The 288,358-nt window shown below is 39.0% G+C and overlaps 3 protein-coding genes across 3 annotated transcripts; 1 reads left to right on the top strand and 2 right to left on the bottom strand.

Moving 5' to 3' along the window:
• Nucleotides 1-55,310: 55,310 nt before the first annotated feature.
• Nucleotides 55,311-81,261, top strand: LOC134311980 (B-cell receptor CD22-like). The gene is made up of 10 exons (XM_062993629.1): nt 55,311-55,425; nt 61,912-62,178; nt 69,379-69,669; nt 72,672-72,947; nt 77,205-77,489; nt 78,010-78,285; nt 80,030-80,317; nt 80,568-80,816; nt 81,013-81,117; nt 81,206-81,261. Exons 1-10 carry the CDS (start codon nt 55,311-55,313, stop codon nt 81,259-81,261), a joined length of 2,208 nt encoding a protein of 735 aa, XP_062849699.1.
• A 14,786-nt stretch (nt 81,262-96,047) lies between these two features.
• On the bottom strand, nt 96,048-203,466 carry LOC134311979 (leukocyte immunoglobulin-like receptor subfamily B member 3-like). Its single transcript, XM_062993628.1, has 21 exons — nt 203,385-203,466; nt 199,255-199,530; nt 196,999-197,274; nt 194,155-194,433; nt 193,498-193,722; nt 192,792-193,064; nt 192,203-192,346; nt 191,233-191,508; nt 189,960-190,244; nt 189,207-189,482; nt 187,841-187,933; nt 187,072-187,344; nt 110,492-110,761; nt 107,549-107,809; nt 107,368-107,457; nt 99,169-99,246; nt 98,518-98,589; nt 98,365-98,439; nt 97,727-97,786; nt 96,853-96,921; nt 96,048-96,103 (listed from the first exon to the last, which is right to left on the bottom strand). Exons 1-21 carry the CDS (start codon nt 203,464-203,466, stop codon nt 96,048-96,050), a joined length of 3,789 nt encoding a protein of 1,262 aa, XP_062849698.1.
• Nucleotides 203,467-215,786: 12,320 nt separating this feature from the next.
• Nucleotides 215,787-283,393, bottom strand: LOC134311978 (basement membrane-specific heparan sulfate proteoglycan core protein-like). Its single transcript, XM_062993627.1, has 24 exons — nt 283,202-283,393; nt 279,922-279,953; nt 277,835-278,055; nt 276,919-277,218; nt 274,591-274,875; nt 273,519-273,794; nt 269,993-270,268; nt 268,528-268,824; nt 266,944-267,219; nt 264,431-264,523; nt 263,845-264,117; nt 259,511-259,789; nt 257,897-258,142; nt 241,453-241,476; nt 234,994-235,005; nt 222,305-222,580; nt 221,456-221,734; nt 219,925-220,194; nt 219,753-219,860; nt 217,284-217,340; nt 217,106-217,174; nt 216,682-216,744; nt 216,529-216,606; nt 215,787-215,833 (listed from the first exon to the last, which is right to left on the bottom strand). The coding sequence occupies exons 1-24, from the start codon at nt 283,391-283,393 to the stop codon at nt 215,787-215,789; spliced, it is 4,329 nt and encodes a 1,442-aa protein (XP_062849697.1).
• Between the last annotated feature and the right edge of the window lie 4,965 nt (nt 283,394-288,358).

Raw genomic sequence — 288,358 nt, 5'->3', positions numbered from 1 at the left:
TATGTTAACCATGTCTAGAAGAGGCATTAACTTCTCTGGGCTCAGAGGCATCTAGGAAGGACCGTCACACAGTGGAAACGTGTATTGTGGTCAGATGAATCAGCATTCCAGATCTTTTTTGGAACCAAAGACGAAAAGGACCTTCCAGACTGTTATCAGCAACAAGTCCAAAAGCCAGGGCCTGTCATGGTATGGGGGTGTGTCAGTACCAGGGTCTGTCATGGTATGAGGTGTGTCAGTACCAGAGTCTGTCATGGTATGGGGGTGTGTCAGTAACCAGGTCTGTCATGGTATGGGGGTGTGTCAGTACCAGGGTCTGTCATGGTATGGGGTGTGTCAGTACCAGGGTCTGTCATGGTATTGGGGTGTGTCAGTACCCGGGTCTGTCATGGTATGGGGGTGTGTCAGTACCCGGGTCTGTCATGGTATGAGGTGTGTCAGTACCAGGGTCTGTCATGGTATGGGGGTGTGTCAGTACCAGGGTCTTTCATGGTATGGGGGTGTGTCAGTACCCGGGTCTGTCATGGTATGAGGTGTGTCAGTACTAGGGTCTGTCATGGTATGGGGGTGTGTCAGTACCAGGGTCTGTCATGGTATGGGGTGTGTCAGTACCCGGGTCTGTCATGGTATGGGGGTGTGTCAGTACCAGGGTCTGTCATGGTATGAGGGTGTGTCAGTACCCGGGTCTGTCATGGTATGGGGGTGTGTCAGTACCAGGGTCTGTCATGGTATGGGGGTGTGTCAGTACCCGGGTCTGTCATGGTATGGGGGTGTGTCAGTAACCGGGTCTGTCATGGTATGGGGGTGTGTCAGTACCCGGGTCTGTCATGGTATGGGGGTGTGTCAGTACCAGGGTCTGTCATGGTATTGGGGTGTGTCAGTACCCAGGTCTGTCATGGTATGGGGGTGTGTCAGTACCCGGGTCTGTCATGGTATGGGGTGTGTCAGTACCAGGGTCTGTCATGGTATGGGGTGTGTCAGAACCCGGGTCTGTCATGGTATGGGGGTGTGTCAGTAACCGGGTCTGTCATGGTATGGGGGTGTGTCAGTACCAGGGTCTGTCATGGTATGGGGGTGTGTCAGTACCCGGGTCTGTCATGGTATGAGGTGTGTCAGTACTAGGGTCTGTCATGGTATGGGGGTGTGTCAGTACCCGGGTCTGTCATGGTATGGGGTGTGTCAGTACCCGGGTCTGTCATGGTATGGGGGTGTGTCAGTACCCGGGTCTGTCATGGTATGGGGGTGTGTCAGTACCAGGGTCTGTCATGGTATGAGGGTGTGTCAGTACCCGGGTCTGTCATGGTATGGGGGTGTGTCAGTACCAGGGTCTGTCATGGTATGGGGGTGTGTCAGTACCCAGGTCTGTCATGGTATGGGGGTGTGTCAGTACCCGGGTCTGTCATGGTATGGGGTGTGTCAGTACCAGGGTCTGTCATGGTATGAGGTGTGTCAGTACCCGGGTCTGTCATGGTATGGGGGGGTGTCAGTAACCGGGTCTGTCATGGTATGGGGGTGTGTCAGTACCCGGGTCTGTCATGGTATGGGGGTGTGTCAGTACCCGGGTCTGTCATGGTATGGGGGTGTGTCAGTAACCGGGTCTGTCATGGTATGGGGGTGTGTCAGTACCCGGGTCTGTCATGGTATGGGGGTGTGTCAGTACCCGGGTCTGTCATGGTATGGGGGTGTGTCAGTACCCGGGTCTGTCATGATATGGGGGTGTGTCAATACCAGGGTCTGTCATGGTATGGGGGTGTGTCAGTACCCGGGTCTGTCATGGTATGGGGTGTGTCAGTACCCGGGTCTGTCATGGTATGGGGTGTGTCAGTACCAGGGTCTGTCATGGTATGGGGGGGTGTCAGTACCCGGGTCTGTCATGGTATGGGGGTGTGTCAGTACCCTTAGTAAAGGTCATTTATACTCTGTGATGCAGCATTAATGTAGAAAAGTACATTGAGATCTTAGAGTAACATCTGCTGCCTTCAAGACGTCGTCTTTTCCAGGGACGTCCAGCATTTTTCTACAAGACGATGAGAAACCACCTGCTGCACTCATTACAAAGGCGTGGCTGCAGAAGAAGAGCGTACGGGTACTGGACTGGCCTGCCTGCAGTCCTGACCTGTTCCCCATAGAGAATGTTTGGAGACTTTTAAAATAAAAAATGCGATACTAACGACCACGTACTGTTACACATCTTAAGACGTGTTTGCAGAAAGAATGAGACAAAATAAAAGCTGAAACACTAAATCACTTGGTCTCCTCTCGGTGCCAAAACGTCTTTTAAGTGGTGAAAAGGAACGGCAACATTACAAAGTGGTAAATGCTTTACTGTCCCAACTTTTCTGGAATGTGTTGCAGGCCTGAAATGCAAGAATGGATGTTTATTACTAAATTAATTATAAGCTGACTTGCCAAACATTAAATATTTTGGGTTCATACAGCCTGAGAACAAATACAAGTCAAAGTAACTGTAATAAACTGTGTTTTTTATTATTTGCTTTTTCTATGCTGTTCCGTTTTTGTCTGAATTTGGGTTGTACAAAAAGACAGTGAAACTGGTGAGTAAAAACACTGGTTTGAATCTTTTGTTTTTACTTTTGCCCCAACCTTTTCTGATTTGTGGTTGTACAACTTTCCTAAAGGAACCACATGACCAAAAGTTTGTAAATACATGCTGATGTGATACAGATGTTATTAAATACAGAAGAGATGATCAGACTCACCTGATACAGTCAGTAGAACAGCATCACTGGGGTGTGAGGAACGTGAGCCTCCTGTCTCTGTGACTGTACAGGTGTATTTACCTGTATAGTTGTGTTTAACATACCAGATACTGTAATAATGATCATTACTGACAGATCCATCAGAACCTTCTTTATTCCAGCTGTACCTCCAGTTCTGGACACCTCCTCCATTCTCTATGTTACATGTGAGAGTAACAATCTCGTCTATAAACACGTGATTATCAGGATTTATGGTCACAGCAGCTTTTGGTCTCTCTGTAGAAAAATCATTAATAAAAACACTTTGTGGTTGTGAGTGTTTAATGTTTGAAGAATTAAAGCACAGTTTCTCAGGTCGCTACACCTCAGACATTTACACATCTACACATGAACAGATATTTTTGGGAGGTTGATTTTATTCTCAACACATGCACGATGACATGATACAAACACAGTTTTTATAAATGATCCACCTGCAACTTGAGCACCTAGTTTTTCATCACCCTGGAACTCTTATAATCTCATTATTAATTATAATCTAATCTAACTCATCTATATAATTTATGTTATAAATGCCAAATAAAACTCTGGAAAGGGTTATTAATTCATGTCTGAAGCTACAGTGAACCACAGTTAGAGCCACTGTCTTTATTTTCTCAAACCAAACCAAACCATTTTTTTTTTCAAAACTGATCAGCCCACTAAAATTTCTTTAAGAGCACATCACCAACTCATCCAGGTAAATAAAGGAAAATACAGAAGAACATCTAAGGTACTGCAAACCTCTCTCACCTCAGATAAAATCAGTGTTCATGATTCCACCATCAGAAAGAAACCAGGTTAAAATATCCAAGAGAGAATTTGTTCTATTTTTGCATATTTGTCAGACTTATATGTTTTAACATCAAACTACTTTTATTATTAGACAAAGACCCAAAGGAAACACAAAATGTTTTTTTAATCACACCCACACATGATAACATGATTAGCCACACCCAGACATGATCACTGCCAGACCTTTTGGACATAAACATCACTTTAATAGAAACTCAGTGGCAATGTGAAGCATTATAAACTCTTATAGATTTATTTTTTATTTTTACTTCAACAGAATCTGAGATAATCAGAGACAAAATTTGAGTTTTAAAAACACTGATTTTATTTTAGTTGATTCTGTTTTTAGTATTTTTCATCACCTGAGTTTATCATGAGGAAGATGAGTTCTGGAGGAACTGAGGGAATCAACACAGATTCATTTAAGCCTGAGTCCAATCATAGAAATGTTAGGAATGTTAGGAAATATGACCTGTGCAACTAAATTGTTTATGTAAACGATGGATCCATACATGTGCACCTTTGTTTACCAGAATTAACAATCATGTCACCATCAGAACCTAAAGAGCAAGAACAAGCAATTTAATATTTAATCTAAATTGATTAGGGAGGAAAAGCTTGCTCCATGGTACAATGACCACACAACAGGGTGCCCATATTTTTGTGGCTTGAGATCTACTATTTTCAGTTGACAGGTCATCGTGATCTACTTTTTAAGGTCGGCCTCATCATTTTTCAAAAATGCTCTTAAGCTTTTATAAATGCACTTCAGTTCCTGTATTGATATTCAGCATTACAGGGCAGGCATGGGTCCAGTGGGTCCAGTGTCACTAACACTGGGCGTGAGACAAAAACACCCTGGACAGGGCGCGTCAAACCATCACAAAGCATCACACACTTATTTATCTACTCACTCACACATACAGGTGCAATTTAGAGCAGCAACTTCACCTACTGGCACCCAAAACCCGGAGAAAAGCCACGCAGACATGGGGAGTACATGTAGTACATGCAGTACATACAGCAGTTGGTTCTAACCCAGGGGTCTCAAACTCGCGGCACGCGATATTTTGTGGCCCCCGACGTAACGTCAAAGTTCATTGTTAGTGCGGCCCGCGCGGTTTTCTCACATGCACTTATTTTGCCGAGTCGTTGCGCAACTCTTTACCCTTCGCATTTTATTATTTTTTTCACGTAGCAACGTATTAGCAACGTCACTTGGCTGAAACGTGATTCAGAGCGACACCAAGTGGAAGGAAAATATATCCTGTCAGCCAGTGCAAGGTACAGAGGACAGAAAGGTGCGATCGCAATAGAAAATGAATTTACCAAGAACAATTTAATCAAAAAAAGCAAGAATTTAAAATATATAAAACAGACAATGCACTTGATATTAAGAATTAAGAGAGGTGAAGTAACATGGACACCAGAGTTAGCTCAGTGGCAGAGAGATTTGGTAGAGCAGAAGGATGTGTAGGATGTAAACAAAAAGAATAAAATCTAGATCACTTTATTTATGAATGTGAAATGTATAAACACCTGAGAGATAAATTTAATAATGATAAGAAAAACGAAGTGCTCAAAAAAGCTATGAACAATGATAACATTTTCAAATTCCTCTCAGAATATATAGAAAGGGCTTTCTGAATAATATCCCAAACACTCAGGTTTTGGGCAGAGTTGGAAAGAGTACTAAAATATTGTACTCAAGTAAAAGTACTACTACTTTAAATAATTTTTACTGAAATACGAGTAAAATTACTAGTCTAAAAACCTACTCAAGTAAAAAAAGTAACTCATTTAAAACGTACTCAGAGTAAACGTTACTTCGTTACTTGTGTTAGTAAAAAAATGTCTTAACAGCAGGGGGGGTCTCTCCTGTGTAATGCAAACAGGACAAGTGGATATATCTCACAATAGTTGTTTTTAATTAAAATATAATAGAAATAAAACATGTTGATAGAACATTTAAAACATTTAGGAATGTGTAATGTGTCATTTTAGTACAGAACATCCCATAAAACTTTTTCAAACTGTGTAACCACTGAAGTTGGCATTAATTGTGGATTCTATAGAGCAGCCTTCTTTTCATCACCAACAAATACCAAACAACAGTCATACTGCAAATCCATAACTCATAACTAGTCAAGGTTACAGGTGTTGTGACTTTCACTAAATGACCCAAAGAAAACCTTCTAAATGTAAGACAATTCTGGGAATAATGGATCTTTGAAGGGAGCTGGATCTTTAAAGGTTTCTGGCAGCAAAGAGTAGGTAAAAGAAGCCTATGTTCTGAATCCACAAAGTTGAATCAGTTCATCTGAACACAAGTTTGTTGTAGAGATACGTTTCGTCACTCAATCCGAATGACTTCTTCAGGACTGAAGAAGTCATTCGGATTGAGTGACGAAACGTATCTCTACAACAAACTTGTGTCCAGATGAACTGTTTCAACTTTGTGGATTTGTGTACCTGGATTATTGAGCATGCATCAACAGACCTATGTTCTGAAGAATTGTTCATAATCTGAACTGTTATTAATAAAGATTGAGAAGTTTGGATCAGTTGTACTTTTGTTTGGAATACCTGAAACCCTTTTTTTGACTCTACCTCCAGCGGCCCCCAGATAAATTGAGTTTGAGACCCCTGTTCTAACCTGTAATAAATTGCATTTCTCAAAATGTCCACTAGGTGGAGGCACCACTACGGTAACAAACCACAAAGTAAAGAAACAGTGGCCACATTTCATGTGAAATCACGTTGAGCTGTTAGAATGATCGATGTATTGGGCAGCAGCTCAATAATTAGTGCACAGACGGCGGTGCACTACACTGAAGTGTAAAAGATAGCATGAAAAGATGCCCTGAGTACAAAACATGCACTTATAAAAGCTAAAGCTTTATATTATTCTTCCTTAGTACTGAATCTAATAAACCACCCAATGTAACAGCGATGATTTTTATATAATAATAAGACAGAAAAAATACAACTTTAAATTCGGAGTGTGTCACCTGTCAGTATAAATAATCAATTCACTTCGAGCAGTGTGGGTAATAATAGTGATTTATCCAACAATGATATCAGACTAAATTCCTTTAATTTAATCTCCCAAAATGAACTAACTGCGTTGATTAAATAATTAAAGTCATCATCGTGTATACTTGATCTTGTTCCAACCCGTTTACTTAAAGATTTACTCCCAGCTATTGTAGAGCCCCTGCTTACATTAATCAATGCATCCCTTAGCCTTGGGTGTGTACCTAAATCAGTGTTTCCCAACCACTGTGCCTATGTGCCATGATAAATCATCAGGTGTGCCGTGGAAGATTATCCAATTTCACCTGATTGATTACTGCAGTGTGTAGAGACAGGCAGAACAATTCCACTAGAGGGCAATACAACTTCTTGGTGGTGTGCCTTGTGATTTTTCTAATGTGAAATATGTTGGGAAAAAAAGTTGGGAAACACTGACCTAAATTGTTTAAATGTAATGTTATTAAACCTTTTTTAAATCCTACCTGACCTGACCGCTCTCAGTTTGTCTATGTAAATAATAAATGCTCAAAAACTACAAAAGTAAAGTATGGTGTTCCACAGGGGTCAGTATTGTGACCTCTATTATGTACACTATGGGTGTGTTCGAAAACCTAGTGAGCTGCCTTGCTGTCTTACTGTTTACATAGGCAGCTGCCTCAGTAGAGAGGATTCTAATAAGTCAGTGACTTATAAGGCAGGTTATTCGAACGCACTACTTAGACAGCGATTCCATCGGGTTTAGCATTTCGCGTTTAGCATTTAGCATCTTGCCATTAAAACCAATAAACTGAGGTAGCACAGCACGCTAACGTCAATATAACATCTCCCTCCATGTACCGGTAACGGTTAAATTTCCTGACAAGCCCAAACTTGCAAATAAAAACACTCTGTACAAGTTTATACAAGTTAAAAATCAGTAATATCTTATTTACGTTTAAAAATAACTCCATTCGTTTCTCCGCCCCGTCAGCCATGTTTATTTTTCTGTGTGAGAAGAGCACCCGACCCGCAATGAATTCTGGGATTTCCTTGATCACTAAGACAGGGTCAGATGCTCACTCGTTCTTGAGCCAAAATAACATTGAAATATTAAGATGCCTCAGAAGTGAGGATTTTAAGGCATCTACGATTTCGAACAGCCTCCTTCTCGGGAGCGCGCACAGGATGACGTAAAATGCGTCTATGTAGAGAGAGAGCTAGCTTTCCGAACACACCCTATATATGCTACCATTAGGAAAAATTATTCATAAACATGTCATCAATTTTTACTGCTACGCAGATGACACACAGCTGTATATATGAGCCAAACCCAACATTACATGACCGGAACTGCCCATCCTGATTATAGACAAAGGTGCAGAGCTTGGGGTTCTAGGTCATAGAAATTTGCAGTGATCGGGGACGTTGGGTTCTGCCTGTCATTCTGCCTCTCTTATGTGATTACTCAGGTTTGATGACGGTGGGGGAGGTGGACGCTGACTTCCTGTGAAAGCCTTCATGACTTTGTTACCTCTTAGTTCTCCCTTTTAGTTATGCTGTAATAATTAGTGGTGCCGGAGTGTCATACTTCTCTCTGAAACTACATATTCTGTTTTTACGACCTCATGTTGCCTAGCAACACTGTTAACGAACTACGTGGGGTCGCGGAAGAATGCTTTTCGTAAGTGTTTTTGTAAATAAAAACATTTATGAATTAAACATTGTTGTATTTAATTATATTTTATGTTGACCGCCGTTTTATAAAAGCAATAAGCCACTCGAGACCGTGCGTTACTGCTATGATTTTATCACGGGAAAAGAAGTTTTAGGCACTCCGCTTCGCGCCGTGCAAAAACAACTTTCCCCGTGATAAAATCGCAGTAACGCACGGTCTTGAGTGACTTATTGCTTTAGTATATGTTTGGTTTGTGTAAATCCTTTTCATTCAAATTATTCTCCAGGACGGGGGACGGGGGTCCCTGCTGAGTCTGGTTCCACTCAAGGTTTCTTCTTGTAATTTTAAGGGAGTTTTTCCTGCCACTGTCGCCCTCTGCTTGCTCAACAGGAGTTTTTTTTGTCTGTCGATCCTGGATTCTGTAAAGTTTCTATGAGAGTATGTCTATTGTAAAAAGTGCTATATAAATAAATTTGACTTACATTTGATCAGCTCCTCTTACCATATAGAAGCACTTTGTAGTTCTACAATTACTGACTATAGTCCACCTGTTTCTCTGCCTGCTTTATAAGCCCCCTTTCATGCTGTTCTTCAATAGTCAGGACCCCCACAGAGCAGGTATTATGTAGGTGGTGGATGATTCTCAGCACTGCAGTGACACTGACATGGTGGTGGTGTGTTAGTGTGTGTTGTGCTGGTATGAGTGGATCAGACACAGCAGCACTGATGGAGTTTTTAAACACCTCACTGGGAATAGTCCACCAACCAAAAAATATCCAGCCAACAGCGCCCCATTGGCAGCGTCCTGTGACCACTGATGAAGGTCTAGAAGATGAGCGACTCAAACAGCAGCAATAGATGAGCGATCGTCTCTGACTTTACATCTACAAGGTAGACCAACTAGGTAGGAGTGTCTAATAAAGTGGACAGTGAGTGGACACGGTGTTTAAAAACTCCAGCAGCGCTGCTGAGTCTGATCCAGTCATACCAGCACAACACACACTAACACACCACCACCATGTCAGTGTTACTGCAGTGCTGAGAATGATCCACCACCTAAATAATACCTGCTCTGTGGGGGTCCTGACCATTAAAGAACAGGGTGAAAGCAGGTTAAAAAAGTATGCAGGGAAAAAGATGGACTACAGTCAATAATTGTAGAACTACAAAGTGCTTCTATATGGTAAGTGGAGCCGATAAAATGGACAGTGAATGTAGAAACACAAGGTACATACAGTACATTATAATGTAAATATGTATAATTATCTAATAAAATAAAATACACATAAATTACCTTTAGTTTGTGCACAGTGCAAGAGTCCAGTCAGCACTAAATGTGGGGAGAGAAACAGAGGAAAAATAATTAGAAAATATGATCACAGACAAACTGTATCAATCTTTTCTTGTATATAATGATACTTAATCAGAATAGAACAATAATTTATAGCCAAAAATCCACATACAAAATAGAATAACAGAATGGAAACAAAGTAACAAATGAAAGGCACAAAAACACGTGTTCATTTTTATTACAGAAGCATTTAGGTTTTTAATGCAGTGCCATTGGCATGGACTTAACTAATGACAAACAGTATTATTTATCAATCTGGCTCCAACTGTCTCTTTTTGCTGTTGCCAGATCAGCTTTGCAGGTTGGAGCCTCGTCATTGACCATTTTCTTCAATTTCCACCAGAGATTTTCAACTGAATTGAGATCCGGACTATTTGCAGGCCATGCCATTGACATTATATGTCTTTCTTAAAGGAAAGTTTTCATGTTCTTTGCCTTATGGCAAGATGCATTATCATCTTGAAAAATGAAGTCATCATCACCAAACATCCTTTCAACTGATGGAATAAGAAAAGTGTCTAAAATTTCAATTTAGACTTTGGCATTCATAGAAGATGTAATGACTGCCATCTCCCCCGTGCCTTTACCTGACATGCAGGCCCATATCATCAACGACTGTGAAAATGTTTTCTTCAGGCAGTTATCTTCATAAATTTCACTGGACCGACACCAAACAAAAGTTCCAGCATCATCACCTCGCCCAATGCAGATTCGTGATTCATCACTGAAGATCACTTTCATCCAGTCACCCAGATTTAACTGACTCTGAGAAGTCAAAAATTCTAAAAACTTTTTCAGAGGGATGCAGCACTCTCGAAATTGCTAAGATATTGGGGCGTGAACACAGAACCATCAAGCGTTTTGTTGCAAATAGTCAACAGGGTCACAAGATTTTGAGAAGAAACAAACGTGAAGCTACCAGGAACCCATTATCCTCCAGTGCTGTCATATTTCAGAACTGCAACCTTCTTGGAGTGCTTTTCGTGTTGAAAATGGACTCAAAACCAATCCCAAACCTACTGCCAGTTTTTAGAAGACAATTTCTTTAGTCTTTTCTTTGGTACAGGAAAAAGTCTGCATCTTTCAAGAAGACCATGATTTTCATGCAGGACAAGGCTCCATCGCAGGCATCGTAGTACTCCACTGCGTGGCTAGCCAGTAAAGGTCTAAAAGATGAAAGAATAATGACATGGCCCCCTTCTTCACCTGACCTAAACCCTATTGAGAGCTTGTGGGCCCTTCTTAAACGAGAGATTTACGGTGGAGGAAAACAATACACCTCTCTGAACAGTGTCTGGGAGTTTGTGGTTGCTGCTGCACAAAAAGTTGATCATCAACAGATCAAGAAACTGATAGACAGACTCCTGAATGGAAGGCTTATGACACTTATTGAAAAGAAGGGTGGCTATATTGGTCACACAGTTTTGTTTTTTTTTGTCAAAAATGTTTCTTTGTAAATTTTGAGTTGTTTATTATTCTCACTTTAACAGATGAAAATAAACAAGTGAGACTGGAAAAATTTCATTTAGTTGCATAATAATTCTGCACACTAATAGTTGCCCAATAATTCTGCACACATAGATATGGCTTGACCGAGAGCACTGTAGTTGTTCAATAATAAAATGAATCCTCAAAAATACAACTTGCCTATTAATTGTGCACACAGTGTAGTACCCCGCGTTCTTTTGCCGCAGACACGTAAAAGTGACAACAATTCTTAGCTAAAACAAAGTTAGTTGCCAGTCACCAGCAGGGGGCCTGGGCAGCGCAGTAAGAGAGCACAGTGTTGCCAACTCCTCAGTAAGGAAAGTAGCTATTGGCTGTCCTAAAAGTCGCTAGAAGTCACTAAATGACGTCATCGCCTAATTTGCATAGGGGATAGCACATGTCGATAGGTCTGTATCTTATTTTAAATAGTGGTAGCACATCTCGATAGGTCTATATATTATAAACTATAGGTAGCACATCTCAATAGATCCATTGATCTGTATCTCAGACATATATCTCAAATTTATTTATTAGGATTTTAATTAAATTAAATAAAATTTTATATTAGCCAGTATACAAAACATTTAGTAGTAAATAATATGCTAACCCTCTATGAGGAATATCTTTTAAGGTTTTGCCCCCTTGAGTTATCAAACCCTGTTAGATAAGATCCCAGTGAGAAATCTATAGATCACACAGATCTTATCTATAGCTACAAAAAACATGGAATAAAGAACAAATAATTGACAAGGGAAAAGCAACAAAAATTGTTTTACGTATACAAACAGCTAAGTACAAGATAACGTAATAAATGCTCAACTTTATGAGACACAACCTTTACTGTAAAGGATGAACTGCTAAGAAAAAAATTTGTGTTGTTGTAATGTTAAGGTTGCAGATGGTTATTTAAAAATGATTGGCTTTTCTAGATGTATAAAACACGCTTTAAAATCACTGAACACGTATAAACTTGGTTAAATAAAATGTTAACACATAGCATTAGATAAACAACTGTTATTCAACTGTATGCAATCAAGTATAGCTAATTTGAGCACCTTGTATAGTTCTGAAATAGAATACATAAGTCACATAATAACGGCATTACATACACTTCAACTTTACACTTGTAAAGGAATTAAAACTAAAAACACACATTGCTAACCGCTAGCAGAAATAAATGAAGCAAAGGTAGCACAGAAAGAATAATAGGCATTCTTCAGTGACACCAAAGTCGCTAGATTTGTCGCTAGTTGCTTTTTTGAAATAAAGTCGCTAGAGGGGTCTGAAAACTCACTAAATATAGTGACAAAGTTGCTAAGGCTGGGAGCCGCTCTCAGAACCCCATTTCCCAGAAGCCCCAGCACTGATTACTGTTGATCACGGCTGATCAGACCTGCTGGGCTTTGCATAAAAAAGCTCACCTAAACCATGGCTCACTGCTGCACCTTTGTAGAGGGGCAGACAGTATGGTAACTAGCAAAGGTGAAACGACAGAAAACTAAAACAAACAAGGAAAAGAAAAGAGAGAAAAGAGCAGAAAGCTGAAACAAAATAATAATATTAAAGGTTACAAACCTCAGCAGACAGATTAACTGAGGTCTAAACTCAGAAAGAAAATCTGGGTGAAAAGTGTGAGCTAAACTTAAAGGGTTCAGCTCACTGTCATTAAGATTATTAACTTCTGAGAACACAAACATTTTGGTTTTATTCATGACAGGAACGGTAGTTACTCCCCAGCTAGCCTTGTAATTGTGGCCCACTTCTGGCGCAGCTCCTGCCAGCCGAGCCTGCCGCATCTGGTTCAGTGCCGGCAGCCCGTGTCGGCTCTGACTCTTTTTAAATGACTGCCCAGAATCGGGCCAAATACACTGGCCCAAATCCAGATACCAGATCTCCACCGACTCTCTCATAACTGGGCCGGAATTGCCCCCAAAACACTGCGATACCATTTATTTCCCGTTTTCTTCTCCTTTCACATCCGCATAGATAAAATAGTAGATTTATACTACAGATTAACTACAGATTGTGCAGCAGAAAGTATTTTATTAAGATAATTGCAACAAGCAGTATAATAATAATAATCAGAGTATTAAAAAATAATAATCAGAATATTATAAAAGTGAACCAAAATGACAACTATATTAATATTATATAAAGAAAATAACATATACACTGCCTGGCCAAAAAAAAGGTCACACACTCTAATATTTGGTTTTAGCTTTGATTACAGCACGCATTCGCTGTGGCATCATTCGTGTAGATGTCTCTCAGTTAATATCAAGCAATTCTGATGAGTCATTTTTAAATAAAGGCTTTTATAGATTTTATAGGTTTTTTAGATAGTGTACTATCATATGGAAGTGGAAATATTGTGTGAAAACTAGATCATTCCTTTTAATAACAGTCTAGATTTGAAATAATTGAAATGTGAAAAAATAAAAGTCTTAATTAAAAAATGACACATCAGAATTTCTTGAAATTAACTGAGTGACATCTACAGATGGTGTACTATCATTATGAAGTGGAATTATTGTGTGGAAACTAGATAATTATTTTTAATAAAAGTCTAGATATGAAATAATTGAAATGTGACAAAATAAAAGCCTTAATTTAAAAATTACACATCAGAATTGCCTGATATTAACTGAGTGACATCTACAGATGGTGTACTATCATTATGAAGTGGAATTATTGTGTGGAAACTAGATTATTCTTTTTAATAACAGTCTAGAGTTAAAATAATAGAAATGTGGCAATATAAAGGCCTTAATTTAGAAATGACACATCAGAATTGCTTGATATTAACTGAGTGACATCTACAGATGGTGTACTATCATTATGAAGTGGAATTATTGTGTGGAAACTAGAGAATTCTTTTTAATAACAGTCTAGAGTTAAAATAATAGAAATGTGGCAATATAAAGGCCTTAATTTAGAAATGACACATCAGAATTGCTTGAAATTAACTGAGTGACATCTACAGATGGTGTACTATCATTATGAAGTGGAATTATTGTGTGGAAACTAGAGAATTCTTTTTAATAACAGTCTAGAGTTAAAATAATAGAAATGTGGCAATATAAAGGCCTTAATTTAAAAATGACACATCAGAATTGCTTGATATTAACTGAGTGACATCTACAGATGGTGTACTATCATTATGAAGTGGAATTGTTGTGTGGAAACCAGATTATTCTTTTTAATAACAGTCTAGAGTTAAAATAATAGAAATGTGGCAATATAAAGGCCTTAATTTAGAAATGACACATCAGAATTGCTTGATATTAACTGAGTGACATCTACAGATGGTGTACTATCATTATGAAGTGGAATTATTGTGTGGAAACTAGAGAATTCCTTTTAATAACAGTCTATACTTAAAATAATAGAAATGTGACAAAATAAAAGCCTTAATTTAAAAATGACACATCAGAATTGCTTGAAATTAACTGAGTGAAATCTACAGATGGTGTACTATCATTATGAAGTGGAATTATTGTGTGGAAACTGAATAAATCTTTTTAATAACAGTCTAGAGTTAAAATAATAGAAATGTGAATAAATAAAAGCCCTAATTTAAAAATTACACATCAGAATTGCTTGAACTTAACTGAGTGACATCTACAAATGGTGTACTATCATTATGAAGTGGAATTATTGGGTGGAAACTACAAAATTCCTTTTAATAACAGTCTAGATTTGAATTAATAGAAATTTGACAAAATAAAAGCCTTAATTTAAAAATGACATATCAGAATTGCTTGAAATTAACTGAGTGACATCTACAGATGGTGTACTACCATTATGAAGTGGAATTATTCTGTGGAAACTAGAAAATTCTTTTTAATAACAGTCTAGATTTAAAATAATAGAAAAGTGAAAAAATAAAGGCCTTAATTTAAAAATGACAAATCAGAATTGCTTGATATTAGCTAAGTGAAATCTACAGATGGTGTACTATCATTATGAAGTTTAATTATTGTGTGGAAACTAGAGAATTCTTTTTAATAACAGTCTAGATTTGAATTAATAGAAATGTGACAAAATAAAAGTCTTAATTTAAAAATGACACATCAGAATTGCTTGAAATTAACTGAGTGACATCTACAGATGGTGTACTATCATTATGAACTGGAATTATTGTGTGGAAACTAGATAATTTCTTTTAATAACAACAAAAGTTAAAGAGCTAAGATTAAATTTTCGTTGACTTTAAATTTAAAGTAAAATCATAATGTCAGGTTATTAGCAACTTTTTTTTTTTCAAAGCTTGAAGCTGTATCCCAAATACAGTTTGCAGGAAGAAATTGGTTTATTTAATTATTCAATTTTTAACTGATATATTTATATATTTTTTAAATTATATGTTTACATATTTTTTAACTGATACATTTATATATTTTTAACTGATATATTTGTACATTTTTAACTAATATATACATAATTTTAACTGATACATTTATATATTTTTAACTGATATATTTATATATTTTTAACTGTTATATTTATATATATTTTAACTAATATATTCATATTTTTAAGTGACATTTTTATTTATATTTTAACTGCTATATTCATATTTTTAAGTGATATATTTATATATATTTTTAAGTGATATATTTATATATATTTGTAACTGATATATTTATATATTTTTAACTGATATATTTATATATTTTTAACTGATATATTTTTAACTGATGAAGTCACGTTCAGGTCGTCAGTGACTTTTTTTTATCAGTGTTACCAGACGCTGGGCCACAGCGTCGGCGCGCACGCTTTTCTACGAGCACCAGCCAAACCCAGCTGTGGTAACAACTGGGCCGGATCTGGCTACATTGATTCTGGCCGATTCTGACACTCGGCCGACTGTGCCGATAGAAAAGTGGGAACTGGGCCAGATGATTGTGCTAGCTGGGTCATTACACACGATTCATTAGTTCACAAGGTTATATCGAACACAGTCATGGACAATTTAGTGTCTCCAATCTACCTCACTTGCACGTCTTTGGACTGTGGGAGGAAACCGGAGCACCCGGAGGAAACCCACACAGACATGGGGAGAACATGCAAACTCCACACAGAAAGGACCCGGACTGCCCCACCTGGGGATCGAACCCAGGACCTTCTTGTTGTGAGGCGACAATACTACCCACTTAATTGGTATCTATGGGAGATTGCCAAGAAACTTAAAAGTGCTCACATTTTCCACAAAATCCCTCATTACCTTAGTGACCCACAAGTCTTTAGGTGTAATGTTGGAGTGAAAGTAGATGGGCCCTTGAGCAAGGCCAGTGACCCTTCTGGCTCTGCACAATGGCTGATGCTGCACTCTGATCCCAAATAAACAAAGCTGGGATAAGCAGAAAAAGATCCTCACTGTACTGTACACGTGTAAACATACATGTGACAAATAAAGGCTTTCCTTCTGATCAATAGATTACAAGAGTAAGTTCACCTCTAACTGGTCAAAATAGGCAAAATGATACATTTAGAGTGGGTGTAGTAAAGCTCCTGATTTGAACCCATGAAAACTCCAGCAGCGCTGCTGTGTCTGATCCACTCATACCAGCACAACACACACTAACACACCACCATCATGTCAGTGTCACTGCAGTGCTGAGAATCATCCACCACCTAAATAATACCTGCTCTGTGGTGGTCCTGTGGGGGTCCTGACCATTGAAGAACAGGGTGAACGGGGGCTAACAGAGCATGCAGAGAAACAGATGGACTAAAGTCAGTAATTGTAGAACTACAAAGTGCTTCTATATGGTAAGTGGAGCTGATAAAATGGACAGTGAGTGTAGAAACAAGGAGGTGGTTTTAATGTTATGGCTGATCAGTGTATATTACCATCTTAAACCATGTACCGTGTTCATGTACCACGTTATTATAAAACCACAGAAACAAGCATAATTATAGAAATACAAAAAATATTTGTACATTGTAATGTGACGGGTCAGGTTTTCGACATGAGGAAACAACTTCATTTAACACCTTGCAGTGTTTAACACCAATGCTGTTTGTAAGTCAGACCTTCTCTCCCAGCAGTAGACCCTGACCTCAAAAATGCTGTATGAACTAAAGCACAGATTCCTTTATACACACTAGTTTTTTCACTAGTTATTCACACGATTTTCACCATGAATTCGGTTAACTCGAATGAATGTTTTCACACGAAGTTAGAAATGTGACAATCGAGATTAAAATACCAACAAAAGCTGTTCTCACAGGCCACCTCTCACAGGTCTGTGTGCTAAACTTAGACATGCGTGGAAGAAGAAAAAACACTTTGGTGTCTGTTGGAAGTAGCTCTCTACATAGACTCTCTACATCTCTACATACATTTTACATCATCCTGTGTGCGCTCCCGACAAGTAGGGTGTTCAAAATCCTAGATCCCTTAAAATGCTCCCTAGTTAGATATCTTAAATGTAAACTGTACTTTCAGTGAATAATGAGGAAGCATCCCAGACTTTTCTCACAATAAAATAACAAATACGCCGAGTGATGCAGGGCAAATAACTGAGTTATTTACAACTGTAAATAAATTATTACTGAATTACAATTTGTATAAACTTGTACAAGTGTTTTTTTACAAGTTGGGGCTTGTCAGGGACAGTTTAACCGTTTTCGGTACACGGAGGGAGATGTTAATAATTATAGGTGGTGCTGTTACTATTTTTGTACTTCTGCTTCTACCGTCTTTTAAATTAAAATGTCTTTTTTCAACGACATTATACAAGAACAAACAAAAAAAACGCAATGGGCATCAAGAATCTTTAATAAATTTAAAAATAATTAAGATTTAATCTTTTTGCAATATCGCTCAACTCTAATACACACTCCAAAATCTTGTGGAAAGCCTTTTCAAAAGAGTGAAATCTGTTAAAGCTGTTGAGGGGTGGAGTGGAATAAGAGGAAACCAAAGTATCTGATGGAAAAAAAAACAGACAGTGACAAAGACAAAGACTGAACTCGAGGTACCAAAGTCCATGTTGCTATAGGGCACCAACTCTAGGGGTTGGTTTCCCAGACAGGGATTAAGGCTAGTCCAGGACTACATTTTGCTTTAAATGGAAAATTTTCATTTAAAATGCTGTGTAGTCTAGGACTAGGCTTAATCCCTGTCTGGGAAACCAACTCTAGTAGTTTGTCACTGGGCTGCTCTAAACTGGGTGTAATTAGGATGATGTAGGTCTGACTGAAGTTACTCCTTAACACTGGGTGATTCACACTGCAAGGAGGCATTTTTGGCAGGTCATGACCTGATCATTTCTGTGACAATACAGGCAGGAGTCATAAACATCAACCATAAACTAAACAAACTCATCATAAAGTGCAAGAGAGCAACATCCAATCTCTACACTTTACATTCAGTATCAGAGGAAAGTCTGAAAGCTGAACTCTGCACACACAATCTCATAAATTCTCATTCTGTACTCAGACTGTTAATTAACATTATTAACCCTCATTTCTTAATTATCATTTATCATCCCTCACGTTAATGAAGATACAAGAACAATTTATTACTCACAGAGCATCACAGGAAGTGTCCTGAACTCCATCCTGTCCAACTAACTGATCGACTGAGTGAGAATTAAAGTGTAAATACTTCCTGTAGGTCTGTTCTCAGAAAGAGAGAGAGCGAGAGAGAGAGAGAGAGAGAGAGAGAGAGAGAGAGAGAGAATAATGATTGGACAGTTGGGGTAAAAAAAATAGATTAAAATCGAGTAAAAATCAATTCCATCAATTCTACATCAGATTTGAGTTTTTAACATAAACCCTATAAATCTAGTATATAATAAAATGAGCAGTTATTTAGGAACATGAGGCCAGGGTGTCCAAACATGGTGAGATACTTATAAGTGTGAAAACAGAGAAGTGCAGCCGGAACAGGTTTTATTTGTGTATGTGATACTAATGCTTGTGGTGTGGCTGAATGTAACAGTTTTAGTTAAAACTGTCATGTAACAGCCAGTAAGTAGAATCTCCAGTGTTGTTTTTATCAGCCTGAACTGTAAACACAACACATCACACATCGCCCTGAAACCAGTTACACCTATTTTACTCCCTCTGTCTGTGCTGTGGTACTTCATCATTAGATGATGGATAAGGTCATGAGAAATAATTACTGTATGGTGTGACAGTCGGTGCTGTTGTCTGTGTGGTAAACGTCTGTTGTACAGTTTCCTGATGCTGCTGAGGGTTAGCCGTTACTTTCTCTGGTCAGAGTCCCTGCACATACTTACTAATGTACAGAAATATATCAAATACCTTTTATAGATACACTATATTGCTAAAAGTATTCACTCGTCTGCCTTCACACGCATATGAACTTGAGTGACTCCCATTCTTAATCCATAGGATTTAATATAATGTGGGCCCACCATTTACAGCTATAACAGCTTCAACTCTTCTGGGAAGGCTTTCCACAGGGTTTAGGAGTGTGTTTATAGGAACTTTTAACCATTCTTCCAAAGCTCATTTGTGAGTGTCTTTATGGACCTTGCTTTATTCACTGGTGCACAGTCATGTTAGAACAGAAAGGGGCCATCCCCAAACTGTTCCCACAAAGTAGGAAGCATGAAAATGTCCAAAATCTCTTGGTATGCTGAAGCATTAAGAGTTCCTTTTACTGGAACTAAGGGGCCGAGCCCATTTCCTGAAAAACACCCCCACACCATGATCCCCCCTCCACCACACTTTACACTCGGCACAATGCAGTCAGACAAGTACCGTTCTCCTGGCAACCGCCAAACCCAGACTCGTCTATCAGATCGCCAGAAGAAGAAGTGTGATTCGTCACTTCAGAGAACACGTCTCCACTGCTTTATAGTCCAGTGGCAGCGTGCTTTACACCACTGCATCCGAAGCTTTGCATTGCTCTTGGTGGTGTAAGGCTCGGATGCAGCTGCTCGACCATGGAAACCCATTTCATGAAGCTCTCTACACACTGTTCTTCAGCTAATCTGAAGGCTATATGAAGTTTGGAGGTCTGTAGCAATCGACTCTGCAGAAAGTTGGTGACCTCTGCACACTAGGTGCCTTAGCATCCGCTGACCCCACTCTGTCATTTTACGTGGTACCACTTAGTGGCTGAGTTGCTGTTGTTCCCAATCGCTTCCACTTTGTTATAATACCAATGACAGCTGACTGTGGAATATTTAGTGGCGAGAAAATGTCACAACTGGACTTGTTGTACAGGTGGCATCCTATCACTGTACCACGCTGGAATTCACTGAGCTCCTGAGAGTGACCCATTCTTTCACTAATGTGTGTAGAAGCAGTCTGCATGCCGAGGTGCTTGGTTTTATACACCTGTGGCCATGGAAGTGATTGGAACACCTGAACTCAATGATTTGGATGGGTGAGTGAATACTTTTGACAATATAGTGTATATCAGACCCATTATGCAGCTAAAGAGTGGCTGGGCCTTTTGTTATTGTGGCCCTAAAATGCTACAGTTTCCTTCCTGATATTTTAAGAGCTCCTGATGATCTGAGAACTCCTGATGATCTGGCAGCTTAAAAGCAAAAACAAAACAAAAGCTAAATTATCTGGTCAAATTAAGAAAACACATTTATAAGAATTAATTTCAGTTCCACTGCATTTTATTGTTGTAATAAGATCTTGCAGTGGGTAGCACTGTTGCCTCACAGCAAGAAGGTTCTGGGTTCAATCCCTAGGTGGGGCGGTCTGGGTCCTCTCTGTGCGGAGTTTGCATGTTCTCCCCGTGTCTACATACACACACCCACACACCCTTTCACCTATAGGGCAATTCAGTGTCTCCAGTTAACCTGGCTACATGTTTTTGGACTGTGGGAGAAAACCCACGCAGACATGGGGAGAACATGCAAACTCATGGCCCACCTGAGGATCAAACCCAGGACCTTCCTGCTGTGAAGCGACAGTGCTACCCACTTAGCCACCGTGCCGCCCGGGGGTGCATCAGTACCTATAAAATATAGAGACATATAAGGCCATCAAGGCAACATCATTTCCAGAGAAGTCCATGGTTATTTCAGCAAGACAATGCCAGGCCTCTTTTTGCACACACTACAACAGCATGACTTCGTAAACACAGAGTACCTGTGCTTGACTGGCTGCCTGCATTTCAGATCTGTGTCCTATTGAACCATGAACTGTTAAATCATTTAAAAGTGGAATTAATAAGAAACGTGATGTAACACAGTGGTAAACATGCCATGTCGCTTTGGATAAAAGCGTCTGCTAAATGCTGAAAATGTAAATGTAATCATGTTGGGGCAGCCAACATGATTACATTTACATTTTCAGCATTTAGCAGACGCTTTTATCCAAAGCGACTTACACAATGAGCAATTGAGGGTTAAGGGCCTTGCTCAGGGACCCAACAGTGGCAACTTTGTGGTGGCGGGGCTTGAACCGGCAACCTTCTGTTTACTAGTCCAGTACCTTAACCACTGAGCTATCACTGGCCCCTAGTGATTAGGGAAAATCAAACCCACCGCAACCCGGACCAGGAAAAAAACAGTTTTAAAAAAGAAAAGAACAAACAAAATGTTAGTCAGTGAAAACATGAAGTTTTTTCTTTGTAATTTTATCAGTTAAATAAAGGTTGAAGAAAATCAACAAATCACATGTGCTTCATTTTAATGCATTTCACAAAATGTCCCAGTTTCTCTGGAAACAGGATTTGTATTCATTCATTTCACCATTTCCTGTGTACAAAACCATAGACCAGCACTGAAACTAGTATTTTAATGTGTGGCTGTTTTAATTTTTGGCTTTAGAGTGAACAGGAAAAGGGGAGCAAATCATTTCCTCTTTATTAAACATCAGTTAGAGTGAAAAACAGAAACCGAACCACAACAACCACGTTTAACTTGTTAACTGCCACATATAACTGAGGCCAATATTATATATTATATAGTATATTATATAGTTTAATAATTACTGCAATTGTTCTTTTTATGTGGCTAAATGATTAAATCAGTTGTTTTGTCTGTAAAAATATACAAATAATTTTGGTTAATAATGTACATACAGCAACTGAAAGAAAGAAAATAATAGTAATTAATAATTTATCAACTGATTAATTTGCTGCTAAATGCTAAAAATGTAAATAAAAATGTAAATTTATTTATTTAAACAAATTAAGTACAAAAAAGATTTTTTTAAATCATATCATCTCTTCCATGGCTAAATGCACACTTGCCTCACTGTCTGCATGATTTTGAAGAAAACAGGATTTGTTGGATCAATCCTCTTGCTTTAATGTCTGATTCTGATGCCTGTGTGCCCATTGCGGGTGCTTTTAATGATGGACAAGAGTTAGCACAAACACTTAACTGTCTTGCGACTATGAAGTCCAAAACACAGTCGAGTTTGATGATCTGTGTGTGACACATTCACCTCATCACCTGAATTAAAATGATTTGCAGTTTGAGACACAGTAGAATAAGAAAAAAAGGGCGTTCCGAGATGGCGATTGGGAAGAGCTAAAGCGGGTACAGGGAGAACTCAGAGTCTGCCTGAAGGAGGCAAAAGAATCATACAGAAGGAAGATAGAACAGAAACTGCAGGAGAATAACATGAGGGAGGTCTGGAATGACATGAAAACCATCACTGGCTGCAAAAAGAAAGGAAGAAACTCAGCAGAGGGAGACGTGGTTAGAGCGATCCAGTTCATTCTTTTTTTTTAATAGGTTTGATAGCCCTGCTGCAGTTAACACCTCCAAACCCCCACCACCAGCCAGTAGTAGTAACAACTGCACAGTTACCACCTTGGATTCCCCATCATGTTCCACACCAGCTGCTGATTTGGCACACCCCCCAACCATAACTACAGGTCAAGTCAGAGGTCAACTGAGGGGGCTTCGTCCCAGCAGAGCAGCGGGCCCAGACAGGGTGTGTCCGAAAATGCTGAAAGCATGTGCTGTTGAACTGGGGGAGCCACTCCAATACATCTTTAACAAAAGCCTGAGACTGGGGAAAGTCCCCACACTGTGGAAAACATCATATGTCGTCCCAGTCCCCAAGAAAGCACACCCCAGCAAGCCAAACAACTTCAGACCAGTCGCCCTGATGTCGCACATCATGAAGACGTTTGAACGAATGCTACTCCACCACCTCAGACCGCAGGTCCATCACGCACTGGACCCACTGCAGTTCGCCTACCGAGAGAAGGTGGGGGTAGAGGATGCCATCCTCTATATGCTACATAGAGCCTACTCTCACCTCGACAAGGGAAGCGGAGCGGTGAGAATTATGTTCTTAGATTTTTCCAGTGCGTTCAACACAATCCAGCCACTCCTATTGGGAGACAAACTGGCGAAGATGGGGGTGGACTCATTCCTGGTGACCTGGATCATGGACTACCTCACAGAGAGACCACATTCTGTCAGGCTAAAGGACTGCTTTTCAGATATAGTAGTCAGTAGCACTGGGGCACCACAAGGGACTGTATTTTCCCCTGTCTTGTTTACTCTGTCATGCCACATGCAGAAGTTCTCAGACGACACTGCAATTGTGGGGTGTATTGGGGCGGAGGGGCAGGAGGAGGAGTACAGGTACCTGGTGGATAACTTTGTGTCTTGGTGCACGTCAAACCATCTACAGCTGAACACCTCCAAAACTAAAGAGATGGTGGTGGACTTCCGGAGGCACAAGCCGCATCTTCGACCTATCACAATTGAGGGGGCTGACGCTGAGGTGGTCAGGAGGACCTACAAACCTACCTGGGACTACAACTCAACGATAAACTGGACTGGACAGATAACACAGACACTATTTACAAGAAAGGACAGAGCCGTCTCTACTTTTTGAGAAGGCTTGGGTCCTTCAAAATCTGTAAAAAACTTCTGCTGATGTTCTATCAGTCTGTTGTCTCCAGTGTTCTCTTCTATGCTGTGGTGTGTTGGGGAGGCAGCATGAACAAGAGCGATGCCACTCGACTAGACAGGCTGGTAAGGAAAGGTGGCTCTGTGATTGGCACAGAGCTTGACACTATCATGCAGTTGGCTGAGGAGAGAACTCTAAAAAAAACTCTTATAAATCATGGATAATACACAGCACCCTCTGAACAGCACCATCACCAGACAGAGGAGTGTATTCAGTGACAGACTGCTGTCTCTGTCCTGCTCTACAGACAGGCTGAGAAAGTCTTTTGTACCCCAAGCAGTCAGACTGTTTAACACCACACAACGACGGGGTCGTTAAACCTAATCAACAACTCAAACATAAATTTGTATTGCCACTTTACATATTCTGTACTTACATTCTTGTTTTCATACCTGTATGTATATATCGGTTATAATTTTATAATTTTATCTACATACATTGCTATTATTATTATCTGTATGTTACCACCACTATTCTCATCCATACCTATGTCCGACATTTTATATCTGATACACAATCTCATTATATATATACCCATAAATTATACATTGTAGATATTTATAACTATAACAACATCCTTATCTCTATATTCATTCTTATATATCTGTATATATTGTTTATAAGAATAGATACACTGCTGCTTTTATCACATGTACCAGATGCACAATTTGCACATGCTGTTATTCTGTTGCATACCATATGCTGTATTAATGCACCTTATTTACTTACTTACCTTATTTTGTATTTGTATTTTACCTTATTTTGTATTTGTATTAAGATTTCTCTTCTTTGTTACACTACTGGAGACCAATAATTTCCTTCGGGATCAATAAAGTATCCATCCATCCATCCATCCATCTAATCTATCTATGGTTTGTACCAGACACCAGAGTCTACATGTTCTCTGGCATCAGTGAGTCTTGGCTGGCCAACAACCAGTGATGGCATAGTTACCTTGAACAAGTAATCTGATTTCTGATACTGATTACTCCTTTTAAAAGTAACTTAGTTACTTTATTGATTACTTGATTTTAAAAATAACTAAGTTAGATTACAAGTTACTTTATTAGTTACATTCAGCAGCTGCCGTAATGCAACTGGAGCTGCGTAGGCGATTGAAGCGGAATAAGAAACAAAAAAGACGCGGAAAACGAAGTCCTCTGTTCACAAGTGTAAGTATGATAAATAAAATACAAATTTTTAAAGACAAATAAATAACAAAAAGACGATAAATATCCAAAATTTTGGCGAGTGGGGTTTGTAATAAGTCTGCTACTATGGTGATATTACGTCATCACGTCCCCACGTCATCACTTGACGTTGGTAAGATGGCGGACGTACAACCCCTGGCAAAAAATATGGAATCACCACTCTTGGAAGATGTTCTGTCAATTGTTTAATTTTGTAGAAAAAAAATAAATCACATACATGCCACAAAACTATCATTTTTCAAAATGTCAACCTTCTGGCATTAAGAAACAATAAAAAAAAAGAAACAAATATAATAGTTGTGGTCAGTCACAATTGCTTTTTTTAGATCAAGTAGAGGAAAAAAATATGGAATCACTCAAATCTGAGGAAAAAATTATGGAATCACTCTGTAATTTGCAGTTTAAAAACAAAACGTCTGCAGCAGATTAGATTTGCTAATTATTCTTCAGTTTAAAAAGAGTGCTTACACCTCGGAGAGCTGTTGCACAAAGCAGATTGTCATGAATCATGGTTCCAACACAAGATATGTCAGTTGAAACAAATGAGAGGATTATAAAACTCCTTCAAGAAGATAAATCATTGTGGAATGTCGCAAAAGATGTTGGTTGTTCCCAGTAAGCTGTGTTTAAAATCTGGACCAAGTACAAACAAAATGGGAAGGTTGTAAAAGGGAAGCATACTGGTAGACCAAGTAAGACATCAAAGCATCAAGATAGAAAACTTAAAGCAATATGTCTTGAAAACAGAAAATGCACAACAAAACAAATGAGAAACAAGTGGCCGGAAAGTGGAGTCAATGTCTGTGACTGAACTGTAAGAAATCACCTAAAAGAAATGGGATTTACATACAGAAAAGCCAAACAAAAGCCATCATTAACACCTAAAAAGAAAAGAACAAGGTTAAAGTAGGCTAAAGAAAAGCAATCGTGGACTGTGGGTGACTGGATAAAAGTGATCTTCAGTGATGAATCGCGAATCTGCATTGGGCAAGGTGATGATGCTGGAACTTTTGTTTGGTGTCTGTCCAATGAAATTTATGAAGATAACTGCCTAAAGAAAACATGTTAATTTCCACAGTTGTTGATGATATGGGCCTGCATGTCGGGTAAAGGCACAGGGGAGATGGTCTTCAATAAATGCCAAAGTCCACATTGAAATTTTGGACGCTTTTCTTATTCCATCAGTTGAAAGGATGTTTGGTGATGATGACTTCATTTTTCAAGATGATAATGCATCTTGCCATAGGGCAAAGGACGTGAAAACTTTCCTTCAAGAAAACATATAATGTCAATGGCATGGCCTGCAAATAGTCCGGATCTCAATCCATTTGAAAATCTCTGGTGGAAATTGAAGAAAATGGTCAATGACAAGGTTCCAACCTGCAAAGCTGATCTGGCAACAGCAATTAGAGACAGTTGAAGGCAGATTGATGAAGAATACTGTTTGTCATTAGTTAACTCCATGCCTCAGAGAGTTTAAACCATTATAAAAGCCAGAGGTGGTGCAACAAAGTAATAATGGTGCAGTGTTTTCTAATGATTCCATAATTTTTTCCTCAGATTTGAGTGATTCCATATTTTTTTCCTCTACTTGATCTAAAAAAAAGCAATTGTGACTGACCACAACTATTATATTTGTTTCTTTTTTTATTGTTTCTTAATGCCAGAGGGTTGACAGTTTGAGAAATGATAGTTTTGTGGCATGTCTGTGATTTATTTTTTTTCTACAAAATTAAACAATTGACAGAACATCTTCCAAGAGTGGTGATTCCATAATTTTTGCCAGGGGTTGTAGTACGTAGCAGTGTTGTGTGCATACTGCATACTTCTGTACTGAAAGTATGTACTTTTTTACCGGCCGAGTAGTGCATACTTCCTCCAATCTAGTACGTACTCTGTAAGTATGCGATTTCGGACAAAGCTCGTGACTTAATTGTCGCATAGGCCAGACGTCACTCCCCGAGACGCAAGAAGAAAGCAAAAATATCTCTTTTTACTAAGGAAAATGACAAAAATAGTAACGCACAGTAACTTGGATAAGTAACTTTAATCTGATTACTGGATTGGAAATAGTAACGCGTTAGATTACTTGTTACTGAAAAAATGTGGTCAGATTAGAGTAACGCGTTACTGACATCAGTGCCAACAACCTGTTGGCTATTTGTGGTTTGTCCCTGCTTTGAACACTGATTGTGTATACTCACCAGAGCTGCAACCCTGAGCACCTACTAAACCACAAATAACATAAACACTGTAATTATATTTGGCTTTATGTCATGTGTTCCGTTTTAAAGTATAAATACCATTATCTTCTGAAGGGGTAAATATTAGAAGTAAAAACAACTATCATGGTACAATAATAAACAACTCATTTACACTGCACACTTTCATTAAAATATAAAACACATCTCAGAGTTTCATATCAACAAGGATTTGTTCTTTATTTAATAGTAAACAGCCACATTTAGTGAACAAGAGAGTGATGTAGAACATTAAGATAAACATAAACACCACTTTTCATAAAGAAGTCCCACACAATAGATGCCTTTAAGTCAAATTTAAAGACTCTTTGTTTTCTTTGGCATTGGAGTCCTCTTAATAAATGAGTTTTTAATATTTGTTGGGTTGTCATAGCCATCTTTGTTTTAGTGGTTTTATTTGATTTATATGTTGGTGCGTATGTATATTATTTTGTATGTATGTTAATGATCTGTTAAATGTTGCATAGTTGAGTGGTATTTATACTTGATTTTAATGTACAGCACTTTGGTTGACAAACGTTGTCTTTAAATGTGCTATAGAAATAAAGATGACGACTTATAAACTGAGGTAAAATCAATTAAAATATATTGTATTTATAATATGTTGTTATTATTATTATTAATATCAAGCAATTAATTTAAATAAATCAATGGAAAATGGGAAAAAAAATTTATTTGTAATGTAAATAAATAAATGGAAAATGGGGGAAAAAAACAAATAAAGTCAGGTAGTAATTCAGGGCATCTCTGCATTCTCCACCTGCAAAGTAAACAAAGAGGTTTTTTAAGTATTTCTGCACATTTATCAGTACATGTAAAACATTTTTACATGTAACCAAGCCATTCTGGGCAGCTAAGGAGTGGCTTCCATCTGAGCGGTCAGGGAAGACGGGCCTTGGCCAGGGAGGTGAGCAGGAACCCCAGGGTCACTCTGACAGAGCTCCAGAAGATGAACCATCCAGGCAGCACTCCACAAATCATGTCTTTATGGTAGAGTGGCCAAACAGAAGCCACTCCTTAGTAAAAGGTCCATGACAGCCCACTTGGAGTTTGCCAAAAGGCACCTAGAGGCTCTCAAACCATGAGCAACAAGATTCTCTTGTCTGATGAACCCAAAACTAAACTTTTTGAACTGGAGGAAACGAGACACGGCTCATCACCTGGCTAATGCCATCCCATAGGGCAGTGATAGCTCAGTGGTTAAGGTACTGGACTAGTAAACAGAGGGTTGCCGGTTCAAGCCCCGCCACCACCAAGTTGCCACTGTTGGGTCCCTGAGCAAGGCCCTTAACCCTCAATTGCTCATCGTGTTCAGCTCATTGTGTAAGTCGCTTTGGATAAAAGCGTCTGCTAAATGCTGAAAATGTAAATGTAAATACCTACAGTGAAGCATGGTGGTGGCAGCATCATGATGTGGAGATCATTTTCAGCAGGGACCGAAGCGACTAGTCCTGATAGAAGTAAAGATAAATGCAGCTAAGTACACCGAGATCCTTGAAGAAAACCCCAGGACATGAACTCAACCACTCACCTCACTGCCCCCCATTGGCTGAGCTTGCCAGGTCGTTATTATTATATTACAATATTTTTGTTAAGTAGAATTAAAATAACTAAAACTGTGCATTAAAAATACCAGATCCAGGAATTTGGACTTGAAGTCTATCGTAGATGATTTTGCTTAGCACAAGGCAGCCGCATGAACCTCTGAGTGAGTACCTTTAATTCATTCTGATCAGCTATCAGCATACAGTATATATATATATATGAAATTAGTTGAGAATTTGTTGAGGGCTCATGAGCTCCTAGTTACGCCACTGGGTGTGCAGACTTTCCGGCTTGACTGTACTTAAAAATACTTGGGTAGAAAAATGAGACTTTTAAAAGTTTTAGGGTTACAGCTGTAGGGCCCTTCACATTTTTACTGCTTGAGATTATACGCATGCTCGGTAAGGGTCAGTCTTAATTCGGTCAGCGTTCTCTTTTTTGCTCCCAATTAAAATTATATGTCAACTGTTGGAAATAAATGTAAGTAACATTTGAACCGACAGCATCAATTAAACAATTAATTCTTCCTCAATTTCTGTTTAATCGATTTCTCATGCACACCCCTGATCCCAAATAGATTAAAATTGTGACAGAACCCGCAAATAAAGACACATTTTAATTATTCTGTCTGTACTAACATGTTAAACCTGTAGTAATCCTAGCAGTAATTAAAAGTGCTCGAGGGCCCAACAGTCCCTGATGACATTATTTTAAACAATAAAATATAAATATAATACGCTGTTATTTAATCATTGTATTTTCACACAGAGAACAACAACCACATGTAAACATTCAGATGAACAAATCAGAACACAGAACAGAAGAAGCCATTTCAATTTCTAACTGAACTTTAAAATCTCTGTCAAATAAACTCGGGGCGCATTCACAAAAATAAAGCTTAACGTGGCTTTATTGTACTAAAAGAACGATGCAGGAACTCAGAGTTTCTCTAAATTATTACTGAGCAGAAGTTTCTCCACCACTCAAATTCTTAGCTCGTTGTTTTAGTACAACACGTCACGTTAAAGTTTGTCCACGTTAATCGTTGTTCGTACAGCCTGTGTCCCTTTTATGACGTCATACACGAGTACGTCTCATTCACGGGTTTGCCGCTGTGCATGTGAATGACTGACACAGTGTTGCTGCCACCATCTGGTAAAAGGGGAATTACATCTTGAATTAATATACTTGATCTGTTTTCTGTTTGACTGCTGGCGGGCCACAAGTAATGCAGTTAAATTTTTCATGTATTTGACCCATTGTAATATGCAGGCATTGATCACATTCAGTCAGATGATTCAATCCACAGATTCAGCAGCAATCAACACCGAATCATCTGACTGAATGTGATCATTAGGCTTGTTCAACTTAACCCGGCACTGTGCAGACTGATCGCCGCCTGGCTCGGTACGGTGCATGCCGTTTAGTTTTTTTTTTTGTCCGACTTGTGTCTGCGCCACGGTGACAGACTGGTTATAATCTCGTGAGAGCGGGGCGGCTTCAGGCGGCGGAACCGGTCTGAACCAGTTTGAACCGGTCTGAACCAGTATTAACCGGTCTGAACCGGTCTCTGCAGCTGCTCTCCACGGGCTGTGCTGCCTGAGAGACGCTTGATGATGACAGAGCTTAATCCTCATTGGCTATAGGCTCCGCTGAATGCTCTGGCGGTTGTTTCGTTTCATTCTAAAATGTAAATCCTAAAGACCCGATATGTGCTAAATACTATCATGCTTTCTAGTAGCATGACAGTTTATTTTCGTACAAATTTCAACATATTTCATAATTATCATTCCATATCATGAAAAGACTCAAGTAGGTACCTGATATTTCTTTAATGTAACATATCTTTTTATCTTGATGTTTTTCTAGAACTTCTGATGGTTCTTGTCTTCTAATTTTATTAATATAAAGCAGTCTGAATTGCTTTAATATTTTATATCTTAACTGTTTTTAATACCACTATCACTAATACACTTTGATTTATTTTTCATTCTTCTCTGTAAACTTTGTAAACATTTTAAAATATGCTACATAAATAAAAATGTGTGGATGTGCATGGTGTCATGTTTCTTTACAAGAACCAAGGCCAGAAGGTAAGCTGTTCTGGAAGAACAAAACAATGTGTTGTTCAGAAGATGATTGTGTAAAGAGATTCATCTTCAATAAACCACAGCCACTATTCATCACCAATGCCTAAATAACTAATTTGTTGGGCACCCCGGTCACAATTACTGTTACTGTGAACAGTTAAGCAAGTTGAAGATAAAATGATCTCCAAAACGCTTAAACTTAAAGATGACACAAAAACTTTTTATTTTTTATTTTCATCTTTTACATTTTCAAAATAGCAAAAATATGAAAAGGGCCCAAAGCAAAAGTTTGGGTATCCTGCATGGTTAGTACCTAGTAGCACCCCCTTTGGCAAGTATCACAGCTTGTAAACGCTTTTTGTACCCAACCAAGAGTCTTTCAATTCTTGTTTGAGGGATTTTCATCCATTCTTCCTTGCAAAAGTCTTCCAGTTCTGTGATATTCCTGGGCCGTCTTGCATGCACTGCTCTTTTGAGATCCATCTACAGATTTTTAATGATGTTCAGATCAGGGGACTGTGAGGGCCATGGTAAAACTGGGTTATTAAGAAACTGCCGTTTCTTAATTACATTTCAAACTGCTTTTTTCAGTTGTGAACAAGCCATAACCCTAACAGGCTAATTAAGGTCTGAGACCTTGATTAAAGTTACCTGAGTGCTCAAACTTGCTAGGGTTCCCATACTTTTGCAACATACTCCTTTACTCTAAAATTGTAAAATAAATAAATAAATAAATAAATAACACACTGATATTGCTTAAAATGTTGAAAAGTGTGTTTCATCTTTAACTTTATGCCTTTTGGAGATCATTTCATCTTCAACTTGCTTAACTGTTTACAGTAACAGTAATTTCGACCAGGGGTGCCCAAACTTTCGCATGCCATGGTAACATCCAATATTTCCCCGTTGCATGTTGTGTTTATTCATAAAAGGTTAGTTTTTTCTCCCAACAATTACCACACTAATTTCATCACTAATGCGGATAATTTATAAATATATTCACTTTTTTTAAACTGCAGTCTATACACACCACGGCTGCACAATGGCATTCACTGCTAATTGAAATGTGTTCATTTTGTGTAGGCTAAAGACCACTCACTAAATCTAAAAAGCAATTAATACTTAATGGAAAGATGTGTTTTGAGAGGAGATTTGGCATATTGGCACCAATACAAATTCATTGGAATAACAATCTACACCTTTGGAACAGGTGTGCACTATTTATCCATTATTCCTTTTGGTATATAAGGCCACTGTTTCATGTTACATGTGCTATAATGTCACAACATGGACAACGTCCTCATCAATTTAAATGACAGCCAAGGGGATATCACCCTATGTGTACCAAAAACTGTTGCAGAAAGGCTGAAGCGTGGTGAGTAAACAAAAAATTGCATGATACAGCTGTAATGGTTTTAGGAATACTTTATTTACTTTGATATACTTTTGCAGATAAAGAGTATTTAGCTAACACAATGACTCAAATAAAAACTGCAGGGAATACAAAAAGCTATGGACCAGGTACTCTCTTTATTTATACTAAACAATCACATCACAGTTTTGAATGCTTTTTCTTTGTAGTATTTTTATAAAGTTGTCTTGTTGACTGTCTCTGCAGCCTCTACTGTTGATTCACCCTTCACCCAGAGCTCCACTCCTGCAACCAGGCCCCCACCACCCCTTACACCCACAATTGTGGTCAAATCCCCAGCAACCTTCACCCAGTCCTCCACTCCTGCAACCAGGCCCCCTCACTCCCTTACACCTATAGTTGTGGTCAAATCCCCAGCTACCTTCACCCAGTCGTCCACTCCAATGGGAGACACCTACCAGCCATCACCTCCAGCCAGACTAGGGTCAGAGCAGCTGTTATCCCCATCCAACCTGTTGGCAAGCCAAGAGTCACAACAGGGTACAGTATTTGATTAAAATAATTATATATTTTTTTTAAAAGGAGTTTTCATGACAATACGTGACAATTATGTTTCATAGAACTGACACACAGGACCACACTTCTACTGCTGAACCTTACAAGAACTTATCAACAGCTGTATTTCCACAATAAAACGGCCTTTTACAAAAAACTACACCAAGAATTTCAACAAAAAGGTTACAATTTGTCAGCTAAAAAAATACGAAAAAAGCTGGGAAACATGCTTACCACATACAAGAGGGCCAAAGACCGACATCGGGCAACTGGTGAGGCAAAAGTCACCTGGGAATATTACACAGTAAGTATATGATGAATTTTACAAAAAGTCTCAGACACCTATTTTACTACCAACATTTCACTTATGAGCATTCCTTGAGTTGTGTCCAAACCTTATGTCCTGATGTATATTATATAGTATATTTAAATATAATATAAGTAATAATAAGTATAAAATAATAATATAAGTATAATATTAGTGGATAAAAATGAATCAAAGCAAGTCACAGCAAAACCTTAAAACATTTACCAACTAATAAACTCTTTTACCTTAACAGCAAATGGAAGAGCTGTTTGGGACATCAGGGGTAGGAAGTGCACCACCAGGCACTCTCTACTCAACAAGTTTATTCCCAGACAAGACCTCGTCCAACCTGCCCTTATCCACTGAAAGGGAGCAACCTTGCCCCTCTCATGCACAACCTAACAGTCCTGTCAGTGAGAAGCAGCCTGGTCCTTCTGCTAGCACAGAGAACCAGGCAACAAGCAGGAGAAGGTCAACCAGTCAACCTTCTTTTTATGAGACCTATGAGGCCCATGCAGAAAGAAGGACTGTTGCACTGGAGTCTCTGGTGCGGCCAGACCTGGAAAGGTGGAGGAGGCTGAAAGAGAGGAGGAGAAGAGGCTTTAAAAAAAAAATGTTGACGTGCCTTGGACAAATTGTTGAACAATTAAAAGATATTTCAAGACAACAATAAACTATTGTCAAGCTACTGGAAAGCAATGCTCCAACACAATAAATTATTTTGCAGACTAACTGTGCATTTTTCTCGCAGCCTCATAACACTCTTAAATAATGCATTGCATTTAAAGATTCACCACAAATCTTTGTCCCCACAACAGGGCAGTGGTTGGCTGGTCACAATCCAAATTAATGTGACTGCACCTCTGGGGACCACTGGTACTCCGAGATCCCCTGCTGAATTAGCCTGGGTGCTAGTCACCCAGTTTCCATGAGCTGCCACGTGGAGGCACAGCAGGAGTCTTGATGATGGAGAGGCACTTAAAAATTGAATGACCTAAATGTCTATTAGTCTAGCCATAATATAAGTGTGTAACATCTATGTTACATTTTATGTTGGATAGAAAGTGCTTCACATCACCCTGTGGTATAATTCCCACCAGCTCACAAAAATAAAAAGAAAAGTGGGGTAAATGAAAAAGAAAAATATGGTGATGGATATTTAGATACAGTGTATCACAAAAGTGAGTACACCCCTCACATTTCTGCAGATATTTAAGTATATCTTTTCATGGGACAACACTGACAAAATGACACTTTGACACAATGAAAAGTAGTCTCTGTGCAGCTTATATAACAGTGTAAATTTATTCTTCCCTCAAAATAACTCAATATACAGCCATTAATGTCTAAACCACCGGCAACAAAAGTGAGTACACCCCTTAGTGAAAGTTCCTGAAGTGTCAATATTTTGTGTGGCCACCATTACTTCCCAGAACTGCCTTAACTCTCCTGGGCATGGAGTTTACCAGAGCTTCACAGGTTGCCACTAAAATGCTTTTCCACTCCTCCATGTCAACATCACTGAGCTGGCCAACTGCTCGAGACTTTGCGCTCCTCCACCTTACACTTGAGGATGCCCCAAAGATGTTCTATTGGGTTTAGGTCTGGAGACATGCTTGGCCAGTCCATCACCTTTACCCTCAGCCTCTTCAATAAAGCAGTGGTCGTCTTAGAGGTGTGTTTGGGGTCATTATCATGCTGGAACACTGCCCTGCGACCCAGTTTCCGGAGGGAGGGGATCATGCTCTGCTTCAGTATTTCACAGTACATATTGGAGTTCATGTGTCCCTCAATGAAATGTAACTCCCCAACACCTGTTGCACTCATGCAGCCCCAGACCATGGCATTCCCACCACCATGCTTGACTGTAGGCATGACACACTTAGCTTTGTACTCCTCACCTGATTGCCGCCACACATGCTTGAGACCATCTGAACCAAACAAATTATGTAGATATGCTTTCTTGTGTAGAGACTTCAGAAGAGGCTTCCTTCTGGGGTGACAGCCATGCAGACCAATTTGATGTAGTGTGTGGCGTATGGTCTGAGCACTGACAGGCTGACCCCCCACCTTTACAATCTCTGCAGCAATGCTGACAGCACTCCTGCGCCTATCTTTCAAAGACAGCAGTTGGATGTGACGCTGAGCACGTGCACTCAGCTTCTTTGGACGACCAACGCGAGGTCTAGTCTGAGTGGACCCTGCTCTTTTAAAACGCTGGATGATCTTGGCCACTGTGCTGCAGCTCAGTTTTAGGGTGTTGGCAATCTTCTTGTAGCCTTGGCCATCTTCATGTAGCGCAACAATTCGTCTTTTAAGATCTTCAGAGAGTTCTTTGCCATGAGGTGCCATGTTGGAACTTTCAGTGACCAGTATGAGAGAGTGTGAGAGCTGTACTACTAAATTGAACACACCTGCTCCCTATGCACACCTGAGACCTAGTAACACTAACGAGTCACATTACATTTTGGAGGGAAAATGACAAGCAGTGCTCAATTTGGACATTTAGGGGTGTAGTCTCTTAGGGGTGTACTCAGTTTTGTTGCCGGTGGATTAGACATTAATGGCTGTATATTGAGTTATTTTGAGGGAAGAATAAATTTACACTGTTATATAAGCTGCACACAGACTACTTTTCATTGTGTCAAAGTGTCATTTTGTCAGTGTTGTCCCATGAAAAGATATACTTAAATATCTGCAGAAATGTGAGGGGTGTACTCACTTTTGTGATACACTGTATGTGAACAAATCATGTCTCTATAATGAACTGCATCTTGGTTGTGAGGTTGTAGTGAATGCTGTTCATCATCCTCTTCATCCTGCACATCATCACCATGGTCTCCTGGCTTCAAGCAAACACTGTGTAGAATGCAACAGACACTGCTGAGCTGATGCATTGGACATTCCTCATGTGCAGGCATTGGAGTCTCCTAAACTTTGCCTTTAGAATGCCAAAGGCATGCTCAATGACCACACGGGCAGTGTTTAGTTTTCTATTAAAGCGCTTCTGCCTAGCTGTCCAGTACCCATTGTCTCTGTAAGGCCTCATCAGTTGGGGCAATAGAGGGTAGGCTGAATCCCCAATTATATACATCCCTTGTGGGACCAGGGACAGGAGATCTTCTTCTAAAAGACGAGAAACCTCTGTGAGGCGAAAGGCTCTGGCATCATGCCAGCTACCAGGATGACCCACGCTGATGTGGGTGAACCGCCGGCGACTGTCACAAAATCCAGTGAAAATGATAGAATAGAACTGTTTCCTGTTAAAATATGCCAGGGGGTTGTCACAGTGTGGCTTCTGAATATGAATGTGGCATCCATCTACTGCACAGATAGTGTTTGGAAATTCAGCTGCTCGAAAGCCTGACAAAGAATTGTGCAGGGTTTGTCCTAAAGGCCAGGAAATGTGGTGTGCCATGTGTGTATTTACCAGAGTACAAAACTCATGGAGATGTTTGGCAAGAGTGGATTTTGTGATACTGAATCGGTCTGAAATACCCCTGTATGACTCCTGGTTCGACAGTGTCCATAGACAGGCTAGGACACTCTTTGTCAGTGGCAATTTTGTCTGCTGTGGATTCATATAGACGGGGCCAAGGGTGTTTATAAGATCCTACATAGTAAGTGAGAGAAAAGAAGGTTATCATATCGTACCTCCACTTGTCCTTTGGAGAGTCTGAAATGACCTCTAAATTCTGGACTTTAAGCCACTTTGACACAATATAATTGCAGTCTATTTACCTTATACACAACCATAATGATTAAGGTCTGATTGAATTCACTTTATAATTTTCTTCTAATTATTTATAAAATACTTTTACATACATTGTTTATCATATTCACTGATTCTACCTTGAACAAACCGTATATTTGGAATTATATATTCACACGTTTTCATGTGAAATGTTTCAATAGACAGTCTTGAAAAATAGGCTACTTAGTTTAGGTCTATTCATTTAAATTGTTGTAGACAAATATTTAAATCTATTCAATAACATAAATATGTTTGATAACATGTTTGTTAGAACTTTTCTTTTTCACCAATCTACAAGATAAATGAATGAAGCACTCCAGCGGATGAAGTCCGGCAAGGCAGCAGGACCTGATGACATCGTGGCAGAGCTCTGGAAATCCAGGAGTTGGAACCCCGCCCCTTGGCTTGCCAAGTTGTTCAACCGCATCGTCGAGGAGCGGAAAATACCTGCCGACTGGCAGCAAAGCATGACGGTGCCCATCTGGAAGCGAAAAGGCTGCCCCGCTGATTGCGCCAACTACAGGCCGATTCGCCTCCTCTCACACACAATGAAGGTGTTTGAGCGCATCCTTGACAAGCGGATCCGTGATCTCATCCAGCTGACAGTTAACCAGGCTGGCTTTGTGAAAGGCTGTGGAACGACCGACGTGATCCATGCTGCCCGACTGCTCATTGAGAAGCATCGCGAGAAGCAGAGGCCGCTTCACGTCGCATTCCTTGACCTTGAGAAAGCTTTCGACCGGGTCCCACACAAACTGATCTGGCATGCGCTGCGCCAGCACCAAGTGCCTGAGGAACTCATCACCTGGGTCCAGCTCTTCTACCGCGACCCAAAGACTCGAGTTCGAAGCGCTGCCGGAACGTCAAAGCCATTGCACATCTCTGTTGGCGTGCACCAAGGCTCTGCCCTCTCACCCTTGCTGTTCAAACTCGTCATGGACACCATCACTCGTGACCTCCAACGAACGCCGCCCTATACTTTGCTCTATGCAGATGATGTGCTCCTCGCCACCCACGACAAGACCGACCTGCAGCTGCTCGTCCAGACCTGGCACGATCGCCTCGCACAAAACGGGCTCCGACTGAACCTCAAAAAGACCGAGTACCTGACAACAGATGTGAACGTATACGGCACAATCAAGGTCAGCGGTGTTGATCTGACCCGCACAGAGCACTTTAAATATCTTGGCTCGTCGATCTCGGCTGATGGTAGCCTGAAGCATGAAGCCAACGCGCGGGTCAATGCTGCTTGGCTGAAGTGGCGCTCCACTACCGGGGTGCTCTGTGACCACCGCATGAAGGATCGCCTAAAGTCGAAGCTCTACCGCGCAGTCATCCGCCCAGTCGCTCTCTACGGCTCAGAGTGCTGGCCCACCACTAAGGAGATCGAGCGCCGCCTCGCTGTCATGGAGACAAAGATGCTGCGCTGGATTAGCGGCAACACACACTTCGACCACGTCCGAAACGACGACATTCGCCGGCGCTACGGCGTCGTTCACATCACAGAGAAGATGCGTGAAGCACGCCTCCGATGGTACGGCCACGTACTTCGTTCAGATGCCGTTTCACTTGCACACATCAGCTTCAGCCTTGAAGTGCCCGGAAAGCGCCCGAAAGGCCGCCCGAAGCAGCACTGGACAGACACACTACACATTGACCTCGCCGCTGCACGACTCCACCCAGACCAAGCTCATGACCGAGAAAAATGGCGACTGCAATCCAGACGAGCCGACCCCGCAACCGAACGGGATAAAGGCTGAGGAAGAAGAAGAAGAAGAAGACGTGTATGAGTGTATCAGGTGCAGCAGTGTTGGTGGGGTATTTAACACCTGCATCAATACTGAGAATAGTGCTCCAACCAACAATATAAAAAAGCCAACAGCATCATGTGATCAAAAAGTGTCTATTGAAAAAAGACATAAGACTGACACACATTATGCAATGGTTCTATAATTAAACCACACAAACACTGACGTGTTTATGGAAATACTAAAAATATCTGTACATTGTAATGTGCTTAGTGCTTTACCCACGCAGAACAACACTGTGACTAAAAACAAAAAGGGTAACAGGAAAATAAGAGAGGTGACAATAAAATAACATAATATAGCGAATAGCACAAAAATCTTATGTACCTTCTGTGCTCCTAAAATGCTAAAAATGCCCCATAAGCATGTTACTGAAATAAATACGTTTGTAAATGGCATAAAAAACTCACAAAAACACATAAAAAAATATTAACCAAATCACTGATACAGCTGAAAATAATAAAAAACAGTTTTCCTGTTCTGAACAAGTACAAGAGAGCTGCATCATCTACACTTTAAATTCGGCATCAAGGAAAAGTTTAAAAACAAGCTGAACTGCACACAGAATTTCATAAATTAAGATTCTCAGACTGTTTAACTTTATTAACCCTCATTTCTTAATTATCATTCAACAACCCTCAAGTTAATGAAGATACAAGAACAATTTATTACTCACAGAGCATCACAGGAAGTGTCCTGAACTCCATCCTGTCCAACTAACTGATCGACTGAGTGAGAATTAAACTGCTAAATACTTCCTGTAGGTCTGTTCTCAAAGAGAGAGAGAGAGAGAGAGCGAGAGAGAGAGAGAGAGAGAGAGAGAGATAATGGTTGGTGGGGTGTGAAAATAAAATTAGATCAATTCTAAAGCGGATTTGATTATTTAAAACACCACATCACTTTTTATAACGTAAACTTTATGAAGCTAATCTGTGGTCACATTCCTGTCCGACAGAATCCAACTTTCATTCGCGTCCAATGGCCAAACAGACTTTCACTGCTTTTATAGCTAAGAGAAATCTAGAAATGAGGGTCATGGGGGGAGTATGATTTCAAGTCTGACTACATTTACATTTTCTGCATTTAGCAGACGCTCTTATCCAGAGCGACTTACAGAAGAGCTTCCATAGTAAACATTTCATTTCTCAAGTTTAAGTAAACAACAGTCCAAGAACACAAATCTGCTGCAACCTGTTAGAAACAAAATGGTGTTTTTTTTTTTTTTGGTTTTTTTTTTATGAAAAAGAAATGAATAAGAGCGTTAGGAAGTAAGTACAAGTCAGCTTAAGTGCTTAGTAAAAAGGTGAGTTTTTAATTGTTTTTTAAAGACAGCAAGAGATTCAGATGTTCGTACAGACAGAGAAAGTTCAAGTTCAAGAGGAAGTTCAAGTTACAAGTGATTGCACAATAATCTGACTGGCTTCCATGGACAGAAATGTCCGGATCTTCCTAATGTTGTACAGGAGGAACCGGCACGATCTTGTCATGTTGGTACACATTGAGAGAGAAGGTCAGGTTATCCAGGACAACACCAAGGCTTCTTACATTATTAGATGTTCTGATCTGGGAGTCATCAAGAGAGATGATTAGGTTCTCGGTTGGAGACTGATCTCCAGGAATGAGCAACACCTCTGTCTTGCTGGGATTAAGTTTTAGATGATGAGCTCACATCCATTGTGAGATATCTCGCAGCCATGCTGAGATGCGAGCTGAGACTTGCGTGTCTGAAGGAGGAAATGACAGAACGAGCTGAGTATCATCTGCATAGGAGTGATAGGAGAAGCCATGGGAGGCTATAACCTCACCCAGAGAGCGGGTATAGATAGAGAAAAGAAATGGGCCAAGTACAGAGCCCTAAGGAACACCGGTTGATAGAGTGCATGGTGGGGATATGGATCCCCTCCACGACACCTGGTAGGAGCGCCCTTCCAAATAGGAGGCCATCCATTGCCATGCTGAAGGCTGCAAAGAATCTGTTCAAGAATTTTGGATAGAAAAGAGAGGAGTGAGACAGGTCTGTAGTTGTTGATGTCTGTAGTGTCTAGTGTAGGTTTCTTAAGAAGGGGAATGACCTGAGCCTTTTTAAAAGCAGTAGGGACAACACCTGATGTCAGGGAGTTGTTGATGATGGGTGTGATGAAGGGGATTTGGTCCTGTGAGATGTCTTTGAGGATGGTGGATGGTATAGGGTCGAATGTGCATGTAGTGGGATTGCTGGATGAGAGGAGCTGTGTAACCTCATCCATGGTGAGTGGGGTGAAGCTGGTGAGTGTGTTGGTGGGTTGAGGGTCAGTTGAAGGTGGGTCAGTCGGAGAGAAGGATTGATAGATTTTGACAATCTTTTCCTGAAAAAAAAAGCAAAGTCAGTAGCAGTAATAGAGGAAAAGATAGCATGAAGTTTACGTGGATCAGTAGCAAACTGTTCGAGCTTAGCTTTGTAAAAGATGTTTTTGCAGCAGCCACATGAGATGAGAACCTGGAGTCGTGGTAGGAGTGGAGATCAGCACTGAGCTTAGATTTCCTCCACTTTCTCTCAGCTGCCCTCAATTCTCTTCTGTTGCTGCGCAATGCATCTGAAAGCCAAGGAGCAGGGTGAGAAGGTTTTCCTCGTTTGAGGGAGGGAGGACAGAGCTGATCAAGAGAAGTTGAGAGAGAAGAGAGTAGAGTATTAGCAGAGTCGAGTGGAAGGGTAGCAAGCATGTCAGGGTTAGGTAGTGAAGTTAGGATGTTGGAGATCAGTGAGGAGGAAGATAGAGAGTGAAGATTAGGGCGTGTTTTAAGAGTGGTGGTTGGAAGTAGGAGGAGTTGGGAGATAGAGAGAGATGGACACAAAATTATGGTCAGAGAGGTGAAGTGGGGTGACTGTGAGGTCAAGAGCAGAAGATGGATGGCTAAAGACCAGGTCCAGAAGATTGCCTCCTTTGTGTATCTTATCATGGCACTTTTCTATAAATCTTTATGTTATTATAGCATGAAATAATAAGTGTTTTACTTAAAAAGTTGAAACAGATGTGCACATGCTCGGTAGGACATCTCGATGGGTAGGATAAATCGACAGAACACCCCCTGGGCTATCGTAATAGACAATTGCACCACCAACAGCGATACACTCGCTACTGCTAGCCTACTCTGATATCTACATAAATATCATTTTTTTCACTTATGCATACCCAACTGTATCCAATTACCCAATTGTTTTTCACTTTTAGTGCTACAGATCTCCACTCCTGCCAGAGGAGGAGGGCCGTAACTAACATTCCCCCACTGACGTGTTGCTATCGCACTGAAATAGCATGTGTGACTTTTGTCGCTTTACTGAGAACGTTGGGGGGGGGGGCATTAGATCATTTCCTTCTTGTTTCATATCAGCAAAACAGACCACAACAACTATATTTAACTTCTGACCTGTCAGGAAAAAAGCAGTTTATTTCTTATTTTTAATAAAGATCTTATTCACCTTGTTTCAGTGCTCTATGGTGTAGTTCTAATGTTTACATGGGCAATGTAGGACCGTTTGCCCATGAGCAGGGGTCAGCATAGATTCTCTGACCAGTCTGCAGCTCTGTGTTTACAATTTTCCTCATGTTAGTTAATGACTGAGGGAAACAGGCCTGGCTGTTATCTTATATTTATACTCAATTTATTTATATTTATGTATTTGCCAAAATGTACAATAAAAACAATAAAAACCTATACATTTTTACTCTTCCAATCATTATTATCTCTCTCTCTCTCTCTCTCTCTCTCTCTCTCTCTCTGTGCTCTCTGTGCTTTCTGAGCTCGAGAATACAGGATGTCTTTAACACTAATGCTCGCTCAGTCAGTTAGTTGGACAGGATGGAGTTCAGGACACTTCCTGTGATGCTGTGTGAGTCATAAATAGTTCTTGTATCTTCATTAAATTGAGAGTTGGTAAATGTTGATGCTAATTTATGGTCTAAGAATCTTAGTTCAGAGGTTATGTGTGATTAATGAACGTGTGTGGAGTTCAGCTTGGTTTCAGACTTTTCTCTGATGCTGAATTTAAAATGTAAAATGCACAGCATGCTAGCAGGTCAACTAACATCTCCCTCTGTGTACCGAAAACAGTTAAATTGTCACTGACAAGTTTGAATTTGCAAATAAACGACACTTGTACACGATTAAGCAAATTAAAAATCAATTATAATTTATTTACATTTGAAAATTACTCCATCATATTTGTTATTTTTCTGTGAGAAAAGTGAATGCTGGGATTGCCTTCACCGCTAAGGCAGCATTGAATGCTCCCCCATTATTTAAGATATCTTACTAGGCAGCATTTAAGGCATCTAGGATTTTGAACAACCTCCTTCTTAGGAGCGCACACAGGATGACGAAAAATGCATCTGTGTTGAGCAGACCTGGGCATTGTACGGCCCGCGGGCCACATCCATCCCGAACCGGCCCGCATGAGATCAGTGGCAATTAAAAATAAGACGTAAATAAATGTACATCACACATGCTATATAACAGGATTGTTTTATTCAGACTGGAGCGCTATTTCTTTACATTTCCGCAATGGATTTACATGTGTGCGAGGCGAGTGTATCCAGCTTCACCGTAATGTGTCGGCGATCAGAACTGAGCGTGACTGACGGAGACGATAGAGTTTTTAACAAGACATGAACTTCAAAAGTCAGGAGTAAAGCTGTTTAATTTAAATCTAGGGTTTATATCGCCGTTACGGTACTAAACACAGAAATACAAGAACATGAACGATGCAGAGCGTCACATCTGAAGCTTCACTAACTAAACTGCAAACCAACACAGACTTTAAGTTCACACATCCAGGACTAGAGCAGTTAAGATCAGCTTTGTGAAATCCAAATTGCACTTTGTGTAAAGTTACTGCACATTTTGTTCACATTAGTTTTCAAGGAAGTTGATTAAATAGTGAAATAATGTTGATGTTTTTACTCTGCCTGCTTTTCATTTTCTGATTGTAACATCCACTCTTAACAGTAACAGCTTATCAGAACTGTAACATTTAGGCAATAAAAAGAAATCTTATTAATACTGAGCAGAAGAAAGTTCACCCTATTGGTCCTGCATCCACAACAGTAACAGTTTCTTATGTGGCCCTGTGGAAAATGTAATTGCCCACCCCTGATGTAGAGAGTGCGGTAGGTTTTAAAACACACCACATGTGCTTTGTTTAGTCTTCATGCCTATTTTCTGTATTTTTTTAAATAAACATGCCAGTGTTTCTCAGGACTATACATACATTGTGGAGTCATGCTTTCATGCTCTAGGCTGGTGGGGCAGCAGTGGGACAACATATAGTAATTGTAGTTTAAGCATCAGAAAGTTCAGTCCCTGGGTTCTACAACTGCTTCAGTCACACTGGTTGCATTTACACTTATTTGATCTGAGAAAAAAAAATCTTAATAAACTTGATTGATAAAATAACTCATGATAAAATTCTAGTCTGAAGCTGCTATTCGATATTTGTGATACACAGACTACATCAATGCTGATGCCAGACAAAGCCATCAAGAATGTTGAGTTGTTAAGGACCTTAAATATTATTGGTAATTTGTTAGTACATAATTGGCACAAGGCAGGTTCCCCAAAAACATCTGTGTGCCAATAGCACCTTCTGAGATTCAAACCTGGATCTCAGCAGTGACCCATGCAACATTTCAGCACTCTAGTAAATAACATGAACACACAACACAACAGACCTTAGGCAGAATGCCACACAATATGTGTAAACTCTAGGAACAAGTTCACCATGAAAAAGCTGATGTAAACAAATGTCAGACTGAAAAGGATTATAGTAACGAATTGGGTTATACTTTACTACTGTAGTGAAAACAGCTGCTATATTAATCAGCCCCTAATATTCTTGATTTTCTTCACATTCTCAAGCCTGACCGAACTCAAACACCCACATAATAAACATTTACAACCACCACACTAGAAACACTATAGGGTGTTTACAAAGACATTAACATAGGTCTAATCCGATTAATTATTTAACATATTGCTTCGCTTATGACTGCTAGGTACATCAGTACAGAAAACAAAAACAAAGAGCAATTCACACTAAGATTAATTACTTTGGAAAGCCACAAAGTCAGAACATAAATATAACCCCAAATCAGAATAATTTGGGACAGTATGGTTTGGTACAAAAGCAGCATCCAGGAAAGACTGAGAGTCTCTGATGAGTAAAGATGATCAGAGGATCCAATTTGTCCACAAATGTGTGAGAAAATGATTAAAATGTTAAAAACCATGAACCTCAAAGAAAGTTTGGAAGGGATTTGCATATTTATTCCTCTACAGGAATCAGGAGGAAACAGATGGACTACAGTCAGTAATTGTAGTACTATGTGTTTCTACTATGTGTGTAATACAAAGTGCTTCTATATGGTAAGTGGAGCTGATAAAATGGACAGTGAGTGTAGAAACAAGGAGGTGGTTTTAATGTTATGGCTGATCAGTGTACATTTAAATATTTTTCACTAAACAGGTTTATTATTTGAGCAGCAATAACTGAACTTTCTCTTTCACATCTCACATCTCTTACTCTTGTAATCTATCCATCGGATGGAAAGTCTTTATTTGTCACATGTATGTTTACACGTGTACAGTACAGTGAGGATCTTTTTCTGCTTATCCCAGCTTTGTTTATTTGGGGTCAGAGTGCAGCGTCAGCCATTGTACAGAGCCAAAAGGGTCAATGGCCTTGCTCAAGGGCCCATCTACATTCACTCCAACATTACACCTAAAGACTTGTGGGTCACTAAAGGGAAATGAGGGATTTTGTGGCAAATGTGAGCACCTTTAAGTTTCTTGGCAATCTCTCATAGATACCAATTAAACCCAGTTAGTTTATGCTGGGAAAATTATAAACTATCTCATCTGAGTCCAGCGAGGTTCCTCAGATTGTCACGTTTTACACTTTGGTTACATTCATGACAGGAACGATAGTTACTCATTACACATTCATCAGTTCACAAGGTTAAATCAAACACAGTCATGGACAATTTAGTGTCTCCAATTCACCTCACTAGCATGTCTTTGAACTAGTACAGAAATAATTGATGTAATAAAATACAGCAATATTGTTTTTGAACATGTACAGTGGTGCTTGAAAGTTTATGAACCCTTTAGAATTTTCTATATTTCTACATAAATATGACCTAAAACATCATCAGATTTTCACAAAAGACCTAAAAGTAGATAAAGAGTCAGAGTCAGAGAGGTTTTATTGTCATTTCAGCTACATACAAGTACATATTGAAACGAAACAGCGTTCCTCTAGGATCACGGTGTAACACGGTACAAAAAGTGCAAGACAATACAAAACAGTGTAAATACAACAATAAATACAAAAAATCCTATAATAAATAACTACAAAAGATATTCCTAATTATCCCTAATCTAAACAAGTAATTAGAAGACGGGACTAAAGACAAGTGTTAGTACATGGTGGTGAATAGATGGTACAATGGTCCATGAGGTAGTGACATGTTGTACATGCAGCGTAAAATTGGCAATGCCGATAAGGTGCCTAAAAAGTAAATAAGGTGCAAAAATACAAGTAAGGTGCATAAATTACTTGTTCAGTTTCAGGAGGTGTGCAAAAAATGCAAGTAACATAGTCAATACAGTTTAGTGTGTGGCAGCAGAAAATTTCCGGAGGAAATTGTTACAGTACTGAATTGAGGAGTCTGATTGCCTGAGGGATAAAACTGTTACACAGTCTGGTTGTGTTAGTCTGGATGCTGTGTTATCGTCTCCCAGATGGGAGCAGAGTAAAAAGTCCATGTGATGGATGGGTTGGGTCGTCCACAATGCTGACAGCTTTGCGGATGCAGCGGGTGTTAAAAATGTCTGTGAGAGATGGAAGAGCGACCCCGATGATCTTTTCAGCTGTCCTCACTACTCGCTGGAGAGTCCTGCGGTCCGACGCAGTACAATTTCCGAACCAGACAGTGATGCAGCCGCTCAGGATGCTCTCGATTGTTCCTCTGTAGAACGTGGTGAGAATGGGGGGTGGCAGATGAGCTTTCCTCAGTCTTCTCAAAAAGTAGAGACGCTGCTGGGCTTTCTTGGTGATGGAACTGGTGTTGAGGGTCCAGGTGAGATTCTCCTCCAGATGAACACCGAGAAATTTGGTGCTCTTGACGATCTCAACAGATGAGCCGTCGATGTGCAGTGGGGAGTGGTCCCTTAGTGTCTTTCTAAAGTCAATGACCATCTCTTTGGTTTTATCCACGTTCAGAGACAGGTTGTTGACTTGGCACCAGTCCGTTAGATGTTGTACCTCCTCTCTGTACGCTGACTCATCGTTGTTGCTGATGAGGCCCACCACAGTTGTGTCGTCTGCAAACTTAACGATGGAATTCGAGCTGTGCATTGCTGTACAGTCGTGCGTAAGCAGAGTAAACAGTAGTGGACTGAGCACACAGCCTTGGGGAGCGCCGGTGCTCAGTGTGGTGGTGCTGGAGGTGTTCTTACCGATCCGGACGGACTGAGGTCTCTCAGTCAAGAAATCCAGGATCCAGTTGCAGAGAGAGGTGTTCAGGCCCAGCGTGCTCAGCTTTCCAATTAGATGCTGAGGAATGATGGTGTTGAATGCTGAGCTAAAGTCTATGAACAGCATCCTGACGTAAGTGTTCTTTCTGTCCAGGTGTGTAGAAGCCAGGTGAAGTGTAGTGGATATGGCGTCGTCCGTTGAGCGGTTAGGACGGTACGCAAACTGCAGTGGGTCCATGGTGGGAGGCAGTAGGGTCTTAATATGCCTCATGACTAGTTTCTCGAAGCACTTCATGATGATAGGCGTGAGTGCTACGGGACGATAGTCATTGAAGCATGACACAGATGACTTCTTTGGCACGGGTACGATGGTGGTCGTCTTGAGGCACGTTGGAACGATGGCGCTGCTCAGGGAGATGTTGAAGATGTCAGTGAATACATCTGCCAGCTGGTCTGCACATCCTTTGAGCACTCGGCCAGGAATGTTGTCTGGTCCAGAAGCTTTCCGTGGGTTGACTCTGTGCAGAGTTCTTCTCACGTCCGCTGTGGTGAGACGAAGCACCTGGTCGTCACAAGGTGTGATCATCTTTCTCGCCAACATGTTGTTCTGCGCCTCGAACCGAGCGTAGAAGTCATTTAGCCATCACTGTCACAGACGGGTGGAGTCGTCCTGTAGTTGGTGATGGCCTGGATGCCCTGCCACAAGCGCCGTGTGTCACCGCTGTTCTGGAAGTGGCTGTGGATGTTCTGGCCGTGTGCGCGCTTTGCTTCTTGGATCGCCCGGGACAGTCTGGCTCTCGCTGTTCTCAGAGCCGGCTGGTCACCTGCTTTAAAAGCAGAGTCTCGGGCCCTCAGCAGTGCACGCACCTCTGGAGTCATCCACGGCTTCTGGTTGGGTCTGGAAGTGATTGTTCTACTGGTAGTGACGTCCTCAATGGATTTGCTGATGTAGCAGGTCACTGAAGTCGTGTACTCCTCTAGATCAGTGTAATCGCCGTATGTTGCAGCCTCCCTAAACATGTCCCAGTCAGTGCACTCAAAGCAGTCCTGAAGAGCAGAGATGGATCCTTCTGGCCAGGTTTTCACCTGTTTCTGTACAGGTCTGCAGCGCCTGACGAGTGCTCTGTATGCTGGAATTAGCATTACAGAGATGTGGTCTGAGTATCCGAGGTGGGGGCGGGGCTCCGCCCGGTACGCACCGGCAATGTTCGTGTAAACATAATCCAGCGTGTTCGCTCCTCTCGTAGCAAAGTCCACATGCTGATGGAATTTAGGGAGAACAGACTTGAGATTTGCATGATTAAAATCCCCAGCGATAATAAACAGTCCGTCTGGATGAATGTTCTGCAGTTCGCTGATGGCTCTGTAAAGTTCGCTCAATGCTTCCTTCGCGTTCGCGCTGGGTGGAAGATACACCGCGACAATAAGCACGCTGGTGAATTCCTGTGGTAAATAAAAAGGTCTGCATCTAACAATAGCAAATTCCACCATCGGAGAACAGTACGCCACAACAAGCACAGAGTCCTTGCACCATTCGGTGTTAATGTAAACACAAACGCCTCCTCCTCGTGTTTTACCGGACTGAGCTGCATTTCTATCGGCGCGATACGATGCTAGCCCGTCTAGCTGAATGACACTCTCTGGAATGTTGTCGCTAAGCCATGTTTCAGTGAAAATTAAAACACAACAGTCCCTGTACTCACATTGGGTAGTTCGCTGAAGTCTGATACAGTCCAGTTTATTCTCCAGAGAGCATGCATTTGCGAGGAATAACGATGGTAGAGCCGGCCGGCTTGGGTTAGCTTTTAGCCTAGCACGGACCCTGGCTCGCTTTCCACGCTTCTGCTTCCTCGAGCACCGCTTGCGGCGCCCCCTCCCCCGGTCACCTGCTTCAGGTAACACCGAGGACTGCAGGCCTGGTTCGCGAAGTAGGCAGAGTTCATGCAGAGTTCGCTGCAGATCATCTTGCAAGTTGGTTTCTGACTGTTTTCTCAATTGTATCAGTGTCTGGCGGTTGTAAACTAAGTAAAAAGTGGTGTCCATACGTTTATAAACAAAACTGTCCTAAACAAACTTACAAACTTTTCCTGAAAACAACAAAAAAACACAGTTTTTCGACCCCAGAGCGGCCGCTGCGTGTTAACACGCCGCCATCTTGGATCAAGTTATTGGATCATCTTGGGTCATCTTGGATCAAAGAGAACCCAGTTAAACAAATGAGACAAAAATATTGTACTTGGTCATTTATTTATTGAGGAAAATGATCCAATATTACATATTTGTGAGTGGCAAAAGTATGTGAACCTCTAGGATTAGCAGTTAATTTAAAGGTGAAATTAGAGTCAGGTGTTTTCAATCAATGGGATGACAATCAGGTGTGAGTGGGCACCCTGTTTTATTTAAAGAACAGGGATCTATCAAAGTCTGCTCTTCACAACACACGTTTGTGGAAGTGTATCATGGCACTAACAAAGAAGATTTCGGAGGACCTCAGAAAAAGAGTTGTTGATGCTCTTCAGGCTGGAAAAGGTTACAAAACCATCTCTAAAGAGTTTGGACTCCACCAATCCGCAGTCAGACAGATTGTGTACAAATGGAGGAAATTCAAGACCATTGTTACCCTGTCCAGGAGTGGTCAACCAACAAAGATCACTCCAAGAGCAAGGCGTGTAATAGTCGGCGAGGTCACAAAGGACCCCAGGGTAACTTCTAAGCAACTGAAGGCCTCTCTCACATTGGCTAATGTTAATGTTCATGAGTCCACCATCAGGAGAACACTGAACAACAATGGCGTGCATGGCAGGGTTGCAAGGAGAAAGCCACTGCTCTCCAAAAAGAACATTGCTGCTCGTCTGCAGTTTGCTACAGATCACGTGGACAAGCCAGAAGGCTATTGGAAGAATGTTTTGTGGACGGATGAGACCAAAATAGAACTTTTTGGTTTAAATGAAAAGCGTTATGTTTGGAGAAAGGAAAACACTGCATTCCAGCATAAGAACCTTATCCCATCTGTGAAACATGGTGGTGGTAGTATCATGGTTTGGGCCTGTTTTGCTGCATCTGGGCCAGGACGGCTTGCCATCATTGATGGAACAATGAATTCTGAATTATATCAGAGAATTCTTAAGGAAAATGTCAGGACATCTGTCCATGAACTGAATCTCAAGAGAAGGTGGGTCATGCAGCAAGACAACGACCCTAAGCACACAAGTCGTTCTACAAAGAATGGTTAAAGAAGAATAAAGTTCATGTTTTGGAATGGCCAAGTCGAAGTCCTGACCTTAATCCAATCGAAATGTTGTGAAAGGACCTGAAGCGAGCAGTTAATGTGAGGAAATCCACCAACATCCCAGAGTTGAAGCTGTTCTGTACGGAGGAATGGGCTAAAATTCCTCCAAGTGTGCAGGACTGATCAACAGTTACCGGAAACGTTTAGTTGCAGTTATTGCTGCAAAGGGGGGTCACACCAGCTACTGAAAGCAAAGGTTCACATACTTTTGCCACTCACAAATATGTAATATTGGATCATTTTCCTCAATAAATAAATGACCAAGTGCAATATGTTTGTCTCATTTGTTTAACTGGGTTCTCTTTATCTACTTTTAGGACTTGTGTGAAAATCTGATGATGTTTTAGGTCATATTTATGCAGAAATATAGAAAATTCTAAAGGGTTCACAAACTTTCAAACACTACTGTAGCTAGGGTATTTATAATCTGTTAGTAAATAACTATTGAACTTTTTGTCTAAGCTTTATTAATATTAATAATGTTTCATGTATAATCTGGATTCACAGGTAGTATTACAAACATAAGAATCAGTAATAAACTAAACTATTACATAAATTTAATTCTATTAATGACTGGAAACTTACTCTAAGAAAAAAGGGGAGCCAACTTTAACAGCTGTTTAACAGTTTAGTTTTTTTTTTTTGCAGTGTGTTGAGTCCTTGCAGCAGCTTTTTTCCACTGTGTCAGAATCACGTCATGCAGTATAACATGTTAAAGAATTTAAATGATAACACATCAGTCAGTCAACTAACTATCAAAAATGTTCCCTGACAGGATGATGATGTAGCGAAACTGAAACTCCGTGAATCAGTCTGATTCTGATACCAGTATACGCTCTCTGAGAACACAGTTAGCTACACCTCTCTGGTACATTCATTTACTGATTATTTTATAAACTACACCTACCATATAGATGATCTGTGTGGGTACACAATTACTGACTGTAGCTTATATTTTTTTCTGTACACTTTGTGACCTCAATAATATTTATCAATCAAAAGGGATCCACGAACCATTTTTAGCACTGAAATGACACTACTTGTAACACTTGAAGCCTCTGTGTGCTCTGGAGCTTGTCTGCCACGCCCCCCCTCTCTGTGAGCATGTCATGTCACACTCTGTCTCCTGCCATGCCTGCTCATGATTGGTTCATGTGGCCTAATTATCTCCAGCTGCTCCTTATTTAAGGAGGCAGCTTTTGTGTAGACTTTGGAACCTATTTTGAACTGCTCTGGTGTGGACTTTTGGACAAGACTCGGGTAAGCTCTGTAAGCTCTGTAAGCTCTGTAAGCTCTGTAAGCTCTGTAAGCTCTGTAAGCTCTGTAAGCTCTGTAAGCTCTGTAAGCTCTGTAAGCTCTGTAACTAGCTCTTGTGTTTAGCTCGCGTTACTAGTAGTGATGGGCTGATGAAGCCTCGTGAAGCCTTGACGCTTTCCATCAAATTGGTTTGAGAAAAGATTCATTTCTCGAGGCTTCATTTGCACACAAACCCCCCTGCTGGTCAAAACTATTATTGTCATTTCAACTGATGTGATGACCCCTGCCTCCCATGCAAGTGTTAACATGGGAATAATCACTGCCAAGAATAGAAATAAAAACATCTTAATATGATTTTGTGTGGTTAATTCATCCATCCATCCATCCATTCATTCATGATTTCATATATGATTTTTGTTAAGTGAGAAAAAGTAATATAGGTCTATTCATGTTTAAATTTTAGTGGTGTTTTTATAGGATTGTGTTTGTGAATACTGGTGAGATGGACTTTATTCATTTTTATTTAGGAACAGTATTTTTTCCACTGTGCTTGGACTCAGGCGGTTTCTCTTTTTTGATAGGACCTCTCCAGCTTTTGAAAAAACCCTTTCACATGGTACTGAGGATGCAGGGGTGCACAAATATCCCACAGCAAGCCTATAAAGGTGTGGATATATGCCCCTCTGCCTCTCCCAGTACTCGAGAGGATTCTCTGCTCTGCTGATGTTCGGTTCTGCCAGGTACCTCTGCACTTCAACTGTGGCATCAGCAGTGACATTATGAGTTGTTCTGGACTCCATCAACAATGCATCAAAATGACACCAGTTTGTTACCTGAGAAGCAAAAATGAAATATATCAATGTCATAACTGCAAAATTTGTTTTTAAACCAAAATACATACTTACCAGGTCTTTCAGATACAGTATCATGTGAAGTTGAAGCTGCAGCTGGAGATGAGTGGTTGTGTAGACCCTATTATATTTGCACATTCAGAAGTAAGTCGTTTAACTGCTTCATCTGCCTTTGTTGGGCTAAAGAAGCCAAATGTCTTATACCTAGGGTCTAACAGTGTTGCCAGTGAAAAAATGCTCATGCTTTGACATTTGTAGAGCTTTTCCCTAAGTAGCCTGATGAGGTGCTCGCCCAGTTCCTTAGCTACTGGGCCTGTTGTCTTTGCTGCCTCTTTCTGGAGCATGTTCTCAATCATTTTTAACAAAGGCACCACTTTGGAGCCAGATACCTGTTTTTCTTCTGACAACTCCAAAGTGGCCTCATGAAAAGGAGACAGTATGGACAGGCACTCAGAGACATGACTGTACTCCTCAGAGGTCAGTGCAGTATTATCAGTTTGTAAGCCTGCCAAAGCTGCCCCCACAGGCTCCCTGAGTTCTTCTAATTGCTCCAACATTTGAAAAGTGCTGTTCCACCTTGTTTCTACTTCTTGAATAAGTTTCTTTTTTTGTTTTCCCATGTGCTCTTGAACAAGGTCCAGCTTCTCCTTTAAAGATAAAAAACAACATTACATATGTAGCAATTCAAATCAATGTGTAACAAATTAAAACAAAAATTATGTTACTAACTTTAGCAGTTGTGCTGCTTCTAAAATAGCCCACCAGCTTCCTTGCTTTTGAACGGATGGTGGCCAGCACTGGGGTTTGTTCAAGAGCCTTTTTAACAATCAGATTTAGGGTGTGAGCAATGCACACAGCATGACGCAGCTTCAGCGCTTTGCCACAGGCAATCATATTAGATGCACCATCAGTAACTAGACATGTGATTTTAGATTATATTCCCCACTGTTCAATAAGGGACGATTTTACACATGCCACATTTTCAGCTGTGTGCCTGTGGGAATTTTGCTACACTAAGTAGTGTAGACTTCAGACATGTGTTATCATCTATAAAATGGCATGTTACAGCTAAGTAGGCATCCATATTAAGTGATGTCTGCTGTCAAACTGACTGCAGGAACTTTCTGGACTTCAGCGTTGGCCTTCTCTTTCTCTTGCTTGTATCTGGCCTCAACCAAAGCCTTTACAGTCTAAATGAAGAAAGTAAGAAAAAAAATGTTATTTAAAGGTTAATTTAATTGCTACACCCATACTGTATCTATGTGCTCACATGTACCTTTCTACTAGGAAGGACATAAGTTGAATCCAATTTTGCAACAAAGTCCCTGAAACCTTTATCCTCGACTATGCTGAATGGCTGTGTGTCTCTAACAATCATGGAGACCAAAGCCTCATCCAGCACCTCCTTTCTGTTCACTGCATGGTAGATTAGATTAGAATTATCTCATTGTCTTAGAAAAAAGTAATCACCAATAAAATAGCTGTATACCTGTATATATGTAATTTCACAAATTTATAAAGTTATTTATAAAAACGTAATTACATAATCATGTGTCTAATAAATATTGTATCAGCAATGTCATTGTATTTATTATCATGGTTGTCTAGAATAAATAGGAAATGGAAAGGCATACCCACCTTGGCTGGGTCCAACTGTATTTCCCTCATTATTTTCATGACAAGCACGAAAATGTCGCAGCATAGATGATGTGTTGTTGTTGTACCCCAGTTCCTTGGCACACAGCAAACACTTCACCTTGGAATAGAAAAAAATAATACTTGTGAATATTACAGTAGTAACACATTTCTATATTAACATGCATTTTTAAATACCTTGTTTGGAGAAATCTGGTCAAAGTGTTGCCATACAGGGGAAATCCTTCTCCTCTTAGCAGGCTCCATGCAAAAAAAATTCTGTCACAGATAAATTTGCAAAACTCCAGAACTAACACCCACATTTTCCTGGGACTCATGGCGCTTTAAATATGCTCATAAATCGTGCCAGTACTCTAACCACTTCCTGAACCGGCGAGGCTTCACACGTCATCCGTGACGTCACTTGTTCTTAAAGAAGCAAGCCTCGATACGCGCTTCACGAAAGACTTCCTAGATTTCTCGACACACGCTCCGAAGCCTCGGCACAGTACGACCCATCACTAGTTACTAGCTATGTTACTAGCTCTTGTGTTTAGCTCGCGTTACTAGCTATGTTCCTAGCCCTTGTGATTAGCTTTTGTTACTAATAAATTCTTAGTGTGTTTGCATCTCTGCTTGTGTGTCCGTGCCTTTGTCTTGCTTAGAGCCCCTATTCGTGACATAATAGGTCCCCTATTAACAGGACACAGCAAGATGTTTTTTGTTCATGTTTTCCCGGAGTTTAACTCCATGAGGTTTCCTCAGACCCTACTAGGCCAGCTCCATATGATGGAAGCGACTCATTTGTCGACGGCTTCCTTCTGCAGAGCCAGCTCTACCTGCAGCACCTTCTGGACCCCCAGCCAGCTGAAATCGACAAGGTACGATTCATGATGTCTAGACTGAGGGGTGCCGCTCGTGAGTGGGCCAGGCAGCTGTGGTCTGACAAGGGAACTGTGCTGAACTCGGTTAAGGTGTTCGAGGACCTCATGAGAGCAAAATTTTCACGTAGCAAAGTGCCCACTGCAGCTTATACCCAGCATCCAGTGCCCACTGGGGATGTTAAATTTCCCCCAGTGCCCACTGCTGATGTGGTCCGGGTGCCAGTGCCCACTATCAATGCTCGTGACCTCCCCATGCTTATTAGAGAAGCTACACGCAGCAAAGCACTCACTGCAGCTTATACCCAGCATCCAGTGCCCACTGGGGATTTTAAATTTCCCCCAGTGCCCACTGCTGATTTGGTCCGGGTGCCAGTGCCTGCTATCAATGCTCGTGACCGTTCCATGCCCATTGGAGACGCTACACGCAGCAAAGCGCCCACTGCAGCTTATACCTGGCATCCAGTGCCCACTGGGGATGTTAAATTTCCCCCAGTGCCCAGTCTGAATCTTTGTCTAAGAAAGTCTATGGCTGTTGTCTCAGTCCATGTCGTGTTCGCCAGTTCGCCAGATCTGTCCTGGGTCTAAGTCAGGTTCAGTAAGTCCTAGTTTGTCTAGTCATGTTCCTTGTAAAGATCCCAATGGCTCCAGGGGTCCTTCTGTTTGTTTGCCAGTTCCAGGTATTCAGGTTCAGGTCAGTCAGCCTGCCATGTCTTGTCCGTCTATTCAAGTTAGTCATGTCTCTAAGTCAGGTTCCATGAGTTCTAGTTTGTCTAGTCCTGTTCCGTGTTCGTCCGTCTCGCTCGGTCTTAGGAGTAAGTCTACGAGTCAGGGTTTCCAAAACGGTCTGTTTGTACGTTCGGGCCCTCCTGCCACCCAGACAGAGTCGAACAGTTCCAAGTCCTCTCCAGTTTTGTTTCCTGTCAAAGTTCCAAGCTTTATGTTCCAGCCTGCAGAGTTCAAGCCACAGGCTACTACAGACAATTCTCCTTCAGCTCTGCTGCTTGAATTCAGCTCGATTCAAGACGTCTCTCCAGGGTTCAAGCAGCTGATTCACGATGTCCCTTCAGGGTTCAAGCAGCTGATTCACGATGTCCCTTCAGGGTTCAAGCAGCTGATTCATGACGTCCCTCCAGGGTTCAAGCAGCTGATTCACGACGTCCCTCCAGGGTTTAAGCAGCTGATTCACGACGTCCCTCCAGGGTTCAAGCAGCTGATTCACGACGTCCCTCCAGGGTTCAAGCAGCTGATTCACGACGTCCCTCCAGGGTTCAAGCAGCTGATTCACGACGTCCCTCCAGGGTTTAAGCAGCTGATTCACGACGTCCCTCCAGGGTTTAAGCAGCTGATTCAAGACGTCCCTCCAGGGTTCAAGCAACTGATTCAAGACAAATCTTCAAGTTCCAAGCAACTGATTCCGGACGCCTCACCAGGGTCCTCGCAGCTGGTTAATGTTTCTTCAGTGTTTTCGCAGCTGACTTCGGACGCCTCTCCAGGGCCCTCGCAGCTGGTTAATGATGTTTCCCCAGTGTTTTCGCAGCTGACTTCGGATGCCTCTCCAGGGTCCTTACAGCTGATTCAAGGAGTTTTTCAAGGGTCCTCGCAGCTGACTCTGGATGCCTCTCCAGGGTCCTCGCAGCTGGTTAATGATGTTTCTTCAGTGTTTTCGCCGCTGACTTCGGACGCCTCTCCAGGGTCCTCGCAGCTGGTTAATGATGTTTCCCCAGTGTTTTCGCAGCTGACTTCGGACGCCTCTCCAGGGTCCTCGCAGCTGACTCCGGACGCCTCTTCTCAAGGGTCCTCGCAGCTGACTCCAGACGCCTCTTAAGGCTCCACGCAGCTGACTCCCGAAGCCTCTTCGCCAGGCTCCACGCAGCTGACTTGGCGCTTCCTGATGGCGCTCCTGTTTCCGAGTTGGCGCCCCCGATGGCACTCCTGTTCTGAGTTGGCGCCCCCCGATGGCGCTCCTGTTAAGTAAGCACTGCCAGAGCGTGCTTCTGAACTCTCGTTGGCTGGTTTTCCGTTAGCAGCCTGTGTTCTGACGCTTTTGTCATGCCTGCCTCAAGATATACTTCAAATTTGCCCCGCAGGAACCAGGACCTCCTTGTGTTTTTTTTGTTTTGTTTTCTAGGCACTCCAGGGGGGGGGGGGGGGGGTTATGTAACACTTGAAGCCTCTGTGTGCTCTGGAGCTTGTCTGCCACGCCCCCCTTCTCCGTGAGCACACTGTCTCCTGCCATGCCTGCTCATGATTGGTTCATGTGGCCTAATTATCTCCAGCTGCTCCTTATTTAAGGAGGCAGCTTTTGTGTAGACTTTGGAACCTATTTTGAACTGCTCTGGTGTGGACTTTTGGACAGGACTCGGTTAAGCTCTGTAACTAGCTCTTGTGTTTAGCTCTCGTTACTAGCTATGTTACTAGCTCTTGTGTTTAGCTATGTTACTAGCTCTTGTGTTTAGCTCTCATTACTAGCTCTTGTGTTTAGCTCTCGTTACTAGTTATGTTACTAGCTCTTGTGTTTAGTTCTCGTTACTAGCTATGTTATTAGCTCTTGTGTTTAGCTCTCATTACTAGCTATGTTCCTAGCCCTTGTGATTAGCTTTTGTTACTAATAAATTCTTAGTGTGTTTGCATCTCTGCGTGTGTGTCTGCCCCATTGTCTTGCCTTAGCCCCCGTTCGTGACACTACTGCAGTAATGAATGTTGCACTGGTATTGCATCAGGTTCAGCAATGTTGTTGGGATTTTGAATATTGTTTAATCTTACTGACCTTTTTATTAGGAACACACTAGTTGTAGGTGTACAGTTAGAAACTAGTATTTTTTTTTTATAATGCACAATGTTTGTCAATCTTACTACAGTCATTTATTAGTGGAAACTTTCTGATCACATGATGCTATTGGCTTTATATTTTTGGTTGGAGCACTATTCTCAGTATTGGCACAGGTATTTAAATATCCCAACAACACTGCTGCACCTGATACACTCATACAAGTACACCACACACAAACATTCTGAAAATAGTCCACCAGTAGTTTCTGGTGAGTGGGGGTCTAATGGGGGGGGGGGGGGGGGGGGTCTTTGATAAATGGGGTGAATTTACAGTTCATTCCTCAATTACTGGCACCCTGGTAAAAGAAATTAATTTTTGGGGCTTGTGTGCATGTATGTTTGTGTGTGTGTGTTAAAATATGTTGAGGTGTCATTGTTACCATGTGATTTCATGTAACCATATTTTTAAATTTAAATTAGGCAGCATAATGGCTCAATGGGTAGCACTGTCACCTCACAGCAAGAAGGTCCTGGGTTCGATCCCCAGGTGGGATGGTTTCCTCCCACAGTCCAAAAACATGCAGCCAGATAAATTGGAGATACTAAATGAGATACTGTGTTTGATATAACCTTGTGAGCTGATGAATCTTGTGTAATGAGTAACTACCGTTCATATCATGAATGTAACCAAAGTGTAAAACATGATGTTTAGATACTAATAAATAAATAAATTTTTTTTAATGAATTGTTATGGTATTGGGAAGGGGGAGTTGGTGCGCCCAAGAGCGTAGAGGTGTGGAGATGAACAGACAACGTTTGCGTCTTTTCACAGTTGCAATTGCTTGAGGCCGGATTCGAACCGGCAACCCACTGAACCAAGAAGCAGCGCTTTACCACTGAAAATAGGTGAAAAAAGCACTCCAAAAGGTGGTATTAAAAAATGCAGGAATGGCAAACAAAGGAGACGCTGAAAATGGCGATTTACTTGTTTGTTATAGTTTTATGTTTCACATTTTGCTAGTTACCGTCTGCCCCTCTACAAAGGTGCAGCAGTGAGCCATGGTTTGGGTGAGCTTTTTATGCAGAGCCCAGCAGGTGTGTCTCACCCGTACCCACGGTTTAGTAATCCATACGCACGGATTTGTAAACTGTACCCTCAGATTTAAAATCTGACTGTGGTCACGCTATCTGCACTAAAAGTTTTACTGTGCGTCTAAACCCGGTTTTATGGTAATACAGTTGCTAGGTGTTGAAGAGGGTAAAGCATATACAGCTTAATATACAAAACCTACCGAGTTCTGATGCACAACAATTTACCAGAAAGAAAAGTTACAACCTATATGTACAGTAGATCTAAAAAGTTGGAAATTCAGATCTTCTCTGTTATTTTCCTTCCTACTCGTTATACATCCTTCTGTTTATATTTTGACAACATAAAAACATAACATGATAAAATTATGCAAATGGATCAAAAAAAGTTGAATTGTAATTGACCAGTTGTAGAGGTTATTATTGGATTATTTTATTTGACTTCAAAATGTGGTCTTAAAACAACCAACTATACACTTTACTTAGGTTTGCAATCATATTATTCTAAATGCCTAAAGTAAAATTGTCTCAAAATCACAAGATGTGTACTAGTGTTCTTTATGATTGTGGGTGTGGCATTTGATAACAATTTGATTTGACTTTTTTATAAGTTTGCCATCCCATCAACCCAGATTACTACAGTAAACATGTCTGAAATTTAGTTCATTAATAAAAGAGTTAATGCTCTTAAATTATATAGTGGAGTGATTTGATAATTTGATTTGGTTTTTTTTTATTAGAGCTCTAAAATTGGTAAATTAACACAAAATTAAAAGTAACACTTTTCTTTCTGGTGAATTTTTGTGCATCAGAACTCGGTAGGTTTTGTAAAAAAAGCTATAAAGCCAATCGGATCAGTAATCAGTGCTGGGGCTTCTGGGAAACGGGGTTCTGGGAGCTGCTCCCATTTGCTCTCTTACTGCTCTGTCCAGTCCCCCTGCTGGTGACCGGTGGTGTGGACCGACCTTTTACATAAATTAATTACTGTATTTACGTTACGGCTGCCCCTATTGTATGCTACTTTATAATAATATCCTAGACTAATTCCATAAAAGTTGGGACAGGTGAAGTTAGACTGAGTAGTTTGTAGAATAATTAAAAAACACCAAAGTTTGGAACAAAATGAACAGATGCCTCAGTCATCGCCAAGCAAGGATGGTTCAAGCTTTCTTATTTTGTAAAACTAGATGAACTAGATGAACATGAGCTCAGAAATCCTTTAGAAAATGCTTGCAGATAAACACTTTGTCCCTGTGTCTACAAATGCAAGACTAAACTACTGTACATACAGTGATCGTCATGATCAGTACAATCTAGAAGCACTGCTGACTCCAGGTGGAAGAGTTTCTATTTATTAAGCTTTTTTTCATTGAACTTGCCAGCTCTTCTGTTAGCAACCTGCTTTATCTTAGAACCACGATGCTGGGCAATCTAGTCCAGTTTTCTGTCAACACAGACTCGGCCGGTGTTGCTGCACTTTTCAGCCATCATGGCACAACCACCTTTTACAGAGCGGCCCTGTGTTTGGATGTTTTGTGTTTTTGTATTTGTCATTTTGTTTGTGTTATTCTGGCTGCTTATTTTTTATTGCTCTATTTGTGGCTTTTTAACTATACATTTTTGTTCTACTTTGATTAAGCACCCTGCAAATTATAAGAAAAGATTCATACATTTTGTCTGTGATTACATCTTAAAATAATGATTTTTCCTCTGTTTCTCTCCTCACATTTAGTGCTGACTGGACTCTTCCACTGTGAAGTAACTGAAGGTAATTTATTTGTATTTTATTTTATTGTATAATTATATTTACATCATAATGTACTGTATGTACCTTATTGTTTTGCAATGATATACACTGATCAGCCATAACATTAAAACCACCTCCTTGTTTTTACACTCACTGTCCATTTTATCAGCTCCACTTACCATATAGAAGCACTTTGTAGTTCTACAATTACTGACTGTAGTCCATCTGTTTCTCTGCATGCTTTGTCAGCCCCATTTTACTCTGTTCTTCAATGGTCAGGACCCCCACAGGACCACCACAGAGCAGGTATTATTTAGGTGGTGGATCATTCTCAGCACTGCAGTGACACTGACATGGTGGTGGTGTGTTAGTGTGTGTTGTGCTGGTATGAGTGGATCAGACACAGCAGTGCTGCTGGAGTTTTTAAATACCGTGTCCACTCACTGTCTACTCTATTAGACACTCCTACCTAGTTGGTCCATCGTGTAGATGTAAAGTCAGAGACGATCGCTCATCTATTGCTGCTGTTTGAGTTGGTCATCGTCTAGACCTTCATCAGTGGTCACAGGACGCTGCCCATGGGGCGCTGTTGGCTGGATATTTTTGGTTAGTGGACGATTCTCAGTCCAGCAGTGACAGTGAGGTGTTTAAAAACTCCAGCAGCGCTGCTGTGTCTGATCCACTCATACCAGCACAACACACACTAACACACCACCACCATGTCAGTGTCACTGCAGTGCTGAGAATGATCCACCACCTAAATAATACCTGCTCTGGTCCTGTGAAAGGGGCATGAAAGGGGGCTAACAAAGCATGTAGAGAAACAGATGGACTACAGTCAGTAATTGTAGAACTACAAAGTGCTTCTATATGGTAAATGGAGATGATAAAATGGACAGTGAGTGTAGAAACAAGGAGGTGGTTTTAATGTTATGGCTGATCAGTATACACTTACAAACATTATACACAAATCACTTATTAATGTAAATAATTTTCTTTCTACAGAGAGACCAAAACCCACTGTGATCATAAATCCTGATAATCACGTGTTTAGAGGAGAGACTGTTACTCTCACATGTAATATAGAGAATAGAGGAGGTGTCCAGAACTGGAGGTACAGCTGGAATAAAGATGGTTATGTCAAAAGTGAAAATTATTACATTATCAATAATGTTCACCAGAAGCATGCAGGTAATTACACCTGTACAGGAACAGAGACAGGAGGATCACGTTCCTCACACCCCAGTGATGCTGTTCTACTGACTGTATCAGGTGAGTCTGATCATCTGTATTGATTAACATCTGTATCACAACAGCATGCATTGACAAACTTTTGGTTGTACGACCCAAATCAGAAAAAGTTGGGGCATTTTGAAAAATGCAATAAAAGAAGAATATGAGATTTGATAATTCTCTTAAACTATTATTTGATAAATGTGCAAAGCAAACATTTTCAAACCAGTGTTTTATTTACTCACCAGCTTCATTGTTTTTTTTTTTTTGTGCAACCCAAAATCTGACAGAAATGGAACAGAATGGAAATAATAAAGATGGAAGTGTTTCTTATATTTACTTTGACCTTTTTTTCAGGCAGTAGGAACCTGAGATATTTCATGTTTTGCCTGGTCAACTTTATTCATGTGTTATTTTACATCCATTCCTGAGTTTGTGCCTGCAGCACATTCCAAAAGTACTGGGAAAATGTTTAAATTTATTGTAGGAAATGCTGCCTGCTCAGGGCCAAAGACAAAAATTACCACTCATCAGCAACAAGTCCCAAAGCCAGAGTCTGTCATGGTATGGGGGTGTGTCAGTACCAGGGTCTGTCATGGTATGGGGGTGTGTCAGTACCAGGGTCTGTCATGGTATGGGGGCGTGTCAGTACCAGGGTCTGTCATGGTATGAGGTGTGTCAGTACCAGGGTCTGTCATGGTATGTGGTGTGTTAAGTCAACTTTATTTATATAGCGCTTTTTACAATAGACATTGTCTCAAAACAACTTTACAAAATCCAGGACCAACAGATATAAAAACCCCTGTTGAGCAAGCCGAGGGCGACTGTGGCAAGGAAAAACTCCCTGAAAATTACAGGAAGAAACCTTGAGAGGAACCAGACTCAGCAGGGCCCATCCTTCTTGGGTGGTCTGGAGGAAACTTTAAATAAATAGGATTTACACAAATCATACAAACACAGAATTAAATGAACTAAAAGTTATAACTGGCAATAAATAAATACATAAATAATATTAGAGTTAATATTCGGTCTAGTCTTTAATAAAGTCTGTAGTGAGTTCTTGTCATTCTTGGTGCAATTACTCCAGACCCGTCACATCCGGCAGGAGCAGCATTGTTGGCACGGCAGTCTCGACTTTAATCCTTAACCTCGGCGGGTAAACAGGTTTCCATCAGAATGCCCTTGGGGTAAAACAATAGAGAATGTAGTTAACAATGAACAATGCTAGTTGAGTAAAACAGTTTTACAGAGAGTTTTTGACTCCGGCAGCCCTAATTATTACAGCATAACTAAAAGGGAGAGCGAGAAGTTAACAAGGTCATGAAGGCTTTCACAGGACATCAGCGCCCATCTCCCCACCGTCATCAAACCTGAGTGATCGTACAGGAGAGGCAGAACGACAGCAACCCAACATCCCTGATCACCACAAGTTTCTATGACCAGGAACCGATGTAGCGGAGGGGGATTATACCCTCCAAAGGAAAACTGGTTGTGGCGGCAATCAATGGAATGTTTTGTTCCGATAAGAAAACAAAGGCAGAGGGAGGTTCCTTTAAATTGCTCCTTTATTTGATGTTCAAGTATTTTGTACAAGGTGTTGTAAATATGCTGGGTTACATGAGTTACAGATGCTGTAGTTGCTAGGCTGAGGTTTACAAGCTGTGTTCTAAAGCCGTGTTGTAAAGCTGTGTGGTAAAGCTGTGTTCTAAAGCCGTGTTGTAAAGCCGTGTTGTAAAGCTGTGTGGTAAAGCTGTGTTCTAAAGCTGTGTGGTAAAGCTGTGGTCTAAAAGGAAACAACAATATATAAAACATATTAATATAAAAGTATTTCTAGCTAATACACCACATATCAACTATTATTAACAAACTAATTTGTGTAACGTTTTACCCTGCATAAACTAAATGCATACTAAACAGCGCATTAACTCAAATATTGATTAATCCAACATAACTGATAAAAGTTACAAATAGGCTATCTAATAAATAATAATAACGCCAAAATATACCAAAGCACAAACAATACACGCTGGTCACATAAACAGGCACACACTAATGTCCGCTATATAGGCGATATTCACTCGTATTATGGCCTATAGACATTAAGAGTTGCACAGCAGTTTTACTCACTTTTTGTCAAGTACACACAGCAAATATTAGGGTTGACAGCAAACCGCAAAAGCAAAGCCAAGTGACGTCACGATTCAGGTGATGTGGGTTCAGGTAAAAAGAAACAATGACTTTCGTACAACCCCCAAACTCTGCGCCTCTGTCTATACTAATCAAAAGCCTGAGAAAATAAATATGTTTTCAGTTTAGATTTAAACATTGAGACTGTGTCCGAATCCTGAACAGAGGCAGGAAGATTAGTCCAAAGTTGTGGAGCTTTGTACGAAAATGCTCTTCCACCAGCTGTGGTCTTTTTAATTTTAGGAACTATAAGTAACCCTGCATCTTGTGAGTGAAGTGGATGCGCTGGGCTGTAGTGATCAATAAGCTCACTAAGATACTGTGGAGCCAGACCATGTAGCACTTTATAGGTTAGTAAAAGTATTTTGTAATCAATGCGGAATTTAACTGGCAGCCAGTGTAGAGATGATAGAACAGGACTAATATGATCAAACTTTTTAGTTCTAGTTAGCACTCGAGCTGCTACATTTTGAACTAACTGGAGATTGTGTATGGATCTATTAGAGCATCCAGTTAGAAGAGCATTACAATAATCTAACCCAGAAGTTATAAACGAAGCGATCAGTTTTTCAGCATCATTAACAGATAGTATATTTCTTATTTTAGAAATATTACGCAAATGATAGAAAGCAACTTTAGTAATATTATTAATGTGTGTATCAAAGGAAAGATCTGAATCTATTGTGACACCCAAGTTTTTTACATCTGGGCTGGGAGTAACAGAGAACATGTTTAGGTTTAGCACCAGGTTAGACAACTTGTCTCTTGCAGCTTTAGAGCCAACAAGTAAAACCTCAGTCTTATCTGAATTAAGTAAAAGAAAATTACACGACATCCAGTTTTTTATGTCGTTTACACAATCTTCTATCTTACTGATTGTGTCGGTATCATTTGGTTTGGCTGATATACAGTGTATCACAAAAGTGAGTACACCCCTCACATTTCTGCAAATATTTTATTATATCTTTTCATGGGACAACACTATAGAAATAAAACTTGGATATAACTTAGAGTAGTCAGTGTACAACTTATATAGCAGTGTAGATTTACTGTCTTCTGAAAATAACTCAACACACAGCCATTAATGTCTAAATGGCTGGCAACATAAGTGAGTACACCCCACAGTGAACATGTCCAAATTGTGCCCAAAGTGTCAATATTTTGTGTGACCACCATTATTATCCAGCACTGCCTTAACCCTCCTGGGCATGGAGTTCACCAGAGCTGCACAGGTTGCTACTGGAATCCTCTTCCACTCCTCCATGATGACATCACGGAGCTGGTGGATGTTAGACACCTTGAACTCCTCCACCTTCCACTTGAGGATGCGCCACAGGTGCTCAATTGGGTTTAGTCCATTACCTTTACCTTCAGCTTCCTCAGCAAGGCAGTTGTCATCTTGGAGGTTGTGTTTGGGGTCGTTATCCTGTTGGAAAACTGCCATGAGGCCCAGTTTTCGAAGGGAGGGGATCATGCTCTGTTTCAGAATGTCACAGTACATGTTGGAATTCATGTTTCCCTCAATGAACTGCAGCTCCCCAGTGCCAGCAACACTCATGCAGCCCAAGACCATGATGCTACCACCACCATGCTTGACTGTAGGCAAGATACAGTTGTCTTGGTACTTCTCACCAGGGCGCCGCCACACATGCTGGACACCATCTGAGCCAAACGAGTTTATCTTGGTCTCGTCAGACTACAGGGCATTCCAGTAATCCATGTTCTTGGACTGCTTGTCTTCAGCAAACTGTTTGCGGGCTTTCTTGTGCGTCAGCTTCCTTCTGGGATGACGACCATGCAGACCGAGTTGATGCAGTGTGCGGCGTATGGTCTGAGCACTGACAGGCTGACCTCCCACGTCTTCAACCTCTGCAGCAATGCTGGCAGCACTCATGTGTCTATTTTTTAAAGCCAACCTCTGGATATGACGCCGAACACGTGGACTCAACTTCTTTGGTCGACCCTGGCGAAGCCTGTTCCGAGTGGAACCTGTCCTGGAAAACCGCTGTATGACCTTGGCCACCATGCTGTAGCTCAGTTTCAGGGTGTTAGCAATCTTCTTATAGCCCAGGCCATCTTTGTGGAGAGCAACAATTCTATTTCTCACATCCTCAGAGAGTTCTTTGCCATGAGGTGCCATGTTGAATATCCAGTGGCCAGTATGAGAGAATTGTACCCAAAACACCAAATTTAACAGCCCTGCTCCCCATTTACACCTGGGACCTTGACACATGACACCAGGGAGGGACAACGACACATTTGGGCACAATTTGGACATGTTCACTGTGGGGTGTACTCACTTATGTTGCCAGCTATTTAGACATTAATGGCTGTGTGTTGAGTTATTTTCAGAAGACAGTAAATCTACACTGCTATACAAGCTGTACACTGACTACTCTAAGTTATATCCAAGTTTCATGTCTATAGTGTTGTCCCATGAAAAGATATAATGAAATATTTGCAGAAATGTGAGGGGTGTACTCACTTTTGTGATACACTGTATACAGCTGTGTGTCATCTGCATAGCAGTGAAAATTTATACCATGTTTATGGATAATTTCTCCTAGTGGAAGCATATAGAGTGTAAAAACAACCCAAGTTGGGACATTGTGTAAAACAAATAAAAACAGAATATGATGATTTGCAAATCCTTTTCAACCCATATTCAATTGAATACACTACAAAGACAAGATATTTAATGTTCAAACGGATAAACGTTATTGTTTTTTTGCAAATATTCACTCATTTTGAATTTGATGCCTGCAACACGTTCCAAAGAAGTTGGGACAGGGGCAACAAAAGACTGGGAAAGTTGAGGAATGCTCAACAAACACCTGTTTGGAACATTCCACAGGTGAACAGGTTAATTGGAAACAGGTAAATGTCATGATTGGGTATAAAGGGAGCGTCCCCGATAGGCTCAGTCGTTCACAAGCAAGGTTCACCACTTTGTGAACAACTGCATGAGCAAATAGTCCAACAGTTTAAGAACAATGTTTCTCAAGGTGCCATTGCAAGGAATTTAGGGATTTCATCATCTACAGTCCATAATATCATCAAAAGATTCAGAGAATCTGGAGAAATCTGTGCAAGTAAGCGGCAAGGCCGAAAACCAACATTGAATGCCCGTGACCTTCGATCCCTCAGGCGGCACTGCATTAAAAACCGACATCATTCTGTAACAGATATCACCACATGGGCTCAGGAACACTTCAGGAAACCATTGTCAGTGAACACAGTTTGTCGCTCCATGTACAAGTGCAAGTTAAAACTCTACCGCACGTGTTACAACAGCGTGGCTTCGTAGTAAAAAAGTGCGGGTACTACATTGGCCTGCCTGCAGTCCAGACCTGTCGCCCATTGAAAATGTGTGGCGCATTATGAAGCGCAAAATACAACAACGGAGACCCCGGACTGTTGAGCAACTGAAGTTGTACATCAAGCAAGAATGGGAAAGAATTCCACCTACAAAGCTTCAACAATTAGTGTCCTCAGTTCCCAAACGCTTATTGAGTGTTGTTAAAAGGAAAGGTGATGTAACACAGTGGTAAACATGCCCCTGTCCCAACTTCTTTGGAACGTGTTGCAGGCATCAAATTCAAAATGAGTGAATATTTGCAAAACACAATAAAGTTTATCAGTTTGAACATTAAATATCTTGTCTTTGTAGTGTATTCAATTGAATATGGGTTGAAAAGGATTTGCAAATCATCGTATTCTGTTTTTATTCATGTTTTACACAACGTCCAAACTTCATTGAAATTGGGGTTGTAATAGCGCTCCCAGTACTGACCCCTGTGGAACACCACACTTTACTTTTGTAGTTTTCGAGCATTTATTATTTACATAAACAAATTGCGAGCGGTCAGTCAGATATGATTGAAACCAAGAGAGCGCGAGTCCTTTAACACCTACTGTATCTTCTAGCCTATCCAGTAAATTGTTCTTATCGACCGTATCAGACGCTGCACTAAGATCTAATAGAACAAGAAAAGAGACACATCCATTATCAGAAGACATTAACAACTTGTTAACTACTCTAATTAATGCGGTTTCGGTACTATGGTTGGGTCTAAATCCAGATTGAAATTTTTCATGAATACAATTTTAATTCAAATAAGAACATAAGTGCCAGATGTGTCAGTACCAGGGTCTGTCATGGTATGGGGTGTGTCAGTACCAGGGTCTGTCATGGTATGGGGGTGTGTCAGTACCAGGGTCTGTCATGGTATGGGGGTGTGTCAGTACTAGGGTCTGTCATGGTATGGGGGTGTATCAGTACCAGGGTCTGTCATGGTTTATGGTGTGTCAGTGCCAGGGTCTGTCATGGTATGAGGGTGTGTCAGTGCCAGGGTCTGTCATGGTTTATGGTGTGTCAGTGCCAGGGTCTGTCATGGTATGAGGGTGTGTCAGTACCAGGGTCTGTCATGGTATATGGGTGTGTCAGTGCCAGGGTCTGTCATGGTTTATGGTGTGTCAGTGCCAGGGTCTGTCATGGTTTATGGTGTGTCAGTGCCAGGGTCTGTCATGGTTTATGGTGTGTCAGTGCCAGGGTCTGTCATGGTATGGGGGTGGGTCAGTGCCCTTGGTAAGGGTCATTAACACTTCTGTGATGCAGCATTAATGCAGAAAAGTACATTGAGATCTTAGAGCAACATCTGCTGCCTTCAAGACGTCGTCTTTTCCAGGGACGTCCAGCATTTTTAACAAGACGATGCAAAACCACCTGCTCCACACATTACAAAGTGGTAAATGCTTTAGTGTCCCAACTTTTTAAAAATCTGTTGCAGGCCTGGAATGCAGGAATGGATGTAAATTAACAAATAAAATAAAATTGACCAGAAAAAAAACATAAAATATTGAGTTAATTCTGTCTGCAATGAAATAAAAGTCAAAGAAAATTCAAAACATGCTGTGGTTTTTATTTGCATTTTCTCATCCCAACATTGTAGCAGTGAAGCTTTTTATCAGCAGATTCTGGATTAAATTTTGGGGAAATGAGAGAATGAACAAGATTCAACTGATTTAATCTTCATCATTTTCTATTAATAGCAAAACCCAAACCAACTGTGAGATCAGAACCTGAGAACTTCATCTACACTGGAGACACCGTTACTCTGACCTGTGATCTGAATCAGTCTACAGGATGGACTTTCATCTGGTACAGAAGTGATCAGGAAGTAAATCCTCAGATCTCTGCAGATAAAATCACCACCAACAAACTCAGTGAGAAACTTTATTATACAGGAACAACAAAGTACAAATGTAGAGCACGAAGAGAAAACAACAACCACAAATACTACGACTCAGAGTTCAGTGATCCAGTTACTGTTACAGTTGAAGGTTTGTCATGTCTTATACTTTTTTTTTTTTTACAAATTTGATGTAATCAATACCTTAAGGTAATAATTTCACCAAATAATTTGCAGAACGATCTCTTAGCTGAGAAGAAGGCTTTAATTAATGCAATTTTTTTTTTACATTAAATAAATAAAGACTAATGTTGAATAATTCAAATTAACATTATAATAATAAAAAGCTGGATGTTGTGAGACGAGCAATGATATACATTTGATATACAGTGATCAAAAAATCATGATTGGGTTAAGTGTTGAGTGGTTATGGAAGATGTTGTTTATGAGCAAGAATAAACTGAGGTTTAGGGGTGAGTGATCTAGAAAAATATCATCATTTCTTAAGGTTGCATTTTACAATATTATTCTGATTATTCTTCATGTTTTTTTAACAATTTATTCAGTAACTGAAGAGAAAAACAAACTCATTTATTTGTTGATGAGACTCCACAGTGACTACAAGAAATTATGATCAAAAACTAACACAGAGCACAGAGTCCAAAATACCATTAACACTAATTTAAAATAAAAGAAACCTACTTTCAGTAAAAAGACACTTACATCACATATACTGACTTGAGGAGGTTCAGTGTTGAACAATGTTAAAAAATGTTTAAAGCTTTTTAAAATCTATATTAGATACATTTAAAATGCTATAAATATAAACACAATGAAAAATAAGTAATTTGTTTAAAGATTGTAATTGAAAATGTAAAATAAATGCACTAATAATTTTAGTATTTAAACATGCAATAAAAACTAGAACAAAGAAATGATGTATTTTTACATTTATTACATTTAACAGACACTTTTATCCAAAACAACTTACAGTTGTGGCCAAGTAACTGAGAGTTAAGGTCTTTTCTCAGGGGCCCAATGGTGTCAAATTGGTGGTTGTGGGGCCTGTACCAGCAACCTTCTGATCACTAGTTCAGTAGTTTAAACACTGTGCTACCACTGACCCGAAAATTCTTCTTTCCAATGCAGTAAAACTGTTTTTACTGTAAATAAAGATAAATGTTGAATGATTCTATAATAATTTAATAACTATCACATAACAAGAAATAAGATCCATTTGTTTAAATAACAGGCTGAGTTTCTCATATTAAACGTATATAAATATAAATACATGTTTGAATCCATCGTTTACAAAATGCTCCATAAACAATACAGTAACACAGGTCATGTTTCAATCCACTTCTAATCCTAACAATCCTAACATTTCTAAGATTGGACTCTGTAATGAAACACTCATCAGGTTTGAAGGAATCTGTGTTGTTCCTCCAGAACTCATCTTCTACATGTTGTACTCACATGATGAAAAATACCAAAAACAGAATCAATTAAAATGCAATCAGTGTTTAAAACTACAAATTTGTGGGTCAAAAGTTACATTAAATACACTGCTGTAAAAACTTATTTTCCTTTTGCCATTTTACCTATATATGCTAATTTGTTACAGTTTTTTTTATATTTTCTTTATGCATTTTCTCCCCTTTTTCTTTTAGCATTTTTAGCGCATCTACTCGCCCAATTGCATCATGCTTCCTCTCCACCAATGTTGATCCCCGATCTTATTAAGCAGAACGAAGCTAACCCACGCCCCCTCCGACACGTGGGCAGCAGCCATATGCATTATTTCATTTGCACTAGGCGAGTGCTAATGCAGATCAGCACTGTGTACAGAGATACACACCCTGATCAACGCACTCCTTCCCTGGCCCTGTGCAGGCACCATCCATCAGCAGCAAAGGTCGTAGTTGAATTAGTTACGAAGAGACCCTATCCGGCTTACTACCACCCCACCCCTATATGAACAACAGGCCAATCGTTCAAGTGGCCGCTCAGCCCAGCCGGATGGTAGAGCTGAGATTCGAAACGATGTATTTGAGATCTCAGCTCCAGGGTGCTAGCATGTGTTTTACCACTGCGCCAGCTGAGCGTCCTCTAATTTGTAACATTTAAATGTTTCTTCCAACTAATTTTGATAAAAAATAAAGGTGACACACAAACACAAAATGCAGCTTTTAAATAATCATTCAGTTTATTAATTATTAAACCTGTATCACCAATGTAAAAAAGTAAATGCAATCAACTGCAAACGTTTGTGATGCTTGTAAAGAGTCGCTCTTTTAATGTCGCTCTGTAGTAATGTAGAGCACAAAGAGTTAATAACTACTACTACTACTACTACTACTCACTGTACTGTACAGTGATCCAGTTACTGTACATTTACAGTTACTGTTACAGTGGAAGGTTTTTCATGTTTTATAATTTTTATTACAGATTTAATTTAGTCAAGAAATTAATGTAATAATTTCACCAAATAATTTGCAGAATGATCTCTTAGCTTGTTAAAAATAGCCCAATTATTTAAAATTCATCTTTCTAATGCAGTTAAACTGTTTTTACTTCAAATAAATAAAGATTAACAATATATAATAATACAATAAAAAAGTTAATTAAAAAACTCTTATCCAAAACAACTTATCATTGTGGCCAAATACAATTCAAGCAACTGAGGGTTAAGGGTCTTTCTCAGGGGCCCAACAGTGGCAACTTGGTGGTAGTGGGGCTTGTACCAGCAACCTTCTGATCACTAGTTTAATACCTTAACCACTGAGCTACCACTGACCCACTTTAAATAACTGTAAAAAAAATGTTTCAGATCAACTTATTTTAATGGAAGAAACAAATCAATTAAACACAAGATTCTGCTTTTATATCATCATTTCATTTATTATGTATAAAGAGTTATTTAAAACTTATATCACTCATGAGCAAAATTAATTGCCCCTGACCCTAAACCTAAAAACTGGTTGTGCCACCCTTGGCAGTATCGACTTCAATCAAACATCTGTGATACTTGTGAAGAGTTTTTATGTCACTGTGGAGATATTTAGTTTTGTTCTTCTTTACAGAATTGTTTTAATTGAGTGACACTGAAGGATTTTCAGATAATGAAAATAATATTTTATTTTATTTCTACAGAGAGACCAAAACCCACTGTGGCCATCTATCTTGATAATCACGTGTTTATAGGAGAGACTGTTACTCTCACATGTAACATAGTGAATGGAGGAGGTGTCCAGAACTGGAGGTACAGCTGGAATAAAGAAGGTTCAGACCAAACTGTCAGTAATGATCAGCAGTACAGAATCAGTTATGTTACAGTAGCTGATGCAGGTAAATACACCTGTACAGGAACAGAGACAGGAGGCTCACGTTCCTCACACCCCAGTGATGCTGTTCTACTGACTGTATCAGGTGAGTCTGATCATCTTATTTGTATTGATTAACATCTGTATCACATCAGCATGTATTCAGTACTGGTGTAGAGGTGAGAGGATTGTTTAGATGTTACAGTAACTCAGTCACAGTGTAAGATCTGATTAGAGCTACATGAGTATTAACATCTGAAAATATTTACACTGCTGGTACTCGTCATATTACATAAAATTTTCTCTTCCAGTCAGGATTTAGTATAAATGTAACCGAAGGTAAAATGCTTGAGCAGTTAGTGGTTGTTTTGTTATTAAAGAATAATCTGTAATATAATATCTGCCTTTTCTTGTGCAGCACTGATATTCCACCTGAAGAACGCTCGTTAGTGACCTGATTTGTTGTCATTTAATCAGAGCTGAAATAGAACAGTTTTTAGCACGTGCTTCTATTGTTAAGAGACAAGAACCACAGATATACATTTAGAAACATTTACAGAATAAAACCTCAAATTCATAGAAATTAAAATTTGTATCTTAAAAATATAATTAAACTGAGAAACAATTACACTTTTATTCAAGGGATGAATGTAAGAGCTCAGTGAGCTGTATTATAAAGAATATACAGTATAGCTAAAACTCTGTGTGTGTATAATTGTGAAATTTTCTGTGAACAAGTAATAAAAAGGTTTTAAAATACAGTGTCTGGTGAAACAGCTTCATCTCACAATAAAAAAAAATGAGAAAAATCATTTCATTAAAAAAAAAATTCTGACAACCACAGTTATTGGCACCCATGTATCTCTCCAGATCGTCCAGGGTTTCAGGTCCTCTTTGGTGCTTTCTTCTCTTTATATTACCACACAGCTCTTCTATGGGCTTTAGATCAGGTGACTGATGGCAGAAGCTTTATTTTTGTGGATGTAAATGATCAATAAATCATTGGTTTATTTTGGACATATGTTTTGAATTCTGATAGAAGACCAGTGACAACCAATTCTTAGTCTCTTCACTGATAAAGTGTGATTTAAAATGTCCTGGTACTTTATGGAGTCCATGATGCAATGCTCCTGGGGCCTTCGGAGAAAAAAAAGCCCCACAAGATGACAGACCCTCCACCATACTTAACAGTGGGCATCAGGTTATTTTCAGTATAGTTCTCCTTCTTTTTATTCCAAAACCCACCTTGAGTGTTTGTTGCCCAAAAAGCACAATTTTTATTTGATCTGACCCTAGAACAAGGTTCCAGTCAAAGTCCTTTAACTAACTCCTGGTACGTTGTGGTTAGACAACATGAAAGGCATTTTCCTTGTAGGCCTTTCAAATAATCTATAATCTGTTGGCATGGTTTGTCATCTGATGGAAACTTCAGTTAAATGTTGGATTTTTCTCTTTTTTTAGTGTGAGATGAAGCTGATACTCATCTGGGGTGCGTTTCCCGATAACAATTGATCTTAGCAATTTACGAACAACTTTAAGAATGACGTAACTTTAAGAACACCAATCTTGCGAGTGTTTCCCAAAAGCCCTCGCAAGTCTCCGAAACTAAGAACGAGGTGTAAGAAGTTCTTTGTTTGCTCCGCCTCTGAAAAGGCACCACCAGTCGAAAACTGACTCACCGATTATCATATAATTTCTCATTATTACATCACAAAAAGCAAATAATTCTTCAAGAAAACCTTTTTTATAAACTACTTACCAATATATCTTAAAATTACTGGTATAAAAACATTACATTTGCAAGCGCTATCTGTTGCATATTAAGGCTATAAATAGGTGCACAATTAACCTTTCATGCATCAATCCAGAAAAGCATGGCAAGTCTACAGCGCAAACGGGGGCATAATTTAAGTAAGAGAGGGCCAAAACAGGTGTAGGTCAGTTATCTGCAACAGGCCTTACTGAAGAGGAAGCATTACTGACAATACTAGGTCCAGCAGCCACTGAAGGGATAGCTGGGGGAGTAAATGTATGTTTAAAGTTCCCATCTACCCATCTACCCCATCTCCTGTGCAGCCTTCACTTTGCAGCAGTCCTGGGTCATCTCCTGGGCCGTCCTCTGCACAGTCCAGTCAAATAGTTTTACCTGATCAACAGGACTTCATGGCCAAGCAGTTTTCAATGGCAGAATTATAGCTAACTAGTGCCATCTATTGATTCAGTTATAAAAAATAATCAAATGATTTAAACATTGAAATACAACAGTGCTTATTTTATAGTCAAAATTGAATGAATGACCTGCACCTACAGAGGTTGGACAAAATAACTGAAACACCTGGTTTTAGACCACAATAATTTATTAGTATGGTGTAGGGCCTCCTTTTGCGGCCAATACAGCGTCAATTCGTCTTGGAAATGACATATACAAGTCCTGCACAGTGGTCAGAGGGATTTTAAGCCATTCTTCTTGCAGGATAGTGGCCAGGTCACTACGTGATGCTGGTGGAGGAAAACGTTTCCTGACTCGCTTCTCCAAAACACCCCAAAGTGGCTCAATAATATTTAGATCTGGTGACTGTGCAGGCCATGGGAGATGTTCAACTTCACTTTCATGTTCATCAAACCAATCTTTCACCAGTCTTGCTGTGTGTATTGGTGCATTGTCATCCTGATACACGGCACCGCCATTGGATGCACATGGTCCTCCAGAATGGTTCGGTAGTCCTTGGCAGTGACGCGCCCATCTAGCACAAGTATTGGGCCAAGGGAATGCCATGATATGGCAGCCCAAATCATCACTGATCCACCCCCATGCTTCACTCTGGGCATGCAACAGTCTGGGTGGTACGCTTCTTTGGGGCTTCTCCACACCGTAACTCTCCCGGATGTGGGGAAAACAGTAAAGGTGGACTCATCAGAGAACAATACATGTTTCACATTGTCCACAGCCCAAGATTTGCGCTCCTTGCACCATTGAAACCGACGTTTGGCATCGGCACGAGTGACCAAAGGTTTGGCTATAGCAGCCTGGCCGTGTATATTGACCCTGTGGAGCTCCCGACGGACAGTTCTGGTGGAAACAGGAGAGTTGAGGTGCACATTTAATTCTGCCGTGATTTGGGCAGCCGTGGTTTTATGTTTTTTGGATACAATCCGGGTTAGCACCCGAACATCCCTTTCAGACAGCTTCCTCTTGCGTCCACAGTTCATTCTGTTGGATGTGGTTTGTCCTTCTTGGTGGTATGCTGACATTACCCTGGATACCGTGGCTCTTGATACATCACAAAGACTTGCTGTCTTGGTCACAGATGCGCCAGCAAGACGTGCACCAACAATTTGTCCTCTTTTGAACTCTGGTATGTCACCCATAATGTTGTGTGCATTGCAATATTTTGAGCAAAACTGTGCTCTTACCCTGCTAATTGAACCTTCACACTCTGCTCTTACTGGTGCAATGTGCAATTAATGAAGATTGGCCACCAGACTGTTCCAATTTAGCCATGAAACCTCCCACACTAAAATGACAGGTGTTTCAGTTTCATTGTCCAACCCCTGTACATATATAATACCTGCTCTGTGGTGGTCCTGTGGGAGTCCTGACCATTGAAGAACAGCATGAAAGGGGGCTAACAAAGCATGCAAAGAAACAGATGGACTACAGTCAGTAATTGTAGAACTACAAAGTGCTTCTATATATGGTAAGTGGAGGTGATGAAATGGACAGTAAGTGTAGAAACCAGAAGGTGGTTTTAATGTTATGGCTGAACAGTGTGTGTGTGTGTGTGTGTGTGTGTGTGTGTGTGTGTAAAGTATAAAGTATAATTTAATATATATATTTCATGATAGTTAATATTTTTATAAAGGTGATGTTGCGGTATACAGAACCAGTGCGTCTGTGAGCTTTTTTAAAGGCAAATTGGCTTAATTTATCGTTTTTGTGCACGCAAAGTTTAAGTTAAGAGGTACTTAGTGAGTTACGAATGGGTCAGACTACTCTTAATTTACGAACGATTTTAAGTACTACGTTAGTTGCGAAGGGTTTCGGGAAACACTCGTAAATTTAAGAATGTTCGTAAGTACGAGGTTACGAAGTACTTAGCGTTACGAACGTTTTGGGAAACGCACCCCTGTACTGTACCAGTTTATGTGTAGTATATATATGTAGTTTTGATGTGATTTTTGCACATCAGCTGTCTACAAACTTTTGGTCATATGGTATAATTAGAGATGTTGTAGCAGTGTAGCTTTTTCAGCAGATTCTGGATTAAATGTGGAGAAAATAAGAGAATAAAAGTGATTAAGCTGCTGATTTAGCTGTAAAAGAACAAACAGCTTTAAAATCTTCATTATTTTCTATTAACAGCAAAACCCAAACCAACTGTGAGATTAGAACCTCAGAACTTCATCCACACTGGAGACACCGTTACTCTGACCTGTGATCTGAATCAGTCTACAGGATGGACTTTCATCTGGTACAGAAATGATCAGCGTGTAAATCTTCAGATCTCTGCAGATAAAATCACCACCAACAAACTCAGTGAGAAACTTTCTAATACAGGAACAACAGAGTACAAATGTGTAGCTCGAAGAGGAAAATACTACAACTACGACTCAGAGCTCAGTAATACAGTTACTGTTACAGTTTTAGGTTTGTTGTGTTTTATACTTTTTATTACAGATTTAATGTAGTCAAGAAATTAAAGTAATAATTTAATTAGGTCCATGTTATTCCATAAAACTTTGAGCACTGCATTCATAAAAAATGAATGCTAAAATTAATCTTTCCAATGTGGTAAAACTATTTTTACTTTATTAAATAAAGATTGTTAAATAATTCAATAATAATTTAATAACAATCACATCATGAGAAATTAGAATCATTTGTTTAAATCGCAGAGGTTTTATTTGCTAAGCTGATGAGTTTTACACTGAATTATTTTCTACATGATGCAGTTAGTTGAGTTTGTATTTAGGAGAGAATTTGAGGACGTTTGAATTCCAAATATTTAAAACTAATACAGAGATTATTAGTTAATATTTGTTGTATTTGGTTGTTAATATTTGTTAGCACTCCAGTGTTTCACTATTTTAATGTTATGTGCACTTACTGGGAAAAATTAATTACAATTATTTATTTATTCATTTAAAACTTTATTTTCTTTCTACAGTGAGACCAAAACCAGTTGTGATTATAGAGCCTGGTGATCATGTGTTCAGTGGAGACTCTGTTACTCTCACATGTAACATAGAGAATGGAGGAGGTGTCCAGAACTGGAGGTACAGCTGGAATAAAGAAGGTTCAGACCAAACTGTCAGTAATGATCAGCAGTACAGAATCAGTGATGTTACAGAGAATCATGCAGGTAAATACACCTGTACAGGAACAGAGACAGGAGGCTCACGTTCCTCACACCCCAGTGATGATGTTCTACTGACTGTATCAGGTGAGTCTGATCATCTCTTCTGTATTTAATAACATCTGTACAGTGCTGTGAAAAAGTATTTGCCCCTTTCCAATTTATTTTCTTTCTGCATATTTGTTACACATTTATGTTTTAAATCATCAATTCAATAATAAACAAAGACCCAAATAAACACAAAGTGATTTTTTTTTTAAATGATGATTTTATTTGTTGATGGAATATTGCTGTTAAGCCCTACCTGTCCTGTGTACAGTTATACTATTTCAGTTTACAATTGCTTTTAATCTTACTAGCCACACCCAGGCATGATCACTGCCAGACCTGCTGAATCTAAACATCACTTAAACAGAACCTGTCTGGTAATGTGAAACAGGCTAGAAAGTCTCAAAAAGAAGCACATGATGCCACATTTTAAAGAGATTCAATAAACAGATGCGAAAGTGACAGTGATTGTCATCAGCTGTCCCCGCCCACCACCTCAGTTTTAGCTAACTAGGCTAATATGAATAATAATACTATTTTCTGTCCTCAATTTTAGAAATTTTCTGTGACAAAAATTGTGCCGCACTGAATGCTGGGATTGCCTTTGTGGCTGAAGAATCACATGGAGCTTAGTCGGAATATCGGTCAGAATAAGGCGTCTCAGTAGGCAGCATTCTGAGGCATGTAAAAATTGAGACATTTTCTGGAGAAAATTATGTAAAATGCTGCCTATGTAGTGATCTTTTTTGTACTAGGTTTTGATACAGACCCAAAGTCATTGGTAAACCTTTGGGACTCTAACAAACCATATTGAGAGCTAATGGAGAAAACCTGAAATAGTTGTGAACCTTCCCAGGAGTGGACGGCCTACCAAAATTTCATTCAGAATGCATCAACGACTCACTCAGGAAGTCCCAAAAGAACCCAGACAAACATTTAAAGAACTGCAGTTACGGTCAATATACACAATTTCACAATAAGAAAGACGCTGGGGGAAAATAGCTTCCATGGTTGTGTTGCAAGGTGCACACCACGGCTGACCAAAAAGAACACAAAGGTGTGTCTCACATTTTCCAAAAAAAAACATCTAGATGACCCTCAAGACTTTTTTGGATGATAGTCTGTGAGTCGATGTTGGAACATTTTGGAGGACACGGGTCCTGTTACATCTGCATTCCACCATAAAAACATCATACCAACAGTGAAACATGGTGGTGGTAGTATGATGTTCTGGGCTGCTTTGTTCCTGCAGGACCTAGACAACTTGTCAGTACTGATGGAACAATAAAATCTGCTTTCTATCAGAAAATCCTGATGTGAATGTCCACCCCACAGCTGGGTTATGAACAGGACACAAATTCATCACAGTTAGTGTAGGAGCCATTAATAGAACTATTACTCATATATATTATTATGTTATAAAAATAACAGTATTAAATAAAAATAAATCATATTATTAGTCTACACTTCTGCTTCATGTGTTCTGGACCTGTATGTGGGTAGATGAAGCAACCACATTTTTGATAAGATGCAGCAAATGTACCTATTACATGTAATCTGCTTTATCAGATCATCAGTGTGAGTCCCAGGTTTAAAAAATAAATGAATATTTACCTCTAAAGCACATCTCATAAAATATGCACACGGGTTAGTTACAAAATCTAAATGGTCTGAATTCTCACTTATAAGCTGTTTACAAGACATAAAACTCTAACTGAAATAAAATCATCATTTAAAACTATAAAATCACATAAATGGTTGTGTGTGTGTGTGTGTGTTGAAGGTGAATCTTCTTCAGTTTCTCTGATCATCAGTCCCAGCAAAACTCAACACTTTACTGATGAATCTCTCTCACTGAGCTGTGTGGATCAGAGTAAATCTACTGAATGGAGAGTAAAAAGTTCCATTCAGAAAAATGATGGACGAGGAGTGTTAGACTGTTCATCAGTATCAGAATCAGCTGGAGAATCTACATGCAACATCAGCTCCCTCAGCACATCCCACACTGGAGTGTACTGGTGTGAATCTGAATCTGGAGGCAGCAGTAATCCTGTCAACATCACAGTACATGGTGAGTCTACAGGGCTCTTATTATTAATCTTCATCTACGAGATCTGACATTTTGTAAAGCTGATAAATGATCAGTATGAAATTCAGTCATTTAGAATAACTAGAATGATGGAAACAACATTGCAGTGAAAGCTGTATTGACGTCTGATTATTTAATGATCTCAGAAACATCTGTATCCATCAATAGATATTTATCACTGATAGACGTATCTGTAATAGATTCCTCTTATTTATCTGTTTCTTTTCTGAAGATGGTGACGTAATTCTGGAGATTCCTGTCCATCCTGTGACTGAAGGAGAATCTCTGACTCTACACTGTTTATATCGCAAAACTAAACCCTCAAACCTCCGAGCTGATTTCTATAAAGATGGATCAGTGGTGCAGAACCAGACCTCAGGAGAGATGATGATCCATCAAGTCTCAAAGTCAGATGAAGGTTTCTACCACTGTAAATACCCAGAGGGAGGAGAATCACCAAAGAGCTGGGTGTCAATCAGAGGTGAGAAATAATAATAATAATAATAATAATAATATAATAATAATAATAATAATAATAATAATAATAAAGACAATAAAGACTGGACTGAGTTGAAGCTGTGGTGCTTGGTGAAGAAAAACTTCTGGACTTTATGTTTGTATTGAAGTAGGATTTGAAATCTGAATGTATAAACATTGATGTATTTTATTTTATTTAGTGTCAGAAGCTTCGTTATCAGTGCTGAAGATGATCAGTAGTGCTGTGGCAGCTTTTCCGTATCTGCTGTCCACCATCATCCTGGTGAAATGTTACAGAGCTCGAGGTAAAAAGTCGCTGTTTCATTCACATTTATTCATGTATTTATCAGCCATGAAACACATAACAAATGTTTATTAATGTGTATTTTACAGCTGTAACTGGTGAGATTAAACTGGACGCAGTGGTTGAGGCTGAAACTTCCATCTGAGTGTTAAATGTTCTGTTTTTACATTAGAATTATAATCCAGCTTTTAAATAACAACCGCTCATTAATAAAATTCACTTAGTAAATCTAATAACATCTCACATCTGCAGTATTAAACTCAGACTTTCAATTCTATTATTTTTAAAATTGTAATCTATTCCTGATACATTTATTTTACTAACTGTATTTATTTCTTGCTCACTTCTTTCACTCTTCTTTTTTATTATTGTTTCTTTCTGCTTTTAGAAAGATTCAGTTTTTTACCTTCGCCGTATTTTTATAATGTAAAAAAACCTACAATACTCTGTACTGTTTGCTGTAATATTTAGAATTATTAATAGTGTATGAATTGCTTTCCTTGGTGGTGTAGAAGTGATTGTTGTTTTTGTTTGAACTATTTTTTAATCAAACTAAATTAATTTAACAAAAATATCCTTCATGGCGCACAGGTGGCGCAGCAGGATATTCAGGTTAGAAACTCATCTAACTCATCTAGTGGCATAATTGGCAGTGCCTGCAGCAGACACTGATAGCAGACACTGTTTCTGCTAGGGAGGGATGACCGGACTATGTGGGTGGGGTCTTCAGACGCTGTGTAAGGACCCTGATTAGCAGATCGAGAGGCGCCTGTGCAGAATCCATGGGTTACGCTAAGGGCTGTGCACGGTTTGGAGGAGGCTCCTTATATACAGTAATATACCTCGACTGTAATCAGGGATCCACCAGCAGCGGGAAACAAACTGACGAACATAAACCTGGATTTCCTCAGTTTTAATATTTCAGTTTTAGTGTCTTTTTTTACTAGAATTTTAAGTTTTTATACAGTAACCAGAATTTTACATACTTGAAAGTGTTTGATGCAGTAAATATTAATAATAAACTGATGTAATGAACTGGTGTTACCTGGGTTTTCTAATGCTTCAGTTTTATTGTCTAATTATTAGTAATATCACTGTTTCTTTTTTATTGACTTTTGATTTGTGTTTTGTTTTGGTTTTATTTTTATACAGTAACCAGTAATGCAATTTAATATTTCTATCAAACTGCTTTCAGCTTCAATTTTTACTTTTTTTTATTTATGTTTCTACATTTTATTTATTATTAAGAAAATATGCAATACTGTTTGCTTTTGTGGGCGGCACAGTGGCTTGGTGGGTAGCACCGTCACCTCACAGCACGAAGGTCCTGGGTTCGATTCCCAGGTCCATTCTGTGTGGAGTTTGCATGTTCTCTTCGTATCTGTGTGGGTTTTCTCCGGGAGCTCCGGTTTCTCCCACAGTCCAAAAACTTGCAGTCAGGTTAATTGGAGACACTGGCGCCCTGTCCAGGGTGTTACTGTGTGCTTTGTGCCCACTGAAAAGCTAGGATATGCTCCAGCACCCAGCGGTTACTAAAGTGAGTGAGTGTTTGCTGTTGTGTAATATTTGTGATAAACTAAAGTTAGGGTGGGTTAGGGTTAATCCTGGGGTGGCCGGGCTGGTAAAGTGGGCATGGCATGACAAGCTGGAGACCTGGGTTCTAATCCTCTCTTCATGGTAGTTCTTTTGTGATGAGTTGGGCATGCTCTTTCTCTGTCTGTAGGTTTTTTTTTCTATGGGTATTTCAAATTTATCCCACAAAACACATGCAGAAGGTGGGTTTGCTGCTCTATATCACTCCTGGTTGTTAGTGAGAGTGTAATGCACTGCCTTGCATGCAGTATTTTCAGGTATGCTCCCATCAGGACCATGACCACAATTCAGCAGTTCTTGTAAATGAAAATAAATGTTTTAATGCTTAATGTGTAATATTTTGAAAGGTGCAGAGCTGGACATCAGCATCATTGTTCTTTTAAAACCTGTTTTAATCAGACTTAATAAAATATATAAAACACACAACTACAGTGTATTTCTTATGAATGTGTTTTGGTATTTTTATATTTATTTATTCACAATTGAGTTACAATTTACAATTTATATCTCCCGTTAGATGTTTTTTTTTTTATAGATTTAACATTTAGATGTTAAAACCACACCCACATTTTTAATGTCATCCTGTCCACTGTGTCTATGATTTTACACACACAGTAATTTGTCTTCAGTACTGTGTTCTAAAGTCTGTTATATGTTTATAAATCACTGTACTCTACTGTGACTCTATTAGACTCCATTATAACGCATCACTGTTCTAATAATACTATTTCATATAATGACGTCACAGTGCTGCACACATTAGTGTTACGTCATAATCTGCTGAGTCTAGTAGCAGCAATCAAGTGGTCAGATTTGGGTCAGAACTTTCTGACACTGCCAGAACATTTTCTGTCGGCTGTTTATGGTCTCAGCAGCACTGAATCAACCGTCGGTTTTATCTGCAAAAGTAACATTCAAGTAGTTTATTGCACCAGTTTTACACAGTGTGATTTCAGTGGTAACAGTGTTCACTTCTCTCACTGTATGAGATCATTAAAACATAGATACTGTTTTTCTTGTCCAGTTTTATGACACACTGTCTGATGTAATGTGAATTATTGTAAGATTATACACTGATCAGCCATGACATTAAAACCACCTCCTTGTTTCTACACTCACTGTCCATTTTATCAGCTCCACTTACCATATAGAAGCATTTTGTAGTTCTACAATTACTGACTGTAGTCCATCTGTTTCTCTACATACTTTGTTAGCCCCCTGTCATGCTGTTCAGAACCGGGGCTGCATGTCAGTGTGAAGATGGATTATGTAACAGCCTAAAGAAAACATTTTGATAATGTTCCTATGGCAGTGTGAGTTATATTTTTTTATAGGTGCAACCCTTACCACCTACCCCCCGCTCCAGCTCAGGTAAACACCCGCCATACCACCCCCCACCCTATGCCTTCCGCCAACCCGCCAGCCCAGGGTGTTCCTTATTTCCAGTTCTGAAAGTTGGCAAAGTTATAATCATATTTATTATTATTTTAATATTTTAACATTAAATTTATATGAAATAATAATAATGTACATTTCATTTTTCTTTTGTATGTGGAGGGGTATAAATATACATGTTCAGGTAAATGTCACCTTTGTATTATAAATCACTGTACTCTACTGTGACTCTATTAGTGGTGGTATCAGCGGTGGTACACACGCTGAGACTGTAGCCTAGTTGTTTGTTTGTAGCCATTAGCTAAATAACTTTTTATATACGTATGTTTTAAACGTTAATCTTTTGCGCGTAGTTGATATAGAGTGTTATTTTGTGTATCGTAAAAAAGCGCTTGTCTTTACGCTTGTTTACTAACGTAAATCTGTGCTTGTGAAAACTTCTGCTACCGGCATCCGAACGAAGCCGGTTTTAGTTTGTTTGTAATTCAGCGCATAAACATTTTATTCATCCAGAGTTAAAACCGCTTTCTGTCCGCACGAAGCGCGTTTGTGTTTGTTTGTTTGTTTTTGTACTTCAGCGCTTAAACATATTTGCTTTGTGGAGAGTTAAAACCGTTTTCTGTCTGTAGGAACCGCGTTCTGTTTATTTGTTTTGTACACGAGCACATAAACACCGTTTTCCTTTAGAATTACAGCCGGTTTGTCCGAACGAAGCGCGTTTGTGTTGTTTGGTTGTTTGTTTTTATATTACAGCTCATCATCGCCTGTTTCGTCCGGAATTAAAGCCGTTTTTCTGTGACTACCAGCAGAAGCGCCGGTGAAATCAACATAAACATCAACTCATCCTCTAAAGCTAAGTACATTTCTTTGTAAAAATGGCCCCAGCAGGAGCTTTATTTCCCTGTATCGAGTGTAATATGTTCAGTTATTGCTTCTCCGTCGTTAGTGATAACTTTACATGTGATAAGTGCAGATTAGTTGTTAGTCTGACGGAGAAGATCTCAGTGTTAGAAGGGCGCATTCGGGCGTTAGAACAGACTACTACTAGTGAGGGCTTAGATACAGCTGTAGCAGTCCCGAATGCCAGCAGTTCAGGTGTAGAACCCCAGACTCCGGCATTAGAGCCCTCACAGCGGGGCGACTGGGTGACGTCTCGGCGACATAGTCGTAGGGCAAAGCACCGACCGTCTCAGTTGCACGTGTCCAACAGGTTTTCCCCACTCAGTGACCCACCCGCTGAGAAGCCTGTTAATGTAAGTGCTCTGGTTATAGGAGATTCTCAGCTCCGACACGTGCGTATTGCAACCCCCATAGAGACACCAGCAACCATAGTCACTTGTATTCCGGGGGCCAGGGCGCCTGACATCAGAGCAAATCTAAAAGTGCTGGCTAATGCTAATCGTAGATTTTCGAAGATTGTTATCCACGTCGGCACTAATGATGTTCGCTTACGGCAGTCTGAGGTTACTAAGTGTAATGTTAAAGAGGTGTGTGAGTTAGCTAGGTCGATGTCTGAGGCAGTAGTGTGCTCTGGCCCCTTACCGATTCGACCCAGTGGCGAAACCTACAGCAGGTTGTTGTCGCTGAACCGCTGGATGTCTAAATGGTGCTCAGAAAACTGCATTGATTTTGTAGATAACTGGTCCACCTTTGAGTGTCCACCCCACGTGGGAGGGTGCTGCTCGCATTTCTTGCAGCATAGGTGACAGGCTTTACCACCGCGTTAGTGTTGCGGCAGATAGTGGTAAGTGACTATCCAGAGCCAAGACCAGGCAGCAGACAAACAGGCCTAACCAACTGTCTGCGAGTCGCCATCGGACGTCACCTGGAATCCTTAGGTCACAAACCATTGAGACTGTGTCTGTTTACCGTGGCAGGTGTAAGCCAAAACAAAATCAAAAAGTATGTCATAATAATTTAATTACAATTAATCTAAATGAACATGAAAACAATAGTAGAGCTAAACTAAAGTTAGGACTTCTAAACATCAGGTCACTTGCATGTAAAACAGTAATTGTAAATGAAATAATTACAGATAATTGTCTTAGTGCACTTTGTTTAACCGAGACCTGGGCTAGACCTGATGAGTATCTAGGTTTAAATGAAGCATCTCCCCCGGGTTACAGTTATGAACATAAGCCACGTCTTAGTGGTCGTGGTGGAGGAATAGCTACAATTTATGATAAAGACATAGGTCTTACTGTAAAATCATCTCCCATAACAAACTCGTTTGAGGTTCTTATCTCTGACATAACCAATAAATGTTCATCTGATAAAACTAGTATGTTTAAACTGGTTACTGTTTATCAACCCCCTGGTCCTTACTCAGAATTTCTTAACGAATTTGCAGATTTTCTTTCTAAATTAGTCTTATCAACTAAGAAAGCTTTAATTAATGGTGACTTTAATATTCATTATGAGGATAAGTGTAATCCACTCAAAATTGCGTTTGATTCTATTTTAGAATCCTTAGGCATCACCCAAAATGTAACAGGACCCACTCACCGCTGTAAACATACCTTAGATTTAATACTTACTTATGGTATAAACATAGACAACCTGGAAACTGTACCACAGAATGACTTAATTTCTGATCACTCCCTACTAATTTATGAAGTGTCCCTGTCCAATAACATACAGCAACCACATCGTTTTAAATGTAAGCGCACTATTACATCTGCAACTGCAGCAGCGTTCATAAACTGCCTACCAGAAATACCAAATATATCAGCATCAGAACCTAAAGAACTAGACCAGGCAACTCAAAACCTAGAGACCGTATTGCGCACAACCTTAGATAACGTAGCCCCACTCAAAACTAAATTGATTAGGGAGAAAAAACTTGCTCCTTGGTACAATGACCACACATGCGCACTTAAACAAGCAGCACGGAAATTAGAACGCAAGTGGCGTCACACTACACTGGAGGTGTATAAGATAGCTTGGAAAGATGCTCTAACTGAGTATAAACATGCACTTATAAAAGCTAAATCTTTATATTATTCGTCCCTAATAGAGAAAAATAAAAACAATCCCAGATTCCTTTTTGAGACAGTGTCCAAATTAACTAAAAACGTCAATGAAACTGAATCTAATATACCGCCTGACTGTACAAGCGATGATTTTTTAAAATTCTTTAATGACAAGATAGAACAAATACGACTTCAGAGTCAGAATGTGTCACTTGCCAATGTAAAGTATGGACTCACTCCGAGCAGCATTGGTGATAATAGTAACGAGTTCATCCAACTAAATTCCTTTAATCCAATCTCCCAAAATGAACTAACTGTGCTGATTAAATCATCTAAGTCATCATCATGTATACTCGATCCTGTTCCAACTCGTTTACTTAAAGATTTACTCCCAGCTATTGTAGAGCCCCTGCTTACATTAATCAATGCATCCCTTAGCCTTGGGTACGTACCTAAACTGTTTAAAAGTGCCGTTATTAAACCCCTGATTAAAAAACCTAATCTTGATCCACATGTACTAGCTAATTATAGGCCAATTTCAAATCTTCCTTTTGTCTCTAAAATATTAGAAAAAGTAGTTTCCAAACAATTATGTTCTTATTTGAATGAAAATTGTATTCATGAAAAATTTCAATCAGGATTTAGACCCAATCATAGTACCGAAACCGCATTAATTAGAGTAGTTAACGAGTTGTTAATGTCTTCTGATAATGGATGTGTCTCTTTTCTTGTTCTATTAGATCTTAGTACAGCGTTTGATACGGTCGATCATAACATTTTACTGGAGAGGCTAGAAAATACAGTAGGTGTTAAAGGACTCGCACTCTCTTGGTTTCAATCATATCTGACTGACCGCTCACAATTTGTTTATGTAAATAATAAATGCTCGGAAACTACAAAAGTAAAGTGTGGTGTTCCACAGGGGTCGGTACTTGGACCTCTATTATTTACACTCTATATGCTTCCACTAGGTAAAAACTGCACCTTTAGTCAAAGTCTGTGATGGGATTGGCATTCTGGAGGTTTGGATCTTTACCATATCCATGGGGGCTTCCAGGCTTTTCAGTTTCCTCCATCCTTTTTAAAATCTGCATAATAATTATGTGCTGATGTACTTTATGTACTTATAGATAGACAGAGATAAATATAACTTTATTAATCCTGAGGAAAATTGTTCAGCAGCAAAACACATAACTCTACACATATTGAACAACCATACAATATAAAAAAAAACAGTAAGGGAGGGATATACAGGGGCATCACTATATACAAATATGGAGCATAACGTGAAGTATCAATATACACATTTATTATTACCATTATAATTACCAATACCATTATCACCACTATTATCAATAATATTACCATTACTATCACCAGATTAATAATAACAATAATAATAACAATAATAATTAAAAAAAGCATTATTCGGGTGTCATTTGGAGCATTCAAGTAACATCACTTGTTAATAGCATATTTCTTAATGGCATTAAATATGTCCGTTTTAACTATCAACTGCATGTCACATCTGGAGTCTAGACTTTGGTTACTGTGAAGCTGTTTTGCTGCATTGTTAAAAGTGCTACACTAATAAATCTGAATTAAATTAACAACTGTAAGCCTGTCTTTGAATGAGCCAGCCGTCATCTTTCACAATATTAAAAATGTTTAAAGTCTTAAGAGAAATGATCTATGAACAGTGGTTACAGTCCACAGACTTCCTAAAATCCACAGAAAAATAAAGGTTTCAGATGAGGTTTACCATTTAATTTAGTTCTGTGGTTTTAATTCACTAGTGTACTTTTAAAGTCTTAAAAGTTTATTCATGAGAACATCATCATACGTGTTATATAATATGTAACTATACTGTTAGTACTGCACTAATCAGAGATAGTATTAAGTATGCTAGGGATGCAGTTCAGAACTTTCTCTAAACATTTACCATTACTGATAAAGTCTAGTCTTGTGAGATTTAAAAATAAGAAGAACCACCACACATCTTTTATTAATGGCAAGTTTAATCATCACACAAAACTGAAAAAAGCAAAAGCATTTTAAAGAATCATAAGAGTTATAATATTTTGTTGACATTGTTCAACAGTTGATACAAATGTAGAATTAATTAAAAATCAATTTTGTATTAAAATGAAATTATTTTATAAAACTCTAAATCATATATGATGTAAAAAATGAAAAAAAAAATACAAAAGTCTTAACTTATAAAAAATGTAACTGGAATTGCATTCATAAAAAACTTAAAAAAGAAGAAAATATCAAAGTAAATAACAAAATAATAAAAAATCTCATATAATTAATTATAGCTGCCACACAACATGCATACATACAACCATCAACTGTTTTGTAACTGTAGAACTTAATAGTAAAACTATTTAAGGTCTGCTTACAGTGTGCTTTACACCACTCTTCTACAAGAGAAATATAACCTTTAATTAGAGTAAATTTATTTGATGTCCATGGAATCAAGCTTTACTCATAGCCACCCCAGTCCCCTGAGCTCAACCCTTAAGAAAAGCTATAGGGTGAGCTGAAGAAGTGAGTCCATAAAAGAGGACTTTAGAGCCTGTAGAATCTGGAGAGGTTCTGGATTAAGAAGTGCTCTCAGTTCTTGTTCTACATTACTCTTCTTCTTCTTCTTCTTCTTCTTCTTCTTCTTTCGGCTTTTCCCTTTTTTCAGGGGTCGCCACAGCGAGTCATCCTCATGATCGCTCATTGATTTGGCACAGTTTTTACGCCGGATGCCCTTCCTGACACAACCCTCCCTAATTTATCCGGGCTTGGGACCGGCACTACAATGCACTAGTGCATCTAGCGGCTAGGTATCTATAGGACAATTCAGTGTTTCCAATTAACCTGGTGGCATGTTTTTGGACTGTGGGAGGAAACCGGAGTACCCGGGGGAAACCCACGCGGACACGGGGAGAACATGCAAACTCCTCACAGAAAGGACCCGGACCGCCCCACCTGGGGATCGAACCCAGGACCTTCTTGTTGTGAGGCGACAGTGCTACCCACTAAGCCACTGTGCCGCCCTTGTTCTACATTACTATTAAGCATTATAAAAGAAGACTCAGTGCTGTTGTGTTGCACACAGTACCCAATGCAGCCAACAATTGTTACACATGGTTTGTTTTTCCTTCATTCATTTGGTTTCAATAATTGCCTTATACTGAGGGTTCTGATGAGTCCAACTCAGGGCAGAACATCACACGCCCACTCATCTACTCACTGTCACATTTATGAGCATTTAAGAGTCAATCCACCTTCTGCGTAGTTCTTCAGGTTCTCAGGAACCATGTTGCTGTAAGAAATCCACTCTCCCAGCTGTGTTCCTGTTCATAATCATTTTTTATTAAATTTGTTTTATTAAAGGTTAAATTTCTCTTATATATTCAGTGTGAGATTTGAAATTCATTTATTACAATTCCTGATTGTAGGTTATAGAATTAAATACTGATAGATAAAATACAATACTTACACAACATGCTAACGTAAACCTGCAAGTAAAAGGTTTAGCTAATTCAGCTACACATGTACCTGTGGACAGACTGATGTCATAAACATAAAGAAATAGATCCAGACTGACACAAACACCACCATGTACCATCTAACACATCATAACATCAGTTGTTAAATATTTTATGCTCAATATTAAATTTCATAAGAACATGTCTTCAGGCTTTTTGTCACAGATAGCTGTTCATCATTTTTAGATGTTTTTTTAACATTACAACCAAATCTTTCTGGTCTGCTGGTCTTTCAAAGAGGGGAAGCTCATTGTCGGCTTACATCAAAAAAATTTGTCAATTTATTTATATATAAATTTTGCCCTCCGTTCCTTTTCAAGAAAATGGCCTGAAATGGGTTGCAGCAGTTTGTCTTTCGACTTCACTCGCAAAATCCGCGATGGGACTGAAGCTCCCAGTGATAGCTGTCAATCAAAACGCGATTCAGCCTTTCGACTGATCCTCCAATCATCTTGCAGAAGCTCAGCGTCCAAACCCGCCCACAGCTACATTCACCCCCAGAGATGCTCAGCGTCCGGGGGCGGGACAAAATCGCGGCATTTATCCAATGACCGGCGAGTTTCGAAGCAATGAAAAAAAACCTGTCCATGCAGTCTCATTGAAGTGAATAGACGCTCAGCTTCTGCGGGCAAATGCATCGACGCTCCGGGAATGTATGAGAAGTTCAGTCAGTCAATTTGTGATACTGAACGAACTCATCTTTGAGATGAACGTGTTCTAACGCATTTGTAGTCAATGAAATGGATGCATTTTTGGATCAACCTACTTGTGTAAATCAGCCTTTTCCCACATGAAAATAATTAAGTCTAAATAAAGGTCCACACTTACTGATGAACACTTGGAAGAAAGCTTGAGATTACATAAACCTGACTGACACTATTCAGTAGAAATCATCAGAATAAGGTCAGTGTGATTTTTCAGTCTCTTGTCCTGTAAATCTGAACATCAATACAGGAACTGAAGCGCATTTAAGAAAGCTTCAAAGCTTTTGTAAAAAATGATGAGGCTAACCCTAAAAAGTACAGTAGATCGCGAAAATAGTAGATCTCAGGCCTTGAAAGTGTGCGCACCCCTGGTTTAGGAGTTTCATTTATATATTAATTTCCACTAATTGCTTCATCCTTACCCCGCAATAGGAGTTTCCACATGCCACATAGGCCATTTGGTTTACTAATTAATGATAATAAAATACTTTAATATTCGTATTTTTGTTTTAATTATTTTGTTATAATTATTTTGTTTCTGCTTAAAAACGCACTTATTTCTATATCTATAAGTACAAGGTTAAAAGACGTCATGTGTGAAAATGTAAAGTGTATATATAATCAATTAGTACATTAATTAAGAAAAAAATGAAGTTTTGCCCAGCAAACAATAAGCAAATTAAATTAAGCAAAAACTGGATTTGGGCGACGACTTAAATGTAGGAACCTAAAATTTAAGTAAGAACAGTCCGAGTTTCAGGTTTACTGGATAAACAAACCTTAAAAAATTTGACATCTTGGACTAAACTGGTTAGAAACAATTTTCTCCACATTAAATGAACTGTTATCTGTTCAACTCTGTTCAGATGCTGCTGATTTTTAGAAGTTGTTGTAAATGTTTATATTTAAGTACTGAAACTCAGGCTTTCCAAGACTTCACCCACCAGATCCACATGTAACCTGATCTCTGTTAGGACCCTCAGTGATCATTCTCAGGAAGTCATGTTTTCTTCATAGACCTATAAAAGAACCTTCATACAGTTAGCAAATATTTAGTCCTTTCTTTAGCAACTTTCACATATTGACACAGATGTAACTTATCAGGTGTTTTTTTGCATATTTTAGCGGTCAAGACTTGTCTGGGCAGGCCGCCATTTAAACTTTCTTTTGCGTATTTTGGTTAACTGAGTATTTTGGGAAAACAATCTTATAATTGTCTTATAAATGTTCCTATAACCATTTCCAGAATAACAGTCTACGAATAGAGCCACATTTCCTATGCTGATAAAAAAACACTTAACAAAGAAGTGTGACGGAGGGAGGTTTTAGCACCTGACCAACACACACACACACACACACACACACACACACACACACACATAACCTTTGTTATAAAGTGAAGAGTCGCCCCTCGGCCTGGCAAAAGCTAATCTGTCAACTTATAGTGCAAAGTGTCCAGTGTTTTCCCAAACAGTGAAGCTCTTGTCAGGATCATATGGACTTCTCCGATCCAGACATGGCGAGATTAAGTGAATCCATAGCTGTTTGGTGAGGTTGTGCCTATTTTTCTTTTCTGTTGCCACACGCTACATAGGTTAGTACACGCTACATAGGTTAATAATGTAACATTCATTTATGTGCTTTATGTATCATTCATAGTACTTTGCTTGTTATTGCTTGTTTGTGAATAAATATATACATTATTAGTTCCTGAAAGCTTCGGTCCAGTTTTGATATTGTTTTCAGTTAAGTTTAAATTTTACTTGATACTAGTTTTGGTCAAAATCCTACCTGTTTTATTTTGTTTGCAAAGCCCTTTACCTCCTCTGCATGATTACTGTAGCTACAACATCTATTAGCTACTGTTATCAATAAACATTAATTTAGCTATTTAGAGAGGCACGGCTTACAATGAAAGAGTCACCGCCTGTGTTTGTCTGTTCTACACTAATAACTACTGTAAAACACAAAAAGTTACAAAGCAAAAATATAAACATCATAAAACGCACATGAATAAAAATGTATGGAATATGAGGAGTTTACTTGTGGTTCTGGTTATTTCAGAGGTAAGAATCAGGTAAGGAGAGGTAAGGATCCTAACCAAGATGGCGCCTACCAGTGCAGCCTGTTGCTACATTATTTTTCAAATTTGCACAAATCGATAAAGTGCCGTATTAGAATGATATTAAAGGAATCTGAGCGCGAGGAGTGTTGGAGACCAAAACCATCTGCAATCGTCTATTCCCGACAGGAGTTACTGGACATAGCATCGGTTTCCAAAACAGCTGGAATTAGACACAATATTGCTGTGGAGTTATTGCGTCGGAGATGATGAGGAACGAGTGCTGGAATAAAAAGGAAGCAGCGAGAGAACCCAAAAAAGAGAGTTTTTAAACCGGCTGTTCCTTCGGTTATTATGGCTAATGTTCGCTCCTTAACCAACAAAATGGAAGAACTTGAGACCCTCATCAGGAGCCAGAAGGTGTATCGGGAGTGCAGCCTGATGTGTTTTACAGAAACGTGGCTGAAGGACTGTATTCCGGACAATAATATCAGCGCTAGCGGCTTTCTGACGATACGGGTGGACAGGGACACCAAAGCGTGCGGCAAGTAGAAAGATGGGGGACTTGCTGTGCTTATTAACAACAGATGGTGTAAACCTGAGCATGCTACTGTTAAGGAGAGAATCTGTAATAAGGATGTTGAACTCTTAGCAGTTAGTCTGAGACCATATTATCTACCGAGGGAATTCACTGTTGTGGTCGCCATTGTTGTTTACATTCCACCGTCTGCACATGCATAAACAGCGTGTGATGTAATCAACATGGTTATCGCGAGACTACAAGAGAAATACCCGGACTCATACCTTAATTCCATTTTAATCATGAAATTCTTACATTTTAATCATGTTACTGTCTCCAAAATACTGCCCACACTCAAACAATTTGTTGACTGTACTACAAGGGGAAACACAACTCTTGATCTTCTGTATGCTAACATTCAAGATGCATATGAAGCCACTGCACTACCCCCTCTTGGAGGATCGGATCATAACCTGGTTTACCTGTCTCCCACCTACACCCCAGTTATTAAAAGACTGCCTATCACTACCAAAACCATAAAATGTTTGTCCAATGAAGCAAAAGAATCTCTGCAGGACTGTTTGGAACTCACTGACAGATGTTTTCTGTGAGTCATATGGGGAGGATATTGAGGGACTCGCAGATTGCTTGACGAATTACATCAAGTTCTGTGTTGACAGCAACATACCCAGCAAAGAAATTTGATGCTTCCCAAACAACAAACCATGGATTTCTAGCAACATGAAATCCCTGATAAATCAAAAGAAAAAGGCTTTCAAGAAGGGCGACCATGAAAAGGCAAAAATACTTCAAAAACAACTGAAGTTGGAGATTACGGAGGGGAACCAAGCCTACAAACAGAGAGTAGAACAACAGTTACTACAGGAAGGAGTGTGTCAGGTCGGGAATGGCATGAGAAAGATCACTGGTTTGGAACAGAAGGGAGGAGGGCTGCTTGATGGTGACCAGGACACAGCTGAGGACCTGAATTTGTTCTTTAACAGATTTGAACAATCTACCTCACAATGCCTTCTACCAGTTGCACATAATGCCACCTTGTCATCAGTAACCACACCCTTAACACTTAAATCAAATTAAGTAAAAAGGGAACTGGATAGACTTAAGCAGGGAAAAGCAGCTGGACCTGACGGAATCTTCCCCAGGCTGTTGAGGATTTGTTCCAGTCAGCTTTGTGGCATTTTCACACACCTTTTCAACCTGAGCTTGTGTCTACAGAGGATCCACACTCTGTGGAAAACTTCCTGCTTGGTTCCCGTTCCCAAAAAGAGTCACCCAACAAACCACAACGACTATAGGCCTGTCGCCCTTACTTCACATGTTATGAAGTCGCTAGAGAGACTAGTCCTTGCTCACATCAGACCCAGAGTGAAGGAACACATGGATCCTCTACAGTTCGCCTACCAACAAAACATCGGCGTGGATGATGCTCTCATCTACATGTTACAGAGAGCTCATGATCATCTGGACAGTGTGGACGCTACTGTGAGGATTATGTTTTTTGATTTTTCATGCGCCTCCAATACTATCCAACCTGCACTGCTAGGTGAAAAGATGTTGAAGATGAATGTGGAACCAGCTCTAGTCTCCTGGGTTTTGGACTATCTATCTTCTAGACCACAGTTTGTGCGACTTAAAAACTGTGTCTCTGTAAAAACCTTGAGCAATATGGGGGCCCCACAAGGAACAGTCCTGTCCCCTTTCCTGTTTACGCTGTATACATCAGACTTTCAATATAACTCCGACAACTGTTTTCTTCAGAAGTTTTCAGATGATTCAGCAGTCATGGGTTGTATTAGGGCAGGATGTGAGCAGGAATACAGGGGCACGGTCAAGGACATTGTGGACTGGTGTATCAACAACCACCTACAACTTAACATCATAAAAACCAAAGAGATGGTGGTGGACTTTAGAAGGAGGAGGAGGGATCCTGAGCTGTTACTATCCTAGGAACTGAGGTGGAACTTGTACCCAGCTACAGGTACCTTGGAGTTCAGCTGGACAACAAGCTAGTCTGGTCTACACACATGGAGACGGTGTACAAAAAGGGGCAGAGCAGACTGTACTTCTTAAGAAGGCTGACATCTTTTAACATCAGCAGGCCCCTTTTGTGCACCTTTTATCAGTCTGTGGTGGCCAGTGCTCTTTTCTTTGGAGTGGTTTGCTGGGGTGAGAGTGCTAGAACAATAGACACAAACCGAATAAACAAACAGATAGATCAAAAAGGCCATCTCCATAGTGGGGTCTGAACAGGACTCAGTTCAGCAGGTAGCAGAGTTAAGAATGCTCACAAAGCTAACTCAGTTATCAAAAACAATTCACACCCACTTCATACCCTGGAGGTGTTTCGACAGAGCACCTTCAGTCACAGACTGATTCCTCCTAAATGCAGGACTGAGCGCTACAGAAAATCCTTTCTTATAACTGCTATCAGACTGTTTAACAATTCATAACAATCCAAACAAATCATTTATAAGAAATACCTACTTCTGTATGCTATGCATGCACCATTAAACCAATGGTTACATACCTCAATAAATACTAATTTTGTATGCTATTCATACACCATAAAAAGTTTACATGTATATAGTACCATACTGTACATTTTTATTCTTATTGCTAAGTTGTTGTCTGTTGTCTGAGCTGCTATAACAAAGAAATTTCATGCAAAGGATCAATAAAGAATATATCATCACTGACTCACTTAGGAAACTTGTTTTTCACATATTGACACATATGTTACTTATCAGACGTTCTCCTCTACCTCCTCTGCATGATTACTGTGGCTAACAACATCTATTAGCTACTGCTTTTTAATAAACATTTATTCATACAAAGGCACGACTCAAAATGAAAAGGTCAGAGCTTGTGTTTGTCTGTTCCACACCAATAACTGTTAAATCATAAAAAAAACATATAAATCCTACCTGTTTTACCTCGCTTGCTCTTTTTATTAACCTGTGCATATGTCGAATCATTGGCTTCGAAGGAATCACCTGCAGAAATGCAACACAAAAATCACAAAAACAGTTTCAGAATGTGAGGATGGTACTTCTGTATCTGAACTCAGAAAAAATAAAGAAGTGGAAGGAATGCAAATCGGATTGGTGAACTTAACATCCAGCACTGTATTTAGTATAAAAGCTTGTACTGCAAAATCTGCATACTTTAAACTAATAAAATATACAATTATTTATTTTTTGTTTCCTGATATATCAGCCAATAAACAAATTCTTCCACTGGTGATATGACAATTCTGCTTTAGATCAGACACACTGCTGGTTTTCATTTACAGTGTAACTGGGTTCTTTACTGGGTTCAAGTAAGGATTTTGACTAGGCAAGTTTGGAATAAAATAAAAACAAATTAGCAGTGGGTACATGGGTGGCACAGCACTCTATTAAACTAGCCCACCACTACTGAGATCCAGGTTTTAATCCCAGCAGTGCTATTTCCTGGCTGGGCTTCCACATAGACAGGACTTACTAAGTCTGGACTGGGTTTGGTGTCTGAAGCCCTGCGATGGATTGGCTCCCTGTCCAGGGTACTATTGCTTTGTGCCCACCACAACCCTGATTAGAATTAAGTGGTTCATTAAAATGAAAAAAGTGCATTCATATGTGTTTTAAGTGGCATTGTGGTCTCTGTGCTCTGTGTTAGTTCTTGAGATCATGATTTATTGTATCAGTGTAGATTTTCATGTAGATTGCCTTATTTAAACTTTCAAACTCTTGCTGTTTAGAATTAAACTGACGACATAAAAATATTTTATAAATAAGATTCTAAAAAACAATTTTTTACCTTTGTCTGTGTTTTGCTTCAGTTCTGAGTACACAGTGTCAGCACCCACACTTGTCTTTCCTGGTGGATACAAAAAGATCCAGATTTTACTAGGGCTGCACAATAATGGATAAAATTGATGATATGTATTTTTTCAAGTATTGTTATCATGACTTTAAACTTATTTGGGAACTAAGTGGATCATTTGTACTACTATACAGTGTTTTACATTGTGGCTCAGCAGTTAAAATACTAGACTATTAGGGTACAATTAGCCTCAGAGCAGGTGCATCTGCCGGCAAGCGAAAATCAGGGCAAATCAGGACATGATCTTTGGGGACAGAAGCATCTTCCAAATGCCATAAATGTAAATGTGTCTCGTAGACTTGTTAATCTTTAAAAAACAAATTCCAGAGTCACATTAACACATCACATTTCGCACTTGTGTTGTGTGATGCACCCAGGTCCTGAAGGAGCGTTGTTTCATTAATATGTACTTGCTTAATTAGATCTCTGCTGTGTGGATTTAAAAATGATCATTGTGATTTATTTTTTAAAACACAAACACACAGCTGTGAACGAATAAAAAAGCTAGCACCGTGGCCATGTTTAATGTTAATTAGGTGTTTAGCTTTTATTTTAAATGGAAAAAGTTTTGCCTTTGCTTCGTTTTGGCTTCTTAAGTTTCAGGTCAATATCAGCATAAGTCATATCACTGGGTTCAGCAGCAGCACCTAAAATGAGAACAGAAACAGTTTTTATCTCCTTCAGTAATTGTATAACAACAAATAATGTGCATTATGTGGTGTTACCTTTAATGGGAGTTTTCAGGTCTTTCAGATTAATGTCAGAGTATATGACATCCTTTGCTCCTCTCACAGCAACTTGGACAGGTAAGAAATAACAGAGAGGTGATTATTGCAAAAATACAATGCAGTAAAAATGAGTATTATTATTTGTTGGGTTTGAACTGCAGACTGTGTTGTAGCATTAGAAGAAACTTCTATACAGGAGGTAAATACAACAAGGTGGGTTGCATATTGCTATTAGGGCACTAGATGAAGCCCTGCACCTGCAAGGTTTGAAGATGGACCCAACTGCAGGATGCTTATCCAATGACAAAATAGAAAATGAACAGTGTCAATAGAAATCCCAATAAAAAAAATCTGCAGACCCAAGGAAAGACAGATAATAGAAAAGGAATATGGAAAATGTGAGAACTGGTCACAAATGTGCCAAATGCTCAATTCACCAGTATGTGACAACACAGTTCGTAAAAACTATGTCAAGCTGTACGGTAAGTGAGTCTGTTACAGTTTAAGTCAATAATGGTGCACTGGATCTAAACACCTCCAACGGAACTTGTTTTGTTTTAACCATTGTGTGCATTGTTGATTAAACTCTTAATTTTTTTAACTCATAATGTAGGTAAAAATCATTTTATTTTATTAGAACATTTTTACCTTTGCTTTTCTTTTGTTTCTTCTTGGGTTTCAGGTCAATTTCAGCATAAGTAACATCACTGGGTTCAGTGGCAGTATCTAGAAAATAAAAACAACAAATGCCTTTTCCATCATTTTATCTTAAAGGCTAGTCATATCCAATTACCCAGATGTTACTCCTCACCACTGCAAACCCCTACTTTGATCAAGAAGTGCCATGCCTAACATAACCCTCAACATTTGTGCAATAGCCACCGGCACAGGAAACTGTATCACGTTCGGGAAGTAACATACTGCTCTTCATTATTCCTTATGTGCAGGTACCTTCAACCAGCCAGCAGTACAACAATTTCAGCAGTAATGAAGTATCACTTTGGCCCTCCCACCATCAGACATAGCCAGTCATGTCCATGTAGGCTAGCACATTAGATCACGCTACATAGCCCCTGCTAAATAATTCCTAAACAAACTTCTAAAGATCTACTGCTCAATCACACAGCATAATCATTAACTACTAATGCCAACACAAAGCTAGAGAAGGACTTTTGGCCACCAAAAGTTCTTTAAAATAAAATGCAGTATAAAACAGTATCAGTGAGTCTGGTCAGTAAAAGAACCCAAAGTTCTGTGAGCAAATCATAACAGTAAGGTGCTGGAATGATCACTGTTTATTTATTATGTTTACAATTACACCATTAAACAATAGTATTTACTCCCATAGAAGCCATCCAGTCAGATTTCAACTGTGATTAAAAATGACAATAAAGTGGTGGTAAACCAGGTACTACACTTCTGTGTCCTTACCGGCTTGTGCCTTAGCTTAAATTGTTGTGCTTAATACACAAAAGGTCTTATAAGCATCTGCTATATACAGATCTCTCATGTTATGTTTGGTGCTGTACTGCACATGCCAGCAGATGACACCTCCACACCTTATTAACACAAACTTGTTAAGTTAGAATAAGTGTGAAAGTTTGAGTTTTCTGGTGCTCATCCCAATCTGTCCTCTAAAAATATCAGTGCATTTTTGGCTCAAGGTTTTATTAAATGCCCAAAAAGGAGTGGGCTTGAGTAATGGTCTTTAAGTCCTAAAAACTTTTTTAAATCAGCTGTCCCCAACCTTTTTTGCACCACGGACCGGTTTCATATAAGATATAATTTCACGGACCGACAGGATTAAACAATACTAGTCACAAATGATTGAAAATTAGCCTTTTTGCTTCAATGAGATGCTGCTTCCACCTTTGAAAATGGAAGCAGTTAAAACTGCTTTTTTTGCTATCTCTAATTATTTATTTTTTCTATGCAGCCCAGTAATAAATGACCCACAGACCAGTACCGGTCTGCGACCTGGTGATTGGGGACCACTGCTTTAAATGAAACATGAAACATACAACCCCAATTCCAATGAAGTTGGGACGTTGTGTAAAACATAAATAAAAACAGAATACGATGATTTACAAATCCTTTTCAACCCATATTTAATTGAATACACTACAAAGACAAGTTTTTAATGTTCAAACAAATAAACTTTATTGTGTTTTGCAAATATTTGCTCATTTTGAATTTGATGCCTGCAACACGATCCAAAGATGTTGGGACAGGGGCATGTTTACCACTGTGTTACATGTGTTACATGTGTTACCACCTTTCCTTTTAACAACACTCAATAAGCGTTTGGGAACTGAGGACACTAATTGTTGAAGCTTTGTAGGTGGAATTCTTTCCCATTCTTGCTTGATGTACAACTTCATTTGCTCAACAGTCCGGGGTCTCCGTTGTCGTATTTTGCGCTTCAATGGGAGACAGGTCTGGACTGCAGGCAGGCCAGTCTAGTACCCGCACTCTTTTACTACGAAGCCACGCTGTTGTAACACGTGCAGAAGGTGGCTTGGCATTGTCTTGCTGAAATAAGCAGGGACATCCCTGAAAAAGACGTTGCTTGGATGGCAGCATATGTTGCTCCAAAACCTGTATGTAGCTTTCAGCATTAATGGTGCCTTCACAGATGTGCAAGTTACCCATGCCATGAGCACTAACACACCCCCATACCATCAGAGATGCTGGCTTTTGAACTTTGCGCTGATAACAATCCGGACAGTCCTTTTCCTCTTTGGCCCGGAGGACACGACGTCCATGATTTCCAAAAACAATTTGAAATGTGGACTCGTCAGACCACAGGACACTTTTCTACTTTGCGTCAGTCCATCTCAGATGAGCTCGGGCCCAGAGAAGCCGGCGGTGTTTCTGGGTGTTGATGATATATGGCTTTCGCTTTGCATGGTAGAGTTTTAACTTGCACTTGTAGATGGAGCGACAAACTGTGTTCACTGACGATGGTTTTCTGAAGTGTTCCTGAGCCCATGTGGTGATATCTGTTACAGAATGATGTCGGTTTTTAATGCAGTGCCGTCTGAGGGATCGAAGGTCACGGGCATTCAATGTTGGTTTTCGGCCTTGCCGCTTACTTGCACAGATTTCTCCAGATTCTCTGAATCTTTTGATGATATTATGGACTGTAGATGATGAAATCCCTAAATTCCTTGCAATGGCACCTTGAGAAACGTTGTTCTTAAACTGTTGGACTATTTGCTCACGCAATTGTTCACAAAGTGGTGAACCTTGCTTGTGAACGACTGAGCCTTTCGGGGATGCTCCCTTTATACCCAATCATGACATTTACCTGTTTCCAATTAACCTGTTCACCTGTGGAATGTTCCAAACAGGTGTTTTTTGAGCATTCCTCAACTTTCCCAGTCTTTTGTTGCCCCTGTCCCAACTTCTTTGGAACGTGTTGCAGGCATCAAATTCAAAATGAGTGAATATTTATATACAGTGTATCACAAAAGTGAGTACACCCCTCACATTTCTGCAGATATTTAAGTATATCTTTTCATGCGACAACACTGACAAAATGACACTTTGACACAATGAAAAGTAGTCTGTGTGCAGCTTATATAACAGTGTAAATTTATTGTTCCCTCAAAATAACTCAATATACAGCCATTAATGTCTAAACCACCGGCAACAAAAGTGAGTACACCCCTAAGAGACTACACCCCTAAATGTCCAAATTGAGCACTGCTTGTCATTTTCCCTCCAAAATGTCATGTGATTTGTTAGTGTTACTAGGTCTCAGGTGTGCATAGGGAGCAGGTGTGTTCAATTTAGTAGTACAGCTCTCACACTCTCTCATACTGGTCACTGAAAGTTCCAACATGGCACCTCATGGCAAAGAACTCTCTGAGGATCTTAAAAGACGAATTGTTGCGCTACATGAAGATGGCCAAGGCTACAAGAAGATTGCCAACACCCTGAAACTGAGCTGCAGCACAGTGGCCAAGATCATCCAGCGTTTTAAAAGAGCAGGGTCCACTCAGAACAGACCTCGCGTTGGTCGTCCAAAGAAGCTGAGTGCACGTGCTCAGCGTCACATCCAACTGCTGTCTTTGAAAGATAGGCGCAGGAGTGCTGTCAGCATTGCTGCAGAGATTGAAAAGGTGGGGGGTCAGCCTGTCAGTGCTCAGACCATACGCTGCACACTACATCAAATTGGTCTGCATGGCTGTCACCCCAGAAGGAAGCCTCTTCTGAATTATCTACACAAGAAAGCCCGCAAACAGTTTGCTGAAGACATGTCAACAAAGGACATGGATTACTGGAACCATGTCCTATGGTCTGATGAGACCAAGATTAATTTGTTTGGTTCAGATGGTCTCAAGCATGTGTGGCGGCAATCAGGTGAGGAGTACAAAGATAAGTGTGTCATGCCTACAGTCAAGCATGGTGGTGGGAATGCCATGGTCTGGGGCTGCATGAGTGCAGCAGGTGTTGGGGAGTTACATTTCATTGAGGGACACATGAACTCCAATATGTACTGTGAAATACTGAAGCAGAGCATGATCCCCTCCCTCCGGAAACTGGGTCGCAGGGCAGTGTTCCAGCATGATAATGACCCCAAACACACCTCTAAGACGACCACTGCTTTATTGAAGAGGCTGAGGGTAAAGGTGATGGACTGGCCAAGCATGTCTCCAGACCTAAACCCTATAGAACATCTTTGGGGCATCCTCAAGCGGAAGGTGGAGGAGCGCAAAGTCTCGAATATCCGCCAGCTCCGTGATGTCGTCATGGAGGAGTGGAAAAGCATTCCAGTGGCAACCTGTGAAGCTCTGGTAAACTCCATGCCCAGGAGAGTTAAGGCAGTTCTGGGAAATAATGGTGGCCACACAAAATATTGACACTTCAGGAACTTTCACTAAGGGGTGTACTCACTTTTGTTGCCGGTGGTTTAGACATTAATGGCTGTATATTCAGTTATTTTGAGGGAAGAATAAATTTACACTGTTATATAAGCTGCACACAGACTACTTTTCATTGTGTCAAAGTGTCATTTTGTCAGTGTTGTCGCATGAAAAGATATACTTAAATATCTGCAGAAATGTGAGGGGTGTACTCACTTTTGTGATACACTGTATATGAGTGAAAACTAAAAAGTTTATCCGTTTGAACATTAAATATCTTGTCTTTGTAGTGTATTAAATGGAATATGAGTTGAAAAATTTTTGCAAATCATCGTATTCTGTTTTTATTTGTGTTTTACACAACGTCCCAACTTCATTGGAATTGGGGTTGTACAATAACGTTAGCATTAAAAGGACAAAATGGATTCACACTCAAAAAAATCCTTACAAGTGAAACTATTTTATTACATGTTACATTTTTCAGATAAGTGTAGCGCAATCTGTCATAGGGTAGCACACGGTTATCTTGGATAGATAGTTGCAACCTGGCAGAGGTGAGGCTTGAACCGGCAACCTTCTGATTACTAGTCCACTACCTTAACCACTAGGCTACAACTGCCTCCAGTTCCTTAGCCACTAGGCTACAACTGCCTTTCATTAGCTTTCATTCACTAACTCAGTGGAAAATAAGAAATTCCCAATTTTCAGCAAAGTAAATATTTTTCTGAAAAAAAAAGGTACCAGGGGGTCCTGAGTGTTAGTTAAACTACAAGTACAAACTACTGTAAATCTGTACTGTAATGTACAGGCAAGCAGTAGCCTAGTGGTTAAAATACTGGACTAGTAACCAGAAGGTCTTTGGATAAAAGTGTCTGCTAAATGTAAATCTTTTAAATCTTTAAAATCCAGAACTGACAGTTTATAAAAAACGGCAATGTTTTTAATTGTTTGTATAATCACACTCCTGAACTTCTTTCAATAGTTAATACATTAAAGCAAATTTGATTTTCATTAATTCCTAGTATAATCTTGCAGTGTCTATGCTTAGAATCTACACGTATAATCAAACCATCATACACAGAATGACGTGCAGTATTTTGTGTTCTGATGTTTATTTCTTACTATTCTGATCATGTGCTGCACTGCTGGAGTCGACAGCAGCAGAATCATCTAGAACAGAAGATTATGTCATTAGAGAAGATGTCTCACATTAATCATCATTAAACTTCTTTCAAGAATAAATGTACCTCTGCTCTGGTTAGTCAGCACATGGACATTTGCATAAATATCACCAGCACCTTAAAATAAACCAGGAGGTTTAGTAAAAATCAGCAGTGAGTGTAAACACAGTAAATTTACTGGTACTGCAGACTGACCTGCATCCTGATCAGTGTTGTGATTTACAGTAGATGACGACCTGGACTCTGCACCTTCTCATCAAAATCAAACAACAGTTCAAGTTAAAAACATTTTTTTATACTTTAATATTTAACTGCAAAAAAAGCACTTCATGGCCAAAAGTACACTACATGAAAAATATTGGGACACTGGACTATGAGCTTGTTGGACATCACATTCCAAAACCACAGGCATTTATATTGAATTGCTCCCTCTTCTCTTTGTGGCTTTAATACTGTCCACTCTTCAGGGGCCTTTCTAAGACTGTGACTTTCTAAGACATTTTTGAGTGTATCTGTGGAAGTTTGTGGACATGGAGAGAAAGGCCTCGCCTGCAAAAAGTTTAACTAATCCCAAACATTTTCACTTGGGTTGAGACCAGGCCACTGTGTAGGTAACTGGACCTCCTAATCAAACCATTTCTTTATAGACCTTGCTTTGTGCTCTGGAGCATAACCATGCTGAAAGAGAAAAGTGGCACATTGTTTACCTTCTATAATTTTTTAAAAATGAAATATTATATGAGTGGAATGGGCTCTACCAGACCTGTCTTACTAAACTCGATCAACTAAAATGCTATCATATAATTGTAAAGTGGAAATATCTAGAAGAAATAACTTGTTTATGAACTTCATCAGCAGCTTTCCATTAACAATAATCAGAAGGACCTAACAATGCTTAACATCAGCTGGAGTGATGTAAAGCACACAAACACTGAACTGAGGAGAAGTGCAAAGGTTTTTGGAACAATTTATTTTAGATGCTTTACACCATGCCTACACAGTGGTAATTGTCACAGCAGGATAGGTAGGTAATTCTCATACTTCAGTTTTTATTCTTGGTCAAGTGTTATTCTCATATTTCTTCCAAAAACTTGAGGACTATTTTCATTTTGGCTTGATTAAAGATTTTTCTCACAGTCTTAGGAATTGCTAAACATTGTTGTGGTATTTCAGACATTCAGTCAGTTTTTGGAGTAATTTTTTGAGCTTTATGATTTAATGATAGACAAATCAGACTTTGTTCGGGTGCAGAGTGCCAACGGTACATTTTGGTGAAGTTAAATTATGATTTGTTGCCTTTTTTTTGTTGGGTTGTGTCACTTAGTTCCAATTATTAAATACTATATCTGCTGTGAAATGACTTTCACCCAGCCTGCCTACATATCATGATACAGCCAGGAGCAAGACTAGACCCTAAAGTGCAGGCTGGGTGTGGGATAAAATATAGTGTATAACCGTGGATATGAGTGCGTAGTGTAGGGTGTGGCTGGCGATGAACTTAAACGTCAATTACATATGTTAATTTACTTTTAACTTTGTGTCGACATTTGGAGAATTCCCCTTGCTATCTCGAAATGGGACAATGCTCAAAGTGTGGTCCATAAACAAATGTTCTTTAATGGTCTGCAGAAAGCAATACCCTCAGATGTATCCTTTGGAATCACTTGAAACACCACTTGAAAGGAGGACTGTTTGTCTAACAACAGTGCTTGATTTTACTAAAGCTCTGGTACCTAAATAAAATCAAATCCTCACAATCATGCTGTGAAAGTTTGTAGGATTGTTGTAGTCTTTTTATTCAACAAGGCAAAAATAGTTTGCCAGTCCACTGCAGGACCTCACACACTCATCCATGTATTCATGTACTTATTCACTTTCTTACACCTAGGTCACTGTGCTAGCAACTTTTTAGCAATGCCAATGGTTTTGGAATGTGATGTTCAACATGTATGGTTGTATCATTTGGGTTTTAGATACTTTTGGTCGTGTACCTCGATTTAACAGACCTCCATTTATCAGATTTCGGATTTAATGGACAAGATCTGGAAAACAAAATGTCCAGTCCGATTGTTTAAAATTCCTGCGAGAATCGTACCAAGGCCAGTAATTTAGTACTGGTCCACTAGCCGATGTATGTCTCTCTCTTTGTAATTTGTCATATTTGCAAGTTCTAGTGTAGTGTTTGGCGTGCTCCATCTGATGAAATCAATTAAAACGCAGGGTACTGCAGGAAAAAGGGGAAATTAATGCGGTTTTAGGACAATTTTGTAAATACTTAGTGGGCCGGATTAAACAGCCTAACCGTATGTTGCCCGCGAGCCGTAGTTTGCCCACCACTGCTCTATATTCGGTAAAGTCCCCACTATACAATCACAGCAAAAAAAAAAAAAAAAAACATCTCCACCACAAGGTAAATTAAATTTCTCCCCAGTATTACAGTACACTAATTTTAATATTTACAGATCTATTTACGTCGTTCATTTAACTGTTTATCATATGTGCATGTTTAGCACTTTTGTGGACTGTGCTTTCATTAATTTTCGCAACCCAAGAAAAAAAAACCTTGCTTTTTAAGACAGTCGCATTTTACGAACCAGTGCTCCCCCTTTTAGTCTGTTAAATCTAGGTTCCAATATGTGTGTATATATATATATATATATATATATATATATATATATATATATATATATATATATATATATATATATATATATATATATATTTAAGGTTAAATGGCTAAAAATGACAAATTCATAGAAAATACATTAATCAATCATAGATCATTAGGATCAAACCTTTGTTCCTCTTGCAGCAGCAAAGTAAGATCATCAGTACGAGCAGCAACAAAGCTGAACCTAATCCTCCAGCAACTACTATAATAGTGGCTACAAATTTTGAAACTGGAGAACAAAAAGAATCTGATTTATTATTTAATCACTCCACTGTTTATGAATTAAATGGAATTAAATAACAAACTGTCTGTATCACCTACGACTAAGACCAAACTCTTTGGTGATTCTCCTCCCTCTGGGTATTTACAGTGGTAGAAACCTTCATCTGACTTTGAGACTTGATGGATCATCATCTCTCCTGAGGTCTGGTTCTGCACAACTGATCCATCTTTATAGAAATCAGCTCGGAGGTTTGAGGGTTTAGTTTTGCGATATAAACAGTGTAGAGTCAGAGATTCTCCTTCAGTAACAGGATGAACAGGACTCTCCAGAATCACATCACCACCTTCAGAAGAGAAAGATGAAAAGGAATCCCTTAATTCTAACACAGATAAACTTTCACTTTCCGTGTTCACACTGGCAGCATCATGACAAAGCTGCTGAAAGTCATGATTTATCAGTGTGAGCTATGGCAACGAAGAGGACAAATGAGGACTGAGTTGTGTGTAGAAACCCAATCAGAGTTGAGCATTATGGTACTTTGTTTCTCCCATTACAATCCCATTATACATTTCTTTCTATAAAAGATAAATTATTTACTACTAAATTCATTAGAATATAATATAATGCATTAAATAGTGTTTGATACTAAATTTATTTAGTTAGTTAAAAAGTCAGTTACAGACTGTAATTGAAAAAAAAACATGCTTTGTCTCAAATCATACACCACTTTAATAAATGGTGTATAAAATCACACCACCATCAATAGTACCTTCATTATACAACCCTAAATCAGAAATTGGTGGGACAGAATGGAAAATGTGAATAAAAAACAGTGTTCATTAAATGTAAATGGTTGTAACGATTTGACCTGTTTAATGTTAATTCGCGATATTAAGTGTTAATTTTAACAACCAGATAAGTTTCTTTTGCAAGCCCTTAGAATGTCAAAACTAAGCTTTTTTGTCATGGGATCTTAAGGAAAGATCATCTCCTATTGGCTAGATCTACTGTAAGTAAATTTAAAAAAAGGCCGCACGAGTTTAGTTTTTAAGTTCAAAGAGTTTTTCAAGTTGTAGAAGTTTTGGAAGTTTTTCCAGTTCACATCACCCGCAGTTCAGAAGAGTTTAAAAAGTTCGTGCAGCTGATGCCAAACCACGAATCGTCTCAGATGTTCGGTTCACCGTTCATGTTTCTGTTAGTTTGAATTTGACTTGAATCCTCCACTTCTGAACTTTACCACAGATGAAGGTAAAGTTCCTATTGGGCTGTGTGTGAAGAATCCAAGCACTTTACCTGATTGCATAGTGTGTTATGACCTTATGACCTGAAGGAAGGAGAGTGCTTCAGTCCAATTCAAACACCTTAAAATCAGCCATAGTTGGGTCGAGGCCCCCAAACGGAGTGTTGCAGGCACAGAAGGCCCACTTATCCACTGAACAGGACCAGAGCAAAGAACCAACAGAAGTGAGGTGATTCGACTACAGGCCTCTCCCTGCAAAGCCTTCCTTCATCAGCCGACAGGTACACACACCTCATGTGCTCACGGGTCAAGTGCTTGGTTTTGATACTTTCTTTATTTGTTCCACTATTAATCAATAACATACACTTAAATCAGACTACCATTCGATCCACTATAGATAATTATTATTATTTCCCAGTTATGGTTTTTACACAGATTTATAGTTATATTAATAATTATAGTTATGCAATTTATGTATTAACTGTCATTATATGTGTTATGTTTTAGAGCTCAATAAACATTATAATGATTCAGTTTACCTGGTAATTTTCCCTTAAAAATACCAGTGGTGCCCCATAATTGATTATTAGCTATTAATTATATAACTAATTAATTGATTGCTACCATCTACCCAAGAGTGTATATGTAGAGATAAAGTATTTCAGGTGTTATTTTGTCTCATTCTTTCTGCAAACACATCTGATGTGCAACAGTACAGGATTGTTGTTGTTACATTTTACATTTCAAAATTCTCCACACATTCTCTATTGTGGACAGGTCAGGACTGCAGGCAGACCAGTCCAGTATCCGTACCCTCTTCTTCTGCAGTCATGACTTTGTAATGTGTGCAGCAGGTGGCTTTGCATCGTCTTGCTGAAAAATACATGAACGTCCCTGGAAAAGATTCGTCTTAAAAACAGCAGATGTTGCTCTAAGACCTGAATGTACTTTTCTGCATTAATGCTGCATCACAGAAGTGTTATTGACCTTTACCAAGGGCAGTGACACACCCCCATACCATGACAGACCCTGGCTTTGGGACTTGGTGGTGTGCTCTGGGTGGTGTTTTTTGTCTTGGTCTGGCATCCCTTTTTTCAAAAAAGAAAAATTTAGAATCCTTATTCATCTGACCACAATACACGTTTCCCATGTATGATGGTCAAGCCTAGATGCCTCCAAGCCCAGAGAAATTGAAATCACTTCTGCACATGGCTTTTTTGCACAGTAAAGTTTTAAGTAACATGTATATGTATATTGTGTATGTAGCTTTATTGTATTGTTTGACAAAGTTTTGCGAAACTAATCCCTTGCCGATGTGGTATCAGCTATTGTTGAGTGGTGGTTCTTGATGCAGTGCTGCCTGAGGGATCAGAGATCACAGGTGTTTAGCTAAGGCTTGTGCCTTTGCCCTTTACGCACTGAAATTTTTCCAGATTTATTGAATCCTTATTTATTTGACTGGAGATCCACTGTCTGTCTTTGCTTGTAATACTCAGCCTTTTGCTACTTTCTTAACCAAATCTTGATTATTAAGTCTGGCAAAAGCAAATATAGCATTTTACAGTGAGATCATTATACCAGGTGATTTGCTTCATCAAGCTAAAATGTCTTGCAGTGATGTGACTAATATCAAATTACAAAAAGTGTTGGTTGCACATATATTATACATGTATCTTACTAAATTAACACTCCATCTATAAGCCTTACCAATAATTTCTTAGATTTGAAAATGGACTCTTTAGTTTTGTAAGATGAAGCTTAATAATAAGAGCTCTGTAGACTCACCATGTACTGTGATGTTGACAGGATTACTGCTGCCTCCAGATTCAGATTCACACCAGTACACTCCAGTGTGGGATGTGTTGAGGGAGCTGATGTTGCATGTAGCTGATCCTGATACTGATGAACAGTCTAACACTCCCTGATGGTCAGTGTATCTTCTCACTCTCCATTCAGTAGATTTACTCTGATCCACACAGCTCAGTGAGAGAGATTCATCAGTAAAGTGTTGAGTTCTGCTGGGATTGATGATCAGAGAAACTGAAGAAGATTCACCTTAAACACAAACACACACACACACACACACACATACATACACACACATACATACACAACCATTTACATGATTTTAACATCCATCTGGTAGAACTGTTACATTTCTACATTGTACACACTGTAGTCAACGTCTGCAAGTAGTTTTTTATGTTCATGTTGGTTTTCTCCAAATACTTAATTTTTCTTCCAAACCCCAAAACAGACAGAAGTAAATTGGTTGTGCTATATAGTCCCTAAGTGTGAATGAGGGAATAGGTGAGTGTATGGTGTACTGCAATTGATTAGTGACCTGTCCTGGGTGTGTTTTTACCCTGCACTAGTGTTTCCACTGGTGCCATATCCTGATGGTTTACATAATGGTTAATAATGAGTTTATCTTTGTAATTTAGGAATAATATTTGTTCATTTTAATAAGTAACAATGTTTTATAAAGCACCAGGAAGTTCACTAACTATGAGGTTCACAAGCGGTACAAATGTGAAGCATACACTATTTTAAAGATCACTACACAGCAAATTTCTGGAGTTGAGAAACCTGGAGTTAGGCAAAAAACTGTTACAGAGTTAGATTTTTGGAGTTTATTCTCCAAATTTGACTACGTCTTGTGTTAATGAATAGTTCTGGGCGGAGTGATATTTTAGTGTTAATTTACTGAGTGCTGAGGAGAGGGATGCAACACCACACCTGGTGTTGGATTAAGTTTTACAGCATTTTCGCGCTAAGAGTCTTTGCTTGGGCTTCGTCAGGAGGTAGGTAAAAGTACATTTTTACTTTTCAAAATATATGTTAGGTCGTTATGGACTTACTGTCTGTGTAATACATTTGTATATTTTGTTATTACGAACTTGCTGGGTCACTGTTTGCTGAAGTTAATGTTTGTTCCCTCGTCTTAATCGTGCGCAATCTACATGCCATTGAAATTGTATTCGTTATTACTAATATCTCGGTGTGTATTTAAAGTCAGTTAACCGTTTGTCTAGTTCTGTCAGCTTATTTACTGAACTTGGGTTGTTTCCTTCACATAAAATGGGACACGGTTAACACATGGATGCGACACGGGCCTCGTGAATAAATGTCGACAAGGTAACAGCTCGTACATTTTTCTGCTGTTGTTGTAGTTAAGATAACAGGTTAGCCAGTTACAGACTATTTTTCAAGTAAATTACTGCGGCACTTTTAGTTTAGAAGTTAATGTTATGCTAAACATGCTGTACAGTCTTACCACAAAGGTTATTTTGTTACAATGGCCGCCCATGTGGTTTGATTTTAAATTGTTTTTTTTCTTTTTTTTGTCAAGATGTTGATAAAGGTTAAACACAGAGGGACAAATAAATATATAAAATCAGCTTCTCAGACTTTATTAGTGCTGGTAAGTGGTTTTGTTATTAAGTCATTAAAGTAGTAGTGTAACAGTAAGTTTGTTAATAAAGTGTTACTTGTGTTTCAGTGCAGCAAAAGTTTATTATACCAGAAAACACCACACTAAAAGTCACTGATGAGCAGGGCATAGAGGTGGATGAGGACGTATTTTCAGAACTTGCAAAAGTCCAAGAAGCTTGTTTTGTCATCTACACTGATGATGGTAAACTGACTGTGAATTTCAGTTCAAAATCAACAATCATAAAGTTAGTCATTTAACTCTTCTGTATTTAAACACCTCACCAGCAGAATTACTCAAGAACATAACTGACTGCTCTGAGCTGACTGAATATGTGACACTCACACCTTGTGGTAGGCATAATGAAATACAAAATGGCCGCCTGGTCAAAAAATATTTTGTCATGAACCACTGATTGTGTAAAATATATTTAATGTTTTACTAGAGAAGTTTTCTAAAATACAAGCAGCATTTAAATGTTTAAATATGTTTGTTATTTCTGATTTTCAGAGTTTACTTTTCTGCACCAAGGCAGTGAAGGACCCTCCTCCCCAAGTCTCACAGATACATTGTCTATCTCAACCTCAAGCAGTCAAAGCGACACAAGTGATGCTGGCTGCCAAATAATTCAACCGGTATTGGACAGCACTAGCGCAAGAAATGTAATTTTATTATTTACATATTTTTACACTTTGTTGTTAAAAACACATGAATCGGGGTTAAGAAATTGAATAAAATGGTTAATTTTTTTGTTGTATTTTTAATAATTGTGTTTAGACAGTAGAGCAAATTCTCACTTCCAAGCCAGCAGGAATGACTGTGATCAAGGAGTATGAAGAGACTGGGAGTTTGAAAGATTCCACCAGGCGATTAATGGTGAACATCATTGTAGCCCACATGCATGAAAAGGAAGGGTAAGAGGCTTGATGTTCATGACATGAGTCTCTCATTTGTAAACAAGGCAAAAATGTTATCAGAAAACATTTCTTTTTCTTCTTTACAGGAGAGCTGTAAGTAAAGCAACAAAAGAGTTTCATGCCCTTGGGATTGTGTCACTTTTCCCATCCTTGAAGGATCCATATTCGAAAAAGGGATATGTGAGTTTACATTATAGTCATAGTGTGAATTAAAGATTTTCAGCTACATTTTGGCTTGTTGATTATTTATGTATAAGCAGCATACATTCATTAGGTCAATTAAAAAACTTGATGTCTTTATTCCAAACAAGTACACTCTTATTTTTAGGAACATTTCTATGACATTCAGAGCAACAAAGGCTTTCTTGAGTGGCGTGTGAAGACTGTGCAACGTCAATCCAAAGCTGTATCTACATCCCATAACAGAGTGGAGCTAAAGGGAGGCCCCACATCACCAAGAACATTTGGTTCCATAGATGACCAGCAAACAGGAGATGCATGTATGGAGGCCACACACACCACACTACAGACCCCTGACCTAGTTTTCCAAAAGATGAAACATTCCATTATCGTCAAAAGATGCTCCATGACCCACAGCAATCATCAGACTTAATTCAAATGTTTCCACATGTGTTCCAATGTTTTTGGACATTAAGGGGCTGGTCAGTTATAAATATGAACTTGGTAAACATTTATAAAAATAATTAATTAATTCACTTTGTGATTGTAATGGTATTCCTTTTTTTTTTTTTTTTTTTTTTTTTTTTTTAGATTTTACAAGACTTCTTGTTGATGTTTGGAGCAGAGACTGGGATTGGGATTTACATTGATTAGCCATAACATTAAAACCACTTCCTTGTTTCTACACTTACTGTTCATTTTATCAGCTACACTTACCATATAGAGGCACTTTGTAGTTCTACAATTACTGCCTGTAGTCCATATGTTTCTCTGCATGCTTTGTTAGCCCACTTTCATGCTGTTGTTTAAATGTTAGCCTCCTTTCATGCTGTTGTTTAATGTTAGCTGTTCTTCAATGATCAGGACCACCACAGAGCAGGTATTATTTAGGTCAGCGGTTCCCAAACTGGGGGGCGCGCCCCCTTTGGGGGCGCAGAAGCATAGCACGGGGGGCGCGTCTGACTGAAATTAAGCGCGGAACCAATGTTCTAACGTCGGATTTCTTTTTACGGTGGACGATAAACAAACCGTGTTTTCAGGTGTGTCAGGATTCATTCTGACACAGAGTCTAGATCGGGGAGTCCAATACTTCTATCACTCAGAAGTACTACTATTTAGTAATATTCGTGGCGCGCTACGAGTAAAAGCGCCTGCTGGCTCTGCGCATTCCAGTGTTGCCAGATTGAGCGATTATCCGCCAAATTGGGCAAATTTTGTTGGAAAACAATTTATTAGCAGGTAACCCACAATCTGACATTCATATGAAGTCGAGGGCCTCTGCTGGACAATTTGGAACTTCCACATGATTGACAGCTGTTTCGGCTCAACCTACATGTGTGAATCAGCCTTTTCCCTAAATATGGGTCCATCCTTACTGATAAACACCTGAAAAACTGCCTGAGCATCAGCAGCTCCTGTCCAGATAACTGATACCATTTAGAGCAAATCATCAGAATAATGTCAGTGTGATTTATCAGTCACTTGCTCTGTAAATCTGAATATCGATACAGGAACTGAAGTGAATTTAAAAAAGCTTCAAAGCTTTTTTGAAAAATGATGAGGGGACTGTAAAAAGTAGATCATGATGACCTGTAGACTGAAACAGTAGATCTCAAGCCATGAAAGTGTGGGCACTCCTGGTCTAGATGTACAGAATGGAGAGGTATTTGACAGGGATAAAGAGAAAAACAGCCACTAATACACTGATAAGTCTTGAACTCTCACTAATTGGCACAGATTGAACTTTATCTTTTTTTGCAAAGTGTTTTTAATTTTTGAAATAACAGACTAATTGAAGGAGCAGTTCAGTGATGTCAAAAAGTAGTTTTATAAAGTCAAGTACAACAAAAATGACTGATATAAAGGTTTGTATATCAACAAAGTTAAAATTGGCCTATTTTTGTCAGCATTTTATGGGGGGGGGGGGTTGTGGGTTTGTGGGGGTCTGTGGTTTGTGGTTGTGAGTGTTTAATGTTTGGAGAATTAAAACAGTTTCAGTCACAGTCTGCTAGTCAGTTCATGACCTAAAGCTCAGGTGCAGTAGGCTTTTGCAGCAGGTAAATTAAACACATACGCATAAGTTGTTACATGCCTGAAAGACACGTGTTTTTTTCCCATGTTTTCTTGTATTTGTGTTTGGTAGTTCTTCTAGCTGCGTCCGAAATCGCATACTTACAGAGAACGTACTAGATTTGAGGAAGTACGCACCGCTTGGCCGGCAAAGAAGTACGTGCTTTCAGTACAGAAGTGTGCAGTATGCACACAACATCCCTACGTACTACATCCGCCATCTTAACAACGTCAAGTGATGACGTGAGGATGTGGTGACGTTTGCCGTTTTAACATAAAATGGCTTTCGTCTGATTATCTGTAATTAAATTCTGGATATCTAAATATGAGTTTTGACTAGTAACAATTACATTTTGACGATCCGGAATGGCAATTCAAGACATCTGCATTCACAATCTGACTAGTAAGAAGAACAAGTCAAGATATCTTCAATTACATTCTGACGGGTCAGAATGGCTTTCAAGATATCTCAAATGACGTCATTGGACTCGCAATTTGAATGGTCACACATCCGTAATTACAATTCAAGATATCTCTAACGTAATTATAACTAGTCAAAATGACATTTTCAGATATTTGAATTATAGAAATTACGTGCATTAGGCCCCTTTGTGATGCCACTGAGCCGTCTGTTGTCTGCGGAATTTTGGGATTGGGACTGCGGTAGTTTAAGGCTACATACTACAAAAACTATTTTATAATAATTTTAATATAACATGTATTTATTTAAGGAAAGATTCAACTGAAACCGCTGATCAAGCTCCCATTTCAGCTAACGCGTTATGGACCATCATAAAACTAACAGAGAAACGTAGAAAACATTTAGTCTGCACTTATTACAGACAAATACATCAATTAAAGTCTTGTAATGTATTGATGAATTAATGTCAAACTATTTTTAAAGTTAATATTTATTTTATATTAATTTTAAATGAAGATCTACGGAGCCCCTAAGGTGACATCCCCTGAAAAAAAAATAACGCGTGGCCACGACTTAGTAACGCGTTCCCACGCCTTATTAACGCGTGGCCACGACTTACTTAACGCGTTCCCACGCCTTAATAACGCGTGGCCACGACTTACTTAACGCGTTCCCACGCCTTAATAACGCGTGGCCACGACTTACTTAACGTGTTCCCACGCCTTAATAACGCGTGGCCACGACTTACTTAACGCGTTCCCACGCCTTAATAACGCGTGGCCACGACTTACTTAACGCGTTCCCACGCCTTAATAACGCGTGGCCACGACTTAGTAAGGAGTGGGAATGAGATCGTGGCCACGACAGGTTGAAACAGTTGAATATTGTTTACTCTGTTCACTTTCTTGACTATCGTGTCAATAAACAGAATGGACGATTAAAGCATTGTACTTGCTTACTTTATATTTATTACATCTACAACAGTAGCGAACATTAACGTGTGTGTATAAAAGTTACTATGACAACCCGCATACATCTGTGTGTGCGTAACAGTCCCGTACTGAAACATAAAACCATCACACGTTCCATACATTAACACATGTTGTTAGGGGAAACAGTTGAATATGGTGAGATCATCTGTTACACCCAGGAGGGAGACTGCATATTACATCAAGGCTCCAAAACAATCAATCTATGGCTAACAACATGTGTTAATGTATGGAACGTGTGATGGTTTTATGTTTCAGTACGGAACTGTTACGCACACAAAGATGTATGCGGGTTGTCATAGTAATGTTTATACACACGTTAATGTTCGCTACTGTTGTAGATGTAATAAATATAAAGTAAGCAAGTACAATGCTTTAATCGTCCATTCTGTTTATTGACACGATAGTCAAGAAAGTGAACAGAGTAAACAATATTCAACTGTTTCAACCTTTTTAAGTCGTTGATGTCATTCCCACTCCTTACTAAGTCGTGGCCACGCGTTATTAAGGCGTGGGAACGCGTTAAGTAAGTTGTGGCCACGCGTTACTAAGGCGTGGGAACGCGTTACTAAGTCGTGGCCACGCGTTATTAAGGCGTGGGAACGCGTTAAGTAAGTCGTGGCCACGCGTTACTAAGGTGTGGGAACGCGTTACTAAGTCGTGGCCACGCGTTATTAAGGCGTGGGAACGCGTTAAGTAAGTCGTGGCCACGCGTTATTAAGGCGTGGGAACGCGTTAAGTAAGTCGTGGCCACGCGTTAATAAGGCGTGGGAACGCGTTACTAAGTCGTGGCCACGCGTTATTAAGGCGTGGGAACGCGTTAAGTAAGTCGTGGCCACGCGTTATTAAGGCGTGGGAACGCGTTAAGTAAGTCGTGGCCACGCGTTAATAAGGCGTGGGAACGCGTTACTAAGTCGTGGCCACGCGTTATTTTTTTTTTAGGGGATGTCACCTTAGGGGCTCCGTAAAGATCAGTAAATCTGTGATAATTTTATATTGGAGATGAATAAATCTATAAATGTCTCAAGAAATTTTTAGCATTCTTATATGCAAACAATCAATGTTCCTCACCTACTACAAACCTTGTTATGTATTCTTATGTAAATGTATATTAAAGATAAATAAATCTATTAAACTCTGATATGGTTTAAATTAATACAGTCAAATTATTTTTTTTATAAACACATATTAATGTCCCTCACATCCTACAAAACCTAATAATAGAAATAAATTTGGTTTTTTTTTTATATATGTAATGATTTTTAATATTATTGTGCAAATAAATAAATGTATTAAAGTTTTGTATAATTTGATAAATTAATGTTAAACAATTTTTATGCAATCATATTAATGTCCCTTACCTCCTACAAACCTTATATTTTTAAATAACTTGTTTTGTATTTATTTTATATTAATTTTAAATGAAGATTAATACATTTATCATCATTTAATAATGGAGATAAAAAAATCTATGAAAGTCTGATATGATGTATTCACTTCACCACACATTCATTTCTCTCACCTACTACAAACTTTATTTTTTTTACATGCATTATATATATTTATTTATAGTGAAGATTAATAAATATGTAATAATTGTACAGTGCTCATAAATAAATCTTTTAAAAACCTTGTGTGAATTCTTTTATTGATGTAAAACCATTTTTAATTCCTGTCGAGCACGAGCTGCAGCACAAAAAATCTAAAAATGTGAGTTCGACTGGACTGACCGCATGCAGACCACTGATTAACAAATGCAAACAATACTAAAATGCTTCATAAAGATGGCGCTAAAATGCTACGTAAATCTGGGACGTTTTGACTAGACAAAACTAAGTTAGGGATATCCAGAACTGTATTTTTGACTAGGCAAAAGTCCTTTTAAGATATCTCCAAATAAATTAAAGATATCTTTAACACTTTCTCATCTAGACGGCTTTTGTATATCGGATATCTTGAATGATCATTCTGAATCATTCAAGATATCTACAAACACGTTTCCGACTATTCAGAATGATCATTCAAGATATCCGATATACAAAAGCTGTCTAGATGATAAGATATCTTAAATAATGGGCCCATTTAAGATATATTTAATTGCAATTATGTCTAATCAGAACTAAAATCGAGATATCTGTATTTCACCTAGTCGGAATATAATTAGAGATATCTTAATTAAGTAATATGTCTAGTCAAAAACGAATTACAGATATATGTAATGTAAAGGTGGTGAATCCAATTTTATGTTAAAATGGCCTGCCATACTTCACCATGATGCGAACAGAACTGAGTGACTAACGGTGGAGTTTTTAACAAGACACAAACTTCTGAATTGTTTATTTACTGAAGTCAGATGTAACGCTGGTTAAGGATCAGAATTTAGGCTCTAAATCGCGGTACTAAACAGAAATACAAGAACATGAACGATGCTGAGCGTCACACCTGAAGCTTCACTAACTAAACTGCACAAGCAGCAAAGACTTTTTATAAAGTTTAACACATCCAGAACTGAAGCAGTCAGGACCAGCTCTGTGATTTTAAACAGAATATCCAACAATTACAAATGACTGAAAACAAATGAGGTAATTAGACTCCAAACAAAATAGTTTAAAGTTTAAAAACCTGCACATTTTGTTCACATTTGTTTTTGCATTTGTTTGTTTAAATAGTAAAACAATGTTGATGTTTTTACTCTGCCTACTTCTAATTTTCTAAATGTAACATCAAAACATTAACAGCTTATTAGAACTGCACAATTTACTGCTTTTCATAAAGAGTGGGCAGTCGTAGCCTAGCGGTTAAGGTACTGGACTAGTAATCAGAAGGTTGCTGGTTCAAGCCCCACCACTGCCAGGTTGCTGCTGTTGGGCTTTTGAGCAAGGCCCTTAACCCTCAATTGCTCAGACTGTATACCGTCACTTTAGTGTAAATCGCTATGGATAAAGGCTAAATGCTGAAAATGTAATGTAAATAAAAAGATCAAATGAATATTGAGCAGAATTAAGTTCACCTTATAGGTCCGGCCCTCCACAACAGTCCGAGTTTCTTATGTGGCCCCTTGGAAAATGTAATTGCCCACCCCTGCACTAACCAAAAGTTTGAATATTTATCGTCTTTTTGCGCTAATCATAACGTTATTTGGGGTTGTACGCAATAATAACATTTTTATTTTGTCTATCCTACTTACACTTGTAAACAGAAGACTCTCCGTCTTTCTTGTTTCTTCTTCCACTTCGAACGCCTACGCAGCTCCAGTTGAATTATGGGATACATTAGCGGACCGAAAGTGTGCATCGTTTGCATACTCAAACATGGCTGCCCAAGAAGTAGGTCATCCGGGTACTTCTCGTGTTCCTTTTTATGTATACAACCCCTGGCAAAAATTATGGAATCACCACTCTTGGAGGATGTTCTTTCAATTGTTTAATTTTGTAGAAAAAAAATAAATCACAGACATGCCACAAAACTATCATTTCTCAAAATGTCAACCTTTTGACATTTAAGAAACAATAAAAAAGAAACAAATATAATAGTTGTGGTCAGTCACAATTGCTTTTTTTTAGATCAAGTAGAGGAAAAAATTATGGAATCACTCAAATCTGAGGAAAAAATTATGGAATCATTAGAAAACACTGCACCATTATTACTTGTGTTGCACCACCTCTGGCTTTTATAATGGTTTAAACTCTCTGAGGCATGGAGTTAACTAACTTTTTTATTGTTTTTCCTAAGAACAATTCTGTTTGAAAAAAGAAACAAAGAAAGAACTAGAAAAGATGTCTAGTGAGGGGAGAATTTTTATTTTATTTTTGTATTGTGGTTTCTCCTTGCCTACCTCAAAAAAGATTTATTTTCCTAATGTTAAGGCAAACTTTGTTTTGTTACTGTTTCATTGTTTCTAAACAAAAATGTTGATTGTGATAATAAAGTATTTTGTTGTCACGTACAATGTTTGGCAAAATTCTATCCTAGGTCTTTTGGATCCTTTGGATCTATGAAGCTTAAATATTAAAAAGTATCGGTATCGATATCGGCGATACTGGCCCTGCATTTACTTGGTATCGGATCGATACCAAAATTCCCGGTATCGCCCACCTCTACTATTGAGTATGGAAGTCTGCGATTTCTGACGCAGCTTCTGTCTGTCTTTCTGGCTTGTGCAGTACAAGTAGCTGCTGATTGGTTGCAGCCTGTTCTTCGCTGCAACAAATAAGAGGCATGGTGGAGTGACTGGGGGCGGGGCTTCCAGTTTAAAAGCAGCAGTAGAAGGCCACAACGAGTAGTGGTGGTAAATTCGGTTCATTTTATGGACTCGGGTTAACCTGAGACACTCAGCAATCATGATTGCGATTGATTTACTGCATGAAAATGCATCCAAATATCACTTGTCTTCTGTGCTCTCATCTTCTGTAAATAAATCCTTCTCTCGTAATTCTCCTGGCACCTCACACTTCTCTTATCAGTGACAAGTTGACACTTTTTTATAAGTGGAATCTTGATCATGGGGGAGAGGGGGGGTGGACTCACCTACCAATCAGATGGGTATATTAATGGGTCAAGGGTTAAAGGGGGATGGTCAGCAACAAATTTCCATGGTAACTTCACCCAGTCAGGCAGCCACAGTGGCACCAAAACAAACAATCAATAAATTACCATGGGGGCTATGATACTCCTTAAATGGTACAGTACTAAAGTAGCCTGTAAGCATTAGCATTTAATAATAATATAACTATATATGAAAATAAACTAATCTATACCACTAATAATAATAATAATAATAATAATAATAATAATAGCATGTGCATAAAATCAGCCACATAACAATCACCAGTGTGTTTAATTGCTTGTTTATTGGAATATTTAACTTATTGCTTAGATTCACGGACTGAAGTAAAGTCGGTTTAGCCAAATCATCTGAGTCCGCAGTGCTTCATCTGAGCTGCTCACTCGCCTTGTGTACTTAGCAGCAGCCAATCAGAGTACTCACAGGATCCGTGTTAACTGAGACTTCGGACTCGTGATTCCTGATTCAGTACAAAGATTCGAATAATTAGCCCGGGTGATTCAGGAACCGCCCAGCTCTAACAACGAGTAATGCCATAACAGAAAGACTGTGAACCGTTGCATGTAAACTTTGAAAGCTCTGTTTAAGTAAAGACAGCTATAAGCCTGTGTTAAGAGCACTAACATTTACATTTTCGGCATTTAGCAGACGCGGTGGCAACCTGGCAGTGGTGGGGCTTGAACCAGCGACCTTTCAATTATGAATCCAGTACTTTAACCACTAGGCTACAACTGCCCTACAATCTGTCTCCACTTGCAGATAGTGAGACGACTGTCATTTTGGCCTCGTATTTGTTTGTGGCCACCAGTTTTGTGAAGTTTGTTGATTTTTCTCCTTCTCCCTTACCCAATTCCGCCATTGTGAACATTTACATTTACATTTACATTTTCGGCATTTAGCAGACGCTTTTATCCAAAGCGACTTACAGTATACAGTTTTTAAGCAATTGAGGGTTAAGGGCCTTGCTCAAGGGCCCAACAGTGGCAACCTGGTAGTGGTGGGGTTTGAACCGGCAACCTTCTGCTTACTAGTCCAGTACCTTAACCACTAGGCTACAACTGCCCTTGAACAGGCAAGAAGGCAGCCATACATTCATACACGTAAGTATTATTATTATTCTGTTTGACCCATTAGGTAAGAGGCGGGTGCCACCCCTTGTCTTTTTATTGTTTGTTAGTTTAGGCCTTAGGCCTGGCTAGGCAGTTTAGCAGTTTTGCTTATTTGTTTTATTTGGCACTGTCTACCATTCACTTTGTGAGTGGGAGTTTTGTTGGATTTTAAGTTCCAATTTCTACATTTGTGTAGTTTCATTAGTACACTTTGTTTGTAAAAACCTGTAATATTTAAAGACCTGCTACGTGAAGTTGGTTCAGCTGGGTATAAATCTGGTTTTCTGCCTCCTCATTTTCACACCTCTTCACTAAGTTATGTAGCACCTTGGCAACTTACTAATCTACCAGCAATTACGGTACCCTTTTATTAAGGCTAACAATGTTCCCGTAACACAAGTCCATCACCGAGTGGCTCAAAACACAAACAAACAAAATGAATCTTTTGGAACAATCAAGTCAAAGTCCGGACTCAAATCCTATTGAGATGCTGTGGCAGGACGTTAAATGGGCAGTTTATGCTGAAAAACCCTCCAAAGTAGCCAAATTTAAAACAATTCTGGACAGAGAGGAACAAAATTCTTCCACAGTGAAGTAAAACACTTTTCACAAGTATCACAAACATTTGATTGTAGTCAGTACTGCCAAGTTAAAATTATTACATTAATTTCTTTATATTGAATATGTAATAAAAAGTATTAACATGACAAACCTTCTACTGTAACGGTAACTGGATCACTGTAATCTGAGTCGTAATAGTGGTGGTTGTGCTGGTTGTTGTAGTTGTTTTCTCTTCGTGCTCTACATTTGTACTCTGTTGTTCCTGTATTAGAAAGTTTCTCACTGAGTTTGTTGGTGGTGATTTTAGCTGCAGAGATCTGAGGATTTACTGGCTGATCATTTTTGTACCAGATGAAAGTCCATCCTGTAGACTGATTCAGATCACAGGTCAGAGTAACGGTGTCTCCAGTGTAGATGAAGTTCTGAGGTTCTAATCTCACAGTTGGTTTGGGTTTTGCTGTTAATAGAAAATAATGAAGCTTTTTAAGCTGTTTTTTCAACGAAATCGCAGTTTAATCACTTTTATTCTCTAATTTTCACCAAATTTAACCTGCTAATAAAAAGCTACACTGCTACATGCTGTGGATAATGCAAATAAAAACCACAGTATGTGGGAAATAAAAACCACATCAGTGCTGCACAGAAAAAACAGAGATTATATGAGAGATATTACAGATTATTTATTAATACTGAAACAAGCAACAACTGCTCAAACATTTTACCTTCTGTTACATTCATACAGAGTGACAAGGAAAATGAAAGTAATATGACGAGCACCAGCAGTGTAAAAATGTTCAAATTTTATTACATGGAAATGAACTTTAATCTATTTTTTTTGTGGTAAAGTTTGTGGTGCAGTTATTAGATTATGCACTGTGGCTGAGTTTCTGTAACATTCTAACAAGCCTCTCTCCTCTACACCAGAACTGAATACATGCTGATGTGATACAGATGTTATTAAATACAGTAGAGATGATCAGACTCACCTGATACAGTCAGTAGAACAGCATCACTGGGGTGTGAGGAACGTGAGCCTCCTGTCTCTGTTCCTGTACAGGTGTATTTACCTGCATGATTCTCTGTAACATCACTGATTCTGTACTGCTGATCATTACTGACAGTTTGGTCTGAACCTTCTTTATTCCAGCTGTACCTCCAGTTCTGGACACCTCCTCCATTCTCTATGTTACATGTGAGAGTAACAATCTCGTCTATAAACACGTGATTATCAGGATTTATGGTCACAACAGGTGGTCTCTCTGTAAAAATAAAATTAAACATAATTTTCATTAATAAAGACACTTTGTGGTTTGTGGTTGTGAGTGTATAATGTTAGTGAGAATGTTTGGAGAACTGAAGCACAGTTTAAGTCACAGTTCACCAGTCAGTTCAGGACCTAAAGCTCAAGTGCAGTTGGGTTTTGCAGCAGGAAAATGATTCAAAAACACACACAAGTCCATCACTGTATGGCTTAAAACACAAACAAAGAAAAAAATGAAGCTTTTGGATCAATCAAGTCAAAGTCCTGACTTCATTCCCATCAAGATGCTGTGGCAAGACCTTAAATGGGCAGTTCATACTGGAAAACCTCATCACAAGTATCACAAACATAGGTTTGGGGTGTGTGGGGTGGGGGGGTTGGGTACATTTTAGACCACCTGTTGTGACCATAAATCCTGATAATCACGTGTTTATAGGAGGGCAAGGGCAAGCCGTAGCCTAGTGGTTAAGGTACTGGACTAGTAACCAGAAGGTCGCTGGTTCAAGCCCCACCACTGCCAGGTTGCTGCTGTTGGGCCCTTGAGCAAGGCCCTTAACCCTCAATTGCTCAGACTGTATCCCGTAACTGTACTGTAAGTCGCTTTGGATAAAGGCGTCTGCTAAATGCTGAAAATGTATTGTAAATAAATCTTTATCTATAATAATTGAAATGATGATTAAAAGCATCTTGTGTTACTTTTGTTGTTTTTTATCTTCTATTATAATTAGTTGTAAAATCTGAAACATTTAAATGTCCCAAATCACTGAAAAAGAAAAACTGGGTGAGGGGCAAATACTTTTTGACAAATACTTATGCATTTTACACTTTTTTACACTTTACACTTGTGCAATTTAAAGTAGGTAATAAAAATGAATAAATAAATATTTGAACATTTATGTAAAGCAGGGCAGTGGTATCTTAGTGGTTAAGTCAAGTCAGGTCATCTTTATTTTTAAAGCACATTTAAAAGACAACGTGTGTCAACCAAAGTGCTGTACATTAAAATTAGGTATAAATACCACTCAATTATGCAACATTTAACAAATAATTAACATACATACAAAATAATATACATACGCACCAACATATAAACATATAAACATGTAAATCAGCAGCAGCTCCGGTCCCGAGTAATAAGGCATATCACCGTATTTGTGAAAGTATACGGCAGACTTTGAATCATTACCCGAGGCATGGTAGAGTCCATGAATACATCCAAACAGGACTAAAATTGCCACAGCAAATTCAGAGTTGGAGCAGGGCAGCGACGGCTCGTGTTAGGCAGGCGACAGTACACAGCAAAAAGTCCAGTGTTGAATTAACTCCCACAGAGTTGATTTTAACACTTTTTCAGGGTTTATATAGCTCCACACTCTGAAGAGTTAAATCAACACTTTCAAAATAGTTAAATGTTTAACACCTTGTCAGAGTTCCTGTTTTAACTTATAAAAGAGTAAAAGTAACTAAGGGAGTACAAACTTTGGCTGAAATTGGACAGTGGTAGCCTAGTGGGTAGAGCTTTGGGCTATCAACTTGAAGATTGGTGGTTCAAATCCAGGCTCTGCTATGCAACTACTTTTGGGTTCTATCTAAAAATAACACTGCTATATTTATAGTCATATTTTACTATTGCAGTAGTGTTCATTTAACTCCCTACATTATTATTCTAATAATAAGAATTAATTCCAGTACACCAAATCATTTTCAAAAATAACATTTATTTTTCCTGGTGGTGGCGGCAGGTGAAGATGGAAAGGAAACAACAATGAGGCCATTTGTTGGTCATAGGCTGAAGACAAAGTCACAATCAAATAATGGAAAATTCATCAAATTTAATACTTTTACAGAGAGGTGTTGAGTTTTGAAATGTCTATCTATTGGTCATATTTTCCCCCAAATCAGATCAACTTAGAAACAGAGTATAAACAAACTAAATCTTGAACTCTACAATAATGAATGCATGAATAAATGCAAAAAAAGACTGCAATTATTAGATTAAACTTTATTGTCATTGTGCAGAGTACAAGTACAGAGCCAACGAAATGCAGTAGCATCTAACCAGAGGATAGAGATTATTTACATATAATACAGTTAAAGTGCAGTAGTGTCCAGATTAGACATATATTAAGAACAATAAACAATGATTGTCCAGTGTATAAACTAGTCTATAATTACAAAGTTATGAAAGGTGAAAATTATAGCAAATGCATTAAAACACACATGTCGCCTCAAGATCACTTCCTGATGAACTTTCTGCTGACTGCAACACGTGACGCAGCTCTGGTGTTGAGGTGAGCCTCTTGGTCTTTTTTATGATATTTGGCTTGAAGAACGCATTCCGTCTTGTCATCAAAACAGGAGAGTGAAGTCTTGATCAACCTTTAATAAAGAATTAATTTTAAACTACTAGTTGTACTATTACATTAAATGCTTAATTTCAACCCAGTATAAACATCATTTCATACTTACCAATCTTTTTGTATCCAGAAATCTTGGAAAGGTGGAGAGGATACCAGCACTTCTGCCTGGATCATTAACAAGTTTCTGGCGCTGCTGAAAAATCTCCCTAATCATCTTCTCAGATTCTCATTTAATCTAAAAAGAGATTAAATATCTAATTTAAATTTATGCAATTGTCATGCAGTTATTTGGCACAAATAAAAAGAATATGGAACACACATACCCATGATTATCAATCATATGAGCCACCAATATGTTAAACATTTGCCCAGAATAATCATTGAAAAAAGAACACAAAACAACTACAGTACACAGTTCCCCAGCAGGCAGGGAGAAAACAAGTCATTTAGCTTGCTAACCTAGCTAACTAGACGGCTAAACACACAAACTAAAAATCACACAGGACCAAAAGCAGCTGATGTAACTTAAGTGGCAGCAATCAGCTGCAGTCAATTTGTGCAGCGTTCTTACAACAGAAACTTTCTCTCTCACTCTCTCACACACATCCTTCAGTACACCTATATGTTTTAGACTGACAATATCATCATCAATGTATACTTTCAATAAGACTGAATTAATTACACTTACCACGTAAACTTGAGAGGGGGAAATGGCACCGTCGTCTTCTTGTCTCCAACCGAAGAAGTAAAATGCATGGGCGTAGTTTAATTAAATCTAAATGTATGGGCGGAGTTTATTAAATCTAAATGCATGGGCGTAGTTTAATTAAATCTAAATGCATGGGTGGAGTTTAATTAAAATTAAATGCATGGGCGGAGTTTAATTAAATCTCTGTGGAGTTAGGTTAACACCGATCGAATCAACTCTGCCAAATAACTCCAACACTGAACACAGTTTAAATCCGAATGTGTTAAAATGACACTTTGAGAGTGAAAATCAACTCTGAAATGTTTAACTCTGAAATTTCAACACTCCAGTTTTTGCTGTGTACAGATTAAATTCAGAAAACTCCGGGTGCAATAAAATCCAATTTAAGGATGAGTCCAGACTGAATGTTGTCCTCCCGTTCCTGAAGGAGTAGCGATAATCCACCAATAAGATCATTTACTAATTAAAATTCAAAAAATAATAAAATACAGTAACGGTAGCGGCAGCCAAATGCGCCAGCGTTCACCATCACCATCCAGTACCCAACAGACGCAGAGACCATCCGATGAAAAACAGGAGCGGCAGAGACCACAAAATGACGAAAACAAAAGAAAAACATGACAAAAATACAACAAAACACGGCAAAACATGACAAAATACAGCAACGGCAGCGGCAGTTAAGGTGATTAGAAGATTGCTGGTACAAGCCCCACTACCACCAAGTTACCACTGCTGGGCCCCTGAAAAAGGCCCTTAACCCTCAGTTCCTTGAATTGTATTTGGTAAGTAACAACTGTAAGATGTGTTGGATAAGAATGTCTGTACATCATTTCTTTATTCTAGTTTTGTTTTTATTGAATTTTTAAATACTACATTTATTAGTGCAGTTTCTTTACATTTTCAAGTAACATTTTTAAACAAGTAACTTGTGTTTCGTGTTCTTATTTTTTAAATGTATATAATATAATTTTAACCATATAGTCACACTTAACCCTCCTGTCATGTTCACCTCCTGCCCCTTACTTTAGTGTTCCCGGTCAAAATTGACCGGTCTGTTTTAACTGCTCTTAAATTAGCACAAAAACCATTTTTCACCACCAAATTTTTATTCAACATTCTTTAGCTGTGATCAATGTCTCAAAGTAGTGTTTAACATGAATTTATAGAATTAGACATAAAATAACTGCAGTGAAAATACAACATGTAATGTAAAAAATAAATTGAAAACCAAAGACCAAACTCAACATGAAGTCGTGTGTGTGTGTGTGTGTGTGTGTGTGTGTGTGCATGTGAATTCATGCACATGTGTGGCATGTGACACTCAGGTCAGAGTGGGCCTTGCAAACATAGGCATTACATTTGCAGCGTCTCAGTCGATTTCTCTCCAGGTGTCCCCAAACACACGCTTCCCCTCCAGGTATGTCATCTCCAGTATAATTCCCTCAATGGACTCTGGTAAAAAGAGTTGGAAGCTGGACTTTCCACACAAGATGTCGCATACCGTGTTGGCCCTGGCGTCATCTTTATGATGCTTTCCACTCTCGCTCTACTTCCTCTGTCCTGGGGGGGATGAAGACCAGAGCAAGTGTCCACTCTTGGACTGGAATCTCTCCTCAGGTGCCTGTTCTTCAGGTGCCTCTCCCTCTCCATCTGACTGGTCAGTCTCCTCAAAGTTTGGATCTAAATCTGTGTTGTCTTCCACTTCCGAGACATCCTCCTCTATCTCTGGTTCAATTTCAGTGCCCTCTTCATCATGTCCAAAAACCTGGACCAGAACCTCTTCGACAGATAACCGCTTGGTCAGTCGCCTACTCATTGTGCTCAGAGTAAAAGGAGTGCAAGGCAAACATCAAGCTATATATATGGGGTCTGTGTGAAGATGATACATTGATTAGTCTGGAAGGTGTGGTTAACGTGTGGTTCACATGGGGGATAGGCACATAAGCGCAGGAAAGAGATGGGTTCACATAACAGACACCTGTTTAGTCTAGTCAAGATATGATACATTGTTTCATCAGGAAGTTGGTTCACGTGGGAGAATCGGCACATAAGCGCGGGAAAGAGATGTGTACCCGCAAAAGACATTGTTCAGTCTGAAATGTGTGTGAGTGAGTGAGTGAGTAAGTGAGTTTGGGTGGTGTGTATGGGGATGTTTTCTGTCTGATGGATGAATATAGTCTGGATACCCATTCATTTCCTATGGCGGTCACTTTTGACCGGGAACACCACAGGTGTAACAAGGCTGACTAAAACACTCAAAATTCAATGAAAGAGGTGATCATAACTTTTATATGTTCAAGTGCATATTGTGGAGGATATCATGAGTCCTTGAGGCAATCAGATGTAAAACACAATATTTATGAGTGTTTTAAGTTGTAAATCGGTCAGATTTGACCCGAACACGACAGGAAGGTTAATGAAAGAAAGCTTTTAAAACAATTCTGTAAACACATTGCTTTATTTTTAACATTGTTCACCAACACTGAATCACTGTAGAGTTTTATCAACGATTCAGTTACTGAAGAAATAGTTGAAACATGAACAATAATCAGAATAATATTCTGGATCCAACCTTAAGAAATGATAATATTTGTCTAGATCACTCACCCCTAACTCGGATTAACTCAAGCACAACTGAGTCTTTCATTAACACTCATATTAATACAAATCATGATACAATGACCCGTCTCCAAAACAGCTGTTTTTGATCATTCCATAAAACTCCTATTTTTCATTATTATAATTTTAATTTGAATTCTTCAACATTAGTCTTTATTTATTTAAAGTAAAACAGTTTAGTTGCATTAACTGAAGCATTTCTTATGAGCTAAGAAATCGTTCTGCAAATTATTTGGTGAAATTATTATATTAATTTTTTGACTAAATAAAATTTGTAAAAAAAATTATAAACATGACAAACCTTCCACTGTAACGGTAACTGCATCACTGTACTGTGAGCTGTAGTAGTGGTATTTGTGCTGGTAGTAGTTGTAGTAGTTTTTTCTTCGTGCTCTACATTTGTACTTTGTTGTTCCTGTATAATAAAGTTTCTCACTGAGTTTGTTGGTGGTGATTTTATCTGCAGAGATCTGAGGATTTACATGCTGATCATTTCTGTACCAGATGAAAGTCCATCCTGTAGACTGATTCAGATCGCAGGTCAGAGTAACGGTGTCTCCAGGGTAGATGAAGTTCTGAGGTTCTAATCTCACAGTTGGTTTGGGTTTTGCTGTTAATAGAAAATAATGAAGCTTTTAAACTTTTTTTCTTTTACAACAACATTTTTTAAATCACATTTATTCTCTCATTTTCTTCAAATTCCATCCAGAATCTGCTGATGAAAAAGCTACATGCTGTGGATAATGCAAATAAAAAAAACACAGTATGTTTTACATTTACTTTGACTTGTATTTAATTGCAGACAGTTTGAAGCTAAAATATTTCATGTTTTATCTGCTCAACTTCATTTCATTTATTAATAAACATCCATTCCTGCATTTCAGGCCTGCAACACATTTCAAAAAAAGTTGGGACGGGGGCAATTTAGGGCTAGTAATGAGGTCACTGTAATCATGGTTTGGTACAAAAGCAGCATCCAGTCCTTGATGAGCAAAGATGATCAGAGGATCCAGTTTATCCACAAATGTGTGAGAAAATGATTGAAATGTTTAAAAACAATGAACCTCAAGAAAGATTGGAAGGGATTTGCATGTTCTTCCTCTACAGTGCAGAATATCATTACACCATTCAAGGAATCAGGAGGAATTTTAGTGTGTAAAGGCCAAGTGTGCAAGCTTAATCTGAACACCCGTGATCTTCCATCCCTCAGACGGCGCCGCATCAAGAACCTCCACTCAACACTAGCTGATATAACCACATGGGTGAGAAATTAGTTTATCAAACCTTTATCAAGCTCTACAATACAGAGTTACTGCACAAATGATACTTAAACCTTTACTGTGCAAAAAAAAGTCTTATGTTAACCGTGTCCAGAAGAGGCATCAACTTCTCTGGGCTCGGAGGCATCTAGGATGAACCGTCACACAGTGGAAACGTGTATTGTGGTCAGATGAATCAGCATTCCAGGTCTTTTTTGGAACTAAAGACAAAAAGGACCAACCAGACTTTTATCAGCAACAAGTCCAAAAGCCAGGGTCTGCCATGGTATAGGGTGTGTCAGTGCAGAGCATTAATGCAGAAAAGTACATTGAGATCTTAGAGCAACATGTGCTGCCTTCAAGACGTCGTCTTTTCCAGGGACGTCCAGCATTTTTCGACAAGACGATGCAAAACCACCTGCTGCACACATTACAAAGGCGTGGCTACAGAAGAAAAGGGTACGGGTACTGGACTGGCCTGCCTGCAGTCCTGACCTGCCCCCTATAGACAATGTGTGGAGAATTTTGAAACAAAAAACGCGACAACAACGACCCCGTACTGTTGCATATCTTAAGACGTGTTTCCAGGAAGAACGAGACAAAATAAAAGCTGAAACACTAAATCACTTGGTCTCCTCGGTGCCAAAACCTCTTTTAAGTGGTGAAAAGGAACGGCAACATTACAAAGTGGTAAATGCTTTACTGTCCCAACTTTTTTGGAATGTGTTGCAGGCCTGAAATGCAGGAATGGATGTTTATTAATACATTAATTATAAGTTGACTTGACAAAACATGAAATAGTTTGGGTTCATACAGCCTGAAAAGAAATAACAGTCAAAGTAACTGTAAGAAACTCTGTGTTTTTCCATGCTGTTCCATTTTTGTCTGAATTTGGGTTGTACAAAAAGACAGTGAAAGACAGTTGTTTTTACCTTTGCCCCAACTTTTTCTGATTTGTGGTTGTAACTCTTTCCTACATGACCAAAACTTTGTACATGCATGCTAATGTGATACAGATGTTAATCAATACAGAAGAGATGATCAGACTCACCTGATACAGTCAGTAGAACAGCATCACTGGGGTGTGAGGAACGTGAGCCTCCGGTCTCTGTTCCTGTACAGGTGTATTTACCTGCATGATTCTCTGTAACATTATTGATTCTGTACTGCTGATCATTACTGACAGTTTGGTCTGAACCTTCTTTATTCCAGCTGTACCTCCAGTTCTGGACACCTCCTCCATTCTCTATTTTACATGTGAGAGTAACAATCTCATCTATAAACACGTGATTATCAGGATCTATAGTCACAGTTGGTTTTGGTCTCTCTGTAGAAAGAAAATAAAAAATAAATTAATAATAAAGACACTTTCTGGTTGTGAGTGTAAAATGTTTGAAGAACTGAAGCTCAGTTTCTCAGGTCGCTACACATCAGACATTTACACACTTACACATGAACAGATATTTTTGGGAGGTTGATTTTATTCTCAACACATTCACGATGACATGATACAAACACAGTTTTTAAATGATCCACCTGCAACTTGAGCACCAAATATTTCATTACCCTGGAACTCTTATAATCTTATTATTAATTAATAATCATAATCTAATCTAACTCATCTATATAATTTGTTATAAATGCCAAACAAAAGGTTATTAATTCACGTCTGAAACTACAGTGAACCACAGTTAGAGCCACTGTCATTATTTTATCAAACCAAATCAAACCATTTTTTTTTTTCAAAAACTGATCATCCCACTAAAATTTCTTTAAAGCACATCACCAACTCATCCAGGAAATAAAGGAAAACCCAGAAGAACATCCAAGGTACTGCAGACCTCTCTCACCTCAGATAAAATTAGTGTTCATGATTCCACCATCAGAAAGAGACCAGGTTCAAATATCCAAGAGAGAATTTCTTCTATTTTTGCATATCAATCACACTTATGTTTTAACATCAAACTACTTTTAATATTAGACAGAGACCCAAAGGAAACACAAAGTGTTTTTTTAATCACACCCAGACATGATCACATGATTAGCCACACCCAAACATGATCACATGATTAGCCACACCCAGACATGATCACTGCCAGTCCTGCTTAAACTAACTATCAATTTAATAGAACCTGCCTGGTAATGTGAAGCATTATAAACTCTTATAGAGCTGTATTTTTACTTCAACAGAATCTGAGATAATCAGAGACAAAATTTGAGTTTTAAACACTGATTTTATTTTAGCTGATTCTGTTTTTAGTACTTTTCAACATGTAGGAGATGAGTTCTGGAGGAACTGAGAGAATCAACACAGATTCATTTAAACCTGATGTGTATTTCACGTCCAATCATAGAAATGTTAGGAATGTTAGGAAATATGACTTGTACAACTGAATTGTTTATGTAAATGATGGATCTATACATGTGCACCTTTGTTTACCAGAATTAACAATCATGTCAGCATCAGAGTCTAAAGAGCAAGAACAAGCAATTCAACATTTAGTCTAAATTGATTAGGGAGGAAAAGCTTGCTCCATGGTACAATGAGCACACAACAGGGTGCCCATACTTTTGTGGCTTGAGATCTACTATTTTCAAGTCGACAGGTCATCGTGATCTACTTTTTAAGGTCGGACTCATCATTTTGCAAAAATGCTCTTAAGCTTTTATAAATGTGCTTCAGTTCCTGTATTGATATTCAGCATTACAGGGCAGGCTTGGGTCCAGTGGGTTCAGTGTCACTAACACTGGGCGCGAGACAAAAATACACCCTGGACAGGGCGCGTCAAACCAACACAAAGCATCACACACTTATTTATCCACTCGCTCACACATACAGGTGCAATTTAGAGCAGCAACTACACCTACTGGCACGTTTCAAACCCGGAGAAAAGCCACGCAGACATGAGGAGTACATGCAGTACATGCAGCAGTTGGTTCTAACCTGTAATAAATTGCATTTCTCAAAATGTCCACTAGGTGGAGGCGCCACTATGGTAACAAACCACAAAGTAAAGCAGTGGTTCCCAAACTTTTTCTGTCACGCCCCCCTTTGGAAGATGAAAATCTGTCACCCCCCCCCCCCCCCCCCCCCCCAATAAAATGCTGACAAAAATAGGCCAATTTTAACTTTGTTGATATAAAAACCTTTATATCAGTCATTTTTGTTGTACTTGACTTTATAAAACTACTTTTTGACATCACTGAACTGCTCCTTCAATTAGTCTGCTATTTCAAAAATTAAAAACACTTTGCAAAAAAAGATAAAGTTCAATCTGTGCCAATTAGTGAGAGTTCAAGACTTATCAGTGTATTAGTGGCTGTTTTTCTTTTTATCCCTGTCAAATACCTCTCCATTCTGTACATCTAGACCAGGAGTGCCCAAACTTTCATGGCTTGAGATCTACTGTTTCAGTCTACAGGTCATCATGATCTACTTTTTACAGTCCCCTCATCATTTTTCAAAAAAGCTTTGAAGCTTTTTTAAATTCACTTCAGTTCCTGTATCGATATTCAGATTTACAGAGCAAGTGACTGATAAATCACACTGACATTATTCTGATGATTTGCTCTAAATGGTATCAGTTATCTGGACAGGAGCTGCTGATGCTCAGGCAGTTTTTCAGGTGTTTATCAGTAAGGATGGACCCATATTTAGGGAAAAGGCTGATTCACACATGTAGGTTGAGCCGAAACAGCTGTCAATCATGTGGAAGTTCCAAATTGTCCAGCAGAGGCCCTCGACTTCATATGAATGTCAGATTGTGGGTTACCTGCTAATAAATTGTTTTCCAACAAAATTTGCCCAATTTGGCGGATAATCGCTCAATCTGGCAACACTGGAATGCGCAGAGCCAGCAGGCGCTTTTACTCGTAGCGCGCCACGAATATTACTAAATAGTAGTACTTCTGAGTGATAGAAGTATTGGACTCCCCGATCTAGACTCCTGAATCCTGAATCCTGACACACCTGAAAACACGGTTTGTTTATCGTCCACCGTAAAAAGAAATCCGACGTTAGAACATTGGTTCCGCGCTTAATTTCAGTCAGACGCGCCCCTCGTGCTATGCTTCTGCGCCCCCTAAAGGGGGGCGCGCCCCCCAGTTTGGGAACCGCTGAAGTAAAGAAACAGCGGCCACATTTCATGTTAATCACGTTGAGCTGTTAGAATGATCGATGTATTGGGCAGCAGCTCGATAATTAGTGCACAGACGGCGGTGCACTACACTGAAGTGTAAAAGGTCGCATGAAAAGATGCACTGAGTACAAAACATGCACTTATACAAGCTAAAGCTTTATTTTATTCTTCCTTAGTACTTAATCTAATAAACCACCCAATGTAACAGCAATGATTTTTATATAATAATAAGACAGAAAAAATACAACTTTAAATTCAGAGTGTGTCACCTGTCAGTATAAAGCATCAATTCACTTCGAGCAGTGTGGGTAATAATAGTGATTTATCCAACAATGATATCAGACTAAATTTCCTTTAATCTCCCAAAATTAACTAACTGCGTTGATTAAATCATCAAAGTCATCATCGTGTATACTCGATCCTGTTCCAACCCGTTTACTTAAAGATTTACTCCCAGCTATTGTAGAGTCCCTGCTTACATTAATCAATGCATCCCTTAGCCTGGGGTACGTACCTAAATCAGTGTTTCCCAACCACTGTGAGAAATCATCAGGTGTGCCGTGGAAGGTTATCCAATTTCACCTGATTGGTACTGCGGTGTGTAGTGACAGGCAGAACAATTACATTCTCTTCCACTAGAGGGAAGTAAAACTTCTTGGTGGTGTGCCTTGTGATTTTTCTAATGTGAAATATGTTGGGAAAAAAAAGTTGGGAAACACTGACCTAAATTGTTTAAATGTGATGTTATTAAACCTCTGATTTAAAAAAAAAAAACCTAATCTCGATCCACATGTTCTGTCCAAAGGGTGATTTCATAGCTTCATTTTGTCTCCAAGATTCTAGCAAAAGCAGTTTCCTAACAATTCTTTTTTTATTTACATGAAAACAGTATTCATGAAACATTTATATCAGGATTTAGACCCAACCATAGTACAGAAACTGCATTAATTAAGGTAGTTGATGATCTATTAATGTTTTTTTTTTTTTTTGATAATGGATCTCTTTTCTTTTTCTAACATTAACATTTTGCTCGATAGGTTGAAAAATACAGTAGGTGTTAAAGGACTCGCACTCTCTTGGTTTAAATCCTACCTGACCTGACTGCTCTCAGTTTGTTTATGTAAATAATAAATGCTTGAAAACTACAAAAGTAAAGTATGGTGTTCCACAGGGGTCAGTATTTGGACCTCTATTATGTACACTATATATGCTACCATTAGGAAAAAATATTTATAAACATGGCATCAATTTTTTAATTATTAAAATGACTTGTTTTTTTTCTTTTCATTAGTTATAATTTTTAGTTTAAATTATTTTGTATATGTTTGGTTTGTGTAAATCCTTTTCATTGAAATTATTCTCCAAGACACCCAATGAGTCTGGTTCCTCTCAAGGTTTCTTCTTGTAATTTTAAGAGAGTTTTTCCCTGCCACTGTCGCCCTCTGCTAGCTCAACAGGGGTTTTTGTTCTGTCGGTCCTGGATTCTGAGTTGCTTTGAGACAATGTCTATTGTAAAAAGTGCTATATGAATAAATTTGACTTGATTTGTATTTATATTTACAGTGGTGCTTGAAAGTTTGTGAACCCTTTAGAATATTCTATATTTCTGCATAAATATGACCTAAAACATCAAATTTTCATTTGTGCTAAAGTCCTAAAAGTAGATAAAGAGAACCCAGTTAAACAAATGAGACAAAAATATTATACTTGGTCATTTATTTATTGAGGAAAATGATCCAATATTACATATTTGTGAGTGGCAAAAGTATGTGAACCTCTAGGATTCGCAGGTAATTTGAAGGTGAAATTAGAGTCAGGTGTTTTCACTTGATCATGGGATGACAATCAGGTGTGAGTGGGCACCCTGTTTTATTTAAAGAACAGGGATCTATCAAAGTCTGCTCTTCACAACACACGTTTGTGGTAGTGTATCATGGCATGAACAAAGGAGATTTCTGAGGACCTCAGAAAAAGAGTTCTTGATGCTCATCAGACTGGAAAAGGTTACAAAACCATCTCTAAAGAGTTTGGACTCCACCAATCCACAGTCAGACAGACTGTGTACAAATAAAGGAAATTCAAGACCATTGTTACCCTCCCCAGGAGTGGTCGACCAACAAAGATCACTCCAAGAGCAAGGCGTGTAATAGTCGGCGAGGTCACAAAGGACCCCAAGGTAACTTCTAAGCAACTGAAGGCCTCTCTCACATTGGCTAATGTTAATGTTCATGAGTCCACCATCAGGAGAACACTGAACAACAATGGTGAGCATGGCAGGGTTGCAAGGTGAAAGCCACTGCTCTCCAAAAAGAACATTGCTGCTTGTCTGCAGTTTGCTGCAGATCACGTGGACAAGCCAGAAGGCTATTGGAAGAATGTTTTGTGGACAGATGAGACCAAAATAGAACTTTTTGGTTTAAATGAAAAGCGTTATGTTTGGAGAAAGGAAAACACTGCATTCCAGCATAAGAACCTTATCCCATCTGTGAAACATGGTGGTGGTAGTATCATGGTTTGGGCCTGTTTTGCTGCATCTGGGCCACGACGGCTTGCCATCATTGATGGAACAATGAATTCTGAATTACAGGTGCTGGTCATAAAATTAGAATATCATGAAAAAGTTGATTTATTTCAGTAATTCCATTCAAAAAGTGAAACTTGTATATTATATTCATTCATTACACACAGACTGATATATTTCAAATGTTTATTTCTTTTAATGTTGATGATTATAACTGACAACTAATGAAAACCCCAAATTCAGTATCTCAGAAAATTAGAATATTACTTAAGACCAATACAAAAAAAGGATTTTTAGAAATGTTGGCCAACTGAAAAGTATGAAGATGAAAAGTATGAGCATGTACAGCACTCAATACTTAGTTGGGGCTCCTTTTGCCTGGATTACTGCAGCAATGCGGCGTGGCATGGAGTCGATCAGTCTGTGGCACTGCTCAGGTGTTATGAGAGCCCAGGTTGCTCTGATAGTGGCCTTCAGCTCTTCTGAATTGTTGGGTCTGGTGTATCGCATCTTCCTCTTCACAATACCCCATAGATTTTCTATGGGGTTAAGGTCAGGTGAGTTTGCTGGCCAATTAAGAACAGGGATACCATGGTCCTTAAACCAGGTACTGGTAGCTTTGGCACTGTGTGTAGGTGCCAAGTCCTGTTGGAAAATGAAATCTGCATCTCCATAAAGTTGGTCAGCAGCAGAAAGCATGAAGTGCTCTAAAACTTCCTGGTAGACAGCTGTGTTGACCTTGGACCTCAGAAAACACAGTGGACCAACACCAGCAGAAAACACCTGACATGGCACTCCAAACCATCACTGACTGTGGAAACTTTACACTGGACCTCAAGCAACGTGGATTCTGTGCCTCTCCTCTCTTCCTCCAGACTCTGGGACCTTGATTTCCAAAGGTAATGCAAAATGTACTTTCATCAGAGAACATAACTTTGGACCACTCAGCAGCAGTCCAGTTCTTTTTGTCTTCTGACGCTTCTGACGCTGTCTCTTGTTCAAGAGTAGCTTAAACCCATGTATTGCATACGTCTGTGCGTGGTGGTTCTTGAAGCACTGACTCCAGCTGCAGTCCACTCTTTGTGAATCTCCCCCACATTTTTGAATGGGTTTTGTTTCACACTTTGTTTCTCTCCAGGGTGCGGTTATCCCTATTGCTTGTACACTTTTTTCTATCACATCTTTTCCTTTCCTTCGTCTCTCTATTAATGTGCTTGGACACAGAGCTCTGTGAACAGCCAGCCTCTTTAGCAATGACCTTTTGTGTCTTGCCCTCCTTGTGCAAGGTGTCAATGGTCGTCTTTTGGACAACTGTCAAGTCAGCAGTCTTCCCCATGATTGTGTAGCCTACAGAACTAGACTGAGAGACCATTTAAAGGCCTTTGCAGGTGTTTTGAGTTAATTAGCTGATTAGAGTGTGGCACCAAGTGTATTCAATATTGTACCTTGTCACAATATTCTAATTTTCTGAGATACTGAATTTGGGGTTTTCATTAGTTGTCAGTTATAATCATCGACATTAAAAGAAATAAACATTTGAAATATATCAGTCTGTGTGTAATGAATGAATATAATATACAAGTTTCACTTTTTGAATTTTTTCAACTTTTTCATGATATTCTATTTTTAAGACCAGCACCTGTATATCAGAGAATTCTTAAGGAAAATGTCAGGACATCTGTCCATGAACTGAATCTCAAGAGAAGGTGGGTCATGCAGCAAGACAATGACCTTAAGCACACAAGTCGTTCTACAAAGAATGGTTAAAGAAGAATAAAGTTAATGTTTTGGAATGGCCAAGTCAAAGTCCTGACCTTAATCCAATCGAAATGTTGTGGAAAGACCTGAAGCGAGCAGTTAATGTGAGGAATCCCACCAACATCCCAGAGTTGAAGCTGTTCTGTACGGAGGAATGGGCTAAAATTCCTCCAAGCTGGTGTGCAGGACTGATCAACAGTTACCAGAAACGTTTAGTTGCAGTTATTGCTGCAAAGGGGGGTCACACCAGATACTGAAAGCAAAGGTTCACATACTTTTCCACCCACACATATGTAATTTTGGATCATTTTCCTCAATAAATAAATGACCAAGTACAATATTTTTCATCAAGTATAATAATGTCATTTGTTTAACTGGGTTCTCTTTATCTACTTTTAGGACTTGTGTGAAAATCTGATGATGTTTTAGGTCATATTTATGCAGAAATATAGAAAATTCTAAAGGGTTCACAAACTTTCAAGCACCACTGTAGTTTCACTGCATTACAAAGAATATTTTTATCATTGATTAAATCCTTTCTTGAGCTCAAATATTATGGAACAACATGGAATTGGTGAAATTATTACATAATTTTTTTTGACTACATCTGTAATAAACAGTAAACAGTAACTGGATCACTGAGCTCTGTGGGGGTCCTGACCATTGAAGAACAGGATGAAAGCAGGTTAAAAAAGTATGCAGGTAAAAAGGTGGACTACAGTCAATAATTGTAGAACTACAAAGTGCTTCTATATGGTAAGTGGAACCGATAAAAGAGACAGTGAATGTAGAAACACGAGATGCTTTTAATGTTATATCAGTGTATATTATAATGTAAATATGTATAATTATCTAATAAAATAAAATGCACATAAATTACCTTTAGTTTGTGCACAGTGGAAGAGTCCAGTCAGCACTGGATGTGGGGAGAGAAACAGAGGAAAAGAATCATTATAAAATATGATCACAGACAAACTGTGTGAATCTTTTCTTGTATATAAAGATACTTAATCAGAATAGAACAATAATTTATAGCCAAAAATCCACATACAAAATAGAATAGCAGAACGGAAACAAAGTAACAAATGAAAGGCACAAAAACGTGTTCATTTTTATTACAGAAGAATTTTGGTTTTTAATGTGGTGCCATCGGCATGGACTTAACTAATGACAAACAGTATTATTCATCAATCTGGCTCCAACTGTCTCTTACTGCTGTTGCCAGATCAGCTTTGCAGGTTGGAGGCTTGTTATTGACCATTTTCCACCAGAGATTTTTAACTGGATTGAGATCCCGACTATTTGCATGCCATGCCATTGACATTATATGTCTTTCTTAAAGGAAAGTTTTAACGTTCTTTGCCATATGGCAAGATGCATTATCCTCTTGAAAAATGAAATAAAAGAAGAATATATACTTTATTTGTCATATATACATATACAGATGTACAGTAGAATGAAATTCTTTCTTCGCATATCCCAGCTTGTTTGGAAGCTGGGGTCAGAGCGCAGGGTCAGCCATCATACGGCACCCCTGGAGCAGACAGGGTTAAGGGCCTTGCTCAAGGACCCAACAGTGGATGCTTAGCAGAGCCTGGATTTGAACCGCCAATCTTCCAGTTGACAGCCCAAAGCTCTACCCACTAGGCTACCACTGTAATCATCACCAAACATCATTTCAACTGATGGAATAAGAAAAGTGTCCAAAATTTCAATGTAGACTTTGGCATTTATAGAAGATGTAATGACTGCCATCTCCCCCGTGCCTTTACCTGACATGCAGGCCCATATCATCAACGACTGTGGAAATTCTCATGTTTTCTTCAGGCAGTTATCTTATAATAATAATAATAATAAATATTAAATAATAAATTTATAAGCGCCTTTCATAACACTCAAGGACACTTTACAAGAGTTTTACATACAAAAGGACACCAAACATACAAAATGACACAAAACATACAGGGACAATAAAGTGGAAATTACAGAGAATAGGCTATTTTGAACAGGTGAGTTTTGAGTCTAGATTTAAAAAGAGGAAGAGAATCTATGTTACGGATGTCGGGTAGGAGGGAGTTCCAGAGTTTGGGAGCAGAGCCTTCAGCAGAGCCATTGAACCCATGGTACTCAGACGAGCAGAAGGCAAAGAGAGATGAGTGGAAGAGGAGGATCTGAGCGAGCGGGAGGAAGATGCGATATTGAGAAGATTTGACAGATCTCTATACATTCTTCTTGAATGTATAGAGAAGAATTTTGAAATTGATTCTATATTTAACAGGAAGCCAGTGGAGTTGTTGAAGGACAGGTGTAATGTGATGAAATGAAGGAGTTTTAGAAATAATACGACCAGCTGCATTCTGGACCAGCTGAAGCTTATGGAAGGATTTATGAGGAAGGCCAAAAAGGAGAGAATTACAATAGTCAATACGGGAGGTAACAAGACTATGAACAAGAATAGAGGCAGTATGGGGGGTGAGGGAGGGGCGTAGACGATTAATGTTACGGAGATGAAAATATGCAGACCAGGTTATATTACTGATGTGAGAGTGAAAGGATAAAGAGCTATCTAGGATGACACCCAGACTCTTAACCTGAGGTGAGGGGGAGACTAAGGAGCTGTCGATCGGGATGGAGAAACTGTCAACTTTAGATAGTGTGGATTTTGAACCGCAAAGCAATATTTCAGTTTTATCACTATTGACTTTTAGGAAGTTAGAGGTGAACCATGTTTTTATTTCAGATAAACAGTTTAAAAGGGATAAGTGTGGGAAAAAAGTACTTGGTTTACTAGATAGGTAGAGCTGGGTATCATCCGCACAGCAGTGGAAATCGATGTTAAATGTGCGAAATATATTACCAAGGGGCAGAAGGTAAATGATGAAAAGGAGGGGCCCCAGCACAGAACCCTGGGGCACACCAGATAAAACAGGAGAAAACTGAGATCTGAAGGATTTGAGTTGAATGAACTGAGTGCGGCCTGAGAGATATGAATGAAACCTGTCAAGTGCGATATGGTTAATGCCTATGGAAGATAGTCTATTTAGAAGAATAGTATGAGAAATAGTGTCAAAGGCTGCGCTCAGATCGAGAAGAATGAGAATGGAAAATAAACCGGAATCAGCTGCCATAAGAAGGTCATTTGTGATCTTAATAAGAGCAGTTTCTGTACTATGGAGGGGGCGAAAACCAGACTGGAATTGTTCGTAGAGGCAATTTTGGGATAAAAGGTATGGAGTTGAGTGGCAATAACTTTTTCAAGTATTTTGGAAATAAACGGGAGGTTAGAAATGGGGCGGAGGTTATTAAAATTATTGGGATCTGAGCCAGGTTTTTTCAAGATAAGAGTAATAGCTGCTGTTTTAAAGAGTGTAGGAACAATTCCAGTAGTAAGTGAGGACTGAATAATGGCAGTTATGAGGGGGAGCAGAGAGGAAAGACCAGATTTGACTAAAACTGTAGGGAAAGGATCAAGCTGACATGTAGAAGGCTTTGATTTGATAATAAGATCGGAAATGATAGATGTATCTGGGAGTTGAAAACAAGAGAGAGACTGACTGTGTGAAAGAGGTACAGAAGAATAGAGAGGCAGAAGATTGGGACAGATGTTCTGGTGGATTTTACAAATTTTTTCACTAAAGAACAGCATTAGAGAATTACAGGTGTCAGTTGAATAAAAATGGGAGGGGAGGGAGGCTATGGGTTGGAGAAATTTGTTAACTAAAGAAAACAGTGTTTTAATGTTCCCTTCATTAGAACTGATTAGACCAGAGTAGTAAAGCGATTTTGCTTGAACAATTGTATCCTTATAATGTAGGATGTGAGTTTTGTGCATTTCTTTGTGGATAGTTAGACCAGATTTTCTATAGAGTCGCTCGAGTTGACGAGCTTTAGCTTTCATTAGCCGGAGTTCAGGGGTGTACCAGGGGGCAGAATGAGAGAAGGAAACAGAACGGGTTTTCACTGGGGCAAGAGAGTTCAGAATATCAGTTAGACTGTTGTTATAGTGAGCAGCGAGTTCATCCGGTGAGGATGAATTGTCCAGATTCAGAATATTATCGAGGCTGGAGGTGAGGACATCCATATTAATGTCTTTGATGTTCCTAAATGAGATGAGACGTGATGGCTTGGTTTTGGAGAGACAGAGTGTAATGTTGAATGAGAGAAGGAAATGGTCAGTTACATGGAGATCGTCGGCTGCACAGTTTGAGGGGATGAGACCGGAACAACAAATTAAGTCCAGTGTGTGTCCTTTTGTGTGGGTAGGAAAATCAATGAACTGATTAAATCCACAATTCTCGAGGCAGGAAGAGAAGTCTTTGGTGAGAGGAAGATTACTGCAGTCCATGTGTATATTGAAATCCCCCAACAATATTACATTAGGTGACAGAGTAGAAAGATGAGTAAGTAGAGAGGCAAAATCCGTGTGAGGCTTAGGAGGACGGTAGACTGTAGCGATGATGGTAGGACAGGGTCCAGGCAGTTCACACGCTAAACATTCCAGTGAACTGTAAGCAGGCTCAGACACCTAGAGGACTTTCCAATTCTCGCGGTAGAGTATCGCGAGACCTCCTCCGCGACCTACACCGCGAGGTTGACAGATGTAAACAAATCCAGGAGGAGTAGAGTCGTTGAGTTGTGAGAAGTCATTGGGTTGTTGCCAGGTTTCTGTTAAACAGAGAAAGTCAAACTTACGGTCAGTGAGGAGATCTTGAATGAGATGTCCCTTGCTCGTAAGTGAGCGGATGTTAAGGAGACCGAATTTGACAGTGGTGAAGTCGCATTTGACAGTAGCATTAGCTGATCTAGCTAAGCTAGCTAGCGCGCTGTGATTAGCACGCCGGCCGGTATTCCTGGGAGGGCGGCGGGTGGTGGACCAGAAGGATTGAATCGCTGTAGAGCTGTCGAAATGAAAATTCCGGCGAGATCCACGGTGAATGTATCTCGGGCAAGGCAGAAAAGCGATGTCCGGGTGCACCGCTGGCGGAGGCTCATAATAATGAAAGCGAAGTCGCAGGAGTTCAGCCTCTGTGTATTGGAGTATACCTGCCGCCGGTTGATAAAAGAGCGACAGGACGATCCAAACAAGAGCAAACCAGATGTACAACTGGCTCACCCACATTGTAAAACACCGAGTAGATGATGTGTCGACCCAGAAGTGTGTTGACCAAAGAATGAAAAGATGAAAAAAATGAAAAGAAACAATAATGAAAAGAAACAATAACAATACCGGAGAGCAGCGGCAGCCAGACGCGCACGGCGTTCACTCAACCAGTCAGAGGATAATCTTCATAAATTTCACTGGACCAACACCAAACAAAAGTTCCAGCATCATCGCCTAGTCAAAAATGGAAGTAAAAAATTCTAAAAACTTTTTCAGAGGGATGCAGCACTCTTGAAATTGCTAAGATATTGGGGTGTGATCACAGAACCATCAAACGTTTTGTTGCAAATAGTCAACAGGGTCACAAAAAACGTTGAGAGGCAAATTTTGAGAATAAACAAACGTGAAGCTACCAGGAACACATTATCCTCCAGTGCTGTCATAATCTAGAACGGCAACCTTCTTGGAGTGCTTTTCGTGTTGAAAATGGACTCAAAATCAACTCTCAAACCTACTGCCAGTTTTTAGAAGACACTTTCGTAGTACTCCATTGTGTGGCTATCCAGTAAAGGTTTAAAAGATGAAAGAATAATGACATGGCCCCCTTCCGCACCTGACCTAAACCCTATTGAAAACTTGTGGGCCCTTCTTAAACGGGAGATTTATGGTGAAGAAAAACAGTACACCTCTCTGAACAGTGTCTGGGAGTTTGTGGTTCCTGCTGCACAAAAAGTTGATCGTCAACAGATCAAGAAACTGACAGACTCCATGAATGTAAGGCTTATGACTGTTATTGAAAAGAAGGGTGACTATATTGGTCACACAGTTTTTTTAAGGGTTTTTTTTTGTCAAAAATGTTTCTTGAGTTGTTTATTATTCTCTCTTTAACAGATGAAAATAAACAAGTAAGATAGGGAAAAAAATGTCATTTAGTTGCATAATAATTCTGCACACTAATAGTTGCCCAATAATTCTGCACACATAAATATGGCTTGACCGAGAGCACTGTAGTTGTTCAATAATAAAATTAATCCTGAAAAATACAACTTGCCTAATAATTGTGGACACAGTGTAGTAACGGTAACAACTGTATTTAAAAAATTGCGGTAAATTCGTAGCTGAAACGCTGTAACATACTCAATAAACATTTCAAACCAACTGAGAATATTTACTACTTACAGATAATGCTTCTGTATCGGATTGCAAGAGAATGAAAGTCTATTTATTATTGTTTATGCTACTTTACCCCGCATTCTTTTGCCGCTAACCTGTAAAAGTGACGAAGCTTCTTAGCCAAGTCAAAGTTAGTTGCCAGTCACCAGCAGGGGGCCTGGGCAGCGCAGTAAGAGAGCACAGTGTTGCCAACTCCTCAGTAAGGAAAGTAGCTATTGGCTGTCCTAAAAGTCGCTAGAGGTCGCTAAATGACGTCATCTCCTAATTGGTACATGTCGATAGGTCTATATCTTATTATAAATTATAAGTAGCACATCTCAATAGGTTTATATTTTATTATAAATAGTGGTAGCACATCTCGATTGGTTTATATATTATTATAAACTATAAGTAGTGCATCTCAATAGATCCACTGATTTGAATCTCAGACATATACCTCAAATTTATTTATTAGGATTTTAATTAAATTAAATTAAATTTTATATTAGCCAGTATACAAAACATGTTGTAGTAAATAATACACTATGAGGAATATCTTCTAAGGTTTTGCCCCCTTGATTTATCAAACCCTGTTGGATCCTAGTGAGAAAACTATAGATGTCACTATTACAGCTCCTCTGTGCTCTGGAGCTCCTGTGTGCCACGCCCCCCTCTCAGTGAGCACACTTGGTCTCCAGCCAACGCCCTCTTTTCCATTGGTTCCTCTGGACTAATTAGCTCCAGCTGCTCCTGATTAAAGGAGGCAGCTTCTCCCCAGACTTTGGAGATTATTCTTGGTGACTCTGTCTGTCAGGTTTTGGAACCTTATTCTGCTCATTGTGCCTTGCTCCTTGTACCCGTCTGTCTTCTGGTTTGTTTGCTTTATTTAGTTCTGTCTGTTTAGTCTTTGTTTAGCCTGTCTGTTTAGCCTATTTAGTCTGTTTAACCTGTTTAGTCTGTTTAGTCTTTGTTTAGCCTTCTGTCTGTTTAGCCTGTTGGCTTAATTAGCCCGTTAGCCTGTTTAGCCTCTGTTTATTCCTTGTAGCCCTGTTTAGTTTATGTTCCTGTCTGTTTAGCCCTTTGTTTGTTAGTGCTGTGTTTTAGCTCTGTTAGCCTTTTGTTAATTGACTTTAGTTCTGTTAGTCCCTGTTCAGTCCTGTCTAATTCCTGTTTAGCGTAGTCTTTGTATGTTTAAATTAGTTAATATTTAGCTTAGTTCCTTTTGTGTTTAGTTTAGCTTGTTAGCATTTAGCCTGTTTGATCTTTATTTGTTTAGCTTTGTTTGTATTCCTTTGTCTTTATTATTATTATTATTATTATTATTATTAAATATATTTGTTACATCTCTGCATGTCTTCCCCTTCTGTTTGTCTAGCCCAATAACAGTTACATAGATCACACAGATCTTCTCTGTAGCTACAAAAACATGGAATAAGGAACAAATAATTACAACAGAACTGACAAGGAAAAAGCAACAAAAATTGTTTTATGTTAACATAATAAATGCTCAACATATTCACTCAGTAATAAACTTTATTAGACATGACCTTTACTGTACCAGATGAACTGCTAAGAAAACATTTTGTGTTGTTGTAATGTTCAGGTCGCAGATTTTTTTTTTTTTGTAAAAATGATTGGCTTTTCTAGACGTATGAAAAACGCTTTAAAATCACTGAACATGTATAAACTTGGTTAAAAAAAACGTTAATACAAAGCATTAGATAAACAATTATTCAACTGTATGCAATCAAGTATAGCCAATTTGAGCACCTTGCATAGTTCTGAAATAGAGTACAAAATAAGTCACATAATAACGGCATTACACAAACTTTACACTTTTAAAGGAATTAAAACTAAAACCATACATTACTAACCGCTAGCAGAAATAAATTAAGCAAAGGTAGCACAGAATTATAGGCATTCTTCAGTGACACCAGAAAAAGTCGCTAGATTTGTCGCTAGTCACTTTTTAAAAATAAAGTCGCTAGAGGGGTTTGAGAACTTGCTAAATATAGCAACAAAGGACTGGGTTTTGCATAAAAATTTCACCTAAATCATGGCTCACTGCTGCACCTTTGTAGCGGGGCAGATAGTAACTAGCAAAAAGGTGAAATGAAAGTGTACAGAAAAAGAGATAGGCTACTGTCAGTAATTGTGTACCCACACAGTTCATCTGTATGGTTTGTGTAGCTTATAAAATAATCTGTGAAATGTACCAGAGAGGTGTAGCTAATTGTGTTCTCAGTAAGTGTATACTGGTATCAGAGCAACATCTGCACATATATCAGCATCTGTATTAATATAACTGACACAGTGGAAAAAAGCTGCTGCAAGGACTCAACACACTGCAAAAAAAAAAAACTAAACTGTTAAACAAAAGTTAACTTCCCTTTTTTCTTACGGTAAGTTTCCAGTCATTAATAGAATTAAATTCATGCCATAGTTTAGTTTATTACTGATTCTTATGTTTTAATAATTCTTTAAGCCTGTGAACCCGGATTATACGTGTAACATTATTAATATTAATAAAGCTTAGACAAAAAGTTCAATAGTTATTTACTAACAGATTATAAATATGCTACATGTTCAAAAACTATATTGCTGTATTTTATTACATCAATTATTTTTATTCTAGTTTAGAGCTATACACTTCATACAGTAAAATCACTTTATCTCCCATTAAAGAAAACTTGGAACAGTGGTAAATTACCCAAACGTGGCCTTTGAAAGCGCATTGGTGGTTCATCTAGCAAGTCATGTGGCACGGTGGCTCAGTGGGTAGCACTGTCACCTCACAGCAAGAAGGTCATGGGTTTGATTCCCATGTCCTTTCTGTGTGGTTTGCATGTTCTCCCCGTGTCTGCGTGGGTTTCCTCCGGGTGCTCCAGTTTCCTTCCATGAGATAAGTTGCGTTATGATTTCCCCAACAGAAACTAACTGGGCTGAATTGGTATCTATGGGAGATTGCCAAGAAACTTAAGGTGCTCCAATTTTCCACAAAATCCCTCATTCCCTTAGTGATCTTTAGGTGTAATGTTGGAGTGAAAGTAGATGGGCCCTTGAGCAAGGCCATTGACCCTTTTGGCTCTGTACAATGGCTGACGCTGCACTCTGACCCCAAATAAACAAAGCTGGGATAAGCAGAAAAAGATCCTCACTGTACTGTACACGTGTAAACATACATGTGACAAATAAAGGCTTTCCTTCTGATCGATAGATTACAAGAGTAAGTTCACCTCTAACTGGTCAAAATAGGCAAAATTATACATTTAGAGTGGGTGTAGTAAAGGTCCTGATTTGAACCCATGAAAACTCCAGCAGCGCTGCTGTGTCTGATCCACTCATACCAGCACAACACACACTAACACACCATCACCATGTCAGTGTCACTGCAATGCTGAGAACGATCCACCACCTAAATAATACCTGCTCTGTGGGGGTCCTGACCATTGAAGAACAGGGTGAAAGGGGGCTAACAAAGCATGTAGAGAAACAGATGGACTACAGTCAGTAATTGTAGAACTACAAAGTGCTTCTATATGGTAAGTGGAGCTGATCAAATGGACAGTGAGTGTAGAAACAAGGAGGTGGTTTTAATGTTATGGCTGATCAGTGTATTAAAGCAATAAGCCACGAGAGGCCGTGCGTTACTGTGATTTTAGCACGGGGATTACGTTTTTAAACCTAAATCTCCTTTCCCCGTGCTAAAATCATAACAGTAATGCACGGTCTCAAGTGGCTTACTGCTTTTATAAGACGGCGGTCAACAAAAAATACAATAAATACAACAATGTTTAATCATAAATCTATTTATTGTGTATAAACTTACAATAAAGCATTCTTCCGCGACGCCAGGTAGTTCCTTAATAGTGTTGCTAGGCAACATGAGGGCGAACATAACATTCACTTTTTCTTTTCAGTGGCGTATTAATATGGAATGATGTGATGTGGTCCTAGGTGTGCGTTTATCGGGGATTTTACAGCGGCTCCGAACGCGGCTCAGCCAATCAGATTTTAGGACCGGAACTATCCGTTTTATAAATTACCATCTAAAACCAATAATCACAAAAAGTATTTTATTAAGCCACTGTGTTCATGTACCACGTTATTATAAAACCACAGAAACAGGCATAATTATAGAAATACTAAAAATATTTGTACATTGTGATGTGACGGGTCAGGCTTCAACATGAGGAAACAAGTTCATTTAACACCTTGCAGATCAATTAAATGCTGTTTGTAAGTCAGACCTTCTCTCCCAGCAGTAGACCCTGACCTCAGAAATGCTGTATGAACTAAAGCACAGATTCCTTTATACACACTAGTGCTGGACGATTTTCACGATGAATTCGGTTAATTCGAATGATGTGAGAAATGTGACAATCGAGATTAAAATACCAACAAAAGCTGTTATCACAGGCCACCTCTCACAGGTCTGTGCGCTAACCTTAGACGTGCGCGGAAGAAGAAAAAACACTTTGGTGTCTGTTGGAAGTAGCTCTCTACATAGACTCTCTACATCTCTACATACATTTTACATCATCCTGTGTGCGCTCCCAACAAGTAGGTGTTCAAAATCCTAGATCCCTTAAAATGCTCCCTAGTTAGATATCTTAAAAGTAAACTGTACTTTCAGTGAATAATTAAAAAAGCATCCCAGCATTCAGTGCGGCACAACTTTTCTCACAATAAAATAACAAATATGTCAGGTGATGCAAGGCAATTTACAAATGTAAATAAATTATTACTGAATTTCAGTTTGTATAAACTTGTACAAGTGTTTTTATTTGCAAGTTCGAGCTTGTCAGGGACAGTTTACTTATTTTCGGTACACGGAGGGAGATGTAAATAATTATAGGTGGTGCTGTTAATATTTTTGCACTTCTGCTTCTACCGTCTTTTAAATTAAAATGTCTTTTTTCAATGGCATTTTACAAGAACAAACAAAAAAATCACAATGGGCATCAAGAATCATTAATAAATTAAAAAATAATTAAGATTTAATCTTTTTGCAATATCACTCAGCCCTAATACACACTCCAAAATGTTGTGGAAAGCCTTTTCAAAATAGTGAAATCTGTTAAATCTGCTGAGGGGTGGAGTGGTATAAGAGGAAACCCTGATGGGAAAAAAACAAAGACAAAGACAGCGACAAAGACAAAGACTGAACTCTGGGTACCAAAGTCCATGTTGCTGTGGGGCACCAACTCTAGTAGTTTGTCACTGGGCTGCTCTAAACTGGGTGTAATTAGGATGATGTAGGTCTGACTGAAGTTACTCCTTAACACTGGGTGATTCACACTGCAAGGAGGCATTTTGGTAGGTCATGAGGCATCATAAATATCAACCATAAACTTAACAAACTCATCATAAAGTGCAAGAGAGCAACATCCAATCTCTCCACTTTACATTCAGTATCAGAGGAAAGTCTGAAAGCTGAACTCTGCACACAGAATCTCATAAATTCTCATTCTGTTCTCAGACTGTTAATTAACATTATTAACCCTCATTTCTTAATTATCATTTATCATCCCTCACGTTAATGAAGATACAAGAACAATTTATTACTCACAGAGCATCACAGGAAGTGTCCTGAACTCCATCCTGTCCAACTAACTGATCGACTGAGTGAGAATTAAAGTGTAAATACTTCCTGTAGGTGAGAGAGAGAGAGAGAGAGAAAGAGAGAGAGTGGGTGTGTTAGAAAACCTAGGGAGCTGCCTTGCTGTCTTACTGTCTACACAGGCAGCTGCCTCAGTAGAGAGGATTCTAGTAAGTCAATGACTTATAAGTCAGGTTATTCGAACGCGCTACTTAGACAACGCTTCCATCGCGTTTCGCGTTTAGCATTTAGCATCTTGCCATTAAAAACAATGAACTGAGGTAGCACAGCGCTAACGCTAACGTCAATATAACATTTCCCTTCATGTACCGATAATGGTTACATTTCCTGACAAGCTCGAACTTGCAAATAAAAACACTCGGCACAAGTTTATACAAGTTAAAAATCAGTAATATTTTATTTACGTTTAAAAATAACTCCATTCGTTTCTCCGACCCGTCAGCAATGTTTATTTTTCTGTGAGAGCCGACCCGCAATGAACGCTGTTGCCTTGATCACTAAGGACGCTTCCGATGCTCACTCGTTCTTGAGCCAAAATAACATTGAAATATGAAGATGCCTCAGAAGTGAGGATTTTAAGTCATCTAGGATTTCGAACAGCCTCCTTCTCGGGAGCGCGCACAGGATGACGTCAAATGCTGCCTATGTAGAGAGATCACTAGCTTTTCGAACACACCCAGAGAGAGAGACAAGATAGAGTGAAGACGTGTATAAGATGAGCTCTTGATTTTGTTAAGTATTTTTGTTTCCAGAATGAGATACATTTTAGTGACACAGTTAATATCTACAATAATCTTAAATGTAATATTAAAGATAAGTTTAAAAAAAATAACTTGATTAGGCAAAAACTGATAAAATAATAACATATCTGGACAGTCTTACCAAAAACAAGGCAACTTCAACAGAAAAGAGGAAGAAGGAGAAAAGATAACACAAAGCAGAAGAAAATAAGGTACAGAGGATTTAACATGTATTAGGAAGAGGAGGACAAGGAAAAGTAGAAACAAAGGCACATAAACAGGAATAAGGACAGCATTTCCACAGAACCTGGACAAATCTGCTCTGCTTCTGCACACTGAGGGTAGGAAATCTAAGCACACAGTCCTGAACTGCACACCCACATACCCTCTACAAAAAAGGATTAGAAAACTGAAGATAAAACAGCTATAATGTATTTACTTACTGTGCTAATTGTTTATTAAATTGCTATTGTTTTGCTGAATGTGACAGTTAATGACAGTTAAACTGCCAGTATCATTCAAATATTGATACCTTTTAAAATGGCCAATGAGGAGACAGTAACAGTAGCAACAGTAACAGCAGCAGTAACAGCAGTAGCAGTGAAGCCCCGCCTCTTTGAGTTTCCTCAGGAGGTTCAGACAGAGATTAGCAGACAGCAGTACAAGATCAAAACTCAGAAAGAAAACCCAAATACTCTGTTTAAAGACTGTGGTCTAAATAAAGGGAAAAACACCACCAACAACCTACTCTTCTACACAAACCACACTGAAGACTGGCATTCTGCCATCTGTTCGCATTTTAAACATGTCACTAAACGTGGTATTTGTAAGGGACGTCAAATTTATGTATTTGAAGACTGTGATAAAAATGCAGAACACAGATTTTTAACTATAAACCTGTACCAGACAGGGACTGTCATGATTCAAGGTAGTGAACATGCACTGGGAAAATTTGCAGATGTTTTTCCTTCAATCAGAAACTTGTGTCTCAGAGACAGTCTGAACCCCTCCTCTGAATTACATACCACTGAGAGAGACACAGAGTCAGGTAAAAAAAACCCTGCACCATCCCTCCACCGAACCCACACCTCAGCACCACTGTGACCCAACTCAGAGACAATCTAGCTCTGTTAGAGACCGAGCTGATAGAACTCAAAGAACACTTTTTTAATCACAGCATCCCCAACCCAGACACCGAGCTCAGAGACCAAATCAACCAAATTAAAAACCAGCTAAAAATGACTGTACAGGAACTGAAAGGAGAAATTAAGAACCTACAGCAGGACAGGGAAAAACTAAAAAATGAGCTGAAGGAATATAAAGAGAAAGCAGAAAAAGAACAAATAAACATTAAAGCAGAGCTTTCCAGAGAGATCTCGAACCTCAGACAGGAGCTGCACAACAGAGACTCCATTAAAAGGACTTCCCCTGGGCCTTCGTCACAATCTATCCTCGGACCCTCATCACAGTCCGCCCCGGAGCCCTCATCTCAGCCCACTCCTGGGCCCTCAACACTGCCCACTGCCAAGACCTCATCTCAGCCCACCCCCAGTCCCCTATCACAGCCCAACCCTGGGCCTTCAACGATGCCCATCGGCAAACCCTCATCTCAGCCTATCCCTGGTCCCCTAACGCCGTCCACCCAGCCCTCATCTCAGCCCACTCCTGGGCCCTCAACACTGCCCACTGCCAAGACATATACACTCATAACACCAATTTACAAAAGTGGAGATAAATTAGACCCTAATAATTACTGGGGCATCTGTGTGAGCAGTAATCTGGGGAAGTTATTCTGTAGTATAATTAACTCAAGGTTTTCAAGATTTCTTATTGAGCACAATGTCTTGAGTAAAAGTCAGATTGGATTTTTACCAAATTACCGCACAACCGATCATATTTACACCCTACACACCCTCATTGAAAAATATGTAGTTCAAAACCATGTAAAAATATTTGCCTGCTTTATTGATTTTAAAAAAGCTTTTGACTCAATTTGGCATCAAGGATTGTTTTACAAACTATTAGAAAGGGGTGTAGGGGGTAAAACATATGATCTTATCAAATTTTTGTACACAGAAAACCAGTGCGGAATAAGAATTGGCAATAAACAAACAAATTTTATCTCTCAGGAACGTGGAGTGAGACAGGGCTGCTGTCTGAGCCCAACTCTTTTTAACATCTATATTAATGAATTGGCCTCCATGTTAGATCACTCAGCCACGCCCGGTCTCACTCTACACGACTCAGAGATTAAACTCCTGCTGTATGCAGATGATCTGGTCCTGCTGTCCCCCAGCGCTCAGGGTCTCCAGCACAAACTGGACCTGCTGCAGCAGTACTGTCAGACCTGGGCCCTGACAGTCAACCTCAAAAAGACTAAAATTATGACCTTCCAGAAAAGATCCAGATCTCAGGGATCTTCTTTCTTCTTTGCTCTCTCGTGGAAGGCGGTCGCACTTCTCCCTCCTCCCTTATCTCTCCTGCTTGGCTCTCTTGTGTCTGTATCGTCTTGTCTACTCTACTAGAGATTTTCTCAGCACAGCTCCTCAAAGAACAAATTATGGAATTGGTTAAATGGTCTCTGAATGCTATTGACACCATCTTCTCATCGAGAAGTTCGGGTTCGGGGGAACCCGCATGCCCCGATGGAACGCAGATGGCAGGATACGCGACTGACTCGTGGGGGACGTGGAGAGTCGTGTGCTTGGCACCTCTTTCATTGGAGGACGTAGAGGATGTTTACCTATTCGGAACTTTAATTTTGGGGCTTCTGCTGATTGGATTAGGCTTAGCCCTGCTGTTTCGGGAAATTAAAAAAGTTGGGTCAGTTGTCAACGGTCCCAAGGAACTGCGCAATCTGATTGATATGGTGGGCAGAGCTGTTGGATCTCAGACTGTGGTTATTAATCGCAACATGGATTCCATTTTGGAGAAATTAACGGCTTTGCGAAATGAGACGGATCAGAGACGCATTAATTCGAGTTCTTGTTAAATTGTATTGGGGCTCAGACAAAGCAACATGTCATTTCTGCTCCTGGCTTCCACTGTTATCATCAACGGCCTTGGTGATAAGAAAAAATTCCTCCAGAGAACCTGCTGCGACGTACCCTTCCCTCCCTCCACTGGCTTCATTCTGGCAGTAAGCTGTCAACAACCATGTTATCGTGAACTTTGTACAGACTTTTCTTGCGGATGACTGTCAGAACTTTACCAACCCAAAACAACGTCTCCACTCTCTTAGCTCGATCCCACCAAAACGGCAGGACGGGCAGTGTGCGCCGGATATGGCTGCTAAAGCTGAGGCTGCGTGCCGTTTTGGTTACTTTTCCTTATTCCTTTATCCTAACCCGTGGCTTGTTGTGTGATTATGTTATGTTATGTCTATATGTGCTGGTGTGCTGTTGGGGCTTTTTTCGTGTTATCACAGTGTGCTCCTAAGAGAGCACAATCTGGTTGCTGGTTTTTTATCCCCTCCTCTCCCAATGTGTTCATTATTTCTTGTTTCTTATCTTAAAAAGCATTTCACTGCGAGTTGTACTTGTATGACTATGTATGTGACAATAAATGAATTGAATTGAATTGAATAGAAACACACATTTAAATTAGGAAACCATGAAATTGAACACTCTAAAAACTATACCTACCTTGAACTAAACATTAGTTAATCAGGAAACTACAACTTAGCAGTGAATGAACTGAGAGAAAAAGGACGCGAAGCTTTCTATGCCATAAAAAAACAAACTTCTGTAGAAATCCCAATCAAAATTTGGCTCAAAATAAGTGTGGGGCCCGCTTACACACCAACAATTTAACAAATGGGAACAACATCCAATTGAGACCCTGCACACAGAATTTTGTAAAACAATATTAAAGATGCACAGACACACCACCAACAATGTGTGCAGGGCAGAATTAGGCCGATACCCACTTATTATTAATATAAAAAAAAGGGCAATAAAATTCTGGAATCATCTAAAAAAGAGCGACTCACACTCGTATCATTACAAAGCTCTGCAATACCAAGAGCTGAGCAAAGATACCAGTCCCCTCATCCAACTGGTCATGAGTCACTGCACCAACACACCATTAACACATACTAACATACCACTAACACAGACTAACACTATTAAGACTCAAGACCAGAACCTAATCAGAACTGATCAAATTACACATGAATTAAAGATAAACTATTTGGCCTATTGGGAAACACAAACTAAACTCCAAAGTAAACTACAATGTTATTTGGCTCTAAATAGACAGTATAGTGTGGCAGATTATCTCAGCACTATAACTGATCCAAAACTCAGAAACACCTTGACAAGGTACAGACTCAGCGAACACAGCCTGGCCATCGAGACGGGACGACACAGACAGTCCTGGATGCCCAGAGAGGAGAGAGTGTGTAAACACTGCTCTTCAAACCAGATAGAGACAGAGCTGCACTTCCTCACTGAATGTACAAAATACACACACATTCGAAAACTATTTTTTACCAAAATCAACAGAATTATCCCCAATTTTAATTCTCTCTCAAACCCTGACAAGCTGCCCCACCTACTGGGGGAGCACAGAGCGAGCTGCACACTCGCAACTCTCTACCTACACACCTGCCACCAGGTGAGGGACAGTGAGTGACCTTATACTGTATCCCATACACACTCACACATACTCGCACACACACACCATCATACACACACCATACACACACCATACACACACCATCAAGTGCACACAGACACACACACACACACACACACACTTACAAATACTTTTTCAACATACATATACACACTTTATATACTTGTTGTTCTAATTTGTTTCTGTTATTTTTTAAGGCTAATTACTAATGTTATTGAACATTCTTTAAATTAATATAAATGTTTATGTATGGAATTTTTTGTTTTTCATTTATTATCTTGTTTGTAAATGTGCTTTGGCAATACAAATGTGAATATTTGTCATGCTAATAAAGCACTTTTGAATTGAATTGAAAAATTGAGAGAGAGAGAGAGAGAGAATAATGATTGGACAGTTGGGGTAAAAAAATAGATTAAAATCTAGTAAAAACTAATTCTATCAATTCTACATCAGATTTGAGTTTTTAACATAAACTCTATAAATCTAATATATAATAAAATGAGCAGTAATTTATGAACATGAGGCCAGCGTGTCCAAACATGGTGAGATACTTCTATATGTAAAAACAGAGAAGTGCAGAAGTGCAGCCGGAACAGGTTTTATTTGTGTGTGTGATACTAACACTTGTGGTGCTGAATTTAACAGTGTTAGTTAAACCTGTCATGTAGCAGCAAGTAAGTAGAATCTGCAGTTTAGTTTCTAACAGCCTGAACTGTAAACACAACACATCACACATCAGCCTGAAACCAGTTACACCTATTTTACTCCCTCTGTCTGTGGTGTGGTACTTCATCGTTAGATGATGGACGAGGTCATGAGAAATAATTACTGTATGGTGTGACAGTCGGTGCTGTTGTCTGTGTGGTAAACGTCTGTTGCAGTTTCCTGATGCTGCTGGGAGTTAGCAGTTACTTTCTCTGGTCAGAGTCCCTGCACATACCCACTAATATATCAAATACCTTTCATATATACACTATATTGCCAAAAGTATTCGCTCGTCTGCCTTCACACGCATATGAACTTGAGTGACTCCCATTTTTAATCCATAGGGTTTAATATGATGTCGGCTCACCCTTTGCAGCTATAACAGCTTCAACTCTTCTAGGAAGGCTTTCCACAAGGTTTAGGAGTGTGTTTATGGGAATTTTTAACCATTCTTCTAAAGCTCATTTGTGAGGTCAGACACTGATGTTGGACGAGAAGGCCTGGCTCACAGTCTCCACTCTAATTCATCCCAGAGGTGTTCTTTCAGGTTGAGGTCAGGACTCTGTGCAGGCCAGTCAAGTTCTTCCACACCAAACTGGCTCATCCACGTCTTTATGGACCTTGCATTGTGCACTGGTGCGCAGTCATGTTGGAACAGGAAGGAGCCATCCCCAAACTGTTCCCACAAAGTTGGAAGCATGAAATTGTCCAAAGTCTCTTGGTATGCTGAAGCATTAAGAGTTCCTTTCACTGGAACTAAGGGGCCGACCCCAACTCCTGAAAAACACCCCCACACCATAATCCCCCTTCCACCAAACTTTACACTTGGCACAATGCAGTCAGACAAGTACCGTTTTCCTGGCAACCGCCAAACCCAGACTCGTCCATCGGATTGCCAGATGGAGAAGCGTTATTCATCACTCCAGAGAACACATCTCCAGTGCTCTATAGTCCAGTGGCAGTACCATATAGAATATAATATATACCAATATAAAAGCACATTTTCCATTTTCAGCCCCTCGGACTTACCTACGTATTTACCAATGTCTTATCTAACTGACATAATTATGCATATGAGACCTACCACATGCCCCATGGACACGCCTCCCACACCGTTTTTAAAGATGTGCTGCCATCGGTTGCTTCGAGTGTTTTGTCTATAGTCAATAGCAGTCTCATGAATGGCATAGTTCCTTCTTGCTTTAAACATGCTGTTATTCAGCCTCTATTAAAAAAGCCTGGCTTAGACCCATCAGTCCTGAGTCATTTTAGACCATTTTCTAAATTACCATTTTTATCAAAAGTTTTGGAGAAACCAGCCACTAGGGAACACATGCCAGTGTATCTTTTGTGCCGGTCCCAAGCCCGGGTAAATGGTGAGGGTTGTGTCAGGAAGGGCATCCGACGTAAAACGCTTGCCAAAACTAACATGCGAGTTCATCTAAGAAATACCATACCGGATCGGTCGTGGCCCGGGTTAACAACGACCGCCACTGGTGCTGTTGACAAACAGGGTGCCGGTGGAAATTGTGCTACTGTTAGTCGAAGACCACGAGGAGGGAAACGTGTCAGGAGACAGAAAGAGAGGAGGAAAGTCAAGAGTGTAGGACTGAGGGTGGCAACTCTAAATGTGGGGACAATGACAGGCAAAGGTAGAGAGCTGGCTGACATGATGCAGAGAAGGAAGGTAGATGTTTTATGTGTTCAAGAGACCAAGTGGAAGGGCAGCAAGGCTTACAGCATTGGAGCAGGGTTTAAACTGTTTTACCATGGTGTGGATAGAAAGAGAAATGGAGTAGGGGTGGTCTTGAAAGAGGAGTTGGCAAAGAACGTAGTAGAGGTGAAAAGAGTGTCAGATAGGGTGATGGGTCTGAAGGTAGAGGTAGAAGGTCTGATGTTGAATGTTGTCAGTGGTTATGCTCCTCAGGTTGGTTGTGAGAAAGAGGAGAAAGAGAAGTTCTGGAAGGATCTAGATGAAGTGATAGAGAGTATTCCCAGGGAGGAGAGAGTGGTGATAGGAGCAGACCTAAATGGACATGTTGGTGAAGGAAACAGAGGAGATGAGGAAGTGATGGGTAGGTTTGGTGTCAAGGAAAGGAACCAGGAAGGACAGATGGTGGTGGATTTTGCCAAGAGGATGGAAATGGCTGTAGTCAACACTTATTTCCAAAAACGGGAGGAACATAGGGTGACCTATAAGAGTGGAGGAAGGAGTTCACAAGTAGACTACATTCTGTGTAGAAGAGGAAACCTGATAGAGATTGGGGACTGTAAGGTTGTGGCAGGGGAGAGCGTGGCCAGACAGCATCGGATGGTGGTGTGTAGAATGACTGTTGTGGTGAAGAAGAGAAAAAGTGCCAAATCAGAGAAGAAGACCAAATGGTGGAAGCTGAGTAAGGAAGAATGTGGTGAAGAGTTCAGAGAGGAGCTGGTAAAGACTCTGGGTGGTAAGAAAGAGCTTCCAGATGACTGGGCTACTACAGCAACAGTGATTAGAGAGACAGGTAGGAAGGTACTTGGTGTGGCAGCTGGACAGAGAAAAGATGATAAGGAAACCTGGTGGTGGAATAGTGAAGTGCAGGAAGTGATTCAAAGGAAGAGGTTAGCCAAGAAGAAATGGGACATTGACAGGACTGACGAAAGTAGACAGGAATATAAGGAGATGAAACGTAAGGCAAAAAGAGAGGTAGCAAAGGCAAAGCAGAAGGCATATGAGGAGTTGTATGAGAGGTTGGACACTAAGGAAGGAGAGAAGGACTTGTATAGATTGGCCAGACAGAGGAATCAGGCTGGAAAGGATGTGCAGCAGGTTAGACTTGTTAAAGATAGGAATGGTAATGTTCTAACAAGTGAGGAGAGTGTGATGGGAAGATGGAAGGAGTACTTTGAGGAGCTAATGAATGAAGAGAATGAAAGGGAAAGAAGAGTAGAGGTCATAGGAACGGTGGATCAGGAAGTAGGAAAGATCAATGAGAATGAAGTTCGGAAAGCTTTGAAGAGGATGAAGAAAGGGAAGGCAGTTGGACCTGATAACATACCAGTGGAAGTATGGAAATGTCTAGGTGAGATGGCAGTGAGGTTTTTGACTCAATTATTCAATGGCATTGTTGAGAGTGAGAAAATGCCAGAGGAATGGAGGAGAAGTGTGCTGGTGCCCATTTTTAAGAACAAGGGTGATGTACAGAGTTGTAACAACTACAGGGGAATTAAGTTGATGAGCCACACAATGAAGATCTGGGAGAGAGTTGTGGAAGCTAGACTTAGACAAGAGGTAACTATTTGTGAGCAGCAGTATGGTTTCATGCCAAGAAAGAGTACCACCGATGCCATCTTTGCTTTGAGGATGCTGATGGAGAAGTACAGAGAGGGTCAGAAAGAACTTCATTGTGTCTTTGTCGATTTAGAAAAAGCGTATGACAGAGTGCCAAGGGAGGAGCTGTGGTGTTGTATGAGGAAATCTGGAGTAGTAGAGAAGTATGTCAGACTGGTACAGGACATGTATGAGGACAGCAGGACAGTGGTGAGATGTGCTGTAGGAGTGACAGATAGCTTCAAGGTGGAGGTGGGACTACATCAAGGATCGGCTCTGAGCCCCTTCTTGTTTGCTTTGGTGATGGACCGACTAACAGATGAGGTCAGGCAGGAATCCCCATGGACTATGATGTTTGCAGATGATATTGTGATCTGTGGTGAGAACAGGGAACAGGTGGAAGATAACTTGGAGAGGTGGAGATATGCACTTGAAAGAAGAGGAATGAAAGTCAGCCGTAGCAAGACAGAGTACATGTGTGTGAATGGGAGAGAGACAGGTGGAACAGTGAGGCTACAAGGAGCAGAAGTCACAAAGGTGAATGACTTCAAGTACTTAGGGTCAACTGTCCAGGAAAATGGGGAGTGTGGTAAAGAGGTCAAGAAGAGAGTTCAGGCAGGATGGAGTGGATGGAGAAAAGTTTCAGGAGTGATTTGTGACAAAAGGGTGACAGCAAAGGTCAAAGGAAAAGTTTACAAGACAGTGGTGAGACCAGCTATGTTGTATGGTTTGGAGACAGTGGCATTGACAAAAAGACAGGAGAAAGAACTGGAAGTGGCAGAAATGAAGATGTTGAGGTTCTCCTTGGGAGTGACAAGGATGGATAAGGTTAGGAATGAGATAATCAGAGGTACAGCACAGGTTAAACAACTAGGAGATAAAGTTAGAGAGGCCAGACTGAGATGGTTTGGACATGTCCAGAGGAGGGACAGTGGGTATATTGGTAGAAGGATGTTAGATATGCAGCTGCCAGGAAAAAGACAAAGAGGAAGACCAAAGAGGAGGTATATGGATGCAGTTAGAGAGGACATGGAAGTAGTTGGGGTGAGGACAGAGGACGCAGTGGACAGAGTGAGATGGAGGAGGATGACTCGCTGTGGCGACCCCTGAAAAGGGAAAAGCCGAAAGAAGAAGATGATCAAAAGTTTTGGAGAAGGTTGTTTTTCTTAAACTTTCTTCATTTTTAAGCATACATAATATTCATAATATTATACATAATATATAATATTCAAGATACATTCCAATCAGGATTTAGAACAACTGGATTACTTGTATGTGTTAGGATTTTACAGTGAAAATAATGAAATAGCATTATTTAATGAGGTAAATGGCAGTATTTAATATTTTATGAAATAATTTAACAGCCAACGTGATTAAACAAATTTAAGAAGGGAAATCATAGTAGTGTTGTGGATGTTTTAATATTTATTTAAATATTGTTTTTTTGTAAATATTGTTTCTGTTTTTGTATTTTAAATAATCCAACTAATCAATTAATTACAAACATAATCACCAGATTGATTAGGAAATAATCGTTAGTTGCAACCCTACGTGTGAAGTGAAGCATTTTTGTTTTGTGCATATACGTTAGTTTAGGATTGTAAACTGTTCAGACAAATGTAGGATATATGTCACATTAAAAAGCTACGGGGCAAAAAGACAAATGTGGTAAAAAAAAAAAAGCTGAGTGTAAAGATATGTTCAAAACCTGGAGTATGTATTTTTGATGATGTAAGTCTTACAGTATGAAGATCTCTCCTTATATAGCCAACATGACGAGATCGTGCCGGTTCCTCCTGTACAACATCAGGAAGATTCGTCCATTTCTCTCCAGGGAAGCTACCCAGATTCTGGTGCAATCACTTTTAATCTCACGGTTGGACTACTGCAACTCACTCCTGGCAGGAGCTCCCATGTCCACTATTAAACCCTTACAGCTCATTCAAAATGCAGCTGCCCGTCTGGTCTTTAACCAACCTAAACACTGCCACATCACCCCACTGCTGCGTTCTCTTCATTGGCTTCCTGTAGCTGCACGCATTCAGTTTAAAACACTGACGCTCGCCTACAAAGCCAAAAATGGACCAGCCCCAAGCTACCTTCGGGGTCTAATCAAACCCCGCTCTGTACCACGCAACCTCCGAGCCTCTAGTCTCGCCCGACTTGAGCCTCCATCCAGGACTAAAGGAAGACAAGCATCAAGGCTATTCTCTGTTCTAGCACCCAAGTGGTGGAACGAACTTCCTCTGTCTGTCCGAACATCTGAGTCTCTCGCTGTCTTTAAAAAACGATTAAAAACACACCTTTTTACTAAACACTTGGACTGATTTGTACTTATTTACTAACACTTTATTCCAATCTTTTCCATTTAATAAAAAAAAAAAAAAAAAAAAAAAAAAAAAAGGCACTTTGGTTCTAACAGGTTTTAGCAGATTTGTGTTCTTCGACTGTTGTCTATCTAAACTTAAGGAATGAAATGTTCACTATGGAAGCACTTCTGTAAGTCGCTCTGGATAAGAGCGTCTGCTAAATGCTGAAAATGTAAATGTAAATGTAAATGAAGGCATGAGGACCCTATGGCCCTGGATGCTGGGCGGTACGCAAAGAACCCAGCTAGTAATGTGTTTTGGTCTCGGTTACAGTCACGACTAAGTAATCCTCTTACGTAGTACACAGTGAACGCAGCCTTATTGAGATTTGAAATGGATCGACCTTGATATGGTGTATTTTGGTCTTGGTTACGGCCCTGACTCGCATGCAGATGCATTCCTCTTGTTTTCTAAACTGGAGAGCTGAAATGCACAAACACTTACCTCACCCAACCTTAATGAAACTTGGCGCAACGCTCAGAAAGGGGAAGAGTCTGGCCAACTCATTCGTGAAGGTTCTAGTTAACCATGTCTGAATCACTACATAAAAGGGGAACAGTCGCTGGCTCTGACAGGAGCTCAGCCGTGGGACAGCGTGTGTCGCCCGGCATTTCTGGGTTAAGTTGATCTCCTGCCAGAGATGAAGGGGCTCCCCAGCTGATGAGAGGTGGGTGATTATAGCTTAATCCAGGGTGTATATGCGTTTTGCAGGTAGTTTTAGGTTGGGAATTATTACTTATTGTATGTGTAACTATTGTGCATTATAATAAAGCTATTATAATCACAAACCAAGCGTGCCTGCTGACTGACTCCTGAAAGTGTGAATCATCCATACTAAAACAAGGTTGCTATGTAGAAGTACGTTCAGGAGGCGCTTTAGCAGGGGTTTATCCATCCTTAATTTCTTCCCAGCTGGGGCGGGGTTCTTTTTTGTAGGGATGGGACCTTACGCTCCTGCATTGACTATTGGGGTCTAAATGCCATTACAATCAAGGATCGGTACCCACTGCCGCTGATGGCCACGGCTTTTGAAGCCCTTCAGCAAACGTCTGTTTTTACTAAGCTCAATTTACGCAGCAAGTACAACTTGATCTGGGTCAGGCAGGGGGACGAGTGGAAGACTGCGTTCATTACTCCCACGGGTCACTACGAATATCTTGTGATGCCCTTCGAGTTAATGAATGCGCCAGCTGTCTTCCAATTCATACGGGAACTTTAGCACGATCGCCGCTCCCTTAACGGCCCTTACCAGCAAGGGCCCATTTAGATGGACAGTGCAGGCCCAACAAGCCTTCAATAGGCTTAAAACTCTCCTTACCACTGCTCCTGTGTTGCAGTTGCCCGACCCAGAAGAGCCTTTCATTGTTGAAGTGGACGCTTCTGAAGTTAGGGTTGGGGCAGTACTGTCCCAGAAAGTGGGTCCAGAAAAGAAGTTTCATACCTGTGCTTTCTTTTTGCACCGTCTGACTCCGGCAGAGCGTAACTACCCGGTAGGAGATTGGGAGCTCTTAGCCATCAAGCTAGCATTTGATGAGTGGCGACACTGGCTCGAGGAAGCCAAGCATCCGTTCCTTGTTTGGACCGACTACAAGAACTTGTCATTTATCCAGCAAACGAAACGTTTAAGAACGGCAAGCCGGACGCCCTGTCTCGACAATGGGAGCCCACTATGCCTGAGACCGAGCCTGATCCCACCATTCCCTCAAGCGTGGCCCCAGTTATGTGGGGCATTTTCAAGGTCATCCGCGATGCCCAGGTGGGAGAACCCGACCCAGGAGGGGGGGCCCCCTACCCGACTGTTTGTTCCATCTACAGTCCACCGTCAGGTGTTTCACTCGTCCCCGTTTGCAGCCCATCCAGGAGTTACGAAAACCCTGGTTCTTTTGCACAGACGATTTTGGTGGTCGGGGATGGAGAGTCAGGTAAGGGATTTTGTTCGCTCTTGCTCTACCTGTGCTACTAATAAGAGCACTAGGGAGTGTCCTCGAGGACTACTCCACCCTTTGCCAGTACCGTCTAGACCGTGGTCCCATCTAGCATTGGACTTTGTAACTGGCTTGCCAAAGTCCAGGGGATTCACGGTGGTACTAATAATTGTTGACCGGTTCACCAAATCTGGCTTTTTTGTCCCGCTGCCCAAGCTTCCGTCTGCCATGAGTACGGCCCAAGTCATCCTGCAACATGTGGTGAGAGCACTTGGGGTTCCCTCAGACATCCTGTCTGACTAGGGCCCACAGGTGTCAGTTAGTGCTGGCGAGCCTTTTGTCAGCTCATTGGGGCGATGGCTAGCTTATCCTCAGGTTATCATCCAGGGTCTAATGGGCGGTCCGAAAGAGTCATTCAAGTCCTGAGTAATATGCCACTTGGTCCGATAAACTTTTGTGGGCCAAATTTGCTCACAATACCCTGCACCACACTGCCTTGGGTATGTCACCGTTTGAGGCACAGTTTGGGTATCTCCCTCCACTTTTTCCTAATCAAGAGCAGGAGGTGGCGGTCCCAACCGTGCAGCATCATGTCCGTCGTTGCCGCGCCGCCTGGCAGAAAGCTAAGGAGGTGCTCCTAGCCACCCAGCGCACCATGAAGCGCAAAGTGGACCGCAGGCAGCAACCGGCTATTACATTCCGCCCAGGCCAAAGGGTCCTTTTGTCGACTAGGGATCTTCCCTTTAAGGGTACTCAGCACAAATTGGCACCCAGGCACTTTGGCCCTTTCAAGGTGGTAAGGCGGATAAATCCGATGACATACAAGTTGGAGCTACCTCACAGGATGAAGGTTCACCCAACCTTTCATGTCTCCCAGCTTTGCCCATTTGCGTGCGAGGGAGCTCCTCCCCCTCCCCAACCTCCCGCCCCTCATATCATCCAGGGTGCCCCTGCATTCACGGTGCATCGCCTCCTTGATAGCAGGAAAGTGCAGGGTAGCACCCAATACTTGGTAGATTGGGAGGGTTTCGGCCCCGAGGAGCGTTCATAGGTCCCTGCTCGCCATATCCTGGACCCTGAACTGATCCGTGAGTTCCGAAGGAACCAGGCTGCGAGTTTTGGGACCTCGGGAGCTGTCCCTAGGGGAGGGGGTAGTATTAGGGTTCCTGTGGCATCTGGTAAACTTACCTCTGGTTCCCAGTGTCGCAAGAGTTCTAGCAGGCCTTCTGATTATAAACAGGCACCGTGTAGCTGCAGGTTGTCGCACCTTTGATTTTGTTTGTTGTATGGCTGTGTATGCTCCCACCTTTGTTAGGGACCCCAGGTGTCTCCAGGACAGTCGGATGTGTAGGTCGGAAGGCCGCGACGGATCAAAAATGGACGCTCGCGGATTGCAAAAAGAGCGCTTAATCAATGCGTGGAACAAAAAGGCACAAAACAAAACCCGAAACACGGAAGCAAACAACACAGACAAGGAAAAGGCAAAAATCGTAGTAATAGATATCAGGCAGAAATCGGTACACAGGAAAAGCTAATTGTAGAATAAACACTCGGTAAGCTCAGGAAAAATACACTGGCAATACTTCGCAACGTGCCCGAATAACCACACAGTATATATATGGTCCATGATTAGAAGCAGCTGCGGTCATTAGTATTCCGAGGGAACCGATTCCTTAAAGAGGTTCAGGATTCATGGAGGAGTCAGGTGATCGGGTCACGTGCGTTCCAGAAGGATCCTGGGAATCGTAGTCCTCACTCTCCGGCACAAAACCCACTGTGCAGGGAGTGCACGTGACATTACCCACCCCCGATGAGTCCGGGACGGCTACGGGACGAGGACGCCCGCGACGACCACCAACCACACGACCGAAGGAACTGACTGAGGAGACATCTGGATGCAATGAGGACTTCCTGGTGGAACCACTAGGGAGACCACCGTCTGATCTGGACTGAGGTTCAGAGGGACGTCTTCTAGGCCGACCTCTGGGACGGGGACCTGGCTTGGCTGGGAAGTGCTGATGAAATTCTGCTTTAAGTATGGGATCGAGGACCTCCTCAGCTGGCACCCAGCACTGTTCCTCGGGACCACAGCCCTCCCAGTCGACCAGATACTGGAGCTTGCCTCCACGTCTCCTTGAGTCTAACAACTGACTGACAGGATAAGCAGGAGACCCGTCGATAACTGTCGGTGGTGGTGGCATCGAATCAGGCGAGACCTCGTCCAATGGACCTGGAATGACAGGTTTAAGAAGGGATACATGAAAAGAACTTGATACCCGGAGCTGTGCAGCTAAGTCCAACCGATATGTGACGTTATTGATTCTCTTAAGAATTCTATATGGACCAATGCACTTAGGGGTAAGTTTCTTGCACCCCTCGGCAAACCTGAAGTCTCTGGTCGATAACCACACTCGATCACCTGGTTGGAAGAGAGGTGTTTCACTGCGATGCCGGTCGGAACACTCCTTATAACGCTGAAGAGCAGAATCGATGTGTTGGTGAGTACTCTCCCAGACCTCCTCACTCCTCCGCATCCACTCATCAACAGCTGGTACATTGGTTGTGAGGGCATTCCAAGGCGCCAAAGGTGGTTGATAACCTAGAATGCACTGAAACGGGCTCAGGCCAGTAGAAGAACTTACAAGTGAGTTTTGTGCCATCTCCGCCCAACCAAGATATCGTGCCCAGTCATTAGGGTTATTATGGCAATACAGTCTAAGGAACTTTCCTAGTTCTTGGTTCACCCGTTCACATTGTCCGTTAGATTGTGGGTGATACCCTGAGGTCAGACTAACGGACACTCCGATTTGTTCGAAGAAGGCAGACCAGACATGGGACGTGAACTGGGGACCCCTATCAGACACGGTGTCCTCAGGGATACCAAATAAACGAAAAACATGAGTAAACAGGGCCTCCGCAGTCTTGAATGCAGAAGGGAGAACTGAAAATGGTATAAAACGAACACCGCGAGAAAATCTGTCCAAGACTGTAAGTACAGTAGTGTAAGTAAGGGATTCGGGAAGGTCTGTAACAAAGTCAATGGCGACCAAGGGCGAGCGGGTATGGGCAAAGGCATTAACTTCCCTGCAGGCAACGTTTTCGGTGTCTTGCATTGGGCACAAACAGAACAAGAGGAGACAAAGCAGTGAACATCAGCAGAAAGAGTCTCCCACCAGTATTTGCTAGCTACCAGTTGACGTTTTCTACTTTCCCCTGGGTGACCGGACGACAGCGAGGAATGAGCCCAAGTGAGTAACCGATCCCTGAATTCTTGGGGAACATAGATCTTGTCTACAGGGCATTGGTCTGGTGTGTGCACTCTATCCTTTTTTATGTCTTCATCTATCTCCCATCTAATGGCTGCAATACTGACCTCATCTGGAAGAATAGGTTTGGGTTCTCTGTCTTTCTCAGAGAACTCCTGACACTGGAATACAGCGACTCTGGACAGCGCATCAGCCTTCGTGTTCTGGGTACCAGGGCGGAAAGAAATGCTGAAACAAAACCTGGAGAAGAACAAAGACCACCTGGCCTGACGTGCATTCATGCGCTTGGCATTTTTGAGATATTCTAAGTTCTTATGGTCAGTAAGAACAATGAAAGGGTGATTGGCCCCCTCCAACCAATGTCTCCATTCCTCTAAAGCTAGTTTGACAGCCAACAATTCTCTATCTCCTATGCCATAATTACACTCAGCGGGACTAAGTTTATGAGAGTAAAAAGCCACTGGGTAGAGCTTGCGAGGATTACCAGCATGTTGAGAGAGAACAGCTCCTACTCCCGATTCTGAAGCATCTACCTCCACCACAAAAGGTTCGGCCGGATTGGGGTGTCTGAGTATGGGAGCTGAGGTAAACACCTTTTTTAACAACTCAAAGGCTGACTCTGCCTGTAAGCTCCAAGCAAGCTGTTTGGTGGCTCCCTTTAAGAGAGCAGTAAGGGAAGCAGCGATAGAACTAAAATGGCATATAAAACGACGATAAAAATTAGCAAAGCCAAGGAACCTTTGTAGTTCCTTAATGGAACATGGACGCGGCCACTGAACCACGGCTTGAACCTTATGGTCATCCATAACTATCCCATTATGACTAATAACGTAACCGAGAAAGGAAATGGTCTGAGCATGAAATTCACATTTTTCTCCTTTGATGTACAAGAGGTTTTGTAAAAGCCTACCCAACACGGAACGGACATGAGCAACATGGGTATCAAAGTCAGGGGAATACACTAGAATATCATCTATATAAGCGATTACAAATCTCCCAATCATGTCCCTCAGGACATCATTGATGAAGGCTTGGAACACAGAGGGGGCGTTGCTAAGCCCAAAGGGCATTACACAGTATTCGTAGTGCCCCCTAGTGGTGACAAAAGCTGTCTTCTATTCATCCCCCTCTCTCATTCTTACCAAATTATAGGCGCTACGGAGGTCTAATTTGGTAAAGTACTTGGCTTCCCTGAGATGTTCTAAAGCTATAGGAATGAGGGGCAGAGGATAAGGGTATTTCTTAGTGACTAGATTTAATTTCTGATTGTCGATACATGGTCTAAGAGTACCATCCTTCTTTTCCACAAAGAAGAAGCCGGAAGCCACAGGCAACGTGGACGGTCTAATAAAACCCTGGGCTAACGCCTCCTGTATATAATCTTCCATAGCCCTCTCCTCCTGTTGAGTGAGGGGATAGACCCTTGATTTAGGTAAATCTGCATTCTCCTCAAGGTCTATAGCACAATCATACAAACGGTGTGGAGGTAATTTTGTAGCATTGCCCTTGCTAAAAACTTCCAGCAGGTCAGAGTACTCGGAGGGAATAACATAAGACTTTTCAGACTAATGGTCTACAACAGAAGTGCATCTTAGAGGTACAGAGGGATACTGTAAACAATTGCTATGACAAAATGGGGACCAGGCTACTAACTCACGGTTAGACCAAGAAATGTTGGGATTGTGGAGTTCTAACCAGGGGAGACCAAGAATAATCTGATAAGAAGACATAGAAATTACAAAAAGAGAGAGCTGTTCCACATGTAAAGCGCTAGCTTGAAACAAAGGATAGGTAGTAGAAAAAATGGGAGCCTCTCCAACAGGCTCTCCATCCAGGGCAGTGACACGGAGGGGAGTTTTCAAGGTCTTCACTGGAATCTGTAGCTTGGAGACTAGCTCAGCATGAATGAAATTCCCCTCTGCACCAGAGTCAATCAGGGCTGAAACAACAGAAACTCTTTGTTGGTAGTAAACCTTTACATGCAAAAGAAATGACCTTGAAATTAACCCCTTTGTGGAAATACCACATTAGCACGTGAAGTACTTTCCACGTGCTTTCCAGGGGTTGAAGACCTTGACCTTTGAGGACAAGCCCCACAGTAACGCAGAACATGACCCGCCCTGCCACAATACAAGCACAAGAAACTAGCAAATCTGCGTTGCCTCTCCTCAGTGGTGAGACGAGTGGTGTCGAGCTGCATGGGTACCTGCATGGGTCTCCTCGATGAAATCATTGACAGGATGAACACGAGACACACGTGGGTGAGCTGAGATGGTTCTCCTGGGCTGAAGTAAATGATCCAGGCGAATGGCTAATGTGATGAGTTTGTTAAGAGACAGATTCTCATCCCTACAAGCTAGTTCTGACAATATGTCACCATTGAGTCCCTGGCGAAACATCACAATCAAGGCTGGATCATTCCATCCGCTACCAGCCGCAAGGGTGCGGAATTCCATAGCATACTCAGACACAGATCGTTTACCTTGACGAAGTTTCACGAGTAGGTCCCCACTGGATCTCCCCTCATGAGGGTGGTCAAAGACAGCCTGGAATTGCTCCAAAAAAAGTTCATAGGTCATGGTGTTGATCTGTGACCACATAGCTGTGGCCCACTCCAAGGCTCTTCCAGTCAAGCGTGATATTACAAACGATATTTTAGGTTGGTTCGAACTTACAGGAGAGTTATTGAAATAAACAGAGCATTGTAGCAAAAAACCCCGATGAGCCATCAAACTTGTCCGGTTTGCTCACAGGAAAAACCATATTCCCCACAGCGGGTCCTTGTGAGAGTTCACTGTGTGATGGCTGTGGTACCTCTACAGGATAATTTAGAAATTGAGCAGTCAATTTACCAATACTCTCGATAACCTGAGAAATCTGAGTTTGTTGCTCACCCTGTTGTCGAGCCAGACGGTTGAGAGACTGGAAAAGCTCCTGCATAGCCTGTTGGTGTTGTCCAAGAAGTAGGCCTTGGCTAGTTATAGCCTTCTGAAAAGCCTCGGGATCCGCCATCCAAACGACGTAGGCGAAGTATTCTGTGATGCGACGGATCAAAAATGGACGCTCGCGGATTGCAAAAAGAACGCTTTATTAAAGCGTGGAACAAAAAGGCACAAAACAAAACCCAAAACACGGAAGCAAACAACACAGACAAGGAAAAGGCAAAAATCGTAGTAATAGATATTAGGCAGAAATCGGTACACAGGAAAAGCTAATTGTAGAATAAACGCTCGGTAAGCTCAGGAATAATACACTGGCAATACTTCGCAACGTGCCCGAATAACCACACAGTATATATATGGTCCATGATTAGAAGCAGCTGCGGTCATTAGTATTCCGAGGGAACCGATTCCTTGAAGAGGTTCAGGATTCATGGAGGAGTCAGGTGATCGGGTCAAGTGCGTTCCAGAAGGATCCTGGGAATCGTAGTCCTCACTCTCTGGCACAAAACCCGCTGTGCAGGAAGTGCGTGTGACACCGAGGTAGCCAGGGTCCTTTATTTTATTTTTTAGGGAAAGTTTGGTGCGACTTCACGCAGCCCTCGCGCTGTATTGTTTTCGGTGCATTTCGCTAGTTCCTCACTGTGCTGCTAGCAACCCACTTACCTCTGCAACCCACAGCTCTGGTTCGAATCCGCACGCTGACTAACGTGATTCTCTTTCTTTTTCCTGTTCTCTAGAGAACGGCTCCATCCCAGCGACAGCAACCCCCGTCTGGTGACATTGCCGAGCCCGTTTTCCAAACTGCACTTTCGCGAGTTTTTGTTTTTGTTTTCCTGGACTCTAAAGTCCAATGTGTTTTGACTTGACTGTTTACATTCGCGTATTGTTAGGACAGCGGAGATCGCGACTGCCTGCGATCGGGGTTCGAGGCTCAGTTTATTCATTTTTCTTTTTTGTTTCTTTTTCAGCGCTCCAGTTGCCTGCGGCATCCAGCGGCATCGATCGGGGTTCACCCGATTTGTTTTCTGTTTCGTTTCGTGAATCTTTGTTGAGTTGATAATATCCTTTATTTAATAAAATAATTTTGTTTTATCTCTGATTTTGGGTCCTGGGCTTTCCTCTTAACAATGTTGACTTTCTATTTGAGGACATAGTACTGTTGAAACCAGCAGTGATTTTTGTGATTAGAGATTTTTCTTGTGTCCTAATACATTCACTTCATTCACGTTTCCTGTTGTGACCTGTGTGACCTGGTGATGTTTGTAGAGAAGCTGATTCTGTCAATATTAAGAAAGAGTACATTGTTCCAAAAGTGTTCTGATTGGATTTTGATCTGCAAATTTTGGATTTTTAAACACCCTAATGTTAATGCTGGGGGAGGGGGGTAGTGCCCCAATTACAAATATAAAGCTGTAAGAAAGTGACTAGACGGAGATTAACACAAAAGAAAATATCTGTAATCTCTAACTGTACACCTACAACCAATATAAACAGGGTATGTGCTTATTAAGAGTAATTAAGTGTAGATTGATGGTAAAATGGCAATTATTATAATTATCCAATGCAAATAAAATACCTTCAGTTTGTGCACAGTGAAAGAGTCAGCACTGAATGATGGGAGAGAAACAGAGTAAAAATCATTATTATAAAATGTGATCACAGACAGAACGCATGAAACTTTTCTTGTGAATGAACCCAATATGCAAAATGCTTAACCAAAGCAGAGCAATAATTTATAGCTAAAAAGTCACAAACAAAAAGGGTAAAGAGAAATAAAAGCAGTGGCCAAAATAATAGAAACAAGCAAAGTAACAAATGAAAAGCACAAAAACATCCACAACCCACAACAGAGAAATTAGAAGAAAAAGGATCAAACAGAAATAAAAACTTGGTGTCAGAACTGCTGTGACGATCAGGTTCTTGGGAAAAGAGTAAATGAAGGTCAGCCAGAACAAGCCGGTCAGCATTTTACATGTTCAGCATTTAGCAGACGCTTTTTTTATCCAAAGCGATTTACAGTTGTGACAGTATACAATCTAAGCAACTGAGGGTTAAGGGCCTTGCTCAAGGGCCCAACAGTGGCAATCTGGCAGTGGTTGAGGTTAAACCGGCAACCTTCTGATTACTAGTCCAGTACCTTAACCACTAGGCTACAACTGCCCTAAGCAAGTCCACCCAGAAACAGAACTTCTATATTTTGTTGATATATACTGTAGCTACCACTTACTGTTGATATATACTGTAGCTACCACTTACTGTTGATATATACTGTAGCTACCACTTACTGTTGATATATACTGTAGCTACCACTTACTGTTGATATATACTGTAGCTACCACTTACTGTTGATATATACTGTAGCTACCACTTACTGTTGATATATACTGTAGCTACCACTTACTGTTGATATATACTGTAGCTACCACTTACTGTTGATATATACTGTAGCTACCACTTACTGTTGATATATACTGTAGCTACCACTTTACGTGTATTCAGCATTTTTTTTCCTAAAGGATTTTTAAGCCCATGTGTCCATATTAATTACAGAAGCATTACAGAATCACCAGAAATGATTGGTAGCCATGACATGTTCGTGTGTGATGTACTTGTATGAGTGTATCCAGTGCAGCAGTGTTGCTAGGTTATTTAGACATAACATCATGTGATCAAAAAGTGTCTATTAAAAAAAGACTGATGTAAAATGAACACAGATTGTGCATGATAAAATGGTTCTACTTTCTGTACACCCACAAGTGTGTTTCTAAAAAAGCAATTCTGCAAATGAAGATGAGCCAAATGTTCTCCACAGAGAGATGAAAGACTGATCTCTAGATACTGAAAGAATTTGGCTGCAGTTATTGCTGCTAAAATGATAAATGTGTTTAGCTAAAACTATTTAACATTGTGATATAAATGGTGCATGAATAAAAATCTTATATTACATGACATTACTAAAACTTTTATGACAATTCTTATGAGAACCTGAAACCAATAATCAAAAAAAGTACTTTATAAAGGCGCTGTGTTCATGTACCACTTTATTATCACACCACAGAAACACTGACGTGTTTATAGAAATACTGAAAATATATGTACATTGTAATGTGTTGGGTCGTTCCTCATCACTGAGGCACCAGGTTTAGCAGGATGCAGGAAGCTTAACCAACACTAAAAAGCCACAAACAAAAAGGGTAACAGGAAAATTAAAGAGGTGAGAAAATAAAATAACAGAAACATAATATAGCGAATAGCTGAAACACATCCACAGCCTGCAGGGTAAAAAGTAATTAAAGAAATTAAAACTTGTTGTCACAATATGACAAGCCTGCGACAATCCAGATCTCAGAAAAAAGGTGTGGAAAAAAAGGAAACGCAGAACCAGCCATGAAGGACAGTGCATAAAAAATACAAGTCAAATAACCACTCTGGTGAAAGGGGTGTGCAGACTTTCCAGCTTCAAAGTTTGTATAATCAGAAAAAGAAACGTATGTTTTTGTGCTCCTAAAATGGTAAACATGCCCCATAAGCGTGTTAATGCTTAAAATTGTAAATGTCATAAAAAAACATCCTACAAAACAAAAAATAACCAAATCACTGATACAGTAAACAATGAAAAATCATTTTAATAATCAGCTTTCCTGATCTAAACAAGAGTAAAAAACAACATCCATTTAAATTCAGCATCAGAGAAAAGTTTAAAAACAAGCTGAACTCCACACACATTCATTAATCACACAGAATCTCATAAATTAATTAACATTATTAACCCTCTGTTGATGCATGCTCAATAATCTAGGTACACAAATCCACAAAGTTGAATCAGTTCATCTGGACACAAGTTTGTTGTAGAGATATGTTTCGTCACTCAATCCGAATGACTTCTTCAGTCTGAGCTGGTGGTGAACCAAAGCAAGTCCCACTAGTGGAACTGATCACAGCCACAGAATCAGCAATCTGCAACAACAACATCTCCGACCTGGAAGCTGAACAGTTGTGGATGAAAGTGTCAGCTTGCCTTAGTAATGCAAAGCCACTGCCATCCAACATCAGCAGAGATGAGAGGTATGCACTTACTACACTTAGTAAGGATAATAACATCATCATACTTCCTGCTGACAAGGGTAGATGTACTGTTCTGTTAAACCAGATAGACTTTCATAAGAAAGTGATGTTGTTACTTAGTGACACTAACACTTATGAGCTGCTGAAACAAGATCCAGGTAGTAGCTACAATAAAAAGGTGATAGATTGTCTGAAAGTTTTAGTACAGAACAATGCTATTGACAGGGCTTTGTACTACAAATTACATCCGGGGGAGGCTACACCTAGTCTGTATGGGTTACCTAAGATACACAAACAGGATGTACCTTTACAACCCATTGTTTGTATGATTAACTTTGTGACTTATACCATTTCTAAGTTTCTAGCATCGATTCTCAACCCGTTGGTAGGTAGCACGGAACACCACATTCAGAACACCATGGATTTTGTGGACAAGGTGAAGGACATCATCATGGAGACGGAGGAAACAATGGTCTCGTATGATGTTACATCCCTCTTCCTGTGCATTCCGGTTGCGGAGGCAGTGGAGGTGGTCCGTATGAAAACTACAAGGTGACCCCAACCTGAGCACGAGGACCACCCTTACCATGGATCAGGCGTGCACACTCCTAGAACTGTGTCTTTAGTCCACCTACTTCTCGTACAGAGGACAGTTCTACAAACAGAAACATGGGTGTGCTATGGGGTCCCCCGTCTCACCTATTGTTGCTAACCTGTACATGGAGGAAGTGGAAAAGAAGGCACTAAGGTCCTACTCAGGGACACCACCGAGTCATTGGTTCAGATATGTGGACGACACCTGGGTTAAAATAAAATCCGAGGAAGTACCACATTTCACGGACCACATCAACTCAGTGGACAAACGCATCAAGTTCACAAGGGAAGATGCAAGCAACAACAGTTTAGCCTTCTTAGACTGTGAAATTGCTAGTAAAGATGGGGGACGTTTGAAAGTAAATGTGTACCGCAAACCAACACACACGGACCAGTACTTAAGGTTTGACTCCCATCATCCATTGAAGCACAAACTAGGAGTCATCAGGACGCTGCACCACCGAGCGAACAGCATCCCCACAGACACTACGGCCAAGGATAGAGAGAAATCTCATGTCAAGAAGGTCCTGGGTGAATGTGGTTATCCCAACTGGACATTCGTAAAAGCGGGAAAAATGCCCAAACACAGCTCCATTGGATCGAAGGGAGGAGAAGAACAACCGCGGTCTAAGCGCAAACCAGTGGTGATTCCGTATGTGGCGAGAGTATCGGAACAATTAAGACAGACATTCTCCAAAAACCGTGTTTCAGTTGCTTTCAAACCCCAGAACACGCTACGCCAGAAATGAGTTCACCCTAAGGACCGGGTTCCTCGACACAAACAGAGTAACGTAGTGTGTGCTGTTAGGTGCCGGGAGGATTGTCGGCAACTGTACATAGGGGAATCTAAACAGCCACTGGCGAAACAGATGGCCCAACATAGAAGATTGACCTCTTCTGGCCAGGATTCTACGGTTTACACCCACCTGCAAGCCAGTGGCCACTCATTTAAAGATGAAGATGTGCAGATCCTTGACAAGGAGGAATGCTGGTTTGAACGGGGAGTCAAAGAGGCCATCTATGTGAAGAGGGAACAACCATCTCTGAACCGGGGAGGGGGCCTGAGAGTACATCTCTCACCATCTTACAACGTCGTAATAGGAGTTATACCCCAATCATATGTGAAAGACACACATGACCATTGTAATTAATGGTCATTGTGAATTGCATATGGACCTGATCACTGGTTCCATTGTTATGCAATGGGCAGTAATCAGTCGTTATGCAAATCAACTGCATATAAGGTTGGGTTATTCACCACCAGCTCAGACTGAAGAAGTCATTCGGATTGAGAGACGACATGTATCTCTACTACAAACTTGTGTCCAGATGAACTGATTCAATTTTGTGGATTATTAATCCTCATTTCTTAATTATCGTTCAACAAGTTAATGAAGATACGAGAACAATTTATTACTCTGAGAGCATCACAGGAAGTGTCCTGAACTCCATCCTGTCCAACTAACTGATCGACTGAGTGAGAATAAAGTGTTAAATACTTCCTGTAGATCTGTTCTCAGAGAGAGAGAGAGAGAGAGAGAGAGAGAGAGAGATTATTTGTCATGCTAATAAAGCACTTTGAATTGAATTGAGAGAGTAAAAATAGATCAATTCTAAAGCAAATTTGAGTTTTTAAAAGCACCACATTATGTTTGTGGAAGAGGATCAAGTGCTGGAGATTGTAAATGATTGTGGCCTTAAAAAGTTTGTTTCAGTCAACTTGAAACCTGCCAGTGGTTTAAATTCAAATCAAGGCAGAATATCCAGAGATCGCTACAAAAGCAAGAAAAACAGCTTCCATTTCCAACATCCTATCTTTGTTTTGGTTGCCGTCACTGCAGAAGATCCAGCTTCGCAAAGTTACAGAGTAAACTGTACGTAATGAACACACCTCGGGTGTTATCGTCTTATATCACCACTAGGTGGGAGCGTCTCATTGTAGTGAAAAAAGCTGATTATCCATCATTGGTACAGTGGGGAAAATAAGTATTTGATCCCCTGCTGATTTTGTAAGTTTACCCCCTTACAAAGACTTGAACAGTCTATAATTATTATGGAAGGTTTATTTTAACAGAGAGAGAAAGAATATCAACAAAAAATCCAGAAAAAAAACATTAAATAAAAGTTATGAATTAATTTGTATTTAATTAAGGGAAATAAGTATTTGATCCCCTACCAATCAGCAAGAATTCTGACCCCCACAGACCGGTTATGTGCACAAAAGGCACACAAATTAGTCCTGTAAGACTCCTGTCACAGAATCAGTTTCTTCCATTCAAATCTCTCGACCACCATGGGCAAGACCAAAGAGCTATCAAAGGACGTCAGGGACAAGATTGTAGACCTGCACAAGGCTGGAATGGGCTACAAGACCATCAGCAAGACGCTTGGTGAGAAAGAGACCACTGTTGGTGCGATAATTCAAAAGTGGAAGAAATACAAGATCACAGTCAATCGCCCTCGCTCTGGAGCTCCATGCAAGATCTCACCTGGTGGGGTAAGAATGATTCTGAGAAAGGTGAGGTCAGCCCAGAATTACACGGGAGGAGCTTGTCAATGATCTCAAGGGAGCTGGGAGCACAGTCACCAAGAAAACCATTAGTAACACACTTCGCCGTAATGGATTGAGATCCTGCAGTGCCCGCAAAGTCCCTCTGCTCAAGAAGGCTCATGTACAGGCCCGCCTGAAGTTTGCCAATGAACACCTGAATGATTCAGAGAAAGCTTGGGAGAATGTGATATGGTCAGATAAGACCAAAATTGAGCTCTTTGGCATCAACTCCACTCGCCGTGTTTGGAGGCAGAGAAATGCCCAGTTGGGATGGTGTTCTTGGGGTCATATTCAGCATTTATCTGCTCCCAGCTCCCTTGAGATCATTGACAAGCTCCTCCTGTGTAATTCTGGGCTGACCTCACCTTTCTCAGAATCATTCTTACCCCACCAGGTGAGATCTTGCATGGAGCTCCAGAGCGAGGGCGATTGACTGTGATCTTGTATTTCTTCCACTTTTGAATTATCGCGCCAACAGTGGTCTCTTTCTCACCAAGCGTCTTGCTGATGGTCTTGTAGCCCATTCCAGCCTTGTGCAGGTCTACAATCTTGTCCCTGACGTCCTTTGATAGCTCTTTGGTCTTGCCATGGTGGTCGAGAGATTTGAATGGAAGAAACTGATTCTGTGACAGGAGTCTTACAGGACTAATTTGTGTGCCTTTTGTGCACATAACTGGTCTGTGGGGGTCAGAATTCTTGCTGGTTGGTAGGGGATCAAATACTTATTTCCCTTAATTAAATACAAATTAATTTATAACTTTTATTTAATGTTTTTTTTCTGGATTTTTGTTGATATTCTGTCTCTCTCTGTTAAAATAAACCGTCCATAAAAATATAGACTGTTCAAGTCTTTGTAAGGGGGTAAACTTACAAAATCAGCAGGGGATCAAATACTTATTTCCCTGTAGGTATACAGTCACGCTGGAAAGTCTGCACACCCCTTTCACCCTCTCCACATTTTATCACATTACAGACTCATTCTACTGTATAATAGATTGAGTTCATTTTTTGTCACAAAATTCTACACAAATTAGCCATGATGACAAAGTGAAAGCAGGTTTTTAGACATTTGTCCTAATTTATTAAAAAATCTAAATGTTAAATATCACACCTTTTGATATGACACACAAAGGTGAGCTGAGGTGCATTTTGTTTTCACTGAAACTGCTTGAAATGTTTTTTTAGAATTTAATTGGTGTCCACCTGTGGTCAATTCAATTGATTGGACATGATTGGGGATTGCCAACACCTGCCTATATAAGGTCCCACAGTGAACAGTGCATATCAGAGCAAACTCCAAGCCAAATGAATTATCTGCAGTCCTTGGAAACAGGATTTGTCTGAGCATAGATCTGGAGAAGGGTACAGAAATATTGCTGCAGCTTTACAGCTCCCAAAGAGCACAGTAGCCTCCGCCATTCTTAAATGGAGGCAGTTTAGAACCATAAAAAATCTTCCTAGACCTGGCTGTAGGGATGGCATTAGCCAGGTGATGAGCGGTGCCTAGTTTCCTCCAGTTCAAAAAGTTTAGTTTTGGGTTCATCAGACAAAATAATCTTGTTCCTCATGGTTTGAGAGCCTCTAGGTGTCTTTTGGCAAACTCCAAGTGGGCTGTTATGGACCTTTTAAGGAGTGGCTTCCATCTGAGCGGTCAGGGAAGACGGGCCTTGGCCAGGGAGGTGAGTAGGAACCCCAGGGTCACTCTGACAGAGCTCCAGCGTGTGGACATCAGAAGATGAACCATCCAGGAAGCACTCCACAAATCATGTCTTTATGGTAGAGTGGCCAAACAGAAGCCACTCCTTAGTAAAAGGTCCATGACAGCCCACTTGGAGTTTGCCAAAAGGCACCTAGAGGCTCTCAAACCATGAGAAACAAGATTCTCTTGTCTGATGAACCCAAAACTAAACTTTTTGAACTGGAGGAAACGAGACACAGCTCATCACCTGGCTAATGCCATCCCATAGGGCAGTGATAGCTCAGTGGTTAAGGTACTGGACTAGTAAACAGAGGGTTGCCGGTTCAAGCCCCGCCACCACCAAGTTGCCACTGTTGGGTCCCTGAGCAAGGCCCTTAACCCTCAATTGCTCATCGTGTTCAGCTCATTGTGTAAGTCGCTTTGGATAAAAGTGTCTGCTAGATGCTGAAAATGTAAATGTAAATCCCTACAGTGAAGCATGGCGGTGGCAGCATCATGATGTGGAGATAATTTTCAGCAGTGACTAGTCCTGATAGAAGTAAAGATAAATGCAGCTAAGTACAGCGAGATCCTTAAAGAAAACCCCAGGACATTAACTCAACCACTCACCTCACTGCCCCCATTGGCTGCACTCGGCAGGTCGTTATTATTATATTACAATATTTTTGTTAAGTAGAATTAAAATAACTAAAACTGTGCATTAAAATACCAGATCCAGGAATTTGGACTTGAAGTCTATTGTAGATGATTTTGCTTAGCACAAGGCAGCCGCATGAACTTCTGAGTGAGTACCTTTAATTTATTCTGATCAGCTATCACCATACAGTATATATATATATATATGAAATTAGTTGAGAATTTGTTGAGGGCTCATGAGCTCCTAGTTATGCCACTGGGTGTGCAGACTTTCTGGCTTGACTGTACTTAAAAATACTTGGGTAGAAAAATGAGACTTTTAAAAGTTTTAGGGTTACAGCTGTAGGGCCCTTCACGTTTTTACTGCTTGAGATTACGCACATGCTCGGTAAGGGTCAGTCTTAATTCGGTCAGCGTTCTCTTGTTATTTTGCTCCCAATTTAAATTATATCTCAACTGTTGGAAATAAATGTAAGTAACATTTGAACCGACAGCATCAATCAAACAATTAATTCTTCCTCGATTTCTGTTTAATCGGTTTTTCATGCACACCCCTGATCCCAAATAGATTAAAATTGTGACAGAGCCCACAAATAAAGACACATTTTAATGATTCTGTCTAAGTCTGTACTAACATGTTAAACCTGTAGTAATCCCAGCAGTAATTCTCTAGTTGTCCAGTAGATGAACCCATAGATCAGTGGTGTCCAAACTTTTTTCTAGGAGGGTCAGATTTGATCATGTGAAAGTGCTCAAGGGCCCAACAGTCCCTGACGACATTATTTTTAAACAATAAAATATGAATATAATACGCTGTTATTTAATCATTATATTTTCACACAGAGAACAACAACCACATGTAAACATTCAGATGAACAAATCAGAACACACAGAACAGAAGAAGCATTTCAATTTCTAACTGAACTTTAAAAACTCAAATAAACTCGGGGCGCATTCACAAAAATAAAGCTTAACGTGGCTTTATGTACTAAAAGAACGACGCAGGAACTCTGAGTTTCTCTAAATTATTACTGGGCAGAAGTTTCTCCACCACTCAAATTCTTAGCTCGTTGTTTTAGTACAACACGTCACGTCAGATTTTGTCCACGTTAATCGTTGTTCGTACAGCCTGTGTCGCTTTTATGACGTCATACACGAGCACGTCTCACTCACGGGTTTGCCGCTGTGCATGTGAATGACTGACACAGAGTTGCTGCCACCATCTGGTAAAAAGGGGAATTACTGGCAGGCCACAAGTAATGCAGTTTAATGTAGTTTAATTATTCATGTGTTTGATCCATTGTAATATACAGGCATTGATCACATTCAGTCAGATGATTCAATGGTTTAATCCACAGATTCAGCAGCAATCAACACCAAATCATCTGACTGAATGTGATCAGTGCCTGTATATTACAGTGGGTCAAATATATGAAAAATTAAACGTTCATATTTCCACATAAGTAGAACATAAGTAGAACATAATAGAACAATAAAAACTGTATTTCTGTTTATGTTCCAAATCTATGGTGCAAATATGAAAAAGATCAAAGAAAGTCAAAAAATTTAATCCAAATTTATGAAAAACGTTATTGTTTATATTTAATTTTTGGAACATGCTAGAACAATAATAACTGCATTTTCTTTCACGTTTTTACTGCTTGAGATTATACGCATGCTCGGTAAGGGTCAGTCTTAATTCGGTCAGCGTTCTCTTGTTATTTTGCTCCCAATTTAATAATAATAACAATAATAATACATTTTATTTATATATTGCTTTCCAAGACACTCAAATACGCTTTACATAAAAAACAAGTAATAAGATAAAATAAGATAAGATAAGACTTTATAATAATAAGATAAAACTTTACAAATTACACAAGGAAGACATTATTCAACACAATTGAACATAGCATGGGCAAAAGATAAGACATTATCAAAAAACAGCATCATATGTATTATTGCACTAAGAGAAAAAAATATACATATTATTTTACGAAAGTATATTGCACTAAAAGAGATAAAAATATATTGCACAGAAAAAAAAATCAATCAACACTGTTCGGGCGGCAGGAGATCATAAAAACAATACAAAACAGTACAAATCGTAGTACAAAATTACATTATCAGCATCAAATTAATTAATTTAACATACAGGAAGGAAGAAGAGAAAACAGCATTAAGACATTTCATTGAAACAAATAAGCAATAATATGAGAGGTACAGATAGAAGTAGGAGGAGAGTGGAAAAACAAACAGCAATAAAACATAAACTAAAACATATCAAAAAGAATAAAAAAATGTATAAATAAAAACAATTACATTGTTGCTTTTAAATTATATGCATGTCAACTGATTGTTTGTTTATTAGGATTGTAACCTCATGTTTTACACTTTGGTTACATTCATGACAGTAACGGTAGTTACTCATTACACAAGATTCATCAGTTCAGTTTATATTGAACACAGTCATGGACAATTTAGTGTTTCACTCTGTTTCCTTTCTTGACTATCATGTCAATAAACAAAATGGACGGTTAAAGCTTTGTACTTGCTTACTTTATATTTATTAAATGTACAACAGTAATGGACATTAACTATCGCATGTATGAACATTTCTATCACAAACCCACATACGTCTGTACGTCGCTCTAACTGGTCCGTACTGAAACATAAAACCATCATATGTTTCATACATGAACACACATTGTTACATCTCTTTTTGTTTTTGTTTTAGTCGGTTCCTTTGCATTAATTAACATTCTTCCATAACATGACAAAATAACAATACATAAAACCACATTTCAATCATGAAATCTACATAAATCAAAGTTATTTTGCATCTCAATGTTTCTTTACTTTTTTCTTTTTCAAAATAAACCATTTAAATTAACTAATAAAACTCCTAAATTATGTTCAAATATTAAGAGACTTATTTATTTATTTTATCTCTACTCTGCATAGTCTCTGAGATAGTAAGGTCTTATCACTCTCCGACCAAACCGTGTAACTACTGGTTGTTGACTTGTTGACTGGTTGTTGGATTCATGATCTGAATCAGTCAGTGGTGTGTTCTTTTCATTTCGCAAGTGTCGTCGGTTCCTCCTCAATACTCCATTTTCATTTTTGATTTCATAGGATCTGTGATCAACTGGTTTGTTTACTGTAGCTGGTCTCCAGACTGTTTGTGGCTCAAAAGGTTGGACTCCTACTTTGTCTCCTGGGTTTAAAGCATGCAGATCCTTTGCTGTTCAGTTGTAGTATTTGGCCTTTCTTTGCTGGTTGTATCTCAGTCCTTCTTCAGTCGGTTTAATCTCCAGCCTTAGAAGACTGTCAGTAATTGGTAGGAGGGTCCTTGTTCTCCTACTGAAAAGTCTCTGAGCTGGGCTGGCGTTGAGACCTTGACTTGGTGTATTGCGATGGTCTAATATAGCCAGATAATTGTCTTTACCTGAGGCTTTTGCTTTCTTCATTGTTCGCTTAGCCATCTTAACAGCAGACTCTGCTTTCCCGTTACTTTGTGGGTATCTGGGTGATGATGTCCTGTGTTCGAACTCCCACCTCTTGCTAAATTGCTGGAACTCATTAGAGGTATACTGGGGTCCATTGTCTGAACATACAACATCTGGAATGCCATGTCTAGCAAAGTGAGCTTTTAGCTTTCTAATTACTGTGGCGGATGTAGTATCAGGTAAGTAGTCCACTTCCCAAAAAATGGAGTAATAATCTTCAGTCACTAAATAATCTTTGTCCTCAAAGAAAAATAGGTCTGTACTTACTTTAGCCCAAAAGTCTAGGTCTAGTCTGGATCTCATGTGGATGTAATGTTTCTTTTTGCTGTCGAATGTACCTATATATTGACCTATATGTATCACTTTTGTTTACATACTCATTCTCTTGCACGCCTGAGACATCCTTCTATTCCTAGGTGTGATCAGTGTATTCTGTGCAGGATGTCTTCTCTCATTTCATCGGGAATGATTGCTTGCTCTCCTCTAAACACTATTCCATCCTGGTAAGTCAGTTCCTCTTAAAACGTGTAGTATTGTGCTATTTCTGAAGGTGCATTCTTTTTGTTTGCTGGCCATCCTGTTTGAATTGCCTGGATCAGTTTCTGAAGCTTTGCATCAGTCTCTGTTGCAGAATGGATTGCTTTCAGTCTCTCTGTTGAGATTGGCAAGTACTGTGCCATATTTACAGTTTCAATCTCAGCTTCAGCTGGACATGTGGTACTCTCTGGTAAGTATGCTCTACTTAAAGTATCAGCAAGTAACATATCTCTACCTGGCACATAGGTCACATCAATACTGTACTTCTGTAGTCTGAGTAGCATTCTTTGTAGACGTTTTGGTGCGCTCAGTAAAGGCTTTTTTTGGATGTTTTCCAATGGTTTATGATCACTCTGTACCGTTACTTGTCGTCCGTAGGTGTACTGGTGGAATTTCTCCATTCCAAAAACAATTGCCAAACATTCTTTCTCGATTTGGGCATAACCCTTCTCAGTTGGAGTGAGTGCTCTGCTAGCAAAAGCTACAGGTTTATCATTTTGTGTCAGAGCAGCTTCTAATACAGCCCTGAGGATGTAACGTGAATTCATCCTCAGGGCTGTAGTACTTTAGAACTGGTGTGTTGGCTATGTTGTTTTTCAGCCTATAGGCTATCTCCTTTTTTCTGAGGTTGAACTTTTCTGCATTGAGCTTGATATTCCGTACACGACATCTGTGCAAAAACTGTCTCAGTTTCCCATCATGGTCCTTATTTGCATTTTCCACTGTTGTTCCTTCTCCTGTAATAAGAACATCATCAGCTATAACATAAATGCCTGGCAGACCCTATAGTGCTTGCATCAACTTTCTTTGGAAGACCTCCGGTGCTGGGCTGATGCCCACTGGCATTCTTCGCCATCTAAATCTGCCAAATAGTGTGGAAAATGTGGTAAGATAGCTTGATTCCTCTTCCATTTTCACATGCCAGAATCCTTTGTTTGACATCGCAGACTGTAAATACTTTTGCATTTGATAAGTCTGGTAGAATGTCCTCAATAGTGGGCTACGTTTGAGTGCTCTATTCAAAGGTCTTGGATCAATACAAATTCTCAATTTGCCTGATGGTTTCTGTAGTGCTACCATGCTACTTATCCAATCTGTGCTGCAGTCAACAGGTGCTATGATCCCTCTCCGCTCTAGATCAGCAAGTTCTTCTTTAAGAGCTTTCATCATGGCAACTGGAACCCTGCATTTTGGAAACCTGACTGGTTCAACTGTCTTGTCGATCTCTTTGGCATATTTACCTTCCAAACAGCCATCTCCAGTGAACACGTCCTTGAATTCTGTCATTATTTCATCCCGTGTCCATTGTCCTTCTACGGTCTCCTGTTTTTACACAATAATATCTGTGGCAAGTATGTTCTCGTATTGCACTCTGATCAGTTTCATTGCCTCACTCGCCCTTCTGCCTAGCAGGGGAATTCCAAATGTCTGGTCCACTACCTGGAACTTTAATCTGTACAGTTTCTGGTTCCTGGGGTTTTTCACTTTGCATTTGCCTAGGGGTCGCAGTTCTGTCTTGTTAAACAGTGGAGCCAAAAAGTATTTAGTCAGCCACTGATTGTGCAGGTTCTCCTACTTAGAAAGATGAGAGAGGTCTGTAATTTTCATCATAGGTACACTTCAACTATGAGAGACAAAATGAGAAAAAAAAATCCAGGAAATCACATTGTAGGATTTTTAAAGAATTTATTTGTAAATTATGGTGGAAAATAAGTATTTGGTCACCCACAAACAAGCAAGATTTCTGGCTCTAGAAACAGTTGTGAAACAGTAAGAATCAGATTGTCTCCACCATTTCTGTGCTGTGCTTCAGACTCCATTTTACAGAGCTGTGGGTGGAGGTTGGACATATAAGGAGCCTGGGTTATTGGGTTAATATCTCTGGGTTCTACAGGGTTAATATAAAACTAAGGCAATTATGGAATATGATTCCTAAGGTTTGGAACAAGAAAAAAAAAACTGTATGAAGAGACAAATGTTTATAATTTTGTCATATTTCAATTTCAGAAAATTAGCATCAGTTAGATTAGATTTTTATGTCTAGTAAACAGCTTATGAGTGGGATGGGAGGAAAATGACAATAAAATAACAAAACGTTATCACTTATTTAGCAGGAATCATTTTACTCACCAGTAACATTTACCCAGAGTGCACTGCTGTAATGTGTGTAATAGACTGGGGTTCCTCTTCCAGCTCTGCACCAGTACTGGCCTCCATCAGAGACACTAACTGAGTAGATGGTGTAGGAGGGGTGTGTTGTAGTCTCAGTCTCAGTGTTCTGTGTGTGTTTGTACCAGTAGAAGTTCCATCCAGCAGTTGGGTTCAGTTCACAGTACAGAAGCACTAAGTTTCCTGCTAGTGCAGCTACTTTATGGTTAGATGTGAGTTCAGGTTTTGGTTTTTCTGTTAGAGATGAAACACAGTTCAGTTCACATGTTGATCTGTTTATCACAGTAATCACTTGTACAGAAACACACACTGTTACTGATCATGTGATCCACTGTATCAGGTAAACTAAGACTTCACCAAATATTAAAATTATAAACATTTATAAACAATATAAGAGGTAAAACATCAGTGTGATCACAGTCTGGATTAGAAAGGAACTGCAGTGAGATAATGTAGGTCTCTAATCTCTGTCTCCTCTACACCAGTACTGAATACATGCTGATGTGATACAGATGTTATTAAATACAGAAGAGATGATCAGACTCACCTGATACAGTCAGTAGAACAGCATCACTGGGGTGTGAGGAACGTGATCCTCCTGTCTCTGTTCCTGTACAGGTGTATTTACCTGCATGATTCTCTGTAACATCACTGATTCTGTACTGCTGATCATTACTGACAGTTTGGTCTGAACCTCCTTTATTCCAGCTGTAGCTCCAGTTCTGGACACCTCCTCCATTCTCTATGTTACATGTGAGAGTAACAGTCTCTCCTATAAACACGTGATTATCAGGATTTATGATCACAACTGGTTTTGGTCTCTCTGTAGAAAGAAAAAAAAAACGAATAAATGAAAACTGCTTTAACAAATTTGTTCTCATAAGTGTGAATGAATTAAAAGTAAGTGCATTAAAAATTGAAGCAGTATTCAGCCAATTCAGATTATGCAAATGACCCTTGTGTAGATCACACCTTGACAGTTATGTTTAGGGTTAAATAGTCTGTTAAAGCAGATCACATGCAACAGGGCAGTTGTAGCCAAGGTCAAGGTACTGGATTAGTAATCAAAAGGTCGTTGGTTCGAACCCCATCACTGTCAGGCTGCCACTTTTGAGTGTTTGTGCAAGGCCCTTAATCCTCAATTACTTAGATAGTACACTGTCACAGTACTGTATGTTGCTACATATAGCTCCATAACACCTTAAGCAGAAGCGTAGACTAATAATGTAATTTTTATTTAATACAATCATTTTTATGAACAGATGTAAATTATATATAGAAGTCATAGTTCTATTAATGGCTTCTAAACTGACTGTGATGGATTTGTGCCCTATGTACGCTCTGATATTCACTGATGAGCTACAACATTATCTGGTCTTAGCTATGTTAAGAGGTGAATCATCCTACAATGCATCCTCATGGCCACTTATTTGTGGGTAAAATAACACACACTTAGCCGGCCGTCCACATAATCTCGGAGCTACCAGAATTTGTTGGAACAGCCAACCTATTGCTCCAATGTCCAGTTCTGATTCCTTGTAGGTGCTTTCAGCAATAGACAAGAGTTAGCATTAGCACTCACCTGCCACTACACCGGCACATTCACCTCATTACCAGAGTTAAAATGATTTGCTATTTGAGACACAGTAGCACTTTTCTTAGGCCTTCATTTCTTCTGGCATCTACTGGCTGCCAAACAACCTGGCTGACCACTGTCTGTGGGGACTCAGGCTACATGTGACACCTCTTTCTGTTTTGGTGATACCTCCACCTAGTCATAACAATGTGATTATGCTGATCGTGTCTGCTGCATCAACACATTAACTAGGAGTAAATTCCATTAGCCCAATATTTTTATATTCCCTGGCCCTCACATGAGTGATTGTTACGAAAATAAAATAGATTTATGGGTGTGGTCCTAATGTATTGGTTGATCAGTATGTTCATTACAGCATTAATGACTTCAGCTGTTTAATTAAACCTGGTTTTAAATGTTATGTTATTATTGTTATTAAAGAAGAATTTGGGAGGAGACAAATACTTTTTCACAGCACTGTACAGATGTTTTTAAATACAGAAGAGATGATCAGACTCACCTGATACAGTCAGTAGAACAGCATCACTGGGGTGTGAGGAACGTGATCTTCCTGTCTCTGTTCCTGTACAGGTGTATTTACCTGCATGATTCTCTGTAACATCACTGATTCTGTACTGCTGATCATTACTGACAGTTTGGTCTGAACCTTCTTTATTCCAGCTGTAGCTCCAGTTCTGGACACCTCCTCCATTCTCTATGTTACATGTGAGAGTAACAATCTCTCCTATAAACACGTGATTATCAGGATTTATGATCACAGTGGGTTTTGGTCTCTCTGTAGAAATAAAGTAAATTATTATATAAATGATTTTTTATAATTTTTTCCTAATAAGTGCACATGGAGTGTTAACAATTATTAACAACCAAATACTAACAAATATTAACAATCAAATTATCTCCTAAATACAAACTCAACTAGCTGCATGATGTAGAAAATCATCCAGTGTAAAACTCAACAGCTTAACAAATAAAATCTTTGCAATTTAAACAAATGGTTCTAATTTCTCATTGTGTGATTGTTATTAAATTATTATACAGTATAATTATTTAACATGTCTTTATTAATTTAAAGTTGAAATACTTTTACTGCTTTAGAATAATTAATTATAGCATTCATTTAAGCATTTTTACGAGCTAGGAGATCATTCTTCAGCACTAAAAGTTTTATGGAATAACATGGATTTGGTGAAATTATTACATTAATTTCTTGACTTCATTAAATCTTTAATAAAAATTATAAAACACAACAAACCTTCCACTGTAACAGTAACTGGATCACTGAACTCTGAGTAGTAGCTGTAGTATTTTTCTCTTCGTGCTCTACATTTGTACTCTGTTGTTCCTGTATTAGAAAGTTTCTCACTGAGTTTGTTGGTGGTGATTTTATCTGCAGAGATCTGAGGATTTACTTCCTGATCATTTCTGTACCAGATGAAAGTCCATCCTGTAGACTGATTCAGATCACAGGTCAGAGTAACGGTGTCTCCAGTGTAGATGAAGTTCTGAGGTTCTAATCTCACAGTTGGTTTGGGTTTTGCTGTTAATAGAAAATAATGAAGCTTTTAAAGCTGTTTGTTCTTTTACAACAAAATCAGCAGTTTTATCACTTTTATTCTCTCAAATTTTTATTGATTTGAGGTTTATTTCGGTAAATTTTTCTAAATTTATATCTGTGATTCTAGTAATAAAAGCACATGTGCTTAAAAACTGTTTTATTTCAGCTCTGATTAAATGACTTTCAGCATCAGTGTTGCACCGGAAAAACAGAGATTATATTACAGATTATTTGTTAATACCGAAACTGTCCTGAGTCCCATTTGTGTAGGTCAATCCATTATGATCCAGGCTAGGAAGTTTGGTGACATCTGGTGGAGCTGAAGGGAACTTTATCTCTATTTAACTCCAATAAATCTCCTCTACAGCTAATCGGGTACACCTGGCTTCAATCAGCTAATTATTTTACTGTCATCAAAAGCCCCTGGTATCCAGTCCTCACCAGATCGTTTGTTGACGCCACTGTGAAAACTTCTCAGCTTACCATTGTTCTGTAACTTTAGTCTAGTGTATATTTTTGTTTTCCCTGGAGGCCCTGCTTCTTACAGCTTCTGCACCTAGCCTTCCTCCCTTCTGGATCCCCTGCTCCTTGCCACCTTCCAACTCTCCTGTGTTTCCATTGGTTCCTCCTGCCTACTTCCTAGCCTCCTGGTCCACTCACTGCTCCTTTTATGTCCCTTCTGCCCTAAGTATTTGAATCCTTGTTGCCTTAATAAACCTGTTAAATTGTTCATCTAAATCATGTGTGTTGGTGTTTGCTTTTGGGGACAACCATTAACTGCTCAAACATTTTACTTTGTTACATTTATACTGACTAGAAGAGGAAAATTAATGTAATATTCATGGTGCAGTAATCAGATCGTACACCATGAGTTACTGTAACATCTTAAGCCTCTCTCTTCTACACCAGTACTGAATACATTATGATGTGATACAGATGTTAATCAATAAGAAGAGATGATCAGACTCACCTGATATAGTCAGTAGAACAGCATCACAGGGGTGTGAGGAACGTGATCCTCCTGTCTCTGTTCCTGTACAGGTGTATTTACCTGCATGATTCTCTGTAACATCACTGATTCTGTACTGCTGACCATTACTGACAGTTTGGTCTGAACCTTCTTTATTCCAGCTGTAGCTCCAGTTCTGGACACCTCCTCCATTCTCTATGTTACATGTGAGAGTAACAGTCTCTCCTATAAACACCTGATTATCAGGATTTATGATCACAGTGGCTTTTGGTCTCCCTGTAGAAAAAAAAAATATTATTTGTAATATTAAAGACACTTTGTTTGTGGTTGTGAGTGTTTAATGTTTGTAGAATTGAAGCACAGTTTCAGTCACAGTCCACCAGTCAGTGCAGTTTGGTTATAATTGACCTTCATTAAACAACATGCATGACTTGAATTAAACCTGGTTTTAAGTGTTGTGTAATAGTTTATTGTTTATGTTATATTGCTATAATTTGTAAGACCTTCTGACCTACATCACAGTGCAAAAACAGTTTTTAGGTGATGTTTAGATGTGGCAAGTCCAGTAGTGGTCATGTCTGGGTGTGGCAAGTAAAAGTGACCCCAGTTGTCAGCTGAAATAGTATAACTGGTTGATTTAGTAGCTGAGGGGTCAATTACTTTTTTTTTACTCAGGATCAGGTAGGGCTAAACAGAAATTTTCCCTCCATAAATGAAATGATCAAAAAACATTTTGTGTTTATTTGGATCTTTGCTTAATATTAAATTGATGATTTGAAACATACATGTGTACCCAATATGCAGAAAAAGAAGAATTTGGGAGGGGACAAATACTTCTTCACAGCACTGTACAGATGTTTTTAAATACAGAAGAGATGATCAGACTCACCTGATACAGTCAGTAGAACAGCATCACTGGGGTGTGAGGAACGTGATCCTCCTGTCTCTGTTCCTGTACAGGTGTATTTACCTGCATGATTCTCTGTAACATCACTGATTCTGTACTGCTGATCATTACTGACAGTTTGGTCTGAACCTTCTTTATTCCAGCTGTACCTCCAGTTCTGGACACGTCCTCCATTCTCTATGTTACATGTGAGAGTAACAATCTCTCCTATAAACACGTGATTATCAGTATTTATGATCACAGCAGTTTTTGGTCTTTCTGTAGAAAAAAAATAAATTATTATATAAATTAATATTTTTTTATGAATTTTCCCTAATAAGTGCACATGACATTAAAATAGTGAAACACTGGAGTGTTAACAATTATTAACAACCAAATACTAACAAATATTAACAATCAAATTCTTTCCTAAATACAAACTTAATTACTCTTATTAAATTATTACAGAATTATTTAACATGTCTTTAATTAAAGTTAAAATACTTTTACTGCATTAGAATGATTAATTTTAGTATTTATTGAAGCATTTTTTACGAGCTAGGAGATCATTCTTCAGCACTTAAACTTTTATGGAACAACATGGAATTGGTGAAATAATTACATTAATTTCGTGACATCAAATTTGTAATAAAAAATAAAAAACACGACAAACCTTCAACTGTAACTGTAACTGTATTACTGAACTCGTAGGTGTTTTCTCTTTGTGCTCTACATTTGTACTTTGTTGTTCCTGGATTAGAAAGTTTCTCACTGAGTTTGTTGGTGGTGATTTTATCTGCAGAGATCTGAGGATTTACTTCCTGATCATTTCTGTACCAGATGAAAGTCCATCCTGTAGACTGATTCAGATCACAGGTCAGAGTAACGGTGTCTCCAGTGTAGATGAAGTTCTGAGGTTCTAATCTCACATTTGGTTTGGGTTTTGCTGTTAATAAAAATAATGAAGATTTTAAAGCTGTTTGTTTTTTTTACAACAAAATCAGCAGTTTAATCACTTTTATTCTCTTATTTTCTCCTAATTTACAGTACAGTAAAATGTACATTTCTATTAATTTGAGGTTTATTTCTGTAAATGTTTCTAGATTTATATCTGTGGTTCTAGTCACTTAACAATAAAAGCACATGTGCTGAAAAAAACTGTTCTATTTCAGCTCTGATTAACTGACTTTCAACATCAGTGTTACATTTATCCTGATTGGACAAGAAAAATTAATGTAATATGACGAGCACCAGCAGTAAAAAAAATCAGGTATAAATACACACAAATGAACTTTAGTTTGTTTTCAGAAAAATTCATGGTGCAGTAATCAGATTAAACACCATGAATTACTGTAACAAGTACAGATGATCAGACTCACCTGATACAGTCAGTAGAACAGCATCACTGGGGTGTGAGGAACGTGATCCTCCTGTCTCTGTTCCTGTACAGGTGTATTTACCTGCGTGATTCTCTGTAACATTATTGATTCTGTACTGCTGATCATTACTGACAGTTTGGTCTGAACCTTCTTTATTCCAGCTGTACCTCCAGTTCTGGACACCTCCTCCATTCTCTATGTTACATGTGAGAGTAACAATCTCTCCTACAAACACGTGATTATCAGGATTTATGATCACAGCAGCTTTTGGTCTCTCTGTAGAAAAACAATAAATTATTATATAAATTTTTATAGTTACAATATAAAAAATACAAAATACAAACTCAACTAGCATCATGTAAAACATCATTCAGTGTAAAACTCAACAGTTTAGAAAATAAAATCTTTTGCAATTTAAACAAATTGATCTTATTTGTCATTATGTGATTGTTGTTGAATTATGAAAGAATTATTCAGCATGTCTTAATTTATTTAAAGTTAAAATAGTACTGCATTAGAAAGATTAATTTTAGCATTAACTGAAGCATTTCTTATGGGATAAGAGATCATTCAGCAGCACTCAGTTTTATCAAATAAAATTATTACTTTAATTTCTTGACATTAAATCTGTAATAAAAAGTATAAAACACGACAAACCTTCCACTGTAACAATAACTGGATCACTGTACAGTGTGTAGTATTTTCCTCTCCGTGCTCTACATTTGTACTCATTTGTTGTTCCTGTATTAGAAAGTTTCTCACTGAGTTTGTTGGTGGTGATTTTAGCTGCAGAGATCTGAGGATTTACTTCCTGATCATTTCTGTACCAGATGAAAGTCCATCCTGTAGACTGATTCAGATCACAGGTCAGAGTAACGGTGTCTCCAGTGTAGATGAAGTTCTGAGGTTCTAATCTCACAGTTGGTTTGGGTTTTGCTGAAAAATAATGAAGCTTTTAAAACTTTAAATTATCATTTTTTAAAAACTTTTATTCTCTAATTTTCTCCAAATTTAATCTAAAATCTGCTGAAAAAAGCTACACTGCTACAACGTCCCTAAATATATCATAAGACCAAAAGTTTGTGGACAGATGATGTTCAAATTTTACTTCTAAAACATAAAGCTCTCTTATTGTATATTTCAGAGATTTATTTGCAGTTTACATTTAATTACACACACACAACTACAAACATGCATACATCTACACTCACACACTACTACTACACACACACATCCACACAGATGCAAACACAAATGTACACACACAACCAAATGCAAACACACAGACACACACAGGCACAAAGGCATACATGCATGCACACACACACACACACACACACATACATACATGTTTTCAGTCCCATCCACAATTATTGGCATCCCTGATACAAAGAAGTAAAAGAAATTCAGCTTATAATGAATCAGCTTCATTTCACACAGAAAAAAGAAAAACATCCAACATTTAACTGACGTTTCCAAACCAACCATTAGATGCCACCTTCATGCCAATAGGTTATTTGGAAGGCTTGCCAGAAAAGGGCTTTTCTTGTCGTCTAACCACAAAGCACCAGGAGTTTGCTAAAGACTACTGGCACTATGACTGGAACCATGTTCTGTGGTCAGGTGAAATAAAAATTTTGCTTTTTGGCACTTAAGGTGGGTTTTGGCATAAAAAGAAGGAGATCTACACTGAAAAGAACCTGATGCCAACTTAAGTTACTGTTAAGTATAAGGTATAAGTCTAGTGGGGCTGTTCTGACTCTGAAGGCCCTGGAAACCTAGTTAGGGTACATGGCATCATGGACTTTATGAAGGACATTCTGTCAGTCAATAAACTAAAAACTGATTGTTACTGGTCTTCAAACAGAAAAAAATAATTCAAAACATACATCCAAATAAATAAAACAATCGTTTACTGAGGATCATTTACATTTACAAAGATCAAGATCCTACGATCAGTCCTCTAATCTAAACCCCATAGAAAACCTGTGTGGTGATATAAAGAGAAGAAAGAACCAGAGAGGACCTGAAACCCTGGACGATCTGCATACAGCGGTGCCAATTATTGTGGTACATGTGGATTTAAAAAAAATCCCTTAATTAGGGATTACATTTCCGAATAAATTTCCTTCAATTCAATGATTTTTCTCCATTTTTTATTGTGAGATGAAACTGATTCACCAGACGCTGTATTTTTATAACCATTTCATTCATCTGTACAAAGGGTTTGTGGAGAAAACTGTACATTCACACAGTCTTGTTCACACAAACTGTCATAGTTACACACACATTTACTTCTAGCTTTGTCTTTTTTTATATAATATAGCTCATCGTGCTCTTACATTCATCCCTTGAATAAAATTGTAAATGTTTCTCAGTTTATTGATGTTCAAAAAATACATGTTTTTAAGATAAAGTAAAATTGTAATTTCTATTCATTTGAGTTTTCTTCTGTAAATGTTTCCTAAATTATATCTGTGGTTTTAGTCTCTAAACCAGAGGTCCCCAACCACCTAGTACCGGTCCGTGGGTCATTTATTACCAGGCCGCACAGAAAAAATAAATAATGAAGACCAGACCTGGGCATTGCAAGGCCTGCGGGCCATCCCCAACCGACCCGCATGAGGTCAGTGGCAATAAAAAATCAGACGTAACTAAATGTACATCACACATGCCATATAACAGGATTGTTTTAATTTTAACGGGAGCGCTATTTCTTTACATTTCCGTGTTTTGATTTGCGTGTGTGTGAGACGAGTGTATCCAGCTTCACTGTAATGTGTAGTTGAACAGAACTGAGTGCGACTGACAGAGACGATAGAGTTTTTAACAAGAACACAATTCAAATCTAGGTTTATATCACTGTTACAATACTAAATACAGAGAAATACAAGAACATGAACAATGCAGAGCGTCAAATCTGAAGCTTCACTAACTAAACTGCAAACCAACACAGACTTTTTATAACGTTTTACACATGCAGCACTGGAGCAGTTATGATCAGCTTTGTGATCCAAATAGCAACACAACTTTGTGTGAAGTTAATGCACATTTTGTTCACATTAGTTTTCAATAAAGTTGATTAAATAGTGAAATAATGTTGATGTTTTTACTCTGCCTGCTTTTCATTTTATAATTGTAACATCGAACTGTAAAATTTAGGCAATAAAAAGAGATCTAAGTAATATTGAGCAGAATGAAGTTCATCCTATTGGTCCGGCCCTCCACAACAGTAACAGTTTCTTATGTGGCCCCTTGTAAAATGTAATTGCCCACCTCTGAATTAGAGATACATCAGCAAGGACAACACTGCTTCCATTTCCAACACACGGGTGTTTATTGTCTCATATCACCCCCAGGTGGAAGCAGCATCTCGTTGCAGCAAAAAAAGCTCATGTATGAGCAGTATAATTATTCTATTTTAAATCCACCTGCCCCCGCCGGTCAGTAAAATTATTTTGATGTGATACAATGTTAATCCATACAGATGATCAGACTCACCTGATACAGTCAGTAGAACAGCATCACTGGGGTGTGAGGAACGTGAGCCTCCTGTCTCTGTTCCTGTACAGGTGTATTTACCTGCATGATTCTCTGTAACATCACTGATTCTGTACTGCTGTTTATTACTGATAAATCTGTCTGAACCTTCTTTATTCCAGCTGTACCTCCAGTTCTGGACACCTCCTCCATTCTCTATGTTACATGTGAGAGTAACTCGCTCTCCCATAAACACGTGATTATCAGGATTTATGATCACAGCTGGTTTTGGTCTCTCTGTAGAAAGAAATTTATTTTCATTAATAAAGAAACATTGTGGTTGTGAGTGTATAATGTTTGGAGAATTGAAGCAGTCACAGTCTGCCCGTCAGTTCATGACATAAAGCTCAAGTGCAGTTGGGGTATGCAGCAGGAAAATAAGGGGTTAGGGGTGAACTCATGAAAAACTCTGTCATTAACACTCATTTTAAACCCAATCATGACATCTTTACCTGTCAGCATAAATTCCCATTTTTTATTATAATCATTTTAATTAGAATTATTTAACATTAGTTTTTTATTTATTTAAAGTAAAACAGTTTAGTTGCATTAACTGAAACATTTCTTATGAGCTAAAAGATCGTTCTGCAAATTATTTGGTGAAATTATTATATTAATTTCTTGACTACATCAAATCTATTTAAAATTATAAACATGACAAACCTTCCACTGTAACGGTAACTGGATCACTGTGCTCTGAGCTGTAGTAGTGGTGGTTGTGCTGGTTGTTGCTGTAGTAGATGTTTTCTCTTTGTGCTCTACAGTTGTACTTTGTTGTTCCTGTATTAGAAAGTTTCTCACTGAGTTTGTTGGTGGTGATTTTAGCTGCAGAGGCCTGAGAATTTAAAAGCTGATCATTTCTGTACCAGAAGAATATCCATCCTGTAGACTGATTCAGATCACAGGTCAGAGTAACGGTGTCTCCAGTGTAGATGAACTTCTGAGGTTCTAATCTCACAGTTGGTTTGGGTTTTGCTGTTAATAAAAAAATATGAAGATTTTAAAGCTGTTTGTTCTTTTACAACAAAATAATTTCGCCAAATTTCATCCAGAATCTGCTGATAAAAGCTACACTGCTGTATCACCAAATAAAAAATGAAGAATGCAAATCAAAACACAGGGTTCTTACATTTATGTTGACTTTTAATTCACTACAGAGAATATGTACCCAAGATATTAAACGTTTGTTAATATACATCCAGTCCTGCATTTCAGGCCTGCAACACATTCCAAAAGAAATGGGACTGTAATGAATTAATCCCTTTAAACATTTTGGCATTAAGGACACCAAGTGTTTTTTAGGTTTTATTTTGTCCCATTCATTCTGTAAACACGTCTTAAGATGTGCGACATTACAGGGTTGATGTTAAACTTTTTGTTTTAAAATTCTCCACACATTATCTGTTGGGGACAGGTCAGGACTGCAGTTAGGCCAGTCCAGTACCCGTACTCTCTTCTTCTGCAGCCGCGCCTTTGTAATGGGTGCAGCAGGTGGGTTTGTATTGTCCCGTTGAAAAATGCTGGACGTCTCTGGTAAAGACGACGTCTTGAAGGCAGCAGATGTTGCGCTAAGATCTCAATGTACTTTTCTACTTACTTTTCAAGCTGTCATCTTTTCCAGGGACGTCCAGCATTTTTCAACAAGATGATGCAAAACCACCTGCTGCACACATTACAAAGGCATGGCTGTATAAGAGGGTCTTTTAAGTGTGGTGGAAAGGAATGGCAACATTACAAAGAGATAAATGCTTCACTGTCCCAACTTTTTTTGGAATGTGTTGCAGTCCTGAAATGCAGGAATGGATGTTTATTAATTAATTAAATAAAGTTGAGAAGATAGAACATGAAATATCTCAGGTTCATCCTGTCTGACATCAAATAAAAGTCAAAGTAAATGTAAGAAACTCTTTTATTATTTGCATTTTCCATGATGTCCCAACTATTTTTTATTTGGGGTTGTACTTTCAGTTCATGTGCAGCATACATTTAATCACACACACAACTACACACAGATCCACACACTCACACAGATTTACACAAACACGCGTCTACACACACATTTGGATGAGCACACACAAAGACGCATACATACATTCACATACACACAATCACACACAGACATTCAGTAATCAGATCAATCTCACCTCTACACCAGTACTGAATACATGCTGATGTAATACAGATGTTATTATATACAGAAGAGATGATCAGACTCACCTGACACAGTCAGTAGAACAGCATCACTGGGGTGTGAGGAACGTGAGCCTCCTGTCTCTGTTCCTGTACAGGTGTATTTACCTGCATGGTTCTGTTTAACATACCAGATACTGTAATACTGATCATTACTGACAGTTTGGTCTGAACCTTCTTTATTCCAGCTGTACCTCCAGTTCTGGACACCTCCTCCATTCTCTATGTTACATGTGAGAGTAACAATCTCGTCTATGAACACGTGGTTATCAGGTTTTATGATCACAGCAGCTTTTGGTCTCTCTGTAGAAAGAAAATAAAATATTATTACATTAATAAAAACGCTATGTGGTTGTAAGTGTTTAATGTTTGGAGAATTGAAGCACAATTTCTCAGGTCACTCAACCTCTGACATTTACACACTTACACATGAACAGATATTTTTCGGGTATATAGATATGTTTATTCTCAGCAACACATTCAGAATGACACGATACTAACACAGTTTTTAAACAAAACCTGATCAAAGTACATTGTTTAGGTTTCTGGAAAGATTAAGTGAATAATAAATAAAGGAGAAAAAATATTGCTCTGGAAAGAGTTATTAAGTCACTTATTGCCTTTATTGTCTAAAACCAAGCCATACAAAATATTTGTTTTAAAAAGATGATGTTATTTATTGAAGGAGAAATGTTAGTCAGCCCTACCCAACCCTATGTAAAAAGTAATTACCTTCATAACCACCATTACTGCCAGACCTGTTGAATCTAAACATCACTGAAATAAAACCTGGCAATGTGAAGCAGGCCAGCACATGATGCTACATTTTAAAGAGATTCAAATATAGAAGAAGAAGATAGATATACTTTATTTGTCATATATACATATACAGCTGTACAGTACAATGAAATTCTTTCTTCGTATATCCCAGCTTGTTTTTGAAGCTGGGGTCAGAGCGCAGGGTCAGCCATCGTACGGCGCCCCTGGAGCAGACAGGGTTAAGGGCCTTGCTCAAGGACCCAACAGTGGCTGCATAGCAGAGCCTGGATTTGAACCGCCAATCTTCTGGTTGATAGCCCAAAGCTCTACCCACTAGGTTACCACTGTCCCCAATTAATAGAAATATAGATGCTGAAAAAAGTCTATGAGTCTGTAAAGAGTTACCAAGTCATTGGTAAGACTCTAGGACTCCAGCAAACCACAGTGTACGCCATTATCCACAAAAGGAATAAACGAGAAACAGTGGTCAACCTTTCCAAAAGTGGCTGGCCAGCAAAAAAGCTATTTGTTATTTTCTTTAATAAAAAATTGAAAAAAGTTTGAAACTGCCCACATACACATAGAGAGACGAGCCATGCAGTCACAGGCCCATTGTAGGAGCTTTTAGTGGGAGAAAGGGGTCAGCATGGGCACTCTGACAGGTTTGCATCTATATACAGTGCAATGTACTGTTTATTCAGACACTATTCTATCATAGCCAGCATTAACTACAGTAGCTCTTCTGTGGGATCAGATCAGACAAGGCTTTGCTCCCCATGTGCATAAATGAGCCTTGAGAACCCATGACCCTTTCACTGGTTCACCTGTTGTCCTCCCTTGGACCACTTTTGGTAAGTATTACTAACTACTGCATGTCAGGAACACCCCACAAGACCCAGTTGTCTAGCCATCACAATTTGGCCCTCAGATCCCCACACTTGCTCATTTTTCCAACACATCAACTTCAAGATCTGTCTGTGCACTTAATGGCTAATTTATTGACAGGTACCATTCACCTGTGTTATTCACTTCTGTCTGTGGTTTTAATGCTGTGACTGATTGGTGAACATAACATTCAATATCCCAGACTGTAAAAAAGCTGAAGTGTTTAATCGAGGGGCAGCACAGTGGCTAATTGGGTAGCACTGTCTCCTCACTGCAAGAAGCTCCTGGGTTCAATCCCCAGGTGGGGCGGTCCGGGTCCTTTCTGTGTGGAGTTTGCATGTCTGCGTGGGTTTCCTCCGGGAGCTCCGGTTTCCTCCCACTGTCCAAAAACATGCAGTCAGGTTAATTGGAGACACTGAATTGCCCTATAGGTGAATGTGTGTGTGTGTCTGCCCTGCGATGGACTGGCGCCCCGTCCGGGGTGTTACTGTGTGTCTTGCGCCCATTGAAAAGCTGGGATAGGCTCCAGCAACAAACACCCCCCCCCCCCCCCCCCCGCCCCCCGCAACCCTGATTGAATAAGCGATTAAGAAAGTGAGTGAGTGAGTGAGTGAGTGTTTGGACGAGCAGGAATAGGGAAAAAAATCTGCTGTCAAAACTACAAAAAAATCAATGTACTAAGTGTTGGAGCAACAACATAATATTGTTTGAAGAACTTGTTTTATAATGTGTTGCGAAAGTGTTTTGATCGGGTTTTGATCTCCTTGTGTGCAAATTTTGGATTTTGTAACAAATATATGCCAACACTGGGAGGAGAATAGTGCCCCACTACAAATAGCAAAAGATTAACACACAACAAAAAAAGAAAATAGCTGTAATCTCTAACTGTACATCTACAACGGGTGCTAACAGGTATGTGTTCATTAAGGGTAATTAAGTGTAGATTTATGGTTAAAAAGTCGCAAAAAGTTTTTTGATGGTTGCAACAAGTCAAGGTACATGCAGTGCATTTAATGTAAACTATCTAATAAATAAAATACACATAAATTACCTTTGGTTTGTTCACAGTGGAAGAGTCCAGTCAGCACTGAATGTGAGGGGGGGGGGGGGGGGAGAAAATAATTAGTATAAAATGTGATCAAAGACAAAATGTATAAATCTGTTCATGTAAGTGAACCCAATATGCAGGATGCTTAACCAAAGAAAAACATCAGCAACCTGCAGCAGAGAAATTTGGAAGAAAGAAGATTGAGCCGAAATGAACACTGGCTGTAACAATATGGCAAACTGCTTTGACAACCAGATATTTGGAAAAAGAATAAATGATGGTCACCCAGAACAAGCCGGGAATTGGCACCCGCACCACATCAACTGGTGCCAACAGTGGCTGAATTTGCAGGAAAAGATAAATAGGGCCAGCAGGAAAACCGGACTAGATTACCCAGCATCATGGTTCCAGGAGAACTGGAGAGCTGGTAAGTTCTGAGCAAAGAAAAGCTTGATAAACAGAACCCGTCCCATCTGAAGTGAAGTCAGCAGAGATTTTAGATTTTGTTGATATATGGCTACCACTTTATGTGTTTACCTGCAAGGGTTTCCTAAAGTATTTCTGCATGCACCCCATTTATCAAAGACCCCCACTCACCAAAAATTATTGGTAGACCATTTTCTGCAGTGCACTGATATTAACATGGTAATGACATGTTTGTGTGTGATGTACTTGTATGAGTGTATCAAGTGCAGCAGTGTTGTTGGGGGTATTTAAACACCTGTGTCAATACTGAGAATTAAAAACGACGGGAGTAAGATTAACACATTGTGCATGATAAAATCAGTTCTAGTTTATCTGCAATCATTCCTAATAAAGACGGCAATTAGATTAAATAGTATTTAAAATCCCAACAACATTGCTGCACCTGATGCAGTAGCAAAAAATAATACACTATAATGTCACTGCCATGTTAGTGCGAAATTTTGTATTAAGGATAAGGATAAGGATGTTTATTTGTCATTGTATTTCTACAACGAAATTTAGTTGGCACTTTAAAACTACAGCTTAAAAAGAAAAAAAAAAGAAAAGAAAAAATAAGAAAAACACAAGCTACCACATAAACATATAACAATCACACATTTTGTTAAAATAAATACAGCAAAAATTTCAGTAATGACAAGTATTGGTCCTTGCCCAATTTAATTCAGGTCTTATCAATGAGTGTGTTTAGTTGAGTTGAGGGACGAGCGTTCCAGGTCCGAGTGTGTGTGTGTGTGTGTGTGTGTGCATATGTTGGAGGGGTGATAGCGGCTACAGCTCTAGGGAAAAAGCTATTTCTTAGCCTATTAGTCTGAGTCCTAATGGTACAGTACCTCTTCCCTGATGGCAGTGGGATAAACAGGGAATGACCTGGGTGGCTGTTGTCTGTGCAGATGGACCATGCTTTCCTTCTCATTTGCTCCATATATACAGAGTCCAAACCACACAGTGCAGCTTTGGCAGAGGATGCTTTCGATGGTACTTCTGTAGAAATTCCTTCGCAGCTGAGGAGCCAGACCCACCTGCTTCAGCTTTCGCAGAAAAAACATCCTCTGTTGAGCCATAGTGTTTAATGCCCAAGTCAAATCCTTAGTGATATGGATGCCCAGGAATCCATGGATGCCCAGGAGTCCACCCTCTCCACCTCTTCACCTCTGATATGGAGTGGGGGTGGTGTGGTTCTCCAATAATCACAAAAAGATACTTTATAAAGGCACTGTGTTCATGTACCACTTTTTTTTTTAAAACCACAGAGACGTGTTCATAGAAATACTGAAAATATTTGTACATTGTAACATGGCCAGTTAACTCGGGACTCACCAGTGAGGTTCCAGGTTTAGTCCCGTACATGCAAGAATTGAAAATGAACCAAATCTGCTAAATGCATAACCAAAGTAGAACAACACTGTGGGTAAAGGTCACGAACAAAAAGGGTAACAGGAAAATAGGTGAGAGGTGACCATGACACAACGGAGACACAGTAACAAATAAAGACACAAAAAAACTACAGCCTCTAACATAGAAGGAGGATGGAAGAGAGAAAGTAGAAATTGAAGCTGAAATTAAAACTGGTCGTCACAATAATGACACGAGTGGGACAACTAAGAAAAAAAGCTTAAAGGAAACAAAGAACAAGCCGCAGAGTGGTAAAAATACCACTGTAATAACCACTCTGTCTAACATGACTGCACCACTGCAGAGGACAAGAGAGAGAGAGGTGAAGCAGTATTGAAAACAATACTGTGGCTAAAAACCATAAATAAATAAGGTGGCCAAAATAACAGAAACTAAGTAAAAATGAAAGATACAAAAACATCTGCGCCTCTGTGACCACTCTGTTGGGTAAAATGGCAACACATAAGGACATGACTCTTAACAAGATTCACTGTCGAATGTAATCAGCAGTAATGAAATCATCTTGCACTGGCCAAAAGTATGTGGACACATATATGCTATATGTTTCAGCCTGACGTTTCCAGAGTGCACAAAGCGCGGTCTATAAAGCACTGGCTTGATATGTTTGGTGAGGAGGAAATTGAGTGACCTCAACTCCATTTAACACCTTGCAGATTTACATTTACAGCATTCAGCAGATGCTTTTATCCAAAGCGACTTACAATTATGACCGAACACGATTATAAGCAATTAAGGGTTAAGAGCCTTGCTCAGGGACCCAACAGTGTCAACATGGTGGTGGAGCTTGAACCGGCAGGCCTCTGATTACTAGTCCAGCTTAACCACTGAGCTTTCACTGCCCTGCAGATCAATTGGAATGTTATTTGCAAGTCAGACCTTCTCTCCTAACAATAGTCCCTAACCTAAAACACTCTTAAACTGATTCCTATAAACACACTCAATCTTAAAACCAAAGTACCTGATGGGAAAAAACAGACAGTGACAAAGACAAGGACTGAACCCGGGTACCAGAGTCCATGTTGTCGATTTACACGGCAAGGAGCATTTTTGGCAGGTTAGCATAAAAATCAACCATAAACTAAACAAACTCATCATAAATAAAATAAAATTACATTACTGATTCTTCTCTACATCTTATGTTTTAAAATTTACAGGACACCTTTATATGTGTCATGGTGTCCAGGTCTCGGCAGGTCAGAACTGTTTTGACAGCATATTAAGGGGTGGTTTTAATGTTATGGCTGATCAGTGTGAATGAATTTACTATATTTTCATGGTTCAAACTTAGATTAAACAAAAAGAACAAAAATGTTATTAAATAATAATAACCAAATCACTGATACAGTCAACAATGAAAAATAATAAAAAAGTGCAACAGAACAACATCCTGTACACTTTAAATTCAGCATCAGAGAAAAGTTTAATACAAAACTGAACTCCACACACATTCATTAATCTCACAGAATCTCATGAATTAAGATTCTCAGACTGTTAATTAACATTATTAACCCTCATTTCTTAATTATCATTTATCAACCCTCAAGGTAATAAAGATACAAGAACAATTTATTACTCACAGAGCATCACAGGAAGTGTCCTGAACATCCTGTCCAACTAACTGATCGACTGAATGAGCATTAAAGTGTTAAATACTTCCTGTAGATATGTTCTCAAAGAGAGAGAGAGAGAGAGAGAGAGAGAGCGAGAGAGAGAGAGTAATGATTGGGTGGTTTGTGTATAAAAGTAAAAAATAGATCAATTCTGAAGCAGAATTTTTAAAAGCACCACCATGTTTTATAACATAAACTCTATAAATCTAATCTGTAAATACAAGTAGCAGTTATTTAGGGACATGTGGCCAGCATGTCCAAACGATACTTACAACTGTGAAAAAGAGAATTTCAGAACAAATTTACATTTACATTTTCAGCATTTAGCAGATGCTCTTATCCAGAGCGACTTACAGAAGTGCTTCCATAGTAAACATTTCATTTCTCAAGTTTTAGTAAACAACAGTCAAAGAACACAAATCTGCTGAAACCTGTTAGAACCCAAGTGTTTTTTTTTTTTGTGGAATTGGAAAAGAATGGAACAAAATGTTAGTAAATAAGTACAAGTCAGCTTAAGTGCTTAATAAAAAGGTGTGTTTTTAATCGTTTTTTAAAGACAGCAAGAGACTCAGATGTTCGGACAGACAGAGGAAGTTCATTCCACCACTTGGGCGCTAGGACAGAGAAGAGCCTTGATGCTTGTCTTCCTTTAATCCTGGATGGAGGCTCAAGTCGAGCGAGACTAGTGGCATGGAGGTTGTGTGGTACAGAGCGGGGTTTGATTAGACCACGAAGGTAGCTTGGGGCTGGTCCATTTTTGGCTTTGTAGGCGAGCATAAGTGTTTTAAACTGATTGCGTGCAGCTACAGGAAGCCAGTGAAGAGAAAGCAGCAGTGGGGTGATGTGGCAGTAGTGGGGTGATGATGTGGCAGCAGTGGGGTGATGTGGCAGTGTTTAGGTTAGTTAAAAACCAGACGGGCAGCTGCATTTTGAATGAGCTGCAAGGGTTTAATCGTGGACATGGGAGCTCCAGCCAGGAGGGAGTTGCAGTCGTCCAACTGTGAGATTACAAGTGATTGCACCAGAATCTGAGTAGCTTCCCTGGAGAGAAATGGCCGAATCTTCCTGATGTTGTACAGGAGGAACCGGCACGATCTTGTCATGTTGGCTATATGAGGAGAGAATGTCAGCTGGTTATCAAGGATAACACCAAGGCTTCTTACCTTATCAGATGGTCTGATCTGGGAGTCATCCAGAGAAATTACTAGGTCCTGGGTTGGACTGATCTCCAGGAATGAGCAACATCTCTGTCTTGCTGGGATTGAGTTTTAGATGATGAGCCGACAAATGTTATTTGTGTTTGTGTTTTTATTTGTGTACTCTGTCAGTGGTGTGGTACTTGAGTGTACCAGCAGTGTACTTTCTCTGTAATTATTAAAATCAAATACATTCCATATATAAGTGTGGGCCACATTAGGAAACCATGTTGTGGGGTGTAACAGCTCACCCACACTACTTGCCCTACTTGAATAAGTTCAAACCAACCCAGGGAGGGGGCCTGAGAGTACATCTCTCACCATCTTACAACGCTGTTATTGGAGCTATACCCCAATCATATGTGAAAGACACACATGACCATTGTAATTAATGGTCATTGCAATTTGCATATGGACCTGATCACCGGTTCCATTGTTATGCAATGAGCGGTGATCGGTCGTTTTGCAAATCGGCTGCATATAAGGTTGGGGTATCCACCACCACCAGCTTAGAATGAAGAAGTAATTGGGATTGAGTGACGAAACGTATCTCTACGACAAACTTGTGTCCAGATGAACTTTGTGGATTTGTGTACCGGGATTATTGCATGCATCAACAGATTTGTTTGTTTTATTTTGGCTTTAGAGTAAAATCTAATCTGTAAATAAAAATAGGCATGGGCATGTGGCCAGCATGTCCAAACATGGTGAGATACTTACAACTGTGAGAAAAGAGAAGTGCACAAGTGCAGCCGGAACGGTTTTTGTGTATGTGATACTAACACTTGTAGTGTGGCTGAATTTAACATTCTCTTTAAAACTGTCATGCAGCTGCCAGTAAGTAGAATCTGCAGTTCTGTTTCCATCAACCTGAACTGTAAACACAACATTAGTTTTACTGTGAGAACTGGTAACAATTATCCTGAAACCAGTTACACCTATTTTACTCCATCTGTCAGTGGTGTGGTACTTGAGTGTACCAGCAGTGTACTTTCTCTGGTCAGTCCTCGCACATAACCACTAATGTACAGAAATAATTCTAAAAATCAAATACATTCCAGTATTTAAGAGCGGGCCACATTAGGAAACCACGTTGTCGGGTGTAACAGCTCACACTCACACTACTTAAATAAAAGATGTTTCTCTGTTTCAGCTTTTACTACAAAAGAAAGAAAAATTAATGTAAAAATAATAAGAGAGAATTTTTCACACTCCTGCAACAGTTTCACTGACTATTAGTGTCTTAGTTAAAAATAGTTTTGTTTGCTGATATTTTCCATGTGTTGGTACACTGAACCTCAACTAGTATTTTTTTAAATCAACTACTGGGTGGCACTGAGGCTTGGTGGGTAGCACTGTCACCTCACAGCAAGAAGGTCCTGGGTTCGATCCCCATGTGGGGTGGTTAGGGTTGCACCTATAAATAATATAACAGGTTTTACACTGTCATAGGAACATTATCAAAATGTTTTATTTAGGCTGTTTAACGTTTATTATTATCATTCTTTATAATAATAAATCAGAAGCATATTTTAGGCAAAACAATATAAAGAACATCATGTAACATTTTTTCTCAATAGTGCAAACAACATTTTTACATAATCCATCTTCACACTGACATGCAGCCCCGGTTCTGGACTGCATTGTTTAGGGGAGCAGTGAGAAAAGTGCCGGCCCTGCTTGTGTTACTTTACTTTCGCCCTAAGCCGGATTCGAACCTAGGGCAGAAAAATCCATGTGATGCGCTCTGCCCACTGCGCTACTCAAACAGTGGAGTAATAACAGGTTGTTAGGCTGATAAGCCTGCACACACAAGGCATTGCTAAGACTGAAAGTGAAAACTACTCAAAATAATAACCAAACGCTTTCTAATTCCCACGGTACCAGTTTCCTTCTGTTTCATACATATCGCCCTGTCTCAGTCTAATCTGCAGCATTTCTCTCCCACTGATAAAAATACGGATCAGTTGAATACGAAACACCACGTTTAGTTTCCAAATTAGAAACGATTCTGTATTTTACAGGATGGTTGGCAACCCTAGCTCCAATTATCGTTACACCAGGTTACGTGTGACGCAAGCACGTAAGTGCGAGCACTCCCGGAACCCATACAGATTGTATTGCAGTGCCTACAGTTTGAAAAAAAAGCTTTAACATGAGAGTTTATGAGAGCAATCCGGGCGATTTTCAATCAGACTGAAACTGCGGTACTGTATGGAGCACAACTCTACACTGATTGGACTACGATATTCAGAGGCAAGACAGACTGTCCAGAACAGTCACAGCTAGTTTAACACTGGTTGAATGTGATAGAAAAATGTATTCCCTTTCACCCTTTGGTGGTGCGTCCTCATTGTGCACGCACTACAACAGCATGGCTTCATAAACACAGAGTACCTGTGCTTGACTGGCTGCCTGCAGTTCAGATCCGTGTCCTATTTGAAATGTATGGCACATCATGAGGAAAATCCGACCAGAACAGCAACCATGGACTGTTAAATGATTAAAAATTGTAATTAATAAGAAACATGATGTAACACAACATGCCTCTGTCCCAACATGATTCCAGGAAAATCTAATCCACCGCAACCCAGACCAGGAAAAACAGTGTTAAAACATAAGAAAAAAGTATTAGGTCAGTGCTTCTTTTTAATGCATTTTACACAATGTCCATTATTTTCTGGATATGGGGTTTGTAATTATTTATCTAGCTATTTATTGTGTACAAAACCATAAAACAGCACTGAAACTAGTTTTATTTTGGCTTTAGAGTGAACAGAACGGGGAGAGCAAATCATTTCCTCTTTATTTAACATCACTTAGAGTGGAGAAAAGCTTACAACAACAACCATGTTTACCTTGTTAACGGCCACATACGTATAACTGAGACAAACTGTATATTATGTAGTTTAATAATGACTGCAATTGTTCTTTTCTGTAGCTTAATACTGCACGCTGGTAGATCCACCTCATTCTAACAGATCAACGTGATTGACATGAAATGTGGCCACTGTTTCTTTAATGTGCGGTTTGCCTCCACCTAGTGAACATTTTGAGAAATGCAAGTTAATAAAGGCAATTGAAGCGCATTTGAGAAAAACCACAAAGGATTTCTGAAAAATGACGCGATGACCTGTCGACTGAAATATTAGATCTCAAGCCACAAAAGTATGGACACCCCTGGTTTATGTGAATGTACCACATATTTCACGTAGTTCGTTCAACATAGTGATGTAGAACATTAAAATGAACATAAACAGTGAGAGCAGAATTGAAATTGAATGTCAGCTGTTGGAAATAAATGTAAATAATATTTAACTTATCAATTAATTAAATTAACAATTAATTCTTTGTCGATTGCTGTTTGATAGGTTCATGCACATCCCTAATCCTAAGTAAATATTTTTTGAATATAAAATTTTTTCCTTGATTTAGTGCTGCTGAGACCATAAACAGCTGATGGAAAATGTTCTAGCAGTGTCAGAAATTTGATTAAAATCTGACCGCTTAATGTCAAGTTCACACTACACGACTTTCCAAGTGGTCAGGTCGCTGTACAGTTCAAACTACACAACTGGATCTCTTGTAATCAGGAGTCTTTCAAGTCGGTGTGGCTTTTACACTACACGACTGATCGGCGACAGAAGGTTTCACACTACACCATCTATCACCAACTGGCTTCTCTGGTCCCTCAAACTAAGTTTGGTCACGAAAACTAAATTGACGAGGGGTTTAATGATACCACGTCCAAAAATGCACGTCAACAAGTAGCGAGAGATCAAAGTTGTTTGTGCGCTGATGTGCAGCGTAAAAGCAAAGAGGAAAAATAAATAAATCGGAGTGGATTGGGCTACGTGACCAGCGGGGATCGTCTGTTCTGTAGTGAGTTGGAGGTTAATAAATTGTAAGGCATAGTTGGTATCATGGTTTGGTGTCTGCCAGTCGCAACCAACTGATCCAGATATTTAGCATCCTAGATATCTCTCTTCAGTGGTCAAGCATTCAGTGAGCTGCTCAGATTGAGTTGTTAAACAGTTCACACATACCAACCGAGAGTTTTGATCGCCAAGCAAACGCAGAGTTGCCGCCGAGCCGGCAAATCTAGTGCCGACCAGTTGGCGAGTAAAAACCAGGGCAAAAATAGTGTAGTGTAAACTAGGCATTAGCACTGCTATGACACTCGGCTATAATCTACCAATAGAAGGACGGCACAGTATGACGCAACACTAATGTGTGGAGCACTGTGACATCATTACAAGAAATAGTATTATTAGAACAGTGATGCATTATTATGGTGTCTAATAGAATCAACAAGAGTACAGTGATTTATAACAGACATAACAGAACGTATAATGCACACGAGAACAATTTATTATTGTGTACAACTGTTGGTTGTGATTTTGACATATAAATGTTTAATATCTAGTAAAACATCCGAGAGCACAAATGAAGTAAATTCCTGAACAATGTTGATGTATAAAATAATCTGTAAATGTAAATCCTCAGATTATACCTGATTTTAAATCTATTAAGCTGTAAATTGTTAGTGGATGTTTAATAACAGGATTGAACCTGAGCAGGTGGAGCTGAAATGTTCTTCCACTTTCTATTAGACTCAAGAAATGAGTTTAATGTCACCATGCACAACTCATCCATTCAGAGTAAACACAATGTAAATGGTAACTGGGCTTTAGATAAATGATAAATATATATAAAATAGATTGTTATAAATTACATTATAAAATACTAAATCAGAATTACACTGTAGTTGAGCATTTTATATATTTTATTAAAATGTTTTAAAAAGGTTTTAAAAGAACAATGATGCTGATGTCCTGCATGTCTTTTAAAATAGAACAAATAAAGCATTAAAGCATTTATTTCGTTCATTTTAGATTCTGATAAGAGCCTACCTAAAATAGTTGGTCCAGTCTCCCAGACACAGCATTAAAACAGCTCAGTACAAATATTACACATTAAACAGTATTGCATTTTTTTCTTAACATTAAGTAAACTATAAAAACAGAAATTAAAAAAATGAAAAAATTGAAGCTGAAAGCATTAACTTATTGTTTTACCACTGCAGTACGGTAAAAATATTACTGCATGTTCTTGCTAAAAGTACAGTGGTGATTACTGTATAAAAAGAAAATAAAAGGCAAGGCAAGTTTATTTGTATAGCACCTTTCATACACAGTGGCAATTCAAAGTGCTTTACATAAGGAAAAATTAAAAGCATTAAAACATTCCTGAGATCTAGAACCTCAGAAAGACTTCTTGCAAACATTTAGTTACAATTAAGAGAACATGAAATTGAAACGAGATAAAAATTAAGATCATGAAAAATTAAAAAAAGAACATAAATCAAAAGTCAAAAGAGAAACAATAGAACTACTAATAAAAAAAATCTAACAATAATACTGAAACATTAGAAATCATAGCTAAAACCAGTAAATTACACCAGTTTATTATTAATATTTTACTGGATCAAACACTTTCAAATCACAAACCACCAATAAAAGCAATTCATACAGCATTAATAATTCTAAATATGAAACCACAACAAACAGTACAGATTATTTTAGCTTTTCACTTAGATTAGAAGAAAGTGAAGTTAAGCAGAATTTCTAAAACCAGAAATAAACAATAAGAAGAAATCGTTTTCATTTCTTAATAATTTAAAGGATTTGGAAAATAATCATAATTGAAATGTTTTCCAGGTCTTTTGTGGAAAAAAAAAGGATGCCGTGTGTTCCAGACCAAAGATGAAAAGGACCATCCAGACTGTTATCAGTAACAAGTCCAAAAGTCAGGGTCTGTCATGGTATGAGGGTGTGTCAGTACCAGGGTCTGTCATGGTATGTGGGTGTGTCAGTACCAGGGTCTGTCATGGTATGTGGGTGTGTCAGTACCAGGGTCTGTCATGGTATGTGGGTGTGTCAGTACCAGGGTCTGTCATGGTATTGGGGTGTGTCAGTACCAGGGTCTGTCATGGTATGTGGGTGTGTCAGTACCAGGGTCTGTCATGGTATGTGGGTGTGTCAGTACCAGGGTCTGTCATGGTATTGGGGTGTGTCAGTACCAGGGTCTGTCATGGTATGTGGGTGTGTCAGTACCAGGGTCTGTCATGGTATGTGGGTGTGTCAGTACCAGGGTCTGTCATGGTATGTGGGTGTGTCAGTACCAGGGTCTGTCATGGTATTGGGGTGTGTCAGTACCAGGGTCTGTCATGGTATGTGGGTGTGTCAGTACCAGGGTCTGTCATGGTATGGGGGTGTGTCAGTAGCAGGGTCTGTCATGGTATGGGGGTGTGTCAGTAGCAGGGTCTGTCATGGTATGTGGGTGTGTCAGTACCAGGGTCTGTCATGGTATGTGGGTGTGTCAGTACCAGGGTCTGTCATGGTATGTGGGTGTGTCAGTACCAGGGTCTGTCATGGTATGTGGGTGTGTCAGTACCAGGGTCTGTCATGGTATGGGGGTGTGTCAGTAGCAGGGTCTGTCATGGTATGGGGGTGTGTCAGTACCAGGGTCTGTCATGGTATGTGGGTGTGTCAGTACCAGGGTCTGTCATGGTATGTGGGTGTGTCAGTACCAGGGTCTGTCATGGTATGGGGTGTGTCAGTACCAGGGTCTGTCATGGTATGGGGGTGAGTCAGTAGCAGGGTCTGTCATGGTATGTGGGTGTGTCAGTACCAGGGTCTGTCATGGTGTGGGGGTGTGTCAGTGCCAAGGTCTGTCATGGTATGTGGGTGTGTCACTACCAGGGTCTGTCATGGTATGTGGGTGTGACAGTACCAGGGTCTGTCATGGTATGTGGGTGTGTCAGTACCAGGGTCTGTCATGGTATGTGGGTGTGTCAGTACCAGGGTCTGTCATGGTGTGGGGTGTGTCAGTACCAGGGTCTGTCATGGTATGTGGGTGTGTCAGTACCAGGGTCTGTCATGGTATGTGGGTGTGTCAGTACCAGGGTCTGTCATGGTATGGGGGTGTGTCAGTAGCAGGGTCTGTCATGGTATGTGGGTGTGTCAGTACCAGGGTCTGTCATGGTATGTCGGTGTGTCAGTACCAGGGTCTGTCATGGTATGTGGGTGTGTCAGTACCAGGGTCTGTCATGGTATGTGGGTGTGTCAGTACCAGGGTCTGTCATGGTATGGGGGTGTGTCAGTAGCAGGGTCTGTCATGGTATGGGGTGTGTCAGTAGCAGGGTCTGTCATGGTATGTGGGTGTGTCAGTACCAGGGTCTGTCATGGTATGTGGGTGTGTCAGTACCAGGGTCTGTCATGGTATGTGGGTGTGTCAGTACCAGGGTCTGTCATGGTATGGGGTGTGTCAGTACCAGGGTCTGTCATGGTATGGGGGTGAGTCAGTAGCAGGGTCTGTCATGGTATGTGGGTGTGTCAGTACCAGGGTCTGTCATGGTGTGGGGGTGTGTCAGTGCCAGGGTCTGTCATGGTGTGGGGTGTGTCAGTACCAGGGTCTGTCATGGTGTGGGGGTGTGTCAGTACCAGGGTCTGTCATGGTATGTGGGTGTGTCAGTACCAGGGTCTGTCATGGTATGGGGGTGTGTCAGTACCAGGGTCTGTCATGGTATGGGTCTGTGTCAGTACCAGGGTCTGTCATGGTATGGGGTGTGTCAGTACCAGGGTCTGTCATGGTATGGGTCTGTGTCAGTACCAGGGTCTGTCATGGTATGGGGTGTATCAGTACCAGGGTCTGTCATGGTATGGGGTGTGTCAGTACCAGGGTCTGTCATGGTATGGGGGTGTGTCAGTACCAGGGTCTGTCATGGTATGTGGGTGTGTCAGTACCAGGGTCTGTCATGGTCTGGGGGGGTGTCAGTACCAGGGTCTGTCAGTACCAGGGTCTGTCATGGTATGGGGGTGTGTCAGTACCAGGGTCTGTCAGTACCAGGGTCTGTCATGGTATGGGGGTGTGTCAGTACCAGGGTCTGTCATGGTATGGGGGTGTGTCAGTACCAGGGTCTGTCATGGTATGGGGGTGTGTCAGTACCAGGGTCTGTCATGGTATGGGGGTGTGTCAGTACCAGGGTCTGTCATGGTATGGGGGTGTGTCAATACCAGGTTCTGTCATGGTATGGGTGGGTCAGTGCTCTTAATAAAGGTCATTTACACTCTGTGATGCAGCATTAATGTAGAAAAGTACATTGAGATCTTAGAGCAACATCTGCTGCCTTCAAGACGTCGTCTTTTCCAGGGACATCCAGCATTTTTCAAGAAGACGATGCAAAAACACCTGCTGCACACATTACAAAGGCGTGGCTGCAGAAGAAGAGGTTCTGGACTGGCCTGCCTGCAGTTCTGACCTGTCCCCAAAAATACAGCAAATCAAATCTAATCATAGGCGTGTTGAATCTGAATTTGTACATTCTAACCCAAACCAACGTCAGACAGTTTAAAATAAGCAAGGGGCGCCGGAACTGGTCCTCAGGACTGGGGCGGAGACATGTGAGCTTTCCTCATGTGTGGAGAATTTTGAAACAAAAAAATGCAACAACGACAACCCCTCTTACTGTTACACATCTTAAGACGTGTTTGCAGGAAGAACGAGACAAAATAAAAGCTGAAACACTAAATCACTTGGTCTCCTCGGTGCCAAAATGACTGGGTGAAAAGGAACGGCAACATTACAAAGTGCTAAATGCTTTACCGTCCCAACTGTTTTGAAATGTGTTGCAGGCCTGAAATGCAGAAATGGATGTTTATTAATAAATGAAATAAAGTTGAGCAGATAAAACATGAAATATCTCAGGTTCATCCTGTCTGTAATGAAATAAAAACTAAAGTAAATGTAAGAAACTCTGTTTATTTATTATTTGCTTTTTCCATGCTGTCCCAACTTTTTCTGATTTGGGGGTTTACATAGACATGATTTGCTAAGTCTGGACTGGTTTTGGTGTCTAAAGCCCTGCAATAAAATGGCTCCCTGTCCAGAGTATTCCTGCTTTATGCCCATTGTCTTTGGGTGAACTGGACCCACCAAAACCCTGATAGGGATAAATTGGTTCATAAAATTGAAAAAAAAAAAAAAAAAAAAAAAAGGTTTGTGCCTCTTATTTAAACAATCAAACTCTTGGTGTTTAGAATTAAACCTATTATGTACAAAGATTTTATAAATAAGATTTTCTTTACCTTAGTCTGTGTTCTACTTCAGTTCTGAATACACAGTGTCAGCACCCACACTTATCTTTCCTGGTGGGTACAGAAAGAAACAGATTTTATAATGGTGGATAAAATTGATCAGATGTATTTTTTCCAGTACTGTAATCATGAGTTTTAAACGTATTTAGGAACTAAGTGGACTATTCGCTTAACTATACAGTGTTTTACATTGTGGCTCAGCAGTTAAGGTACTACACTATTAGGGTACGATTTGCCCCTGAGTTGGTGCATCTGTTGGTAAACAAAAATCAGTTGTTGTAGTGTGAGTTAGGCATTAGTAGCCTGGATTGTGTCCTGTATCAACTTTGAGGACAACAGCATCTTCCAAATGTCATAAATGTACATTTATCTCATAGACCTGTTTACCTTTGCACATTTTGCACTTGTGTTGTGTGATGCACCCTGGTCCTGAGGGAGTGTTTTTTTTTTTTTTTTATTAATATGTACTTGTGTATAGCTAAAATGACAGTAAGTTCTCTTGAAGCTGAACTAAATATTAATATTATTATTGTTATTATTATTAATAATTTATTATTATTATTATGGTTATTGTTATTATAAAAACATGACATTTAAAATCTGCTTGTGGTATAAGCTTTTTAATGCATGGATTTAAAAAATATTATTGTGATTTATTAAAAAAAACAGCTGTAGAAAAGCTAGCACCATGGCCATGTGTGATTGATTAGGTGTACAGCATTTGATTTTAATGAAAAAAGTCTCGCCTTCGCTTTTTCTTGGTTTCTTCTTGGGTTTCAGGTCAATTTCAGTATAAGTCGTATCACTGGGTTCAGCAGCAGCACCTAAAAAAACAGAAACAGTTTTTATCTCCTTCAGTAATTGTATAACAAGAACGAATGTGTTTTATGTGGCGTTACCTTTAATGGGAGTTTTCAGGTTCGTCAGTGTAATTTCAGAGTACAGGAAGTCCTTGACAGCATCTAAGACAGATGTGAAATGATATTAACTGCATATGCAATTACAGAGATATGAAAAATGTGAGAACTGGTCCCAAATGTGCCAAATGCTCAATTCACCAGTATGTGACAACATAGTTCTTAAAATCTATGTCAAGCTGTACGGTACGTGAACCTGTTACAATAATGTCAATAATGCTGCATTGGATCTAAACCCTCTAAAAGAACTAAATAAAATGGTTATTAGATCCTGAAACATCAGTCTTGTTTAAGTTTGCAACATTCTGTGGGTATCATTGATATAACTTAGGCGGCCGTACAAAAAAAATACAATTATTTTCTTAATGTATCAAAAAGCATTTTATTTTTATTAGAACATTTTTACCTTTGCTTTTCTTCTTGGGTTTCAGGTCAACTTCAGCATAAGTAACATTACTGAGTTCAATGGCAGTATCTAGAAAATAAAAACATCTCCATCTCTTTATCTTACAGGCTAGTCTTATCCAGTTACCCAGATGTTACTCACCACTGCAGACCTCTAATCTGACCTAGAAGGGCCATACCTAACACATCACCCTTCAACATTTGTGCAGTAGCCACCTGCTTCTTTTCACAGGAAACTGTATCACATTCAGAAAGTCACATGTTGCTCTCCATTATTCACCGTCTATGTGCAGGTACCTTCAACCAACCAGCAGAGGCGCCAATTTCAGCAGTAATGAAGAATCACTTTGGCCCTTCCACTATCAGACATAGCAGATCATGTCTGTGTAGGCTAGCACATTAGCCTAAATTTCTGTGCTGTAGCTTAATACACAAAGGGTCTCATACTGTATGCAGATCTTTCACGTTAGGCAAGTTGGGTGCTGTACTGTACATGCCAGCAGATGGCTCATCCACACCTTATTAACACAAACTTGCTGCATTAAGTCAGAATAAATGTGAAAGTTTGAAATTTCTGTTGTTCATCCCAATCTGACCTCTAAAAGAGTCAGTGCATTTTTTGCTCAAGGTTTTATAAAATACCCAGTAAAGGAGGAGGCTTAAGTAAATCAAAACTCTTTAAATGGGACATGAAACATGACATTAGCATTAAAAGGACAAGATGGATTCACACTCCTTACAGATTTAACAGTCAGAAAAACTCTTACCTCTGCTCTGGTTAGTCAGTACGTGAGTATTTGCATAAATATCACCAGCACCTAAAAATAAACCATGAAGTTTAGTGAAAATCATCAGTGAGTGTAAACACAGTAAATTCTCTGGTACTACAGACTGACCTGCAACCTGATCAGTGTTGTGACTTGCAGTAGATGACGACCTGGACTCTGCATCTTCTCAACAAAATCAAACAGTTCAAGTTAAAAAAACATTTTTACTTTAATATTTAACTGCTAAAACAGGCACTTCATGGCCAAAAGTACACTACATGGAAAAGTATTGGGACACTGGACCATGAGCTTGTTGGACAACATTTCCAAAACCACAGGCATTTATATCAAATTGCTCCCTCTTCTCTTAGTAGCTTTAATACGATCCTCTCTTCTGAGAAGCCTTTCTAAAACTTTAGTGTATCTGTGGTGATTTGTGGTGACCGTGTAGGCAACTGGAGCGCCTAGCCAAACCATTCCTTTATAGACCTTACTTTGTGCTCATGAACATAATCATGCTGAAAGAGAAAAGAGGCACATTATTTACCTTTTATAATTTTTTTTAAAGTGAATGATGATGATTTAATGATAGACAAATCAGAATTTGTGAGGGAGCAGAGTGCCAGCTGTACATTTTGGTGAAGAATAAATTATGGTTTGTTGTTTTTTTTTGTTAGGTTGGGTCACTTAATTCCAGTTATTAATTACTATATCCTCTGTAAAAAGACTTTAACTCAGCCTGCTTACATATCCTGATGGGGGAAGTAGTTTTTGATAATAAACCACTAAAAACAAACATTACTGTAGATGTCTCTGGTCCAGCCCTGCTATTATAGAACAGACTCAGCCCGCATAACAGAGCAGCCAGGAGCAAGACTAGACCTTAAAGTGCATTATGGATGTGTGATAGAATATAGTGCACGTGAGGTACGGCTGGCAATGAATCAGTCCCAAATATATATGTTTACTTGTCAAGGCCAAGGGTGAATTTGAACTCGGGGCCCCCTGAGTGGTGTCCCCAAGACAGAACCACTACACTACTAATAGACCCAAGTGCAGAGACTCAGATGAAAAGAAAAACATTTTATTAACGTTTTCACTGCATTTTATTATCAAAAACAAACAGGGGCAAAAGCTCATGAGCTCATATCAAAACTTAAGGTTTATTATTAAAGAACAAATGGGGACAAAAAGCTCAGCAAACTCACCAAGGAAAATCAAAGATTCAGCCAGAACTAACAGGAAAGACAAGTTTAATTACACAGGGTAATTAGTCACATGAAAGGCAAGTAATGAGACACATGTGACAATGAGCAAACTGGCAGAAAACAGGAGCAATGACAGGCGGGGCCAAGAGAACATGGTTAGTCAACACAAACACAAAAGCACATGGCCAAGTAAGCAAAGAGTCCAAAAAATGTTCCTAGTAGCCTCTAGAGGTCACCACAAAACCCCAACTCATGACATTACTTTCTTTTGGAGGAAATTCTCATTCTCAGTTTGGAGAATTCCCCTGCCATGAGACAATGCCTAAAGTGTGGTCCATAAGAACTATTTGTTGTAGAAAAACTTGCCTGCAGAGATCTTTAGAGATGAATTGAAACACCACCTGAAAGGAGAACTGTTCATCTAACAACAGTGCTTCATTTCACTAAATCTCAGGAAGCTTTATGGAAACAAATCCTCACCATCATGCTGTAAAAGTATGTAGAATAGTTTTAGTTATTTTATTCAACAGTCCACTGCAGGACCTCACACACTCATTAATGTATTCATGTTCTCATTCACTTGCTTACACCTGGGCCACTGTGCTAGCATCATTATATCAGTGCCAATGGTTTTGGAATGTGATGTTCAACAAGCATCTATTGATCATCAAACCTTTGTTCTTCTTGTAGCGCCAAAGTAAGATCATCAGTACCAGCAGCAACAAAGCTGAACTTAATCCTACAGCAACTCCTATAATAGTGGCTACAGATTTTGAAACTGTAGAAAGAAAAGAACCCGATTTATTATTTAATCACTGTATAATTTATCAATTAAATGGAATTAAATAGCAAGCTGTCTTTATCACCTCTGATGATCACCCAGCTTTTTGGTGATTCTCCTCCCTCTGGGTATTTACAGTGGTAGAAACCTTCATCTGACTTTGAGACGTGATGGATCATCATCTCTCCTGAGGTCTGGTTCTGCACGACTGATCCATCTTTATAGAAATCAGCTCGGAGGTTTGAGGGTTTAGTTTTGCGATATAAACAGTGTAGAGTCAGAGATTCTCCTTCAGTAACAGAATGAACAGGACTCTCCAGGATCACGTCACCATCTGCAGAAGAGAAACAGATGAAGAAGAATCCAGAATAATTCTAACACAGAGATGTTTACTCCCATGTTCACACTGACAGTATCTTGTACTCGGTTGTTATTGTATTTTTCATTTAAAAATGAGGAAAATCCAGCTAAACACAGATATACTGTATGTGGACACTTTCAGACTGGATTGAAAATTCATGCTTATTTCACACTAATGGATATTTGTGTTGTGCTAAAAGCAGCAATTTGTGCCAAGGCTCACGGTGAGCAAAGTGTGAAACAAAGCAACAATGGAGACAAACACAAGGAACAGAGTTGCTTTCTACGTCTTCTTATAACCAATAGCTGATCAATGCATTTAAAACGAACATCTGTAGGAACAGCACAAATACTCTCAGGTAACCTACGCACTCCGTCACCTTGTTACTACTCTTTACTTTCATTGCGCAACGCCCACCATTGATGAAACATCCTTAGTTCCCAAATGCTGGTGGAGACACAGGCCAGTTCTCTAAACAGCACCAAGGTTCTAAGAAGCTCAAATAGAACCGGTTCAAGAACCAGAGTTCTTTTGGTTGAAAAGTGCTAACTGTCAGTTTCTCCTAAAAAATCTCTGGAATACTGATATGTCTGACCACAATACACATTTTCACTGCATGATGGTTTATCCCAGATGCCTTCAAGCCCAGAGAACTGCTTGCCACTTCTGGACATTGTTAACATAAGGCTTCTGTTTTCTACAGTAAAGTTTAAAGTACGATTTGTGAACGTAACTGTATTGTAGAGCCTAACAAAGGTTTGCCAAACTAATCCCCTGCCCATGTGGTTATATCAGCTGTTGATGAACGACGGTTTCTAATGCAGCATTCCTCCCGATTCCTACCGATTAATAATCTGGCAAAAGTAAATATAGTATTTTACAATGAGGTCATTATACACTCAAACATACCAGACCCAGCGTGATATGGGGGCACTTTGCTTCATCAGGCTAAATGTCTTGCAGTGATGTGAAAGACTAATATAAAATTATACAAAGTGTTGGGTTGCACTTACTGCTGCTGGAGGTGGTGCAAAAAGTTACCATTAAATAGGCAGTGCATTCTTCACAAGAGTGATACAATTCTGTATTATTCTGTATTCAGTGTGTTTAACATTTCATTATGACAAATATGTATTAAGGCAATTGGGGGGAAATTACTCCAGATTAGAATTTGAAAAATGGACTCTTCAGTGTTGTAAAATGAAGATTAATAATAAGAGCCCTGTAGACTCACCATGTACTGTGATGTTGACAGGATTACTGCTGCCTCCAGATTCAGATTCACACCAGTACACTCCAGCGTGGGATGTTCTGAGGGAGCTGATGTTGCATGTAGATTCTCCATCTGTTCCTGATACTGCTGAACAGTCTAACACTCCTCGATCATCAGTGTATCTTCTCACTCTCCATTCAGTAGATTTACTCTGATCCACACAGCTCAGTGAGAGAGATTCATCAGTAAAGTGTTGAGTTCTGCTGGGACTGATGATCAGAGAAACTGAAGAAGATTCACCTTCAACACACACACACACACACACACACACACACACAAACACACAACCATTTACATCATTTTACTTTTAACATTCATCTGGAAGAACCGTTACATTTATACATTGTACACATTCCAGTCACTGTAAGAAGTTTTTTATGTTTATGTTGGTTTTCTCCAGGTACCTAATTTTTCTTTCATCTCCCAAAACAGACAGAAGGTAGATTGGCTATGTTATATAGTCCTTAAGTGTGAAGGAGTAAATGAGTTTGGTTTTTCTGTTAGAGATGAAACACAGTTCAGTTCACATGTTGATCTGTTTATCACAGTAATCACTTGTACAGAAACACACACTGTTACTGATCATGTGATCCACTGTATCAGATAAACTAAGACTTCACCAAACATTAAAATGATAAACATTTATAAACAATATAAGAGATAAAACATCAGTGTGATCACAGTCTGGATTAGAAAGGAACTGCAGTGAGATAATGTAGGTCTCTAATCTCTGTCTCCTCTACACCAGTACTAAATACATGCTGATGTGATACAGATGTTATTTAATACAGAGGAGATGATCAGACTCACCTGATACAGTCAGTATAACAGCATCACTGGGGTGTGAGGAACGTGATCCTCCCGTCTCTGTTCCTGTACAGGTGTATTTACCTGCATGATTCTCTGTAACATCACTGATTCTGTACTGCTGTCCATTACTGACAGTTTGGTCTGAACCTTCTTTATTCCAGCTGTACCTCCAGTTCTGGACACGTCCTCCATTCTCTATGTTACATGTGAAAGTAACAGTCTCTCCTATAAACACGTGATTATCAGGATTTATGATCACAGCAGCTTTTGGTCTCCCTGTAGAAATAAAATTAACAATTATTTTTATTAATAAATAAACTTTGTGGTTGTGAATGTCCATCACTGAATGGCTCAAAGCACAAACACACAAAATGAACTTTTTGGAGTCCTGAATTAAATTTCATTGAGATCCTGTGACCTTAAATGGGCAGTTTATGCTTAAAAACCCTCCAGTGTAGCCGAATTAAAACAATTATGCACAGAGAGGAACACAATTCCTCCACAGTGACGTAAAACACTTTTTACAGCAATCACATGATTACAGTCGATACTGTCAAGGGTTTAGAATATTGAAACATTTATGTAAAGCGGGTCAGTGGTAGCTCAGTGGTTTAGGTACTCAGTTACTTAAATTGTATTTGGCCACTGTAAGTTGTTTTGGATAAGAGTGTCTGCAATGCAGTAAATATAAAACTACATCATTTCTTTGTTCTAGTTTTTTATTGCATGTTTGAATACTACATTTATTAGTGCAGTTATTTTACATTTCAATTAAAAATTAGTAACTTGTTTCACTGTTCATAGTTACAGTGTAATTTTTTAAATGTATATACTATCATTTTTACCCATCAAGTCATATATAAGAAAAAAAAAGCTTTTAAAACAAATTTCTAAAAACATTTGGTTTATTGTTTAACAACACTTGACCTCCTTAAGTCGTGGCTTTTTACAGAAAGGATTGTTCCCACTTTAAAACTCATTTAAAACATTTCATCACAAAGTATTTTTAAATGTGTGTTAATGGTATTTTGGTCTCTGTGCTCTGTGTTGGTTCTTGAGCTCATGATTTCCTGTACAGTCACTGTAGAGTCTCATCAACAAAGAAATGAGTTTGGTTTTACTGTTTAGTTACTGAATAAAAAGCTTACAAAATATAAAAAATAATCAAAATAATATTCTGGATCCAACCTTAAGAAATGATAATATTTTTCTAGATCACTCACCCCCTCGGTCCATCCCTGCTCATGAACAACTGAGTCTGTCATTAACATTCATTTTAAACCCAATCAGGACATCATTACCTCTCTCCAAAACAGCTGATTTTTATCATTCCATAAAACTCTCAATGTCTAACTTATTATTATATATTAATAATCTTCATTTATTTAAAGTAAAACAGTTAAATTGCATTAACTAAAGTATTTCTTATGAGCTAAAAAGCCATACAGCAAAAATGATAAACATGACAAACCTTCCACTGTAACGGTAACTGGATCACTGTACAGTGAGTAGCTGTAGTAGTAGGTGAATCTTCGTGCTCTACATTTGTACTTTGTTGTTCCTGTAGTAGAAAGTTTCTCACTGAGTTTGTTGGTGGTGATTTTATCTGCAGAGATCTGAGGATTTACTTCCTGATTATTTCTGTACCAGATGAAAGTCCATCCTGTAGACCACAGATCACAGGTCAGAGTAACGGTGTCTCCAGTGTAGATGAAGTTCTGAGGTTCTAATCTCACAGTTGGTTTGGGTTTTGCTGTTAATAAAAAAATGAAGCTTTTAAAGCTGTTTGTTCTTTTACAAAGAAATGTAATATACATCCAGTCCTGCATTTCAGGCCTGCAACACATTTAAAAAAATGGTTTGTGGGTTTATTCAATTAACCACAGTTAGCAAAATTGTCTTTATTGTTTCAAACCAAACCAAACCAAGCTAGTTTTTTTTTTTAAGCTGACCAGCCTACTCATATTTCTTTAAGAGCACATCACCAACTCATACAGGAAGTAAAAGAACCCAGAAGAACATCTAAGGAACTGCAGACCTCTCTCACCTCAGATAAAATCTTCTATTTTGCATATCAGTCACACTTATATGTTTCAGACCATCAAATTACTTTTAATATTAGACAAAGTTTAATTTTTAATGATATTTCATTTATTTAAGGAAAGCCTGGCCCTATGTGAAAAAGTAATTGCCCCCTTAGCCACTGAATCTAACTGGCATTTGGGTTTAATTTTACTAGCCACACCCAGGCATGATTACTGTCAGACCTGTTGAATCTAAACATCACTTAAATAGAACCTGTCTGGTGAGGTGAAACAGGCTAGGACAACAGCACATGATGCCACATTCTAAAAATCTACAACTCTCAATAGAGTTACAAAGTCATTGCTAAGACTTTGGGACTCCAGTACACCACAGTGAAAGCTATTATCCACTTTCCAGGAGTGACTGGACAACAAAACTTTTACCAGGAATGCATCGGTGACTTCCAGAAGGTCACAAAAGTACCCAGACAAACATCCAAAGAAAAACAGGCCTCACTCACCTCAGTAAAAGGTCACTGTACATGATTCCACAATAAAAAAGACACTGGACTAAAATGGCATCCATGAAAGAGTTGCAAGGTGCAAACCACTTAGATTCATCATGAAGTAAAGGAAAACATGATTTATCAGACCAGGCTAGCTTCTTCCACTGCTTCATGGTCCAGTTCTAATACTCAAATGCCCATTGTAGGAGCTTTTAGTGGTAGACAGGGGTCAGCATGGACACTCTGCACTGTGTATAGATGCAAACCTGTCAATGTACTGTTAGTTCTGACATGTTTCTATCATAGCCAGTATTATCTACAGTAGCTCTTCTGTGGGCTTAGATCAGACAAGGCTTTGCTCCCCATGTGCATAAATGAGCCTTGGGCACCCATGACCCTGTTGCTGGTTCACCTGATTTGTTTTATCGAGCAAGAATCAAAACTACAATAATCAGTGACCCAGTGTTGGAGCAACAACATCATATTGTTTAAAGGAAAGACGACGTCCCACAGTGGTAAACATGCACCTGTTACAATCTTTATAATGTGTTACAACAGTAAATTTATTGAAGCAGTAAATTACTTTTAATTACATATGGATTAAATACATTAAATAAATTACAATGATTACAAGTAATAACTTTTTTTTACAGCAGTGTGATTTAATATTTGCCCTTTTGGTAAACCATCTTCAGACTGACATGTTTACAAGGATTTCTATGATGGATTCACAATTTTAAAAATGGGATTAAAATCAAGAAAGATTATTTGGTCATGCAAGCACTTTTTTCTAAAAGCCTATAAGATCATGTTGGCTTTCTATTTGAGGACATTGTACTGTTGAAACCATCAGACAGTTTTTTGTGATTAGAGATTTTTCTTGTGTCCTAATACATTCACTTAATTCCCGTTTCCATTTGTGACCTGTGTGACCTGGTGATGTTTGTAGAGAAGCTGATTGTTCCAAAAGTGTTCTGATTGGATTTTGATCTGCAAATTTTGGATTTTTAAACACCTTAATGTTAATGCCGTGGGGAGGGGGGTAGTGCTCCATCTACAAATATAAAGCTGTAAGTAAGAAAGTGACTATACAGTAGAAAACCAATATAAACAGGGTATGTGCTTATTAAGAGTAATTAAGTGTAAATTGATGGTGAAATGGCAATTATTATAATTATCCAATGAATAAAATTCAAATAAATTACCTTCAGTTTGTGCACAGTGGAAGAATCCCATCAGCACTGAATGATGGGAGAGAAACAGAGTAAAAATCTTTATTATAAAATGTGATCACAGAGTGCATGAATCTTTTCTTGTAAATGAACCCAATATGCATGATGCTTAATCAAAGCAGAGCAATAATTTATAGCTAAAAAGCCACAAACAAAAAGGATAAAGAGAAATAAAAGCAGTGGCCAAAATAATAGAAACAAGCAAAGTAACAAATGAAAAGAACAAAAACATCCACAACCCACAACAGAGAAAGTAGAAGAAAAGGATCAAACAGAAATAAAAACTTGGTGTCAGAACTGCTGTGACGATGAGGTTCTTGGGAAAAGAGTAAATGAAGGTCAGTCAGAACAAGCCGGCCCAACAGTGGCTAAACCGGCAACCCTCTGATTACTAGTCCAGTACCTTAACCACTAGACCAAAACTCCCCTAAGCAAGTCCACCCAGAAACAGAGCTTCTATATTTTGTTGATATATACTGTAGCTACCACTTACTGTTGATATATACTGTAGCTACCACTTACTGTTGATATATACTGTAGCGACCACTTACTGTTGATATATACTGTAGCTACCACTTACTGTTGATATATACTGTAGCTACCACTTACTGTTGATATATACTGTAGCTACCACTTACTGTTGATATATACTGTAGCTACCACTTACTGTTGATATATACTGTAGCTACCACTTACTGTTGATATATACTGTAGCTACCACATACTGTTGATATATACTGTAGCGACCACTTACTGTTGATATATACTGTAGCTACCACTAACTGTTGATATATACTGTAGCTACCACTTACTGTTGATATATACTGTAGCTACCACTTACTGTTGATATATACTGTAGCTACCACTTACTGTTGATATATACTGTAGATACCACTAACTGTTGATATATACTGTAGCTACCACTTACTGTTGATATATACTGTAGCTACCACTTACTGTTGATATATACTGTAGCTACCACTTTACGGGTGTTCAGCATTTTTTTCCTAAAGGATTTTTAAGCCCATGTGTCCATGTTCATTACAGAAGCATTTTGTGCTGTTCTTACAATTCTTTCTGTTGTAATTTAAGTGAGTTTTAATACTTGTTTAACTTTGGCTGTTATAAATGTAACTAAAAACCCAAAGATTAGGACAGACTTTGGTGTTTAATATCAATATTTTGGCTTTTGTAACGTATTTTGTGAATGTTGTGTATTAAGTTGGGTGGAATCAGGTAAAGAGGAAATGAAGTAGCGAAACCCGCTAGCTAGCGCTGCTGCTACACTGATCTGATTTACTGTACCTACACTCAGTACAATATCTACTTTATATCACTTAATGTTATTAATCACATTAGTTTTTACAGTTTGGAATGTTTCATATGATAGATATTTAGCTAGTTGTTAAAAAGCTAACTGCTCGTTTATCAGGTTAAAGTAACTTTCTGTTAGCTTAGCTGTTAAGATTTTTAGCAGCTCTCTGATTGTATTTTCTTCCTCCAGTCACAATGAAAACAAACATGCTTTTCATCTCTTAACCAACCTACCATTAACCATGTTGGTTTAGTCAGTGGGATCAACAGCTCAGGTCAAATTTACATCCATTTGCATGAAATGTATATGCCATGGCAGTCTTTAAAGTCTCATTATTTTAAGTTCAAAGACAGACTCATTAATGTGGTGTGGAAAGTTCTTCATTTAATTTATTAAAGTTATATTATCGTTTAAGTTAGTGGTTAAGGCACAGGACTAGTAATCCAAAGGTTGCTGGTTCAACCCCCGCCCAGGCCCGGAGTGGCTAATCGGGAGATTCGGGAGGATTCCCGATGGGCCGGATCATGTCAGTCTCAAGTTTGGGCCAGTTGGGAAAAATAATTTTGACACTCATCTGTCACTTATCTAATCTTATTCTTGCATTCATTCTCCATTCATCTGACAGCACAGCCCCTACATCGCAGTAGTAGATTAGATGGGTTCTACCATCCCAAATGTTTAAGTTGGTTTGGCCCACAAGGCGTCAAGCCGGTAAAAGTAAATATAGCAACAGAATAGCGCTAAGTACCATCAGTCGGTGGTGATGGAGGGCAGGAAGAGGCCAGGTGGAGCCGAAAAGACCAGGTAAAAAAAAAAAAAGAAAGGCAATGGAAGAAGATGCTGCCAAATGTGCCAAATTAACAGACCTGTTTTCCAGAGAACAGACCCCATGCGCAACATAGCCAAGTCAACTTAGCATAGTTTATTTTGAACCCAGTACACACCATTAATCACAAACATCCAGTTTCAAGCTGAAAATAATAAACATAATTTGAAGTGTGATATATTAAATAGCCATTAATGGAATGTTTTTGTTCCGACGCTACTGTACTGATGATCCATGACTACTGAAGGGACAGGTAGAGGATATTCTAACAGAGTTATTTAAACTAAGATAGTTATTTGTAATGTAAAATATAATGTAGAGAATATACATGATATATTTTAAATTGTTCAGACGTTCAGAAAGATGTCAGCACAATAGCCTAATTTATTTTAAGAAATGAAGACAAATAGCCTAAATCACTATCAATTTTACACCATCATAATATAGGCTAAATTGTTAAAAACAAAAAAAAAACTTTAAGCATGTTATGTTATTCAGCAAAACAGGCTAACCCTTAATGAAATGTTTTTTTTTAACCTCAGAGCAGCAGATAAGCCATGTCTCATGTCTACAGACAATGACACCGTTATTAATAAAGTGCACTGCTTAGGAGGCTTTTGATGCTGTAGGTAGCCTACTAAATAGTGAAGCTACTTAAGAGTTTAGTGTAAACCTAACAATAGAGCACCTCTCTGTTAAAAAGACAAATGCAATTTTAATTTTTATTTCAATTTATTCCTCATGTACAAATGTAAATACTTTTTCATCTTTATCACATTTTTTACCTATTAAATCTTTATCTGATTTAAATTTGAATTAAACATGTTTAAGTGAAGTGTTTTCTGTTAACTTACCAACATACACCTGAACTTATACCCAATAAAAAGTAATTGTAAGAGCTAGCTGCTGTTTCATTTATTCAAATTTTTCCTCCGTGGAAAAAGTGGGCCGGGTTTGGGCATGAAACTCCCAGGCTGATAAAGGGGCTCACTCCGGCCCTGCCCCCGCCACAGCCAGGTTGCTGCTGTTGGGCTGTTGAGCAAGGCTCTTAACCCTCAGTTGCTCAGACTGTATGCTGTAACTGTAATGCAATTTGCTTTGGATAAAGGCGTCTGCTAAATGCTGAAAATGTAAATGTAATTAGCATTTTACCTACTGTCTCAACTTTGTTCAAATTGTACTGAGAAATTGTTCTGTATTGCAAAAGCACTAAATATAAAAATATAATTACATCCATCTTTTAGTAACTGTGTGATGAAAAGCATATAGAAAGAATAGCACCTCAACATATTTTAACACACACACACACACACACACACAAACGTACATGAACACACGCACAAGAGCCTCAAAAAGTGAATTTCTTATTGTACTTTTTACTCATCTTTACCAGGGGTGCCAATAATTTAGGAATGTACTGTAAATGTACCCTATTTACCTAGGACTCCAATTGGACCCCCACTCACCAGAAATGATTGGTAGCCATGACATGTTGGTTTGTTTGTTTGTTTATTAGGATTTTAACGTCATGTTTTACACAGTGGTTACATTCATGACAGGAACGGTAGTTATTCATCACACAAGTTTATTCGATTCACAAGGTTATATCAGACACAGACATGGACAATTTAGTATCTTCAGTTCACCTCACTTGCATGTCTTTGGACTGTGGGAGGAAACCGGAGCTCCCGGAGGAAACCCACGCAGACACGGGGAGAACATGCAAACTCCACACAGAAAGGACCCGGTCCACCCCACCTGGGGTTCGAACCCAGGACCTTCTTGCTGTGAGGCGACAGTGCTACCCACTTAGCCACCGTGCCGCCCCCATGACATGTTGGTGTGTGATGTACTTGTATGAGTGTATCCGGTGCAGCAGTGTTGCTGGGTTATTTAAACACCTTGGTCAGTACTGAGAATTGTGCTGCAACCAAAAATATAAAGCCAACAGCATCATGTGATCAAAAAGTGTCTATTAAAAAAAGTCTGATGTAAAATGAACACACATTGTGCATGATAAAAAAGGTTCTAGTTTCTGTACACCCACAAGTGTGTTTCTAAAAAAGCAATTCTGCAAATGAAGATGAGTCAAAATGTCTCCACAGAGAGATGAAAGACTAGATGAAATGATCTCTAGATACTGAGAGAATATGGCTGCAGTTATTGCTACTAAAATGATAAATGTGTTTAGCTAAAACTATTTAACATTGTGATATAAATGTTGCATCAATAAAAATCATATATTACATGACATTACTAAAACTTTTAGGACAATTCTTATGAGCATCTGAAACCAATAAATAAAAAAAGTACTTTTTGAAGGCACTGTGTTCATGTACCACTTTATTATTGCACCACAGAAATACTGAAAATATTTGTACATTGTAACCAGTGGTGTAACTAGGGGCTTATGGCCCCCTCAACAAATGTAAATTTCATATATATATATATATATATATATATATACAGTGAGGAAAATAAGTATTTTGCAAGTTTTCCCACCTACAAAGAATGGAGAGGCCTGTATAAATCCAGATAATCACATTGTATGATTTTTAAATAATTAATTTGCATTTTATTGCATGAAATAAGTATTTGATACAATGGAAAAACAGAACTTAATATTTGGTACAGAAACCTTTACAGAGGTCAGACGTTTCCTGTAGTTCTTGACCAAGTTTGCACACACTGCAGCAGGGATTTTGGCCCACTCCTCCATACAGATCTTCTCCAGATCTTTCAGGTTTCGGGGCTGTCGCTGGGCAGCATTGAGTTTCAGCTTCCTCCAAAGATTTTCTATTGGGTTCAGGTCTGGAGACTGGCTAGGCCACTCAAGGACCTTGAAATGCTTCTTATGGAGCCACTCCTTAGTTGCCCTGGCTTTGTGTTTTGGGTCTTTGTCATGCTGGAAGACCCAGCCACGAGCCATCTTCAATGCTCTTACTGAGGGAAGGAGGTTGTTGGCCAAAATCTCGCGATACCTGACCCCATCCATCCTCCCCTCAATACGGTGCAGTCGCCCTGTCCCCTTCACAGAAAAGCACCCCCAAAGTATGATGTTTCTACCCCCATGCTTCACGGTTGGGATGGTTGTACTCATCCATCTTCTTCCTCCAAACACGGCGAGTGGAGTTGATACCAAAAAGCTCTATTTTGGTCTCATCTGACCACATGACCTTCTCCCATGCCTCCTCCAGATGGTCATTGGTGATCTTCAAACAGGTCTGGACATGTGCTGGCGTGAGCAGGGGGACCTTGCGTGCCCTGCAGGATTTTAATGGCTGCGTAGTGTGTTACTAATGGTAATCTTTGAGACTGTGGTCCCAGCTCTCTTCAGGTCATTAACCAGGTCCTCCCGTGTGGTTCTGGGCTGATTCCTGACCTTTCTCAGGATCATCCTTACCCCACGAGGTGAGATCTTGCATGGAGCAGCAGACCGAGAAAGACTGACAGTCATCTTGTGTTTCTTCCATTGTCTAATAATTGTGCCAACAGTTGTTGCCTTCTGACCAAGCTGCTTGCTATTGTCCTGTAGCTCATCCCAGCCTTGTGCAGGTCTACAATTTTGTCCCTGGTGTCCTCAGACAGCTCTTTGGTCTTGGCCATAGTGAAGAGGTTAAAGTGTGATTGATTGAGTGTGTGGACAGGTGTCTTTTATACAGGTTACGAGTTCAAACAGGTGCAATAAATACAGGTAATAAGTGCAGAATAGGAGGAGCTTCTTAAAGAAAATCTAACTGGGTCTGTGAGAGCCAGAATTCTTGCTAGTTGATAGGTGATCAAATACTTCATGTTTCATATTTCATGCAATAAAATGCAAATTAATTATTTAAAAATCATACAATGTGATTATCTGGATTTTTTTTTTAGATTCTGTCTCTCACAGTTGAAGTGTAATTACAGGCCTCTCCATTCTTTGTAGCTTGGAAAACTTGCAAAATCGGCAGTGTATCAAATACTTATTTTCTTCACTGTATATGGGTGAAAGACGAATAGGGTGTTTCAAGTACCAAAAAAATAAAATGGTTAAATTGTATAATTTTTTCATTTAATATTGTGTCACCTATGTAAATATGTATTTTTTTTTCTCAGCATTTTGCTTATTTGATAGTTTTAGTGTTGTTGACACACAACAAGGGCACAAAAATGTCATTCAGTGCAACGACTAATTTATCCTCCTCACTCCTAATGTCCAGCATACTGGACATTTTTTTTCTGGGTTTTGCAACTCGACAGGAAGTTTTACTTTGTTACACTCACTTTTAGACACTCCAACACAACTCTGTCTTTCTACTGGTTGGTCAAAGACAGAAATTTTTTTTTAAGCTTCTTGAAAAAAGACCCGAAGATGGCAGCTGTTGAGAAAGACGCTCGTTGCCTCCGTGACCGAACAAAACATACGTTTTTATCTATTAATGTGCACATATAACCATAGTGTTTTAGAAATGATGTATTTTTAGAAGGTATTTGTAATGATTGGTAACAATATAAGCGATGAATATGTATTTACGCATACTTACATTTCGAGCAAATGTTTTACGTCCAGTCAGCTGGATATTTGGATTTAACGTATTGAATGTTGTTTAGTTTGTCATGCAAACTATGCATTAGAAGATGTGCATCAGTATTACTTTTTGCATTTTTCATGCTGTACATATCTTTTTCGTGTATGTTAAGGGCTGACAGTAGATGAGGTGCTTAAATTACTAGATGATAGTAATAGACTGCAGTGTTGAGAGTAGTGGGATGAATATCAACAGGATAGTGATAGGGAGTCAAGTGATTCTAAGCCAAGATGTTAGATGCAGTGGGGCAGAGCACTGGCCAGTGGTGGGTAGTGATAGCACCAGCTTTCAGAGGTGCAGAAACCCTGGCTGCACCAAAAAATCAAGCATAAGATGTTTAAAATGTAATGTATTTCTTTGCATTCAAGTTGAACGAAACTGCTTTTATGAGTTCCACACAAGGTCCCGTTAAAAAAAGAAGAGAAAAACTCAAAGCTGAAATGCAAAAGGTTTTGATTTGAATAATTTAGATATCATTTATTTTCAAAATATTTATATTGAAAGATAGATATGTGGATAATTTAAAATTTAAAATTAATATTCACAAACTGAATATTCTGTTTTATGTTTTAGTAATGTTCCTTGTTTTTAAAATATATCTATAAAAGGAAAGTTTGTTTATAAGAAAAGGGGAAATGAACAAAGCTAAATGTTTTAATTAAAAAGTTTGAGTTTTCATTTTTAAGGTTTGAGTTTTTAAAATTAAAAGTTTTAAATTAAATATTTAAAATATTCATATAAATAATTAAAATGTAAATTTTAACTTCTGTATAAACTAGTATATGCTTTTTAATATTATAAACATGTATTACATTATGCCATAAATGTACAATACTTGATATGTCACATGTTATAATGGTAATAATAATATGTAAATTTTCATGCTCTTAATTCCAAATGTCCAGTATACTGGACACTAAATAACTCACAGTCCCCAAGCAAAATTTCTTTTTTTTTTTGTATAATGTCGTTTAAAAGGCTGAAATGAACAAGTGTTGTTACAGGATATTGTTTGTTTTCAAAGCGTCCAATCTCGGGGGTGAGGAGGTTATAAGTTTAGTATATCTCTTACAAAAGATTTAAAACCTCAGAAGAAACTGTACTTACTCTGTTTTGAATTTTCTGTGTATTGTTTGCACTCTAATGCGTCTTGGGATTTTGTTTATTTGTATACAAGATGTTTTTGCTACACATTCTATTCTATTTGAAACCTAATCAAACTCCATTTTCTATGAAGCAGGCCTGGATTCTCTTGCATTCACATGAAAAAAAAATATAATAATTACTTATTACAGTTATTTTAAGCAAATGTTTTTGTTGCACTGTATGATGATTTTATGTTGCACTGAATGACATACTCCAAATTATCCTGTTACATCAGAATATTCATGACTTAATTTGTTTTTAAGTTCTTTATTGATTAAAGTAGCAGCAGTAGAATGAAATTATGCCACACTAGGGGCAAGTATGTGTTATAATATTACTACTTCATTTGAGTTTGCATGTTCTCCCCGTGTCTGTGTTGAACACACTAAATTGTCCATGACTGTGTTTGATAAAGCTAATGAACCTTGTGTGAAGATAAAGTACCGTTTCCTGTCATGAATGTAACCGAAAGTGTAAAACATGACGTTAAAATCCTAATAAACAAACAAACTACATCATGAAAAAAGTAAGGCAATCAAAAACATAAACTTTATTCTGAAAAAAAACAAGAAACTTGCATAAAAGTGATGTAACAAGATCATTTGAAGTCCTGTCATAGCATGAAAAAATGGTTGCTGTTAAAGCATTTCAATATATTCATAAAGCATTTTAATATTAAAACATAGCTAATGAAGCCATCATAACAACCTGTAAGGCACCAGAACAGTGTGGAATTTGTGTCATAACACGTGAAAAAGTTGCTGCAGTAAAAAGTCAGTATAACAATGTCATTGTCAATTTAGTGCAACAGCGAAATTCTGTTGTACTGAATGACAGAAATTTTACTTTAGCACATTTTACAGTTATCCCAGTGGTTAGTCAAAGCTAACATTGACCTTAACTCAAAGACATTTCTACACATATTCACATTTAAATGTTAATAACTTTGTTTGTTTACAAGAGTAACCGCAATATTAGGTTTTCTGTGTTGTACTGAATGACACTCAGTTTTGTTCTTTAATGTACTGTGTCAGTAAAAAGACATTTGTATCAAATAATGTTAAAATGCATTGACCTCGTGTGTGTGCTGAAGGGTCCCCAGGTGTCTTCTTTTGTTGTTATAATTGGTCACATGACTGCAGTAACTTGATCGCATATTAAAATAAGGCTTTTTATTAACGTTGTACTGAATGTCAACTGAAGATTGGGAAAATGGGGACTGAAAGTGTCCTGAATATTATTAATATTAAAAAACACATCTGATTGAATATTATTTAATATGTCACACATGATATTTGTACAATTATGCCAAAGCAGTAAATTTTAAGTTTTACTTAAGATTAATTAGTTTTTTCTTTTCTGTAAAAATAACTTTAAGTTTCAGTAAACATGTACAAATGGAGTAGATTGAAGGTATATCCACTTATATTAATATAACTGTATATTATTTATCAAGTGGGGACACTAAAAAGTTACGTCTCATCTTTGACCCATATATGCTAGATCAGAATGAAATAAAGGTACTTACTCACTTTTAATATTTTACTTAACAAAAAAATTGTAATATAATAATATTGACCAAGCGAGTGCAGCCAACGGGGGGGTTGGGGGGTTCGGGGTTAGGTACCCGCCATCCGCCATGGGCCCCAGTGCACCTGCTCCCCCCAGTAGTTATGCCACTGATTGTAACATGTCGGGTCGTGCCTTGCCACTGAGGCACTAGGTTTAGCAGGATGCAGGAAGCTTAACCAACACTGTGGCTAAAAAGCCACAGATAAAAAGGGTAACAGTAAAATAAGAGACGTGAGAAAATAAAATAGAAAACAGAAACATAATATAGCGAATAGCTCAAACACATCCACAGCCTGCAGGGTAAAAAGAAATTAAAAGTAATTAAAATAAATTAAAACTTGCGTGCGACAATCCAGATCTCAGAAAAAAGGTGTGGGGAAAAAAGGAAACACAGAACCAGCCATGAATGACAGTGTATAAAAAATACTAGTCATATAACCACTCTGGTGAAAGGGGTGTGCAGACTTTCCAGCTTCAAATTTGTATAATCAGAAAAAGAAACGTATTTTTGTGCTCCTAAAATGGTAAATAAGCCCCATAAGTGTGTTAATGAAATTGTGAAGGTCATAGAAAACCATCCTACAAAACAAACAATAACCAAATCACTGATACAGTAAACGATTAAAAAATAATTTTAAAAATCAGCTTTCCTGATCTAAACAAGAGTAAAAAAAAAAACATCCATTTAAATTCAGCATCAGAGAAAAGTTTAAAAACAAGCTGAACTCCACACACATTCATTAATCACACAGAATCTCATCAATTAAGATTCTCAGACTGTTAAATAACATTATTAACCCTCATTTCTTAATTATCATTCAACAACCCTCAAATTAATATAGATACAAGAACAATTTATTACTCACAGAGCATCACAGGAAGTGTCCTGAACTCCATCCTGTCCAACTAACTGATCGACTGAGTGAGAATTAAACTGTTAACTACTTCCTGTAGATCTGTTCTCAGAGAGAGAGAGAGAGAGCGAGAGAGAGAGAGAGAGAGCGAGAGAGAGAGAGAGCGAGAGAGAGAGAGTATTTGCCATGTTAATAAAGTACTTTAAATTGAGAGAGTAAAAATAGATCAATTCTAAAGCAGATTTGTGTTTTTAAAAGTACCACATCAAGTTTTTGGAAGATGATCAAGTGCTGAAGATTGTAAATGATTGTGGCCTTAAAAAGTTTGTTTCAGTCAACTTAAAATCAAGGCAGAATATCCAGATGTCGCTACAAAAACAAGAAAAACAGCTTCCAGATAAAACCAAAATTGAACTTTTTGGCCTGAATACCAAGCATCACGTCTGGAGGAAACCAGACACCGCCCATCACCTGGCTAATGGCATCCCTACAGTGAAGCATGGTGGTGGCAGCATCATGATGTGGGGATGTTTTTCAGCAGTGGGACCGGCGCGACTAGTCCTGATAGATGGAAAGATAAATGCAACTAAATACACCAAGATCCTTGAAGTAAACCTGCTCCAGAGCGCTCTGGACCTCAGACTGGGGCGAAGGTTTACCTTCCAACATGACAACGACCCAAAGCACACAGCCAAGAGAACAAAGGAGTGGCTTCAGAGAAAGTCTGTCAATGAGAAGCCCAGTCAGAGCCCAGACCTGAATCCAATCAAACATCTGTGGAAGAAGGTGAAAATGGCTGTGTATCGACGCTCCCCACCCAACCTGACGGAGATTGTAAGGATATGCCAAGAGGAACAATCCAATATGTCCAGAAACAAGTGTGCCAAGCTCATAGGTTCCTTCCCAAGACAGCTTAAAGCTATAATTGCCAATGGTGCATCAACGAAGTATTAGGCTCAGGGTGTGTACATATATGTAACTCCCAAATTAACTATTTTTTAATGTAAAATGAATTTGCATATTTTCACTTCGTAATTATTAGTGACTGTGTGTAGATGTGTGTGACAAAAAAATAACTATTATAGAAAAAGTCTGTAACATAATTAAAAGTGGAGAAGGTGAAAGGGGTGTGAACAGGGGCATAACTACTGGGGGTGCGGGGGGAGGGGGGTGCACCTCACTGCCCCCCATTGGCTGCACTCACCAGGTCGTTATTATTATATTACAATATTTTTGTTAAGTTAAATTAAAATAACTAAAAATGTGCATTAAAATACCAGATCCAGGAATTTGGACTTAAAGTCTATTGTAGATGATTTTGCTTAGCACAAGGCAGCCGCATGAACTTCTGAGTGAGTACCTTTAATTCATTCTGATCAGCTATCAGCATACAGTATATATATATATATATGAAATTAGTGTGCAGACTTTCCAGCTTGAATGTACTTAAAAATACTTGGGTAGAAAAATGAGACTTTGGTCTTTTTTGATTAAAAACACTGTTTGTGATTTTAGTTTGCAATAATTCTGTATAGATCTCATAAAAGCATTAAAAAGTTTTAGGGTTACAGCTGTAGGGCCCTTCACGTTTTTACTGCTTGCTCGGTAAGGGTCAGTCTTAATTCGGTCAGCATTCTCTTGTTATTTTGCTCCCAATTTAAATTATATCTCAACTGTTGGAAATAAATGTAAGTATTGTTTGAACTGACAGCATCAATTAAACAATTAATTCTTCCTCGATTTCTGTTTAATCGATTTTTCATGCACACCCCTGATCCCAAATAGATTAAAATTAAAAATTAAAAAGAGCCCCGCAAATAAAGACACATTTTAATGATTCTGTCTAAGTCTGTACTAACATTTTACACCTGTAGTAATCCCAGCAGTAATTCTCTAGTTGTCCAGTAGATGAACCCATAGATCAGTGGTGTCTAAACCTTTTTCTAGGAGGGTCAGATTTGATCATGTGAAAGTGCTCGAGGGCCCAACAGTCCCTGATAACATTATTTTAAACAATAAAATATAAATATAATACGCTGTTATTTAATCATTGTATTTTCACATAGAGAACAACAACCACATGTAAAAATTCAGATGAACAAATCAGAACACACAGAACAGAAGAAGCATTTCAATTTCTAACTGAACTTTAAAAACTCAAACTCAGGGCGCATTCACAAAAATAAAGCTTAACGTGGCTTTATGTACTAAAAGAACGACGCAGGAACTCTGAGTTTCTCTAAATTATTACTGAGCAGAAGTTTCTCCACCACTCAAATTCTTAGCTCGTTGTTTTAGTACAACACGTCACGTCAGATTTTGTCCACGTTAATCGTTGTTCGTACAGCCTGTGTCGCTTTTATGACGTCATACACGAGTACGTCTCATTCACGGGTTTGCCGCTGTGCATGTGAATGACTGACACAGAGTTGCTGCCACCATCTGGTAAAAAGAGGAATTACATCTTGAATTATTATACTTGATCTTTTTTCTGTTTAACTGTTTTTTGTTTGTTTTTTTCGTTTTCAAAATTACATATTACAAACAAACATCAGTACGGGGATTTAAAAATACATAATAGATATATAAAATAGATATGTAAAAAATAAGGTAAATAAACATACAAGCATAATAATAAATAAATACATTAAAATATTAGTCAGTTTACAATTTTTTCGAGAAGGAGGAAAGTCTTGGCAGCCTTTTTGTTATGAACAGTTTTAGACAGGGATTCATATAGCAGTTTTAAATCAACCATAAAAAAACTAAAATTAGGTTTAGTGGAGGTAATTCTAGCTTTATGTAGATGAAATTTTCCTAGCAGGGCTATAAGCTTAACCCTCCTATTACCTTCAAATTTACTAACACCTTTTATGCTTGGGGTCAATTTGACCCCAGCAATTTAAATCTACAGAAAATGATCATAATTAAAATTGTTACCCAAATTTATGTCACATACTTTTTGTTTGTTCATTGACCACCTAAATAGCCTTTTAAAAAATAACCCCCCCCCCCCCCCCCCCCCCCACCCACCCCCTTATACATCCAGAATACCTGTTGCGCGACTATGGAGAAATATGCAGATCACCATCAAATCTCATTGATTAACCTAAAATTGGAAGTAGAGATCTTTTTTGTGTTTTACTGGATTTATATGAGTGACATATTTTTGTTATCTATAACATTTGGAATGAAAAACTATTCCTTTTATATGGAATAGTAGCCTGTTTGGGGTCAATTTGACACACACAATTTCAAAAGTTTAGAAGGATTTTATTTGTAAAACAGATCATCATTATGGGCATGTATTGTCTGAAAGGACAGATCCCACAAAATGCAATTAGACATTCATCCACAGTCACGTTGGGGCCTGGATTGTAAAGAAAGGGTAATCGCTGAACCCACTTGTCCCATACATCCCATATTGCTGCAAGTTTGTCACGCTCTTGTCGGCCCTGCCTTGTTTCTCCATCATCAAAGCGTATGACACGGGAGAAAACATGGAATGTGTTTAGAGACATGGTGGCTGGAAATATTGCCCTTCCAGTGTCAGCAGCCCAAAGACTTGATGTTGCCTCGCCTTTTGACTTGTGCACTCCCTCCAAAATAAGCAACCCAATGTAGGCTTGCAAGTGGGTCACATCCAAGTCTTTCCAACTGTCCCCATACACGTGCCTCCCCTCTAACTTTGTCATCTCAAGTATATCCTTTTCAATTAATGGTGTCATGAAGAGCTCAAATGCTGATTTTATGTCTAGGACATGGCTGACAGCGTATCTGGTGGGGTCTGGAAGCATTTTGTTGACATTAGCAGCACTAAGTCTGCCTTGTTATTCCAGTGTGGAGACAGACCATAATAACTTTTCAGTTTTGGAAGGTAGTGTGTTTGCTGGTGGTTGAGAGACAAAAGAAGGGTAAACACTGAGGGTCTCATTCTCATCAGAGGAGGATGCCTAATAATCCGGGTCCTCCTCAACATCATCCTCTGTCTCTATTCGCAGAAACCATATTTTCCTGTCCTATCAAAAACCTCGCGAAGATGATGTTTCCCCTCCCCCAGGTTGTGTGAACTATTAGTGGTTCTGGCACTACTACAGTTATGGTTATGTTAGGTTAGGGCCTTAAAGTTTTTTGAAGATTATAAAATTGCATGTCATAGTGACCTCAATATCTTCCTAAACAACAAAACAAATATTGATATTTTTTATATGTTTTATACAGCTAAAACAGCCTGGGGTCAAATTGACCCCAAAGAACACTGATGCGTACAACATGTGTACAGGACATTGAAAACATAACATCATGTTAATTTTATGTTTACCCAGTTGTCCCCATTAAATTAGGAAAAGTCATCAAATATGAAGCAAAAAAAATGATGTCAATCATTTATTTAAAGACGTTAAACATTGAATGGGGTCAAATTGACCCCAAAGGTAATAGGAGGGTTAATAGCATCATCAACTATAGAAAGGCCAGTATTGATCAGCAAAAATAGAACCATTGTCTCGTTAATGTGTATTAATTTACGAAAAGTATTAAAGCTCAACAGTGATATCTCATTCCAAAAGTTCACTGAATAACCGCAAGAAAAAAAACACAGATGTACAGTCGTCTCCAATTCATAATTACAAACAGAGCACTGTGATGTTCCATTAACATGAAATCTCTGAAGATTTGCGTTACATGGGTAAATTCTATGAAGTATCTTGAGATGCATTTCTTTAACTTTATTGTGTATAAAAAAACTGTTCACATTTTGCCAAATTTTTTCAAGTGGTATCCCAGGAAAATCTCTTTTCCATTTCAAAGTTCTGGTAGGAGGAGAACTTTAATGAACACTTAATGCCTTTCTAATATCTACATTGTTACATTTTCGATCTAATATATCAATAGCTTCAATTTTGATGTTAGGAATTACAGCTGGTAACACTAGATATTTCATCTGAGATCTAATCAGATGAAGTAATTTAGGTGATATATTCTTTGTTAGCTTTATGCTGAGTTAAGTCAGATATCCCAAGTCTCCTGGAAGTTCCGGGAGTCTCCTGCATATACATAGCAGCTCCCTGATGCCCACAGGTCAGATAAAATCTCCCGGAATCTAGAACGAGCGGCCAAGAGTGACACACACACTCGCAGGCGACACAGACTTTATTCCCCATCGCGTATTAAATCCGTTATCTGATATACAATCTAGTGCACTATGTAGGGAACATAATTAATTATGTAATACACTACCTAGTGCACTATGTAGGGAACATAATTCATTATGTAATACACTATCTAGTGCACTATGTAAGGAACACAAATCATCATCTAGTTATACTTTCTAGTGCACTATGTAGTGAACATGATTGCGTTATCTAATACACTATCTAGTGCACTATGTAGGGAACATAAACCAATTGTCTAATTCGCTATCTAATGCACTATGTAGGGAACCTAAATCCGTTAACTAATACGCTACCTAAAGCATTATGTAAGAAACATAAGTCTATTTTCTAGTACACTATCTAGTGCACTAAGTCAGGAACATAAATTCTTTTATGATATACAATCTAGTGCACTATGTAGGGAACATAAATCTATTATCTTTCACACTATCTAGTGCACTATGTAGTACACATTAATGTGTTTGTGATGCGAACAGTTAGCTCCTAAAAGTTATGTTATTACCCATAATCCTTTGTGCGAGAGGTTTTGGGGGGGGGGGGGGGGGGGTCGTTGTTTTTGCAACTTGTGAAGTCTGTTAAGTACATTTGAAATCACATGCAAGTAAAAATTTCAGTCTACCACATTTTTCAAAAATGATATCGGGTATATAAAACCAAAATGAATTGGAAGCAGTTAAACATTATTTAATCCAATTAACATTAAAAACGTCACGTCAAATTTTGTCCACGTTAATCGTTGTTCGTACAGCCTGTGTCGCTTTTATGACGTCATACACGAGCGCTTCTCATTCAGGGGTTTGCCGCTGTGCATGTGAATGACTGACACAGTGTTGCTGCCACCATCTGGTAAAAAGAGGAATTACATCTTAAATTAATATACTTGATCTTTCTCTGTTTGACTGCTGGCTGGCCACAAGTAATGCAGTTTAATGCAGTTTAATTATTCATGTATTTGACCCATTGTAATATTCAGGCATTGATCACATTCAGTCAGATGATTCAATGATTCAATCCACAGATTCAGCAGCAATCAACACCGAATCATCTGACTGAATGTGATCAATGCCTGTTTATTACAATGGGTCAAATATATGAAAAATTAAACCTTCATATCTCCACTTAGGAACATAGTAGAACAATAAAAACTGTATTTTTGTTTCTGTGTCCCACATCTATGGTGCAAATATGAAAAAGATCAAAGAAAGTCAAAATTTGTATCCAAATTTATGAAAAATATAAATGTTTATATTTCATTTTTGGAACATGCTAGAACAACAATAATTGCATTTTTGCTAAATGTCCCAAATATATGATGCGAATATGAAAAAGTTAAAGAAAGTCCAAAATTTCGCCAAAAACCCCCCACAAATTTTGACTTTCTTTTCATGTTCACATCATTGAAAAATGAGACTTTGGTCCTTTTAGATTAAAAACAGTTTGTGTTAGTGATTTTAGTACGCAAGACAGAAGACGCGGGCCATATAAAATCTAACTTCGGGCCGTGATTGGCCTCCGGGCCGGACTTTGGACATGTCTGCCATATATACTTACCTTGTGACCTAGAGCAAGTGTGTGTGTAAGTTACATCTCTTACGGTGATGCTGAAACCCGTTAATAGAAAATTAAATAACAGTTAATCGTTTCCTCCTCTCATCATCTTTTCTAAACATTCCTCTCAAGATATTACATATTGGCAACAAGGATAACAATGGAGAGTTTCTGCAAGAGTGTAATGGAAGCAGTAGTGTGCATGTGAGTCCGACACCGAAGCTACAGTCGGGGTAAATTAGCACAGAGGATAGATAAAAGTTATCACAGACCTTCTGGAAAGTAAAGAAAAGTGAAAATGAGCACAGTAGGGTCAGTGATGCTGTTTGATAGTAATGCACAATCCTGGGAGGAATACTGTGAGATGCTGGATTATTTTCTCCTGGCTAATGATATAGCAGATGGAGCTAAAAAGAAAGCCATGCTGTCGAGCGGTGTCGGAGCTGCTACGTATAGCTTGATGAGGAGTTTGCTGTTCCCCGAAAAGCCGAGTGATAAAACCTGCACGGAGTTGGTGGAATTTCTGGGTGCACATTTCAACCCCAAACCAGTGAAATAATGCAAAGATTCAAGTTTAACTCCCGAGTTTGTCGTGGAGAAGAGAGTATTGCGGATTATGTGGCTGAGTTGAGGCACATCATTGCAACTATAGAGAGTCCTTAACACAGATGTTGAGAGACAGACTTGTGTGTGGCATGAATGACGACAGAATTCAAAGACGGCTGTTAGCTGAGCTGGACTTATCCTTCGATACAGCTCTGAAAATTAGTCAAGCAATGGAATCAGCAAATAAGGATGTGAAGGACTTACATGGGCAAGCCATGGTCTGGAAGATGCAGCAACAGTGAGGTTGTCTGCAGGGAAGGTGGCAGTGCATCACGTCTTTTCCTCTGAAATGAAAGGACTAAGAAAATGTCAGACATGCATTTTGCTGCTGATTGCAAGTTTGCTACAGAGATATGTCATAACTGTGGTAAGCGTGGGCATGTCAGGAGAACCTGTAGGGGCAATGCCACAGCCAGTGCAAGTCAAAAAGAGGGGCCATCCACCAAGAGGGGAGGAAAAAGTGCAGACAGCAAAAACAGAAGGACTCACCTCGTAAGGGAGGAAGGTGAGAGTGATGAAAATGAGGCTGATGAAATCCACTGTGTGACACAACAGAAGGTGAGCAAAGTGGCACCTATCACAAAGACAGTAAAAATAAATGGAACTAATGTAACATTTGAGGTAGACACAGCGTGCAGAATCACAATAATCAGCAAAGAACAGAACTCCCGACTGTGGAAAAAGGAAATAGTACCTGTAAGAGCTAAATACTTAAACTGAGGTATTTTGTATTTTGGATGGCTTAATAGTGTTGTGAGAATTCAAAATAACCCTTAAAGATTGCCACAGACAACCGGGATAATGATAAAAGCAAATAATCAATTTATTACTCAGCTGAGGGCCAATCTCAATGCAAATGCACACATGCCTTTACAGGAGAGAAAAGGCCACTCCGTCTGCCCTATCACAGTATTTATACCCCGCTTACTGCCCCTTCAGGCTAACTCTGCTCAGCAACCCAGCTCAAGGTCAACTTCCCAAACCAAACTTGTTTATCATCCTACAAGAATAGTCAGTTTGTTAGAAACATGGCGTACTTCCACAAGAATGCACCTGTATCAAAACCCTGCGTGCACCCCCGCACACACAATCCTGACACCCATGCATTCCCATGGAAGCAAGAAGCCCATGCCAAGGTCAACATATCTCTGCCCCTAAGAAACCTTCCAAAAGTCTCTTCTACCTCTGCTAATTGAACTAAGAAAGCAGAAACTTATAAGTTTAATGCAAATAACTAATAAAATATAAAATTTCCATTCACAATAGCAATTTAGGTTTTTGGTAATTAGTTTAATATTACAGATTGGAGTAATATAGCTTATATTAGAGTTTGTGTAGCTATTAAGTTAATTAATTAAGTTCATTATAAAGAAAAGTTGGACTTTCTCAGAAGCAAAGGCCTGTCCTTTAGTTAAACCAGGACACATTAGTAAGGCATGTGGGGAGAAATTGCAGTGCCAGCTCTGCTCAGGGACACATCCCACACTTCTACATATAAAAAACAAGAAGAAAGTATGCTGTGAAGAGCAGCCAAAGGACGATGAGAACCCCACAGTGATCAGTAGTTTTGTGGACATAACAGATAAATACGCCAGTAACGGGGCCGGGAACACAGACATGTCCTTGCCATTGCCATTTTTTGGATCCTGGTAGCAATGCCTCATTTTGCACTGAACGGCTTATGAATAAGCTTAACCTTTGTGGCCGAAAGGTTAATATTCTCTTGACCACCATGGTAGAACAAAGGATTGTTCACAGTAATGCTGTTGCAGACTTGGAAGTGAGTGGCCTTCTAAGTGACAACTTCATTGAGTTAACTGAAGTGTTTTAACAAAAGGCAATTCCAGTGAGTAAAGCTAACATTCCAAGTCAGGAAGAAATAGACAGATGGCCTCATCTGAAAGATGTTCATATTCCAAGCATAAATGGAGAAATAGAACTGCTAATAGGTGCAAATGTGCCAAAGGCATTGGAACCAGAGGAGGTAATCCACAGTGTAAAGAATGGGCCTTATGCCGTAAAAACAATGTTAGGATGAACGGTTAACGGACCTCTAAGAGAGGACAGCTGTATCAGGACCAAAACTGGTGTACCACATATAGTGTCAAATCGAATATCTGTGGCCAGACTAGAAGAACTGTGGAGTCAACAGTTCAAGTACGACTTTCCTGAGAGTAGACAGGATGAGCAGGTGGAAATGTCAAAGGGGGATCTCCTTTTTTTGGACAAAGTGGTCACATCAGCCCAATTAAAAAATGGACACTATTGTATTGCCCTGCCCTTAAGGAACAAGGAGGTTAAAATGCCTAACAACCGTGCCATTGCTGAGCAGCGTGCCTTAAATTTGAAAAAGCTTCTCAGAAACGCACAGTTTCAAGAGGACTACATCACCTTCATGAACGATATGATCACAAGAGGCTATGCATCAAAAATCCCTAATGAAGACATCAACCGCAGTGATGGAAGGGTGTGGTACATTCCACATCATGGAGTGTACCATCCCAAAAAACACAAAGTCTGTGTGGTGTTTGATTGTGGAGCATCAAATCAAGGAACCTCTTTAAATGAGGAACTTCAAGGGCCCAACCTCAGCAACACTTTGATTGGAGTTTTAACACAGTTCCGCCAAGAACCTGTGGCAATGATGGCTGACGTGGAGGCCATGTTCCACCAGGTAAAGGTTCCTTCTGATGATGCCAACCTGCTCAGATTCTTGTGGTGGCCAGGCGGTAATGTTAATCAGAACCTGGAAGAGTATAGAATGGAAGTGCATTTATTTGGTGCCACTTCATCTCCAAGTTGTGCTAGCTATGCTCTGGGACGATGTGCTGAAGACAACAAGCACAAGTTTGATGCTTCTGTAGTTAACACAATTTTGCACAACTTTTACATTGTCTGAAATCAGTTGCATCTTTTGAACAGGCAGTGTCTTTGTATCTGGATCTGAGGGAAATCTGCAAGGCTGGAGGCTTTAGGCTAACAAAATGGATCAGCAACAGTGCAAAAGATTCCAGATGAAGAAAAGGCAAACGACATCAAAGACCTCGATTTGGATCATAATCCATTTCCCATAGAAAGAGCATTAGAAGTACAGTGGTGCATCCAGTCGGACTGTTTCAAGTTCAGAGTTGTCATCCAAAACAAACCTCTTACTAGAAGAGGCATCCTATCCATGGTGAGTTCAGTGTATGATCCTCTAGGGATCTTAGCACCAGTTATCTTGCCTGCAAAAAATATCTTGCAAGAATTGAGCAGATTTCAGTATTCATATGTGTAATAATAATAATAATGTAAGCATTTTAATTATTTAATTATGTGTAAATAACTTTTTAACTTCTATTTGCAAATTTGTCTTCTTTTTTCTTTGTTTTAAGCTAGTAGAGTGTTTATTTTTTCTACATAAATGGGTGCTACTGTAAGAACTGCAATTTCCCTCTGGGATCAATAAAGTATTCTGATTCTAATTCAGATCAGGAATCAACTGGGATGATGCTGTGCCAGACAATTTTGCTCAGCAATGGCTTAAGTGCGTAGGGGGCATACAGCTGCTCAGTGAGTTTGGACTTGCTCTGTGTTTTAAACCTGCATGCTTTGGAGTGCCAGTATCCGCTCAGCTGCATCATTTCAGCAAGCGATGCCAGTGAAGTGGGCTATGGCACAGTCACTTATCACTTAAATCAAAAAGTATGTCATAATAACTTAATTACAATTAATCTAAATGAGCATCATGAAAAACGTAGTAAGGCTAAACTAAAGTTAGGACTTCTAAACATCAGGTCACTTGCATGCAAAACAGTAATTGTAAATGAAATAATTACAGATAATTGTCTTAGTGCACTTTGTTTAACCGAGACCTGGGCTAGACCTGATGAGTATCTAGGTTTAAATGAAGCATCTCCTCCTTAGTGGTCGTGGTGGAGGAATAGCTACAATTTATGATAAAGACATAGGTCTTACTGTAAAATCATCTCCCATAACAAACTCGTTTGAGGTTCTTATCTCTGACATAACCAATAAAGGTTCATCTGATAAAAATAGTATGTTTAAACTGGTTACTGTTTATCGACCCCCTGGTCCTTACTCAAAATTTCTTAACGAATTTGCCGATTTTCTTTCTAAATTAGTCTTATCAACTAAGAAAGCTTTAATTGTTGGTGACTTTAATATTCATTATGAGGATAAGTGTAATCCACTCAAAATTGCGTTTGATTCTATTTTAGAATCCTTAGGCATCACCCAAAATGTAACAGGACCCACTCACCGCTGTAAACATACCTTAGATTTAATACTTACTTATGGTATAAACCTGGAAATTGTACCACAGAATGACTTAATTTCTGATCACTCCCTACTAATTTATGAAGTGTCCCTGTCCAATAATATACAGCAACCACATCGTTTTAAATGTAAGCGCACTATTACATCTGCAACTGCAGCAGCGTTCATAAACTGCCTACCAGAAATACCAAATATATCAGCATCAGAACCTAAAGAACTAGATCAGGCAACTCAAAACCTAGAGACCGTATTGCGCACAACCTTAGATAACGTAGCCCCACTCAAAACTAAACTGATTAGGGAGAAAAAACTTGCTCCTTGGTACAATGACCACACATGCGCACTTAAACAAGCAGCACGGAAATTAGAACGCAAGTGGCGTCACACTACACTGGAGGTGTATAAGATTGCTTGGAAAGATGCTCTAACTGAGTATAAACATGCGCTTATAAAAGCTAAATCTTTATATTATTCGTCCCTAATAGAGAAAAATAAAAACAATCCCAGATTCCTCTTTGAGACGGTGTCCAAATTAACTAAAAACGTCAATGAAACTGAATCTAATATACCGCCTGACTGTACCAGCGATGATGTTTTACAATTCTTTAATGACAAGATAGAAAAAATACGACTTCAGAGTCAAAGTGTGTCACTTGCCAATGTTAAGTATGGACTCACTCCGAGCAGCATTGGTGATAATAGTAACGAGTTAATCCAACTAAATTCCTTTAATCCAATCTCCAAAAATGAACTAACTGTGTTGATTAAATCATCGAAGTCATCATCGTGTATACTCGATCCTGTTCCAACTCGTTTACTTAAAGATTTACTCCCAGCTATTGTAGAGCCCCTGCTTACATTAATCAATGCATCCCTTAGCCTTGGGTATGTACCTAAACTGTTTAAAAGTGCCGTTATTAAACCCCTGATTAAAAAACCTAATCTTGATCCACATGTACTAGCTAATTATAGGCCAATTTCAAATCTTCCTTTTGTCTCTAAAATATTAGAAAAAGTAGTTTCCAAACAATTATGTTCTTATTTGAATGAAAATTGTATTCATGAGAAATTTCAATCAGGATTTAGACCCAACCATAGTACCGAAACTGCATTAATTAGAGTAGTTAACGAGTTGTTAATGTCTTCTGATAATGGATGTGTCTCTTTTCTTGTTCTATTAGATCTTAGTGCAGCGTTTGATACGGTCGATCATAACATTTTACTGGAGAGGCTAGAAAATACAGTAGGTGTTAAAGGACTCGCACTCTCTTGGTTTCAATCATATCTGACTGACTGCTCGCAATTTGTTTATGTAAATAATAAATGCTCGGAAACTACAAAAGTAAAGTGTGGTGTTCCACAGGGGTCGGTACTTGGACCTCTATTATTTACACTCTATATGCTTCCACTAGGCGAAATTATTCATAAACATGGCATAAAATTTCACTGCTATGCAGATGACACACAGCTGTATATATCAGCCAAACCAAATGATACTGACACAATCAGTAAGATAGAAGATTGTGTAAACGACATAAAAAACTGGATGTCGTGTAATTTTCTTTTACTTAATTCAGATAAAACTGAGGTTTTACTTGTTGGCTCTAAAGCTGCAAGAGACAAGTTGTCTAACCTGGTGCTAAACCTAAACACGTTCTCTGTTACTCCCAGCTCAGATGTAAAAAACTTGGGTGTCACAATAGATTCAGATCTTTCCTTTGATACACACATTAATAATATTACTAGAGTTGCTTTCTATCATTTGCGTAATATCTCTAAAATAAGAAGTATACTATCTGTTAATGACGCCGAAAAACTGATCCATGCGTTTATAACTTCTCGGTTAGATTATTGTAATGCTCTTCTAACTGGATGCTCTGGTAGATCCATAAACAAACTCCAGTTAGTTCAAAATGCAGCAGCTCGAGTGCTAACTAGAACTAAAAAATTTGATCATATTACTCCTGTTCTATCATCTCTACACTGGCTGCCAGTTAAATTCCGCATTGATTACAAAATACTTTTACTAACCTATAAAGCGCTACATGGTCTGGCTCCACAGTATCTGAGTGAACTTATTAATCACTACAACCCAGCGCGTCCACTTCGTTCTCAAGATGCAGGGTTACTTATAGTTCCTAAAATTAAAAAGACCACAGCTGGTGGAAGAGAATTTTCTTATAAAGCTCCACAACTTTGGAATAATCTTCCTGCCTCTGTTCGGGATTCGGACACAGTCTCAATGTTTAAGTCTAGACTGAAAACATATTTATTTTCTCAGGCTTTTGATTAAAATAGACAAAGGCGCAGAGCTTGGGGGTTCTTGGTCATAGAAACTTGTGGTGATCAGGGATGTTGGGTTGCTGTCGTTCTGCCTCTCTTATCCGATCACTCAGGTTTGATGACGGTGGGGAGATGGGCGCTGATGTCCTATGAAAGCCTTCATGACCTTGTTACCTGCTTGCTCTCCCTTTTAGTTATGCTGTAATATTTAGGGTTGCCGGAGTCTAAAACTCTTTGTAAAACTGTTTTACTCAACTAGCATTGTACATTATTAACTACATTCTCTGTTGTTTTACTCCAAAGGCATTCTGATGGAAACCTGTTTACCCGCCGAGGTTAAGGATTAAAGTCGAGACTGCCGTGACAACTATGCTGCTCCTGCCGGATGTGACGGGTCTGGAGTAATTGCACCAAGAATGACAAGAAATCACTACAGACTTTATTGAAGACTAGAGCGAAGAACAACTCTATTATTATTTATCTATTTATTACCAGTTATAACTTTTAGATCATTTAATTCTGTGTTTGTATGCTCAGAATCGTGTATTTATTTAAAGTATCCTCCAGGCCACCCAAGAAGGATGGGCCCTGCTGAGTCTGGTTCCTCTCAAGGTTTCTTCCTGTAATTTTCAGGGAGTTTTTCCTTGCCACAGTCGCCCTCGGCTTGCTCAACAGGGATTTTTTATCTGTTGGTCCTGGATTTTGTGAAGTTGCTTTGAGACAATGTCTATTGAAAAAAGCACTATATAAATAAAGTTGACTTGACTTGACTTGACACTTATCTAGTCCTACAGAACAGCTGCAATCAAATGCACTGTGCCTTTGTCCCATCCCACGACTGGAACTCACCAAAGCAACCTTAGCAACATGTGTGGACTGCATGCTAAAAATGGAAATACAGTTTCCACTAGGGAACTCTGTATTTTGGACAGCTTCAGAGAGCTGAACAAGAAATCGTACATTATTGCCAGCAGAAGAAATTTCAGGAGTAAATGTTGGCTCTTAGAACGCACAAGCATGTTAGAAAAGGCAGTCATCTATGCAAGCTTAATCCAGTGTTGATTGATGGCATTCTCAGAGTTGATGGGAGGCTTAGTAGAGCAGCCATACCAGAAGAAGCCAAGTACCCTGCTATTCTGCCAAAGGACCACAAAGTATGTGAGTTAATTTTGCAAGAGAAAAAATTAACTCAGCAATTACCTATTGCCTACCATTACCTATTTTGCAAGGAAATAGGTAATGGTGGACATAATTATGTTCTATCTCAATTACGTCAAAGATACTGGATTCCCGATGCTACTGCCTTGATTCGAAGGGTCTTATCAAAGTGCACAACCTGCCGGAGACTACTGAGGTGGTACTGGTCAACAACAAATGGCAGACTTACCCACAGACTTACCAAAGTAGATTACTTTGGCCCGTTTGATGTGAAGCAAGGAAGGAGTAAAATAAAGAGATATGGTGTTATCTTTACATGCCTTACGGTGCGAGCTGTTCACATTGAAATGGCTGCATCTTTGGATACGGACTCATTTATCAATGCCTTACGACGCTTCATTGCAAGAGGTGTTAGAAATGCATTCTGACAATGGCACTAATTTTGTTGGTGCTGAGCGAGAGTTGAAAAGGGCTATTCAAGAATGGAACACCTCTAAATTGGTGAATACTCTGCTACAGCATGGCATTAAATGGATGTTTTATCTACCATCTGGCTCTCACCATGGTGGAGTTTGGGAATTTGGATGAGAAGGCCTACACACATTCCTCTGTGAAGCAGAGGCCATCTTGAACAGTCGGCCTATCACCATGCCTTCTAACGACTCAAACGACATGGAGGCACTTACCCCAAACCATCTTCTGTTGTTAAAATCTAGGTCATCTATGCCACCTTGGCTATTCAAAAGGGAGGACCTGTATGCACGAAGGAGATGGCGGCAGGTGCAATACTTGGCTGACATTTTTTGCAAGAGATGGGTGAAAGAGTATCTGCCTTAGTTGCAGAAACGTCAAAAGTGGACAAGAGTGTCACGGTATTATGTTCCTGGAGACATTGTTCTGACTGTGGATGAATCTGTGACAAGAAATTCATGGGTGTTGGGTAGAGTCATCCATACTCTGCAGGATGAACATGGTGCGCAGAGTTCGTGTCAAAACTAAGACTAGTGAGCTTGATAGACCTATCATTAAAATTTGCCTTCTTCAAGAAGCTGAATGAGGCAGTGGTAAAGACTGCACTCCTATGGTGTGTCAAGTGCTGGCAACCTTTGACACCAGAAGACACCGTCATTAACTTCAGAGACTATCTTTAATGTACATATCTTTAATGTCTTTAAGAGTATTCCCTTTATGTAAGATAATTGTTTCTATTAATAGAATACAATTAGGGGCCGGGTGTGTAAGGGCTAAATACTTAAACTGATTTATTTTGGATGACTTGATAGCAATTTAGGTTTTTGGTAATTAGTTTAATATTACAGATTGGAGTAATATAGCTTATATTACAGTTTGTGTAGCTATTAAGTTAATTAATTAAATTAATTATAGATATTAAAAAATTTGTTCATGTGCTTTTCAATTCCAATCAGTGTAAATGGGTACTGTCTCTTTATGAGACACGTGATTCTATAGGAGAGGGGGGAATAGGAGGAGGCGGGAAAAAAGCCACAGCAGGTGTAGAAGCACACGGTTTTCTTAATATGCAGTTATTTGTTTGATGAATATAACAGTGGAAATGTAAAATTAAAAGTATGGTTTCACTTTAAACTCTTGGATGTGTGGATATTTGTCAAGTGAAATGACCAGAGCACGAGTAAACCATCGCCGCACCTGAACAACAGGTTTCGCCCCTATAGTACCTACGAGGCCCTACGAGGAACAGTGGTAGCCTAGTGGGTAGAGCTTTGGGCTATCAACTGGAAGATTGGCGGTTCAAATTCAGGCTCTGCTATGCAGCCACTGTTGGGTCCTTGAGCAAGGCCCCTAACTCTGTCTGCTCCAGGGGCGCCGTACGATGGCTGACCCTGCGCTCTGACCCTGGCTTCCAAAACAAGCTGGGATTATGCAAAGAAAGAATTTCATTGTACTGTACAACTGTATATGTATCTATTACAAATAAAGTATATCTTTTTCTTCTAGTACCAGAGTTAGAACACTCGTCTTTACAGCTGAAAACTTACATAGGAGAGAAGTTGGAAGTGTGTGGCATGGCTCAAGTAACAGTAGAAAGTCAGTCAACCAGAAAGAGGCTACCTCTGTCAGTAGTTGAAGGAAATGGTCTAAACCTACAGTAATTTCAGATAAAAACAACAACAGATTAGCGACTGTATTTTGCTGTTTTACTTGGTGCCTTTACTTTCCTAGGTACCAGTTAAAAGCTTCAACTGATACGTTTTGTTTTTATTACAAATTACGGCACAGCGGGCAAAATTCAAAACACAGCAAAAAAATCCAAAACCGCTTCTTACCTTAGTTTTTGTTGTTCCAGATGGTATTAAATTTATAACTGTGTGTCCCATTGGGAATATAATCCGTTATTTTGTAATTGTGCTTATAATTAAAAACCAAACTTTTCCCGGTTGTGAAGTAAAACACGAACTCGTTAGAAAGCCGATCATGTGTTTAATTGACAATCATCTGTGTGACCCTGCAATACATGCAAATAACAGCATTTCAGGGTCTGATTGGTTCAGAAAATTGGTCCACAAGTCATTTTTTGTGAGTCACGAGTCGAGACTGAGTCATTTCAAACAAGTCTGAGTCGAGTCTGAAGTTGCTGTGTGTGTCCATCTTTGGTCTGGTAAAACAGCCAAGAGCACATATTAGGTAAATCCCTGAACAATGTTGATGTGTAAAATAAACTGTAATTGTAAATCCTCAACAAATAAAACATTAAAACTTTTTTTTTTTTTCATTTTAGATTCTGGTGAAAGCCTACCTGAAAATAGTTGGTGCAAGGCAGGGCATTACACACTCACACACACCAATTAGCAATAAGGAGCATCCAATCCACTTTCTGCATGTGGTTTGTGAGAGAAATTTAGAGAAAAACCCTCAGACACAAAGAGAACAAACACAACTCAACTGGAGGAAAAGATCAAACCCAGGTTGTCATGCACAGCATTAAAACAGTTCATTACAAATATTAAACATCAAACAGTATTGCATATTTTTCTTAACATTAAGTAAAATATAAAAACTGAAATAAAAAATAAAAAATAAAATGAAGCTGAAAGCATTCAGACATTTATTGTTTGTTTTACTACTGCAGTGCGGTAAAAATATTACAATAATACTGAAACATTAAAAAACGTAGCTAAAACCAGTCAATTACACCAGTTTATTATTAATATTTTACTGCATTAAACGCTTTCAAATCTATTCTGGTTACTGAATAAAACATTCAAAACAACAATCACTTCTACACAAACCACCAATAAAAGCAATTCACACAGCACTAATAATTCTAAAGATAAAACCACAGCAAACAGTACAGACTAGTTTAGCTTTTTACTTAGATTCATTATTAAAAAAATAAGTGGTAGGTAGAATCTCTAAAACCAATAAACAGAGTGAAACAACTGAGCAAGACATAAATACATTGATTAAAATAAATGCATTAATAAATCATTTTTATTTCTTAATAATAAAAAAGCATTTGAAAAATAATCATAATTGAAAAGTTTGCATAAAAATGTTGTTATATTTAGTAAGTGCACTTTTTTAATGATGAGCTGTTATTTAATGTTGTTAAAAAGTTGGATTATAATTCTAATGTAATGTAATTCTAATGTCTCTGCATATCAGCTTCAGCTGTAAAATATACATTATAAATGAATGCATTTCTAGAATATTCAGCAGTTCAGCAAGTTTTGCAAAAATATGTTTAAATGGCGGCCTGCCCAGACAAGGCTTGACTGCTAAAATATGCGAAGAACAGAAGAACATCTGATAAGTAACATCTGCATCAATATGTAAAAAAACAATTTCTTAAGTGGGTCAGAGTGACCCTTACGTCTCAAGTGAGCAGAAAAAAAAACTTTTTAAGCGGGTTGGAGGATGAAGGTGACAGTCACTACAGGTCATATTCCAATACACATGGCATTTGCAAAGGGACTGTATTAAAGAAGCAAGTCATGAAGATTCTCTCTCTGTGTCATTATTCTCTAATCGGAATAAAATTATCCATTGCTTTCCCACCTTAACCAGTGTTGTGAAAGGTAGAGGTTAGAAATTAATTATTTAATTAATAGCTAATAATCGAAAACGGGGCACCACTTGCATATTTAAGGAGGAATTACAGGGTCTGTCATGGTATCGTGTTGTGTCAGTGCCCTTGGCAAAGGTCATTAACACTTCTGTGATGCAGCATTAATGCAGAAAAGTACATTGAGATCTTAGAGCAACATCTGCTGCCTTCAAGACTTTGACGTCCATGCATTTTTCAACAAGACAATGCGAAACCACCTACTGCACACATTACAAAGGCGTGGCTGCAGAAGAAGAGGGTACAGGTAATGGACTGGCCTGTGGAGAATTTTGAAATGTAAAATGCGACAACGACGACCCCGTACTGTTGCACATCGTAAGACGTGTTTGCAGGAGGAACAAGACAAAATAAAAGCTGGAACACTAAATCACTTGGTCTCATCGGTGCCAAAACGACTTGATGAAAAGGAACGACATCATTACAAAGTGGTAAATTCTTTACTGTCCCAACTTTTTTTGGAATATGTTACAGACCTGAAATGCAGAAATAGATGTTTATTAGTAAATGAAATTAAGTTGAACAGATAAAACATGAAATATCTCGGGTTCATCCTGTCTGACATCAAATAAAAGTTAAAGTAAATGTAAGAAACTGTGTTTATTTATTATTTGCTTTTTCCATGCTGTCCCAACATTTTGTGATTTAGGGGTCTACGTAGACATGATTTGCTAAGTCTGGATGGACTGGGTTTGGTGTCTAAAGCCCTGCAATAAAATGGCTTCCTGTTCAGAGTATTCCTGCTTTGTGCCCATTGTCTTTGGGTAAACTGGACCCACCACAACCGTAATAAGAATAAAGTAGTTTATAAAAATGAAAAAAAAAAAAAAAGGTTTGTGCCTCTTATTTAAACAATCAAACTCTTGGTGTTTAGAATTAAACCTATTATGTAAAAAGATTTTATAAATAAGATTTTCTTTACCTTATATACACAGTGTCAGCACCCACAATTATCTTTCCTGGTGGGTACAAAAAGAAACAGATTTTATAATGGTGGATAAAATTGATCAGATGTATTTTTTCCAGTACTGTAATCATGAGTTTTAAACTTATTTAGGAACTAAGTGGACTATTCGCTTAACTATACAGTGTTTTACATTGTGGCTCAGCAGTTAAGGTACTACACTATTAGGGTAGGATTTGCCTCCGAGTTGGCACATCTGTTGGTAAACAAAAATCAGTTGTTGTAGCGTGAGTTAGGCATTAGTAGTCTGGATTGTGTCCTGTATCAACTTTGGGGACAACAGCATCTTCCAAATGTCATAAATGTACATTTATCTCATAGACCTGTTTACCTTTGCACATTTTGCACTTGTGTTGTGTGATGCACCCTGGTCCTGAAGGAGTGTTTTTTTATTAATATGTACTTGTGTATAGCTAAAATCACAGTAAGTTCTCTTGAACCTGAATTAAATATTAATACTTTGCAGGCTAAATATACTGTACATTCATTTTTTTTTTTTAAACGATACAGAAAAAAAAAACTTTAAAAGTAAAATTTAATATAGCGTCTTTATATTCTATTATTTTTATTGTTATTATTACTACTTTTATTATTATTATTGTTATTATAAAAATATGACATTTAAAATCTGCTTGTGGTGTTAGCTTTTTGATGTGTGGATTTAAAAAAAATATTATTGTGATTTATTTTTTTAAAACAAACAGCTGTGAAAGAATAAAAAAGCTAGCACAGTGGCCATGTGTGATTAATTAGGTGTAAAGCATTTGATTTTAATGGAAAAAGTCTCGCCTTCACTTTTTCTTGGTTTCTTCTTGGGTTTCAGGTCAATTTCAGCACAAGTCGTATCACTGGGTTCAGCATCTAAAAATAGAACAGAAACAGTTTTTATGTTCTTTAGTAATCGTATAACAACAATAAATGTGTATTATGTAGGGCTGTCGTTATTCGCATCAATCGCGTTAATTACTGTGATTGACGCGTTACAATTTTAATCATGATTAAAAAAAATTTATCGTGATTAATATTTTTAATCAAATGATGTTTTATTGAGCTGTGTTTGTGCCACTTTAAACATGCATCACTGTGGTAATTTGTGCTGCTTTAACACAGTAACATTGTGTTTATACTGTATAGTGATAAGACCGGGCTTTTCCAGTTTGCGTCGTGAGTTACAAATTACTCAAGCTCAGACAAGGGCAATACCACATCCAGCCCGCGATGTTCAATAAGCATCTATTGATCATCAAACCTTTGTTCTTCTTGTTGCGCCAAAGTAAGATCATCAGTACCAGCAGCAACAAAGCTGAACTTAATCCTACAGCAATTCCTATAATAGTGGTTACAGATTCTGAAACTGGAGAAAGAAAAAAAACTGAGTTATTTCATTGTATAATTTATGAATTAAATGTAATTAAATAACAAACTGTCTTTATCACCTCTGATGATCACCCAACTTTTTGGTGATTCTCCTCCCTCTGGGTATTTACAGTGGTAAAAACCTTCATCTGACTTTGAGACTTGATGGATCATCATCTCTCTGGTCTGGTTCTGCACGACTGATCCATCTTTAAAGAAATCAGCTCGGAGGTTTGAGGGTTTAGTTTTGCGATACAAACAGTGTAGAATCAGAGCTTCTCCTTCAGTAACAGGATGAACAGGACTCTCCAAAATCACATCACCACCTGCACAGGAGAAACAGATAATGAGGAATCCTGAATAATTCATTTCAAAATTCTCCCCACATTATCTATGGGGGGAAGGCCAGGACTGCAAGCAGGCCAGGCCAGACATAACATTACAGACCCTAAGTATTGGACTTGGTGCTGATATGAGTCTGGGTGATCCTTTTAGGCTTTGGTCCGGAGCACACATAGCCCTTTTTGACCAAGGCAGAATGGGCTCCAAAACTTAACCAGTTCAGCGTGTTTCCACCAAAAAAGAGGTTCTGAACTGTGAACAAGAATATTAGAAATTTCAGTGAACCACGTAATCTGTGGGCGTGTCAAGTTGTAGAGGTTTGGGTCACATGAGCATCGGAAAAAACAATTTTGCACTGCTGTGCTATTGTGTGGTGGTGCTGCCTAGCTTGTTGCTACACTTTCTTCTTTTAAAATTCACCTGACTGAATGAAATTCCAGTTTGGCTCTGACCTTTTAATAGCACCTCGAATGAGATGAACTGTTTGAGATGACGTGGTAAAAGTGATCCATGCAGTATAAACAAAGCTTAACGTGAACAATAAAGCTTAACAGGCCTTTTTGTACTAAAACAACAACCAAGGACTTTCAGTAGTTCAGAGCACCCACAAAAAACAGAGAGAGGTTTAGTGTTCCTACGCCGTTCTCACAGTACATTAAGCCATGTTAAGCTTTTTTCATGTTGAGTTTTCAACCCTATCAGAAATTCATAGATGGTGCTCACAGTTTTTCAGAACCCAGAGCTGTAACACAAATTTAAAAGTGAAACCACCAAACAGTGAGGAAAATCCAGCTAAACACAGATATACTGTGTGTGGACACTTTCAGGCTGGATTTAAAATTCATGCTTGTTTCACACTTATGGATATTCGTGTTGTGCTGAAAGCAGCAATTTGTGGCAAGGCTCACGGTGAGCAAAGTGTGAAACAAAGCAACAATGGGGACAAACACAAGCAACAGAGTTACCTTCTACGTCTTCTTATAACCGATAGCATTTTACAATGAGGTCATTATACACTCAAACATACCAGTCAGTGTGATGACATGCTTTGCTGTGATGTGATGTGAAAGACTGATATAAAATTATACAAAGTGTTGGGTTGCACTTACTGCTGCTGGAGGTGGTGCAAAAAGTTAAATAGGCTATTAAATATAAAAACTATTAAATAGGCAGTGCATTCTTCACAAGAGTGATATGATTCTGTATTATTCTGTATTCAAAATGTTTAACATTTCATTATGACAAATATGTATTAAGGCAATTGGGGGGAAATTACTCCAGATTAGAATTTGATAAATGGACTCTTTAGTTTTGTAAAATGAAGCTTAATAATAAGAGCTCTGTAGACTCACCATGTACTATGATGTTGACAGGATTACTGCTGCCTCCAGATTCAGATTCACACCAGTACACTCCAGTGTGGGATGTGTTGAGGGAGCTGATGCTCCATGTAGATTCTCCATCTGTTCCTGATACTGCTGAACAGTCTAACACTCCCTGATGGTCAGTGTATCTTCTCACTCTCCATTCAGTAGATTTACTCTGATCCACACAGCTCAGTGAGAGAGATTCATCAGTAAAGTGTTGAGTTCTGCTGGGACTGATGATCAGAGAAACTGAAGAAGATTCACCTTAAACACACACACACACACACACACACACACACACAACCGTTTACATGATTTTACTTTTAACATTCATCTGGAAGAACTTTTACATTTCTACATTGTACACATTCCAGTCACCATCTGTAAGACGTTTTTATGTTCATGTTGGTTTTCTCCAGGTACTTTTTCTTCCACCTCCCAAAACAGACTGAAGGCTGAAGATTGGCTATGTTATATAGTGTCAATTAAGTGTGAATGAGTAAATAGGTGAGTGTATGGTGTACTGCAATGTATTGATGCCTTTTGCCAGGTTTATTCTTACCCTGCACTAGTGTTTCCAATTGTGCCATATCCAGCAAGATCCTGTCATTTAGTCAACAAGAATACCTGCATTGTTACATAATGGTTAATAATAGTTTGTTTTGTGTTTTTATTTTATTTTAAAAGCTTTTCAATTAGTTTATTTTTATTATTTAGGAATAATATTTGCAAATGTTTATAAGTAACAATTAGGGCTTTCACGTGATAACATTTTTTAATCAAGATTAATCACGATTAAAGAACCAAATTAATCACAATTAATCGCAATTAATCGTAACTTAATAACTAAGCAAAATATTTAGTTATGCACATTTTTATTGCAAGAACATATTTGCCAATAAAAAAATGCAAAATAAAAAATTTGGGTCCCTCAACAAATTGCATATGCTGATAGCTGATCAGAATTAATTAAAAGTACGCACTCAGAAGTTACACTTCAATTCCAAATTCCTGCCTCTGGTATTTTTAATGCACAGTTTTAGTTACTTTAATTTTACTTAACGAAAATATTGTTATATATTAATAACGAGCTGACGATGGGGGGGGGGGGGGGGGGCAGTGAGGTGAGGGGTCGAGTTCATGTCGTGGAAGACCCCAGCCCCCCCGTAGTTACGCCCCTTTGCAACACGTATAGCGTCCTGTCGACCCACATTGTTAACTACGTTAAAGCGATCCATTTAACAGCAGTGTTTGTTATGTTCTGTGTACAATTCATGTGCTTTACATCAAAATTCATCTCAAATATGAGTCTGAGCTTATTTAGCCTGTAACACGTATCCATCCGCACAGACACCTGACGAAACAAATGCGGCTCTGACCAAAGATGATATTAAAGCGTCAATTAATAACCGTCATTTTGTCAAGTGATGATTTCTCATGCCTTTTGAAAATTATTATTTAAAATACCCGATATTTTGCAACATAAACAGCTCTAGTAATTTGTAACAGGAAAAGACGCATGTTATCTCTACAGTATGAATACAATGTTGCTGTGTTAAAGCAACGCAAATTACCACAGAGACACATATTTACAAACACAAACAGCACAATAAAAATAGTTTAATAAAAAATGTTAATCTCGATTTTAAAGCATTAACTGCTGATTAACAACAGCCCTAATATATATATATATATATATTGTTTATGCATTTTCCTCTCCACTAATGCCGATCCCCACTCTGATTGAGGAGAACGAAGCTAACCCACGCCCTCTCCGATATATATATATATATATATATATATATATATATATATATATATATATATATATATATATATATATATATACAGTGTATAACAAAAGTGAGTACACCCCTCACATTTCTGCAAATATTTAATTATATCTTTTCGTGGGACAACACTATAGAAATAAAACTTGGATATAACTTAGAGTAGTCAGTGTACAACTTGTATAGCAGTGTAGATTTACTGTCTTCTGAAAATAACTCAACACACAGCCATTAATGTCTAAATAGCTGCAACATAAGTGAGTACACCCCACAGTGAACATGTCCAAATTGTGCCCAAAGTGTCAATATTTTGTGTGACCACCATTATTATCCAGCACTGCCTTAACCCTCCTGGGCATGGAATTCACCAGAGCTGCACAGTTTGCTACTGGAATCCTCTTCCACTCCTCCATGATGACATCACGGAGCTGGTGGATGTTAGACACCTTGAACTCCTCCACCTTCCACTTGAGGATGCGCCACAGGTGCTCAATTGGGTTTAGTCCATCACCTTTACCTTCAGCTTCCTCAGCAAGGCAGTTGTCATCTTGGAGGTTGTGTTTGGGGTCGTTATCCTGTTGGAAAACTGCCATGAGGCCCAGTTTTCGAAGGGAGGGGATCATGCTCTGTTTCAGAATGTCACAGTACATGTTGGAATTCATGTTTCCCTCGATGAACTGCAGCTCCCCAGTGCCAGCAACACTCATGCAGCCCAAGACCATGATGCTACCACCACCATGCTTGACTGTAGGCAAGATACAGTTGTCTTGGTACTTCTCACCAGGGCGCCGCCACACATGCTGGACACCATCTGAGCCAAACAAGTTTATCTTGGTCTCGTCAGACCACAGGGCATTCCAGTAATCCATGTTCTTGGACTGCTTGTTTTCAGCAAACTGTTTCCTGGCTTTCTTGTGTGTCAGCTTCCTTCTGGGATGACGACCATGCAGACCGAGTTGATGCAGTGTGCGGCGTATGGTCTGAGCACTGACAGGCTGACCTCCCACGTCTTCAACCTCTGCAGCAATGCTGGCAGCACTCATGTGTCTATTTTTTAAAGCCAAACTGGATATGACGCCGAACACGTGGACTCAACTTCTTTGGTCGACCCTGGCGAAGCCTGTTCCGAGTGGAACCTGTCCTGGAAAACCGCTGTATGACCTTGGCCACCATGCTGTAGCTCAGTTTCAGGGTGTTAGCAATCTTCTTATAGCCCAGGCCATCTTTGTGGAGAGCAACAATTCTATTTCTCACATCCTCAGAGAGTTCTTTGCCATGAGGTGCCATGTCGAATATCCAGTGGCCAGTATGAGAGAATTGTACCCAAAACACCAAATTTAAAAGCGCTGCTCCCCATTTACACCTGGGACCTTGACACATGACACCAGGGAGGGACAACGACACATTTGGGCACAATTTGGACATGTTCACTGTGGGGTGTACTCACTTATGTTGCCAGCTATTTAGACATTAATGGCTGTGTGTTGAGTTATTTTTAGAAGACAGTAAATCTACACTGCTATACAAGCTGTACACTGACTACTCTAAGTTATATCCAAGTTTCATGTCTATAGTGTTGTCCCATGAAAAGATATAATGATTTTGTTTACCCCCTTACAAAGACTTGAACAGTCTACAAAGACTTGAACAGTCTATAATTTTTATGGAAGGTTTATTTTAACAGAGAGGGACAGTATATCAACCCAAAATATAAATTAATTTGTATTTAATTAAGGGAAATAAGTATTTGATCCCCTACCAACCAGCAAGAATTCTGACCCCCACAGACCGGTTATATGCACAAAAGGCACACAAATTATTCCTGTCCCTGTATAAAAGACTCCTGTCACAGAATCAGGTTCTTCCATTCAAATCTCTCGACCACCATGAGCAAGACCAAAGAGCTATCAAAGGAGGTCAGGGACAATATTGTAGACCTGCACAAGGCTGGAATGGGCTACAAGACCATCAGCAAGAAGCTTGGTGAGAAAGAGACCACTGTTGGTGCGATAATTCGAAAATGGAAGAAATACAAGATCACAGTCAATCACCCTCACTCTGGAGCTCCATGCAAGATCTCACCTCGTGGGGTAAGAATGATTCTGAGAAAGGTGAGGTCAGTCCAGAATTACACGGGAGGAGCTTGTCAATGATCATTTGTGAGAGAGTCCCTCTCTGGCATAATACCCCACCCCTATATGAACAACAGGCCAATCGTTGTTCATGTGGCTGCTTAGCCCAGCCGACTGGCAGAGCCGAGACTCTATACGATGTGTTCGAGATCCCAACTCGGGTGTACTAGCGTGTGTTTTACCGCTGTGCCACCTGAGCAGCCTGATATTGTTTGTTTTTTAAATGTATTGCAATGTAAGCATATGACCTGGTGTCCAGATGCTTTTGGCCATATAGTGTACCTTCATCTAGGTTTCAAAAAATGTGCATCATCCAGAGTTTTCTGTCCTGTAAGCAGTTTATGAGTTTATAATAGCAAAACTTTATCACTTATTTAGCAGGAACTATTTTACTCACCAGTAACATTTACCCAGAGTGCATTGCTGTAATCTGTGTAATAGACTGGGTTTCCTCTTCCAGCTCTGCACCAGTACTGGCCTCCATCAGAGACACTAACTGAGTAGATGGTGTAGGAGGGGTGTGTTGTAGTCTCAGTCTCAGTGTTCTGTGTGTGTTTGTACCAGTAGAAGTTCCATCCAGCAGTTGGGTTCAGTTCACAGTACAGAAGCACTAAGTTTCCTGCTAGTGCAGCTACTTTATGGTTAGATGTGAGTTCAGGTTTTGCTTTTTCTGTTAGAGATGAAACACAGTTCAGTTCACATGTTGATCTGTTTATCACAGTAATCACTTGTACAGAAACACACTGATGTGATGCTGATGTGATACAGAAGTTTTTAAATACAGAAGAGATGATCAGACTCACCTGATACAGTCAGTAGAACAGCATCACTGGGGTGTGAGGAACGTGAGCCTCCTGTCTCTGTTCCTGTACAGGTGTATTTACCTGCATCATCTGTAACATCACTGATTCTGTACTGCTGATCATTACTGACAGTTTGGTCTGAACCTTCTTTATTCCAGCTGTACCTCCAGTTATGGACACCTCCTCCATTCACTATGTTACATGTGAGAGTAACAATCTCTCCTACAAACACGTGATTATCAGGATTTATGATCACAGCAGCTTTTGGTCTCTCTGTAAAAAGAATAAAATGATTGAATGAATACAGCTTTGATAAATTTGTCTCCATGATAATTGTGCAGCAAACAGGTTTTGTTGGACCAGCCAACCATCTTCTATTGTTTCAATGTCCAGCTCTGATTGTAGGTGCTTTTAGCAATGGGCAAAAGTTAGCATGGACACTTTGACTTGCATGCATCTACACCACCACATACTGAAGGGTTTGATACTCTGAGTGTTGTGACATATTTACCTCATCACCAGAATCAAAATGATCTGCGATTTAAGCCACAGTAGCACTTTTGTTAGGCTTTCATGTCCTCTATCATCTACTGGCTGCCCAACAACCTGTCAGTGGTTGATGGCTTGGCCGTTTTCTGACCACCTGTGGTCACACACATGCCTGTGGGGACATACCAAGGCTGCCCCTGAAACCCCTTGCTGTTTTGGAGATACTTCCACCCAGTAATTTGGCCATAACAATTTGGCCCTAATCAGAGTAATTATGCTGATCATATCTGCTGCATCAAAACACGCGAACTAGGAGTAAACTCCATCAGTCCAACATTTAATATTTTACTGGCCCTCACATCAACAACTGTTACAAAAGAAAAAAAAAATAGGGGCGTGATTTTAATGTTATAATTTATTTGGATATCAGTACAAAGCATTTTTCCTTTTGGCTGCTTACTAGGGGGCTACCACAGTGGATTTGGTCCACATAGCAGACTTGGCACAATTTTTATGCCATTCATGATGTAACCCACTTTTTTTGTGCTTTTTTTGTTTTTTGATCCATGCTTGGGACCAACACTGAGAGCACCACATCCCAATAGCTGGTTAGTTTGAAAAAAAAAAACACACTCAAATCTCCTCTGTTTGCCTTTGCTTTCTGAACAGGCGTCTCTTCTGCCAATAAGGGTCCTTACACAGCGTATGAAGACCCACCCACCCACACATAGTCCGGCCCCCACCTTGCAGATACGGTGGCCAGTTAGTATCTGCTGCAGGCACTGCCAATTATGCCCGCCAGATGGTGCCCAGCCGGCCAGTGCCAACACCAAGCTTCGAACCAAGGATTTAAAAAACTTGGTGCTTTTGAGCTAGTGGAATATCCCGCTGTGCCACCTGGGCACCAGCTGGTTAGTTTTAGTAAAACTGAATGTTTCTATACAACTATAAATATTTCCCTAACACAAATGTTAAAACTTAAACTCGTTTCTATATTAACACAAAATCCACCTTTTAAATCATGATTCTATTTATTATAGATAAAAAATATTCATAACCTGTATCACTCATATCAAAAGTTATTAACCCACACACTCTTGGCAGTAACAACTGCAATTAAACCTTTGTCATAACTTGTGATTAGTCTTTTACATCACTGTGGAGGAATTTTATTCCACTAGTCTTTGAAAAATTGTTTTAATTTGGCTACATTGGAGACTTTTCCAGCACAAACATTTTAAAAGCCTGTGACAGCATTTTTTTATTTTTATTTTGCATTTCAAGCATTGAAACAGCATGTTTCTTTGAACCATTTATTGCTGGACTTGCTTGTGTGCTTCAGATCATCCTGCTGCAAACCTTAACTGCATTTGAGCTTTAGGTCATGAACTGATGGGTGAACATTCTCCTTCAGGATTTTCTAATAGAGAACAGAACTTATAAAACAGCCCCAGACCATCACACTACCACCACCATGTTTCACTGTTGGTATTATGTTTTGATGGTGGAATGCAGATATAAAAGGACTCATCATGTAAAATTTTCCAGCTTTGACTTATCAGTCCACAGACCATCATCCCAAAAGTCTTGGTGGTCATTTAGATGTTTTTGGCAAATGCAAGACGAGCCTTTGTGTTCTTTTTAGTCAGCAGTGGTTTGTGCATTGCAACTCTACCATGACTTTCTTATTGTGGAACTGTGTACACTGACCTTAACTGAGGTGAGTAAGGCCTGGGGCGATGTGTGGATTTTTTTCAACTGTGATTAATTTTTATTCATTTTTAATACTTATGAAGGTGTAGAATTGTTGGGTTTGTCTCTGACCATTCAGCAGTTTTCAGTACACAGAGGGAGATGTTAGCTGGCATGCTAGTAGGTTCTGCCACCTCAGCCTATTGGTTTAAATGGCCTGGGACTAACTATGTTAGCTTAGTTAGCTAAAACTGCAGTGTTGGGTAGGGGAATCTGCCAAACTGGTATATTTCAGTCACTTTGTTTTGCATCTTTATTTTAATCTCTTTAAAATGTGGAATCATGTGCTTTCTTTTTGAGAACTTCTAGTCTGCTTTACATTACCAGAGAGGGTCTATCGTCACTTAAAATTGAAACATAAAGGTGTAACAGGCGAAGAAATTGCAAAGGGGCCAAATACTTTAGCAGCACCATACAGACATTTTAAATACAAAAGAGATGATGAGACTCACCTGATACAGTCAGTAGAACAGCATCACTGGGGTGTGAGGAATGTGAGCCTCCTGTCTCTGTTCCTGTACAGGTGTATTTACCTGCATGATTCTCTGTAACATCACTGATTCTGTACTGCTGACCATTACTGACAGTTTGGTCTGAACCTTCTTTATTCCAGCTGTAGCTCCAGTTCTGGACACCTCCTCCATTCTCTATGTTACATGTGAGAGTAACAATCTCTCCTATAAACACGTGATTATCAGGATTTATGATCACAGCAGCTTTTGGTCTCTCTGTAGAAGGAAAATAAAGAATTATTTTTATTAATAAATAAACTTTGTGGTTGTGAGTGTTTAATATTTGGAGAATTAAAACACAGTTTCAGTCACAGTCCACCAGTCAATTCATGACCTAAAGCTCATGTACAGTTGGGTTTTGCAGCAGAAAAATGAAGCACACAATGAAGTCCATCACTGAATGGCTCAAAGCACAAACACACAAAATGAAACTTTTGGAGCATCGATTCAAAATCCTGAATTAAATTTCATTGAGATCCTGTGACCTTAAATGGGCAGTTTATGCTGAAAACCCTCCAATGTAGCCGAATTAAAACCATTATGCACAAAGAGGAGCAAAATTCCCCCACAGTGACGTAAAACACTTTTTACAGCAATCACAAACATTTGATTACAGTCGATACTGTCAAGGGTTTAGAATATTGAAACATTTATTTAAAGCGGGTCAGTGGTAGTTCAGTGGTTTAGGTACTCAGTTACTTAAATTGTATTTGGCCACTGTAAGTTGTTTTGGATAAGAGTGTCTGCAATGCAGTAAATGTAAAACTACATCATTTCTTTGTTCTAGTTTAGTTTTTTTTGCATGTTTGAATACTACGTTTATTAGTGCAGTCATTTTACATTTCAATTAAAAAGTAGTAACTTGTTTCACTGTGTTCATATTTACAGTGTTATTTTTTAAATGTATATACTATCATTTTTATCCATCAAGTCACATATAAGAAAAAAAAGCTTTTACAACAAATTTCTAAAAACATTGGATTATTTTTAACATTGTTTAACAACACTTGACCTCCTTAAGTCGTGGCTTTTTACAGAAAGGATTGTTTCCACTTTAAAACTCATTTAAAACATTTCATCACAAAGTATTTTTTTTTATTTGTGTTAATGGTATTTTGGTCTCTGTGCTCTGTGTTGGTTCTTGAGCTCATGCTTTCCTGTACAGTCACTGTAGAGTCTCATCAACAAAGAAATGAGTTTGGTTTTACTGTTTAGTTACTGAATAAAAAGCTTACAAAATATGAAAAATAATCAGAATAATATTGTGGATCCAACCTTAAGAAATGATGATATTTTTCTAGATCACTCACCCCCTCGGTCCATCCCTGCTCATGAACAACTGAATCATTACCTCTCTCCAAAACAGCTGCTTTTTATCATTCCATAAAACTCTCAATGTCTAGCTTTTTATTATTATATATTAATATTCTTTATTCATTTAAAGTAAAACAGTTTAATTGCATTAATTAAAGCATTTATTTTGAGCTAAAAAGTCATTCAGCAAAAATGATACACATGACAAACCTTCCACTGTAACAGTAACTGGATCACTGTACAGTGAGTCGTAATAGTATTTGTTGTAGTAGTAGTTTTCTCTTCGTGCTCTACATTTGTACTTTGTTGTTCCTGTATAATAAAGTTTCTCACTGAGTTTGTTGGTGGTGATTTTAGCTGCAGAGATCTGAGGATTTACTTCCTGATCATTTCTGTACCAGATGAAAGTCCATCCTGTAGACTGATTCAGATCACAGGTCAGAGTAACGGTGTCTCCAGTGTAGATGAAGTTCTGAGGTTCTAATCTCATAGTTGGTTTGGGTTTTGCTGTTAATAAAAAATAATGAAGCTTTTAAAGCTGTTTGTTATTTTACAACAAAATCAGAAGTTTAATCACTTTTATTCTCTCATTTTCTCCAAATTCCATCGAGAATCTGCTGATACACCAAATCAAAAACGGAGAATGCAAATAAAAACACAGGGTTCTCTTATTTATGTTGACTTTAAATTTATTACAGAGAGTATGTATCCAAGATATTAAACGTTTTTTTCTGACATTGTATTTGTTAATATACATCCAGTCCTGCATTTCAGGCCTGCAACACATTTTTAAAAAATGTGGTTATATCAGTTATTGATATAGATGGTACTTAATGCAGCACTGTCTGAGAGATCAGAGATGACGGATGTTCTTTTGCTTGCACTCTTGCTCTAGATGTACTAAAATCCCTCCAGATCCCCTAAATTGTTTAATGATATTATGTACTGTAGAGGGAGAAATGTGCTAAATTCTTACAATCTTTCTTTGAGAAACATTGATTTTAATTGTTTTCAATAATTTTCTTACACATCTGTTGATAAACTGGAGATCTGTTGACATCACCTGCTAAAACTCTCATAACTCATTACTAGCCCTAAAACATGTTTGGAATGTGTTGCAGGTCTGAACTCATCAAACATGAAATATCTTGGGTTTATCCTGTCTAAAAAGAAATAAAAGTTAAAGTAAATATAAGAAACACTGTGTTGTTATTTGCGTTTTCTATACTGTCCCAACTTTCTGATTTGGGGTTGTAAATACACTCACCTTCTTTGTACTATTGTCAAGTTTGATTACATTTTCCAAAATGTCACAATTATGTGACATTTTTGTGACTTTTTGTGACTGATTCGGGGTTGTACAACTTCCATAAATACACTTTCAGTTTAGGTGCAGCAAACATTTAAGTACACACACACACACACACCTACACACACTTCCACACACAAATCCACACACACACACACACACCTACACACACTTCCACACACAAATCCACACACACACACACACACAGATTTACACAAACACACACGTCTACACACACACATGCACAGTGTTTATTTAAATTAACTTCATTCAGTTTTTTTGTTAAAGTTCATGGTGCAGTAATCAGATCGTACATGCTGATGTGATACAGATGTTATTAAATACAGAAGAGATGATCAGACTCGCCTGATACAGTCAGTAGAACAGCATCACTGGGGTGTGAGGAACGTGAGCCTCCTGTCTCTGTTCCTGTACAGGTGTATTTACCTGCATGATTCTCTGTAACATCACTGATTCTGTACTGCTGACCATTACTGACAGTTTGGTCTGAACCTTCTTTATTCCAGCTGTAGCTCCAGTTCTGGACACCTCCTCTATTCTCTATGTTACATGTGAGAGTAACAGTCTCTCCTATAAACACGTGATTATCAGGATTTATGATCACAGCAGCTTTTGGTCTCTCTGTAGAAATAAAATAAATAATTATTTTTATTAATAAATAAACTTTGTGGTTGTGAGTGTATAATGTTTGGAGAATTAAAACACAGTTTCAGTCACAGTCCACCAGTCAGTTCATGACCTAAAGCTCATGTACAGTTGGGTTTTGCAGCAGAAAAATGAAGCACACAATGAAGTCCATCACTGAATGGCTCAAAGCACAAACACACAAAATGAAACTTTTGGAGCGTCGATTCAAAATCCTGAATTAAATTTCATTGAGATCCTGTGACCTTAAATGGGCAGTTTATGCTTAAAAACCCTCCAATGTAGCCGAATTAAAACAATTCTGCACAGAGAGGAACAAAATTCCTCCACAGTGACTTAAAACACTTTTTACAGCAATCACATGATTACAGTCGATACTGCCAAGGGTTTAGAATATTAAAACATTTATTTAAAGCGGATCAGTTGTAGCTTAGTGGTTTAGGTACTCAGTTACTTAAATTGTATTTGGCCACTGTAAGTTGTTTTGGATAAGAGTGTCTGCAATGCAGTAAATGTAAAACTACATCATTTCTTTGTTCTAGTTTAGTTTTTATTGCATGTTTGAATACTACATTTATTAGTGCAGTTATTTTACATTTCAATTAAAAAGTAGTAACTTGTTTCACTGTGTTCATATTTACAGTGTTATTTTTTAAATGTATCTACTATCATTTTTACCCATCAAGTCACATTTAAGAAAATAAAGCTTTTAAAACAAATTTCTAAAAACATTGGATTATTTTTAACATAGTTTAACAATACTTGACCTCCTTAAGACGTGGCTTTTTACAGAAAGGATTGTTTCCACTTTAAAACTCATTTAAAACATTTCATCACAAAGTATTTTTAAACGTGTGTTAATGGTATTTTGCTCTCTGTGCTCTGTGTTGGTTCTTGAGCTCATGATTTCCTGTACAGTCACTGTAGAGTCTCATCAACAAAGAAATGAGTTTGGTTTTACTGTTTAGTTACTGAATAAAAAGCTTACAAAATATAAAAAATAATCAGAATAATATTCTGGATCCAACCTTAAGAAATGATGATATTTTTCTAGATCACTCACCCCCTCGGTCCATCCCTGCTCATGAACAACTGAGTCTGTCGTTAATAAAGCAATAAGCCACGAGAGGCCGTGCATTACTGTGATTTTAGCACGGGGATGACGTTTTGGCACGACGCGAAGCGGAGTGCCTAAAACTTCTTTCCACGTGCTAAAATCATAACAGTAATGCACGGTCTCGAGTGGCTTATTGCTTTTATAAAACGGCGGTCAACATAAAATATAATAAATACAACAATGTTTAATTCATAAATGTATTTATTGTGTATAAACTTACAATCAAGCATTCTTCCGCGACGCAAAATAGTTCGATTAACAGTGTTGCTAGGCAACATGAGGGTGAAAATAACATTAACTTTTCCTATTCAGTGGCGTATTAATATGGAATGATGTGAGGTGGTCCTAGGTGTGAGTTTATCTGGGATTTTACAACGGCTTTGAACGCAGCTCAGCCAATCAGATTTTAGGACCGGAACTATCCGTTTTATAACACTCATTTTAAACCCAATCAGGACATCATTACCTCTCTCCAAAACAGCTGCTTTTTATCATTCCATAAAACTATCAATGTCTAACTTTTTATTATTATATATTAATAATCTTTATTTAAAGTAAAACAGTTAAATTGCATTAAATAAAGCATTTCTTATGAGCTAAAAAGTCATTCAGCAAAAATGATAAACATGACAAACCTTCCACTGTAACAGTAACTGGATCACTGTACAGTGAGTCGTAATAGTATTTGTTGTAGTAGTAGTTGTAGTAGTTTTCTCTTTGTGCTCTACATTTGTACTTTGTTGTTCCTGTATTAGAAAGTTTCTCACTGAGTTTGTTGGTGGTGATTTTATCTGCAGAGATCTGAGGATTTACTTCCTGATCATTTCTGTACCAGATGAAAGTCCATCCTGTAGACTGATTCAGATCACAGGTCAGAGTAACGGTGTCTCCAGTGTAGATGAAGTTCTGAGGTTCTAATCTCACAGTTGGTCTGGGTTTTTCTGTTAATAGAAAATAATGAAGCTTTTAAAGTAGTTTGTTATTTTACAGCTAAATCAGCAATTTAATCCTTTTCTTTCTCTTATTTTCTCCAAATTCCATCCAGAATCTGCTGATAAAAGATACACTGCAGTAACATCAAATCAAAAACGGAGAATGCAAATAAAAACACAGGGTTCTCTTATTTATGTTGACTTAAAATTTATTACAGAGAGTATGTATCCAAGATATTAAACGTTTTTTTCTGACATTGTATTTGTTAATATACATCCAGTCCTGCATTTCAGGCCTGCAAAAAATGTGGTTACATCAGTTATTGATATAGATGGTACTTAATGCAGCACTGTCTGAGAGATCAGAGATGACGGGTGTTCTTAGACTTGCACTCTTGCTCTAGATGTACTAAAATCCCTCCAGATCCCCTAAATTGTTTAATGATATTATGTACTGTAGAGGGAGAAATGTGCTAAATTCTCACAATCTTTCTTTGATAAACATTGATTTGAATTGTTTTCAATAATTTTCTTACTTACACATTTGTTGATAAACTGGAGATCTGTTGACATCACCTGCCTAAACTCTCATAACTCAGAACTAGCCCTAAAACATGTTTGGAATGTGTTGCAGGTCTGAATTGTATCAAACATGAAATATCTTGGGTTTATTCTGTCTAAAAAGAAATACAAGTTGAAGTAAATGTAAGAAACACTGTGTTGTTATTTGTGTTTTCTATACTGTCCCAACTTTCTGATTTGGGGTTGTAAATTCACTCACCTTCTTTGTACTATTGTCAAGTTTGATTACATTTTCCAAAATGTCACAATTATGTGACATTTTTGTGACATTTTGTGACTGATTCGGGGTTGTACAACTTCTATAAATATACTTTCAGTTTAGGTGCAGCAAACATTTAAGTACACACACACACACACACACACACACACACACACACACACACACACAACTTCACACACTTCCACACACAGAGCCACACACACACACACACACACAGATTTACACAAACACACACGTCTACACACACACATGCACAGTGTTTATTTAAATTAACTTCATTCAGTTTTTTTGTTAAAGTTCATGGTGCAGTAATCAGATCGTACATGCTGATGTGATACAGATGTTATTAAATACAGAAGAGATGATCAGACTCACCTGATACAGTCAGTAGAACAGCATCACTGGGGTGTGAGGAACGTGAGCCTCCTGTCTCTGTTCCTGTACAGGTGTATTTACCTGCATGATTCTCTGTAACATCACTGATTCTGTACTGCTGATAATTACTGACAGTTTGGTCTGAACCTACTTTATTCCAGCTGTAGCTCCAGTTCTGGACACCTCCTCCATTCTCTATGTTACATGTGTGAGTAACAATCTCTCCTATAAACACGTGATTATCAGGATTTATGATCACAGCAGCTTTTGGTCTCTCTGTAGAAAGAAAATAAAAAATATTTAAATTAATAAATATACTTTGTAGTTTGTGGTTGTGAGTGTTTAATATTTGGAGAAGTAAAACACAGTTTCAGTAACAGTCCACCAGTCAGATCATGACCTAAAGTGCAGTTGGGTTTTGCAGCAGAAAAATGAAGCACACAATGAAGTCCATCACTGAATGGCTCAAAGCACAAACACACAAAATGAAACTTTTGGGGCATCGATTTAAAGTCCTAAAGTCCTCCTTAAGTCATGTTTTTTACAGAAAGGATTGTTTCCACTTTTAAACTCATTTAAAACATTAGTATTAGTAAACAAAGTATTTTTAAATGTGTGTTAATGGTATTTTGGTCTCTGTGCTCTGTGTTGGTTCTTGAGCTCATGATTTCCTGTACAGTCACTGTAGAGTCTCATCAACAGAGAAATGAGTTTGGTTTTACTGTTTAGTTACTGAATAAAAAGCTTACAAAATATAAAAAATAATCAGAATAATATTCTGGATCCAACCTTAAGAAATGATGATATTTTTCTAGATCACTCACCCCCTCGGTCCATCCCTGCTCATGAACAACTGAGTCTGTCATTAACACTCATTTTAAATCCAATCAGGACATCATTACCTCTCTCCAAAACAGCTGCTTTTTATCATTCCATAAAACTCTCAATGTCTAACTTTTTATTATTATATATTAATAATGTTTATTTATTTAAAGTAAAACAGTTTAATTGCATTAATTAAAGCATTTCTTATGAGCTAAAAAGTCATTCAGCAAAAATAAACATGACAAACCTTCCACTGTAACAGTAACTGGATCACTGTATTGTGAGTAGCTGTAGTAGTAGGTGAATCTTTGTGCTCTACATGTGTACTCTGTTGTTCCTGTATTAGAAAGTTTCTCACTGAGTTTGTTGGTGGTGATTTTATCTGCAGAGATCTGAGGATTTACTTCCTGATCATTTCTGTACCAGATGAAAGTCCATCCTGTAGACTGATCCAGATCACAGGTCAGAGTAACGGTGTCTCCAGTGTAGATGAAGTTCTGAGGTTCTAATCTCACAGCTGGTTTGGGTTTTTCTGTTAATAGAAAATAATGAAGCTTTTAAAGCTGTTTGTTCTTTTACAACAAAATTAGAAGTTTAATCACTTTTATTCTCTCATTTTCTCCAAATTCCATCGAGAATCTGCTGATACACCAATTAAAAAATGGAGAATGCAAATAAACACACAGGATTCTCTAATTTATGTTGACTTTAAATTTATTACAGAGAGTATGTACCCAAGATATTACGTTTGTTGATATACATCCAGTCCTGCATTTAAGGCCTGCGACACATTTCAAAAGAAATAGGACAGTTAAGAATGTACCCCTTTTAACATTTTGGCACTAAGAACACCAAGTGTTTCAGGTTTTATTTTGTCCCATTATTTCTGTAAACAGAAAGAAGTCTTAAAACGTGCAACAGTACGGGGTCGTTTGTGTTTCAAAATTCTTTACACATTCTCTGTTGGGGACAGGTCAGAACTGCAGGTAATTCAGTTCAGTACCCGTACCCTCTTCTTCTGCAGCCATGCCTTTGTAATGTGTGCAGCAGGTGGTTTTGTATTGTCTTGTAGAAAAATGCTGGACGTCCCTGGAACGATGCAAAACCACCTGCTTTACACATTACAAAGGCATCTTAAGACATGTTTGCAGGAGGAACGAGACAAAGTAAAAGCTGAAACACTAAATCACTCGGGTCTCCTCTGGACCAAAACGTCTTTTAAGTGGTGAAAAGGAACGGCAACATTACACAGTGGTAAATGTTAAACAGTCCCAACTTTTTTTGGAATGTGTTGCAGGCCTGAAATGCAGGAATGGATGTTTATTAATAAATGAAATGAAGTTCAGCAGATAAAACATGAAATATCTCAGGTTCATCCTGTCTGACATCAAATAAAAGTTAAAGTCAATGTAAGAAACTCTGTGTTTTTCATTATTTGCATTTTCCATACTGTCCCAACTCTTTCTGATTTGGGGTTGTACTTTCAGTTCATGTGCCGCATACATTTAATTACACACATACACACACACACCTACACACAGATCCACACAGATTTACACAAACACACGCGTCTACACACACACACACACACACACACACACACACACTCGGACGAGCACACACAAAGACGCATACATACATTCACATACACACAATCACACAAACACAGACATTCAGTAATCAGATCAATCTCTCCTCTACACCAGTACTGATGTGATACAGATGTTATTAAATACAGAATAGATGATCAGACTCACCTGATACAGTCAGTAGAACAGCATCACTGGGGTGTGAGGAACGTGATCCTCCTGTCTCTGTTCCTGTACAGGTGTATTTACCTGCATGATTCTCTGTAACATCACTGATTCTGTACTGCTGATCATTACTGACAGTTTGGTCTGAACCTTCTTTATTCCAGCTGTACCTCCAGTTCTGGACACCTCCTCCATTCTCTATGTTACATGTGAGAGTAACAAAATTTCCTATAAACACGTGATTATCAGGATTTGTGGTCAAAGCAGCTTTTGGTCTCTCTGTAGAAACAAGAAATAATCTATTTTATTATAAATAATTATAAAAAAAATGCACAACATTAAAATAGTGAAACACTAAATCATAAAATACAAAATCTTACTTGAAACTAATTCATGGCATCAATTTTAAACATTTGGAATTTAAACGTCCTCAAAATCTCTGCATGTGTGTGTGTGTGTCCTCAAAATGATGTAAAACTCAACAGCTTATCAAATAAAACCTCTGCAATTTAACAAATAGATCTAATTTCTCATTATGTGATTGTTATTAATTATAGAATTATTCAACAATAATTTTATTTACAGTAAAATATTATTAAATTAATATATAATTATTCAACATTTATCTTTGAATAACTATTTAATAATTTTACTGCATTAGAATTATTAAATGTAGCATTAACTGAAGCATTTATCATAAGTTAAGAGATCATTCAGCAGCGCTCAGTTTTATGGAATAACATGAAGCTGATTAAATTATTAATTAATTTCTTGACTACATCAAATCCATAATTAAAAAAATAGTATAAAGCATGACAAACCTTCAACTGTAACAGTAACTGGATCACTGTAGTCTGAGTCGTAGTTGTGTTTGTAATTGTAGTAGTAGTTTACTCTTTGTGCTCTACATTTGTACTTTGTTGTTCCTGTATTAGAAAGTTTCTCACTGAGTTTGTTGGTGGTGATTTTATCTGCAGAGATCTGAGGATTTACTTCCTGATCATTTCTGTACCAGATGAAAGTCCATCCTGTAGACTGATTCAGATCACAGGTCAGAGTAACGGTGTCTCCAGTGTAGATGAAGTTCTGAGGTTCTAATCTCACAGTTGGTTTGGGTTTTGCTGTTAATAGAAAATAATGAAGCTTTTAAAGCTGTTTGTTCTTTTACAACAAAATCAGCAGTTTAATCATTTTTATTCTCTTATTTTCCCCAAATTCAAGAATTGCAGAATCTGCTGAAAAAAGCTACACTGCTAAACTTCTTTAATTATACCAAATGACCAAAAGTTTATGGATGATGTTCATATTTCACATTAAAAACTATATACAATGTTGTAAAAAGTATTTGCCCCCTCTGATAATATCTCTTAGTTTATTTCAGAGATCCATGCAGCTTACATTCAATCACACACACAAAACTACAAACATACATATATCTACACGCATACATAATCTACAGTACACACACACACACACACATGGATATCCACACACATGCAAATATACAAACACACACACACATACACACACACACACACACACACACACACACACACACACACACACACCTAGATGCACATAAACAAACACACACATTTTTTTAGGTTGTTATTCATGTTGCAGTAATCAGAACATACAACATGAATGAGTTACAGTAACATCTAAACCACACCAGTACTGAATACATGCTGATGTGATACAGATGTTATTAAATACAAAAGAGATGATCAGACTCACCTGATACAGTCAGTAGAACAGCATCACTGGGGTGTGAGGAACGTGATCCTCCTGTCTCTGTTCCTGTACAGGTGTATTTACCTGCATCAGCTACTGTAACATCCCAGATTCTGTAATACTGTCCATTACAGACATCAGAACCTCCTTTATTCCAGCTGTAGCTCCAGTTCTGGACACCTCCTCCATTTACTATGTTACATATGACATTAACAGTCTCTCCTCTAAACACGTGATTATCAGGATTTATGATCACAGAAGGTTTTGGTCTCTCTGTAGAAGGATTTTTTTTTTCATTAATAAAGACACTTTGTGGTTTGTGGTTGTGAGTGTATAATGTTAGTGAGTGTATAATGTTAGTGAGTGTATACTGTTGGTGAGTGTATAATGTTAGTGAGTGTATAATGTTAGTGAGTGTATAATGTTAGTGAGTGTATACTGTTGGTGAGTGTATAATGTTAGTGAGTGTATAATGTTAGTGAGTGTATAATGTTAGTGAGTGTATACTGTTGGTGAGTGTATAATGTTAGTGAGTGTATAATGTTAGTGAGTGTATAATGTTAGTGAGTGTATACTGTTGGTGAGTGTATAATGTTAGTGAGTGTATAATGTTAGTGAATGTATAATGTTAGTGAGTGTATAATGGTTGTGAGTGTATAATGGTTGTTAGTATATAATATTAGTGAGTGTATAATGTTAGTGGGTGTATAATGTTAGTGAGTGTATAATGGTAGTGAGTGTATAATATTAGTGAGTGTATAATGTTAGTGAGTGTGTAATGTTAGTGAGTGTATAATGGTTGTGAGTGTATAATGGTTGTTAGTGTATAATATTAGTGAGTGTATAATGTTAGTGGGTGTATAATGTTAGTGAGTGTATAATGGTAGTGAGTGTATAATATTAGTGAGTGTATAATGATAGTGAGTGTATAATGTTAGTGAGTGTATAATGTTAGTGAGTGTATACTGTTGGTGAGTGTATAATGTTAGTGAGTGTATAATGGTTGTGAGTGTATAATGGTTGTTAGTATATAATATTAGTGAGTGTATAATGATAGTGAGTTTTTAATGTTAGTGGGTGTATAATGTTAGTGAGTGTATAATGATAGTGAGTGTATAATGTTAGTGGGTGTATAATGATAGTGAGTGTATAATGTTAGTGAGTGTATAGTGATAGTGAGTGTATAATGTTAGTGAGTGTATAATGATAGTGAATGTATAATGTTAGTGAGTGTATAATGTTAGTGAGTGTATAATGTTAGTGAGTGTATAATGTTTGTGAGTGTATAATGTTAGTGAGTGTATAATGTTAGTGAGTGTATAATGTTAGTGAATGTATAATGTTAGTGAGTGTATAATGTTAGTGAGTGTATAATGTTAGTGAGTGTATAATGTTAGTGAATGTATAATGATATTGAGTGTATAATGATAGTGAGTGTATAATGATAGTGAGTGTATAATGTTAGTGAGTGTATAATGATAGTGAGTGTATAATGTTAGTGAGTGTATAATGTTAGTGAGTGTATAATGTTAGTGACTGAGGAAAAAATGGGACAGTATGGAAAATTCAAAAAATAAAACTAAGCAGTTTTTCCATGTATTGTGGACAGACGATTCAGTATTCCAGATATTTTTTGGAAAGAATGGACACTGTGTGCCCCAGACCAAAGACAAAAAGGTCTAAAAGTCAGGGTCAGTCATGATATGGAGTTTTAGTGCCCTTGGTAAAAGTCATTAACACTTCTGTGATGCAGCATTAATGGAAAAAAGTACATTGAGATCTGCTGCCTTCAAGACGTCGTCTTTTCCAGGGACGTCCAGCATTTTTCAACAAGACGATGTAAAACCACCTGCTGCACACATTACAATGGCATGGCTGCGAAAGAAGAGGGTACGGGTACTGGACTGGCCTGCCTGCAGTCCTGACCTGCCCCCAATAGAGAATGTGTGGAGAATTTTGATGTACTAAAATTCAACAACAATCTTGTTCTGTTGTGTTTGCAGAAATAATAGAAATTCATCGTCTTTGAGCCAAAGTGTCTTATAAGTGTTGTAAGGAATGGCAGCATTACAAAGTGGTAAATGCTTTACCGTCCCAACTTATTTTGGTGTGTGTTGCTGGCCTGGAATAAAGAGATGGATGTTTATTAACAAATAATATGAAGTTGAGCAAATAAAACATGAAATATCTCAGGTTCATCCTGTCTGACATCAAATAAAAGTCAAACTAAATGTAAAACATACTGTTGTTTTTATTTGTATTTTTCATACTGTCCCAACATTGTAGCTTTTATCAGCAGATTCTGGATTGAATTTGAAGAAAATGAGAAACTGCTGATTTTGTTGAACAAACAGTTTTAAAAGCTGTGAGATTAGAACCTCAGAACTTCATCTACACTGGAGACACATTACTAAAAAAATAAATAATGAAATACTCAAAAGCACTTGTTTTGGAGACGGGTAATGTTGTTTAAAATGAGCAGAAAGAAAAGATTCAGTTGTTTATGAGCAAAAAAATATAATCATTCATTTATAAGCAAATGTAAACCTGTGTTAAAATTCCAAGTAAAAACTGCCTGTTTAAGGTCTCGCCACAGCATCATGATGGGATTCAAGTCAGGACTTTGACGCGACAGCTCTAATAAAGCAATAAGCCATGATTTTTGCACATGCGCAAACACGACTTCAGTGAAATGTCCACGAGCACAAAACCCACGCCATACAAACCCAGCACAGCGAAAAACCAGCACCAAACACCTGCTGTACCTTTATACTCACCTGTGCCAATAAGCGATGCTGGCGCACGATGGGGGGAGGGTCTTTGGGGGGGTGCTCTAACGTCCAGCTCTACGGGTTACTCAAGCAACTGAGGGTTAAGAGCCTTTCTCAGGGGCCCAACAGTGGTAACTTGGTGGTTGTGGGGCTTTTACAAGAAACCTTCAGATCACTAATTTAGTACCTAAACTGCTTTAAATAAATGTTCAGATGTTCTAAATGTTTCAGATCAACTTATTTTAATAGAACATACGAGTAAACACAATATTCTGCTTTTATATCATTTCATTTATTATGTATTATGTATTATCAGGAGGATCACGTTCCTCACACCCCAGTGATGCTGTTCTACTGACTGTATCAGGTGAGTCTGATATGTTTGTAGAATTGAAGCACAGTTTCAGTCACAGTTCTCCAGTCCGTTCATGACCTAAAGCTCAAGTGCATTTGGGTTTTGCAGCAGGAAAATGATCCAATGCACACGAGCAGGTCAATCACTGAATGGTTTAAAATGAAGCTTTTTGTCAAGTTTGGACCTAAATACCCTTGAGATGCTGTGGCGAGACCTTAAATGAACAGTTCATAATAAAAAATCCTCCAACGTAGCTCAATTTAAACAAGTTTGTAAAGAAGAGCAAAACAAAATTTGTCCACAGTGACATAACAGATTATTCACAAGTGTCACAAACGTTTAATTGCAGTCGATACTGCCAAGGGTGGCACAACCAGTTTTTAGGTTTTGAGCCGGGGGGCCATTAAATTTTCTCATGAGTGATGCAGGTTTTAAATAAATCTTACATAATAAATGAACATAATACATAATACATAATAAATGAAATGATATAAAAGCAGAATATTGTGTTTACTCGTATGTTCTATTAAAATAAGTTGATCTGAAACATTTAGAACATCTGAACATTTATTTAAAGCAGTTTAGGTACTAAATTAGTGATCTGAAGGTTTCTTGTAAAAGCCCCACAACCACCAAGTTACCACTGTTGGGCCCCTGAGAAAGGCTCTTAACCCTCAGTTGCTTGAGTAACCCGTAGAGCTGGACGTTAGAGCACCCCCCCAAAGACCCTCCCCCCATCGTGCGCCAGCATCGCTTATTGGCACAGGTGAGTATAAAGGTACAGCAGGTGTTTGGTGCTGGTTTTTCGCTGTGCTGGGTTTGTATGGCGTGGGTTTTGTGCTCGTGGACATTTCACTGAAGTCGTGTTTGCGCATGTGCAAAAATCATGGCTTATTGCTTTATTAGAGCTGTCGCGTCAAAGTCCTGACTTGAATCCCATCATGATGCTGTGGCGAGACCTTAAACAGGCAGTTTTTACTTGGAATTTTAACACAGGTTTACATTTGCTTATAAATGAATGATTATATTTTTTTGCTCATAAACAACTGAATCTTTTCTTTCTGCTCATTTTAAACAACATTACCCGTCTCCAAAACAAGTGCTTTTGAGTATTTCATTATTTATTTTTTTAGTAATGTGTCTCCAGTGTAGATGAAGTTCTGAGGTTCTAATCTCACAGCTTTTAAAACTGTTTGTTCAACAAAATCAGCAGTTTCTCATTTTCTTCAAATTCAATCCAGAATCTGCTGATAAAAGCTACAATGTTGGGACAGTATGAAAAATACAAATAAAAACAACAGTATGTTTTACATTTAGTTTGACTTTTATTTGATGTCAGACAGGATGAACCTGAGATATTTCATGTTTTATTTGCTCAACTTCATATTATTTGTTAATAAACATCCATCTCTTTATTCCAGGCCAGCAACACACACCAAAATAAGTTGGGACGGTAAAGCATTTACCACTTTGTAATGCTGCCATTCCTTACAACACTTATAAGACACTTTGGCTCAAAGACGATGAATTTCTATTATTTCTGCAAACACAACAGAACAAGATTGTTGTTGAATTTTAGTACATCAAAATTCTCCACACATTCTCTATTGGGGGCAGGTCAGGACTGCAGGCAGGCCAGTCCAGTACCCGTACCCTCTTCTTTCGCAGCCATGCCATTGTAATGTGTGCAGCAGGTGGTTTTACATCGTCTTGTTGAAAAATGCTGGACGTCCCTGGAAAAGACGACGTCTTGAAGGCAGCAGATCTCAATGTACTTTTTTCCATTAATGCTGCATCACAGAAGTGTTAATGACTTTTACCAAGGGCACTAAAACTCCATATCATGACTGACCCTGACTTTTAGACCTTTTTGTCTTTGGTCTGGGGCACACAGTGTCCATTCTTTCCAAAAAATATCTGGAATACTGAATCGTCTGTCCACAATACATGGAAAAACTGCTTAGTTTTATTTTTTGAATTTTCCATACTGTCCCATTTTTTCCTGATTCTGAATTGTGCAAAAACAATGAAGCTGGTGAGTTTATGTTTGCTTTGTACTTTTGTCAAAGTTTAAAAGAATTAGTGAATCAGATTCTTCTTTTATTGCATTTTCCAAAATGCCCCCAACTTTTTCTGATTTGGAGTTGTACAACTTCCCTAAATAAACCACACAACCAAAAGTTTGTCAATGCATAATGATGTGGTACAGATGTTTTTAAATACAGTAGAGATGATCAGACTCACCTGATACAGCCAGTATAACAGCATCACTGGGGTGTGAGGAACGTGAGCCTCCTGTCTCTGTTCCTGTACAGGTGTATTTACCTGCATGATTCTCTGTAACATCACTGATTCTGTACCGCCGTTTATTACTGACAGTTTGGTCTGAACCTTCTTTATTCCAGCTGTACCTCCAGTTCTGGACACCTCCTCCATTCACTATGTTACATGTGAGAGTAACTCTCTCTCCTATAAACACGTGATTATTAGGATCTATGATCACAGCGGGTTTTGGTCTCTCTGTAGAAAGAAAATAAAATATTTTCATTATTTAAAACAATTTGTGGTTTGCAAGTGTAGGTAAAAAACTAAAGCACGTTTTACTAACCAAACCCAGGTATGATTACTGCCAGACCTACTGAATCTAAACATCTCCTAAATAGACTGGAGATTCTCTGCCCATCTTTGACCTATGCCTAGTTCACACTACAGGATTTTTGCCCTGATTTTCGCTTGCCAACAGGTCACTGCTAGATGTGGTAGCTCAAAGGCAAATCGGCGTTCAATCGGGACTCAACAATTCGGCTTTCTAATCACTATGTGTGAACTGTTCCACGACTCGATCTGAGTGGCTTGCCGAGCGCTCGCAGACTCAAGAAAATTTTCTACCATGTTAAATATCTGGACCTGTTGGTGACTTGAAATCATGTAGTGTGAAAGGTGTTATGATCAGGTTGTGATTGTTGTGAATAAAAGACACAGGAGGGAAACCCAGGGGGAGGAGTGTAAATGTGTGGAACAGGTGCATAATATAGTTTCTATCTGAATACATCAGCACACACAAGCTTTACAGTGTTTGTGACTTATCACCCACGCCAAACCATAATACCAAGGTTGCACTGCAAAAATTATTTATTTGATTTTCAAGCCTCTCTGCAGAGCAGACAATCCCTGCTGGCGACGTAGCCAAATCCAACACAATGTAATCTAACTTAACTCATCTATAAAATTTATGTTAGAAATGCCAAAGAATAAAATTATATTCTGAATGATTCTAAAGAAAGAAAGCTATTAAAATATATCAGTCAGAAAACTAAGGTTACTAAACCATTTCTAAAGCTCTGGGACTACAACAGGCACGTGCACAGACATTTTTTGGGGAAGGTGCTCAAGCTAAGAAAAAGGGCACCCATCACCAAAATTATTAATAAAATAATAAAACAAAACACAATAGGATATTTAACTTATATATTTATTTTTGTTAACACAATCAATACACATCCAATCAAATAACTCAAATAATCAAATTGCATAAATAAATGAAAAACGGGCAAAAACAAGGCCATATTGTGCACGCTTTTTAATAACCAAACAACTGATACTGATACATCTCCCTCATTACTTTACTGGTAGATTTGCCTAATCCAGGATAAAAGAGAGCTGCTACCCTGAGCTGCTTGCTGTAGTTCCTTTTCTTTCTGCTTTTGTAACTTTTCTTTTCTTGGCATTATGCTGCAAAATTTGTAAATGAGATCAATGAATGTTGTGCATAATAATCAAGAGTGACTTACTGAATCTCCATAAAGGGGAGAACACAGTATACATCATTTTACTGTTTTCTGAGTTGAAGCATTACACTAATAATATACCATTACTAGTATCAATTTACCTCACCAGACTGTCATGTAGCTCAACTTAAGACCTACCTTTGATTTCAAATCAGAAACCCACTTTTGGTAGTTAATGATAACAATGGGCCTTTTATTATGCCAATAAAATCAAATAAACAGCTAAATAACACTTTCCTATTTATTCATCATTTTTGTATGCTGTTCTATATCATAGAGCATTATATTTAGCCTTCTACATATATTAGTTTGTAATGTTAATTACCTAGCAAAATTATTCCTCATTTGTAAACCTCAACTGTTGAAGTATAAATGCTTGTATGAAAATAACTCCTTGACTAAAGGTGACTTTTCCTACACAGTGTTTTGGCCAGGATGCTGTAATTATAAAATATTGTGTGTTTGTATCTATTTTCAACACTTTACTGTGAGAGCTACTTGACATTCTCCTGCAAAGTGTTTGTGCGCATGCTTTTTTTTCTTCAAGCTTTCACATCAAAATAAATAAGATTTTAAATGAAACAAAACTAGTCAACTAATTTGTAAAACAGTAAAACTGTCTTTAAATTCTCTGTGTCTGCTGCAGTTTGTGCCCCTTCGTTAAACATGACAAACGTCAGTAAACAGCTGGACAAGGCTTTGAAATCAGGTATTTCATGACTCATGAGTACAGAACGTGTAGGCTATGCATTATGCATGGAGGCTCTTTGTATGAAACACTGTCATTACATGTCTGTCTGATGCTGCGGGTCAGAGGAGAAGTGTGTAGCAGTGGTTTGGCCTGGCGCTCAGCACTGCATGAGTGCTAACCGGAGGAGGAGGAGGGAGGGGCAAGGCGGGAGCTTGTGCGCGCCGCGGATCAGATCAGGGCAGAATTCTCACAAGAACTCAAATAAATGCCCACCGGATATCAAAACACTTTTGGCGGGAATTGATGACAGAGAGGGTAATTTTTATTTTTAAATATTGATGAATGTAGAAAAAAATTGGGCTCCAGCAGAAAGGGCACTTTTCTCATCCAGGGCAAAAGGGCAGGTGCTTGAGCACCACTAGGGGACTACAGGGGTTGGACAAAATAACTGAAACACCTGTCATTTTAGTGTGGGAGGTTTCATGGCTAAATTGGACCAGTCTGGTGGCCAATCTTCATTAATTGCACATTGCACCAGTAAGAGCAGAGTGTGAAGGTTCAATTAGCAGGGTAAGAGCACAGTTTTGCTCAAAATATTGCAATGCACACAACATTATGGGTGACATACCAGAGTTCAAAAGAGGACAAATTGTTGGTGCACGTCTTGCTGGCGCATCTGTGACCAAGACAGCAAGTCTTTGTGATGTATCAAGAGCCACGGTATCCAGGGTAATGTCAGCATACCACCAAGAAGGACAAACCACATCCAACAGGATTAACTGTGGACGCAAGAGGAAGCTGTCTGAAAGGGATGTTCGGGTGCTAACCCGGATTGTATCCAAAAAACATAAAACCACGGCTGCCCAAATCACGGCAGAATTAAATGTGCACCTCAACTCTCCTTTTTCCACCAGAACTGTCCGTCGGGAGCTCCACAGGGTCAATATACACGGCCGGGCTGCTATAGCCAAACCTTTGGTCACTCGTGCCAATGACAAACGTCGGTTTCAATGGTGCAAGGAGCGCAAATCTTGGGCTGTGGACAATGTGAAACATGTATTGTTCTCTGATGAGTCCACCTTTACTGTTTTCCCCACATCCGGGAGAGTTACGGTGTGGAGAAGCCCCAAAGAAGCGTACCACCCAGACTGTTGCATGCCCAGAGTGAAGCATGGGGGTGGATCAGTGATGGTTTGGGCTGCCATATCATGGCATTCCCTTGGCCCAATACTTGTGCTAGATGGGCGCGTCACTGCCAAGGACTACCGAACCATTTTGGAGGACCATGTGCATCCAATGGTTCAAACATTGTATCCTGAAGGCGGTGCCGTATATCAGGATGACAATGCACCAATACACACAGCAAGACTGGTGAAAGATTGGTTTGATGAACATGAAAGTGAAGTTGAACATCTCCCATGGCCTGCACAGTCACCAGATCTAAATATTATTGAGCCACTTTGGGGTGTTTTGGAGAAGCGAGTCAGGAAACGTTTTCCTCTACCAGCATCACGTAGTGACCTGGCCACTATCCTGCAAGAAGAATGGCTTAAAATCCCTCTGACCACTGTGCAGGACTTGTATATGTCATTTCCAAGACGAATTGACGCTGTATTGGCCGCAAAAGGAGGCCCTACACCATACTAATAAATTATTGTGGTCTCAAACCAGGTGTTTCAGTTTCATTGTCCAACCCCTGTATCTGTGCACGTGCCTGGACTACAATGAACCACAGTAGAATCTAAACATCATTTAAATAAAACCTCTCTGGCAATGTGTAGCAGACTAGAAAAGCAGCACATGATGCCATGTTTTAAAGAGGTTCAAATGCAGATGTGGAAAAAAAGTCATTGAAATTACAAAGCAATGCTAAGGCTTTGGAACTCCAGCGAACCACAGTGAAAGCCAATATCCACAAATGGAGTAAACTGGCAACATTGGTCTAAAATGGCTGGCCAACAAACAGTTTACCAAGAATGGAGGTCTCACTCACCTCAGTTAAGGTCAATGTACCCGATTCAACAATAAGAAAGACACTGGACTAACATGGCATCCATGAGAGAGTTACAAGATACAAACCACTGCTGAATTTAACACGCAGATTTGAAAACAGTCATTAATAACATTACTACAGCAGTTATAATTGCAGTTATATATTTTTATAAGGTATTTCTCAAATGACACCACTGCTCTGTTAAATCATCGCTGCATGTAAATCTGCATAACCATTTAAGTCCAGTAGGTGGCGACCTGCGCCCACATACACTGTTCAGACACAGAGACCCCCAGCATTAATATGCATTATTTTGTATGTTTTTAATAAAATATCGCTAAGAAAGCGCCTATTATGTTCATCATCATACAGACAGACAGACAGACAGATAGACAGACTGATGGAACCACGAATTCTGCTGTCTATTAGAAAAACCTGAAGGAGTTCAGTAGATGATCTAAAGCTCAAGTGCAGTGGGGTTAAGCAAGCTCAAAAGAAACTATTTTGGAGTGACCAAGACCTGACTTAAATCACACTGAGATGTTGTGGCAAGACCTTAAATGTGTAGTTCATGCTGGAAAACCTTTAACCCTTAAAAGATCCTAGGGACATTTCGTGCCATTTCATTTTTATTTTTCAAACCATTTTGGCTGGGCTGAATAAATATACCTCATATTTTCCAGAGGATATTCATTTTTAACAAATTTTAGAATTACTATGTCAATTTCTTAAATTAGCCTAAAATGGCTAAGCTACACAAAAACTGACACATTTGTTCCTAAGGACAAAAAATGCCCCATTGAAAACCATTGAAAACGCAATTTTTTAACCCATCTTTATTTGAACATAAATTAATGCTTTTGTTTAGGTTAAGATATCATTTTATACTACTGGCTTTCAACTTTTAATTTATATATTTTTCTAATGGT

Source organism: Trichomycterus rosablanca, chromosome 4, assembly GCF_030014385.1.
Source record: "Trichomycterus rosablanca isolate fTriRos1 chromosome 4, fTriRos1.hap1, whole genome shotgun sequence".
Classification (NCBI taxonomy): Eukaryota; Metazoa; Chordata; class Actinopteri; order Siluriformes; family Trichomycteridae; genus Trichomycterus; species Trichomycterus rosablanca.
The sequence above is the reverse complement of the archived record's forward strand: the minus strand, read 5'-3'. Positions and strand labels throughout refer to the sequence as shown.

What these genes read in the sequence shown, in the direction of transcription:
- LOC134311980 (XM_062993629.1), top strand. Translation starts at nt 55,311, where the DNA reads ATGTCTAGACTGAGGGGTGCCGCTCGTGAGTGGGCCAGGCAGCTGTGG. An exon ending in TGTTCTACTGACTGTATCAG is followed by an intron (nt 78,286 to 80,029) that starts GTGAGTCTGATC and finishes TGTGTGTTGAAG; the next exon opens with GTGAATCTTCTTCAGTTTCT. An exon ending in GAGCTGGGTGTCAATCAGAG is followed by an intron (nt 80,817 to 81,012) that starts GTGAGAAATAAT and finishes TATTTTATTTAG; the next exon opens with TGTCAGAAGCTTCGTTATCA.
- LOC134311979 (XM_062993628.1), bottom strand. Translation starts at nt 203,466, where the DNA reads ATGGCTCAACAGAGGATGTTTTTTCTGCGAAAGCTGAAGCAGGTGGGT. An exon ending in TGTTCTACTGACTGTGTCAG is followed by an intron (nt 197,275 to 199,254) that starts GTGAGTCTGATC and finishes TTCTTTCTACAG; the next exon opens with AGAGACCAAAACCAGCTGTG. An exon ending in CTGCTGCAAGAGGAACAAAG is followed by an intron (nt 99,247 to 107,367) that starts GTTTGATCCTAA and finishes TTTATTTTCTAG; the next exon opens with ATACTGCCACTGAACCCAGT.
- LOC134311978 (XM_062993627.1), bottom strand. Translation starts at nt 283,393, where the DNA reads ATGGAGGAGGTGTCCAGAACTGGAGGTACAGCTGGAATAAAGAAGGTT. An exon ending in TGTTATACTGGCTGTATCAG is followed by an intron (nt 279,954 to 283,201) that starts GTGAGTCTGATC and finishes TCTTTATTCCAG; the next exon opens with GCCAGCAACACACACCAAAA. An exon ending in ACCCAAGAAGAAAAGCAAAG is followed by an intron (nt 216,745 to 217,105) that starts GTAAAAATGTTC and finishes CATCTGTCTTAG; the next exon opens with ATGCTGTCAAGGACTTCCTG.